Source organism: Muntiacus reevesi, chromosome 3 (assembly GCF_963930625.1).
Source record: "Muntiacus reevesi chromosome 3, mMunRee1.1, whole genome shotgun sequence".
Lineage (NCBI taxonomy): Eukaryota > Metazoa > Chordata > Mammalia > Artiodactyla > Cervidae > Muntiacus > Muntiacus reevesi.
The window spans coordinates 262,558,485-262,846,842 of NC_089251.1; the positions used below are offsets into that span (position 1 = coordinate 262,558,485).

General features: G+C 37.7%; 4 protein-coding genes and 1 long non-coding RNA gene across 13 annotated transcripts; 3 read left to right on the forward strand and 2 right to left on the reverse strand.

The window, feature by feature from the left end:
• Positions 1-1,444: 1,444 nt before the first annotated feature.
• On the forward strand, positions 1,445-52,574 carry ANKAR (ankyrin and armadillo repeat containing). Its single transcript, XM_065931917.1, has 22 exons — positions 1,445-2,045; positions 8,831-9,268; positions 11,056-11,219; positions 11,826-11,929; positions 12,525-12,705; positions 13,807-14,026; positions 19,569-19,770; positions 22,266-22,474; positions 26,480-26,584; positions 27,900-28,141; positions 30,014-30,182; positions 34,311-34,552; positions 34,717-34,870; positions 34,955-35,116; positions 36,498-36,604; positions 38,573-38,695; positions 42,792-42,950; positions 43,899-44,016; positions 46,268-46,377; positions 48,016-48,212; positions 50,693-50,739; positions 52,043-52,574. Exons 1-22 carry the CDS (start codon positions 1,445-1,447, stop codon positions 52,285-52,287), a joined length of 4,299 nt encoding a protein of 1,432 aa, XP_065787989.1. The 3' UTR covers positions 52,288-52,574.
• A 785-nt stretch (positions 52,575-53,359) lies between these two features.
• Positions 53,360-65,184, reverse strand: OSGEPL1 (O-sialoglycoprotein endopeptidase like 1). Of its 2 annotated transcripts, none has more exons than XM_065931924.1 (8): positions 65,042-65,184; positions 63,495-63,735; positions 58,628-59,015; positions 57,636-57,663; positions 57,411-57,559; positions 56,430-56,560; positions 56,234-56,305; positions 53,360-54,746 (listed from the first exon to the last, which is right to left on the reverse strand). In XM_065931924.1, exons 2-8 carry the CDS (start codon positions 63,713-63,715, stop codon positions 54,668-54,670), a joined length of 1,068 nt encoding a protein of 355 aa, XP_065787996.1. In that variant the 5' UTR covers positions 63,716-63,735; positions 65,042-65,184; the 3' UTR covers positions 53,360-54,667. The 2 variants fall into 2 exon arrangements, with proteins under 2 accessions (XP_065787996.1, XP_065787995.1); XM_065931923.1 differs by having other exon boundaries at positions 57,636-57,840; positions 65,042-65,183.
• Positions 65,153-82,516, forward strand: LOC136165470 (uncharacterized). 2 transcript variants are annotated; one of them, XR_010662520.1, is made up of 4 exons: positions 65,153-65,291; positions 66,750-66,905; positions 67,076-67,172; positions 81,245-82,516. It is a non-coding gene; the product is annotated as an uncharacterized lncRNA (long non-coding RNA). The 2 variants fall into 2 exon arrangements; XR_010662521.1 differs by having other exon boundaries at positions 65,271-65,476.
• On the reverse strand, positions 73,279-84,406 carry ORMDL1 (ORMDL sphingolipid biosynthesis regulator 1). Of its 3 annotated transcripts, none has more exons than XM_065931925.1 (4): positions 84,261-84,406; positions 82,523-82,703; positions 77,379-77,530; positions 73,279-74,826 (listed from the first exon to the last, which is right to left on the reverse strand). In XM_065931925.1, the coding sequence occupies exons 2-4, from the start codon at positions 82,694-82,696 to the stop codon at positions 74,691-74,693; spliced, it is 462 nt and encodes a 153-aa protein (XP_065787997.1). In that variant the 5' UTR covers positions 82,697-82,703; positions 84,261-84,406; the 3' UTR covers positions 73,279-74,690. The 3 variants fall into 3 exon arrangements, with proteins under 3 accessions (XP_065787997.1, XP_065787998.1, XP_065788000.1); XM_065931926.1 differs by having other exon boundaries at positions 84,299-84,386; XM_065931928.1 differs by lacking the exon at positions 84,261-84,406 and adding an exon at positions 83,824-83,955.
• Positions 84,407-84,469: 63 nt separating this feature from the next.
• PMS1 (PMS1 homolog 1, mismatch repair system component) lies at positions 84,470-190,980 on the forward strand. 5 transcript variants are annotated; one of them, XM_065931919.1, is made up of 13 exons: positions 84,470-84,606; positions 93,103-93,254; positions 97,179-97,361; positions 107,676-107,778; positions 137,260-137,423; positions 162,762-162,878; positions 166,021-166,143; positions 166,958-167,101; positions 167,253-168,142; positions 180,375-180,857; positions 184,671-184,801; positions 189,677-189,837; positions 190,636-190,980. In XM_065931919.1, exons 2-13 carry the CDS (start codon positions 93,123-93,125, stop codon positions 190,798-190,800), a joined length of 2,796 nt encoding a protein of 931 aa, XP_065787991.1. In that variant the 5' UTR covers positions 84,470-84,606; positions 93,103-93,122; the 3' UTR covers positions 190,801-190,980. The 5 variants fall into 5 exon arrangements, 4 of the variants coding, with proteins under 4 accessions (XP_065787991.1, XP_065787994.1, XP_065787992.1 ...); XR_010662519.1 differs by lacking the exon at positions 190,636-190,980 and having other exon boundaries at positions 184,697-184,801; positions 189,677-189,814; XM_065931922.1 differs by lacking the exon at positions 180,375-180,857.
• The last annotated feature ends 97,378 nt before the right edge of the window (positions 190,981-288,358 follow it).

Genomic DNA, 288,358 nt, shown 5'->3' on the forward strand with positions numbered 1-288,358 from the left:
TTTAATTCAGATTTCAACTTTCTTATGCTGCAATTAGTTTAAGCCTGAAAAAGATATTAGAACTACCATGAAAGAGTTGCTCAGTCATGTCTGACTCTTTGTGACCGCATGGACAGTCACCCACCAGGCTCCTCTGTCTGTGAAATTCTCCAGGCGAGAATACTGGAGTGAGTAGCCATGCCCTTCTCCAGGGGATCTTCCCAACACAGGGATCAAAGCCAGGTCTCCCACACTGCAGGCAAATTCTTTATTGTCTGAGCCACCAGGGAAGTCCATAGAACTACCATAGCATTCAGTAATTCCACTTACGTGTATTTATTCAATGAAAATGAAAACACTAACTCCAAAAGATATATAGACCTTCATATTTACTACAGCATTATTTACAACAGCCAAGACATAAAACAATCTCTTGACAGATTAACGGATAAAGAAAGTGGAGCATTTATTTACACATACACAGTGAAATATTGTTTAGCCATAAAAAAGAATGAAATCTTGCCAGTTGTGGCAACACGCATGGCCCTTCAAGGCATGACACTAAGTGAAATAAGTCTGACAGAGAAAGACAAATGCTATATGATCTTGCTTAATGTGGAATCTCAAAACAAACAAAAAACAAACCCAAGCCTAGATAACAGAGAACAGTTTGCTGGTTGCCAGAGGCAGAGGGTGAGGTGGGTAAAATGGGTGAAGGGAGTCAAAAGGTACAAGCTTCAGTTATAAATAAGTCATGGGGAAGTAACGTATAGCGTGGCAACTATAGTTAATAATGCCAGGACTTCCCTGGTGGCACAGTGGATGAGAATCCACCTGCCGATGTAGGAGACACAGTTTCAGTGCCTCCTCCAGGAAGATTCCACATGCAGCGGAGTCCCTGTTCCACAGCCGCTGAGCCCACGCTCCAGGGCCAGTGAGCTGCAACCTCGGAAGCCCACGCACCGAGAGCCTGCGCTCTGCAACAAGAGAAGCCACCGCAATTGAGAAGCCCGTATATTGCAGCGAAGAGTAGTCCCCACTCGTTAGAGCTAGAGAAAGCCCTTCCAGCAACAAAGACCCAGAGCAGCCAAAAATAAATAAATGTTTATAGTTAATAATAACATATTGCATATCTGAATATTGCTAAGAGTAAATCTTTAAAGTTCTCATGAGAAAAAAATTCTGTAACTATGTATGGTAAAAGATGTTAACTTGATTTTTTGTGGTGATCATTTCAAAATATATACAAGTATTAAGTTACTATGTTGTACACCTGAAACTAATATAATGTATGCCAATTATATAATGGTTGACCATGAAACAATTAACCATAAAGATGAAAGGTATAGATTTATCTCTTGAGAAATTCAGCTTCATTACCATGATACATTTTATTGCTTGTCTTTTCCTTTTCATTCATTTCATTGCAGAAACTTCAAAAAGGACACAGTAGAATTAATTAGAAATGTTAAGATTGCCCAAAAAAGGAGCACCTAGATTTGATCAAAATCAAGATGAAGAAACCTACCTGGAAAATTTAGCTGTACAGAGAAATGCTTCTGCTTTTTTTGAAAAATATGATCGCAGTGAAGTACAAGAGTTGCTAACTACTGCTCTAGTTAGCTGGCTGTCTGCCAAAGAAGATGTTCGCTCTCAACTAGACATGCCGTGTGGAATTATGAGTCAAATGAATAACGTAGGCTTCTCCACTGCAATCCTTCTGACTCCTGTGGACCCTACTGCCCTCTTAGACTATAGAGAAGTCCATCAGATCATAAGAGAATTGGCTGTTGGAATTTATTGCTTAAATCAAATTCCTTCAGTCAGTTTAGAAGCTAATTACGATCAGAGTTCTTCTTGTCAATTACCCCCAGCTTATTTTGATACCAGAATTGGGCAAATTCTGATCAATATTGACTATATGTTGAAAGCACTGTGGCATGGAATATATATGCCCAAAGAAAAGCGAGCGAGATTTTCTGAATTGTGGCGCACCATCATGGACATTGATCCAGACGGGAAGCCTCAAACAAACAAAGGTATATTCGCAGAGTTTAGTTCAGCAGGTAAGAGAATTTAGCATGTTTTATTTTTATTAGAATCCTCTTTTAGAAATTAAAAGTAATTTATATATGATTTGGTTTTATTTTAGCTACATTTTTTTTCCTCTTTTTTTTTTTTTTTAATTAGTTGGAGGCTAATTACTTCACAACATTTCAGTAGGTTTTGTCATACATTGATTTGGTTTTATTTTAGCCACATTTCTTAAAAGAGATTTTTTTAAATTCCAAAGAATCTATCTTTTCAATAATTAATCTTTTTTTTTTCAATGTCACCTTTTGAATCTTGGTTAGAACCCGAACCACAGAAGTGTTTGTTTGCTTTTTACTACTGTGTGAAGTTCAAATGCATGTGAATAAGATTTGCTTGATGACAATGAGGTGGCCTGACTCACCAGCTATGGGTTGGGTATCCAGGTTTTGTAGCTTTTTGTGTACCAGCAAGCAGTGCCATCTCTTGGAGGTGGTACCTCTATGTCTGCTAATAGCTCTCATTTCCATGCAAGGTCATCAACTTCTGTTGAGAAGAGAGTCCAAGAGTACTGAGTTTAGGCAGAAATTCTCCTCCTCTGGGAGAGAATTAGTCTGTGATGTTGGTGGAATCAGCACAAATGCCACTGGATAGGCGTTTATATCCTCTACTCCTAGGACTGAAGGATCACTAGCTACTAAAAAATCATAGCCATAACTGGAACCTAAAAATCTCTTCTTGTTGTTCAGATCTTTGGATGACTAGGGTGAAGTAATGCAAATGACTGCCAGTAATAGCTAGTAAATTCCATTAAATTTCTGCATCGCCTTGACTGGTCTAGTAGTTCTCTCTTAAAGGGTGCTGATATTTTGACATCCTGTGGATACATTGTTGAAGAGAATATGGCATGGTCAAAATCTTAAAAACTTCTGTTAGCATTCACCCACAAGTTCTATCATTTCTGATAGTTTAGGACCTTCAAGGCTATAAAATATAACTAAACTAGGATATAATTTTAGTAGTCAATGACTCCTCTATCCTGTAAATTGTCTAGTAATCTATTAACTAGTCACTGGAAGATTGTAAGGAACATGGCACAAGTCAGATGGTGTTTCCGCCTGCTTGCATTGACCAAGATGTGTCTGGAAAAGTAAGTTTCATAGTTTGCCCTTCTTGATTGAGATGGTGACAGGAGCTTTGTGAAGATCTGAGCCCCATGGAGGTTATTAAGGATCAGCAGGAGTGGATGGCAGCTTTTAGCAATGTTAGAGCTTTGACAATCCTGACAAAAGTTGGGTTTGCTTCTTTTCTGTTTCCACAAAAATTATTTTGAGGCCCTCATTGGAGAAGAGGTGGGACTAAAGAACCACCATTCCAATCTGGCATGTGTCAAGCAAAGCACAGGCCAGAGATGACAGACTGGTAAAGAAACAATGACCCCTTTTTAGATTCTAGGTAGAAACTAGGTGGATATCTAGGTGGAAACTTCCATTATAGAAGTCAAATTCTGGAGCGTGATCAGGGTTAGAGCTGCACATGGAGGATTCAGTCATTTGTATGTAAAAGTCACAAGAGCCTTTAGATCATCCCGTGAGAGCATCAGTCATAGAGACGTGATCAGGGCAGGAGGGAGCACATGCCCTGTTTTGTATCTAAGGACAGAGGGCTCCCGCCTAGTTGATGATAAAATAAAGTCTGTCAAGCAACTTCGCAGCCCAGCTTCATCTATTGAATCCAGCTGTGCATCCTATCTGAGGCCACCCTCTGAGGATTCCCTCACAGGGGTGCTCCTGGTTGCGGAGATCAGAGCCACATAGAAACATTCTAATCAAGTTGTAGGTGAAGCTGAGGAGCACCCAGAGACTGAAGTTGTCTTCCATTGTCTACATTTCCAGGAGTGATATATGCAGAATTAATCATCAGTACAGCTTAAGCACTGACCAGTTAGGACGGGCATCAGTAATAATGATAATAATCATTAATAAATAATCAGTAATAAACTAGATCTCAGAGGCCTCCCGCTTGCCATATGTACCCTTTGCTGGATCATGAAGCTTTCTAGATTGTCCCGGGGGAGGGAGGCATTCAAAGAGCTCAGGGCTAGAGCAATTCAGTTTAGCAGACAATATCAAAGGTATTTTAACAATGTAGCCATATTGATAGATAGCTAAATATCAGTCCTGGACATTTCTTCTTAATTCTTTCCTGGATGAGAATTCATGTCTTGACTATTATGATCCTACCTTTAAACTTATCTCAAAATCATCCACATTGGTTCATCTCAGCTACAACACACTGATACATCTTTTCTCTAGCCTTACATACTGCAACTGCCTTCTGACTGCTCTCTCTGCCTATTATCCCTTTTCACTGACAATGAATGAGGCTAGAAATCATGCAAATCCAGTCACTCTACCACCATGTGCCTTGGGAGAAATACTGTGTTACACCAAAGCACTTTGTAATATGGGCTGCCGAGCAGGCAAAGAAGAGCATCATTATGTGGACAGAGATTTTCTTCTCTGTCTACCACTGTTCAGGAGTCTGCTAAAGACCCGGCAGCACCAGCATGCCTCAGGCACTTAGCAATGGTACAGGGCAAACAGTGGTAAAGGACCGAGCGGCTCATACACCAGGGGGCTGGAGCAGTCTGCAGGGGGGACGCTCAGCGAGACAGCAGGGATCGTACAGGTTCCCATCACCCACATCAGGAGCATCCCTGTGAAATCCTGCAGGGCAAGCATCAGCTTGCGGGAAAGGCACCTGGACTCTCAGGAGATGGGGCTTTTATGCTGCATGCTTAAGGATGTACAGGGTCAGATACCAGCACACAAGTGCAAAGTGGATTTAGACTAGGTTGCCCCCCAAATTAGGGTCTGAAATGAGGACTTGAGTCAGGGTAGTTTATGACTCCAAGGAGTGAGGAACAAGAAATGCATAGAAAAGGAGGAATCATCAACCCAAGGATACGCTGGTGAGCTTTCACCACTTAGATAATGAGTTACAGTTTGGCTGGAACTCTGGGGAGTCACACAGAATATATTGCAGGATTGTCAGCCTGAGGGATGGAGGAGGGGAACGTGTATTCCCTGGCTTCTCTCCTGCATTGCTCAAAGATTACCTGGGAGTTAACTGTGTGCAGATTTGTTCATCCGTCAGAGTGAGTGACTGGATTCCATCAGGAGTTGCACACAGCAGTGAAGAGGAACCCCAGGGCAAAAGTAAGGGCCACATGCTGCATCTGAGGCAAGGCGTGGTCAGGTTCCATCTGTGTGGGGCTGGTCCATGCAGTGTGGTCAGGTTACATCTGTGTGGGGCTGGTCCATGCAGTGTGATCACGTTACATCTGTGTGGGGCTGGTCCATGCAGTGTGGTCAGGTTCCATCTGTGCAGGGCTGGCCCATGCAGTGTGGTCAGGTTCCATCTGTGCAGGGCTGGCCCATGCAGTGTGGTCAGGTTCCATCTGTGCGGGGCTGGCCCATGCAGTGTGGTCAGGTTCCATCTGTGCGGGGCTGGCCCATGCAGTGTGGTCAGGTTCCATCTGTGCGGGGCTGGCCCATGCAGTGTGGTCAGGTTCCATCTGTGCGGGGCTGGCCCATGCAGTGTGGTCAGGTTCCATCTGTGCGGGGCTGGCCCATGCAGTGTGGTCAGGTTCCATCTGTGTGGGGCTGGCCCATGCAGTGTGGTCAGGTTCCATCTGTGCGGGGCTGGCCCATGCAGTGTGGTCAGGTTCCATCTGTGCGGGGCTGGCTCATGCAGTGTGGTCAGGTTACATCTGTGCGGGGCTGGTTCATGTGGCGTGGTCAGGTTACATCTGTGTGGGGCTGGTCCATGCAGTGTGATCACGTTACATCTGTGCAGGGCTGGCCCATGCGGTGTGGTCAGGTTCCATCTGTGCGGGGCTGGCCCATGCGGTGTGGTCAGGTTCCATCTGTGTGGGGCTGGCCCATGCGGTGTGGTCAGGTTCCATCTGTGCGGGGCTGGCCCATGCGGTGTGGTCAGGTTCCATCTGTGCGGGGCTGGCCCATGCAGTGTGGTCAGGTTCCATCTGTGCGGGGCTGGCCCATGCGGCGTGGTCAGGTTCCATCTGTGCGGGGCTGGCCCATGCGGCGTGGTCAGGTTCCATCTGTGCAGGGCTGGCCCATGCGGTGTGGTCAGGTTCCATCTGTGCGGGGCTGGTCCATGCAGTGTGGTCAGGTTCCATCTGTGCGGGGCTGGTCCATGCAGTGTGGTCAGGTTACATCTGTGCGGGGCTGGTCCATGCAGTGTGGTCAGGTTCCATCTGTGCGGGGCTGGCCCATGCAATGAACCAGAGTGACATACAGAGTGCCAGGGAACACAAGGCGTCTGATAGCGTGTGACTCATGGCGACTTGGCTGTAGCCCCATGATCCCCATTTAGTCCTGGTAGTTGCCGCTGTATAACGGCAAGATGCTGGGAAGACTTGCTATTTCATCTTTCATGGTTGGAGAAACAGCACCTCCTCTCTTGACTGTGAGTCTGGTTTCAAACCTTGCAACTGACCATGTGATTGCCTTAAAAACTGTGCTACAATGGATTTCCAAGGAACTCTGCAAGAAGCCAACAGTACTGGCGGGAAGGAAGACTTGTGAATCAATGAGGACAAGTTCAACTTCAGCTCTCTAATGACTTTGCACAGCACAAAACCACCAGGAAACACCACCCTTAGAAAAACAGTAGCAACAGTAGTGGAGAGTACAGCAGACCAAAAATCTGGTCCTATTCTCCAGTCTGCTGAGAAAGTATGGTAATTAGGGCATCTCCCTTGATCTGATGACCTTATTTAATACTAAAAGCTGGTAGGGTGAAATTGTTATTTTTTTCTTCCTTGACCTTTGTCTGGAATGCTCTTTCCCTCACCCCACTCTTCTGCATTCCTTCCCAGGTTATTGCTACTCATTTTTTGCTGCTTGATTCAGACACCACCTCCTCTGTGCACATTGTACCACTTTTTATTGAAATTGTTGGTTTCATCTCTGTCTTCCTTAATAGATTTTCTGTGCTTGAGAACTCGAGAGCACAGAATTGTGTCTTTTTTTGTCTTTAAATTCTCAACCTACAGTGCTTTGTTGTTTTTTAGTCACTAAGTTGTGTCCAACTCTTCAACCCCATGGACACGCCAGGCTCCTCTTTCATGGAATTTTCCAAGCAAGAACACTTAAGTGGGTTGCCATTTCCTTCTTCAGGGGATCTTCCTGACACAGGGATCAAACCTAGGTCTCCTGCATTGCAGGCAGGCTCTTTACCAGTTTAGCCACAAGGGAAGCCCTTTTAGTTTGAGGAACTGATGGATAAATAGTGCTTTTAACTCTGGAATGAAAGGAATGAAAGAAAAGCAAATTTGGGGGAGAGGAAAAATGGATTTTGTTTGGGAGTGCTTCTAGGACATTCAAGTAAAGATACGAATTCATTTTAGTTCAGTCGCTCAGTCATGTCTGACTCTTTGTGATCCCATGGACTGCAGCATGCCAGGCTTCCCTGTTTATCACCAACTCCTGGAGCTTACTCAAACTCATGTCTACTGAGTCAGTGATGCCATCCAACCATCTCATCTTCAGTCGTCCCCTTCTTCTCCCGCCTTCAATCTTTCCCAGCAAGAGGGTCTTTTCAAAGGAGTCAGTTCTTGAGATCAGGTGGCCAAAGTATTGGAGTTTCAGCTTCAGCATCAGTCCTTGCAATGAATATTCAGGACTGATTTCCTTTAGTAAATCACTGGGGGGCCTCTGCCCAGATGCCATTTTCTTTTTGACTGGTCTGTTTCCTTCTGTCTCCTGCCTTGAGCGGGCAGTGAGTCTGCCGCCTGAGAAGCGAAAGGGGCTGTGGAGCTCTTCATTCCCTCTACTTCCAGTATCTCAGCCTTTCTGCCTCTCTGGGGTGAGAATTGACTTGCTGCATTTTGGCTCTCATCCACCCAAGCCAAATGCTCTAGCTTGTATTTAGATCTATTTTAACTGTCAGAAACACTTCAGTTTCTTTTTCATCTCAGTAATTTATCTTACTCTTTTGCAAAAGGGATATGAATCATGGTGGTCGTCTTAAAAATCCAAGCCTATTCTTGCTTTTTAAATATGTAGATTTGAGGAAGAAAAAAAGGAAAAAGAAAGGGGGGAGACACGCTGACATATTATTTACATTGTAAGGCACATATGTTACAAACAAGCACCATATTTTTTACCAAGTCATATTTTATGATTCTAAGCCATTTTCTCAAGCCTGGATTAAAGTTGTCTAAGACAATTTGACAACAAGAAATGACAATTTCATTATAAATGGAAAGAAAATGTAATATAAGAAATTTGTCATTTATAGTATAGAGTAAAACTAAGTTTTAATTCTTGTCTCATTATGATTTGTTAGTAGGAAAGTTATTTATTATATATATTTAGTTTCTGTTATCAGCAAGAAGAAATGTGTATTATAGGAACTGAATAAACAAATATACTTTATGCCCAAGTAAGAAGCTGATTCTTTGCCTAAAGGAAGACCATATTTCTTGTTGTTCTTCCATATTTTCTTTAATTAAAGATGAGACATATTATTATGTTTCCATGATGTTGCTTTATTCCTTCAAAGAGAATGAAAATCAATTCTTTTTAATTCCACAAGCTTCTCTCTTTCTTTACTCTGCTTAGTTACCATGTATCCATCTGCTTTTCTTCTTTGACAGTTTTAATGGTATTTCATTATTCCTTTGCTGTCATTTTGGAAGAATTTTGAGATGAAACTGTATTCAATCTATTTATCCAGAAGCCAAGTATGAAAATTTCACAATCTTAAATCTTTCTTTTTTACTGTGAAGGTTTGATTGATATTACAAAGGATCCAGACTTTGATGGAATCTATGATGAAGACATGAATGAAGATCCAACATATAATCCCAATAGCCCTGAAGAAAAAGCTGTATTTATGAAATATGCAGAAAATATCCTACTAAAGATGACATTCAGCACCACACAAGTTCAACAGTGTGAAAATGTTTTTATATTTGAAACAGCCTATTGGTTGACTAATGCTATAAAATGTAATCAGGATAATCTTGATATTTGTACCTACCAGAGACTACAGCAAAGATTATATCTTCAAAAAAAGATTATTCAAAAACACTTCGAGAAGAAAAAAGAAATCAGGAAAGGGATAGGATACCTAAAATTAATATGTTTTCTGACTCCATTTCTACTGAGCTTAAAAAAGAAGATGAAAGTTCCATATTTAAGTGGTCTGCTTCAGCCTTTTTCAGGTAAGAGTATTACCAAAATTATATTTAAAATGTAGATACATATTGAATTTATGTTTAAATTCAATTTTGCTTATAGTATGTGGGTCCAAGCATATAGCCAAGCTATAGCATGTTAAAAATAAATAACATGTTAAGATTTGACAGAAAACAACAAAATTCAGTAAAGCAATTACAGAAAAGCAATCTGCAATTCCTTCAATTAAAATACAAATAAATAAAAAACAAAACGTGATGTCTCCAAAGTAATTAAAAATGTCTGGTATATTCACATAGTAAAAGGTACATGTCTTTATCAATTACGAGGACGACTGAAAGACAAAATGATTTCTGAGATATGTTATGTCCATGACAGGATGACGCTATATCGTAGCTCATGCAAAGGATAAATTCGGTGCATTCCTACTCAACATCCCTATTGTGTTTTTCAGGAAAATTAGAAATTGACCCAGATTAACATGGAGCAGTAAAAGATCATGGAGAAGGAAATGGCAACCCACTCCAGTATTCTTTCCTGGAGAATCCCATAGATAAAGGAGCCTGGTGGGCTACAGTCCATGGGGTCGCAAAGAGTCAGACATGACTGAGCGACTGACAGACACACAGACACAAAAGATCATGAATGGTCTTACATTTCTGAAAAGAGAAAGAAGAAAATGTATTAAAAACTTTAATAATATATTGGTCCTATAACAAAAGAGTAGACCAGCGTAAGAGAAGAGGGAGCTGAAATAGGGTCATGTTTATATGGAATTTGACAGGAATACAGAGCAAACTATTCCTCCCACCCAGATTAGCACACAAATTGTGTATTTTCGTTGGTGCTTAAACATATAGGCTTATTTATAGCAGGTTTTCTATTCAGATGGCAGATTTTCAGTAGAAATTTTGCAAACCATTTAATGAAATTTGTGTCATGAGAATTATGATAGTGAAGCTTATAATCCATACCTGTGAACTATTTAAAAATGAACTCATGACAATCTTGACATGGACATGGACATCTCATGGACAATTGTCCAGGGATGTGGGTGGAGGGAGTGTCTTGTGTATGGAACTAATGTGCTCTTTAGAGGATGTTAACTGTACCTGTAATGACTTACTACTTAAATTATTGGAAACAAATATGACTAAATGTTAATAATTAATTTCCATGTGGTGAGATTTGGATGTTACACTTTTCTTTGTAATTTTCTGGACCTTTCGCATTTCTTAAAATGTAAACCTTATATTGAGGAAACTACATTCTGCTAACAAATCAAAATACTGAATAAACCTAATCCTTGCCAGGATTTTAGAAAATTATTTTTAAAAATAAATGTTATATGTGTAGCTTTCTAGAAAAATAAACTGATTATTTTTGCCATATGAGAGATACCCACCTTTTCTTTATCATGTCTCTCTTCCTTAACTAGCTCAGGTAACTTTTGTTTATTTAACTAGAGAGTCTCCATGGCACAGAGTTTCAAATCGCTTTTGATAATTGGGGGTATAATATTAGTCTTGAGCTCACACATAGTAATCAATAAGTAAATTAATGTTTTGAGTATTCTTTTGAAATGTCTGTACAAGGAAACTATCAAAAATGCCCAAAACATATTATATAAATATATTTCAATATTTAAAATATACATTGAGCATAAATAATTTTATAGATTACAATTGTGAAGATTTCCATTTCACATGGATTCTTCTCACTTTATGTAAAAATCAATTGAGACCTCCAAAATATGACTACTTATATCCTATTGTTGAACTTTTAAACAAAATTTTGTTTTCATCTTTTTGAGATGACAAGGTCAAGACAGAGCGAGAATTGCCTCCATTTATTTATGGACGAGATTTTAAATGCCAAAATTTTGACTACAAAGAGGATCAGTATTTTCATGTTCATGGAGGAATTGAATTTGATATCAGCACCCCTTCAATTGAGAATGCTTTGGAAGATTTTAAGGTTTAAATTATTGTTGTTCCTGAAATTGTTTGTCATTTCACAGCTCTTTCATCCTTTTCTCCAACCAGAAGGAGTTTCTGTTTGGTACAGGCACTAGGCGGCTCTCTAAACGATGACCTCCACAACTCGCTAGTTTCTTCACACATCACACAACATACGTGAATATAGTGCCAGTCTGCGTAAGGCCCCGTGTTACATGTCAGAGGCACAACGATCATCCTTGCAGAATTCATAGGCTGTATCTGCCCTGGAATAGTTAACCGAGTACAGAACAAATCCCTGAAAATTAACTACATATTCTTCTATTTTTTCTCAAGGATTAGAACTAAAACAGAGATCCTCCAGAGTTCGAGAACAATAGCTCTTCATCTGGAAAACATAACACATTTCAATTGTCATTGCTTTTCTACTTTCTCCACATTAATTTCTTGTAAAAAAAATTTTTTTCCCTCAAATCCAAATTAGGGATTGTATACATTCAGTTATTATCAGGGTCTCTTGGGATATTTTATTAAAAATTTGTTATTTACATGTATAAAATTTCATCTAAAATAAGTCTTACTATTGTTTATACTTGTTTTTTTAGTAACATAATTTATATTTTAGAATAACTTAGAAAAAATACGGGATTGTGCTGTTAATACATTTGCAGAAGACACAGGATACAAAGAATATTACTCAATACCAGTCATGAAATTTAATGGAAAAAGGTAAGGAACTGTTAGTAACTATTCACAGTATCACAACTTGTTGAAAGCAGAAAACAGGAAACTGTAATGCAAAGGCTAACTTCAAACTTCAGGATGGAGATCCTGGAACAATAATAACCCCCGTGAATGACTACAAACTCTCTAAAGTATTAAATGTTAGATTTATGACTTCATACACCTTGATACAGTTTCCCTGGTGGTTCAGTGGTAAAGAATCCGCCTGCCAATGCAGGAGATTAGGGTTCGCTCCATGGATGGGAAAGATCCCCTGGAGAAGGAAACAGCAAGCTACCCCAGTATTCCTGCCTGGGAAATCCCACGGACAGAGGAGCCTACAGTCCTCCGTAGCCTCGTGGCTACAGTCCATGGGGTCACAAAAAGGTTGACATGACTTAGCATCTAAATGACAATAACACCTTAATACATTCTGTGTAATAATCCTTAGACATGGTAATTCGTTCTTACAATGAACACAGTGGTTAAATGGGGATGGAGGTGTTTTTGTCATAGAAAATTGTAACTGTTATAGAAAAAGTTTTGCCAGCATTCCAAGTCAGAAAAACTTGAAATTTTTTCTTTATTTTTTTTTTAACAGCTACTATGTGATCAGTTTTGAACTTGAAATTTTCTATCAGCAGCTGTATAAGACACAGTGGTGGGGAGCCATAAATGAAATAGTGAACAATTTGAGGCTGAAAAGACTTCCGCTGACAGATGCTCAATTACATGAACAATTCAAGAAAAAATTTGGTTTCAAGAAAGCTATGAAATGCAAGGTATTTCAGTGATTGCTGCATAGTTTAGTATAAGAAATTATAAATAAGTATCTCAAATTTTTATCATAGGGATAAATAATAGGTTAAATGGAGTCTTTAATATGCAATTAAGATTCTACATTTTAGTAGCCAAAAATTCTGAGTTATACATTTCTGGCCAAGTTAAAAAACAAACAGTTTATGAATGGAATTGCAATTAATCTTAATAATAGCTAATATTTATGGAGTGCTTATTTTGTATGCTAGGCACTGCTATAAATTCTTTCAACAAACTCTTTCTAGATGCTAGTACTATTGTTATCAATCTTATTTTACAAATGAGACATTTGACTTGCAGTGAGTTGAGGGTCTTTCCCAAATCACACAGTTAGTAAATTGCAGAATCAGACTTCAGTTGTGGGGACTAAATCTAAGGAGCAACCCTGGTATCCTAAATCACATCTCTATATCTGCTTCAATATGCCTTGACTTACAGCTTTTGAAACTGATAAATTAAGTGATGAGTTCACCAATTTCAAAGGGCACATTGGCATTTATTTACCATTTATTTGTTTTAATGTGAATAAATGTTAAGTATTGATAAACTTAGTTTAATTTAAAAACATTGAGTGGTCAGAACATCTAAAAATGGGACATTTTCACCTCTCCACCTCTCCACTTAAAGCAAAGAAGACTACTCTTGTAGCTGTATATTTCAAGTCTCTGGACTTCTAAGTTAGACTGCTATTAAGTTAGAGAAGGAATTTGATGTCCATTTGCTTTTTAAATATTTCAGAAGGGTATTTGTCTACCTTCCTTGAATTGTCTCCTGAAAAGAAAGATCTACAACTCCTCCTTTGTAAAAAGGAAGGAAAAAAATTTCCCCAAAATATTTTTAAAGTCCTCAGAGTTTTTTTTTTTTTTAAGTCCTCAGAGTTTCTTATAACCCTAACAACTTCATTGCCCAGTGAGACACTTTACACACGGATCTTGTGAAAATTCTACTGTAATCAGACACCGATCATGTGATTACATTAACATAGTTCATTGTCCTTTTTCTCCTTTCACTAAATTTTAGGTGCATTTTGAAAACACTAATTCTGACCTTCCTCATAATTTTAGAGTATCCCATTTGGTATGAAGTCTGCTGTTGAAAGAGGATTATATGCTGTTTTCCATACATTTAGCCGTAAAACCTCAAGCTCAGCGATCAATGTTTCAGACGAGGCAGGTTATGCTATTTTCCATCATGCTGCTCTACACAACAGAGTCCCAATCATATGTCAGCTGTGCAATGCCAACTTCAACGTCAATCAGAGACGCTTCATTATACTTAGCCAAGGTGCCATCAAGTTTTTATCTCTTAAAATGTTTTTCTTTTACTTCAGCATTACAAATGCATGTTGATTTTAACACAAGGTTAAAATTTAGTATTGGAGACTAGAGCAGTTGTTTCTGTTTTATTTATCTCAGAGGGGCTCCTTTTAGTTTTCCAAGTATCACCTGTTGCTCTCTTACAGAGTATTATTCATTTGTTTATTGTGTTTCCTTCATTGAATATAAGCTCCATGAAGGGCAAGGATTTGGTTTCCTTTGTTTGCCATGGTATCCTAGGGCCCAGAAGAAAACCTGGCCTTGGTAGATGGTTGAGAAATACTTGTTGAATGAATGGCATGATGGTGAATTCAGGGTAGTATTTGATAATCACTGACATAATTAATATACAGTGATGTACTGTAGAAATTCTGAGAAAAGGGAGATAATTAGCGATCCCAACAGAACACCCTGTTCTTATCCCAGGTTCTTAACCAGGTAATAATTTCTTCATACTACATAAACATATGTAATAACAAATTCCTCTGTAATCATGATTTTAGGATTAATGACCCCTTTAAGGCTAACCTGGTTTAAACTTTAAAAAGCAAAATTTTCTGATTATTAGAATTACATACATATTTATATGTTCATTGGAATAAATTTAACCAGTATAAAAATAATAAAAGTGAAAATGAAAGGAGAAGCCCTCCATAACTGAAGAGGGGAGATAAGGTCTGATGCAACAATACTGGCAATAAGAAATGGTGATTTTATATTTTAACATCTTGTCTTAAGAAGCTGTGTTAAATTTTCACACCAAAACAAAATGTGCTTCTTTAATCCTGTTGAATGTTGAACAATTTCGTACTCTGTCATTATAATTTAAATGTTTTGGCACTAAGATGCTTCTTTACTTAATTAAAATATTCAGTAGACAATGAACTTAGTTAAAATAGAGCAAAATTCAGACAAAATGTAGTAGATGACCTGTTATTTAAAGATGTGTTTTAAGAGTTTTTGATGTTAAAACAAAAAAAAGCTTTCATAATTAAAGTTTCTGTGCCATATTGTGACTACATAGATTTCCATTTGCTGAGAACTGAGTAGAGTCTGAGGTCTGGAAAATATCTAACTACTGGCAATGTCTATGTATTATGACTTCACCAACACAAAGCTGTCCCCTGTGAATTTTGGCCAGCCACGTGGAAGGCAGCACTCCTGGGTCTGTCTGACACCATATCAGGTGCATACGCATGCCTAGATGGCTTTGCCAAAAATTACACTCAGTCCTGTGTGATGCAACCTGTCACCTGCATCTCAACATAGTCATTTTGCTCACCTTCATATGAGTCAATTTTGACTAATTGGGAAACTGTTACATGTTAATAATCATACTTCTATATGTATTCCTTTTTAAAACAGAGCCATCAAAAGTAGACATGAAAAAAGAAAGAAATGGTAAGACTTAAGTAAAATAGTTCACATTTTTAAAAGTTCACTGCATATATTAAAACTTATAGTATATAATCTTCAAAATGCTGTCACATGAGGAGAACACAAAATGATCTTTCCATACAATTTGAAGTGTATATTTTTTCTACCTGTGATTATTTATTCACATTTTTTCAGTTTGGGCAGTAGTTCCTTTTTTAGCCATGGAATTTGCAAATTATCTCTACGTATTTTTAGAAAATAAGGCCCCAAATGGGTTTTACGCCCCCTAAATGAGCAGTTAATATGATTTAGATATACTGCCACCTAATGACAGTCACTTTCTGTGCAGTCTGAGATTGCATCATTCTTGCTGAGGTGAGACTTTAACCCAAGTATTGTATACGCAGAAATCAGGAAAAGTTTTAAAGGATACACCCTGTATGTATATATATATATATATATATATATATATATATATATATATATATATATATATAAGACTATACCTTCATACTCTATATAAGATAATTCAAAGAGGGTTTATTTTTAAAGAAATCATTTGCAAAGACCTGGATTTTGTAAGGGGAAGAGTGATAGTCATTCAGTCGTGTCTGACTCTTTGCAACCCTATGGACTGTAGCTCACCAGGCTTCTCTATCCATTGGATTCTGCAGGCAAGAGTACTGGAGTGGGTTTCCATTGCCTTCTCCAGGGGATCTTCCCAACTCAGGGATCAAGTCTGGGTCTCCTGCATTGCAGGCAGATTTTTTTCTCATCTGAGCTGCCAGGGCAGCCTAGTGGAAGGGCAATGGTTACTGAAACCAGCCTCTTCCCGTTGATGGGAGAACAGCTAACCAGAGGTGACCAGAGAGGTTAGGGGTCCGGACCCCACCTCCTCCTCCTCCAGGCTCCCGCCGGGGCTCCCCACTGGCAGTTACCGACAAGAAGACAAAACGGCAGGGGTTGCAAAATCTGCAGAGGCCTGCAAAATCTGAAGAGAGCAAAAAGGGCGATAGAGGGAGGTGAGTGGCCTGGGATGGGGCGGGGGGGGGGGGGGGGGTGGGGAGGGAAGCTTATCTACTGGCCCGTCTACACTGTAGGAATTTACAGCAGAGTAAGGCTTCCCTGGTAGCTCAGATGGTAAAGAATCTGCCTGCAATGCAGGAGACCTGGGTTTGCTCCCTGGGTTGGGAAGATTTCCTGGAGAAGGAAATGGCTACTGACTCCAGTATTCTTGCCTGGAGAATCCCGTGGGCAGAGGAGCCTGGTGGGTTACAGTCCATGGGGCCCCAAAGAATAGGACACGGCTGAGCAGCAAACACTTTCAGCAATGGTATACCTCTGACATTCTTGCTCTATTTTTAAATTTTTCTTTCCTAAATATTACTTATGGCTACCTTGTATAATATTTATTTGTTTACTCTGACTCCCTGAATTGAATATAAGGTCTATAAAGGGCAAGGATTTGGTTTACTTTGCCATGGCATCCCAGAAGAAAGCCTGGCATAGTAGGTGGTCAGGAATGGTTATTGAGTGAACACATGATGGATGAAGTCAGGGAAGTATTTCAAAATCACTGACATTATTAGTATAGAGTAATGGACTATAGAAGTTCAGGAAAGAGGGAGAGAGAGAAAGGTCCCAAAAATGCGTCTGTTCTTTAGAGCAGAGTGCTCTCTTTACCTGAGAGGGATTTCTTCAGACTGTATAACTCCCTCCAGAACGTCCCTGATTCGAGCATGACCGGGACAGTGTTTCTCAGTCCCAGCACCACTGACGCGGTGGGCTGATGATTCTGTGATGTGAGGGCTGTCCTGCGCACTGTGAGACGTTTAACAGCGTCCCTGGCCTCTACCCTCTGAATGCCACTAGTGACCCGCACTCCAGCTGTGCCGACCAAAAATTCCACCAGACATTGCTTATGTCGGTGGGGCGGGGGGGGGGCTTTATCCCACTATCATGGGGTAAAATTTTCAAGTGTGTAGGAATCACATGTATCTTGTTAAATGCAGACTGACTCAGCGCCTGGGTGAGAGCCGAGATCCTGCACTCCCGTTAAACATGCTTTAAAGGAGTAGGAGGGGGATGAAAGAGTATTATTCCTGCCCCTTGGCTGTGCTGAAATATTTTTTGGAAGAGGATAGAGAGGAGAAGGAGAAGATCCTGTGGAGGTTTCTGCTCCAGTAAGCTGTGTTCTCTGTAGTCTTCCTGCCTACCTCTCGAGTTTTAGGAGCAGCATTTCTGCCCTGTGACTTCACTTCTCTAATGGATCTGAGAAGAGCTGTTCATTTTTCAGTTTGTTCAAGTTTCTCTTTGCTGTTAGGATGGATTGGGGAGTTTTAAGCTCCTTACATGCTAGACCAGAAACTAGAAGACTAAGCAGTAATTTTAACTAATTAGATTTGGCTCAGATGTTATGTATTATTAAAGGCTATGATATAGAACTTAGACTACTAAGACAGGCAGGAAGCCATTGAAATTTTCTGAGTTGGGAGAAAAACATTGCTTCACTGAGGAAATCCCATTTTGGCTGAGGAATAAATAAGGTTTAGGTAGACCCCAATCACAGAAGTATTGTTTGGGAGAAGGAAGCTTTCAGACAGCAGAAATAGCCCAGAGTGATCAGATAATTCATCATCCAAATCAAGGAGTTAGAAAATGAACGGGCATTATTAATTTTATGCTGGGCAACAGACATTGACCAGTACTTTCCTGGGAGCCTGGAATGTGTGGTCTGTCACTGTATATTCAAGGAGCTACAAGAATGAAGAGAGCAAGGTGTGTATGTTGTGTTTCTGTCCATCTATCTTACCTCTCTCTCTTTCTTCCCTTCTTTTTCTTCTTTGAAGGAAGATGGTTCAGGTTAAGTTGGAGCTAGTGCATCCTTTTTTTGTACTCATGATCAAGTGGTCTCAGGAAGCCACTGAAGAGTTTTAAACAAGAGGTTAAAAGATCAGATTTACATTTTGAAAGTGAATTGGGAAGGGCAAGAGCAAAGTGGGGATATCAGTTGAGGTTCTAGAGATACTTAGACTTGGTGATGTGAGTGCATGCTCAGTCACTCAGTTGTGTCCAACTCTTTATAACACCGTGGACTGCAGCCCACCAGGCTCCTCTGTCCATCCCAGCAAGAATACTGGAGCGGGTTGCCATTTCTTATTTTAGCAGATCTTCCCAATCCAGGGATTGAACCCGTGTCTCCTGCATTGGCAGGCAGACTTCTTACCACTGAGCCTCTTGGGAATCCTCCAGACTTAGTAATGAGGGCTGGTTATGAAGATGAAATGAGAGGACTCGTCCAGGTTTCTGGTTTATAGAATTGGCTGGATGACAATATCCTTCATGAATTAGGGAGCAATGAAAGAGGATCAAGTTTGGAGGAAAAGATGGGAATTCAATTTTGAATACGATAAGTTTGAAGTGGGGTGTGGAGATGCCTAGTGAGATAATAGATCTGGAGTTTGGAGAATAAATCAGATCTAGAGGCATAATCCTAGGAGTTATCAACTTATAGGTTGTACATGAAGCCATTGAGGAGATAAAAGTCTTAAGGCTCATTTTGACATCAGGACAATGAAAAGGTCCCAAAGGAGACTGCACAATAAGTAGCCCGAGAGATTAGAGAAAAACAAGAGGGTCTCATATCTCAAAAGCCAAGGGAAGAAACCATTTTAAAACTGAAGTGTTCAACTTAGTGTTGAAAAGATGAGAATTGAAAAATACCCACTGGGATTTAGTGACATAGAGACCTTTTATGAGCATATATATTTTTTTAATTTTAAAGAACTTTATCATACTACAAAGCATTTGAATAAAATGGAAAATAATTTAAACAAGAAATAGTTTATAACACTGATAAGACTATTTTATATATTGACTTAATTTTTCAAATATTTAATATTTTGAGTGTTATATTTATTCTTTGTAACTTATAAACAAGTATTTATTTTTAATGGTCAGGTATCCCAAGTTAAAGAAATATAGAGTTGCCTAAATTAATCCTTTTAGTGCTCTTCTTAGAGCTTTTATATCACACAGAACTAAGCTCTGTGGTTGGACACGATTAATAAAAAGGCATGTTTTTTAGGAATGTTAGATCCTTGAGCACTGCAGTAATTGTCTATCCATTCTAGGTCCAACACCTCTACACCTGGCAGCACAAGCTTGCTCCTTAGAAACAACCATCTGTCTGCTCTGTTTCAAAGCTGATTACACACTTTCTGAAAAAAGAGGCTGGATGCCGATTCACTTTGCTGCTTTCTATGACAATATCTGCATCATAATTGTTCTCTGCAGGAAGGATCCTAGTTTACTAGAAGCTGAGGCAACAGCTGAGTAAGTTGTAAAAATACAAATTTCTGCTTTCATGTCTTGCCCCAAACACTGACACTAGAAGGAACAGTTGTCATGACTGATTTGAAAGGCTATATATCGGGCTTACTCTGCTGCCTTTTCTGGTTACTATCTTCTTCTACCACTTATCTTTAGAATTTATAAAGATCGAACTTCTATTAACCTATACAAGTTTTCTGGAAGAATAAGGAGTAAGTCTTTGGAAGTTTTTCCTAACCTTTTCCCAAAGGGTGGTTCTACAGATTAGTTTATTAAGTTAACTACTTAGTGTCAGAAGAAACACGAAACAAGGGGAGAAAGTTGTTCTAAATTGAGCCTTAGACAACCAGGAGGCCGCTCCAGACCAAGGTGGACAGACCATGGACAACAGGAGAAATATCTAGTGGTATCCAAGACAGAAAGACAACACGAAGAGGGAAAACAACTTTGCAATAGGGAAACAGCCCAAACAACGTTCTGTTTTACAATTTAGCTAACTCGCAACCTTCAGGGTGAAGGTAAACTTCTCCTGAGGGAAATAATCTAGCTACCAGGTTATTGTTTTGATTTAGGCAGAGTTTCAGATATCTCTGAATCGTCAAATAACTTGTCCATTATTATTCACTGTAGAAATCCTCCCTAGGTTGGGGCAGAGCTGTGTGTGGAGAAAGCTTTCTGGAAACCAGGATCTCTGGCTAATAGATTCTCTGGCAAATAGACTCTGGAAAGAGCCAAGAAACATGGAGATCTGAGTTCAGTTCTTAGTTCTGTCATATTTTGACAGTGTGTCTTTGAGTGCAAGTGGGGTAAAAGACTGGAAGCACTAAAAACGTCAAACAATTGCAAATCAGAAGTTGAAGTAAGCAGCTATCTGTGACCATAAGGAGGAAGCAAAGGATTTGTAGAGAGGACAGTTACCAAGGTTGAGATCTATGTGGAGCTCAGTGAGAAGTGTGACATGTGTGATATGGAGACAGATTAGGAGGGTATGACGGGGACCTGAGCGATCAGGACACAGATGGTGGTTAGCATGGGTGTTGAAGTCACTGATAACAGAAAGCAGGCATGTTGGCAAGGCAGTCAACACATGAGCTAGGATGGTGGAAGGGACCCACTGCAGGAGGGCAGTAGCAGTGTGGACCTGGAAAGGGTAATATAATCTGATAACCTATTTTTCAAGTGAGGGGAATCAGAGCGATGGTATTAGAAGTATCATAGAAGAAATCTTTATTCCTACCATGAGTAGGAGAAAGAAAGGAACAGGAAGAGAACATTCTTGTTCAAATAGAAAAGGAAGAAAATGAAGAGATGTTTACTCATAAAAGACAATTTTCCCTGGGCCCAGGAAAAAGAGGATAGAGAGGCTTGGGCCAGCTGAATATTGGTGAGTTCAAGGACAGGCAGCAAGAGAAAGGGGTTTCCTGAAGAGAAGGCATGGGTGTAAGGACTAGAAAATTAATATCTGGGGCCATGTAATATGGTGAAAAAAGGAAAGGAGACTATGTCTGAAGGCTGTGCTAGTAAGCTGACTGTTGTGACTCTCATTCTTTTACGGACAATGAGGTAATCCAGTTTGCTTAAGGTCTCATTGTTAGTCAATAGATCTGATAGTATTGTCAAGGTTGCCTTGACAAAGATAGCCCCAAGTATCTGTATTTTTAAAAAGGATAAATGTAGTTCTTTTTCGTGAAGTCCAGGTTGGTGGTTGAATGCTAGGGTAACAGGTTGGCAATATGAGAAACCCAGAGGTCCTGTTGTTGCTTCTTCTTGTGTGGTTTCCCCATTCTGGTACAAAATGACCACTTCTGCTTTCATTATTATGCCTGCATTCTAGCCTTGAGAGAAAGAGAGAGAAAAAGTAATGGCACACTCCATTTCCCTCCAAGGAATCGCCGGGTAACTTCTACTAACACCACACAGGCCAAACTCAGTCGTGTGGCCGTACCTCTTCACAGGGAAGCGAGGAAATGTGGCATTGGGCTGGCCTGTCTTGTCCCCAACCAAAAGACCTCCACTGTCTAAAAGGCAGATCCTGAGTTTTTGCCAAAAACTGTCAGTTTCTGCCACACTGAGGAAGCTGGCATTTGAGAGGTGGACCTGAGTTGCAAAGAGATGGGTTGACACACTTTCTGAGCCTCAGTTTCACCATTTGTAAAATGGGCTGATAATACTTGCCTTGCTTCTTCACCTTCTTTCATAGACTTGTTGTGAGGAATCAGTGAGATGGCATATTCTAAGAACTCTGTATAGATTATATCAACTTCTGAACAGATTATAAGGCATGATAATTAAGTTGGGAGGGAGGGTGGGGCAAACACTAAGGACAGCTAAAACCAGGGAGGCAAATCTATTTACCTGTGGTATATACAGAAGAATACTGTGTAAGGAAGAGACGGTGATGTAGCAACCAGAGTTCCTCCAACAGCAGCTTGGATAGCGTTACAAACTCTGACACTAGATGTGTGCTCAGCTATTAGGAGGTTTTCCTCTGTTTTTAGGAATCAGTGTACGCCGCTGCTGCTTGCTGCCACATCAGGGGCCCTGGACTCTATTCAATACCTGCTTTCTCTTGGTGCTAACTGGAGAAAAACAGATACTAAAGGAAACAACATCATTCATTTGTCAGTGCTAACCTTTCACACAGAGGTGCTCAAGCATATAATAGAGTTAAATATTCCTGAACTCCCAGTTTGGAAAACATTGGTAGGTGAGTATGGAGTACATCCTCTCTTTATAAATAAATGCTCTTATCATTATTCAATTTAATTATTGATACTCATTCTGAAACAGAATAAAGCATGCATCATATTTTGAGTTAAAACCAAAAATACAAAAATACTGAACTGTTTTTATTTTTGTATGTGAAAAATTAGTTTTATTTCTAAATTAAAAAAAAAGAATAATAACCCAGATGATAATTTATACAATTACATTTATTTTTAATTTTCCAACTTTCTCCAAAAGCAACTGTCCTCTGTTCCATCAAAAAAAAAAAAAAAAAAAGAAGAAGAAGAAATAGGAAATTAAAGAGTTTGAGTGGAAAATACAAGATTCATTCCTCACCTCCTAATTTTAGAAACAGTTTCAGCAACATCTTTCCTCATATTTTGATAATGTTGTATGAAAAAATTCTATTTGAGGTTCCCCCCCACTCAATTTTTATTTGATCTAGCCAGAAATATTATAAAGGTAAGAATTCCTGGCCAACTGAATGTACACATCTAATTTTACTCCCTCCTAAGTCCCAACTAAAATTACATGGAGATTAAATAGCAGCAAACAAGCACTGAAGAGAAAACCAGAAGCAGCAATAAAATGTTGAAAGGAGACTGGCAACTCCTAGGACCTAGCAGACCAGACACACCCATTCCAAGTCAACTGTGGGAAAGCTGGGAACATCTCAGATTCGCGCTACAAATCCCCACTAGGCTGGCTGGAGAGCTTTCTGCAGAGGCTAACCAGGAAAGACCTACAGATCTAAAGAGGCAATTCTCTCCGACTAACTGGAGACTGGGAATCTGAACCAAGAGAAAAGCAAAGCACATTTCAAAGATGACAGCAAAGGGAAGTCGCAGAATGGAAAGAGTGTTCCCAGACCAGCAGGAAAATGTGGGAGTGATGACCAACAAGGACAGAGAGAACTAAGCAGATGAGATAAAATAAAGAAATTATCACCTCAGGTGATACATACATATATGTTTATATATACTATCTATAGATACAGATAGAGAAATGAATGTGTATATATGTTATATCAGCCCGAGAGATACTGGATAGGGTTTTCAATGTTTATTTGTGTGCATATATATCACTGTATATCTTTTTCTTCTCTGATTGCTGAGGCTAATTCTTCTAAAACTATGTTGAATAGTAGTAGTGAGAGTGGACACCCTTGTCTTTGTTCCTTACTTTAGAGGAAATGCTTTCAATTTTTCACCATTGAGGATAATATTTGCTGTGACATTGTATATATGATGCATGTCTATCTATGTAGATAGATAGACATATATATCTATAGATATATATATATAATATATATCTATCTAAATCTATATCTATATCTGGGCTTCCCTAGTGGCTCAGCTGGTAAAGAATCTGCCTGCAATGTGGGAAACCTGGGTTCAATCCCTGGGTTGGGAAGTTCCCCTGGAGAAGGGAAATGGCTACCCACTCCAGTATTCTGGCCTGGAGAATTCCATGGGCAGTAGAGTCCATGGGGTTGCAAAGAGTCAGACGTGACTAAATGACCTTCACTTACTTTCAAGTATATATCTGTATATCTATATAAGATATATAGATGTGTGTTTGTGTGTATATATATATATAGTATAAATATACCCATATCTATAGATAGTATGTGTGTGTGTGTATATATATAGGAGAAACTAAGAAGAGTATCTTGTTACTTTTTATAAAGGCTAACTAACACATTTGAAATGCAATGGTAAGTTGGATCATAGAAAAGCAAGAAAATTCCAGAAAAACATCTGCTTCTGCTTCATTGACTATGCTAAAGCCTTTGACTGTGTGGATCACAACAAACTGTGGAAAATTCTTAAAGAGCTGGGGATACCAGACCACCTTACCTGCCTCCTGAGAAATCTGCATACAGGTCAAGAAGCAACAGTTAGAACCAGACAGGAAACAACGGACTGGTTCCAAATTGGGAAAGGAGTACATCAAGGCTGTATATCGTCACCCTGCTTATTTAACTTATATGCAGAGTACATCATGCAAAATGCTGGGCTGGATGAAGCACAAGCTGGAATCAAGATTGCCAGGAGAAATATCAATAACCTCAGAAATGCAGATGACACCACCCTTATGGCAGAAAGTGAAGAGGAACTAGAGAGCCTCTGGGTGAAAGTGAAAGAGGAGAGTGAGAAAGCTGGCTTAAAACGCAACGTTCAAAAAATGAAGACCACGCATCTGGTCCCATCGTGGCAAATGAATGGAAACAGTGGAAACAGTGACAGACTATTTTCTTGGGTTCCAAAATCACTGCAGATGGTGACTGCAGTCATGAAATTAAAAGATGCTTGCTCCTTGGAAGTAACCTATGACAAACCTAGACAGCATATTAAAAAGCTGAGACATTACTTTGCCAACAAAGATCCGTATAGTCAAAGCTATGGTTTTTTCAGTACTCATGTATGGATGTGAGAGTTGGACCATAAAGAAAGCTGAGTGCTGAAGAATTGATGCTTTTGAACTGTGGTGTTGGAGAAGAACTCCCGAGAGTCCCTTGAACAGCAAGGAGATCAAACCAGCCGATCCTAAAGGAAATCAGTCCTTAATATTCATTGGAAGGACCCATGCTGAAGCTCAAGCTCCAGTACTTTTGCCACCTGATGCAAAAAACTGACTCACTCAAAAAAGACCCTGATGCTGGGAAAGATTGAAGGCAGGAAGAGAAGGGGACAGCAGAGGATGGGATGGTTGGATGGCATCACTGACTCGATGGACAGACTTTGAGCAACCTCTGGGAGTTGGTGATGGACAAGTAAGCCTGGTGTGCTGCAGTCCATGAGGTCGCAAAAAGTCAGACATAACTGAGCAAATGAACTGAAGACATTCTGACCCCTAACAGTAATAGCCTAATGGTACAAAAAATTCTTGACAACCATTCCTTCTACAGCCAGTCCTGATAATGATGTGAACACAGCAATAACCATGAACGTCTGGCCACTGCTTCATTGCTTCGTGCTCTATAATTGCTCTCTCTCACCACACTGGCCATTTGCACTGTCAGTAAAAGAAGAAGTAGCATTTATTAGAACTTTCCAGGATTAGCTCTTGGTGTTAATTTTACACTTGATCTTAGCCAAAAGGCCAAGAAGCGATTGGAGTTAATTTTAAAATTAATTTAAAAAATTTAATCTGAATTTAATTTAATCTCAATTTTAAAAGAGAATACCATGGAGTCAACTACCTAGGTAGGAGCTGGGACTAGATTTGTTATTATGGAGGCTGGGTGAAAAGAGATGAATGAAGTTATTTCTATGAGGCTTTGTTTGCACCAGATAGATTGTTTAGAATCATGTATATTTGTATTATTTCCCATCTGGAGTATAAGTTAATTCAAGGTTTTTAAAAGTATCTTCTTCATACTCAGGCAATGTATAAAGCTTCATATATAATTTAATGCTGGGAAAGACTGAAGGCAAATGGAGAAGGGGGTGGCAGAGGATGAGATGGTTAGATAGCATCACTGATTCAATGGACATGCATTTGAGCAAACTCAGGGAGATTGTGGACAGAAGAGCCTGGCGTGCTACAGTCACAAAGAGTAAGACACAAGTTAGCAATTGGACAAAAACAAGAGGTTTTTATTGACAGTAATGTAGTTTATTTGCTATGCTTGAAAACCTACACTCAAATTTTATTCAACAACTGATTTCAGGCATAAGAGCTATATATTTTCCAGATGATTTTTGAACCATGTGACTAGCCAATCTAAGTCAGTCAGGCCAAAGATAAAGAATTTTAGGTTATTTTATATGAATTATATAGATTATAGACTTAAAAGATCATGAGTGTTCAGTCTGTCTAAGCACCTCACATGCACAGAGGGAAATTTAAAGAATGCAGTTGGTGGTGATGTTGGTGATGTCAACTCATGGCTTCACTTGGCCTATACAGAAACAGAACCAATCATTCTCTTACCTCTTGTGAAATTACGACATGTATTTTTCTGTTGAATACTTATCAGAAATGTTGCAGTGCGAAAGCTATAAACGAAGGATGATGGCTGTCATGTCTTTAGAAGTCATCTGCTTAGCAAATGATGAGTACTGGAAGTGTATTTTGGATGCAGGTGATGTAAAATCTATTGACTATCTTTTTCTTATGCTATTTTATGTAGAGATATGTTCACTAACTTTAAGATGCATTCTTAATTGTGAAGAAAACTTTTTAGTTGATCTTAAGTTTCTATTTTTCTTTTTTCTAAGATAATTCCCTTTACCTGTAAACCTTGTGTTTTATATTTTAAGTGAAAATGGCACAGGGTCAAAAACACACAGAGCTCATTTCTCTAAAACTTTGCAAGCTTAAAAATTGTATTAAATTAATTCACCATACTACCCTCGTGTTTACTTTCACTTAAAAATTACCCCTTTTCTCTATTTGTACACTTTATTTATATAAATAGCAGTTACAGTGTCAGGTCTGGGTCTGTAACTAGCTCTGCATTTAGAACTTAGACTGATTGCTTACTTTTTTGTATGCTTCGTTTCCTCATTAATAAAACAGTTACTACCTCATAGGATTGTTTTGAGATCAGCACTACTCATTATAACTTTCTGAAATGATGGAAATATTCTATCTACACTATCCATTATGGTAACCATTACTGGAATGTGAATGCTGGGCCCAAATGAGATGCTTCAGAAATATTGGTGGATTGAATAAATGAATGAACGAAACAGTTATAGGCAGACCCCTAACATGTTCCGAAAACAAGTACAAAAAGTTTTTGTTCAAAAAAGTGAACCACAGATAAACAAGCCATGATGCAGGTTTCATTTAAGTGGTTAAATACACACACACATCCCTCATTATACCCGTTATATTTCCCCATGCAGGTGTGCCTATTAGTGATTTTCCTTGACATTGAACCTCCGTAACAAGCATCCAACTGAAACCATATTTTCTATGTTCACCGTGCCTAGTGATTTCTATCTTTGAACCAGTTGTTTTCATTTTCCACCGTTGCTTATATAAAATATGGGTAAAATATAATAAAGTGCTCAAATAATTGCATATACCACTGCCACGCAAAGTTGATGTAATAACCAGAAGTGAACCCTACCATATGGTAGCTCAAACAATTTATTTTTCAGTTATCTTAAGCCAAAATTCAGTGTTTCAAAGGTGGCTTAGTGTTGCCAATACGAAATATATGATTGTGTGCTGTGTGAAAATCAAATGTGTAGACAATAAGAACCTTCCCATACTATAGACAAGACAGAAAAGTGCATTTGTGTGGTTTCAAATGAAAATTTTATAAATATTTCATCAAATTATCTACTAATTGTTTATATGGCAATGCCCATAAATATCAAGTCTATCATGACAAATTGACCACAAATAGTTACAAACCATGCTCTTTCTTGATCTTTTCATTGTAGGCACCATTCCTGCATTAATCAATCTATTAAAAGGCTCCAAAGTTAAATTACAGTGCAAAACAGTTGGGCTATTGAGTAATATCTCAACCCACCCAAGTATAGTGCATGCTTTAGTAGAGGCGGGAGCCATTCCAGCTTTGATTAACCTACTGGTTTCTGAGGAACCTGAACTACACTCCCGATGTGCTGTCATTCTGTATGATATTGCTCAGCTTGAAAACAAGGATGTTGTTGCCAAACATGTAAGTTCTTTTCATAGAACATCATTTTGACTGAGTCACTCTCTCATGTGGAAGCTAGAAAGATGCCCATTTCATTCTGCAGTGGCCCTCATAAACTCCCAGGGGAGAACTCCAATCTCAGGGAGGATGCAGAGAGCACACCAGCCACAACACCATGAGGACCAAAAGTGAGCAAGAGCAAGAGCTCTTCGCCCAGAGCTCACAGTGACGGGTTGTGTGTCAAGCCTGTCCTGAAGTCCCGCTGTTTGATTTTGCTTCATTTCCCCCCACCCAGTCCTACCCTCCCTGTCTGTCACTATGTTCTTGGCCTTATTTATTTTTGTGTGGACCACTGTTTGTCTTTTATATCTCTTCACATCTTTCCTAGGCTTTCCCAACTCATTTCACTGCCCCTTGTCTCAAAAACTTCTCTGAAAAAAAAAAACAATTCTTCTCTGAGCACTGGTGTCTCTTCTGTGCACCCTTGTTTTGTAAAGGTGATTGCCTAATATAATTTTTTTTTTACTGATAATATCAATATCATTTTCAGTTAAAGTTTTTCATCTACTTTGTGATTTATTTTTTCTGATGAGCATTCTTTATCTGTTATAAGTTCTTCCTATTTTTTCTCTTATAATATATTTGAACAGATCCTGTTCTAGGTCCTTTTTGATCGGTACTCACCTTGAATGAGATAAGTTCTTTCTAATCTAGTTATTTGCAGAAAACTGCATGTGGGAAAGAGCCCAGGTCCATGTTTAGGCTACAAGAACATGACGTAGGCTGCAGGGTTGTATGCATGGGAACTTTCAGCTTTGCTTTCCCTTGGCTGACAGTGATAGAGTACCCATCATGTAGTTTCTATTTCCTCCACAGTGCAAAAATCTGTCTCTTTCTTTTTATCTCACCAATAAGTCTACTTATTCTAAACATCTTATCAGTATAATTCTTTATTCATCCTTGCCTTCCTTAATTTTCGACACTTTATGACTGACTGGTCCAGGGAAGATCCTGCTGCCATCCTCCACACCCATTCCTATTGTTCCAGAGGGAATTGTGTGTGTGTGTGTGTGTGTGTGATTTCCTGTCCCTTAAAGTAGAGCCATTTACTTTAGAAAACTGTGTTCTGCCAGTATTTCCTGTAGCCAGTGGCCATGGGAGATCTCTCTCATCTCTGTTGGCTACTCATAAACGTTTATTATCGTTCAACATTACAGATGTCTCCTAGCTTTATTGAAAATAATGTTACACTTCTGTTTCTTGTCTTGTTTAATATTCTTGCATTATTATTGCTAGTAGGGAGAAATGCCATCTTTACTCCACTTAAAATAAGTAAACTATATTTACATTTAAAAATAAAATTTTGTGTTACAGAAGTATAACTGCCAATTACCAGTGAGACAATTACCAATGACAGATATTTCCAAATGAGCATTGTATTCAATTGATATTACTCAGTTGTTTCACTTTTAGATACTTAAATGTTACAGTGAACTTGCAGCCTCAAATTATTTTGGTATAAAGGAGGCTATCTGAAAATATATTTATAGGAACTTCCCTGGCTGTCCAGTGGTCAGGACTCTGCACTTCCAATGCAGGTTTGACCCCTGGCTGGGGAACAAAGATCCTACATGTTGCATGGCACAGTCAGAACAATGAGAGAAAATATATTTATAGAATACTTGCCTTAAAATTAAAGCGTAAGGTATGCTCAAAGTTGTGATAACTGTCATTTAATGTACCATATCAGTAAACGCATTTGTTTATGGGCAATTGTTCTGCCCTAAATAAGCAGATATTTGTATCAAGAAAGATTATAGACTTGCGTTTCTAAATAGAGATGGCAGACCCTTAAATAAATTTGATTATAATTAAATATTATTTTATTTTTAGAATGGAATCCCAGCTTTGATAAATCTCTTAAACTTAGACATAGAAAGCGTGCTAGTAAATGTGATGAACTGTATGCGGGTCTTATGTATGGGAAACAAAAATAATCAAAGAGCAGTGAAAGACCATAAAGGCATCCCATACCTTATTTCATTTCTGAGTTCTGATTCAGGTAAGTCTCTATTTCTATATAATTTAAGTGACCCAGATATATTAAGAGAAGCAAATAAAGGTTTGGACTTGTCATTTATGAATAGATGTCCTGGATTTAATTTAGGATGGATCTAGACATGTGTAATGTAACCTAACTTCTGAAACACTTAAATTTAAACTGTTGGATTTATAAAAGGAATTGATTCTCAAAGCCATTAATTTTTAAAATGTTGAACTAGACATTTTAAAAAATGGAAACATTGGCACAAGTAATAAAAATAGAGCGGGTTAAAGATGGAGCCCGCGCCGGAGGGTGCCACGAGGAACATGTGCCGCCCTGAGCCTGCAGGAGGGACGGTGAGATGCCCAGCATCCCACCCGCACAGCTGGAATCGGGGGGACTGGAGCCGACCTGCCCCGGAGATTGGCCCCAGGCGTGCCTGCAGGGCCCCCTCAGCATCAGGACCAGACAGAAAGGATTTTCGTGTGCCCAGTGGCAGCCATTCAAGCCTGTCTCCTTGAGAGGGGGCCCATTCGTGTCTGAAGGGGCATTTGGGAGTACCCTTCATCAATGGCTGTCCCCAGAGGGACAGTGACTTCACCCCCTGCCCTGGGGTAGAAGCCCTGGCACCCTGGGTAGGATGAGGGGCAATGACACATGCTCGTCTACCTCCTAGGCCTGACCCCTTGGGGTTCCTCCACCCCAGGATCACCTGACTCAGACCCCCCCTTGCTCCTGTGCAGACTCTATACCCCATGGCCAAACACGCCATGCAGCTGTTTCCTGCCTTTGCTGGGAACTCAGGGCTCTGCTCAAATGTCCCCTCCTAAGGAAAGCCTTCCCTGGGCTCCAGGGCGCCAAGTGTTCCTACACCAGGGCCTGTTAGATCACATTTCCACCTGTGGTTGAAGCCCTGTTTAGACCAGGAGCCCCTGAAACTAGTAAACATTTGTTTTTGGCAGTGCTCAACATGGCATACTTTTAAAAATCCAAAGAAACATATAAAGCGAGAAGTATTATCAGCATAAACATGAAGGGGATGTTAATCAAGGGCCTGCCTGACCTCTCAGAGGATACTTGTCCTGATATTAAAAAAGCACATACTATGTAAAAAAAAATAATGTAGTTAATATGCCCAGTTACGCCATAGCGTCTCCTTGGGTGAATAAGACACATATTGATCATTGGAAGCTATTTTTCACGTTGCATAAGGACTTTAGATCTGTTGTGAGATACTGGATATCAAAATTCAAGGTAAGGAGGTAATTAGGCTAATTGTCAGACTCTGAATACCAAGAACACAGAAGCTATGAGGCAATATCTGCAGCTACTGCAAATGGTCTCTTAGATTCTGTAAGAATTTTCTCATCCCAATGAGCCTACACATAACAGTGTAAACTTCAAGTCTGTGGTTTTCCCCTACATATGGGGGAATGAAAAATTAGGAGAAAGCGGGAGGAATGAAAAATTGGGGGAAAGCTTGTATGTTTTCCTTCCTGCTCACTTTATCATCTTTCTTTCTATTCTAGTTCTCTGAAAATGAATACAGAATAACTATGTTGGCTATAATTTAAGACAAGGTTATGGATAAGGGGTTTGTTGCAGAAGGTTTTCCTTTACTTTAGTACTTCAAATTAAGCAATTATCATCTAAGAACCTCTTTCATGTAGTGAAATCATTTGAAAGTTCTTTTCCTTTGTTACAAATTCATAAAGTCATTTGGAATATATTCACCTGTCTCCTCATTCTGCCCAATTCTCTGGGTCTATTTCTGGGTATTGGGTATGTTGGAGAAGTGGCCTTACATAGGAGATGTCCTATGGAGTCCAGCAGCATGCTACCATCTGGCCATCAGACCTAGATGCTCAAAGAGGACCCTTACGTGGGCTGTATGCCCCCTCCTGTTGTAGCGGGGCCAGCTACTGTGGGCACATTGGTAGGCAAGGCTGGCCTCTGGTCTCACTGGCTGAGAGGCCCTGCCTCATGTGGTTGCCATGGGCAGCTGGTGGGCAGGGCAGGCTTTGATGGGTAGCAGTCGTGAGGCCTGTCGTGAACAGGTACAGGCGAGCTGGTGGGAGGGGAGGGGCCCTAGCACCGATAAGCTAGAAGGATTCCACAATGTCCCTGCCAGCATCAGCCCAGCAGAGGCAGATCACAGAACTAGCTGTCTTGGTGTCTCATTCTCCTGTGGAGTGCCAGCTGCCTCCTGCTTCCCCGGAGGCTCTCCAAGATGAGCAAGTCGGTCTGACCCAGGCACCTTTCACACTGCTGCCTCTCTGCACTGGGCCTCAGAGCGTGTGAGATTTTGCATGCACCCTTTAAGAAAGTTTCAGTGTCCTACAGACACATGAAAAGATGTTCAACATAACTACTCATCAGGGAAATGTGAATCAGAAACACAGTGAGGTATCACTTCACATCTGTCCAAAGGGCTATCATCGGAAAGATAGCAAATAACAGGCGTTGGCAAGGGTGTGGAGAAAAAAGAACTCTGGTGCACTGTTGGAGGGGATGTAAATTGGTACAGCCAATATGGAATAGAACTAACAAATGATCCAGCAAATCCACTTTTAGGTATTTACACAAGGAAAACTTAAAGGCTAATTTATAGAGATAAATTAGATGTTCCCTTATGTTCCATGTGGCTTAGCTGGTAAAGAATCCGCCTGCAATGCAGGAGACCTGGGTTCGATCCCTGGGTTGAGAAGATCCCCCGGAGAAGGGAAAGGCTACTCACTCTAGTATTCTGGCCTGGAGAATTCCATGGACTGTAGAATCCATGGGGTCACAAAGAGTCAGAGAGGACTGAGGAACTTTCACTTTCATGTTCCACGCGGCATTACTTACAATAATCAAGATATTGAAGCAACCTAAGTGCCTATTGATAGATCAATGAATAAAGAAGATGTAGTATATATACACAATGGAATAGTCACAGCCACAGAAAGAATGAAATTTTGCCATTTGTAACAATATGGATGGAACTGGAGGGTATCATGCCAAGTGACATAAGTCAGACAAAGAAATACTGTATTCACTTATATGTGGAATCTAAAACTGAAAACGAATGAACAAACAAACCAAAAAGTAGATACAGAGGAAAAAACTGTGGTTGCCTCAGGCAAAGGGTTTGGGGGTTGTATGAAGTAGGTGAAAGGGATTAAGAGGTACAAATTTCCAGTTATAAAATAAGACATGAGGATGTTATATATAGCATAAAGAATATGGTCAATAATATTGAAATTACTTTGTATGGGAATAGACAGTTACTTTTTGAGGTGATAGTTTCCTAATATATTGAAATATTAAATAACCATGTTGTACGTCTGAAACTAACATAATATTGTATGTCAACTATACTTCAATTTAAAAAAGAGATAAAGAGAAAAAAAGAAAATGAATCTACCGTGAATGTATTCAGCTATTCCAGTAATTCTTAGGACTGTATACTAAGGGGGAAAATATACAAACAGGAAGGGAATGTGCCAAGATTTTTCCTAAGCATTGCTTAAAACAGTGAAATTTAGAAATAACCCATTATTTTTTAAAATGTAAATGTTTAAGGAAATGTGAGACATGGATTAATGGAATATTTAGGAGACACTGATGTTCATAAAGAATGGGAGAAATTTTTTTTACTGGTAAATTAAAATGCAGGATACTGTGTTTATAGTACAACTGTGTTAAGTACAACAGTATCTAGAGTTATCTATGGTTTCCCTGGTGGCTCAGATGGTAAAGAATCCACTAGCAATGCAGAAGACAGGGGTTCGATCCCTGGGCTGGGAAGATCCCCTGGAGGAGGGCATGGCAACCCACTCCAGTATTCTTGCCTGGAGAATCTCCATGGACAGAGGAGTCTGGCGGGCTGCAGTCCATAAAATCACAAGAGTCAGACATGACTGAGTGACTAAGCACATTATATTTACATAATATATATTATATATTTACAAAAATAGTGGATGATATTACATGGAATGTTTGTGCTTGGGTGGGAAAGTCTGAAGAGTTTTATTTCTTTATTTTCTAAATTTTCTAGACTCTATAAACTTGATTTTTAAATATGGAAAACTAGTGATAACGCCGCATGCTTATATTCCTACCTTTTAAAAGGTTTATTTAACTGGTTCTTGAATTCATTTGAAGATGTGTTGACAGCTGTATCTTCCGTGACAATTGCTGAGGTTGCTCGTGACAATAAGGAAGTTCAGGATGCTATGGCTCTGGAAGGAGCCATTCCTCCTCTGGTGGCTCTGTTTAAAGGAAAGCAGCTTAGTGTCCAAGTGAAGGGTGCCATGGCTGTGGAAGCGCTGGCAAGTTACAACCCTGCCATCCAGAGAGCATTTCTAGAAAAATCATTAAGTAAATATCTTTTAAAACTTCTCAAGGTAGGAATTTTACTACTCTTCATTTTTCTTAAAGTATCCAACATTGAATTTAGTTAAGTGAAAAGAAAACTAAAACCAATTCTAGAATAAACGTTTTATTAAACACACATTCCTGTGGTATTCAGTAAATCCTCATTGACTGAATGGAATGTTTTTTTAAATAGGCATTTCAAATAGATGTTAAGGAACAAGGAGCTGCAGCACTTTGGGCCTTGGCAGGACAAACACTAAAACAACAAAAGTATATGGCAGAACAGATCGGATACAACTTTATCATAAATATGCTTCTATCACCATCAGCTAAAATGCAGTATGTTGGTAAGTTATGTTCTATCCATAAATCTACACAATACAGAACAGGACTTTGGAGGGTTAGACAGGTTTCTTGCTTTTCTTTGTCAGGAGGTGAAGCTGTCATAGCTTTAAGTAAGGACAGCAAGATCCACCAAAATCAAATCTGTGAAGGGAATGGGATCGCACCACTGGTCCGCTTACTAAGGATTAGTAAAATAGCCGATGGCACGCTGCTGAGCGTCATCAAAGCAGTGGGATCCATCTGTATTGGTTTGTAAATTTATTCTCAGTTCTAAAAACACTAGTAAGGTACTACTCTTCCTCCCTATCCCTACTGTTGCAGCCCTTAATCATATCTAATCTGTTATTATAATGTTTTTATTTCCCAAAGACCTTAATGAGTAAAACTGATGTAATTAAGCATAGTATATCAATTTTGCTTTGAATTCTGGTTAGAATGAGAAATGAGGACCATGAGCCTTGGCTGTTTTGACTTAAAACAATCTCTTATTTTTAAGTTTAAGAGATAAATATTTCTTATTTTGAATCTTAGGAACTATATGTTTTTGAAGATACAGAAGTGTTTCTAATGCTGTGGCACATTTTTCTATTCCATTCTCTTTCCATAGTCATTCTTTGTTTATGTAGTGGCCACTAGGTCTTGTTGTTCCTTTCTTTGCAAAGGAATTAACCTTTCCATAAACACACATATTTCTTCATTAATTAGGCCTTTAATATCTCCCAGCAATGTTTTATAGTTTCCAGTGGACAATTCTTGTGCAATATTTTGCCGATTTTATCTTAGGCATTTCATACAACATGCATGCAACACTCCCTACCTCAGTGCCTGGTGCACTCACTCAATACTTGTCTGTTGAATGAAGAATATTCATGTAATTATTGTTTGTGTACATCTCCTGGTGGCCAATGGACAAGGGGAGTAGGGAACAATGAAACAAAAGTATTTCTTTGCTGCTCCTATTCCCTTAGTTGCTTCAAACTTCACCGGGTAATAATAAGTAGGTGCTTTCTCTTCATTGTTCCTAAAGGGGCCCGGTCTTGTACTTATATTTAAGTATGTAAACCCACTGTATTTGCAGTGTGGCATTTATTGGTAAAAGAACAAATTTTAAATTGTTCGTTCATGTCCACTAGAAAAATGATTTGAGTCTCTTAATTGAGTTTAGAGCTGCAATTTAAAGTAGTATGCTTAGAAGAAGTAAGATTATCTTTCTAGTATGAGTATTTAAGGAATCCAGAAATTTTAACCAGGTGACTACTCAAGTTATTTTTATAAAAACAAACTTTTAATGGAAAACAGTAGCAGTTATAAGCTGAAGTACCTTGCACATAATTCTTTTTTTAAATAAATGATAGCTATTACATTATTATTCCCTGATAGTCCAGCACTTCTAATTTCTTAGTTTCGTGACTATTAGAAAGCTGTTCTAACAGTAACTTTTCCAGGATTATTCACTTTGCCTTTTAAAAAGTTAATTAAGGTAAAATAGTGTCAATAAAGCATTTCCTTTGTAATTTACCAACCGTGTTATGCTAGGACACATTGGGAACCAAACGTATTGAGCTATGTTTGACTTTAAATTTCCAAGATGGAAAAAGTGTTATCTCACTGAAATGTGTATTCTTACAGGTGTCGCTCATACAAGCAATCCCATTAGTCAACAATTTGTTGTAGATGAAAATGCCTTTCCAGTACTTATTCAACTACTGAGAAGTCACCCTTCTCCCAATATTAAGGTATATCCAAGACTTTTGTGTGATATAGTAAAAATTAACATACATGACTTTTTAAAGAATAATTTTTATCTTTAGGCAAGCTCAGAATTATAATAAAAATATCTAACCTTTTAAACAAAATCCTAATTTTTATAAATTTATTTTTTCATTGAAGGATAATTACTTTACAGAATTGTGTTTTTTCTGCCAAACACAAAATCACAAAATCCCAGAAGTTTTAAACAAAACAGTTGCCACAGAAAGAGGTTTTGTGGATTATTTGATACTTCAAAAGAAAAAAAAAACCCTGAATTCTGGGGAATTGGGTTAATTTTCTTATCTAGATTCTAAGACTAGAATGCCAAAAACAAAAATATGAAGAAAATTAAAATCCCTTATTAAAGTGAAAAAAAATGCTACAAAGATAGTAGCAAAGATATTACTAAATTTTATTAAAATATAGTTTTTTCAGATATAACAAGAAAGTCTTAGTCTTCTGTCTTTATTTATCAAAGAAGTTTTATTCCTCAGATATTTGATTATTCTTAGAATTTCTTCCCTTCTTCCTCAGATACTGGTTGCTAAACCTGGGTGGGGATAATGTGGATGTGTGATTAATGTAGCAAAATTTCTCAAATATAAATGAATCCTGTCAGTATTTACACCATCAAAACCACCCTACCTTCCACCAAGCAACCTGTGTTGGCTGGCAGCAATACTTTTCTCAAGGGTGGACACTGCTAGGAATTACTATGAGTTGCTGAAGAGTCATTCATTCTTCCTTTTACTTCTAGTTAAATGCCTTTTAGTAAAATGACATTCACATCTATTAAAATCCTTTACCAAGGTTTTAGAAATTCAGGACCTCTGTACTTGGCTACACAAACTATAATGACAAAAATTTATTTTCTCTTTAAAATTTGGTAAGGGGTCTGCTGGAAATCAGAAACTAAAAAATAACATATGAAGAAAATATATAAGTAAATATAGCATGATTTCTTTTAAGGAAGGTGTTTGGTATTTTGTTGTCAGAAAAGATGTTATAAGTTACCTGGCTTTTCTTGCCATGAAAGAGATTATGTCATTACAGAAGCTGATTAGGGAAATAAACAGGCACGTGCTAGCACTTTTTGGCTTGAATTATATGCAAAAACTGCACTGACTTTCAAAGTACAAATAAATTTCTCAAGACTAAGGAAAATGACATGTAAAATAATTTTTTATTTTAAAATGTACATTTTCATGGCAAAACAGTTTACTTCAGTTGCATCTGTCCATATTTCAGCATATATTTTCAATGAGCTGTTAAACTTATTAAAATAGAACATAAATATTTGACATTTTAATACTTTTCCTCAAATAAGATTCTATAGTAAATATTTTTGCAATAATAATCATGCTTTTCAAATTCACAATGCTTTTTATAGAAATCCATGGTGTAGTACTTAAAAATTTGTCTCCTTAGCCCAGTAATGCCAAGGTTCATTAACAGTCCTTAAAGGGCTTCAGAATGTGCCTTAAACAACTCCAGAACCAGAAGGAAACTTCCTAGGATTATTCCCCAATGCTTTGCTTCAGTTGAAAGCATTCCATTAGAGCATTACATCTCAATGGTCAGTAGCTAACAAGCACCATGCTAGGAAATTTTTAATTTTTTTTTTGATGTAGAAGGAATGCAACTATGCACTTATGATAAATTTCTTCACACGTACTGCAGGCCCTGGTTGCCCCCCTCCCCCCCGGGCCCTCACATGGAGCTTTGTGGTTGCGCAGTACACAGAAGGATTATTTTCTCAGCTGTTAAAAATTGTGAGGGGAATTTTTCCAGAAGTTGTATTGCCGCTCTCTAAATACTAGTCAGAGAAATGGAATTAATGGTATTCTATGGTATCTTTGAATTGGTATATCCTATATAAATATTTGAATGATGAAATGTGTCATTTGATAAACCATGAGTGAAAAATATATTTCTGAAAATTACATATGTAGGTTGAAGTGGCATTTTCCTTGGCATGCATTGTCCTAAGGAATGATCTCTTACAGAAGGAATTACAAGAAAATGAAGGGTTTGATTATGCTGATGTCCTTTATCTTCTTCACTCAGAAGATAAGGTAATAACTTTATGAAATGTTAGAGTTCATTTAGAAAAAAATGATTTTTAGACTACATCCTCAAAATTTCATCATCTTTTTCATGCAATATTCAAATGTATTATTTAAAAAATGTAAAATATCTTTGGTTGGTTGTTAGTTTGTTAGTTTGTAATGATGTAATAATATTGTTCCATATTTTTCAAAGTTGTCATATTTCATCTTTGAAATGTAGCAATTTTAATGCTTGGTGACAAGCCAAAAAACAAATCTCTTCTGTCCTGGATGCATCAAATTTCAACTTAATTTTATGACCTTTCAATCTTCAGTCATCTACTTCTTACCCAGTATTCTAGAGTGGTGGTTCTCAAACTATTTGTGATGAATGAATAGCTTTTTCCCCAGAAATCTGTTAGGAGGAGATAATTTTAAAGCAACCAAACTGTAAATTTTGAAATAATTTTAGACTTTCCATAAATCTGGAAAATAATACAGAGTGTTCTGAAAGTACACAGCTTTCTTGGATGTCAATCAGGAAGTTAACATTGATATAGTACTACTAGCTAATCTGCAGAGTTCATTTAACTTTTGCCAGTTTCTCACCAGTGTCCTTTTCCTATTCCAAAATCCAATCCAGGATCCCACATTGCATCTAATTATCATGTCTCTTTAGTGTCCTTTAATCTGTGACACTCAAGTCCTTTGCCCTTCATGACTGTGATATTTTTGATGAGTCCAGTTACCTGCTGTTTCTCATGGTTACACTGAGTTCATGCATTTTGGCTGAGAACACCATAGTCTTCACTCACTTTCCCAGTCATCCTTGCAGGGAGTACACAATGTTGATACGTCTTATAACTGGTCGTGCTAACTTTGGGTGCCTGATTAAAGTGGTGTCTCCATATTTCTCCCTTTAGTTACTGTTCTTCCCTTTATAATTAACAAGTATTTGGAGGTGAGTATCTCTGAGACTATGGAAATACTGTGTTACACATTGAACTTGTACTCACTGGTTTTAGGATCCATTGATGCAATAATAATTACTGTGATATGCCTAATGGTGATTAAATATTTTTTTCCTTTATTATAAATTGGTATTTAACTGTAAGGAAGAGCTGTTTAAGTATTCTCAGTTTCTATAATCCTTTTGGCAATTATTTTGTGAACTATCACTGGTCCCTGTCCCTAGAGAAACAGAAAAACTCCCAAACTATTGTTATTCTACAGTGCATTGAGCAATAAAGAAAGAACATTGCCAATTATGTCTCAGCTCTAGGAGATTTTGAGGAAGAAAGGAGAATGGTAAAGGGGAAAAATGAAGTCATTGTATTATTATTATTTTTTCTTTTTTTTTTCCATTTATTTTTACTAGTTGGAGGCTAATTACTTTACAATATTGTAGTGGTTTTTGCCATACATTGACATGAATCAGCCATGGATTTACATGTATTCCCCATCCCCACCCTCTCCCACCTCCCTCTCCACCCGATCCCTCTGGATCTTCCCAGTGCACCAGGCCTGAGCACTTGTCTCATGCATCCAACCTGGGCTGGTGATCTGTTTCACCCTAGATAATATATATGTTTTGATGCTGTCCTCTCGAAACATCCCACCCTTGCCTTCTCCCACAGAGTCCAAAAGTCTCTTCTATACACCTGTGTCTCTTTTTCTGTCCTGCATATAAGGTTATCGTTACCATCTTTCTAAATTCCATATATATGCGTTAGCATACTGTATTGGTCTTTATCTTTCTGGCTTACTTCACTCTGTATAATGGGCTCCAGTTTCATCCATCTCATTAGAACTGATTCAAATGAATTCTTTTTAATGGCTGAGTAATATTCCATTGTGTATATGTACCACAGCTTCCTTATCCATTCGTCTGCTGATGGGCATCTAGGTTGCTTCCATGTCCTGGCTATTATAAACAGTGCTGCGATGAACATTGCGGTGCACGTGTCTCTTTCAGATCTGGTTTCCTCGGTGTGTATGCCCAGGAGTGGGATTGCTGGGTCATATGGCAGTTCTATTTCCAGATTTTTAAGGAATCTCCACACTGTTCTCCATAGCAGCTGTACTAGTTTGCATTCCCACCAACAGTGTAAGAGGGTTCCCTTTTCTCCACACCCTCTCCAGCATATATTGCTTGTAGACTTTTGGATAGCAGCCATCCTGACTGGCGTGTAATGGTACCTCATTGTGATTTTGATTTGCATTTCTCTGCTAATGAGTGATGTTGAGCATCTTTTCATGTGTTTGTTAGCCATCTGTATGTCTTCTTTGGAGAAATGTCTGTTTAGTTCTTTGGCCCATTTTTTGATTGGGTCATTTATTTTTCTGGAATTGAGCTTCAGGAGTTGCTTGTATATTTTGGAGATTAATCCTTTGTCTGTTGCTTTATTTGCTATTATTTTCTCCCAATCTGAGGGCTATCTTTTCACCGTGCTTACAGTTTCCTTTGTTGTGCAAAAGCTTTTAAGTTTCATTAGGTCCCATTTGTTTATTTTTGCTTTTATTTCCAATGTTCTGGGAGGTGGGTCATAGAGGATCCTCCTGTGATTTATGTCAGTATTATTATTTTTTTAAACAGAATTTTACTCTACTGTAGTACACAAAAAGATGAGAAGTGCTGCTGCCATGTGGGCAATAATAGGGTAGGGATTCATCTGACTGACTTTCTAAACCACATTTGCTCCCTCTCCTCTGTTCCGTCTACATGTTACTCTCATTGGTCTGCTCCTCAGGGACACCCAAGTTCTCCCTTTCCTTCTACTGCCCACTCTCCTTTCAGTCGTTCTCCAGTTCCTCCTAGATTGTTCCCATGTGCTCCATCCACTCTCTGGGCCCTTTCCCTTTATATCTAATACCTTTCTTCTTGCCTGCGATCAGGTGACTACTTTGTAAGCTGTTGTTCAGTTGCTAAATCATGTCCAACTCTTTGCAACCCCATGGACTGCAGCACGCCAGACTCCCCTGTCCTTCACTATCTCCATGAGTTGGCTTAAACTCATGGCCATTGAGTCGGTGATGCCATCCAACAATCTCATCCTCTGTCGCACACTTCTCCTCCTGCCCTCAATCTTTCCCAGCATCAGGGTCTTTTCCAATGAGTTGGCTCTTCTTGTCAGGTGGCCAAAGTATTGGAGCTACTTTCTATCAGAGTACTTGGTGAGTACGTACTTTTTATTATGGAAAAATTCAAACAGAAATAGAATGACAAAGTAGCATACTCACATATTCCCATGACCTGTCTTCAGCAGTTATTTCATTTATATATTCCCTCACTATCCATATATTACTTTTGAAGCAAATCTCAGGCATCATATACTTTTATCTGAGAATATTTCTTATGTACCTATAGCATTATAATATGATTAACAGTGACAGAAGAAAACTCACTAAGATTAACATTCTCTCACACTGAAATTAATGGTTCTCTCTCTGTGTACCACAGTGTCCAAATAAAATATTAAAAATAGGGTTTAGTGACAAGATTCTATCTTTTGGGTCTTTCTAGAAGATCCACCATACTTGGAAATCTTTGGCAAATGGACTGCCAAAGGGAAAATTGACTTTTGCTCTTTGCCCAGTCCTAGAATGTTAAAATGCAATTTTTAAAAAGGAAATCATTTTTTATTCTCCCTTAGAATACAGCAGAATTTTACAAGTAAATTTATTTTAAGAAATGAGCAGTATCATCTCAGAATGCATACAATTCAATATATATCATGCTATACAAGAGAAATTTTAATTTTTATCAATTCTGTTTTGAAATGTTGAAATAAAAATATAAAAAAAAAGTTGAAGGTTAATAAAATTACGGAGGTTCCTATTACCATTTGGGTATTCATTTACATAACCAGTAATCTAACATTCCATTTAAAAATTAAAATTTTTTTCTCTTCTCTTCTCCCTGATACCAGTACCTAATTCTCTGTTTTATTTGTTCAATAACATTCTGGGGCAACTCTACTACCTGTTTTCCCCAATAATGTCTTATTTTACTCCCAGAGATAAGAATGAAATGTATCTTAATATGCAAGAATTCAAAACTCATTGCCTTGAGTAACATGATAAATGAAGTAAGTTAAAGATAATGCATCTCTCCTGTTTCCAGGATATTTGTTTAAGAGCAGGCTATGCATTAACCCTTTTTGCCTTCAACAATCGCTTGCAACAATACTTAATACTGGAAAATGGAAAAATGAGCATATCAATTTTTGAACCTTTCCTTGAATCAACAATTGAAACTGAGAAGGCAATGGCAGCATTTCAGGTATAAACTTGAGGGTTAAAATTTCAAATCATTATATCTTTTTAGTGAAAACTGCAAAGTTAGAAAAAACATTGGATCTGGAAAATATTAACTGATTTTATACAATTCACAGTATTTTTTACACCACCGCCTTCCACCTCATAAGAATTCCATTCTTTACGAGGAGTCCTTCATTTATGTAGAATTTTACAAGGTTAGGTGCTTCCGTGGTGGCTCAGTGGTAAAGAATCCCCCTGCCAATGCAGGAGATGCAAGTTTGATCCCTGGGTCAGGAAGATCCCCTGGAGAGGAAATGGCTACCCACTCCAGTGTTCTTGCCTGGGAAATCCCATGGACAGAGGAGCCTGGTAGGCTGCAGTCCATGGAGTCACAAAAGAATTGGACATGACTTAGTGACTAAACAACATGATGTGGGTTTTTTTGTTTGTTTTTTACAAATTAATAGGCAATTTTGCCTCATCTGATGCTTAAAACAACCCTATCAGGTTGACAGGCATGTAGTATTATTTTTATCACTCCTATTGTACAAGGCAGTAGGTAGAGAAACAAGTTTTCTAACTTCAGATCTTTAGCTGATCACCTGATTCTTCAACCATATAGACAACCATATGTTTCTGGCTTCTTCTCGATCTTATTCCCTCTTCTTTGTCTATCTCGTGGCCTTTAGGAGAAGTATTTTCTGTGAACCCATACTTTACAGATGCAAAAGTTGCAAACACTGTAGAAAGAAAGTGGAAGAATAATATGGCCTACGATGGTTACTCAGTAATCAGATAGGGAAGCACACTCTGGGTCCTCGCCTGTGGCTTCTTTTCTTCTATTGGATCATTGACCAAATTGACCAAATTGACCAAATTGCTTCCTAGAAGCATGCCCTCAGAAATAAAAGGCTGACTACAGAAGCTGAGTAGGAAGTGTTCAATGATTCTATGCTTTTTTCATTTTTAGATTATTGTATTAGCTAAAGTCATTATAGATGTGGACCACATTACTTTGACTGCGAGAGGTGTTACTATTTTAGTTGATAGTCTGTATTCAGCTGATTCCACTACTATTGTCTTGACAGGTAAGAAATAACTAGAAGTCAATCATATCCACATAAAACTATTTTCAAAAAAGTATTTTTTTTTGTAATCTGAGGAGTAATAAAATAAACCTGATACTCTGTCATGTGGTTTTAAGAATGAATTCATGTAAATCTACATGGAACTCCAGAGTTAAGTCTACATGGAACTTCAGAGTTAAGTCTACATGGAACAATGAAAGTCTATTCTGCACCCCAATTACAGCCTTTCTGATTTCCTAATTACTTTTTTAAACCTCTAATTAATTTTTTCAACCTCTAATTAATTTTTTCAGAATGTAAAATGAGAATTCAACTATGAACTACCAATAAAAAATTTATACACTATAGTAATACTGGCAGACTTAAACTGATAACCTCTGTTTCCTTTTGACTAAATGTGCACATTTGGCTAAGGTTTGAGTTCTCTGTGTGCTATGCAATATAGCAAAGCAGAATGGTCCAGGATCACTCTTGACAGACAGTGCTAATTGTGTGACTATATCTATCCAGATCTAACTCTCCAGATGATAAATATGTTAGTTTGCTTGATCTATCACGTTCAATACCACATAAAACAGTATCAAAATGACAGCCATATGGAGAGACAACTACCAAAAAATAAAGTATTTGTTTTTTAACTGAAAGGGATTATTGAACACACCAAAAAAAAAAATTTCACTTGTTGCCATAAAGTTACATTTGTATGGTTTAAGGTAAATTCAAGCAAACAAAAATTAGCTAGAAAAAAAATACATGTTTAAAATAAGTTATTAAATATATTTTTATCTAAATAACATTCTTAGTCATAGTAATTCTATGACTCTGAAAAACAATTGTAGTGGGTTTAAATTTTACCTCATAAACTCCTCTGTGCAAGAAATGGCATATTATTTTAGCTTTCAAATATTAATTTTCCCAGGGTGGTAGATGCTGAATCTCAAAAATTATTTTGCTTCCTCTGCACTCCACCACTGGAGTTATATTCACCTCCAGAGTCATATGCATGCCTGGGATTTCTCAAGCAAAGCCAGATACTTAGATTTCAGGTATAAAGTAAAATAAATGATATGCTCAAATCCAAGTTGGTATGATCTCCAGAAGAGGCTCCAAAAGCACAGAAATTTTACATAGACTGACGTTTCTGTTGCCAGCAGTTCAGTTTTCCATGTGTACCACTTTGCCATTCTTCACGCAAGGTCCTGCTGTTTTAGTCTTAGATTTTCTGCCCTTACCCATTTCTTACTCCCTATATTTAAAGGCACCCTTTCCCCTTCCTCCCCTTGTATAAACTCAGGCTTTAGAAAATAAAAGCCTGAAAGTAAGATTATCATTAGATAATTTTTGCTCTAGACCATACCACCCAACTCTCCTCATCCTGAGGCCATAAATACAGAAGACTTTCTGGCTTTTAATGGAGGCTGGAAAAAACATAAGAACCAAAACCCAGTGAACACCTCGATAAAGTATCCACCCATAAATGTAAAAATAGATTTATTGTGTTACATTTATTCCAACACAGCAACAATATTGGGAAAGAATATCACATGAAATCTCTATAAATAAAAACACAAATTCTAATGAAACAATTTTAAGTTGGTAGCTGCACATTTATTTAATTACTGCCGCTGCTAAGTCGCTTCAGCTGTGCCTGACTCTTAGCGACCCCATGGACTGCAGCTTACCAGGCTCCTCCATCCATGGGATTTTCCAGGCAAGAGTACTGGAGTGGGTTGCCATTGCCATCTCCGTGTTATTTAATTACTAGATCACTTTATTACTTCAATCTCAAAACACTGCTTTTATGGGAAGAACCTCAATGATCTTAAATGTCAATAAGCAATATATTGCTTGATTTTAAAAATATAATTAAGCTCTTAAAGTCATTTGAATTGCAAAAAGGACATTAAATTTTCTTACGTAGTTCAAACATTATGTTCATAATCATTAAAAAACATAAAACCCCAAAATAAAATATATTCTGAAGCCAAGAGGAAGAAAACCTCTGATTTTTCAAAATTCTTCACACTTAAATGAGCCTATTTAACTTTTACTGTTTGTGACAGAAAACCAAACCATAATTTTGGGGAAGTTTATATTTAACACACACACATTTTTCCTCAGTAGTTCTTCATTAATAGAGATGTGACTCAAGAACTTTTTAATACTTTCATATATGCAGATGAATGAAGGCACAGTATATTGGTTTATATCAATTAAATGACACATGCATGTTTTCTTGTTTAATTTATAGGGAACTTAATAGCTACCTTGGCTCATTCTAGAGCTGGTATTCCAGAAGCGTTTACCACATTAGGGACAATCCAACAGCTCTGCTATCATTTGTATTCAGGACAAGAAGAGGTAAGAAAAAGTAATTCTAAAACAGAATATCCTAAAAATAATCTGCCTCTCTCTCACTTCTGTGGGCCAATTTCTCCACAGGTTGAGTGTTATATAATATTAACAGTTCATATTACTAACTCAAAATTTTATGATTTCTCTTTTCTCTTTGCCATTCACAATTCTGGTTCCCACAAAATAGGCTCATTGGTTTTAATTTCAGGCTTTAAGGTTCAGTCTATGAATAAGTACATGGATGATACAAAATCATTTATAAAATATTTTATATTTTATAATTAAAGTCACGCAGTCATTTCTGTGATTATTTGTAATGAGTGAAAGTGGAATCCATTGGAAAGCTTTCCTTACCTGCCCAACAGTTAAGAGCAAGGGTGTGTGAAGCCTAGTTGGCACTGATAGTGTGTTGCTTCTGTTTCTTTTGCTTCTCCTGGAAGGACAAAGGCAGTATTTCTCCAACTTTAAGGCTATATCACCTGGAGGACTTGTTACACCACAGACTGCTGGCCTCCATTCCCAAAGTTTCTGATCTAATGTATCTGGTGTAGAATTAGCATTATATTTTGCATTTCTAACATGTTCCCAGAAGCTGAGGCTGCTGCTCGAGACCCACTGTGCAGGCCATGGAAGATTGGGGGCATAGACAGAAGTCGTATGTCAACGTAAAGACCAACATGTCAGCCTTCTGGTACCCTGCATGGGCTTGGTTTACGTTCATTTTTTCAACATTTCTTATGCCACCATGAAGAGATTTTCCTAAGAACTTCCCAGGGGTGTACTTTATTATATGAACAACCTAATTACTTCAGAGTGAAATGCAGAGAGTATTTCCTTCAAAGGAAGGATTACTTTTTCTGAAGTCCCATGGCCTGGAACTTGTGCTTGTTTCTTTGGTTTTGCCAGTGAATAACTGAGTTGCTTCCTTGGGTGGCTTATTTTTAACTTACTTTTATGCTATGGTTTCTTTACCTAGTTTCCTACTATCATGATCACCTGTGCAGTTTTGAAAAGTCCAATGTTCAGTTCGCTGCACTTCAAAATAATTAAATCAGTTTTCAGACAAGATTTTCATAGCAATCCAGATGATTCCAATTCACAGTGAAAACCCAAGACCTACTATCTTAGTTCAAACTCAAAGGTTCTTACTTGGGCTGCCCCTGAGAATTACCTGTGGCACTTAAAAAAAAATACCTAACACCAGATTCTACTAAGAGAGACTGTATTGACTTGGCGGGCTTTTTGTTTCTTTAAACTACCAGTGATTCCAACGGAGAAGGCAATGGCACCCCACTCCAGTACTCTTGCCTGGAAAATCCCGTGGACAGAGGAGCCTGGTGGGCTGCCATCTATGGGGTTGCATAGAGTCGGACACAACTGAAGCGACTTAGCAGCAGCAGCAGCAGCAGCAGTGATTCCAAAATGCAGCCAGGACTGAGACCAACTACTCGAAATCAATGGCAACTCACAGACTCCCGAAAAATATGGCTATGCTTCTGTCTATAAATTGCTGTCAGCTGACATACATATTTGCTGTATGATCTCTACAGAGATTTCCTATGAAATATTTAATGAGCACACTGGGTTAGATATTTTAAGAACAAAGCTCAGTGTTTAAGGGGAAATTGTTTCTTCTTCACTTAGGTTCGCATGGCTTGCTCCAGTGCTCTTGGTTACTTAACTTACAATGCAAATGCTTTCCGACTCTTATTAAAGGAATGCAGGAATAAACCTAATCAGTTCCTTCGTATAACAAAAAATATCAGCAGAGATGCAAGTATAAACCCAGCATTTTTAAAGGAATTTGAAATGCAACAAAAAGTGGGACTTCCTTCCCTAAGGTATTCCTATATTTGAAGCGGCAGTAGTGAAATTACTGAGAAGGATTTTTAAGGAAGTTTAAGAAAGATCAAACAAGGGAACTATCCTTGATATGAATCTATGCACTGTGTAACAAAAGAAAGAGTTCTTTCTAAATGTCCATTGCCAAAGCCTCTTTTTAATTCCAACTTAGCAACAGAATTGAGAGTGCAGACAAGAATACAACTGATCTTGGGGATCCTGTCTGGTCAGGGTCATTCATCCCCCTTTTCAGAAGTTTTTGGAAGATTAGTTGCTTCCAAGTTCAATTTGGGCTTCCCTGGTAGCTCAAAGTAGTAAAGAATCTGCCTGCAATGCAGGAGACCAGGGTTCAATGTCTGGGTCAAGAAGATCTCCCAGAGAAGAAATTAGCTACCGGCTGCAGCATTCTTGCCTGGAGAATTCCATGGACAGAGGAGCCTGGCGGGGTGATTCAGGAAGTCATTTTTTGGTAGGTTTGGGGTACATTTGAGAGCTCTGAGGCAACCAGGAATGCCATTATGACCCTGGCATCAAATAGGGCTTTTACACCTGATTCAAAGCTATGCCAACTTCACAGGGTATAAACAGGGCTAAATCAGACCCCGTGGCTAAAGCTATAGCAAAGTCTGCCAGGCATTTATTCAGAGGATTTTGCTGCAGTGTTGCAGTTCTACCATGAACTTAAGTTTCTGTAAAAAGAGAGGAGAAGAGAATCTCCTTACAATGGGCATATTTTCTCTTCTTCTGTAATTACAGCTGAATTAAAAGTCTCTGCAAATAGTGCTATTTACACATAGGAAACAGAACTACTCAAGATATATTATTAACTCTATGATAATAGAAGACAATAGAATCCAGTAGCGTATCATGGTTCTATAAGTCAATTTTAAGTATAGAGAAAAATGAGTACATCTTCAGTCAGTTTAATTTGAATTCTTTGAAAAAGTGAATACCCCAAACTGATTATCTAATTTTATATAATCCAGGGAAAACTAAATTACAATTGCTTTAATTTTATGGGTTTAAAATTTTTAATTAAAATGTTTAAAATGGTATTTACTTATTCAAAAAATTAATTTACTTTAAATAATGGAAGTATTATTTTACAGTCACTCCCACAGCTAGCCCACATGGCAACTTTTTGGGAATTAGAATAAGATACTCCTTCGTCAGTACACTTCACTGCCATCTACAATTACTGTGAGGTGAATGACATCCTCTGGAGTTGGAACTCCCAATTTTCAGGATTATAAACAATAACAAGTGGTCAGTAGACTTATGGGAATGACTGCCAAGTGAGGCAGAACTGGTAAACAAATAGCAATTACTCCCATGCACTTCTATGCACTCTCCTTACAGTATTTATATAGATTGACTATTCCCTTTCATTTTCATCACAATCCTGCAAAGGAATTTTATTTAAATGAAACTATGGGAAATGTGCTAAAAGATTATTAATTTCCACAAAATATCCCTTGATACCACTCCTGGAAACATAAAGCAGATTGATTTTGGTTGGGGTCATGACAGCATTGTTTTGGAGTATATACCACTTCTCTATTCCCACATGCTCATTCGGCCCCAAGAATGGCAGATAAGAGTCTTTGGATGTGTAAATTTTGAAGTATGTAGATAAACAAAATTTTACTGTTAACTTAGACCCTATGTGAAAATAATGAGTCTAAAGTACTAGCCAGTTTCATGTTATCCTATAGCCATGAAGTTGGCATATTGAACAGACTAGGGCCTGTCTTAATAAAGTTGACAAAAGCAAATGTTCCTCATCAAATTAACCAGGAACACATAATATTTAATATTTAATAATAAGTTTTAATATTTAATATTTAAAATTACATTTTATTACCAGGGAAGTTTTGTAACACCATATTTATATGTTACATGTACAAGATGATTAAAATACTTCTATTAAAGCCACATATCAACTTAGGTATACCTTGTTATTCTTTAGCTTGAAATTCTTCATTAGTATCACATTACTTTGAAAATAAAGTTTAAATTTTCTCATTCATGGTACACAAAATGACCTGATTTTTATTCTCCAACCTTATCCCCCATCATGTCTGCAGATAACTTTAATTCTGGTCACACTAGACTCTTTGGTGCCCTCTGAACATGCCATGCTGTTTTATAGTGTTGTAATTTTTCATGTTCTGTTCCCCATATCTGGAATACCCTCCCCCAACTCATCTGTTTAAAGACCCATTTTCTTCAAAACCTAGTTGAAGTGTCTCTTCTTCCATGAAACTTTTCCTGTTCACTTCAAGCATACTGAATCTTCCACATGTTTTGGGTGGTAAGTGAATGAATGACTGACGGACTACAAAATACTTACAGGTAACACATGTAGTTAGTACAGGTAACATGTATAAATTAGACCACTAGGCACTGAATATGGTACCTGGGTATATTAAGTTTTTATATACTTCTAGTTTTTGTGATAAAAGTGTTTTCCTTTCAGTCTGGAGAAGAATGGAGGACCATCCATAATTCCTGTCTTTAAGAAAGGTAATTGATTTTTCTTTTATCTCTGAGATACTTTCTATTCTGACCTTTTATAATTGTTTTATTTCTAAGAATTCAAAATGTAGAGGCTGCCAAAATACGTTTCCTGGTAGACTTCTGCTTTTCTAGTTTTACATACCTAAAATATCTTCCCATTTACAAACCCGTGCTGTGTTAATCATTCCCTTTAAGGGTTCCCCACTTATATCATTTGACAGAAATCCCCTTCTTACTTTGCTTTTTCTCATAAGCCATGCATATAAATGTCATTATTGAAACAACATGGAAGTATGACTTTAATTATGATCTTGCTATTACTCTGTTTCATGTACAACTTGCCTATAAGTTCTTACCACAGAGATGACATTCTTTCCATTGATATTATGTTCAGTTTTATAGAGCTGATAGATAAGCTTATAGAGTTGGTAGCTGAGTGGCTGAGGCCTGTGACATCAGAATGCAGATCTCACCATGTTAGTATCCAATTCCTACTAGACCAGTAGTAGGGAAAATAAATCACACACTGACTTTATGCACCTGCTTAGTGCTTGATCACGGGTGCTTAGTAGGATCCAAAATCAGTCCACTTGGTGTATTACCTCACTGTAAAAGCAAAGACAGAACTTTCTGAAATCAAGATCACATTGTTGGAGTCACAAGTGGAAAAACAGAGAATAGGAAAAGAAAAGGACAGGGAAGAACTTCATAGTATCTGAGGGAAGGTAGGTACGTGTGGGAAGCTATATTTTTGAATATCAGTAGTAGAATGGTTTCTGTATGGTCTGGTTTTTGTATAGCTTCTTTAGTGTAAGAGTAATTTACCTAGAAGAATAAAGCTACTTCCATTATTCCTTCATTTTAATATTGGTTTCTGAATAATATGTATACTAGTAATGGTCTGCAAAGTCCAGACCAGGTTTGTGATAACATAAGACAAAAAGGAAAAAGGACAACTAGGTGTCTAATAAAGTTAATTTCATTCAAGTAAAGTCCTCCATTTTAAGATGATGGCTTTTACACCTTCTTTTGACATGAAGCTATCCCTTCTTTTACAAAATGATGTTTCAAGTGGCTGGCATTTGTTCTTTCATTAGTGCCAACTTGGCATGATAAAAAGTTTGCAACCATATATTGATCTCCACAGATTTTTGCATTCCAGCATCTAGAAGTCTGGAAGCTACTGATCTGTTCTCTTAGTATGTTTCAGCAATGTGAAGAACAGAAATATATAGAATTAAAAGCAATGAGACTATTCCTAGGGCTCTTAGGCTTAAGAGACACTTAATTATGGCTCTCTCCTTTTTAGGGAAAGAGCACCGAAGAAAATCAAAACCCAAAATTCAACCAAGAGATTCTTTGACTTTCATACCTCCTGTAACTAACTTCATGGGACTCTTCAAAACAAGCAAAAAGAGTACTGTTTCTCATATTTTTTCCTTTTCATCTGCAATTTCATCAGATATTATAGCTGTATCAAGACCAAGAATAGTGCTTTTGAACCAACTTGGGAAACATGTACAGAAAGCTAATCCGGAGCCTGCAGAAGGCTAATAAAAGCATTTTAGTGTGAAAGGATTCCTGAGCAATCTTGTAAAATTTTTTATTTTCAATTGTGCTAAAATATACATAACTGCATAATCTTTTTGAATGCAAATTCTTGATACTGATGTTTAACAAAACTTTCTTAGCATGTCTACTGGAACTTAACATCAGGTCTAATATATGGCTTCAAAAATTAAGTAGCATTTTCTATAATAGAATGCCTGCACCTAAAATCATTAAGATACAGCAGCTGACACAAGTGACACAGTTAGTGTATATTATCTCTCTCTCTCTCTCAAGTGTTAGAAAGATTTTTCACTTGGTATGCTGGGCTAAAAAGGTCTGATTCAAAGTAGCCTACATGTTAACACTGTGCTACCGTAAGATATTTAATGATAGATGCCACAAATGCATAAGCCTTCTAAAAACCTGAAATGTTTACATTTAAAAACATTTTACTGAATAAAATCTGAAATCACTTCCTAGCAAGCATAAGAGTATGGCTGAAAAGTATGGCCACCTCTGTTGACCAGACACCATACCTACAGAGTATCCTTGGTTTGAGGCTGGAATAGATGATATTCTCTGTGGCTTAGAATCACATGATGTCTTTGCCCAAAGAGTACTGTTTCCAGTAGGTGCAATCTTTGATGTATGTCTGAGCATGTATGTATGTATGTTTACAGCAGCAAACAGATTTGACATAAAAATTAACTGGGTTTCAGTGAGTCCTTTAAAGAGTACTCCTTTTTCTTTGTCCACTTTGCTCAATTGTCTCCATAGTCTATCTGGTCTGCAGCGGAACATATATGTTAATAGCAGTTATTTTCTCCAACATGCCTTCACCTAACAATGATGATGGTGATTGTGATAGCGGCTACAGGTACTTAGGGCTTTCTATGTGTCACAGTCCAAAGCCTGTGCTTTTAACAACTGTATAATAAGAGACTTCTTTAATCTCCAAATTCAATTCTGAATTATCTTAGCAGTCCAGAGTCACAACTTCCTGGTGGAGAGACTAACATACAGGAATTCCAGGGAAAAATTTGGGGAGAATTTTATACTAGAAAGGGATAAATAATTCAAATGATAAAAACCAGTATCATTTATTCAGCATTGTTAAGAATTCACATCAATGAAACATTAAGCCTCTGTAGACATTAAAAAAACAAAAGTCTTTAGAAGCAAAATTTGAACTTTGTCGCTGGATTCAGGTGGCTTCAAAGTTGAGGGTCATTATTGCATTCAATAACATAGGCATTTCCTGAGCATCTTGGCCTAGACAGACCATCCTACCATGCTTAAAACTTTCCAGTATTTCTCTTTTAAGTACAGGGCCAAAATAAAGATTATTTTTATTACATTGCATTTTCTTTTTATTTTTAAAAATTATATGTAAAATGAGAAAGGTCTCAATTCATCAAATCACCTGCCTCTTACCTATGCATGCATGCTAAGTCGCTTCAGTTGTGTCTGACTCTTTGTGACCCTATGAACTTTTAACAACTTGATCCAGTTAAGGATGGTGTAACATAAATGTCTACTAGCAAAACCTCTCAAAGGACATTAAGCAGTTAGTAGCATCATCCTTATATTCAAAGGACAGTACATTCAGTTCCTTTAATCTGGGCAGAAAAGAAGTCATGAACTGCAGTAAAAGTTCAGATTCAAAGGACATTATCAAAAAACCAAAAAAAAACAACCCTTTTTCATCTCATGTATCTTCACCGATTAAATATACTTTCTAAAATAATGAATGTGAATATATGTGGCCAAGTAAAAAGTACAATACACCCTTGAGGGATTACTTGCATGTCATATTTTTTAAAATCTCAGATGGATCTTAAGAAATGCACAGAAATCCCATTTGCTCCAGAGAAGATACCTAATAATATATGTTTTTATAATTATTAACTTACATTCTACTAGAGAAAGTCTCCTTTTGTTTTGTCCTAGAATTCTGAGTTGACATGACTTTGACCTGGCTACCTTTCTAAAACTGCTGTCTCACTAGAAAAGTCAGTGTAATGTTTCCATAGGAACTTATACTATTCTGATATGAGACAGGTGGGAAAAGATCTATGCCTGTGTTAACATGGGGCCATGATTTAGCAGAATTGCTACATTTTTTCCAAGATTTTTCTTTTCACTTGCCAATATCAGTAAATTATTTTCCTCACAAGATGTTTTATTTTGGTTTTTGATAATTAAATAGAAAAAGCCCTATACTCCCTTGCAAGACTATATTATTGTTGTCTCTCAGAAGAGCAGGTTAAACATCAAACATAAGAAAAGTAATAACAAAGAAAGTCTTGATGAACAATTAATATTATATATTTTATATACAAAAAAATAAAAACCTTTAGAGATTTTTTTTTTAAAGCAAAAATCAAATCTTCATCTTTAATCGTGGCACTTTTATAGCAGCTTCTCCAACTTCTTTTGATATATCTACTCCAAGAGGACATCTGCATCAAAACCAGACAAATCACATTATTTCAAATATTTGCTTACTGGTCTGTCACTAGTTCTGCAAACTGTTTAGAATTCTGACAAAAAATATATGTATCTAGTGTATAACTATCATATGTGATGGTGATTCCTGAATACATATAGAGTAGGACCTCAAACTAGCAAAACAGGTAAAGGAAGGCTAGAAATCTAAATTTGGCAATTTTTAAAAACCTCTTTCATTATCCTAAAAAAAAAAAAAGAACAAACAAAAGTAATCTTTTTGAGGTATAGTTGACATGTTGAAAACTGTACATATTTAATGTACACAATTTAGTGAGTTTGGGGTTGAGATGTTTTACAAAGAGTTCTATTGCTCTCAAATACTGTAAATAAGTTAAAAGTTGAAACAAAAAATTACAAAAAATGCTTTATGCTCTACAAAGTTAAAAGGCTATAAAGTTTACCATACAGCTAAACTATCCATTTCTACTTCAGAAATTCACCAAGCTTCCACCAGCTCTGAGGTTTTAAAAGCAGGCTTGTTCCTTTCTACGTTCCTTCGTTACTGGTGGCAGGAGAGGCCTTAGATCCTACCCTCTTCCTCTGTTCTTCCTCAGTAAATAACTTTGGCCTCAGATTTCTGCTTTTTTTTACATGTTTAGCATATTGCCCTATGCTAGGCTTCAGCTGGACCCCAACCTAAAGCCATCATCTCCAGCCTCAACACTGCTATAAGAAGGCTGTGTTGGATCAGACGGTGGATTCCACCGAGGCTAGGCCATCAACTAAAGGGATTCTTCCTGTCATTACTAACTAAAATCTGTTCATTTATGCTCAGCTTTAATAGTCTACAGTTCATGTGGCTGATAGTTACATACTAAAATGCTGGAAAGCTTTAAAACAGCAGATGAAACAATAATGAAAATAGAATTATGTTATAGATTATGAAATATAATCATGCTTTACTATTTTTACTAGTCCGGAATTAACTTAGACCAGAACTTGACAACAAACTGAAAAGCTGTGCTACTCCTAGGAACTTCAATTTGGGGAGGGGAAATAAGGATTGCAGAAAATAAATTATCTTTTGGCACTTTCTCAGCATCCTGTGGAGATGTATACTCACAAACCCGTCTCACACCAGAACACTTGGGCACATTTTTGTTATTTTCAGCAAGGCAATTGGTGCTGAGATGGTCCTGACACTGCAGAAGTCCAGGTCACGGACATGGTTTCCATTCTGGTCCCAAACGAGAGAATTCATCATCCTTACCTACTCCCTGTTTCTAACCTTTAATTGGTTAACATTTGTATAATTTATTGCTATAACAAAAATATTTCCTGTAAGTTATCTACCACCTAGGTTAGAAGAAAAAAAATTAATGTCATCTTTCTTCAAATACCACCAGAACGTCAATGAAAACCTTAAATATAAAAGCAAAATCCAGGCTTTGACTTCCATGGTACAACCTGCACAGAGATTATGAATGGTGCCACATACTTTGGTTCGTAGCGGATGCCTTCTGTGTTGTGTAAAATGCCCAAGCCAGCACGTAGTCTTTCAACACCGTTCCTAAATAAGAATCATTAAAAATAAAATAACTAGCTGAAGATTTAAAGGAAGAAAATTTAGCATGATGCAAGAGCAATTAATATGTGCATAATTATGAGTGAGCCACAAATACCCTGTGGCTTACCATGCAATCATGATGCCGTTGTCAGTGCATAATCTGGCAGGAGGACACAGCAAAGTGCACTGGGTTGCATTTGTCACAATTTCCAGAGCTTTTCGGATATATAAGTTACTTGCGACGCCTCCAGATACAACCTGAAAAAGTTCAGAACACCGAAGTGAACAAATATCACATATGAATATGAGGTAAGCTGTGAGCTAAACCTGGGGGGAATGCCGGCATTATACAATAAGACAATATCACATCTTGGTAGGTGGGTAAATGATTAAGTAGTATATCTATATAATCAACATTTGGAAAAGAAAAAAAAAAATCAACAACTTCAATATTACCATATGATCACTATCATTTTTGTACATTTTCTTCTAACCCTTTCCTTATAGGGTTTTTCCCTATATGTATTTTTCCCTATATGTATTTGCTATATAATCATTATATAGTATTTTAGACCCTGTAGTTTTTGCTTATAAGCATTTTTTCCATTTTACTACATAATTCTTAAACTATTACCTTTGATATTTGTGTAATATTCCATTTTGTGAAACTACTGTTTAAATGTTTTCCCACTTTACAATTTTTAAAAGGATGAAGTTTAAGATACAGTTACACAGGAAATTTATCAAGCCTTTTAAGCATATTTAAAGGGATTTCGTCAAAGGAACATAAATTTGAAGGAAACAGTTCATTTTTCTAAAAACAATGATAGCAGTTATACTGCATTTTGTTTCATACTGTAAACCCTCTTTTAAATTCAGTAAGATGCAGCCTTGAACATTTTTGCCACACAGCTGTACAGATGTCCTATAAAAGTGCCACACCTGTACAAGAAATGGCTGTTAGTTTTCATTCTACATAATCTCTTTCTGTCAGGGACAACATATGGCATAAAGATCTTTCCATCCTATGCTTCTGGTCAGTTAAGCTCTGGACAGGAAAGGAACATACTGTAAAGGATGACTACCATTCTGTAATGACAGGACTTACCAGCACTGCGCTACTTGGCTGTAACAAGCCTCTCTGCATGCAGAACAGGATAGCACGATGTGTTCTTTTTGCAATGTGGCAGGCCACGGTGTGCTGGACTGCAGCAGCAATGTCTGCAGCTGAAGACAGGATCTGCCCCTGCTCAACACCTGCAGGAATGAGCAGGTATTTTTAGGTACCAGCCAGTGTTACTTATCTGTCCAACTTTACTAATTACAAATATACCTTCCTCCTTTTCCTTTTGCATTATCATCTTATCAATAACATGTTGAAGTCCAGAAAAAGAAAAATCACAATTTTTAGCACGTTGCATGGGAGGTTGGAAATCAAAATGCAATCTATTTCCCTGTTTGGCCAAATGTTCTATAGCCTTCCCGCCACTCATGGTGGAGCACTCTGGATGTTTTATTAAGGAAAGTCTTCTTGCTACCTACCAAAAACAAAAAAAACCATTCTGTAACATCATGAAACTGTACATTTTGAAACCAAGGTACAAAGGAAATGATTTTTATCCTGGATGAATAAGACATGCTATAGTTTTACAACTAAGGACTATACCTGGTGGTCGGTCAAGACATACATCTTGCTCCTTCTGACAAGTGATCAATAGTGGCCAATCACTGCCTTCCTATCTACTTTTGCTCTTCTATTGGGGATGGAAAATAGGTTTGAAAATGACAATGACTGCTCAATTATGAACTTCAGAATAAGAACCTGCCCTATTTCTTTTGAATTTCAGCTTGATAGAAGCAGGTTTTTTTATATAAGGAAGTCATTTTTAGAATGCTAAAACAAAGGAAAATAAATTTGCTTGTCAATGGTATCAGCAATTATAAGATTTAATAATAAAATGTTGTGCATCTTTAATGTCCTTATGTCATTTTTATATATCCTCTTGTTTCAGTTTTAAAAAGGTACATTACATTTCACAAAGCACTTTCTTTCACATGTTATTTGACTAAAAATATAAATGCAGTATATGTAAACTATTAGAGTTTTTATATACTGATGTAAACCTCATATCATCTTATTCAGAATGGGTAAGAAGGAATCTTTCATACAATTATGCACTACTCTTTTTGTTTTGCTCACATATTTTTCAGTTTAATATATTATCCAGAAATATTTAGATGAATAGTGATAGTTCATCTATTACTATTCAGCTGAAACAGACACCTAACAAAAAAGAATGAAGATATTAATTTTTAAATAATTACCTTGTCAAGCATATCGCCTGGTGCTATGTCCAAAGACTTTCCAAGAAGAAGAAAATCTGAAACTCCTCTAACTAATGCCAAAAGACAATGACCTCCAGAAATCAAAAGAACTAAAAAAGGAAATTCTACCTTATTTGTTAACCTAATAGTAAGTGCATGAGCCTCCATATGGTGAATGGGAATGAAGGGCTTTTTAAACTGGTCTACCAGTTGTAAGCTAAATGATAAACCTACACCCAAGCTTAAAGCAAGTCCTGGCTTTATGGTAGTTGCAATTGCTGAGAGTTCACTTGGAGAGACTTCACTGGCAGAGAGAGCTTCTTGCACTATGCGTTGAATATTTTCTCTATGAAGCTGTTGAGCTACTGGAGGAATAATCCCACCTGTTCTGAAAGACAAAAACAAACCCCCAACTTTTATAAGTTTAAGATTGTAAAAATAGAGGAAGAAAAAGTATGTATTATGGCTGAAGGCACGTTTTCAAATTATCATTATATAGCTAAAAACATCAGTAAGTCTATTTTCTAATTATGTGTGCGTTATAATATGTAGTACATTATTAGAACTCAACATGCAATGATTAAGGATGTAATTTACTGTTGCTGACTTTGCAAAATTGTACACAACAAACTCCAACGGATTTATTTCCTGATAAATGAAATCACCAAAATAATTCTGAGAAGCATTCTAAGGAAGAAGTCTTGAATAAGGAAAGAATAAAATTGGGCTTTAGGAAAGGAAATCAGGATTTTGGGGAAAGGAATCTATATGCAGGCCGGGAGATTTTTAAAGAGGTTATTGCAAAAGTATTTGTGTAAGGTTATTACATCTTAAACTGAGTGATCATGAGAATGGAAAGGGATCAAGAACTGAAAACTGTAATAATTTTAATTGGATATCAGGGGAAGGGGGAACCAAACCATCAAAGGTAAATCCTGAGCTGGAATGACTGGGAGAAAAGAAATCCTAACAGAAACATAAAGACAGTTTTGTGAAGAAGACGAGTTTATTTTTAAACACACTGCACTTGAGGTCATGGTTGGACAGTAGACAGCTTGCAATCCTGAAATAAAGTCTGGGAATCCAATCTTAATCCAAGAATCCAATTTTGATTTTTGGTCCATCAGGACAAGCAGTGGACGATGACTCCAAATGTCAAGAGTAAAGAATTAGAAGGCAAAGGTTGTTAGCAAAAAAAACTGCCAGCATATGACAGATCAGAGGGCAGAGCAAAAATAGAGGGTCTGCAAGATATACCTCTGCTCTCAAAAAAAGAACTTCAAGTATTTGATGATTTGATATTGTAAGATCTGCAGGCTCTATACAAATGGCATTGGATAGTTAAAATATGTATGTGTCAGTCAATGAGGGCGCTATTTAAGAGGAATTACCTTATTTCAACACATTCATATTGTAATACAATTTTCCTTAATTCTTTAAAGCTACTTTTTCTTCTATATTCCTCAATTCTGTTAATGGCATCAATAACCTCCAAACTGCTTAGGTTTCAAGGCTCATCTTTATCTCCTTCCTTTCCCTCACTTTCCACATTTAATTAAGTTTATAAGTATTGATTAGGTCAGGCTATTTGATTGTCACCACCAATTTCAAAAAGCTCTCATTAAGTCATTCTATTCAAAGCCTTCTAACTATACTTCTTCAAATACTTTCTCTGATTCTTGGAGTTGTACTATACTGTGTTGCCAGAAAAAAAGCAGTGATGACTGGAATTTGGGAGACTTTAAATCCAAATCCTCTCCCTTCTACTTATTTTTTCCTTCCCCCACTTGCCTACACTTCCTTTCTTTCTGTGCCTCTTCTATGTATTCTAAGGATTATGCTAAGCATCAGAGATGAAAGAGATGAAAAACACAACAGCTTTATTTTCAAAGAATTAACAATGATTGCTAAAAGTCAATTAATAATCAAATAATTTTTAGACGGTATGGAAAATGGATGACTAAGGAACAAAGCTAGTAAAGAGGCATGGAAACCATTTAGCTTCAAGGCTGGAGCCAGGAGTTCAGACAAGAGACAATGAAGGTTTGAATTAAGTCAGTGGAAAGGGAGAGGAGTTTCCATATTTGGAAGGTAGATTTACCACGACCGGATGACTGATTTGGGTACAGAGTGGTGAGGGAGAAGTCAAGATTGTCCTCCAGGTCTCTGGTTTGGAAGAAAAGAACTCCTTTCCTAAGCAGACCTCTATTACTTCACTTTACATGCTGTTTTACAACAATCTGTTTACCTGTTTGTCTTCTTCACTAATTTAAAATAGAAAGAGAAGTACTATTGTTACCAGTAAGAGATGGGGTTTTTGCAGCCCTTCCTATTTGACAAGAATTATATTATATACTTTAAAAGAATTCACATTTAATCTTCAAAACAATATTATGAGCTGGAAGCCATTATTATCCCCATTTCACAGATAGGGACATTGACTCACAGAAAATGGTGCAAGGTCTCAAAGCTAGTCAGTGGCTGAATCAGAATCTAAAGCATTTTATATGCTAAGTTATTCAGAGGAAAAAATCATATATTTGTACCCACAGTGCCTCAGATGCTGCCTTGCAATTGCAGGTGTTCAATAAATGCTGAGATGAGCTGGAATCAAATAGCCTGTATATTCTTCTCACGTGACTTACACTCTAGCTAAACTGAAAGTTTTTTTTTGTCCAGCGCTTTCTCACCTCTTTGCCTTTGCCAAAGACACTATCTCAGTCTACAATGGTTTTTCCATCTCCATTCATTGAAGGCCTATCTGTCTCTCAAGGCCACTGACCCAAGCAACATGCCAAGTGTTGTGCCGGCCACTAGGCAGAGTGCAGTGATTAATTCAGGTGCAGCCTCCATCACCTTGGAGCTTAGAGTCTATTTGGGGGAAACACTGTAAATAGGTAAACATAAAAATTATGAAAAGAACTACTAAGAAAATAAGCAGGATATGATGATATAGAATAAACTCGGTGGGAGTACCTAATTCAGATAAAAGTGGTCAGGGCAGACTTTTCTGTGTAGTTAACAATTCCTATGTTCAGATGTTCAATAACCCCAAAATAGTGAAAGGACTGTGAAACTGAGGTGTGGTGATAAGTTATGGTCTGTACTACTTCTGTGATACTTACTTTATGCTGCCTTGCACTCCTAACTTTCCCTGTAGGTCCATATATCATGTCTCAAAGATTAGGTTACGCTTCTTAAGGCAAGGACTTGCTAGTATTTCACTGTGCCTTATTAAGGCCCACCACAGCCCCTTTCATATAATATGTAACCATTAGAGGCCTACTCTGCCCCTTCAAGTATACTATTTCTAATTATAACATTCTGTTGTTATAACTGTCATGCAACCCACAATCTCATAAGGCAGGTATTATCTTTCCTATTTTATGGATGTGAAAACAGAATCAGAAGCGACCTAGATGTCCACAGACTGATGAAGGGATAAAGAAGCTGTGGTATACACACACACACACACACACACGCGTGCATGCACCCACACATACATATACAATGGACTATTACTCAGCCATAAAAAGGAATGAATTTGAGTCAGTTCTAGTGAGGTGGATGAACCTAAAGCCTGTTAAACAGTCAGAAAGAGAAAAACAAATATTTATGTAAACACACATATATGGAATCTAGAAAAATGGTACTGATGAACCTATTTACAGGGCAGGAATAAAGACACAGGCATTGAGAACAGGGGAAGGAGAGAGTGAGATGAATTGAGAGAATAACACTGAAACATATACATTACCATGTGTAAAAGAGAGAGCTAGTAGGAAGCTGCTGTATATAACACAGGGAGCTCAACCTGGGGCTCTGTGACAACCTAAAGGGGTGGGGTAGGGGTAGGGGCAGGGGTGGGGTAGGGGCAGGGGCGGTGGGGGGGGAGAGTCAAGGGAGAAGGGACATATGCATACTCATGGTTGATTCATGCTGCATGGCAGAAAAGAACACAACATTGTAAAGCAAGTATCCTCCAATTAAAAATAAATTTCAAAAGATGAATTAAAAAAAATAAAACAGATTCAGAGAGTATAAGGAACTTCCCAAAGTCAGAGCCAACACCAACTGCTAATTCATGATTCAAGTACAAGTTTATGATCTCAAAACGCCAACCTTTTTCACTACTCAGATGTTGGAAATTAATGGCTTGAAGACATAGTTGTACTACACAATATTTTAACATATTGGAGTTACCTACTAAGTTTTAAAATTTGGGAGATATTACCATAACATTCTGGATTTCCATTCTCTTGAAAATTCTTATGATCAAATAACATAAGGCCTACACTCCTGTATGGCAACAATTGGCTGGAGTGGAGTAATGACCTCCTACAGTTATTTTCTACATTATTCCCAGCCCACTTATTTATGCGATCTGCCTGGTGGCCCTCTGGAAACAGCTGAGGTTATAAACCTGGCACCATCCTGTGTTTTAATACAACAGTATATTATTAAGTATCGACATGACATTTATATATATTTATATTTGTGAATAGGATTTTCTTTTTCAGTGATTAACACAGGCTGTAGGTCAGGTCATACTTTCCTAGGACTTCAGTTGAGACCACGAAACACACAGCTGGACAAAAGGAAATGGCATTGCTGAAGGGAATTCATGGCTAAACCCTGAAGTTTGTTTCTTTTTGGCAATAGGATGAGCTCAGGTTGGGAAGTTACTGTGGAGGGCCTTAGAAGCCAGGGTGAAGGGTGTAAGGTTTTCTATATCAGTTATTAAGACTTCTGCACAAAAGAAGAAATTAGATCCTAAAGTTTACCTTTTATATGTAATAAATTAAGATTTTATTTCATTTTATTTTTCAAAAAAAATTGGAAACTACCTGAGATAATGCCTACTCACTTTAAATGAACTTCAGTTTGGGAATGTATTGCTTCTCCCAAAACATTTCCAGCTTCATCCACTACAGCAGCTGCTGTATCATCACAACTGGTTTCAATTCCCAATACTAGTTTATGAAGAAATAGTTTTCCAGGATGAAAATGAAAACTTCCTAAAAATTCATAAATTTTCCTTCTTGATGGTTTAAAAAAGACTCCTGCTGTCTTATTCAATATTAGCATATTTACTGTATGGGTAATTCCTAGAAGAGAGAGAAACAAACTATTATTTGGAACTGACATTTGCCACTAGTCCATTCAGTAAAGCAAAATTCCTGAAAACTTGGTTTATTTTTCAATATATAGTTTTATAAAAATTTAGGAAAGTTTTGTTAAAAGTTGGCACAATATTTTAAAGGCTGTAAGAAACTGTTAATATAAATAACTATGAATGAATATAATGCTCTTTAAGGGGAACATTATATAGACATAAAATTACATATACAATTTCTGTATTACTAATACTTGTATGCTATTCTTAGCAAATGACTATTCTTACAGTACAATAGTTACATAGTCGCTTGAAAAGTGCTATTTATTTTTTTATAGCCAAAATTAAGACAAATTGTTGTTTTAAAAAGTCAAAACAATAAAGGCAAAGCAAAAGTAATGGAAATTAATGCATTATATTTCCCGGAAACATCTTTCAAAAGAAAAATTTAATCATGTGGTCGAAAAACAAAAGTTCACATTAAATACACAGTAAGATTCAGGCGTGTAAGTTTAGACAAAAGCGTTCTCATAAAGCTCATCTTAAAAGAACCTCGACTAAAACGACCATAACCTAATACCTATTTTATCTATTAATTACAATTTTTCGATTTAATCTTCACTTTTGCCATAGATTTATCATACCAGTGTGAATGCTCAGTTGTGTCTCTTTGCGACCCTATGGGCTGTAGCCTGCCAGGCTCCTCTGTCCATGGGAGTTTTCAGATAAAAATACTGGAGTGGGTTGCCATTTCCCCCTCCTGGGGATCTTTCCCACCCCGGGATTCTTTACACTGATCTCCCCAAATCCTCTTCTCTCCAATAACAGCTGTCCATCATTAAAGCACTTTGTTTTTTTCACACTCCAAGTATTTAGTCTCATGTCTCCCAAATCACCTTGTTCTAGAACGTTCTAGAAATTTAGTAGATTCTTTCTCTATCACACTAGTGGACAAAATGGGGGGGAAGAGAGAATATTGGAACTTTCATTGTTCCACAGGAGCAGGGGGGCGTCCGGGGATTGGAGATGAGCGACCTATTCAAAGAGGAGAGCTGCAGAGGATGCAGTCCCAACAGACACGCCATGATAAATTAGATTTATAGTCACTAAATCCAGCCAAGGAAGCTTGTGCGAAGCCCTTCTCGTTGGAGCCAAGCCGGATCCCAAGTGAACCTGGTCTGTCTTGGGACCTGGCCAGCGCTGGTGTCTGCTCTAAGAGGGCGAGGGATTCTGACTGGAACCGCTATTCTAGCCGCGCGAAAGCAACAGAGAGAAGTGGGCTGAGCTGCCTCACCCACCTTTCTCGTCAACGATAGTAGCTAGTACTCATCTCCTCTCCGTGCAAAGCCGACTGAATGCCCTTTCCCAGGCGCAGGAAGCCTGAACTTGCCACCCCGGAAGTGATGTCATCAACACGGGGCCAGCGTCCCGTCGCCAGGGTCAGCAGCTGTTTCCCTGAGGGCGTCACTCAGAGTAAATACAACCGCAAAGGCTCTCTCTTCCCTAGATGCTCTGCGTGCGCTCAAGCCAATTCTCCCAGACTTGTAGGTAAGAAGACGTCTACAAGGTCACACGGCTACTGACTGATATAGCGGAGACAGAGCACAGATTCGACTACGTAGCATTTAGTTATAAACACTACGTACGCCACAGTAAAAGAAAAAAAAAATTTTGCCTTAGGCTGGAATTTGGACGCCACTGTGAGAAAAGTATGGTCTTTGCTTACTCTGGAGGTAATCTTCAGCATAGTATGTACTCCTATTCTTTAACCTCCTTCAGTCTTTTTTTGTTTTTATTCGTAAGTGAACTTATTACCATTTGAATAGCTTTGTCCGAATCTATTCTTTCTTCTTCCCTGAGAGGCGTTAAGATTTTACCGCAAGGTCTTTATAAATTCAAGGCTGGACAGGGCTGGCACACATCTTTGTGCCTTTCTTGGTGTGAAGGTCTTGCTACGAGGTAGGGAAAGTCACAGTTATGGTCTAGTGGCAGATATGTAATTCATAATTACCAGGTATGAAATATGATTATCAGCACTTTACTAAGAATTTTTAAGGTAGAATTTAATGTTTATTAAAAAGTTCATTTATATATGACAATAATAAACATAATTAACAATAAAGTGGCGTGTACTGTGTGCTAGGCACTGTTGCAGATTTATTTAATCCTCATAACAACCCCATGAGGTAGTTACTGTCTTCATTTTATATATGAGACAACTGGGCAAGAGAGTCTGGGTGATTTGCAGATTACACAGCTAGTAAATGCAGAACTAGGATTAGAAGTCAGGGCATCAGCTCTGGAGTCTGTTCTCTTAACTGGTAGAAAATGGCTCATATTTTCCCTAGGATGCATTGTTGACCCAAAAAGAGGAAAAAAGAAAAATTAGGACGTAAAGAGTCCTGATTGCATCCTGATTGCATATATAGTCATCCTGATTGCATAATAGTCATCCTGATTGCATATGATACGCCAGGAATTACTTTCTCTTATACACTGGAATCTATTCTGAACATAAAATCGTTCACATCTGGTATTGTTTTTCTTGCAACTTGAATTACATTATCTCAATGCTCTCCTGTGTTGTCAAGAGTTATCCCTGCTATGTTTGGTTGTATCAATAGATACCTTATTTGGGCACTCCTTATCTGGGTACTCTTGGCTGCTGTTGAGTCAGAATGCTGCATTAGGGAAAGAGCAGAACTTAAGGACATTCGGAAGGAATTTGGGGCTTCTCATCTCATCTCAATGCAACAGATGCAGGTTCGATCCCTGGGATGGGAAGATGCCCTGGAGAAGAAAATGGCTACCCACTCCAGTATTGTCTGAAAAACCTCGTGGAGAGAGGAGCCTGGTAGGTTCCAGTCCACGGGGTTGCAGAGTTGGACATGACTTAAGAGACTGAACAAAAATAGTAAGAATATGGGTAGTAGAAAGAATGGCACTTAGACCAGTCCTACATATTTGGCAAGTGAAGGTATAATTCTTCCATCTTCTTTATTACAGTGGAGAAATTATTGGGGGAGAGAGACGTATGCTCTCTGGGGCTTGTCTGGGCTTTCATGCAGATCACATCATATGGTTTGAATGCCACACTCATGGGCATTCTCAAGAAAACATGACCTGACCACTGTAACTGCAACATGAATTGAGTTTGGAATTGTAAGTATGTTTACGTTCTCTGCTATTGCTTAGCTTGCCACTTGTAAACTTTTTATGTCATACTAAATTGGATTTTCACATATCACATATTTATTGGGTTCTTTCCTTTTTCTAGGCAGTTTACTAGTTTTTAGGGATAAAAGATAAAATATCCATTTTCTATTTTCAAGGAATGGAGTCTAATAATGTGTGTGCATGCTCAGTTGTGTCCGACTCTGAGACCCATGGACTGGCCTGCAAGGCTCCTCTATCCATGGAATTTTCCAGGTGAGAATACTGGAATGGGTTGCCATCTCGTACTCTAGCACATCTTCCGACCCAGGAATTGAACTGGCATCTCCTGTATTGGCAGGCAGATTCTTTACCACTGAGCTACCAGGGAAGCGCCATGAGTCTGATAATAGGCAATTACAATTCAGCATTATGGAAAATGTGCATTAAGAGAGGAGAGTCACTTGGGGAAGGGGACAGCTTGCCACAGATTTATCCACAGTTTAGCAGGGCCATAGTGTGCTTACTGGGTTTCAACATCTGATTCTTTTTTAGGGTTGAAATCAGTTTATCAGGCCTAGAAGTAATTGGACTCTGGAGTGCTGAGTCACACAATTTGCTAATAAACTTTATGTAAAAATCATAATACTAATGTGTTAAGAGAAATGATGAAGGGTCTAGGATAGTTGAGCCTGCTTATCCTCACCTTTTCTGTGCTGATCAAATTACAATGAAAGCCAGATCCAAATTATAACCATATTGTTCGGCATGATGGAGTGGAAGCAACAGAAGTTGAGTTTCGTGCTTTCAATGGCTAATATTTCAGGCTTGATGCACCCCTTTCCACTTGAGTCACATACCTGTCTTACGTTCTTCATAGGTTGAATTGTGCTAAAAAAAAAAAAATAGTCATTTGCCTTTCTCTTTTTTTGTTTCTTTGCTAACAAATATCTTTTTTGATGTGGAACATTCTTTGATCACAGCTTTCCTGGTGGCTCAGACAGGAGACATTAAGAGACACAGGTTCCATCTCTGGGTTTGGAAGATTCCCTGGAGAAGGGCATGGCTACCCACTCCAGTATTCTTGCCTGGAAAAACCCATGGACAGAGGAGCCTGGTAGGCTAGTTTATGAGATCTGTAGCAAAGAGTCAGACACAACTGAGCAACTAACACTTTCACTTTGCATTCTTTAATTAACGGCAGGCAGGTCTCATCTTTGGAACATATTTTATTTCATTTGCTGAACCATGATGCTTGTATCACAAATTTACTGTTTAAAAAATCATGTTAAAATGTTAGAAAAATCACCATTTTAACCATTTTTAGGTGTACAGTTCAGTAGCATGAAATAGATTCACATTGTTGTGCAACTGTCGCTACTATCCAGCTCCAAAACTCTTCTGTGTTCCCCAGCTGAAACTATTCATTAAACACTAATTCCTCATTTCCCTTTCTTCCCATCCCCTGGCAACCACAATTCTGTCTCTTTAGGACTTTGACTACTCTAGGTACCTCATATAAGTGGAATCACACAGTACTTATCCTTTTGTAACTGGCATATTTTACTTAGCATTAATGTCAAGGTTCATCCAGTGTTGTAGCATGTCAGAATTTCCTTTTAAAGCTCAATAATATTCTATTATGTATATAAACCATATTTTGTTTACGTGTTCATCTGTCAAGGGACAGACACTTCAGTTACCTACACCTTGTGACTACTGTGAACAGTGCTCCTATAAACATGAGTTGTACAAGTATCTTTTCACTTCTCTGCTTTCACTTCTTTAGAGTATATACCCTGAAGTGGAATTGCTGGATCATATGGAAATTGTTTAACTTTTTGAGAAACCAACATCTTATTTTTCAAGTGTGTGGAGTCTGTGTTTTTTGGCAGTAGATGGAGAGGGTGAATCTCTTTGTTGCTCCCCTAAACTCCCTGGGACCATTAAGTGCCATGATAGAAGCACAGGTTTGGTAACTCAGGAGGGACACATTTCAAAGCAGGATCCCTGTATCAGGTTTTCATGTAGTAGTTGGTATACTGGTATTTTCCTGGGCAACAGCCAATGAATCATCTGGCTCTTCTGTTCTCATTTAGAAAACTATAAAATGAATAAAATGATGCATGCTTATCTTCTTTATAATATGGTCAAAATAACACATATTTTGCAAAATGTGTAACTTTTAAAAAGTGTCAAAAAAAACCTGTAACTACCTGATGTGAAGTACCAACTCACTGGAAAAGACCCTGATGCTGGGAAAGATTGAGGGCAAGAGAAGGGAGTGGCAGAGGATGAGATAGTTGGATGTCATCACCAACTCAATGGACATGAGTTTGAGCAAACTCTGGAGATAGTGAAGGACAGGGAAACCTGGAGTGCTGCAGTTCATGCAGTCACAGAGCTGGACAAGACCAAGTGACTGAACAACAACGTTAACTAAATTGAGAAAATTTACATAGTCATATTTTAAAGAGTTCATTCTAAGCATTAATGTTGTTCTTTCAGTTCTTGAACTTGAGAATTATTTTTATTCATGTAATTATGCTGTTAAAGGTCACAGTAATAAAACTAGCTTATGTGCTAACTTGAGATTACATAGATCTTTAGAGCTACAAGTTGAGTCACTTTCATAAGCATTAGTTGTTTTATTAAAGGCTTGAATGAGTCAAAAAATAGAATATACTATTCTGAACATAAAATCCAAATATATTATTCACTATTTTAAATTATGAAATATTTTAATTATGAGTGTCAAAAATAATATAATCAACTTCTGTGAAGAGAACACCCAATTTAAGAGCTAAAGTGTTACCCTTCAGTTGAACTGTGTACTGTATACTCAAGTATTCAGTTATGAGACGCAGGTTTGATCCCTGAGTCAGGAAGATTCCCTGGAGGAGGAAATGGCAACCCACTCCAGTATTCTTGCTTGGGAAATTCCATGGACAGAGGGGCCTGTCAGGCTACAGTTCATGGGACTGCAAAAAGTAGGACATGACTGAGTGTGCGCACACACACACATGCACAGATTAATATAGGAGACATAAGAGAAATATATTGCATGAGAAGATTCAGTATTAGCTAGACAAGATGAATCAACAGGTTAAAATCCAACAACATGGGGATCTATAGGTATATAGATAATAAATCCATTGAGTAAGGAAATGAAGGGAAAACCATCACCGAACAGCATTGTATGTTGGGACTGAAGATTTTAGTGACCATAAAGTGAATCAGTGATATGTGGCTCTCACAACAGCTAAAATAATATGCTTCTTTAAAAATAAAAAGTATCCAGAACAAGGGAAGTAGTACTGTTGGAGTGATATCACATCTGTAGTTACCTTAGTGCGATATATAATAAACTGCAACTTAGAGCAGAATTATCAGGACAGTGGGAGAAATTTGAAACCATATCATAATAGAAAATGGTGAGAGCTCTGGTAGTATTTATTCAGTGCTGTTGATAACAGTTTAAAAGTTAAATAGCTGAAAAGTTATGTAAAATAAGCATTAAATTTTGGCTAAATGTAAAACAGGTTATAAATTCCATTGCAAAAATGCAGCCTTGTATTTTTCTAAGGACTGAACAGAGGCGTAGTGGTCAATGAAAATTAAAGGTAAAGGGTGGGGTTGAATTACATAGCCTCTTATGGCAGAAAGTGAAGAGGAACTAAAAAGCCTCTTGATGAAAGTGGAAGAGGAGTGTGAAAAAGTTGGCTTAAAGCTCAACATTCAGAAAACTAAGATCATGGCATCTGGTCCCATCACTTCATGAGAAATAGATGGGGAAACAGTGTCAGACTTAATATTTTGGGGCTCCAAAATCACTGCAGATGGTGATTGCAGCCATGAAATTAAAAGACGCTTACTCCTTGGAAGGAAAGTTATGACCAACCTAGATAGCAAATTGAAAAGCAGAAACATTACTTTGCCAACAAAGGTCCATCTAGTCAAGGCTATGGTTTTTCCAGTGGTCATGTATGGTTATGAGAGTTGGACTGTGAAGAAAGCTGAGTGCCGAAGAATTGATGCTTTTGAACTGTGGTGTTGGAGAAGACTTGAGAGTCCCCTGGACTGCAAGGAGATCCAACCAGTCCATCCAAAGGAGATCAGTCCTGGGTGTTCATTGGAAGGACTGATGCTGAAGCTGAAACTCCAATATTTTGGCCACCTCATGCGAAGAGTTGACTAATTGGAAAAGACCCTGATGCTGGGAGGGATTGGGGGCAGGAGGAGAAGGGGACGACAGAGGATGAGATGGTTGGATGGTATCACTGACTTGCTGGACATGAGTTTGAGTAAACTCTGGGAGTTGGTGATGGACAGGGAGGGCTGGAGTGCTGCAATTCATGGGGTCGCAAAGAGTCGGACATGACTGAACAACTGAACTGAACTGAAGGTCTTTTCCAACTCTTGGCATCATAGTTTTGTAAGGCTAATTCACACAGATATTAGTTAAGGAGACAGCTATGCCCCTCAAGACCTTTCTAGTTTAACAGACAATAGTGACATAAACCTAACAAATACCATTCTATGCTTAAAAACAAAAATAAAAGGCGGGGCAAGTGAAAAGAATACAGGAGTTAACTTTGGAAGTTCCACTGGGAACTCCAATTGGTCAAAGCTGGAGGACAATTTGAGCAACAAATTAATAGTGTTATAATGGATTATAAACAAAGACTAAAACATCCATGAGCTCATAATATAAATGACTAAATAAATAAATGGGAAAGAAGGGAAAAAATCTTCCTTACAAAAGAATTCCAGTAAATACATGTAGAAGGAATGACTGAAATAAAAAACTACCATTGCAACTCCAAAGTAATAACTGATGCAGTAAAGAGTCACCAATGCATGCTAAAATTAGTAGCATTTCTGAACTCAGACCTATTTAGAAATTGGTATTATGTGTCCTGACTTGAAATTAGGAGCAATTATAGCATAGCAATTGATTTTATTCCAAATAATAGTCATTATAGATTTTGTTTAAAAAAGTCTTATCTTACACTAAACTGTACAAATTTGTGAAATTAGGAACAGTTTTCATATTTACCATTCAACCACTCACCTGAGTGTTAAGGCTAAAAAATTATGAGTTATTTTAGTTCCCTTCCCCCTACTTACTTTCAATGTATCAGTGTTTTGTGAATTGTACTTGCTGAGTGTATCCTGTATTTTACCACTTCTCACCACTGCATCAGCTAATTCCCTAGTCTGAGCTACCTCTTGCCTGTAGTAGCTTCCCAACTGTCCTTCCTGCTTCCCATTCCCTTACATTTTATTTCCAATATTAGCCAGTGACCTTCACATACACACACACACACACACACACACACCCCAACCACCACAAAAACCCCAGATCCCTTTCCTCTCTTGTGCAAAACTCTCTCATGGCTTTGTCAGGCTAAGAATAAAATTTGCTCTTTACCTTGGTCGACCCCTACCTACTTCTCTGAACTCATTTGCTCCCATTCTTATCCTTGTTGCTTATTACTCCTTTCCAGGCACAGTGACTATCCTTCAAACATACCACCTCCTTCCTGCCCCAGAGCCTTAGTACCTGTCATCACCAGTACTGGAAAGCCTCTTTCCCCAGATCTTTGTATTGCTTGCTTGTTTACATCAGGAAAGTCTCTGTCTAAATGTCACATTAGTTAGGAACTTTATGGAAGACTTTTCTGAGGCAGGCTTCCCTGCCTTTTACTGGTTTATTCCACGCCTCCCCCCCCCCCCCCCCCCCCCCGCCATGGCATTTATCACTATGTAAAATAATATGTATTTCTTTACTCATCTGTTCTCCAACTTGAATGTAAGCACATAGGGGAAAGACCTGGTTTGTCTTGCTATAAACTGTATCTACAATACCTAAAATAATTCCTACAATGGAGTGGGCCTTCAAATATCTATTTAATAAGTATCTTTTAACACACTGAAGGGCTAGAGTAGAGGAAACAACAGAAGGCCTATATTAGAGGCAGATTTCTGTCTCTGAAGTCTGTGGGAAAAAGTTTAAGCCTTTTGAGATAAACTTTAAAATGAAGAAAAATGAAAGAATACTTTTTAGCTGCCTTAATTTTACAAGGGCTTCCCTGGTGGCTCAGATGGTAAAAAATCTGCCTGCAATGTGGGACACCCAGGTTTGATCCGTGGGTAGGGAAGATCCCCTGGAGAAGGGAATGGCTACCCACTCCAGTATTCTTACCTAGAGAATTCCATGGAAAGAAAGAGGAACCTGATGGGCTATAGTCCACCGGGTTGCAGAAAGTCAGAGACCACTGAGCCACTAACACTTTCACTTTTACAAATTCAGTTGCTTAAAATTCAAAAAATTTAAGCATAACCTAGTGACTGAATTTAGAAAGCTTTTGCAATAACCTTACACCAAAGAAAAATTTTATTAAAGTATAGATTACTGGTTATTTAAAAATACAAACATACAAAGGCATTAGCATACAACTGATTTCTAAACGCAACACTTTTAAAATACAAAACAATGATCATTACCCCTAAGAGTCAGTTTGAAACAAACTGACTTTTAAGTTGGTTTTATAATTCTTTTCACTCAATTTTGCTTACAAATGTTACTAGGTTTTTCAGTTTCATTCCATATCAGAATATTTTTTTGACATGTTTACTTCTCAAAGTAGTATATAGTTATTTCTTGGAATTAATATTAGCAACTATGGAAAGCTTCTCTATGTGACAAAAATTCAATATGGTTGCTGCTTTGGAAATAGTTATTTCCAAATAACTATTTTGAGTTATCTACACTAAGACTCACATATTGAAAGGTAAAATATGAATGGGTAAATGATGGGGATTGAGAGCACGACTAAGAAAAGATGATGTTATCTTTTACTGCAGACCTGCTACAAGAAAACTCCATTATTTACTTTGATACTATTACTAGAGAAGTAGTTTCTGCCAGATCACAGGCTGGCTAGGTAGTTGTCCATTTTAATTTTCTTTACCAAAGAATGGCAGACAGCAACAATTAAATTGCTCCACCAAATAAGCAGAGACTTTAAGTTACCATATACTTTAATTATGAAAAATAAATTATTTTCTTATTTGGTTTAGCAGCCTTGTATCTGGAAAGGCAGCAAAACCCACTCTGTTCCAAAATTAGAAGGCCAGCTCAGAGGCTGCTTCTAAGATGCCTGACTATCTTCTATCATCAATCAGTCATGAAAGTGGACTTTCATGAACTCAGTAATAAATGTAAAAATAAACTCATTTATCAAACAATGTTGAGCCTGCAAAAGCAAAAAAGTTCATAAGGTAGGAATTGGTTTGTTTAACACAAAGGATATATATCCTCTTATATAACACAAGAGGAATATGTATGGTAGTAAAAACAATTTATAATAAACTTGTAAAGAGATGATTCTGGTTTACATGTAAGTCGGCTTAAACTGACCATGACTGAATGATTGAAGATTTTCTTCTCTGAACATAATGCCCATTCATTATAAGCTAAGCCAGACTTAGTTTCTTATAAATCTCTATTTCCTTGGATTTATCGACTACACCCTTACTTTACAGCCATTTAACTTATTAAGCTGGGCCTGCCCAGCCTGCCCATAAAGCCTCTCTTCAGAAAGATACAAGATGCATTAAACAGAGGCATCTTCCGGTAAGAATCTGTACTTCAAACAGCCTAGGAAGAACTAGCAACTGGCTTTCCAATGTAGCTACCTCTCATTTCACATTATGCAGTTTACTAACCACTCCTTCCTTACAGAAAACTCAGTAGCTGTAAAACTTTTTGTTCCATTTCAAAACATTTCAATACTTATTAATTCCAAAGATCCGAACACCATGTAGCTGTGGCATTTTGGGAATTAGCACACTCAGGAGAGAAGCTGTGTTTAGGATGAAGTGAGTTGTATCATACTTCGTATAGAAACTTGCCAGAAAATATCTGTAGAAACAAAAGTTAAGAATATATATATATAAAAAATATCTAAAAGTGAAAGTGCTTAGAAATCTTTAAATATTTAAAGGTGGGGAAAAGGCCACTGAAACATAAATATCTAAAAGTAGAACCATTTTTTTTGAGCACTAGAACAAGAGCAAACATTTTAGTTTGGGGGCCTAAATAAATTTTAATTGAGACTGAAATATTGGTTGAATAGAGGCATATATACACATTTTGCATTTTTGCAATTGTGTAAAATGTATTTAATGGAAGACAGTTACTACTTAGCATCCTTTAAAGCAGAAGGCTTTCAAACTAGGGTTCTTATGCTTCTTGAAACTTCCGGTATAGTTTTGTATTAATGTGTATATCTAAAGAGAAGATCCAGATTCAAAGCATCCATCATATTCTCAAATGGTTTACTGTGACCCACCAAAAGGTTAAAAGTCACTGCTGTAAAGCTGTGAAAAACAAGGTGTTAGAGCATTAGTACAATTTGTAATAGCATCTTCTCAAGCAAACACTTGATTGCCCTTTTGATGTTCTTTTTTCCATACTGTAGTTGAACAGGTATATAACCAGTATAATTGGCAGCTTGAAAGACATTACTGTAAGATTTCAGCTGTTTTTCTATTAACTGAACATCTGTGTGTATATATTCAGCATATCCAATATCTGAGAATTTAAGAAGCCTAAGCCACCTTTAAGACCATAAATCATCAATTCAGAATGAAGACACATCAAGAAGCCACCAAGAGTATCCTAATATAAACAGATGTAAAGACTGTAAAGAATAAAGTATTGTGCTGTGCTTTATACAGAAGGCTGACTAGTTATACTCAAGATTTTTCACTATACAGAAGCTAGGCACACATAAGCCCCACATTATTCAAGGGTCAACTGTATTATAATGCAATCTTCAACATGTTATAGATGAGGATACTGAGACTTTCAAGAATATGGCTGAAAGTCAGATAGCTAGAGGGTAGTAGAGCTAAAATACAAATTTAGGGCTCTCTGAATAGCCATTATTCTTGTTATTGCATTAATCTTTGTTAGATCATACATATTTTTCTTCTGATATTATGTCAGGCTAAAATAATTAAAAACTTAAAAAAAATTTTCCTCTTATGTGGAACAAAATCTATATAAGGAAAAAGAAATCTACTACTTTATGATTACTTCATTCTTTTCATTTGAAAATGCCTTCCCTATCTTAAACTTCAATGTAACACCTAACCTACCTTCAGTTTCATTTTAAGGGATTCTAATGCCTCCACTCAACAGACATGAGTTTGAGCAAACTCTGGTGAGGGACAGGGAAGCCTGATATGCTGCAGTCATGGGGTTACGAAGAGTTGGATGGGATTTGGCAACTGACCAACAACAACACCTCTAAGAAGTCTTTCTAGTTACTGCAGATCACACTGATTCTATAATGGATATGTAATTATATATATATATTCTTTGTGATTGGGTGAGTGATTGGGATATATGTGAAATATCTATTGTATGCAAGCAGCTGAGTGTAGAACTCAAAGCAGTCTATGCACTTATAAATTCTTTGCAGAAATAAACAAAATAATAGAGAAATAATAAAAGTGGCATAAATAAGGGATATCTAACTACTACTATGGAAGTTCAAAGCAGAGTATTTCACTGAAGGTTGGTTGCTAAGGAAAAGACCTCACTGAGATGGTCACAATTTAAATCTTGAAAGAAAAACAAGACATATATTAAGAAAGGATAAAGCATTTCAGGTGGAAAAAAATGACTTGAACTAAGGCATAGAAATAGGATTATACATAACATATTTAACAAATGCTGCTTAGAAGAGTGTGGCTAGGTCGGAGTTGAGTTAAGGTAAAATATTCACATAAAGGAAAAATAAAGTAGGAACCATTTTGTGGAGGATCCTGAATATCAGAAATTAGGAGGAAATCAGATACCAGATATAAGGTTAGATGCTTTACAGATAGATATTATCTCATATTTTTTTTACATCATCAGATTGAGTTTGGTACCGTTGGCTACAATTTTATTTATGAGCAAACCAAGCAGGCTGATTGACAGCTACATGATTCAACCCAGGTCTGTCCTACAATGAAAGCCTAACTTCTGTTTTCTCTAAACCATACTGTCTCTCCCAAGGAGTTTGAGTGTTCAAATGTGGCAGGTAGTCAATGAAATTCATCTGCAATCATCCAAATCTTTGTTGAGAGAGATTAATCTGATAGTGGACAAAAGAACAAGATTATGTGTTTATTTTTCTTACAAGCAGCTTAAGAAAATGAACTAGAATATATTTGATTTGTACATTCTAGAATGTCTTGGCATAATGAGGAACATGTAATAGTGTCTCCATATATGTTTGACTGAAGTGAAAACTGGTTTTATCAGTTTGTTAAAAATTTTGCCTGTATTTTATATTCTCTATGAAGTAATAATTTATTGATAAATGTTTTCAACAAAATAATGATTCTATTTCAAATTTAATAAAAGAATGGCTTTATCTCATCCAGACCTCCTCATAACTGAAAATTTCCACCACTTACAGAATTATTGGAGAAATTGTGAAAAACTTCCGTGAAGATGTAAACTGTACTCCATAGTCCAGCTGTTCCCAATGAGTTAGGAGCCTTGCTTTACCCTGGTCGGGAGTTTCAAAAGGTGTTCCTTTTACTGCATGTAAAAATACATACATGCCCTGAAAAACAAGCAAAGGGGTATAAAGTTAATATCAAATACAAAATGAGTATTTGTCATTAAGCATTTAACAGCTCAAGTTTTAAGATTTCATATTATTGTGAAAGACTATGGCCAGTTTATTCATAGTAAAACTAAACTTCTGTGGACTTATATGGAAATATTATTTGGTGAAAACCACTATAAAGTCAACCAAAAGTAACCTGTTTTCATCTCTTATTAAACTGAAAATAAATGAAAAGTACCATTAGGGTAACCTTGCATCCTTACATTTAGATTTTCTAATACATTTCCTATTAGGAAATAGGATTACCTTATCTCCAGTGTGTAGCAAAGTTTAAAGTGTTATCTTAGTAAGTCTGATGATACTTATATAATGATAAAAACATATAAATTGACAAATATAATAATAAACTGTATCAGGGAAAATTGTTTTGAAAATATTTAACATTAGTCTTTGTCTCAATAGTTCTTTTTCAAGATGGTTTAAACAAAAATGGTTTGATGTACTAGGTATAATGTTCAACACAATCTGCTTTTAAAATCACTACTGTAACTCAATAGTGTGTTTTTAGAAGGTAGTTTTTAAAAATCAAAGTAAAAGAATTACTAAAAGCCATTCTGGCCAGTGATACGTTTAAGTATCTAATTCTGTGGTTAATTAGGAAAAGAAACAATGTATACTAGATTTGGTTTCCTGGAGATATCCACTTAGATTTATAGGTAACAGGATTACCATCTAAGGCACTGGTAACAGAATAAAGCACATATATTACTGTGGAACAGTTTTACCAATAAAGTCATGATGGGATATCATTTTTTTTTAACTTCAACTTTTAATAAATATATGGAAAAAATAGAAAACTTAGTCATTTGAAATCTTACATTATTATTAATAGGTTAAGACAGCCCTTCTTTAAAGCTTAATCTACCTACTTCCTAGTTATTCCATTAGGCAGTTTAAAAGTTGTTTACCTGCAATAACACATAAGCAACAGAAGCATGGATTCATGTTCAACTGGATGTAAATCTACAAATGTTTAATAAGTGGCTAATATGTATAGAACACAGGACCTGTATGAAACTGAACAAGACATATGCAACCCCTTAAAGTTCAATCTTCTGAGATGGTAAGGAAAAAAAAAGATATGCATAAACAATTACAATGTAGGACAGAAATTTCTGTCAAAGGTATAATGAAATACAGGAAACGCAAAGCAAAAGCTTTGATGGTACCTTGATGGTACCTTGTCAACTACCTTATTCTTGAAGGTTCAACTCAATGATAATTCCTTAGTGAAGCCCTTCACATTAGCATTAATTAACCTCTTCCCTATGTGCATATATAGAATTTTATTGAAAATAGTTTTATTATAGCACAATACATTGTATTGAAGTTATTTATATAATGTTTGTTTTCCCATTAGCCTGAATACCTCAGGAACAGGGACTCATACAAAGCAACTATTAGATATTAAGCCAAGATGACATTAAACCAAGGAATGTTTATTCTGTAAGCACAAGGAAATCATTTTCACATTGGTTTTAAAACAGAGTATGAAACAGAAATTCTATGCTTTCAAATTCTCAGGAGAATATGACCCTCAAAAGTTAAGAATTTCTGCTTTAGACCGTATATGTATTAGAAGTTATTGAAAAGAAAAAATAATTCTGTCATTATGTCCTTCAAACCACACGCACTCACCAGGGTCTAGAAGATAATATTCAAACAGTTTATGTATTCTTTTTAATGAAAAAAATCTTGTCTAGCCATTTATCTTCTACTCCATTATTTTTATTAAATTTTTCTATAAAATTTTAGTGATGATTTATACCCACATTAAAATAATTAGGGAAATAAGTATGTAGCTCATGATTAGCCCTTAACAAATATTTACTGACTCAAAGTGAAGAGAGTTTTCTTTCATTTTAAAAGCCAGGATAAGAACTTTGTTAAGTATTAAAACTTCTATGAGTGAACTGTAGCTCTAAGTAAAAACAACTGCTGTAGGTTTCTACTATATAGTTTATAAAGACAAAGGCTATCCATGTTAACCATGGATAACAATTAGGCCTATTTTTCCATATTAAAAAGCGTGCAGTACATATTTCACACTTTTAATTGGTTTAATGTAGGTTAACATCAAAAGAAATTTACATTTGGCATCATGTAATCGCTACATTTATGGCTGGTTATTCCGGTTTTTAGTATGGAGGACTAAAAGTTGGAAGTTTACTTCCCAACATGTTCTCAATTACTCTTCCTTTATCCATGGCCATATACTGTGTCTCAATCTCAGTCAACCAACTTGAAAACAAGAAGTAAGCAGATGACTTCTAAAGTTCATTTAATACATGTGCCACTGGAGAAGGGAAAATTATGTGAGAACAGACATAATTTATTCAGCAACATTTAAATAGGTCTTTAAAGATACAGAAGTTAAAAAAAGATAAATTCCTAATTATAAAAGTATGATAAACACATGAAAAAAGAATGCAGCATGGGAATTTTGTAGCTTCCAAGATTCCTAGATATCATAAAGGTGATACTTGAGAAGTTTGCCTGGACAAGCAGGAATCATTCAGGCAGAGCAGGAAGGAGGGAGGGGTATTAAAATAGTGGAAGAAGAGCCTAAGTCAAAGCAGAAAGGTGAGAGATGATTTTCATTATTGTGAGATCATAGTTGTGTTTGGAGATGTGTTAAGATTGGGTCTCTTTCTTGCCTCTGTACTATTTTCAACTAGTTTTGTATGTCACACAAAGAACTTGGCATTTTACTATGAATGCAACAGAATCATTGAGAGACTTAACAGTATGTCTTGAACAAACATGAATTTTAAAAATATCACTCTGACAAACTTGAATGAAGGAAAGTAGAGTAAAGGAGCATCAAGGAAACCAAGTAGGAATAAGCTACCTGAGGGGAAAAAAGGGCATGAATTATAGCAGTGTCAGTAAGGATCAAGCTGAAGACAGTAAAACAGGACAGGGCTTTGACTAAATGGCTGTGAAATATAAAGAAATAAAAGTTACCCGAAGACGAGTGTGACCATATGTACTAGTTTGCATGGGTAGTCCTGATTTATACTTATTCTCTTAAGGTTGTTATTACTAGAGCTCTCTTTTACTCTCAAAACTGTCTTGGTTTGGATGATACATTATATTAATCACTTTACCTTTGACATTCAGCTATGTGACTTGGCTTGCTGTACAGATAGTGGTGCCTTTAGATTAGATTAGGAACAAAGTCCAGGAACAGACTGTGGTGGGTGGCAAAGAATATATCAGGAGTGAGTGTAATTTATACTTGTTTGGCTTTAAGGTGCAAGGTGATCTGGCAGTATTAACATGACCATTAACATGGTCATCATCATTTAACATGTAGAAACTGAAAATACAGATAGATGAAGTAACCTAGGTAGAATATATATCATAAGAAGGGATGAAGAAGAAAATCTTGGTAACAGCAATACTCAAGAGGAAAAGAGAAGCAAGAGGAAGTAGTAAAGGAGGGATCCAAAATATATCCAGGAAAAAGCAGTCCCATGGAAGCCAAAGGAAAAGAATTCCAATAAAAGGGATATGACTAGCATCAAATATTTCACAGATCACTATTTAAAAATAGTGTTAAACATTCCTTTCAACATCTATCATATAAAATAAACTAATTGGACATTCATTTGTTTCTACCACATCATCTTTGTCCCTCTCCAGTCAACTTCAAGGTTTCCCAGGTGGCTCAGTGGTAAAGAATCCGCCTGCCAATGCAGGAGATGCAGGTTCAATCCCTGGGTCAGGAAGATCCCCTTGCTTAGGAAATGGCAACCCACTCCAGTGTTCTTGCCTGGAAAACCCCATGGACAGAGGAGCCTGGTGAGCTACAGACCACCAAGTCACAAGAGCTGACATGAATAAGCATGAACAGCCAACTTCATCTACTTTCCAGAAGATTTAAAATAAATCATACTAATTAAAAAAATCTATTTCTCCTACACTTTTCTGTTTTAAAGTTCTAAGTTTCTCATTTTGGGTATATTTAAAACAAATACAGAGTTAATCTGGATTCAATTAAAAGTCTCAAATAACTAGATTTCTCCCTTTGCATTCTACTTTAATAGTTGGTTAAAGACAAGAAAAGTCACTATCAGGTTTTTTGTTTTTAAATAGGCAATTTCCAGAAGTGCCTAATATTGTCAGTATTCGGTATAACCTCTGGTACTTTGTAGAGCTATTATATAATACAAAAGAGCAATAGTTAACAGGAAGAAGCTAAGGCACCATAAGTTTTTGAATCATTTCAGTCAGATTAAACTCAAAATTTCTATACTGAAACAGAAAAATATATTTATACAATTTAGAAAGACTTAACAAGGGTTTAGACCACAGATGTTCATTAGATTCTAGTTAACCAAAAAACATACTTACTTCTGATGCATTCTGGTTAATCAATATATTATAGTAGTCTGAGTTAAAGCATCTTGTAATTTTTGCTAAAATGACCTTTTTTTTTTTTCCAGATTCTATAAAACCAACAGGAGAAAAAAAAAAAGGTCTTACTTATAAAAAGGGCCCAATGTTTAAATATAAAGGGATAGAAAAATATCTTATTCCAGATAAGAATTCTTCAAAACTGTCATAGATATAAAAAAATCACTGAACTGTACGCTTTAAATGGGTGTATTTTATATAACTCAAATTGTTTAAATACTGAGTCATGTGTTTTTCTTTTAATATAAAACTTTAAGCTTCTTAAAAAGTTGTTTAAATACATATAACATAAATGTACCATCTTAACCATTTTTAAGTGTACAGTTCTACAGTATAAGTACATTCACAATGTTATACAACCATTACAACCATCCATCTCCAGAACTTTTCATCTTACAAACCATTACCCGTTGAACAATAATTCCCCATTTTTTCCTTGCCCAGTCTCTGAAAAATCATTAAACCTTAAGGTTTTAAGTATTTAGTATAAGGTGAAATTCTTACCAGATTATGTATAACATTTGTTAAAGTCCAAGCAACAGGAACACTGAAGAAAGGAATACTGAGTAAAACAATGTGAAGCAAGCCAACTCCCAGTGCATATGTCAGCCACATACCACGGCTGTTCATTACACGGGTATTCGGATTCACCTCGCTGTGGGCAACGCCAACATTCATGTTTGCGCTGCAGAAAAGCAATGAAATGAATCAACACTGATGTAACTGGAAACCCAAATAATCCTAATTTTGACATGATAAAATAAGTGTGTTACTGGGATTACTTTTTTTCCCCTCATCGTTCTGAATAGAACAGACCCTCCAAAAATATGCTACTTCCACATGCCCAGGAGGTCAATAGTTCTTCACATCCGACTCTAAGGTAAGACACACAAGACTTACATAAACAGTTAAAATTCCTTTCCTAAAGCTTGTCTTCAAGCATGTTGGTTTTACTAAATGAAACCATGGGCAGGAAAACTCAAACTGAAAGAGAAAACCTACATTTTCTTATATCATGAGAGCAAAGTGAAAACTCAGGAAGTAAGTTTACCAACAGAATAATATAAAAAAAAAAAAGCAAAGTTAACCTAAACCAGTCTGTTCTGAGTAGCCAGACTCTTTCCTACACCTAACAATGTATCCATACAGTGGTCAGAGTTCAAATCACTCCTTTAGGAACACTGAAAATCAGAGAAACATAATGAGGTGGAAATTTCACATGGTCAAAGGATAAGGTTTCTCTCTCAATCTTGTTATACAATTAGGTTAAAACAAGGAGTCTTTCTTCTGGACGTTGTAATTCTGGTCACCGTTCCTAAAATACTGGTTTTTTCTCTTTCCTTCCTCCCCCTCCCCTTTCTTTCTTTCTGAGATTGAGGGATTTGGGGGGGGGGGGGGCAGTGCTACACTGTATTGGGAACAGCTCTGAGTTAAAGATATACAAACCCTTTCCATTACAGAGTTAGCACTGAAAGAGGAAATTTCTCCTAACTCAATCCAACAAGTATTTCCAGAGTACAATGGCCCTCTCCCTCCAAAAATCTATAGGCTTACGGTGATGAAAGTTGGTTACACTAAAAACATCAAGTCAGTCTCAAATTTAAACGTGTAAATATGTCTTCCAGTCTAAATATCCACCGTACATAATATATAATTTTTATATGCTATAAACTGTACTTAGAACATGCCACCACACAAGGTGCTTTCCCCACTTGCGACAGGATTTCTTTTTAAATGCTCGAAAGACTTTAAAATCTACATCTGAGGCGGAAGGCAAAGACTGATCCTCCCCCAGGACAGAAAACCTTTTCAGGGAGTCTTCCAGGGAGTCCGCCGCGCCACTTCAGGACCGGCAAACAATGACTTCACAGAGCAAAGAACCCTCTCGGCGCTGCCCTCGCGGATGCAGGGAACCCAGGGACCGCCCGCTACACAACCAAGGGCAGCCTTCCCCAGCGGTCGGAGCTCCCGGGTAGTGGGAGCTCAGCAAAAGCCGCTGTGCTATCGACAAACCGTCCCGACTCCCCACCCCTTTCTTCTCGGAGCTGCACATCCCGTCAGAGCCGGGACGCGACGACGGGGATCTGGGGAGCAAGTCGTGGGGGCCACTTGGCTCGCATCGCCAGCAGGGCGCCGCGGATGGAGCCAAAGTCCACCTTTCCCCTCAAGTCGAGGGCCTGCCAGCAGCTCCCCACGGCACCAGGGAGCAGCACAGCCCCTGCGGCCGTTCGTGGCCACTCACCCGCCGCCCCACTCCCGGCAGCCGGACAGAAGCAGTACCAGCGCCGCGGAGGCGAAGGCGGCGTCTCCTCAGGCCGGATGCGAGTAGTCAAGCTCAGCGCCGCGCAGCGCGGCGCGACTGGCGGAAGCTCTCCCTGCGGAAAGCGCTGCCCGAGGATTGGCTGAGGGCGGCGCCAATCCCAAGTTCGCCGGACTGGGCGGGACTGAGGGCGGAGCGCTCCGTGTCTGCCCCGCTCCGCGCGCGCTGTGGGTGAGTCGGGAATCAACGAGGCCGGGCCCAGGCTCCCGTCGGGACGCTGGCCGGTCCGCTAGTGGACTGTAATTGCCCACCTCGCGCGAGCAAGCAGGTAGTGTCGTGTGGCCAACGGGCATTCATTGTTATATTGTCGTAGGCTCGGGAGCGTCCTCCTCAGACCTCGTCCTGGTCTGGGCGCCAGTACCGGGGGCCGCCAGGGGCGCCCCTCCCCCTCTCCACTCGCCGAGCGGGAAGCAGACGCCGCGGGGCTAGCGGGCGCGCACACGTGGGTAGCCGCCTCCCACCAGCTGCGGGCCTCCATAGTGTCTGAACTTTCTTGACTAAACGTTGTCTCAGCCCATTCCTCAGATCCTTGTGGGTGCAGGTCTTAAAGTTCGCCAGGCAGAATTTTACCTCCTGACAGCCATAATTCAGTCCGTCTTGAGTGGGAGGGTAGGCTTTATAATATTGTATGTTGTAGCATCATGCAAGTGGAGCAAGCAAACTTTTCGGTTGACCGTGATTTTTACTTACGTCATTCTGGGTCTCTCTACACGCTGAACACGGATACTTGTTTGCTGAGGAAATGTCGGTTCCACGAATTTATTTATTTATTTTGCCGCTCCCCGTGGGTTGCAGGGAGGCTTGTGGAGACCTTGGTTCCCAACAAGGGATTGAACCCGGGCCTTGGTAGCGAAGTGAAATATTAACCACTGAACCGCCTGGGAAATCCCTTGAGAATTGATCTTAGTCAAGATAAGGGAGGGGAAAAATCAGATTATTTGTAGTTATCTTTGAAGTTGAATTTCATTACCTTCGCAATACCCAGAGTTTATTTGTAATGCTGAAATAACTTTCAGTGGGCATTTCAAAATTGGTGTAAGAGAATGCTGACTATATATATGCGTGATTGCCCAGTTGTCAAGTCATGTCCAACCCTTTGTGACCCCATGGACTGTAACCTGCCAGGCTGCTCTGTTCGTGGCATTTTCCAGGCAATACTGGAGGGTTGCCGTCTCCTTTTCCAGAGCATCGTCCCTAGCCAGGAATTGAACCCGCATCTCCTGTGTCTCCTGCTTTGGCCGTCAGATTCTTTACCACTGAGCTACTTGGGAAACCCTACATATATATATATATATATATATATATATATATATATAGCGTTTCTTTATTTTTTTTTATTTTTATTTTTATTTTTTTTTATTTTTCAGTGGGTTTTGTCATACATTGACATGAATCAGCCATAGAGCTACACGTATTCCCCATCCCGATCCCCCATCCCACCTCCCTCTCCACCCCACTCCTCTGGGTCCTCCCAGCCCACCAGGCCCGAGCACTTGACTCATGCATCCCACATGGGCTGGTGATCTGTTTCACCACAGATAATATACATGCTGTTCTTTCGAAACTTCCCACCCCAGAGACTTTTGAACTCTGTGGGAGAAGGTGAGGGTGGGATATATATAGCATTTCTATTGCCCCTGTGAAACCAATTGTTTTTTTTTCTTTTAATTATTTCATTGTATTCTCCCTGAAGTTTATCTATGACTTCTCTGATCTTTGCTTCTTTTTTAGATGCATTGTTATCCTTAATTGATTTCCCTGATTATCAGCCCTCTTTTGGTAATGTTTGATTTACCCCTCAGCAAATATGGAAGACTGATTCCTGACATTCTTAGACATTCTGTGCTGTGTTTCCTAAGCCTGATATCCCTTTTCAAAGATGCCATTTGCTACACATTCAGTAGAGTGCTTGTTGCAAAAGTTATGCTAGGGATATAAGATTAATATACAATCTCTGTTCTCAAAGAGCTTTCAGTCAGGAAGGGACAGAAATACAGTACTTAGAATAATTTGTGATGAGTTTGGGGTTAGAAGTAAGGGAAAAGTGCTCTGGGAGTACAGAGGAAGGAGAGTATAATCTGTTGGGGCAAGGATTGGAGCTGATAAGAAAGGCTTCCTGGAGGAGGTCCTACTTGAACTAAATCTAGAAGTATGGTTAGAAGTCATTAGTAGAGAAAGGGAACTTTATGTTCCGAGGAAGGAATCAGGACTGCTACATTAAGAGAGATAAATTGTATAATATGACTGATCTAGTATGTTATTTGGAGAAGAGTGGGATGAGATTAGAGAGATAGAGATCCAGTTGTTAAGGAGTTTGGATTTAACCTAATAGTTGGAAATTTTATAAAATTTTAAGTAGGATAGCAACAGGACTAAATTATATCAAGAACAGTGTAGGTGGTTGAGATCCCAGGAAAATATCAATTATCTGGTTATTGCAGTAGTTCAGGGGAAAATTGTTAAGGGGCTGAGCAGAGGTAGTACCATAGCTTTAGAGAGGAAAGAACTAGTTTGAGAGATATTTAAATAGTAGGATAGATAGGACTGGGTGGCAGGATGTAGAGAGTGAGGAGAATTTCAAGGATGACTCAAGGTTTCTAATTTTGCATCGTGAGAATGGATGAACATAGCCTTTGGAGTCAAGCATGCCAAGGTATGCAGGTGTGCCTCTTTCACTTAATAGTTGTGTGATCTTGGAACAAGTTATCAAGCTTTTAAATCTTGTTTGTGATAGAGGAATGACAGTATACATAAGCTTGTGAGAATTAATTTTATATGTATTCATATATAAAGTAACTTATGTAAGTATTTTTATTATCAAATAAATTCAGGAAGAAAGTTAATTAGAGAAAGATCCGCGATCTCCTTGGGTCATGTTAAGTTTAGGGTGCCTCCCTGTCACCTAAATGATGATATTTAGAAAGTAGTTGGAAACTAGGCCCTGAATTCTAGAAAAAAAAGCCTGGTTAGGAGGTACAAGTGATGTGTAGGGGATGATATGGAGGCCAATTAGAATACATAAAGGAAGGGAGGTCACTTTTCCTAATGTTTACCTTTGCATGAGGTAAGTGCTGATAAAATTACTTTTTGTGACCCCCTTTATTAATATGTGAAGTACTCTGAATACTCTTGTGTTGCATCCAGAAATATATAATTCCCTGCATTCAGACATTGTTTAGGTCAGGACACAGGTGTGTTAGGTGAGCCAAGTTCTTTCAGAATGTAGGGTGAGCAAAGGGTCATTCCTGGCTCAGTGATCATGAAGGACCAGGTTATAAATGATCCTGAAATTGGGTCTAGAATGATAGTTTTGCATTAGGAGAGTGTGGAGGTGCAGACAGGGTGGGATTGCTGGCAAAGTAAGATTAACATTTTTGACTGCTCTCAGTAAGAACAATGTGCTAATAAGATAAATAACAAAAGTGGGAGGTGTGAAGGGGGAATAAGAAGAGAAGTTCCCTTTTATAAATACCTATTTTGAGGTATCAGTGACGCTGATTGTAAGAAATGCTTTGTCTTAACTTGAGAGAGGTCACTGTAGGGATGTAGATTTAGATGTGATTCTACAGCTGAAGTTTTGGGTTTTAAGGTGTATAAGAAGAGTGGAGGGATTATGGAATGCCCATTTTCTGGGAGGAGAGTGAAGAATATATGAAGAGATTCAAGAGGTATAGGTGGATGTATAATTCTTGAGAATTAAACAGTTATCATCAATGTCACATGCTTCAGGGATGTCAAGGAACATGAGTTCCGAGAAAAGGGTTTGATGACGGAAGAGCTCATTGGTGAACTTCAGAACAGAATCCTAACAGTGGTTGTATACACTGTTTTGCAAGGGTTTTAGAAGTGAGTCGGTGATAGAGAATTGGTGACAGTGAATATAGGTTACTTATTTAAGTTTGGCTTCATAAAGAAAGAAGATAATCATAGAGGTAACAGGGTTGAGGGAAGAATTTTTGTTGTTGTTGTTGTTTTTTGTTTTTGCTTTCAAGGACAGGATGACTAGAGGTGGGGTGGGACTAAAGAAACTAGGTGAAATTGTTAGCTGAGAAGAAAGAGACATTAGTCTGAGACTCAGGGAGGAAGGATGCGTAAACATTTTAAGAAGCCAAAGAACACAGTGTGGGGAGAAGGTAAAGTGTGTGAAAGTAGAGATCATGCTGTGGTCTGCCTTGACCTCAGTAGATAGAAGAGGAGGAAGGTTGAAGTGAAATTAGGGACTTGGGAGCAGGAAATAGATTTTGGAAGAAGTTATAGAAGAATGAGAAGTTATAGAGAATGAGACGAAGATGATGAGATGAATAAAAAGATTGTGCAGAAAGGGAAGGTTGAGGTGAGGCTAAGTTAATACCCCAAAACTTGATTAATGTTTTTCTTACATCCTTGAGACTCTCAAAATGAGGAAGCAGACTTCTTAAATCCAAGCCTAATCTGATTTCAAGCTATGGGTTAGCTCCTGTTGGGGGTAGTTAGAAGTCTGCTCAGTGTGTAGGTAGGGGGGTGGGGGATTCATTTACTAGTTTGGAGGAATTCAGTTTAGTCCAAAGGTCCTGGGATCTTTTGGCATGTATATGCTAAGCACTGTAATAAGTTGTATGAAAGTGAAAGTTGCACAGTCGTGTCCTGCTTTTGTGATCCCATGGACTGCCTGCCAACACTTAGTCCATGAAATTCTTCAGGCAACAGTACTGGAATCGGTTGCCATTTCCTTCTCTAGGGGATCTTCCTGACCCAGGGATCAAACTGGGGTCTCCTGCATTGCAGGCAGATTTTTTACCAACTGAGCCACTAGGGAAGCCCAATAAGTTGTATACATCATTTTATTTACTTCTCGGGAGGAGAACGGGATGACAGAGGATGAGATGGTTGGATGGCATCACCGACTCAATGGACACGAGTTTGCGTAAACTGGGAGTTGGTGATGGATAGGGAGGCCTGGCATGCTGCAGACCATGGGATTGCAAAGAGTCAGACATGACAGCGACTGAACTGAACTGACTTCTCACCGTAGCCATATGATATCATTTTTATCTCTAGTTTGTAGATTAGGTGATTAAATTTTAGAGTTTAATTTTCTCAACATTTATATAATTATTAGTGTAAAGACTAAGCCAAAACCAAAGCAGTGTGATTTCAGAGCTTGCTCTTGTAACCACTACTGTCTCCAGCACTGTGCAATCGAACAATAGTACCAGCCATATATGGGCTTCCTGGTAGCTCAGCTGGTAAAGAATTAGCCTGCAATGCAGGAGACCCCGGTTTGATTCCTGAGTCAGGAAGATCCCCTGGAGAAGGGACAGGCCACCCACTCCAGTATTCATGGGCTTCCCTGGTGGCTCAGATGGTAAGGAATCCACCTGCAATGTGGGAGACCTGGGTTTGATCCCTGGGTTGGGAAGATCCCCTGGAGGGGAGGGCATGGCAATCCACTCCATTATTCTTGCCTGGAGAATCACCATGGTCAGAGGGGCCTGGCAGGCTATAGCCCGTGGGGTTGCATATATGTATGCACACACACTTAAATTTTATGGTAGTCACGTTAAAAGGGGAAAAAATTAAGGGAAATTAATATTTTATATAATCTAATATATTCAGAATATCATTTATTTTTAATCAATGTAAAAAATTAATTAAATTTATTTATGTATTTTACACCAAGTTTGACATCCAGAGTGCATGAGGACATCGCAATTGGAGTAGCCCTGTTTCACGTGTGAGCCGTCACAAGTGGCTGGTGACGACCGTGTGTGTGCTAGTTGCTGATAGTACTATGGAGTTATGTACCTTTAGACCCGAGGCCAGTCCAAAGCCCGGGGACAGGACAGAGGGTGCCTTTTGTTGTGACGGCATTAATTTGTGTGACTGTTGTGGCCCTGGAGCAGCTGACTGTGTCCTGTTCCCTGACTGACTGGGGAGGCCTCCTGGCCAGTGAGAGCCACAAAGAAACACCAAAAGGTGGTTGTTGACAGCTCCTCTCCTAAGACTGGGCTACCCCCAATTACGTATGTTGTGTAATTAGGAGTTAATTGTTAGAAAAGAATTTTCAGTGTTTCTGTACATAATGATCATGGTAATGAGAATACTGTATATTTCATATGCCTTTATCATTTACATAACATTTTGTGTGTATTTTCTTGTTTGATTCTCACAACAGAGTAGTGAGATATTATCCTCATTTGTAAAAGTAATAAGTTGATTTTATAAAGGGATTTCAGTAATGGCACTCCAATGGCAGAAAATGAAGAGGATCTAAAGAGCCTCTTGATGAAGTTGAAATAGGGGAATGAAAAAGCTGGCTTAAAACTCAACATTCAAAAAACTAAGACCATGACATCCGGTCCCATCACTTCATGGCAAATAGAAGGGGAAAATGTGAAAGCAGTAACAGATTTTCTTTTCTTGGGCTCCAAAATCACTGCAGATGGTGACTGCAGCCATGAAATTAAAAGATGCTTGCTTCTTGGAAGGAAAACAATGACAAAACTAGACAGCATATTAAAAATCAGATACATCACTTCGCCAACAAAGGTCCATGTAGTCAAAGCTATGGTTTTTCCAGAAGTCATGTACAGATGTGAGATTTGGACCATAAAGAAAGCTGAGCACTGAAGAATTGATGCTTTTGAGCTGTGGTGTTGGAGAAGACTCTTGAGAGTCCCTTGGACTATAAGGAGATCAAACCAGTCAATCCTAAAGGAAATCAGTCCTTTAGAATATTCATTGGAAGGACTGTTGCTGAAGCTCCAATACTTTGGGCACTTGATGCGAAGAGGCTACTCATTGAAAAGACTCTGATGCTGGTAAAGATTGAGGGCAAGAGACAAAGAGAGTGGCAGAGAATGAGGTGGTTGGGTGGCATCACTGCCTCAATGGATATGAGTTCCAGCAAACTCTGGAGGATATGAAGGACAGGGAAGCCTGGGGTACTACAGTCCATGAAGTCACAAAGAGTTGGAAATGTCTTAGTGACTGAACAACAGCATACAAGTGATAAGTTGATTTTACAGAGGGATTTCAGTAAGCTTCAGTTTATGTGACTAAACATGAACACCCAAACTTGTTTTTTTAGACTCTGGTCTGGCATATTTCTCCATTGTGCTAATCAGCTTTGCCTTGTGCAGAGCAGAATGTCGTTATGAATTGTGAACAGTCAACACCATTCAGAAGTCAGTGTATTGACTACTTCCCAACATTCTGTGTAACCTTAGTGGCTATATTCCATTTCTTGCTCAATTACTTATTCTTAAATTTTATGTCACTCTGCTTGTTTACATCTGAGTTGCCTGAGAAAGACTCCTAAACAGAAACCTTTTTATTTTGTTTGTCTTTGGTATCATTGTTTTGTTTGAACCTAGATTCCATAGGATCATACCATCATGGTGTGCATGTAACAAGTCATGGTAAATTAAGGACATACTTAGGGTTCTTGTATGGGAAAAGAACAATTTTTTTATTCACATACCCGCCAGTTATAGCCCCCATTTTATTGTCAGATAAAATCATAACTCTTGAGGAACTTGTATGTTATCAAGCTACTGCTGCTGCTGCTGCTAAGTCGCTTCATTCGTGTCTGACTGTGTGTGACCTCATAAACGGCAGCCCACCAGGCTCCCCCATTCCTGGGATTCTCCAGGCAAGAACACTGGAGTGGGTTGCCATTTCCTTCTCCAATGTGTGAAAGTGAAAAGTGAGAGTGAAGTGACTCAGTCGTGTCTGACTCGTAGCGACCCCATGGACTGCAGCCTACTAGGCTCTTCCGTCCATGGGATTTTCCAGGCAAGAGTACTGGAGTGGGTTGCCATTGCCTTCTCCAGTTGTCAAGTTAGTATTCTTTAATTTATTGAGATCTTTTCTGAAGTTAGGCATTAAAGTAGATGCAAACCCCACTCCCTGCAGATTTTGTATACATGACTTCCGTATGGGTTTTTTTGTTTCTTTGCAAAAGTTTCAAGATGGAGGGTTTCATGGCTTAAAACAATTACTGGTAGAGAGATTGGATATACAAGTTGGATTGTCATGTAAGGGACCTTGAATGCCAGAACATGGATTTGAGCTTTATCTTATTTTGGCTTTGGGGAGCCACATGATTAGAAAGACGTCTTAGGCTCAGTGTACAGGAATGGCACCCCACTCCAGTGTTCTTGCCTGGAAAATCCCATGGAGGGAGGAGCCTGGTGGGCTGCCGTCTATGGGGTTGCACAGAGTCGGACATGACTGAAGCGACTTCGCAGCAGCAGCAGCAGCAGTAGCAGTGTACAGGATGGTAATCTGATGTGATATGTTGGAGATGTGACCAGTTTAGATTAACGGTAATTCTGGAGTCTAGATTCCCTAACTCTAAAAGAGCTCAGTAATTAAAAGAGATAATTGTAATTCATTGAAATGTATCGATGATTAATGATGTTCAAGAGCTACCGCCATTAAGGCACATGACTGACATTCTCTGCTTATCAGTTGGCAGCACCATCTGGTCATTCCTAGCCAGGCAGGTCATATATTACACTTATTACATGATTGTTCTTACCATTCTTCAGTTAGTAACATAGTGTGACTTACCAAATAATTTCTCTGTGCCTTAGTCTTACAATATGCAGATGATAATGGCATTTATTTTAAAGGATATTCATAAGAAATAAGCAATTGAATACTGTATGTGCTTAAGAGTAGAGCCTGACATACAATGAGACTCATAACCAAACTGCTATCAGTTTTGTTAGGAATGTTTAACAGTTTTTATTTTTACATCTTATGGTTTATTTTCTAGCTACTGTGCTGAAAGCTAGAATGAAACAGTTGCCTGCAGCAACAGTTCGCCTACTTTCAAGCTCTCAAATAATCACTTCAGTGGTCAGTGTTGTAAAAGAGCTCATTGAAAACTCCTTGGATGCCGGTGCCACAAGCATAGATGTTAAACTGGTGAGTGTTCTTGAGATGCTACCAACTACCTTTAAAGCAAAAAAAGAGTTGAACAGATGTTTTCTCCTTATAACTATTACCTTTCTTTTCTTTATATACCGGTAAATTATTTTTAGAACATTGAATCCTTTGTCTTATTTAAGTGTATATCCTTAAAAATGCGTTTTAGTTTAAATCAATATACAGTAACACTAAAGGAAGTCATAAAGGAAAGCTTTTTCTTGAGGACTCTTTCACATAAAAAATGAACTTAATTTGTCCATATTTTCTGCTACTACTTACCTTTGGTTATATGTGCTTATTTGTTTTATATATTCTCTGTTTTTTCTACTTAATCTTCTTTCAGAACTGTGTCCTTTGTTGCTTCATAGTTTTCACAGTTTTAAATTTAAGTGCTACATATTAAATCATTTGAGTTAATATGACTTATGAAACTTGCTATGATTTATTGCAATGAGTCTGAACCCCTACCACCTCTATTATAAATTACTAGCTCATGGAGGTAAGGTCTATATTTTTTTGTGTTCTCTACACCTGTTCAGTATATGGTACTGAACATGTTAAATAAATTTGTTTGAGTGAATGTAAGAATGCATTTTTTTGTAATCTCCTGGTCATCAGATATTCATATTATTTCTGGTATTATGGCATTAGCAAGAATACTGATATGAATATCTTTGTAGGAAAGAGACCTTCCCTTTTCGTATACATGTGCATGTATTATATATATATTATCCCTTTTTATCCTTATAATAACTATAAATTAGCTACTACTACCCATTTTACAAATAATTAAGATTCTAAGAACTTTCTCAAAGTCATGTAAGTATGGTAGTAAGTAGTGGAGCTGAGATTATATTCCAGATCTTTATGACTCTAAAACCTTTCAAGATTTTTCGTCAATGCTAGTGGTTCTCACAACACTTGGGTACATCAGTAATTTTAGTGAGTTTGTTAAAACAGTTATTGGGCCCCAGAATTTCATATTCTAGGTAGGGCCCCAAATTTGTGTTTCTAAGAAGTTTCTGGTTGATGGTGAGAACCACTGTTCTATCCTGTGTTAGACTTGTACTTTGATTTTAAATGATACAGTAAAAGCTTTATAAATATGAAAAAATTAAAATTAAAGACATTTCCTTTTTCTTAAATGTTTTATATAGTTCAGTCTGATAAGAATACAGTTGATAATACTTAAATAGGATTAGATAATTATAACTGACAAATTTAACATAAGAATCTTAAGCAGGCAAACATAAATCTTATTCTGAAAGGTCTTGGAAGAAAAATATAGTTTTTAAAAATAGTTTTACAGAGCCAACAGAAGTTCTCTTTAAAAAGTAAATTAAAGTACACATTTTTATCTGGTTATATATTTACGTCTCTTGACTTTTATCAGTTTCTGGTTTGTAGAATTTTAAAACAAACTCTGTTGCTCTATATAATAAGACCTGTTTTATTATAGTTTCATATATTAATAACTGTCCTGGGTAGGAATGTTTTCATAATTAGTAAATTAAATGTGTTGACATTATTTCAGACATTTAAACAGATGATTGTATTGTTTTACTCAGGTGCCTTGAGTTTTTACTTGTATTGAAAGACTGGCATTTCTATAGTTAATTATTTTTCTATAAAACAAAGTAGACAAGCTGTCTCCAGGATCATAATTTTAGATTAAGGGAGAGATAAGAAACTAAATCTTAGGTGACTCTCCCCAGCACTTTGTATTTCTGCTAAAAAGGCATGACACAGTATCATATAATTTTAGGTTATTAAAAAGGTACTGTATTATTTTTAAATAACAATCATTATAACTGTAGGAAGATTTTTCCCCGTGTATAACTTGCATTTATAGCCATACACATAAAACTCTGTGAAGTAAAGCTCATGATAGAAGTTTGCTACCAAATTTAAAATGTGTACTCATAGAAAGTGTGATGACCATAGGAATTTATGCTTTGTATTTGCAATGTATGCATATTTTTAGTATTAAATTACCCATATTAGGCCATGATTTGTTTTTCCTCCTTCATTTTCAAATTAAAAACTCACTGAAATTGCTAATTAGGTGTATTTTCTCAGTAGTGTGTTAGATGACTATTTGCAGAAAGAAATTAGGAAAGTTGTAATGTAACAGATTTTTATTTATTTATGACTACAATAAGTAGTCCAAGTGAGAAAGTATTAAAAATCAGATTGAATATTGATAATTGCTGGGCTCTTGGTGGGTCGAACCGGGTGTTGTTTTCGATGGTGATGGTATTCTGTTTTATTTGGGAGATTATATATACACAAAGCACCCTTCAGCCTTGTCGTGGCGAAGGGGTTTGTATAACTCAGTGAGGCTGTGAGCTGTGCCGTGCAGAACCGCCCAGAACAGATGGATGACAGGCAGAGTACTTCATGCAAAATGCTGAGCTGGATGACTCACAAGCGGGAATCAAGACTGCGGGGAGGAATCAACAACCTCAGATATGTAGATGATACCACTCTAATGCAGAAAGTGAAGAGAAACAGAAGGGCCTCTTGATGAGGGTGAAAGAGGAGAGTGAAAAAGCTGGCTTAAAATTCAACATTCATAAAACTAAGATCTTGGCATCCGGTCCCATCACTTCATGGCAAATAGAAGGGGGAAAAAGTAGAAGCAGTGACAGATTTTCTTTTCTTGGGCTCCAAAATCTCTGCAGATGGTGACTGCAGCCATGAAATTAAAAGACACTTGCTCCTTGGAAGAAATGCTGTGACACACCTAGACAGCATATTAAAAAGCAGAGACATCACTTTGCTAACAAATGTCCATATAGTCAAGGCTTTGGTTTTTCCAGTGATCATGTTCGGATGTGAGAGTTGGACCATAAAGAAGACTGAGGGCTGAATCATTGATGATTTTGAACTGTGGTGTTGGAGAAGACTCTTGAAAGTCCCTGGGACTGCAAGGAAATCAAACCAGTCAATCTTGAAGGAAATCATCCCTGAAATATTCATCAGAAGGACTGATGCTGAAGCTCTGGTACTTTGATTACCTGATGGGAAGAACTGTGTCATTGGAAAAGGTCCTGATGCTGGGAAAGACTGAGGGCAGGAGGAGAAGGGGGCAGCAAAGGATGAGATGGTTAGATAGCATCACCAGTTCAGTGGATGTGAATTTGAGCCAACTCCAGGAGATAGAGGATGACAGAGGAGCCTGGTGTGCTGCAGTCCATGGGGTTGCAAAGAGTTGGATACAACTTAGTGACTCAACAAATGCAACAATACATACAAAGGTCTATATAACTTTGAAGAATATTTCTGGGGAAGTTTAAATCTAAGTACCATTACATAGAAACAATTCAAGGGAACCTTGAATATCATACTGATATTATTTTACACTGAGTCTGAGTCTAAGGAAAACAAGGAACTTGCCCATTGTACCATAGCTAGGAATTGGTGGAGTTAAGAATTTAAACTCTTAACTTCTTTAATGTTAAGTTTACATGCTGTGCTGTGCTTAGTTGCTCTGTCGTGTCCAACTCTGCAACCTCATGGGCTGTAGCCCACCAGGCTCCTCTGACCATGGCAATTCTCCAGGCAAGAATACTGGAGTGGGTTGCCATGCCCGCCTCCAGGGGATCGTCCCAACCCAGGGATTGACCCCAGGTCTCCTGCATTGCAGTTGGGTTCTTTATTGTCTGAGCCACCAGGAAAGCACAAGAATGATGGAGGGAGTAGCCTATCCGTTCTCTGGGGCATCTTCCCGACCCAGGAATCGAACCACAGTCTCCTGCACTGCAGGCAGATTCTTTACCAGCTGAGCTACCAGGGAGGTCCTAAGTTTCCATAAGAGATAGATAAATGACAAAACTGTTTCATTTGTGTTACCTTCTGTCTCTAAATGTGATAATAATTTAATGTCTTTATATACTAAAGTATTGTTTAACTTCATAGGAAAACTATGGATTTGATAAAATTGAGGTGCGAGACAATGGTGAGGGTATCAAGGCTATAGATGCACCTGTAATGGCAGTGAAGTACTACACCTCAAAAATAAGTAGTCATGAAGATCTTGAAAATTTGACAACGTATGGTTTTCGTGGAGAAGCCTTGGGGTCAATTTGTTGTATAGCCGAGGTAAGGTAATTTGTATTGATCATTTTAGCAGTTTCATTATAACATGGTATTAGAATTAAGAGAAAACTCACCCAGAATTTGGCTTTTTTTTTAACTGTGTAAAATACATGTAACATTTACCATTTTATTGTGTAAAACAGACATCAGATTTACCAGTTTAGTCATTTTTAAGTTTACAATTCTGTGACATTAAATGCATTGGCTGTGTTGTGTAGGCCTCACCCCTGTCCATCGCCAGGACTTTTTCATCATCCCAAACTGAAGCTTTACCCATTAAACAATCAGCCCCTATTCTCCTTTCCTCCATTCACTGGTCACCAATAGTGTACTTTCTGTCTCTATGAGTGACTATTTAGGTGTGTCTTATACTTGGAATCATACAATATTTATCTTTTGTGTCTGGTTTATTTCACTTAGCATAATGTCTTTAGGGTTCATACATATTATAACATGTATTAGAATTTCATTCTTCTTAACGGTGAATGATACTCCATTATATGTATAAACCATATTTTATTTATTCATTCATCTGTCAAGAGACATTTGGGTTGTTTCCACGTTTGACTCTTGTGAAGATTGGTGTACAAATGTCTGAGTCCTTGCTTTCACTTTTTTGGGTATATACCCAGAAGTGGAATCGCTGGTTCAAATGGTTCAGTAATCCCCCTTACCCATGGTTTTGCTTTCTGTGGTTTCAGTTACCGCAGTCAACCACTGTCAGAAAATATTAAGTGGAAAAATTCCAGAAATAATTCATAAGTTATGTGCCATTCTGAGTAGCATGATGAAATATTATGTAGTTCTGCTCTGTCATTCCTAGGATGTGAATTGCCTGTCTTATGTATCCACATTGCATACCCTGCCAGCCTTTTAGTCACTTTCTAGCTGTGTGAGTTACCAGATCTGTCAAGGTATTATAGTGTTTGTTTTCAGAGGAGCCCTTATTTTACTTAATAATGGCCCCAAAGTACAAGAGTAGTGATGCCAGCAATTCAGATAGTCTCTTACTGTGCCTGATTTATAAATTAAACTTTATCTTAGATATGCGTATTTAGAAAAAAACATAGTGTATAGAGGGTTTGAGACTATCTGCAGTTTCAGGCATCCACTGGGGATTTTGAAACGTGTCTCCTGTGGATAAGGGGGACTACTGTAATTAATTTTTTGAGGGATGGCAAAGAGTGTTTTTCAGTGGTAATATAAGAGGGAAAAAATGGTTTAGTCGTCTAATGGCTTGGAAAAGTATTAAAATTAAACAGATAACTATAAGCATTTCTCAGAGCCTTTACTGTACTAAAGTGCATTATGAATCTCTGAGGTTGGTGGTTTCCAATAGGGACATTTCCTGCTCACTTGGCTATGAAACCCTTTTACTGAGATACCTATCACTGATAATCCTGCTCTGCTGTGGAACACACTCTGGGAATACTGCGGTGATCAACACAGATAATTAGACTGTGCTCTAGAGATATGTAAAGAAGGCAATGGCACCCCACTCCAGTACTCTTGCCTGGAAATCCCATGGACGGAGAAGCCTGGTGGGCTGCAGTCCATGGGGTCACTAAGGGTTGGACACAACTGAGCGACTTCACTTTCACTTCTCACTTTCATGCATTGGAGAAGGAAATGGCAACCCACTCCAGTGTTCTTGCCTGGAGAATCCCAGGGACGGGGGAGCCTGGTGGGCTGCCGTCTATGGGCTTGCACAGAGTTGGACATGACTGAAGCAACACAGCAGCAGCAACAGCAGCTAGATATGTAGAGAAGGAGATGGCAACTCACTCCAGTATTCTTGCCTGGAGAGTCCCATGGACAGAGGAGCCTGGTGGGCTACAGTCCATGGGGTCACAAGGAGTCACACACAACTGAGCAAACACTCAGTCCCTCACTAGAGATATGCAATGACTTGGGCTAAACCCTAGTGAGAATTTTCCTCTCCTGACTGTTAGATGTTTTCAGTGTCTATAAACCCTTCATTCAGTTGATGTCTGACCCACTGCGTTGCCTAGTGTGAATTCTATGTCACTGCCTCTTCCCTAGATCACGCAACTGGTTTTTGGCAAAGCCCATCTAGAACCTTGATCTCTTCATTTCCATGTATATCAGTTACGTTTGATCACTAGTTCCTTTGTGCTGTACTGTTCTCTTCTGTGTTAAGGTCTGTTTTACAATGTGATTGTGTGCCAGTAGAGTGACGCGGTAATTGTGAGGGTCTCTTTAGCTACCTGCGTTTGCCTGGTGGCTGTGTATCCTTTCATTTGTGCTTACTGCTGTTTGGGTGAGAATGCTCAGGTGCAGTAAAATGATGGGACTTATTGTCTCAGAAAAGTGGCAAAGATATGAGATACTGTTGCTGTTTCATTATCTATTTAGTAATCTAGTCTCCCCAACAGTGATCCCTTCTCCAGGCTTCTCGGTCTTCCCTCAGCCCTTCCCTCAGAGTGTCTGTGTAAAGTACGTTTTCTCCATTTTTGGAGGAAAGGTCCCATCTAGGTATTCACTTCCTCTTTGACTTCAGGGCTCTGTAAGCTGATGCCTAAGAAAGAAAGAAAAATTGTGGGTTATGGAGGAGGGAAAGTTGAAAGGATGAAGTTATGCTATTCTAGCTCAGAGGACCTTGCTTGTTAGAATCCAGATGTTCAGACATCAGTAAAGGAGAAAAGACCTTGTCATTCCTTAAGTGTATAGTGTGTGAAAATCTCTATCCAAAATCTTGCACACCCTGTGCTTTCTCTATCTTTCTCAGCACTTGCTTTATTTAGGGTTCACTGAGTCTCCAAAATTTACTGGCCATTGCCCAATTTTATCCCCGTAGACTGTATATTGGAGCCTATAGTCCTGGAATCTTGTCGAAAGAGTGTTGTTTTTTTTTTTTTCAAATTGGGATGTGATTTGTTCCTGAGAGGCTTTGAAGCTCCCAGTACCGAATACTGTTGTTTGAGTTCTCAGGGCTGTTTTAAAAACTGTATTATTTGTTTGAGGGTAAAGTATTTGACTTTTTAACTGTTGTCCAAATTTGGCAAATAGTTGTTAAGCTTTATTTTGACAGGTATTGTTAAATAATATATTGTTCAACCTTTCTGTATTTTCTATTAGATGTGTATATTAGTCTTTCGGAACTGAAGTTGGTCATTATCAACTTTGTCTGCTAGGTGGCAGTACTATACTTAGTCTTTTAAAATACATTGTACATAAGTTATAATTTATCCAAATCTTCACTGTAGTTATGACTTTAGATGGCAGTTTGGCAAGTCTTTATCCAGTGGTACTCTGCCTTGTTTTTTCATTTGATTACTTAAGTCCACTTAATATCCAAATTTATCGTTTGATCTCGGTTCATTTTTGAGGTATTTGAATGTCTTGAGTATAAATACTTAAAATAATTTTGTTCATCAAAATTACAAAGGAGTAAAAGAGTTGTCATTATCACAATGATAGAAAACTGTAAGCTTTAAAAAATTATGTTTGATTTACATATTTCAGAGTCCAAAGTTTATCTTAGAAAATATTCCAGTATTTTATGGAATATTTTAAGTCTTGTAAGTCTTTGGGAAAATCACACACAGATGTGTGTGTGTATGTGTGTGTAAATTTTTATGTGTGTATACTTCAGATCAAGATTAGACCACTATCAGCAGCCCTGAAGGTCTCTAGCATTCCCGCTCCCAGCTAGTATGCCTCAGAAGGTAGTGGCTCTTCTGATCGGTATCACAGAGATTAGTCACACCTGTACTTGATCTAAATGGATTCTTACAGTATATCCTCTTCTGTCACAGATGATCTGGACTGTTTCTGATACAAAGGATTCCGGTATTAGTAGTGGACCCTTACCCACTTTACACAGGGCAACCTTGTAAAGGCCCTCTTCTGATCAAGAACCGGAAACAGCTCTGCCGTGCTGTTCCTGCTCCAGAGTGCCCCCCAGGGCCTGCCAAGGCCTGCTGTGACTGTGGCACAGCCCCACTTCTCTTTCTGTCTTGCCCCCACAAATGATCATCTCTGGAGCACTCCCCAGTGCTAGGCTCCATCTTAGTCTCTCATGGTTTAGTCTCCCCATATTATTGATCAGAAAATGAGGTTTTCTGAAGCCAAATGCCAGGTTTTCTTTTCTTTTTAAAAATATTTATTTATTTATTTTAATTGGAAGCTAATTACTGCACAATATTGTAGTGGTTTTTGCCATACATTGACATGAATCAGCCATGGGTGTACATGTGTTCTCCATCCTGAACCCCCCTCCCACCTCCCTCCCCATCCCATCCCTCAGGGTCATCCCAGTGCACCAGCCCTGAGCACCCTGTCCCATGCATCGAACCTGGACCGGCGATCTGCTTCACCTATGATAATATACATGTTTCATGCTACCCTCTCAAATCATCCCGCCCTCGCCCCTCTCCCACAGAGTCCAAAAGACTGTTCTTTATATCTGTGTCTCTTCTGTGTCTAGCATATAGGGTCATCGTTACCATCTTTCTAAATTCCACATATATGTGTTAGTGTACTGTATTGGTGTTTTCCTTTCTGACTGAACTTCACTCTGTATAATAGGCTCTATTCATCCACCTCATTAGAACTGATTCAAATGCATTCTTTTTAATAATGCCAGGTTTTCTTAACCCAACTTCAAAACAGTCTAATAATAAGTCAGCTAAAGTTTCTTTATCTACTGTATGTGAGTGGTTTATTTCAGAGGAACTGTGCACAGTGAAGTAAATGGAATATGAAAGTTGTGATCTCTTTAGAGACACATAATGTATCCATGGCAAAGCCAAAAATTCATTTATGATTTCACACCTCTCAGTACTGGGTTTTCCACAGTAGCTCATGCTGCTTTCTTACTAGCATGATTAGGAAGGTATTAATAAGTTTAAAAATGCCTCATTAAAATAATGAATGTACTCAGGTCCATAGTGCGCAATAGAGATTTTATCAAGGAGTAGTCAAGTTGAAATGTATATTGGAGGCTTCTGATTCGATTTCAGAAACACAGAAAGAAATAGATAGTTCTTAAGGTCAATTATATTTTAAAATTAAAACCTATTATCCAGAAAGACAAATTAATGAGTGCTTTTTTTAGGGAAAAATATTACTTTTTAAACAATATTCTTCACCATTCAGAAAGAATTAAAGTTGCAAGTATAGAAGTTACATGTTTACTTTAAAGGCTCCAATTTATTTTGAAAATTTTTGGATAGAGATTGTGATTACATAATAAAAATTAGTGATTTGGTTATTTTATTGGCCAAACGAACTGATGTAGATAAATTTAAAGTCATACAGATGTAAATCATTTCTGACTAGGTAAATTGATAATAAATAATTGAGATATAGTTTTGTCACATAGCCATCGCTCAAAACTCCAACTGTTGAAATTATCTTGTGTTAGATTATTTTAAAGTTAGTCATAATTTTAGTTATAAAAAGAAAAATTAAGTAGACTTTCAGTAAAATTGGCTGTCGAAATTTAAAATACATCTAATTCTGGTTGTTTTAATTTATGCAATTTTAAAAGAATGAGCAGTTTTCCTAACTTATCAATTATAAAATGACTTCCAGTCAGTCCAAAAGAGTAAAAAATAAATTTTTATAACAGAGTGATATTTAAAACTGGAATTACCTGTTTCCATAATCTGATGAATGTGTCAGTGACTGAAACAAAGTGATTCATATGTTTTTTTTTTTTTAATTATGACATTAAGCATACCATCTCTTGAAATTTATTGTTGTGAAACAGTAATTTTGGGATATTCGTCAGTCTTCAGTGTTACATTCTGGTACTTATTACTAAACATACGGACTAGAATGAGCTAGAGATAGTGAAAATCCTATTTTGACATGTCCATAAAAAGTTTTAAGAAGACTCTTTGTATATATTCTTTCTACTGCATAATAAAATACACAATAAAATCCTTCTAGGCTGATATTTTATATATATATTATGTTAAAACTATTTTTTTCTCCAGAGAAATGTATAAGAAACTCTTTAAGAGTTTTGAACTAGATTTTAAATGGAAGCTAAGTCACATCTCAGTTTTTGGGGCAATATAGGATATTTTTAATTTGTTTTGTTTTCTGCAAATTAGAACGAACTCTGGACAGGGACTCAGAAACCTAATTATCATTTCCAAGAGTGTGAATAAGAGTTGGCCAAAAGCATAAAACTTTTCTGAGTCTTTTTTTTTTTTTAATTTGTAAAATGGAGATTATGATTTGAGGATCAAATGAAATCATATATATTAAAGTATCTTGAATATGGTCATGTGCCATACAGATGAAATTACTTTTACTCTGGACTTGAATGTGAAAAGTAGTATGCATCTGTATCACACAGGTGATAGAATCATCAGGCTTACTCATTCTCTTGTTTGTAATCAGTATTTCAACTTCACTTTCAAAGTTTATGCGAACCCCTCAACATTTTGGGAAGTCCTTTATAAAATTTAACAGCCATGCCTAGGTAAATTCCTTCTAATTCTCACCAGTGGTCTTTATTCTATAGCTTAAATTTATTTTTTTTCCTCTTGTTTTTCCCTTGGAAGAATTAGAAGAGTTGATGACCATCCTCTTGCATGACGCTCATGTTTATTGATTCATTCATCCAAAATTTTTAAAGTGGTTATAATGTGCTGAGTGTTAGGTTGGTCTGTCAAATTCATTATACATTTTGTGATGAGATGATAAGGGATATATAAGTTTGGTTTTGTTTTATGTACATTGAACCTCCATGGCTTAAATGGAGCAGAAGCAGCAGCTAAGTCATTCTGTTTTGAAGACAGAAGTTGGGATGCCCTTATTTGTGGTCCAACAGAACTGTAGAAGAGTAGAGGGCAGTCTCTAGCTTCATTCTGATGCTTCCTGCTCCCTGTGACACAGTGCAGGATACTCCTGTGTCCCTGAGAGCCATTGTGGTAAGGCTTTAACTAGAATAGGCACAGAATTTTTGAAGCAGTTGGTATATCATGTTTCCTAAATGCAACTTTCTCACTGATAATAAAACTGTTGAAAGGAGAAAACCCAGGGCCAGGATCTCCCTGTTGCTGGTGTCACACAGTGGAGTATCTGGGGGAAGGCTTTGAAGTCATAATGTACAGCTGTAGGCAGACAGGCAGGTGTACTCACACTGAGGAAGAAAAAGACATGTCAGTGATCCGTGTGTAGTTCATATTTCAACTGAATCATGAGGACCATTTACCTTAGTTCTCAGATTTATGTTTTTGTACCAAAGTGTTTGTCCAAAAGTCAGCAGAAACAAAACAAAATCAAAAAACCTCCACAGAACTTTAATTATCTTAAATGAAATTTTGTCAGGAGAGGATTTTTTTTTTTCATGAATTCAAAGATCTATCCTAAGCTTTTAATTTACTTACTTTCTGAAACATTGAGAAAAATAGTACTTATCTGAATCTTAAATGCTTTTATGCAACTTTAACTTTGTAATAGTATTATAATTTCTTGAAACTCATTAACTAGACCAGAGAGTCAGTTTTTAACAGTTGATAATTAATATAACCTCTAAGGACTTCTAAAACTTCTTTTAAAATAAACATCTCATTTTAAAATTCTTTAAAATAAATTTATTTCTTCTCTTGAGAACACCACTGGAGTCATTCACTGCCACAGTTCCTCAGTGTCTCTAGTCAGAAGCACCAGTAATAATTTGTAATATTAGAGATGCTTCTGATGGTAAAGTTATTACCAATTCAGATGTGTTAGCTGCTGCACAGCTAACAGCAGCTAACACATTCTGAACCTGTGCCTGGTCCAAAAAAAGGTTTCCTGTCCAGGACACAGGGTCATATGATGAAATGAACTCTTGAAATACAATTCCTTCCTCTGAGGAACACACTGTGTTTTATGAATTTGTGAAACTTTGCTTGCGCATGTTATCCCTCACTGTCTTTTACGGTGAATTACAAAGGATTTCCTCTCTAAATAAATTTTCATATAAACAATTTAGTTTTTAAAATTTTAACACTGGAAGATGATATTATGTTCTTTTTTTTTTTTAAACTTTAACATAAATGTTGCATTATGACCACTAAGGTTCTGTTTTGCCTTTTAGCACTTGAGTTTATTCATCTAGGCTCGAGTGTGTTTACTGTTCCCTATTGGTTTAAGGCTAAATCTGTAAAATGCTTTGAAGTAGTTAAAGCAAAAACCCATGTAACCTTATGAAGTATTAGCATCATCTTCATCTTATCATCACCCTTCTCTTAAGATGATAGTGTAATCGTTTATCCAGGACCATCTAGCTGGCCACTGGCAGAGTTAGTACTGGAACTCAGAGTCCCAGGGCTGCCTCTGCTTAGTGACACCCGCTTACGTCAGGTGGCTAGCTCTTTCGAGAATAGAAATAGAATTCAATTGACCTTGGCATTTTGGAGCAGTGTTTGGTTAAATATAGAATTATTTTTAGAGGGACAATCATAAAGTGATTAAATTAGAAGTAGGAAGGAAAATCTCTAGCAATTTCTGTCCTCTTTGTTTTTAACAAACTTTACTAGAGGGAATCACTATTGGACACAACAGAGTTGGGATGTAGCTGGGGAGATGGAGATTGGTTACCAGGAAGACTTTTAAAATACACCTTTTGAACCATGAAGTGTATTACTGGGAATAGAAGAATCACTTGAGAGTGTACAGAGGCTCACAGCTTTGTTTCAGGTACAACTTTTATTTGGTAGCAAGATTATTTTCATTTATTTTATTTATCTATTTTTAACTGTTGACTGCACCGGGTCCTCCTTGCTAGGAGCGGGCTTTCTCTGGTTGTGACAAGTGGGTCTCCTGTCCGCTGCTGTGCTCAATCTTCTCTTCGTGGTGGCGTCCGTTGTTGCAGAGCACCAGCTCTGGGGTGCACGGGCTTCAGGAGTGCAGCTCATGGGCTTGAGAGCTCAGGAGTTGTGGTTCACGGTCTTAGTTGCCCCACAGCATGTGGAATCTTCCTGGACCAGGGATCAATCCCCATATCCCCTGCATTGGCAGGTGAATTCCTAACCACTCGACCCCTGGGGAAGTCCTCAGGGACAACTTTTTGGGGGGGAACATTTATGACAGAAATAGCAGTCTGCAGCAATGAGCCTCTAATAATGATTTTATGGACATCACCCTTGGAGAAAATTTAACAGACTCTGCTAGTACTTTAACAGACTCTGCTAGTACTATGAGCTAGAGAAGGGGGTGTGTGTGTGAGTGTGAGTGAGTGTGTGTGTGTGTGTGTGGTGACTGGTATTGCCTTCAAGGTACCCACATGTTCCACAGAGCCATCTGGCCTACCATAAATCAGGGCATGGTTAGGACTTGGTGACAGAATCATCAAATGTAGACCCAACTGGACCTAGATGAATTCCAGTAGTGGTGCTGAATCTTTGTGGCTTCTTTCTAAATTATATAGATGTATTTAAGATAGTCAGCTCTGCTTAGTCCAAGGATGACTGAGAAAGATTGTGCCCGATTTTGGGTTGTCATTGCTCACTTGAAATGTGAGAAGGCTTTTTTGAATCCACCCTACTTTTTTGCCAGCATTCCCACTCACCAACTATGGTATTTTCTCATAATGGCATGTTTTACCATTGGTGTAGCATGTGCTCTTCTAGTAATCTCACAAAGTTGGTAAGTAGAAAGCCGAGGGTGAGGATGGCTCAAAAGAGTTCACACATTCTTAAATTTATGTTTCTGTGACTAACATTTTAGGAAGTATTTTCATGCTGAATGGAATCCCTTTTTATATGTTTTAATTCTAGTTTTTTAAATAAAACATTTCCATTTAAACAGTGAGTTTAAAGCTTGGGTTTGAGAAATATTGCTGATAAATCAACATATATGTTTGATTTATTGATTTTTATTCTTTTGAACCATTCACTTGAAATACAGAAGTGCAATTTTATACTCAATGTAAAGGAAGGAGTGAATGATCACTTTACAAAAGAATTTTTCACTTTGCCAACAACTTTGTGGGAATTGTCTGTTGAAAAGCAAGCTTCCCTAATGCAATTGAAGCATCTGATTTTACAGATATTAAGTCATTTAATACATAGAGTACAAATAGCCATTCAAGTATACTGATGTGTGTGTGTTTTAAGGTAATATATTTGAAATAAAAATCAGTAATTTGCAACATGAAAAATGTAAGCTAGCGTATTGTTTATTAGTGTATCACTAAGGACTATTTCAAAGAGAAGTGGTTGTAAGAACTTATTAAGTCAAACTTTTTTCAGTCGAGAGGATATACATTTATTATTTTAAACCTCATTTTATAATGAGCCCACTACAGTATATAAAATCATAATTTTATTTGAGTTTTTCTTATTCTAGGTTTCAATTACAACAAAGACAGCTGCTGATAACTTTAGCACCCAGTATGTGTTAGATGGTGGTGGTCACATAATTTCTCAGAAACCTTCACATCTTGGTCAAGGTAAGACAAGCTTTGTAGCATTCTTTGCCTTTCTCTCTCTCTCTCTTTTTTTTTTTAAATTGTTTTCTCTTTAAATGCAAAGGTATTGCTTTGGGCTTCTAATGATAAAGTCTGGTTAACTTCCAATTGAACATTTAGCCTTACTCTAGCTGCTGATTTTTTAAAATACATAGAGTTGTTTTCAAGAGGAACTGTGTGAAAGACTTTGAGCAACAACGTGAATTAGTTATTCTATAAAAATTGTAAGAGCAGTTGTTTTACTTGGTCGTTAGTGTCTTCTTTATATGAAAGATAATTTTTTTTTTAAATGACTAAAACATTATTGATTTAGTAATGCATGGCAGTAAACATTATTGATTTAGTAATGTATGGCAATTAACCATACTAATCAAGATATTATTAAATAAATAATTTAAAATATATTTATTTATGGAAAATTTCAAATATACATACAAATAGAATAAATACCCATCTCTCAGTTTCAGTAATTATCAACTCATTGCTAATGTTTCACATATTATTTGAAGCAAATAAATACATTATACTTGCTATTTGTAATTTAGTTCATTAGTATTGTATACATTTACACAATGTTAGTACATTTTAATTGACATCTTTTTAAGTTCCTCTCCTACTTATTTTGGGCTTCTCTGGTGGTTCACCAGTAAAGAATCCACCTGCCAATGCAGAAGACATGGTTTGATCCCTGGTGTGGGAAGTTCCCCTGGAGGAGGAAATGGCAACCCACTCCAGTATTCTTGCCTGGGAAATCCCACGGACAGAGGAACCTGGCAGGCTACAGTCCATGGGTTTGCAAAAGAGTAAGACATGACTTAGGGACTGAACAACTACCTGTTTACTTCTAGAGAAAAATATCTCTTCAGGTGTGAGTTTCACATATCTACTTTAATCTTTTGCTATTAAGTTCTGGTAATGGGATGTATAAAGTTGAGAGAATATTAAAGATATGGCCTGTTTAGAGTCATGCACAAAAGAATTATGAGATCTGAAAAAGGACTTGTGTTGTTGAGTATTTTGTTGTTAGTTGTCCTTGCGATTTGTGTTGTAAATTCATTTTTAATTTTTTGGTCCCTCATTGTAATTTATCAAAGCACTATATTTTTTTCTGTGGTTTCTTCCCTCCAATTTTAATGTTAAATTATTGGATTTTTTCAAATGATTTCTTTATTCATTGAATTTATTTTCTTATATCATAATACTGATACCAAATTTTCTCATTCTCTTATTTTATAAATCTTCATTTATACTTTTGCTTATTATAAATTAACATTTTTTCATCTACATAAAGGAAAGAGTTAATAGGAGCCCTTAAGAAAACACACTTTTCCCCCTCATTTATTTGGTAAATAAAAATGAGCTCAAGTCTAATAACAATTTAATTTGAGGTATTATATTGTGCATGCTTTAATTAGAAGTAATAGATTGTGATTCTTTTCTTTTTTATGTACTGAAAATAAAGACAAAGACAAGGCATTTTTTAATATGGTCCCTATCCAGAAATACTCTTACCCCGGTTCTTAGGAGTTCAAATGGTTTCCTAAGAAACCATTAGGAGATATTTGAGTGGCTCTCCTGTGGAGTACTTTGAAGTAATCTAGTCACCTTATAAAACTTAAATGTATTTATTTTTATCTTAGTAGTAGCCAGTCTGATCTGGATGACCAGTGCCTCTGCATCAGTCATACTTCTCATGCTTTTCTGTATTCATTTCCATGGGATCTGTGAAATAACAGTACTTAAATATGGAATCCTTCTGATCTTTGCCCATTTGCTGATTCATTTTTTTTCTTGCTGACCTAAGCCTTCTCTACTTTTAGTGAGACCATGTGGGCATATTAAGAAATTTCTACGATCAGTAAATGAACCTTATTTTCTTAGCATATTCCTGTTGTAAGAAACTACTTACTTAGAAGGTCAGTAATTGTGAAAGTAGTTACTGTCTTTCGTAACTCACTTCCCTCCACCAATTGCCTAGATAAACAACAAAAAATCAAACCCGTAGTTTCTTGTTGCTCCAGGTAGGCGTATTATAGAGATCCGCAAGCACTTTCAAAAGCCTCTTACACTTATATTGCCTTAGTGCTGATAGTTTCTGAGTGATTAAATCACAGACTCACATTTCACCGCCAGCTGTCATTCAGCTTCCATTTAAATATTTTCTGTGTAAGATAAAACTACAGTACAACCATCCTAATTAATACCTGTGCATTTAGGGTTCTTGCAGATTAATATTTGCTGTGGTGTGAATGTCCTTGCTTATCAGTTACTCCTCATATCATCTGATAGGATGGTGATACCTGTAGATAACCTAACTGTAGATGGAGGGACAGCTAACAGCAACATCTTTCTTAGGCATTTTAAAATGCATTACCCCTTTAAAACATATTTTAAAATATTTAAGTATTGTTTACTAGAGGTCCCAGTTCTGAGTTTTCCAGATGTAGGTTTTTAATTTATGGGTTAATTTAATCATTTAATTTTTTTGTTTAATGGAATATCATTTTAAATTACCTTTACCTTTCATTCACTTCTAAGACATTTTACAAATTAACAAGAAATGTAAAAATAAGTTTCTAGCTTTTAAATGATTTTACCAAGAGCTCTGACTAAATGACTTGTTTTGATATCTTTTTTTTCTGTCATCGATTCTATTTCCTTTACCCTAGATAATCAGCATTAAGCTTTCTAAATTGATTTGCCCTCCTAGGCAAATTGTTTTATCACCTCTTAGTAATTCTGCCTTAGGAATTTCTCAGATATCAGAAGTAATATATTTAAAGTACTCTGATCAGGGTATATCTTTTCCCTACCCTGTTATTGGAGTAGAGCATCATCATGTTCTTTGTAAATACTTGGTATGTGTGATTGTGTATGTATTGAAAAGTTTTTTTTTCTTCTTGAGAATAGAACTTTATTCATTGAATAATTTAAGAAAATGTTGATATATTCAAGCAACCATACCTCTTTACATTAGGAATATAAATAGCTGCCTTATGGCATAACATAGGGTCATGTAAAAATATAACAGGGAGCATATTACAGGACTGCAGTTTAATTCTGGTGTTTATAGAATGTGCTAAAGTTAGAGAGCTGAGCAGTTCTCTTGTAAAATATGATAGTATACTAGGGCCTCCTCCCTATTGGCCAATATTGCTTGGTATTTTTTTAAGGATATACATTTCATTTGGAATCAGCAAAGTTTTCCATCATTAAGTTTTATTCAGACATATGTATATAATTCTTGGCTTATTGGTTCAGTTTGTTGAGAAAATGTTTTTAGCTGGTGAAGCAATAAATTATCAGTTAATGTACAGATTAGGTACAGTGTGGTCTTCAATGCGTAACATATATTTAAAAGCCAACATACATCTTGTTCCTTTCATAAACACATATTTGCTGTACTGATTTATGCCTACCTTCCTTACCACTGTCTGTCCACAGCTACAGTATATGTCATTATATTTGTCCAGGCTAGTGGAGTACACAGGTGAGTGAAAGGAATTCACAGACTAGTGGAGAATACAGATGAGTGAAGAGGTAATGACAGCTATCTAGAGGACGGTAAGCAAATTTTTCAGAAAACATAATATTTCAGTTTGAAGATGGTCAGTAAGAAGAGGAAGGGAATATAACCTTTCAATAAGAGAAGAATGGTTGTAGAAGATTTCAGGAGACAACTGCTCTCTGTGTAATGACAGGGGAAAACACGTGATTTAAAAGTTGTATTTTTAAAAATTCATTGGAAAACTGTGTCACAAACAAGTCAAATGAACCAAGTTCAAGACGCACCTTTTGTGCCTTCCTAGAAGCACCTAGGCACAAAGAGATTGGTGGCTGCTGGTGTCCCTGAGTGTGTTAACTGAACCTGGAGGCATAGGCAGGTGGTGGAGAACCTGCTAGATGGGATAGTTTATAGCCCTCAGAGAAACTAGCTGAACTTTATTAGTTACACACAAGCTGACATGACAGGTTGGAGGATAGAATTGATCCTCAGATTCTAGTTCACCCGAGAAGCCAAATCTTATCAGGACTCTTGCTGAGTAAGCAGTGATGAAGAAAGTTAGGACTGAGCTAGAGAGAGAAGTATCTTAACGTTGATTACAGTGCTTAAATCCCAAAGCCCTGCCATAGGAAGAGACCTGATTCCATCTTCAAGACATTTGAAACCAGAAGTGAAATGGAACTAAAGTGAAGTCACTCAGTCGTGTCCGACTCTTTGTGAGTCCATGGACTGTAGCCCACCAGGCTTCTCCATCCATGGGGTTTTCCAGGCAAGAATACTGGAGTGGGTTGCCATTTCCTTCTCCAGGGGATCTTCCCCATCCAGGGATCAAACCCAGGTCTCCTGTATTGAAGGCAGATGCTTTACCCTCTGAGCCACCAGGGAACTGGATATAGGGCTACTCAACTCCAACCCAGATGAACTCCTTTTGAAGAGATCTACTCTTCACTCTAGCTGTTAGACAGAGAAAATGAATTACCTTCACTGGGGGAAGTATCTATTTCAGTATCTATTGTTCCTTTATACATCATGTCTCGTAAAAATAAAAATACTGAGAGACATGAAAAAAGGAAAATGGGATTCATAGTCAAGAGAAAAAGTAGTTGATATAAACAAACTTGTATATGTTTGAATTAGGAAACAAGAACTTTCATGTTAAAGGATTTAGAGAAAAAGATAGTCAAAATTGATAAGAAGGTGGAAAATTTCAGCAGAGAAATGGAATTCTAAGGAAGAACCTAATGAAAATTCTAGAACTAAAAGTATCATTAAAAATAATACAAGAAGTAAAGCTGAAAAGCCAATAAGGTAGATTAAACTGGTATACTAAGAATGACATAGCAGAGTTCTGTGAGAATGTTTGGAGATGATGGATGCAGGAGATGAAAGTTAGAAAATGGTAGCTTGGATATTAGGTTATGAAGGGCCTGTTAGGTTATGGTGAGGAATTTGTAACCCTTCTTGCAACCAGTGATGGGCAACTGAAACTTTTTAGGTAGAGGATGGATATCATGCTGTTTACAAAATAAACCAGCAAGACATTATAACTCCTACCATAGTTTATGTCTTACTGTAAGAGATGCTATCTTGAACTAAGGTTTGAGGAGAAGGAAAGGACATGACATAAATTTGAGAGATCTTTTGGGCATAGAATGGCTGGGCATAGGTGACTTAGATCATATTGGTAGTAAGAGATAGAGGGAAGAGTCTGTTAAATATAGAGTACCTGTTTTTGGAAACTGATATCAATGTTATATGGGAAAGGGAGGATAGATGTAGTATCAGACGCCAGGAGAAAGATCTGGGTATGGTGATTTGAAGTATCTTTGTAGTAATTTTGTATCCAGGTAATAATTTTGAATAAGGACCTATATATAAGTTGAGTACTGTAGGTCTCAGATATGTATATCTTAATTATAAGATGCACATTTTGACATCTCAGAAAACAGGTTGTGTGGCTTATTATTAAAGGCCTCCCCAATTACTTTGTCAACAAAGGTCCATCTAGTCAAGGCTCTGGTTTTTCCAGTGGTCATGTATGGATGTGAGAGTTGGACTGTGAAGAAAGCTGAGTGCTGAAGAATTGATGCTTTTGAACTGTGGTGTTGGAGAAGACTGTTGAGAGTCCCTTGGACTGCAAGGAGATCCAACCAGTCCATCCTAAAGGAGATCAGTCCTGGGTGTTCATCGGAAGGACTGATGTTGAGTCTAAAACTCCAATACTTTGGCCACCTGATGCGAAGAGCTGACTCATTGGAAAAACCCTGATGCTGGGAAAGATTGAGGGCAGGAGGAGAAGGGGACGACAGAGGATGAGATGGTTGGGTGGCATCACCAACTTGATGGACATGAGTTTGGGTGGACTCTGGAAGTTGGTGATGGCCAGGGAGGCCTGGCGTGCTGCGGTTCATGCGGTCGCAAAGAGTCAGAGATGACTGAGCGACTGGACTGAACTGAACTGAAATCCCTTTTGGATAAGCAGTTGTGTATATTGATTGCAGGGATAAGCAACAATTTTACAGTTTCCTCCCAAACAAGTGTTTTATGAGACCTAAAAAGGGAAACTAGCCACAAGTGAAAAAAGCTATGTTAAATAGAAAGGGATTGCCATCATAGGCCAAGCATTGAAATTCAAGACACCCAAGGAAATTGCCTTATCCATGAGGCACTTTAAAAGAAATTTCAGAGCGATGAAAGGCTGGTGTGACTAGTTCTGTGTTGCCTGGGATGGTTATTTGGGCATTGTAGCATAGTTTAATTTGCATATTGTTTTTTTACATTTTAGAGGTTCATAGAAGTGTATTTCTTACAGCTTTGCTGAAAAGAATTATCGGCATATGAGTGGCATTTAAAGCTGTGGGAGTGGAGGAAATATCTAGGAAGAACATAGAGTGAGATGAGAAGGCATATGAGGTCTCGGAATATGGTGTTAGGTGAATTTTGGTGTGGGTGTGACCTTTCTTTAGCAATGAAGACAGTGCGTACCTGTTCTAATTGCTGGGTGCATGTACTCCTTGATCTCTGTCAACTTTACCTCAGAATTTAGCAGTGGTATTTTTACTTCCCTAAGGCAGAGAATAGCAGCACCACAGTGTTACTAGTGAGGAGTACTCTGGTGTTCCTGGGCTTCTGTTCTGTGTGTGAAAGTGACTTGCATTTAGGCCAAGAAAATACCCTGGAGGGAGGCCAAAAAAGAAAACCCCACTTTAAATTGTTTGTACAGTTATCCCTCAGTATTCACAGAGGATTGGTTACAGGTCACCCTACAGATACCAGAATTCTCAGGTGCTCAAGGCCCTTATGTAAAATGGTGTGGTAGTTGGCATATGACCTACAAACATCCTCCCATACATTTTAAATCATCTCTAAATTATTTATAATATCTAGTACAATGTAAAAGATATATAAATAGTTGCCATTGGTTGCAGCAAATTCAAGTTTCGCTTTTTGGAACTTTATGGAATTTTTTTTTCCAACTATTTTGACTCAGTAGTTGCTTGAATCTACAGATGTGGAACCCACTAATAAGGGAGACTAACTGTGATATGCTAATGATGCACCTGATCAAGAGAAAAGAAACAGAAAAACATCAAGTGTGAGCCAAGTAGAAATATGGCTTTTCCTCTGGTCCTATTCCACAAAGATCTTTTTCCCAACCTTGTTTTATTTGTGTTTTTTTTTTTCTTTTAGTAAATTCCCTTTCAAAAACTATAAAAATACCATGTGTAATTATTTAACTGCAGAAACAATTTAAACAAATACAAAGTTTATTCTTATTACCTTGTTTATTTTCTTTCTTCAGTGCATTCATTCATTCATGGATTCTTTTGTTGTTCATTCAAAACTTTTAAATAAAATGCCTACAGGTTATTAGTCAGTGTTTGAATTGCTAGAGAAATAATGACAAATGTGGCAGACCCTAACCCTAACTTGTTCTCATGCTACTTGTATTCTAAAAGAAGAGGCAGATGCATGTTTTTTCAAATATTGATAATCTCTAGGAAGAGATAAAACATGGTTTAACTTTGGGAGCAGCAGCCTTTGATAGGGCATTTAGGAATGGATTCTCTAAGGGGTGTTACTTAGGTTGAGATCTGAACCTTGATAAAGGAGTTAGCAGTGCAAAGGGTAGGGGAAAGAACACATGTCCAAAAACCGGGAGGTGGAAAGAAGTCTGATGTGCTGGAGTACTGGAAGGAAGGACATTTGGAGGAAAGGAGATAGCCATAGTGAAAGTTAAATAGGATCATGTAAGCTTTTATCTTTTTTATTCCTAACCCTTTTCTCCAGCTTTTACCCAGTATCACTAAGGATTTTTTTTTTCTTTTTTTTTTTTCCCATTTATTTTTATTAGTTGGAGGCTAATTACTTTACAGTATTGTAGTGGTTTCTGTCATACACTGACATGAATCAGCGATGGATTTACATGTATTCCCCATTCCGATCCCCCCTCCCACCTCCCTCTCCACCCGATCCCTCTAGGTCTTCCCAGTGCACCAGGCCCGAGCACTTGTCTCCTGCATCCAGCCTGGGCTGGTGATCTATTTCACCCTAGATAATATACATGTTTCAGTGCTGTTCTCTCAAAACATCCCACCCTCGCCTTCTCCCACAGAGTCCAAAATTCTGTTCTGTACATCTGTGTCTCTTTTTCTGTTTTGCATGTAGGGTTATCGTTACCATCTTTCTAAATTCCATATATATGCGTTAGTATACTGTATTGGTCTTTATCTTTCTGGCTTACTTCACTCTGTATGATGGGCTCCAGTTTCATCCATCTCTTTAGAACTGATTCAAATGAATTCTTTTAATGGCTGAGTAATATTCCATGGTGTATATGTACCACAGCTTCCTTATCCATTCACCTGCTGATGGGCATCTAGGTTATTTCCATGTCCTGGCTATTATAAACAGTGCTGCAAATAACATTGAGGTGCACGTGTCTCTTTCAGATTTGGTTTCCTCAGTGTGTATGCCCAGAAGTGGTATTGCTGGGTCATATGGCAGTTCCAATTCCAGTTTTTTAAGAAATCTCCACACTGTTCTCCATAGTGGCTGTACTAGTTTGCATTCCCACCAACAGTGTAAGAGGGTTCCCTTTTCTCCACACCCTTTCTAGCATTTATTGCTTGTAGACTTTCGGATAGCAGCCATCATGACTGGCGTGTAATGGTACTTCATTGAGGTTTTGATTTGCATTTTTCTGATAATGAATGATGCTGAGCATCTTTTCATGTGTTTGTTAGCCATCTATATGTCTTCTTTGGAGAAATGTCTGTTTAGATCTTTGGCCCATTTTTTGATTGGGTCATTTATTTTTCTGGAATTGAGCTGCAGGAGTTGCTTGTATGTTTTTGAGATTAATCCTTTGTCTGTTACTTCGTTTGCTATTATTGAATTTTTCTTTTAAAACATTGAGTTCCAGGCTATGTTAGGATTTCCCCTATGTTGTATCACTTACATTTTAAGAATATTTATTAGTGTTTATTTAACAGTTATATTTCAAATGCCAGCCACATTGCCATTTTCTGTTTATATTTAGGTCTGAAGATTTTTTGCTCGTTGTTTATTTTCTTCTCTTATCATGAATTCTTTGGTTTTGATGTAGTTGTCATTTGGTTAGTGTTCCTCCTCCACTGTTTTCATCAAATATACTTGGGTAATATACTTTCAAATCTCTGCAGGTGTAGAACAGTTTATATTTTCCCTGTATGCATATCATATTTATCTTGCCTGGGTATAAATTTCTTAATTACCCCTCAGTAGTTTGAGATTGTCTTCTAGTATTATAGATAGCAAATTTAATGTTAGTCTTTCTGAATAAAGAACTTGTTCTTTCTGAAGTTTTTGTGAAGTTTTTCATTCTCCTTAAAATTTAGGACCTCCAGTGGAATGTGGTGTCTTTTAGTTTTTTTTTAATTCCTATTTGTAATAGCTGTAATTTCTTGAAATCTGCACTCAAACCTTTAACTCAAGAAAAATTTTCTTCTATTATTTATTTAAATACATCTGCATTTGTTTCTTTTTCTTTTCCTGGAATTCCTGATTTTAAGCTAGGCTTTTTAAGTCTTATATTTCCTTCATGATTGCCATTTGTGTTTCTGCCGTTTGTGATGATTACACATCAGAGTAGGTCAGTTGCTACACCTTTGCAGCAACTTTCAGGTGTTTTGATTCTGATTCACAGTAAGAAATAACATTTTACATAGCAAACTAGGTTATACAAATCCAATCAAAACAAAAAATATACTTATTATGTGTGATGTACTTTGTTATCATTTAGTCTGTTTGTATTTTAGTAGTTTTTTTTCTAATGCTAGTTGCGGTATACTGAATCACTGATTATCAATCAACGATGGCCCCCCCTTGCCACCCAGGAACATATGACAGTGTCTGGAGGCATTTTTGATCGTCACAACTGGGTTGGCTGCTGGCTGCATCTAGTAGGGAGAGCCAGGGATCCAGGTGCACATCTTGAAATGCACTGGCAGCCCCCACGATAAACGTCAGTCATGCCACGTTTGAGAAGCCGTATCTAAACTAATTCTTTGGCTTTTCAGCGCTTTGTGTCTCAGCCCTGCTGTACATTCGTTAGAATGACATGAGATTGATTTATTAAGTCTGGATTAGCTGGTAACTGGTCATTGTAGAAGTTGCTTAGTGTTTGAAAAATACTGACTTAAGGTATATGGCCTTGAAAAAGCATCCAGTACTAATTTCATGGGTTTTTTCCAGACAAAAGCTAATTATTAACCTGATATTTAAGCGGTATAATTTTTATACCTTTATTTGAGTTTTTCCTTCTTTTATTGAAATATTGTTGATTTGTAATATTAGTTTCAGATGTACAGTATAGTGATTAAATAATTTTATAGATTATACTTCATTGAGTTATTGTAAAAACTACTGGTTACATTCTCTGTGCTGTATAATATATTCTTGTAGTTTATTTATTTTATACAAAGCAGCTTGTAGCTCATTCCTCTACTCCTATCTTGCCCCGAGCCCAATTAGTAATCAATATTTTGTTCTCTACATCTGTGAATCTTTTTTTATCGTATTCATTCATTTGTTGTGTTTTAGATTCAACATATAAGTGAAATCATACAATATTTGTCTTTCTGATTTATTTCACTAAGCACAGTACCCTCTAGGTCCATACATGTTGTTGGAAATGGCAGAATTTCATTCTTTTTTGTGGCTGAGTAGTAGTCTTTTGTATATATACACTGCATCTTTTTTATGGGCTTCCCTTGTGGCTCAGCTGGTAAAGAATCTGCCTGCAATGTGGGAGACCTGGGTTCAATCCCTGGGTTGTGAAGATCCCCTGGAGAAGGAAAATGGCTACCCACTCCAGTGTTCTGGCCTAGAGAATTCCATGGACTTTATAGTCCATGGGGTCTCAAAGAGTTGGACATGATTAAGCGACTTTCACTTCACTTCACTTCACATCTTTTCCATACATACATATGTGGTTGGATGCTTAGGTTGCTTCCATATTTTGGCAGTTGTAAATAACGCTGCTGTGATTATTGGGGTGCATGTATCTTTTAGACTTAGTGTTATTTTTTTCCTTCAGGTATATACTCAGGAGTGAAATTGCAGGATCATAATGTACTTTTAGTTTTTTGAGGAATTTCTATACTATTTTCCATAGTATATTGTCACAATATATTTCCATAGTCAATTATTGGCTGCATCAATTGACATTTCTGCCAACAGTGTGTTAGGTTTCATGTCTCTTCACATCCTTGCCGGTTTGTTATTTGCACTCATATGATAGCCATTCTTAAGTTGATAACTTGTGTTTTGATTTGCATTGCTCTTAATGATTAAGGGCAGTTGAGCATCTTTTCACGTGCCTCATAGCCATCTATATATTTTCTTTGGAAAAATGTCTGTTCGGTCTTTGGCTCACTTTTTAACCAGGTGAGTTGTTTTTGATATTCAGTTGTATGAGCTCTTTCTGTATTTTTTATATTACCCCCTTATTGGTCTTATTATTTCAAATATTTTCTCCTATTTTTCTCCCATTTTGTTCTATTAATGATTTCCTTTGCCATGCAAAATATTTTAAGTTTATTTAGGTCTCATTTATTTTTGCTTTTATTACCTTTGCCTTAGGAGATACTGCAAAAAAAATATTGCTATGATTTATCTTACAGTGTTATGCCCATAATTTCTAGATGTTTTATGGTTTCCAGTCTTATATTTAGATCTTTAATCCATTTCGAGGTTATTTTTGTAAATGGTGTGAGAAAATACTCTAATAATTTCATTCTGTTACATGTAGCTGTTTGTTTTCAAAGTACCACTTACTGAAGAGACTGTCGTTTCTCCATTGTATGTTCTTGCCTTCTTTGTCATTAATTGGCCATAACTGTCTGAATTTATTTCTAGGCTCTATTCTATTTAACTGATCTATGTGCCTGTTTTTTTGTGCCAGTACTGTATGGACAATGTGCTTCCCTGATGTCTCAGAGGTAAAGAATCCACCTGCCAATGCAGGAGATGTGGGTTCAGTCCCTGGGTCAGGAAGATCCCCTGGAGAAGGAGATGGCAACCCACTCCAGTGTTATTGCCTGGAATATCCCATGGTCTGAGGAGCCTGGTGGGCTACAGTCTTACGGGGTTGCAAAAGACTCAGACATGACTTAGCGACTGAAAAACAGCAATTATACATACTGTTTTGTGTCAGTACCATACATACTATACCTGAAGATTTGTAGTATAGTCTGAAGTCAGAGAGTATGATACTTTCAGCTTTGTTCTTTTTTTCTCAAGATTGCTTTGATCCTTTAGGAGCTTTCATGGTTTCATATAAATTCTAGGATTATTTGTAGTAGTTCTCTGAAAAATGTCATGGGGTATTTTGACAGAATTGGCATTAAGTGTGTAGATTGCTTTGGGTAGGATGTACATTTTTAACAATACTATTTTTTTCAACCCATGGATACAATATATCTTTCCATTTCTTTGTACCTTTAATTTCTTTCAGTGTTTTATATTAATAGTTTTCAGAATATAGATCTTTCACCTCCTTAGCTAAGTTTATGCCTAGGTATTTTTTAAAACTTATTTATTTTTTATTGGAGGATAGTTGCTTTATAGTATCATGTTGGTTTCTGTCATGCACCAACATGAATCAGCCATGGGTATCCATATGCCCCTTCCGTCCTGAACTTCCCTCCTACTGCTACCCTATCTTATCTGTCTAGGTTGTCACAGAGCCCCAGGCTGCGCTCCCTGTGTTAGATAGCAACTTCCCATTAGCTATCTGTTTTACATATGGTAGTGTGTATATTTCAAGGCTGCTTTCTCAATTTACCCGACATTTTCCTTCCTCCATTGTGTCCAGAAGTCTGTTTCTATGTCTGAGTCTCTATTCCTGCCCTGCACATAGGCTCATCAGTACCATTTTTATAGTTTCATATACATGTGTTAATATACAGTATTTGTTTTTCTCTTTCTGACTTACTTCACTCTGTATAACCTGCTGTACATTCATCTGCCTCACTAGAACTGACTCAAATTCGTTCCTTTTTAAGGCTGAATAATATATTCCAGTGTGTATATGCACCACAGCTTATTTATCCATTCATCAGCAGATTTACAGGTTGCTTCCATGTCCTGGCTATTGTAAATAGTGCTGCAGTGAACACTGGGGTGCATGTATCTTTTTCAGTTATGGTTTTCTAAGGTATATGCCCAGCAGTGGGATTGCTGGTCATATGGTAGTTCTATTCCTTATGCCTAGGTATTTTTTTTTAACCTTTAAATATATATGTTTTACTGAAGTAGAGTTGACTTACAATGTTTCAGGTGCCCAGCAAGGTGATTTGATTATACAAAAAAGCAACATTATTTTTTGAAATTATTTTCTATCATAGGTTATTATAAGATATTGACTATAGTTCCTATGGTATACAGTAAATCTTTGTTACTTGTTACATATCTACCTATTAATTAGAAATCTAGCATTCTATTCATACTAAGTCAAACAAGTGGAATCAAATGTCATTTTTTTTTTAGTAAGGCAAAAATTTGTTAAGTTTTCTAAAATATATATTATGCATATTTGTATTTATATAAAAGCTTTTCTACTACACTTGATAAATGCTTGAGAAAGAATAAAAAAAGAGAGAAATTGGAGAAATTTTTCCAATTGGAGAAACTGGAGAACATAAACTAAGTGAAATGGGAGCACTGAATATGAAATAGAAAAAGTGAAAAAACTAGATAAAAGACTATCATAGAATCCAGTTGTTTTTAAGCATGACTGCTCATTAGAAACATATCTGGAACTCTGGACAAAATAGCAATACCTGAGCATTTGCATTTTTCAAAAACTTTCAAGATAATTGTGATATGCATCTCGATTTTAAAAAGTGATTGCAGGTTTTTCTGTTAGATTCTAGTTTTGGTGATATTGAGCTCTGTTATTTTTCTGTTGACCAGTCATGATACAATGGTATTAAGTGAATAACAGTTAAACGATCACAGTAGTAAAAGATGTTTATCAGCTTTCACAATCAATATCCAGAGGGAAAAAAAAAGATAATTGCAATTGCATGCCTTAATGGCAACATGATAAACTTAACAATATAAAATAATTACATACAATTTGGAGGAGTTAAGTAAAGTGATGTGAAAAGTGGAAATTCATACATGCACATGTTTTCATCTACCCAGCCGGTCTATGTCTTTTGGTTTCTGTATATAGTCTATTTCCGTTTAAGGTAATGATTGATATGTATGGTCCTGTTACCATTTTCTTAATTGTTTTAGGTTTATTTTCTGTAGGGTCTTTCCTTCTCTTGTTTCCTGCCTAGAGAAGTTCCTTTAGCATTTGTTGTAAAGTTTGTTTGGTGGTGTTGAATTCTCTTAACTTTTGCTTGTCTGGAAAGCTTTTGATTTTTCCATCAAATCTGAAGGTGAGTCTTGCTGGTAGAGTATTCTTGGTTATAGGTTCTTTCCTTTCATCACTTTAAATATATCATGCCATTCCCTTCTGGCTTGTAGTTTCTGTTGAGAAATCAACTGATAGCCTGATGGGAGTTCCCTTGTATGTTATTTGTCATTTTTCCCTTGTCACTTTTAATGTTTTATATCTGTCTTTAATTTCTGTCAGTTTGATACTATGTGCCTTCGTGTGTTCCTCCTTGGGTTTATCCTTCCTGGGACTCTCTGTGTTTCTTGGACTTGGTTGACTAAGTTTTCAGCTATTATCTCATCAGATGTTTTCTCAGGTCCTTTCTCTTCTCCTTCTGAGACCCATATAATGTGAATGTTGGTGCATTTTATGTTGTCCCAAAGGTCTCTTAGGCTGTCTTCACTTCTTTTCATTCTTTTTTCTATATTCTGTTCTGTGGCAGTGATTTCCACCATTCTGTGCCCCAGGTCTTTTATGCATTCTTCTGCCTCCATTATTCTGCTATTGATTCCTTTTAGTGTATTATTCATCTCTGTTCTTTAGTTCTTCTAGGTGTTTGGTAACATTTATTGCAACTTCTCAATCTTTGCCTCCATTTTTTCCTTGAGATCTTGGGTTATCTTCACTGTCATTATTCTGAATTCTTTTTCTGGAAGATTGCCTATCTCCACTTCATCTAGTTGTTTTTCTCTGGTTTTATCTTGTCCCTTATCTGGGACATAACTTCCTGCTTTTTCATCGTGATTAACTTTCTGTAATAATGGTTTTTGTGTTAGCCTCTGTGACACTGCTGCTTCTTGCTGCTTCTGTCTGCCCTCTGATGGCTAAGGCTAAGAGGCTTGTGTAAGCTTCTTGATGGGAAGCTGGTGATGGGAAAAATTGGGTCTTGCTCTGGTGGGCAGGGCCTTGATCAGTAGAGCTTTAATCCAATTATCTGCAGATCGGTGGAGTTGCAGTCCCTCCCTGGCACTTGTTTGGCCTAGTCAACCTAGCCCTGGGGTCTGCAGGCTCTCTGGTAGGGTTAATGGCAAACTCCAGAAGGGTTTGTAGCAAGGGGGACTTTCTCATGCACCTGTCCCTGTGGTAAGCCCCTGCCGACCCATGCCTCCATAGGAGGCCTCCAACACCATCAGGTTGTTTTGGTTCAGTTTCCTGTGGGGTTGGTACTCCTGTGCATGCAGAATTTTGTTTGTGCCCTCAAAAACTGGAGTCTGTTTCCCCCAGTCCTCTGGAAGTCCTATAATCAAATCCCTTGGCCCTTAAGGTCAGATTCCCTGGGAATTCCCAGTCCCTTTGTCAGATCCCCAGGCTGGGAAATCTGATGTGGGGTCCAGAACATCCACAGCAGTGTGAGCATTTCTTCACTATTATTGTTTTCCAGTCTGTGAGTCACCCATCTGGCCGGTATGGGATTTGACTTTATTGTGATTGCACCCCTCCTACCATCTAGCTGCAGCTTCTTCTTTGTCTTTGGACTTAGGCTGTCTTTTTTTGGTGGGTTCCAGCATCCTCCTGTTGATGGTTGTTCAATAGCTAGTTGCAATTTTGGTGCTCTTACAGGAGGAGATGAGTGCATGTTCTGCTCTACCATCTTGAACCAGAAGCCAGTCCTTGGTGTTTCTGATGCAATTTTAAATAGGACTGTTTTCTTATTTTCTTTTTCTGATAGTTCATTATTAGTTATTATTATTAGTTGTTTCATTATTACCAACAGATTTCTGTATATTAATCTTGTATCCTTCAAGTTTAATGTATTCATCTATTACTCCTGGTAGTTTCTTGGTGAAGATGTTAGGGTTTTCTTTGTACAATATCAGGTCATCTTATTGTTGTTTGATTGCTGTGGTTAGCATTTCCAATACTATGTTAAATAAAAGTGGCAAGATTTGGAATCCTTGTGTAATTCCTTTGAGCATGATATTAGCTGTGGATTTGTCATCAGTGGTCTTTATTATCTTAATATAAATCCCCTCTATACCAGCTTTGGTGAGAGTTTTTATCATGAATGGTTGTTCAGTTTTGTCAAAATGCTTTTTCTGTGTCTGTTGTCATGTGATTTTTATCCTTTTGTTAATGTGGTATATCACATAGATTGATTTACAGGTGTTGAACCATCCTTGCATCCCTGGAATAAATCCCACTTCATCACGGTGTATTATCCTTTTTCATATATTGTTGAATTTGGTTTGCTAGTGTTTTGTTGAGGATTTTTGTATCTATATTCATCAGAGATATTAGCTTATAATTTTATTTTATAATATCTGGCTAACAGAGGCCTTGTAGAATGAATTTGGGAGTGTTCCCTCTTCTTCAGTATTTTGGAATAGTTTGAGAGCATAGGTATTATTTCTTCTTTATATGTTTGGTAGAATTCGCCTGTGAGGTTCTTTGGTCCTGGAAGTTTTTGGGAGTTTTTTTTATTATAAATTCAGTTTCATTACTAGTGATCAGTCTGTTTAGATTGTTTTTTTCCTGGTTCAGTTTTGGGAGATTATATGTTTCTAGAAATTTATCCTTGTAGAATGTCTGATTTGTTGGTATGTAACTGTTTACAATATTTTCTTATGTGTGGCTTTTTTTTTTTTTTTTGTATCTCTATTTTCTTATGTGTGTGTTTGTTTTATCTCTTATGTTTCTCTTCTTTCATTTTCTAGTTTTATTTATTTGAAATCTCTTTATATTGATGAACCTGGCTGAAGGCTTATCAATTTTGTCTATGTTTTTAAGAAAACAATTTTCTGTTTCATTGATCTTTTTATTGTTTTCTTGGGATTCTTTATTTCCTCTCTGAGTGTTGTTATTGCATTCGTTCTGCTGATTTGGGTTTTGCTTGTTCTTCTTTTTCTAATTCCTTTAGATGGTAGTTTGGATTGTTCGTTGAAGATTTTTTTATTTCTTGAGATAGGCCTGTATTAGTGTAAACTGCTTTTGCTGTATTGGGTAGATTTTGGAGAATTGTTTTTTTATTTTCATTTGCCTCGAGGTGTTTTTTTATTTCTTTTTTAGTTTCTTCATTGATCTGTTGAATTTTTAGTAACATATGGTTTAGTCTTCATGTGGTTTGCATTTTCCCCATTTTCTTTCTATAATGGATTTCTAGTTTCATACTGTTGTGGTCAGGAAAAATGTTTGATATAATTTCTGTTATCTTAAATTTTTTTCTTATTTCTTTCTCTTAAATCTTTGAGTCATCAGCTTGCAGTTTTTAAAAAGCTTATCAATATTGGTGAATTTTTGTATAACCATTTTAGTACTCAAGATGGGAGAAAAAAGCAACATTTTCAGCATATTATGCTTTGTTTCAAAAAAGATAAAACATAACTGAAACGCAAAAAAAGATTTGTGCAGTGTGTGGGAAAGGTGTTGTGACTGATTAAACATGTCAAAAGTGGTTTGTAAAGTTTTGTGCTGGAGATTTCTCACTAAACAATGTTCTACAGTTGGGTAGGCCAGTTGAGATTGGCAACAATCAAATTGAGACATTAACTGAGAACAATCAATGTTATTCAATGCAGGAGATAGCCATCATACAAAGAATATCCAGATCAGCATTGAATACCATTTGCACCAGCTTGTTATTTTGATGTTTGCATTCCAAAGCAAAGTAAAAAACCTTCTTGACCATATTTCCACATATGAAAATGTTCCGTTTTTAAAACGATTTGTGACAGATGATGAAAAGTGGATGTTGTACAGTAATGTGGAACAGAAGAGACCGTGGGGCAAATGAAATAAACCACCACCAACCCCACCAAAGGCCAGTCTTCAGCCAAAGAATATGTTGTGTATATGTTGTCCAGAATCAGTCAACAGAGAATACATAGTCTTCCATCAGAATAACACAGTTCAGTTCAGTTCAGTTGCTCAGTTGTGTCCGACTCTTTGCGACCCCATGAATCGCAGCATTCCAGGCCTCCCTGTCCATCACCAATTCCCGGAATTTACCCAAACTCATATCCATAGAGTTGGTGATGCCATCCAGCCATCTCATCCTCTGTTGTCCCCTTCTCCTCCTGCCTCCAACACCTCCCAGCATCAGGGTCTTTTCCAGTGAGTCAGCTCTTCACATGAGGTGGCCAAAGTGTTGGAGTTTCAATTTCAACATCAGTCCTTCCAATGAACACCCAGGACTGATCTCCTTTAGGATGAACTGCTTGGATCTCCTTGCAGTCCATGGGACTCTCAAGAGTCTTCTCCAATACCACAGTTCAAATGCATCAATTCTTCGGCACTTAGCTTTCTTCACAGTCCAACGCTCACATCCGTACATGACCACTGGACAAACCAGAGCCTTGACTAGACGGACCTTTGTTGGCAAAGTAATGCTCTGCTTTTCAATATGCTATCTAGGTTGGTCATAACTTTCCTTCTGAGGAGTAAGCATCTTTTAATTTCATGGCTGCATTCACCATCTGCAGTGATTTTGGAGCCCAAAGAAATAAAGTCTGACACTGTTTCCACTGTTTCCCCATCTGTTTCCCATGAGGTGATGGGACCAGATGCCATGATCTTAGTTTTCTGAATGTTAAGCTTTAAGCCAACTTTTTCACTCTCCTCTTTCACTTTCATCAAGAGGCTTTTAGTTCTTCTTCACTTTCTGCCGTAAGGGTGGTGTCATCTGCATATCTGAGGTTATTGATATTTCTCCCAGCAATCGTGATTCAGGCTTGTGCTTCTTCCAGCTCAGCATTTCTCATGATGTACTCTGCATATAAGTTAAATAAGCAGGGTGACAGTATATAGCCTTGATGTACTCCTTTGCCTATTTGGAACCAGTCTGTTGTTCCATGTCCAGTTCTAACTGTTGCTTCCTGACCTGCATACAGGTTTCTCAAGAGGCAGGTCAGGTGGTCTGGTACTCCCATCTCTTTCAGAATTTTCCACAGTTTGTTGTGATCCACACAGTCAAAGGCTTTGGCATAGTCAATAAAGCAGAAATAGATGTTTTTCTGGAACTCTCTTGCTTTTTTGATGATCCAGCGGATGTTGGCAATTTGATCTCTGGTTCCTCTGCCTTTTCTAAAACCAGCTTGAACTTTTGGAAGTTCACAGTTCACATATTGCTGAAGCCTGGCTTGGAGAATTTTGAGCATTACTTTACTAGCATGTGAGATGAGTGCAATTTACGGTACTTTGAGCATTATTTGGCATTGAATAACCAAGAATAACACAAGACTATATTTATTTAATCACCAGGCAAAACTGTTACAGCTTGGCTGGGAAGTTCTGATTCATCTGCCATGTTTAGCAGACACTGCACCTTCAGGTTTCCATTTGTTTTGGTCTTTACAAATTCTCTTAATGGAAAAAGTTTCAGTTCACTGGTAGACTGTAAAAGACACTTGGAATAGTTCTTTGTTCAAAGATAAGAAGTTTAAGAAAGATGAAATTATGAAGTTGCCTGAAAAATGGCACAAGGTAGTGGAACAAAACAGTGAATACATTGTTCATTTCTTGGTGAACATGAAAAATGTGTCTTTTTTTTTTTTTAACTTAAAAAAAAGAAGAAGAAGAAGGAACTTTTTGGCCAACCCAATACTGTTTCCTTATTGATTTATTTTCTAGATGATTGGTGTAAGTGGGTTCTTAAAGTTCCCTACTATTATATCATTATCAGTCTGTCCATTTATATATGTTGTGTTTGTGCTTAGTTGGTCAATCATGTTTGACTCTTTGTAACCACATGGACTGTAGCCTGCCAGGCTCTTCTTCTGTTCATGGGACTTTTAGACAGGAATATTTGAGTGGGTTGCCATTTCCCCCTCCAATTATACATGTTAATGTTTACTTTGTGTATTTAGGTGTTCCTGTATTAGGGGCATATATGTTAATGAGTGTTAAACCCTGTTTTTATATTGATTCCTTTATCGTTTGTCTTTTGTTATAGTTTTTGTGTTAAAATGTTTTTTGATATGAGTATTATTCCCCCAGCTTTCTTGTCATTATTTGCTTGAAATATCTTTCTCCATACCCTCACTTTAAGCTTATGTGGGTCTTTAGCTGCGAAGTGAGTCGCTTTTAAGCAGCATGTTGTTAGATCCTGTTTTTTATTTCAGTCAGCCACCCTATATATTTTTTTCTTTTTTTTTTTTTTCGCTGCACCTAATAACTTATGGGATCTGTTTCCCCGCCAGGGACTGAACCTGGGCTGTGGCAGTGGAAGACTGGAATCCTAACAACTAGGCCACCAAGAAACTTCTAGTGCAGTTTTCAATTTGGTAACCACCATGGGGTTTATATAGGTTGACCTATAGCTATATCTACTAGTTTTAAACTGGTAATCATTTAGGTTCAAACACATTGTAAATGATCTACATTTTTTTACTCCTTTCTCCCACGTTTTCTGTTTTTTTATGTCATATTTTACATCTTCATTTTTATCCCATATCCTGTATGTAGTTATAGTTGATTTGAAATTTTTTTGTCTTTCTCAGCATCAGGGTCTTTTCCAGTGAGTTGGCTCTTTGCATCAGTAGGCCAGAGTATTGGAGCCTGATTTTCAGGATCAGTTCCTTCTAATGAATATTCAGGATTGCCTTCCTTTAGGATTGACTAATTTGTTCTGCTAGCTGTCCAAGGGACTCTCAAGAGTCTTCTCCAGCACTACAGTTTGAAAGCATTACTTCTTCAGATCTCAGCGTTCTTTTGGTCCAACTCTCACATCCGTACATGACGACTAGCAATCCATAGCTTTGATTATATGGCCCTTTGTCAGCAAAGTGATATCTTTGCTTTTTATTATGCTGCCTAGGTTTGTCATGGCTTTTCTTCCAAGGAGCAAGCATCTTTTAATTTCATGGCTGCCATCACCTGTCACAGTGATTTAGAAGCCCAGGAAAATAAAAACCTGTCACTCTATTTTTTTCCCCATTTGCTTGCCATGAGGTGATGGAACTGGATGCCATGATTTTTGCTTTTTGAATGTTGAGTCTTAAGCCAACTTTTTCACTCTCCTTTTTCACAATCATCAGGAGGTTCTTTAGTTCCTCTTCGCTATGTGCCCTTAGGGTGCTATCATCTGCATCCAGGGGATCTTCCCAACCCAGGGATCGAACCCAGGACTCCCGCATTGCAGGCGGATTCTTTACGAGCTGAGCTACAAGGGAAGGACCATGTGCTTGTCTGAACTTGTTGATACTTCTCCCAGCAGTGTTGATTCCAGCTTGTGGTTCCTCCAGCCCGGCGTTTCTCATGACATGCTCTGCATAGAAGTTAAAGAAGCAGGGTGACAATATACAGCCTTGACGTACTCCTTTCTCAATTTGAATCAGTTCGTTTCCCCATGTCTGGTTCTAACTCTTGCTTCTTGACTTACATACAGATTTCTCAGGAGGCAGGTAAGGTGGTCTGGTATTCCCATCTCTTGAAGAATTTTCTACAGTTTGCTGTGATCCACACAGTCAAAGGGTTTAGCATAGTCAATGAAGCAGAAGTAGATGTTTTTCTGGAATTGCTTTGCTTTTTCTATGATCCAAGGGATGTTGGCAATTTGATCTCTAGTACCTCTGCCTTTCCTAAATCCATCTGGAACATCTGGAAGTTCTCAGTTCACATACTGTTGAAGCCTAGTTTGGAGGATTTTGAGCGTTACCTTGCTAGCATGTGAAATGAGTGCAGTTATGTTGCTGAGTTTTCCAAATTTGCTGGCATATTGAGTGTAGCACTTTCACAGCAGCATCTTTTAGGATTTGAAATAGCTCAGCTGTAATTTCATCACCTCCACTAGCTTTGTTCCTAGTAATGCTTCCTAAGGCCCACTTGACTTTGCACTCCAGGATGTCTGACTCTAGCTGAGTGATCACACCATCATGCTTATCTGGGTCTTTAAGAGCTTTTTTTGTACAGTGCTTTTGTGTATTTTTGCCACCTCTTCTTAATATCTTTTGCTTCTGTTAGGTCCATACCGTTTCTGTCCTTTATTGTGCCCATCTTTGCATGAAATGTTCCCTAGGTATCTCTAATTTTCTTGAAGAGATCTCTTCCCATTCTATTGTTTTCCTCTATTTCTTTGCATTGTTCACTTAAGGCTTTTTTTATCTCTCATTTTGGAACTCTGCATTCAGATAGGTATATCTTTTCTTTTCTCTCTTGCCTTTTGCTTCTCTTCTTTTCTCGGCTGTTTGTAAGACCTCCTAAGAGTATGATTTTGCCCTTTTGCATCTCTCTTTCTTTGGTATGGTTTTGATAACTGCCTCCTGTACAGTATTACAGACCTCTGTTTATAGTTTTTCAGGGACTGTCTATCAGTTGCAATCCCTTCGATCTATTTGTCAATTCTAAGTCATACCTGAATGGCCTAGTGGTTTTGCCTCCTTTCTTCAATTTAAGTCTGAATTTTGCAATAAGGAGTTTTTGATCTGAGCCATAATCAGCTCCCAGTCTTGTTTTTGCTGACTGTATAGAGCTTCTCCTTCTTTGGCTGCAAAGAATATAATCAACCCAATTTTTATATTGACCATCTGGTGGTTGTCCATGTGTAGTCATCTCTTATGTTGTTGGAAGAGGGTGTTTGCTGAGACCAGTGCATTCTTTTGTCAAAACTCTGTTAATCTTTGCTCTGCTTCATTTTGTACTCTAAGGCCAAACTTCCCTGTTAACCCCAGGTTTCTCTTCAATTCCTCCTTTTGCATTCCAGTCCCTTAATATGAAAAGGGCATCTTTTTTTGTGACATCTTTGTTTGGTGTTAATTATAGAAGGTCTTGTAGGTCTTCATAGAACCATTCAACTTCAGCTTCTTCAGCATTAGTGTTTAGGGCATAGACTTGGATTACTGTGATATTGAATGGTTTGCCTTGGAAATGAACAGAGATCATTCTGTCATCTTTGAGGTTACATCCAAGTACTGCATTTCAGATTCTTTTGTTGACTGAGGGCTACTCCCATTTCTTCTAAAAGATTTTGCCCACAGTAGTAGTTACAATGGTCCTCTGAATTAAATTCCCCCATTCCACACTGTAATATTGTAAAGTAATTAGCCTCCAACTAATAAAAATAAATGGAAAAAAAAAATTCCCCCATTCCGGTCCATTTTAGTTCACTGATTCCTACAGTGTCAGTGTTCAGTCTTGCCATCTCCTGTTTGACCACTTCCAGTTTGCCTTGATTCGTGGACCAGCTTCCTATGCAATGTTGTTCTTTACAGCATCGGACTTTGCTTCCATCACCAGTCACATCCACAACTGGGTGTTGTTTTTCCTTTGGTTTAGTCTCTTCATTCTTTCTGTAGTTATTTCTTCATTCTTCTCCAATAACATATTGGGCACCTGCTGACCTGGGGTGTTATCTTTCAGTATCCTATCTTTTTGCCTTTTCATATTGTTTATGGGGTTGTCAAGACAAGAACTTTGAGGCAGTTTACCATTGCCTTCTCCCGTGGACTGTGTTTTGTGGGAATGCTCCACATAACTTGTCCGTCTTGGGTGCCTACACAGCATGGCTAATAGTTTCTTTAGGCTACACAAAGTTGTGATCCATGTGATCAACTTGGTTAGTTTGCTGTGATTGTGGTTTTCATTCTGTCTACCCTCTCGTGTGAGCTTCCTGATGGGTGGAACTGGCCATGGGGAAAACTGGGTCTTGTTCTGGTGGGTAGGACCGTGGTCAGTAAATCTTAAATCCAATTTTCTGCTGATGGGTGGGGTTGTGTTCCCTCCCTGTAGTTTGGCCTGAGGCCAAACGGTTACAGGGGTAATGGTGAGCTTCTCCAAAAGGACTTTTGCCTGCACACTGTGCCTCCCATGGACTGATGTTGTCAGTGTCCCTGATCCTTTGGCAGGCCACTGCTGATCTATGCCTCCCCCAGAGATAATTGTTCTCCAGTTTGTGGATCAGGCTTCCCTGTGACTCAGGTGGTGTCTGTCTACAATGCCGGACATCTGAGTTCGATCCCTGGGTATGGAAGAGCCCCTGGAGAAGGAAATGGCAGTCCACTTCAGTGTTCTTGCCTGGAAAAGCCCATGGGCGGAGAAGCCTGCTGGGCTGTTGTCCACAGGGTTGCAGAGAGTTGAACATGACTGAGCAACTTCACTTTCACTTTCACTTTTGTGATTGTTCACCTGGCGGTTCTGTGGTGGGGCTGATGGTGACCTCCTCCAGGAGGACTTACCCCACACATGTCACCTCCCAGAACTGCTGCTGCCAGAGCCCCTGTCCCTGCGGCATACCACTTTTGACTCATGCCTGTGCAGGAGACCCTCATACACTCACAAGTAGGTCTGTCAGTCTCGGGGGGTTGCTGCTCCTTCCCCTGGGTCCTGGTGCACACGAGGTTTTGTTCGTGCCCTCCAAGAGTCTCTGGCAGCTTTGGGGTTTGATTTTAAATGCAGCTGCCTCCCTCACTGTCTTGTTGCTTCTCCTTTGCCCTTGGATGTGGGGTATCTTTTTTGGTGGGTTCCAACATTATCCCGTTGATGATTGTTCAGCAGGTAATTGCAATTTTGGTGTTCTTGCAGATGAGTGTACGTCATGTAAGTGGTTGATCTATAGCCTTTACCATGTGTTTGTTTTTGTGGATTTTTTTGTTTTGGTTTTGGAGTTTCTTTTCTTTTTTTTTTTTTTTTATGACTGCACCATATAGCTTGTGTGATCGTAGCTCCCCAGCCAGGGATTGAATCCGGGCCCTCGGTGGTGAAAGTGCCAAGTCCTAACCACTAGACTGCCAGGGAATCCCCTATATTTATATAGTAGGATTTTACGTTTCCCATAGATTTTTATTTTTCTCGTTGTAACCTTTCCTTTTTCTTAGAAACTGTCTTTTAGCATATCTTTTAGGGTCGTTTTTAGGAGTTTATGATGAACTCTTTCAGCTTTTGCTTGTCTGAGAAGTTCTTTATCTCTCCTTCAATTTTAAATGATAATCTTCCTGAGTAATATATCTAGGTGGTAGGTTTTTTCCTTTCAACACTTTAATATATCATGCCAATCCCTGATTGCTTACAAAGTTTCTACAGAAGAAAATCCAGTGAGCCTTATGAGAGTTCACTTGCTGCCTTTAGAATTCTCCCTTTATCTTTAACCTTTCTCATTTTAATTATGATATGTCTTGATGTACCTCTGTTTGGGTTCATTTTGTTTGGAACCCTCTATGCTTTCTGTCCTTGGATATCTCTTCTTCAGGTTTGGGAAAATTTCAGCCGTAACTTCTTCAAATATATTTTCGACCCCTTTCTCTCTCCTCCTTCTTGGACCCTATAAGCAAATGTTAATATGTTTGGTGTTGTCCTAGAGGTCCCTTAAACTCGTCCCATTTTTTAAAATTTGTTTTTCTTTTTGTTCTTCTGATTGGGTGATTTCTATTATTTTGTTTTCCATACCACTTAAAATGTGTTCTTCTGTATGACCAAGTCTGTTATTTCTTTCTGCTGTATTTTTCGCTTGTTATTGTATTCAGTTCTGATTTTTTTTTTTAGTTCCTTGTTAAAGTTCTCACTGTGTTCATCTGTTCTTTTCCCAAGTCCGATTAGCATTCTAATTAGTAATGCCTTGAATTCTTTATTTAGTAAATTATTTACCTGTGCCATTAGTTGTTTTTTTCATGGGTTTTGTCTTGTTCTTTCATGTGAAGCAAATTCTTCTGTGTTGTTATTTTGCTTAATTTTCTCTGTCTCTGTGAAACTTGGTGAAACAGGTACCTATTGCAGTCTTGTAGGGGTGTCTGTGTTGGGGCATCCCTAGTCAGTGCCAGGTGCCTTTGGTAGAAGAGCTGGATTTTATATGAACACGATTGCACCTTCCTCCATGGAGTGCTGGCAGCTTTCACCTTACTTGGGTCTAGGGATAGAGACAGATGGGCTAGAACCAGAGTCAGGTGTGAGCTGGGGCTTCTCCTCTGCCCAGTGCCCAGTACCACCCGATTGTGGATGAGATCAGGTTCCATGTTGCTGGAATACAAGGCCTGAGCTGGCTCTGTTTTCTCTGAGTGTGTGTGCTCCCCCTCCCAGCATTGGCACACTTGCCCTCGAGGGGGGCTGAAGCAAGAGGGGCACGTGTGGGCACTTGTTATGGATCGGGGTGCATGCCCTGGTGGTTCTGGCACCATTTTAGAGTACCAGACTGCTGTGAGCACCCACCGTGGTTGCCTTTCCCTGAAAAGGTGCTGCATCGGGCCTGAACCGGCTCCACCCTCTGCAGCTACATCCTCTACAGCCAGGGCAGCCCTTGCCCTCGTGTGGAGCTCTGCTGCGGAGCGGGCGGGGCCAGGGCAGATGCTCTGTGTGGGCTGGGCGCGCACCACGGATGCCCTGTTACCAGTCAGAGTTCCGGCCTGTCCCAGTCCACCTCCTTTGCAAGCGCCAGCAACGATTGCCCCTGACCTGTTTGGACGCTGCCCCAGATCCAAGCCACCCCGGTCCCCTGCAACTGTGCACGTCCGTTGGCTAAGGCAGCCCTTGTTATAGTGTGGAGCTGTGCCACAGAATGAGCCCAAGCCAGAGTGGCTGCTCAGCTCGTCCAAGGTGTGTGCTGGGTGATTGTGGGAAACGGGCCAGAGACCTGCTTCCTCTGTCCTATTTCAGGAGTAAGCTCACTCTTCATGAGTGGAGGCTAGGTTTCTTAGAGCCCTGTCAGTCCCACTGGTTTTCAGACGACCTAGAGGGACACCTTCCCGGTGTTGGACACCAGGGATAGGGAGCCCAGTAAGTGGTTCAAACCGATGATTCCCCAGGAAGGCCCTCTGGGCCTGTGTACTCTTTCCTCTTCTGTGCCTGCTCTCAGAAGGCGAGGGCAACTGCACAGACTTGCTTCCCTTCTCATGCTGTTCAGTTTCATGTGCATCTTTCTTACACCTTTGGTTGTGTAAGAGTCTTTTATTTTTTTTTTTATTTTTATTTATTTATTTTTTTTGTGTAAGAGTCTTAATGCCAGTCTCCAGTTTGTTTTCAGTGAGAATTGCTCCACACGTAGATGTATTTTTGATGTGTTAGTAGGGGGAAGTGAGCTCTGTATTTTACTCTACCATCTTGACCCCACCCCTCAAGTTTTTGGTTAAATAAGTTCACAATTTTAAAGAAAAGCTTTCGTTTAATTATTCTAGTTTTGCATATTTCAGAAGATGAGATAAACCAGGGAATTAAATATTATTTCAGATAAGAATTTTTTTATTTGAAGTATAGTTGATTTATATTGTATTAGTTTCTGGTGTATAGCAAAGTGATCAAGTTATATACATATATATTCTTTTTCATATCTTTTCTATTATAGGTTATTATAAATAAGATACTGAATATATAGCTCCTTGTGTTGTACAGTAGGACCTTGTATTATATATAATAGTTTGTATCTGCTCATCCCAAATTCCTAATTTTCTCTCCGTCTTGCTATTTTCCTTTTGATAACCATAAATTTGTTTTCTGTGTCCGTGAGTCTATTTCTGTTTTGTTAATTTCATTTGTGTCATTTTTTAAATTCCACATACGAGTAATATCATACATTGTCTTTCTCTGACTTATTTCACTTGGTAGGATAATCTCTAGGTCTATCCATGTTATTGCAAGTGGCATTATTTTATTTTTTCTGGCTCAGTCTTGTGTGTGTGTGTGTACTACATCTTCTTTTTATTTTATTTTTTTAAGTTATATTGGTATGTAAGTGCTTCACAATGTTTTGTTAATTTCTGCTCTGTGACAAAGTGAGTCAGCTATGTGTATGCACACCCCCTCCATCTCGGACTTCCCTTATCGCCCGCTTTCTGTCTGCTCGCGTGTCAGTGGGCATTCAGGTCGCTTCCATGTCTTGACTTTTGTGACTAGTGCTGCTTTGAACACTGGGGTACATGCATCTTTTGAATTAGAGTTTTCTCTGGATATATGCCCAGAAGCAGAGTAGCTAGATCATATGGTAGCTTTTGTTAAGAAACCTCCATACTGTTTTCCATAGTGGCTGTACCAATTACCATTCCCACCAACAGTGTAAGAGGATTCTCTTTTCTGTACACCCTCTCCAGAATTCATTATTTGTAGACTTTTTAAAATTTTTTTTTATTAGTTGGAGGCTGATTACTTCACAACATTTCAGTGGGTTTTGTCATACATTGACATGAATCAGCCATAGAGTTACACGCATTCCCCATCCCGATCCCCCCTCCCACCTCCCTCTCCACCCGACTCCTCTGGGTCTTCCCAGCCCACCAGACCCGAGCACTTGTCTCATGCATCCCACCTGGGCTGGTGATCTGCTTCACCATAGATAATATACATGCTGTTCTTTGAGATGGATGAAACTGGAGCCCATTATACAGAAAGATAAAGCCAGAAAGATAAAGAACATTACAACATACTAACACATATTTGTAGACTTTTTAATGATGGCCATTCTGTCCAGTGAGAGGTGATAACTCATTGTAATTACGATATACATTTCTCCGATAATTAATGGTGTTGCACATCAGATAAGAATTTTTAATTGGATAATTAAGGTTGTACATATGCTGTGTGGCCTTATATCACATGTATGTTTTATACTGCAGAATAAGCGTCATTCCCAGGTAGTTAGAATATCAGCAGATTTCTTAAGATACTTCACTCTTATCAGTAGTAAGCCCATGTTTTTCTGTAGCGGTAGAAATAAGATTATTCCTGTTTAGATCACATGTGCTAAGTTGCTTCAGTCATATCTGACTCTTTGAAACCCCATGGATTGTAGCCCGCCAGGCTCCTCTGTCCATGGAATTCTACAGTCAAGACTATTGGAGTGGGTAAGCCATGCCCTCCTCCCGGGGATCTCCCTGACCCAAGGATCAAACCCACAGCTTTTAAGTCTGCTGCATTGTCAGGCAGGTTCTTTACCACTAGTGCCACGTGAGAAGCCCACATAAAAGAGATCATACTTAATGGGTCAGACCTGTTACAAATAGGAGAGCCTAGCAAGAGGTCAGAATAGCTCGCACAGTTGAGCCTTCTTTGGGTTCCCAGAGTTTGAAGAGAAATGGCCTTCAGTAATAAAAGGAGTTAATTACTGATTGTATGTGGATTTGAAGATCTGTGACGTTCCTTCCACATATAAATATGCTTTCTTCTTATCTGCCAACAGGTACCACTGTAACTGCTTTACGATTATTTAAGAATCTACCTGTAAGAAAGCAATTTTACTCAACTGCTAAAAAATGTAAAGATGAAATAAAAAAGATCCAAGATCTCCTTATAAGCTATGGTATACTTAAACCTGATGTAAGGATTGTTTTTATACATAACAAGGTAAGCATTATTGTACTTTCTACAGAATTTTTTGATATATGACAGTAATGGGACACTGCATTTTATCTAAATCAGAAGTGTAAGAGTCTTTCAAAATTTGTCCACATTTGTTTAGTTTTTTCTTTATTGTATAAAGAGCATCTTTGTTACCTCACATCTATATGAAATCTGATTGAACCTTTTATTTCTTAATTTCTAAGATTAAGTTATTCCGCCAAGAGACTTTTTCATCCAAGAAATGTTTGAGTGCTTCCTAAATATGATGACTGAGACTTGTTCTTTTCCTTTAAGAAGTTCACTGTTTAAAAAAAACAAAAAAGAAGAAGTTCACTGTTTAGTGATATTTTCTACCATTTATTTTAAATGGTTTCTTCTTTGGAGAAGTTTTTTGTTTGCTTTTTAAAGGAAACTCTACTCATTTCTTTCCATTTTTTCAAAGCAGGGCTGATAAGGAATTCCTCTTGTTACTTGATAAATCTTAGGGGGAAGGAAGGTTTACTTACATATCTTCTGAATGTTCTGTTTCATAAAATTCCACATGTGCACCTCAAAATATTTACTGTAAGGAGAGTAGAACCACACTGCAGAAGTTTGTAAACCTGGTGGGGAGTAGAGATGTAACATTTATTGAGGGTGTGCACAAAGCCAGTACCTATGCTAGGCATGTGAAGCTTCTGTCACCCACAGCAGCAGCCGAGTGAAGTAGACATTTGTCAGCTCGCAGTGGTCCTCTGCGCTGAACCTAGAGGGGCTGGCTCAGCATTGCAGAGCTGGCAAATAATTGAGATGGGTTTTGAAACTTTACATGCCTACTGAGTGTAGATTCTTCAGTCTACTGTTTTGTCTTCCTGTTTTAATACTATATCACATTGTGTAGTTCTTTTCTAGGTTTCAGAACACTTGAAATAACCTTGTAGGTTAGACAGCCTTACCTCTGTTCATATAGGGAACTTGAAGCTCAGAATGATCTAAGGAATTGTTTTTTGTTTTGTTAATGAATTTCCTTCTTAAACATCACCTAGCGGTTCCCTTATTTTATCTATTGATTCATGGCTGTGGTGGGTCTTTGTTGTTGCATGGGCTTTTCTCCAGCTACAGCGAGCAAGGGCTGCTGGCTAGTTACGGCGCATGGGCTTCTCTTTTCAGTGGCTTATCTTGTGGCAGAGCATGGGCTCCAGGGCCTGGGGGCTTCACTGGGTGTGGCATGTGAGCTCAGTAGTGTCGGCTCCCAAGCTGTAGAATGCAGGCTCAATAGGTTTAGCACATGGGCTTACTTGATCTTTGACATGTGGAATCGTCCTGGATCAGGCATCGAACCTGTGTCTCCTACATTGGCAGGCCGATGAGGGAAACCCCGTTTTCTCTTTTACAGTAAGTAATTCTGCTGAGATCCAAACCCTTTTTCATCCAGTTTTCTTTCCACTCCATGTCTTTTTGCTTGCTATTAAGAAGATCCCATGTTTTTTAATTTAATTATTTTTGGCTGCTCCCGGTCGTCGTTGCTGCGAGCAGACTTTCTCTAGTTGCAGTACGTGGGCTTCTCATTGCAGTGCCTTCTCTTGGCGGCATGTGGGTCTAGAGTGCGTAAGCTGAGTGGTTGTGATGTGTGGGGTCTAGAGTGCATCGGCTTAGTGGTTGCAGTGTGTGGGGTCTGGAGTGCATCGTCTGAGTGGTTGCGGCGTGTGGGGTCTGGAGTGCGTGAGCCGAGTGGCTGCGGCGTGTGGGGTCTGGAGTGCGTGAGCCGAGTGGCTGCGGCGTGTGGGGTCTGGAGTGCATCGACTGAGTGGCTGTGGCGTGTGGGGTCTGGTGTGCGTGGGCCGAGTGGTTGCGGCGTGTGGGGTCTGGAGTGCGTGGGCCGAGTGGCTGCGGCGTGTGGGGTCTGGAGAGCGTGAGCCGAGTGGTTGCGGCGTGTGGGGTCTGGAGTGCGTGGGCCGAGTGGCTGCGGCGTGTGGGGTCTGGAGAGCGTGAGCCGAGTGACTGCGGCGTGTGGGGTCTGGAGTGCATCGGCTGAGTTGCTGCGGCGTGTGGGGTCTGGAATGCAGTGAATCGAGTTGCTGCGGTGTGTGGGATCTGGAGTGCGTGAACCGAGTGACTGTGGCATGTGGGGTCTGGAGTGCATGAGCTGAGTGGATGCAGCTTGTGGGCTCAGGAGTTCTGCCATATGTGCTTAATTGCCCCGCAGCATGTGGAATCTTTCCAGACCAGGGATCGAACCTAGCCCCCTGCCTTGGCAGGCAGCTTCTTAACCACTGGACCACCAGGGAAGTCCAGGAGGATTCTCTCATTAAACCAAGTTACAGTGGAATATTTATGATCAGAATTTTTAGTCATCTTAAAAAAATAAAAAAGAAAGAAAAGCAGTAAGAATAGTCAGCCACCTGTTACTGCTGGCATAGAGCTCAACCAAATGATACCTTGAAATCTCTTCCAGCTCTATCATGCTAGAATTCCTCAGGATGTTGATGGATGGAGGCTCATCCTGCTAATATAAATAACCCTATGACCTCTTGATCCAAAGAACATTTTGTTATTAAAAGTTGAATGTACCCAAGTTAAGAAAATATCAAAGGCAAAAGAAAATGATCAGGAGAGGAAAACAGATGGAGAAAGGTAAAACATGAAGACAGGAGCTACATTTTTATAGAAGAATAGTGACTGCAACCAAAGAGAGAAGTTTTGAGGAAGAGAAAGCAGAAGGATAAAATAAGATTATTCTCTAATGTAATGGAGATGAGTATTTGAAGTCAAATATATATCTTCTGAACTTTGGATAAGTTTATTATATTATTTTCCCAACCTCTGTAAGATCATCAGTGTAGGCATTTTCTTTTGAAAATGGAAAGTAGTATTTTTCAATACACTGTATTTTAGTTTTTCAAGTACACCATTTCTGAGGTTATATTGAGCAAACACAGGTCTCTCAGTGGCCTTCAGTAATTTCAGATGCAATGCAAATCTTGGAGAGTATTGCACCATTAAAGTAATCTAAGGCTATCAAAAGTCTTACAGTAAAATTATAAATCAGTTTGTGGACAGGAAGAGCCACATGAAAAGCTTAAAGGAGGGTAAAAACCTTCAAGTGGAAAATAGCACATGAAATAGTTTTATAGTAATTGTGGACACAGTGTGTTTAGTCCCTGTTTAATCAAAAGTTTCATCAAGCATCTTTTTTTAATGCACATGCTGAATTAACTGGCTGTGCCTTCCCTTGGGGAATTTGACATTTCTGAAAGTGCAAGTACTGTAAATAAAATGTCCTGGCATCAGTTTTTAGTGTTGAGTGTTTAAATAGAGCTAGATTATGAGATCTGAAGATAGTGCTGTATTTAAAAGTTTCTTATGACTTTAAAATAAAGTGTGCCTACTAATATAGCCCAAATAAAGTCTTGTAGTAAAATTAAGCATTACCTACTGTTACACAAGGAAATCATGGACTCAGTTATATTTCTAAGCTTTTTTCCTTTTATTATAAATTATTTTTTCACTTATTTAATATGCTGTTGTGCCTTAAATGTTAAAATATATTAAGTTCCAAAAATAGCATCAACACATTGTCATAAATCTCTTTGAACATTGAGTTCTGCTCTACTCTTATAAACATGCTTATGTTTGTCATACTTTATGTGGTTTTCTGAGAAATTTTTTTTACTTTAGCTTAAAATTTAAACATGGCGATATTGGTTTCTTTATTTGAAAATTTTCTCTACATTGCAAACAATCATATTGCACATAATATGAGAAGTACTATTGCTATTTTGACATCTTGGATTAGTGTTCCTTCTTTTTATGAAGGTTTATAACCTGCCAAGACATTCTTTGAATACTGATAATGTTGATGTTCTTGCCAGTATGGTTATGTTAGAAAGAGGTATTTTTCTTCTTTCATCACCATGTTCCTTGAAAGCATATTGAATAATGAGACAGCCAAAGGGAAATAATTTACAAGTGGATTCAGTGACTTTATTTAAAGTAGATTTTATTTGGAGAAATGCTAGAGCCATTCCTTAGATAAGCACTACAGTCTTCAGCCTTAGTTTTGTAACTGAATCCTTGTGCGGTCCTGCTATATCTATTTTTTCATTTATAAAATAGTTATTTCACAGAATTATGAGTTTTTCTCAGTTTGGTAAGATCTCAAACCCACTTAATATTAGCTGTTTCATATGTTCATGAGTAATTTTATAGAGCACTAGTTCAAACATAATGGTAAATATGTGATTTCAAATAATGGATACTTTAATACTTCATACTTGTTGATTTTGGGGAATATTTTCCTTTGCCTAAAGTATCATTTGTGTTTTTAAAAATTATTTTGTATTTAATTCTGTCTTGATAATTAGAGGCCCATTGGTATTGCAAAAGCTGAATTGGATATTGTGGATATAAGGCCTTACCTGTTACATGAGGGAAATTAATCAATGGCTTTTTACCTATCTCTCCTTTATATGACATGACTGTTAAGGCTTATTGAGATCAGTTTATTTATTTTTGAAGTCTGGAAGAATGATGACTAAGAATGAGAAAGAAGGGACACATTTATTGGGTAATAAACTGAAGATAAATAAATGGTAGTTTATAATCTGTATCCCATACATTTGTGGTATTCCCTTTGTTCATTTTATTCTACTTTGCATCTTTTAGCCTTTTACTCATATTTTTTGAACGTCCCGATTTTGTTTCACCTGTGATGTGAGAAATCAAGGAAAAGTCTTTTGCCCATTACTGGACCAGTGTTAAAGGCCACCTCCCTCTCCCATCCCCTCCAATGTTGTGGAGGCAGTTTTATCAAAGAGAAATTTCAGTTCACGATTATGGTTTGAATGCTCCTTTCTTCTGAAGAATATATCCCTCCAGTTCCAACCTTGAAAGTTTGGGTGGAATTGTTTTTATTTCTTTTTTAGTTAGTGAAAGTGAATGTTCCTTCAGATATGTTTTAAGGTTAACTTGGGGCTAATAATCAATTATGATTGGTTGTTTGTCTTTTGGTTTGTTTTTACTTGCAAATTAAGGATAAAATTTTTAATGGTTCTCATGTTTTCTTCTTTGTTATATTAAATTCTTTTACTTTTCACCTGACTTCTGAGAAATACTATATAGAAAAGATGAGAGACATATATAAGCAAATTTAAGTTTAGTTGATTTCTAATTTTGATGTTTGCTGACACTGTTTTTAAGACATCTTTAGTCTTCCCCTGTCCCTTAGCAAGACTTATTCTGTAACTTTTTCCATAGCATTTTCTCTATTCCTACTATATGATTTTTGCTTTATTGGAAATGATTTGCATTCTCTGTCCCTGTCCCAACAGCCTTCTGTGAAAGGGAGGGCTGCATTTTACTTATATCTGTTTTCCTTTTAATTCTCACTTAGTATTACAATATCCTGAATATGGATCATAAAAAAGAATGAAATAATGCCATAGAGGTTATCATACTAAGTGAAGTAAGCCAGAAAGAGAAGGACAAATACTATATGATGCAGCTTATATGTGGCATATAAAATATGACACAGATGAACTTCTCTATGAAACAGAAACAGACTCACAGATAGAGAAAACAAATTTGTGGTTGCCAAGTGGGAGTGGGGTGTGGGGGAGGGATAGATTGGCAGTTTGGTAATCATAAGTTTGTTTTCTATTTTCTGTGGGATCTATTTCTGTTTTGTATATAAGTTCATTTGTTTTTTTTTTTTTTTAGATTTCACATATAAGCAATGTCACATAATATTTGTCTTTCTCTAACTCACTTAACTTCACTTAGTATGATAATCTCTAAGTCCTCCATGTTTCTGCAAATGCCTTATTCCTTTTCATGACTGAGTAATATTCCAATTTTATATCTTAGTGGTATATATATACACACACACAAATTGGACCTAACAAAGCTTTTGCACAACAAAGGAAACCATAAACAAAAAGACAACCTACAGAATGGGAGAAAATATTTACAAATGATGTGACTAGTAAGGGATTAATCTCCTAAATTTACAGAGAACTCATATACTCATCATCAAACAAAAAAAACAAAACAGAACAAACTACCCAATCAAAAAATGGGCAAAAGATCTAAGACATTTCTCCAAACAGGACATACAGAGATGACCAAAAGGCACATGAGAAAATGCTTCACATTGCCAATTATTAGGGAAATGCAAATCAAAATGACTAGTACCACTTTAAATTCAGGATCATTAATCTTAGTACTGTCTGATAGTCATACTGTGTTTCTGGAGTCCGTTTTCTCTCCTAGTCTCCTGTATCCACAGTGCTTTAAACCAACTTTATTGTATAAGCAAATCACCTGGGCATCTTGTTAACAGAACAGATTCTGATTTAGTAGCTCAGCGAGGACCTGAGATTCTACATTTCCGACCAGTCTCCAGGTGGTACAGTTGCTGCTGGTCCATGATCCATATGTTGAGTTGCAAAATCCCAAAGGGCTGTTTCATCTCTCTTCTCAGACAGTCAAGTCTTTCTTCCCTGTCTTCACTCTTACTTGATCTTACATCCTATTTTACTGAGAAAATTGAGAGAACTTTTTATAAACTACCCACCTGTCTGCAGTTGTGCCCATATCATTCATCCTTCTCTTTTATTATTACAGATGCATGCCTCATGTTTTTAGGCAAGGCCGATTCCTTCACTTGGGCAAAGTTTCTTAAAATAGGTGTCCGTACTCACTGTCTCAAATTAACTTTCTTCCCATTCCCTCTTGAACCCACTCCAGTCAGACTTTCTCTTTCTACCACTCCATCAGAACTACCTTTACCAAGGTCACTACTGACTTTCAGATTTCTGAATCCAGTGGTCACTTCTCAGATTTTATCTTAACGTTTACCACAGTTGATCTCCTCATCCTTGAAACACTTTTTCACCTGGCTTCCAGGTCAACACACATCCTTGGTTTTTCCCCTCATCTTTCTACCATTTGTTATCAGTCTTCTAGTTCCACTTCATATCCTACCTTGTAAACATTTAGTGTCCTGTGGCTCAATTGTGGAATTTATGTATATAATTCATTCTCACATATATATTTACACACACATAGGTATGTATTCATTTTCTTGATGTGCCTCTCATGTTTCTGGATGTCCTTTATGCCCTGATGATTCCTCAGTTTTTATCTTCATTCTGTAACTTTCCTGAACTCCAAACTCATAGATCTGACTACCTCCCCACATTTCTCTTGGTTTAGTAATAAGCTCCTCACTTGTAACATGACAAACAGCAAAGCTCCCTACCTTGTCTCTCAGGGTTGCTCTTTACATATCCTTCCCCATCGGTATATGAGAGCCAAAACCCTTAGGGTCATCCGTAGCTACTGATTCTCTCACACTTTAATCTGATAAAAGAGTAAATTCTGTTGGTTTACATTCAAAATATTTCTAAAATCTAATCTTTTCACCGTTGTGTGACTACCACTGTGATCCAAGCCACCATGATCTCTCACCTGGATTTTTGTAATAATACTCTAATTGGTTCTCCCCTCTTCCTACCTTGCTGTCTTTATTCTGAGCCCAGCAGCTAGAGCGATTCTGTAAAAGAAACCCTGTGGACTCTAGTATGCCAGATTTCTCTTTCCATGAGGTTTGCCAGGCAATCATACTGGAATGGGCTGCCATTTCCTTCTCCAGGAACCGAACCTGTGTGTCCTGCATTGTGGTCAGATTCTTTACCACTGAGCCACCTGGAAGTTTAGTCAAGCTTTTTTGTAAAGAGCCACAATATAAATATTTGGGGTTTTCTAACTCACAGTTTCCCTCACAACTGTTCAGCTCTGCTGTTGTAGCATGAAAGTAAAGGTATTAAAACTTTACTTTAAAATGCAGGTGGTAGGTTGGATTCGGTCCTCAGGCTATCGTTTGCTGACCCGTTATAGGTGATCTGACCCACTATTATGTCTGATATCATTTATTTATTTTCTTGGCTTCAGCTAACTGGCCTGCTTGTTTTTTTTCTTGAACCTGCCAGTCTTACTTCCAACTCGGGACCCTTTTATTTGTTGTTCATTTGCCTCAAACATTCTTTTGTATATCTGACTCAATCATCATCTTTTAATTCTTTACTTAAAACTTCCTCAGTCAAGTTTTCTTTAGTCACCCTAAAATTATAACTGTTTCCCCCACCCCACACATGTTTTTCCTGCTTTATTTTTCTTCTTAAAACTTCTATCTAATATGCTGTATATTGTACCTATCTTAATCTATTGTCTTTCTTTCCTCCTCTAGATATAATTTCCATGAGGGGAGAGATTTTTTTACTTTTTTCACTGATGTGTCCCTAGTGCTGACTTCATGTGGGTACTCAAAAAATATATGTTAAATTAATGAGTGTGATCAAGGGTTGAGAGCATGCAGGACAGGAGCATTCCATCCCATTGGTGACACCAGCCCATACTGGATTGTTACCATAGATATTAAAGCACCAAAGATACAGGGGTAGATGATATCAATAGAGTTAAGAGTAACTGGAGCAGAGAAGTACAAAACATCAAGCACCAGCCTTCACTCAGACCTTTCCCTTTCTGGAGGCCTGCTTGAAAGTCACAGAAGAGGGAGGGCTGACTTTAGCCACTTGGCAGGTGGGTGTTAATTGATTCTGTGGAGTAGGAACAACCTGTCAAAGTGGGTCTCACCCAGGCCTCCACAAATGGGTGGGTCATGGGCTGATTTTATTATTACAGTATACTTGGCTAATATGGGTAAATGAATCAAGATCATTCTAGGTATAGGAATAGTATGAATATAAAAGATGTAGGTAGGAAAGTATTTAGAGGCAGTGAGTAAGTCAAGTTGTGTGAGTAGGTATTTTATATGAAGGAATACAGGAAGATTAATCCTGAAAGACAATTTGAGTCTAGATTATAAAGGGTCTTTAATGCTAGGCTGTTTTTTGTTTTGTTTTTTTTTGTAATAGAAAATTGGGAGTAGGGAAGTGACTTGATTAAGGTGTTACCTGGGACTGTTAGCTTGGTAGTAATGTGCTGGGAGGAATTATAGGAAGCTATAAGCAGAGACCTTAGTTAGGAAGCTATACAAAAATCCAGACACTATGTGGCTGAATTAGGATAAACAGATTGGGCATGGAAAACAAAGAGGGTGATCACTATTGTAAGGAAGAATCCATGAGACTACACGTAAACAATGAAGAACAAAAAAGATTTGAGGATACCTGATCTATTTAGTGTAAGTCACTCAGTCATGTCCAACTCTTTGCGACCCCGTGGACTGTATCCCACCAGGCTCCTGTGTCCATGGGATTCTCCAGGCAAGAATACTGGAGTGGGTTGCCATTTCCTTCTCCAGGGGATCTTCCCAACCCAGGGATCGAACCCAGGTCTCCTGCATTGCAGGCAGACGCTTTATCATTTGAGCCACCAGGTAAACCCCGATTTATTTAACTTATATGCCTAGGAAAATGGTAATATTACATCCCTGTTTTATTCCTGAATGGGTGCATCTGTCTTTCTTCTCCAATATGTAGCACCTTCATGAATTCCCTGGTGGCTCAGAAGGTAAAGAATCTGCCTGCAATGCAAGAGACCTGGGTGTGATCCCTGGGTTAGGAAGATACCCTGGAGAAGGGAATGGCTACCCACTCCAGTATTCTTAGCTAGAGACTTCCATAGACAGAGGAGCCTGGTGGGCTACAGTCCATGTGGTTGTAAAGAGTTGGACACGACTGAGTGACAATGCATTCATGAATTACTCTGGCATAATTTTGATTTCTCTCCAGAAAGAACCTAATAGAATCAAGCAAAACTTTGGAAGTGAAGTTATTTGTTACCTCGTCAACAAAGTTTTTGTTGACTGGTCTGTTAAGAAAGAAAAGCTGATCAACTCCAGACTGGATATTATTCGTTAGCTTTAAAACTTGTTGCTTGTTTTTTAAATAAAAGGACAGAATTAGAAAAATAAAGAACCACAAGGTAATTGTTGGGATGTTTGCCTGAACAGGATGTATGGGAAAATAAATGCCATCAACTAAGCACCAGGGAACCAGCTGATTGTAGGAGTGTTGGCAGCTCAGAATCTGTTGGTTTGCTCTTCTTTTTTCTTTTTTTCAGTATTATTGTATTAAGAACACTTAACATGAGATCTACACACTTAACAAATTTTTAAGTGTACAATATAGTATTGTTGAGTAGAGGTATGATGTATAGCAGGTCTCTGGAACTTAAGAACCCTAACTGACACTTTATGCCTATTTGTTAGTAGCTTCTAATTTTTTCCTACCCCTAGTCCTTGTTAACCACCATTCGATTTTTTGATGCTATGAATTTGTCCATTTTAGATGCCTCATATATATGGAATCATGCAGTATTTGTCTTTCTGTGACTAGTTTATTTCACTTGACATAATGGTCCTCATGATTCATCTATGTTGTCACATGTTGTAGAATGACCTTTTTTGAGGCTGAATAGTATTTCATAGTATGTGTATAATACATTTTCTTTATCCATTCATCCATCAGTGAACACTTAGGGGCTTTCCACATCTTGGCCATTGTAAATAGTGCTGCAGTGAACATGGGAATGCTAATATCTCTTTGAGAGTTTGCCTTCAAATCTTTTGGAAAATACCCAGATATTGGATATCTAAGTCATATGATATTTATATTTTTAATATTTGGGAGTATCTCCATACTGTTTCCCATATCTGACTTCCATATCAGCTGCACCATTTTGCATCTCCACAAACAGTATACAAGGGTTCCAGTTTCTCCACCAATATTCTTACCAATATTTGTTGTCTTTTCCTTTGTTGTTTTTTTTTTTTTTGATAGTAGCTATCCTGACAGGTGTGAGGTGATACCTCTTTGTGCTTTTTGATTTGTATTTCACTGATGATCAGTGATATTGAGCATTTTTCATATACCTCTTGACCATTTGTATTTCTTCTTTGGAGAAATGTCTACTTAAATCTTTAGCCTGTTTTTTTGTTGGATTATTAGATTTTTTTGTTTTTGAGTTGTAGGATTACCTTGTATATTTTGGAAATTAATCATCAGGTGTATAGTTTGTAAATATTTTCTCCCATTTCATGAGTTGCCTTTTCACTTTGGTGATTGCTTCCTTTGTTGTGCAGGAGCTTCTTTATTTTATGTAATCCCACTTGACTATTTTTGCTTTTTGTTGCTTGTGCTTTTGGTGTAATATCCATGAAATCATTGTCAGGACGAGTGTCATAAAGCATTTCTTGTGTGTGCTTTTCTAGTTTTACAGTTTCAGGTGTTTATTTATGTCTTTAATCTGTTTTTAGTTGATTTTTATGTGTGGTGTGATATAAGGGCCGAACTTTTGCATGAGGATATCCAGTTTTCTCATCACTGTTTATTGAAGAAGCTCTCCTTTCCTCACTGTATTTTTGATACTTGTCAGACATCAGTTGACCTTATGTGCATGGATGTTTTACCAAGCTCTCTATTTTTTCTGTTGGTATTTATGTCTGTGTGTATGCTGCCATACTGTTTTGATTATTGTAACTTTTTAATATATTTCAGCCTCAGGACCTGTGATGCCTCTTAGCTTTTGTTCTTCTTTCTCAGGAATCATTTGACTATTCATGCTCTTTTATAGTTTCATATGAGTTTTAGAATTGTGTTTTTCTCCTTCTGTAAAAAATGCTGTTGGGATTTTTTAAAAAACAGGGATTGCATTAAATCTGTAGATCACTTTGAGTAGTATAGAAATTTTAACAATGTTAAGTTTTCAAATACATGAGCACAGAATGCCTTTCGATTTGCATCATCATACGGGTCTTTCATCTCATTAATTGAGCCTTTCTTGTAGGTTATCCAGTTTGTTGTCATATAATTGTTAATATTGTCTCATGATTATTTTTATTTCTGTGACATTAGTTGCAATCTCTCTTTAGTTTTGTTTATTTCTTTTTATGTTGTTTTTTCTATTTAATATCTTGTTTATTTTCCACACTAATGTTTATTTTTTTCCTTCTCCTATCTTTAGGCTTAGTTTGTTTTCATCTTTCTAGTTCTTTGAGGTATATAGTTAGGGTGTTTATAAGACATCTTTCTTTTTTAAAGTAAGTGTTTTTCTGCAATCTTCCCTCTTAGTACTGCTTTTGCTCCTTTAACTTTTGGTATGTTGTATTTTCATTTTACCTTGTCTTGAGGTATTTTATAACTTCCTTTTTTATTTTTCTTTAACCCAGTGGTTGTTCAAGAGTATGTTGTTTAATTTCCACATGTTGTGAATGTGTTTCTTTTTCTGTTGATTTTTAGTTTCATTGCATTGTGATCAGAAAACGTACTTAGTATGTTTCAACTTTTTAAAATTTTTAAGACTTGTTTTGTGACCTAACATATGATCTATGCTGGAGAAAATCCTCTTGAGCTTGGGAAGAATGTGTATTCTGCTGCTGTTGGTTTGAATGTTCTCCATATATCTGTTAGGTCCATTTGATCTGTATTGTTGTTCAGATCCTTTGTTTCCTTACTGATTTTCTGTCTGAATTTTCTGTTATTGGTCTTGATCTGAAAAAAGAAAAACTAGAGAAGCATGTAGAGGATAGAGTTGCATTGTGGAAGAGATGATTTGGATCACTTCCTTTAGAACACATTAGGGAGAAGAAAGAGTCGGTTTGGAGAGAAAAAGTCTCTTGAAAAACAAAATGTAATAGGAAGGTGTTCTATTCAGTGCAAATAAAGAGGAAAAGCTGAAATTAAATATCATATAAAGCAGTACCAGCTTGACTTGCAAATAATCTTTTCTGTATGGTTGAATATGGGAGGATGTAATGATTGCCTCAGAGATTCAATATTAGAGCTGATCAGATGGGACTTACCGTAGTGGTCCAGTGGCGAGGACTCTGTGCTCCCAATGCAGGGGGCCTGGGTTTTATCCCTGGTTGGGGAACTAGATCTCACATGCATAACTAAGACCCAACAGCCAAATAAATATATACATATTTAAAAGAGCTGATCAGAAAGACTGATCTGAAAGATTTTTGCAAACAGTATTAAGAATACAAGTAATCTGAAAGCTGTTATTAAACTCTGGTTGAACTCAAAAAGGATCTTCAGAATAGGTGGTTTTACAACTGGTTCTTGAGAAAGACTCAGTGGGCAAAAGCATTCAGAGCATGTGCAAGGTCAAGGAGTCATGAGAGATCAGAGAAAGCTGGTATAAGAAAGTAAGAGATGAGGCTGGAAAGGTTGAGTCTGAATTCTAAAGAATCTTGTGGACTTTACATGAGAATATGAACCTCTTGCCAGGTGGTGAATGGAAACAAAATAAGGACATGTGGGGGCTTCCTGGAGGTTCAGTGGTTACTACTTCGCCTTCCACTGCAGGAGCTGTGGATTCAGTCCCCTTTCAGGGAACTGGGATCCCACATGCCTCCTGGCTGAGACACCGAAACATGAATACAAACAATATTGTAACAAATTCAACAAAGACTTAAAAATGGTCCACATAAAAAATTTTTTTTAAACTTTAATGACATTTAGTAGGAGACTAACAGAAAATGATAATTCTTATGGCATTTGGAGAATGGACCAAATTATGTTTTGTAGTTGTATAACAGAAGAAGGTGGTTCAGTAGTCCAGGCGGTTGCCCAGAGTATGTATAAGAGGATATGGGCAAGAAAAACATTTCTACATTCTGATGTAGATAAGATTTGATTAGCAATTGGAAATATTATTTCTTGCTTTAAAGACTACAAAGAGTATCTACAATCTCCCTTTAAAAGTTATGCAAAAATTAAATTACATTTTCAAGTTTTTGCTTAAATTTTTGACTTTTTTTTTACCTGAGTCAGAAAGTATGAAATAGGTAGAATGAAAAAATATTATGCATACTGTATTCCAAAACATGAATATAAAATAGACAATAAGCAGAGTTAAGTAGGGCATTAGAGATTTTACTTCTTTTTCTTAAAGGGGGAGGGAGTGGTCTTTATTTTTTTTTTTTTGGTTGTACCATGGGTTTGTGGGATCTTAGTTCCCTGATCAGGGTTGAACTTGGGCCCCCTCATTGAAAGCACCAAGTCCTAACCACTGGACTGCCAGGGAATTCCTGCATAAGAGGCTTTAAATTTTGAATGTTCTGAATAAATTTTATCAATTTTGAACTCTGGGCTACTTAGTAAGAATCAAATTATATTAATGCTTATTATGTTAATAGAATGTGATATTCTTTTAACAATAGTATTGGTATTATGATGGAATAATGTTAATTTTACACCAAACTCAAAACATTCAGCAATAAAGTTTCTATAAGCTTCAATAGCTAATGTTGTTATATTGCCAGTATAAAAAGACTCTTTTCTTATATTGTGTTTTTGCCCCTGTTCTTTTTTGAACCATTTAGTGCAAATACATGTCCAAGAGTAGGTAGCAATGTATGCAGATCCAATTACATTAACTAGTAAGACCGTGGAAGTAGTTAATACTTCTGACTTTTAGAAGATTGAAGCATGAACTTCTTAGTACATCTCTGCAAATAATTCGCATGAAAAGTTTGGTTTCACACTTCACCAATATATATACTTTGATTTCATATTTTAGGAGTCACCTTTGCTCAGGCAGTCTTATTAGCATTACAGGTTTTGGTTAATTGTGCATTATCTTTGTGTAACCTGCTTTTTTCCATTATCACAAATTGCTTTTGCAGTTGAGCTTTACTAATTAAATACTGAATAGTCTCATCTAGCTTCAGATAGTGTAGAAGTAGAAGCAGCAGTAAGTTATATTTGGGCAACTTCAATAAATTACATGGTATGCATGTAATAATATATTTTTATTGAGGTGATTTTGCTCTGTCATCATACTGACTAGAGTCAGATTCTTACTTGGCACATTCAGATGCTCCAACTTTGTGTGACCTAGATAGAAAACATATGGGGGTATGTGTGTGTATTTTTAGCACATGTTAAGCTATCAGCCTAATGGCAGAATATATGAAAAACTTCAGGAAATGAACAGATTTATATTTTAGAAAATAATACAGGATTCGTGAAATGGTGGGGAAAGCAAACTATAAAAACTACTTGCTGTAAAAAATGTAGCATTTTAAAATTCTGTTATTTTCTATATCCTTAGCTTTTAATCACTACCTTTTATTGTTTAGTTCTTTAATAATAGGTCCCATTTTTTAAATGAATCTTAATTGCCTAAGTAATAGTGAAAGTTTAATTTATTGGCAGACTTCTTTATTGTTAGCCTAACTATAAATAGTTAGAAAGTGCTTCTTAATCAGCCTGCTTCATCTGATGCAATAATTGCCCAGTGTGAAATAATGCTCTGGAACTACTAGCAATATTTACTTAAATTTTTTTTTTTTCAACATTCAGTGGTTCTCATGTTTCATAGCTTGTTTAGGACCCATTTCCTCAAGTGATCATTTTACAATTCTGTATACTAACTTCTTAGTTGGTCAGGCAGTAAGTTGTGCATTAGCATCTTTGCATTAATCAGTAGCTAAGATTTATATCTGAGGCGTCACTAATACAAACCAAAATACATAAAATGTTTCCATTAGAAATATCACAGCTTTTATAGCTGTATTAAGTACAGGAATTTGAAAACGTTAGTTTTCTTGAAATATTTTCATATCTACTCATTTTAAATACATTCTGTATGTATGTATGAATCACAGAGCTAGCATAGCTTTAAAGAGATAAATTTTCTGTGAATAAGTTTTTATTGCTCAACTACTCTTTGTTAAAAATAACTTGTGATATAGAAAGTGTGAAGAAGATGACATTTAATTTCTACGCAGTTGCAGATTACAGAATCTTAACCTACTTTCCCTTCTTTTACATTGTCCTTAAATCAGCAGCTGCTGGCTGTCTTAAAATAATAGCCATAATAGCAAAAGCCAACACCTCTTTGTTTTTTTTACACTGACACACACATAAACCCACACACAAACACAAAGATGTGTGGAGCAAATGAAAAGATTACAGTCTGGCAGTTTCTCACAAAATAAACAGAGTTGCCACTTTACCTAGCTATTTCACTCCTAGCTATATACACAAGAAAAATGTATGTGACACAAAAACATGTACACGAATGTTTATAGCAGCATCTTTCGTAATAGTCAAAAAGTGGGAGTAACCCACATGTCCATAGTAAGAGGCAATAATATTTCAAATGTGTGTCCATATAGGGGAATATTATTTAGCCATTAAAAAGGAATGAAATCCTGATAAATGTCCAGGACCAGCCAGCTTCACAGATGAATTTTAACAAACATTTAAAGGAGAATTAACACTTATCCTTCTCAAACTATCCCCAATAATGGAAGAAGGAATGCTTGCAAACTCATTCTACAAGACCAACCTCACTCTAGTACCAAAACCAGACAAAAGCACTAGAAAAAGAAGAAAATTACAGGTTAGTATCACTGATGAACATAGATGCAAAAATCCTCAATGAAATATTAGCAAGCCAAATTTAGCAATATGTTAAATGGATCATACACCATGATCAGATGTAATTTATCTCAGAGGTGCAAGAATGATTCAGTATCCATGCTTCAATCAGTGTGATATACCACATTAACAAATTGAAGGATAAAATTATATGATCATCTCAACTCAACAGGTGCAAAAAAAGCTATTCACAAAATTCAACATTCAAGTATGATATAAAAAAAACTCTCAACAAAGTAGATACAGAGAGAATGTACCTCACCTTGATAAAGGCCATTTATAACAATCTCATAGCTAGTATCATACTCAAAGGTGAAAGTCTGACAGATTTTCCTCTAAGATCAGGAACAGGACAAGATTGCCCACTCTTACCACTTTTATTCAACATAGGATTGTAAGGCTTAGCCACAGCAGTTAGATAAGAAAAAGAATCCAAATTGGAAAGAAATAAAACTTTCACTCTTTGTGTATGATATGATACTATATATAGAAAATCCTAAAGATGCCCCCAGGAAACTACTAAAACTAATAAATAAATTCAGTGAAATTGTAATTTGCAAAATTCACTTTCATAAATCTGTTGCATATCTATACATTCACAGTGAACTATCAGAAAGGGAAATTAAGAAAGCTACCCCATTTACAATTGCATCAAAAAGAATAGAATGCCCAGAAAGAAATCTAACCAAGGACGTAATAAAAACCTGTACTCAGAAAACTATAAGATACTGATGATAGAAATTGAAGACTGCACAAACAATGGAAAGATAAAACATGCTCATGGATTGGAAGAATCAATATTTTTAAATGACCAGACTTCTCAAAGCAGTTTATGAATCAGTGCAATCCCTATCAAAATACCAATGGCATTTTTCACAGAACTAGAAGAAATAATTCTAAAATCTGTGTGGAAACACAGAAGACAAAATAACCAAAACAGTCTTAACCAAAACAGCTTAAGAAGAACAAAGCTGGAGTTATCATGCTCCTTGATTTTACGCTATACTACAGAGCTGCAGTAATCAAAGCAATATGATGTTGGCATGAAACCAGACACAAAGATCATTAGATCTTGGTAGAGAATAGAGTCCAGAAATGAACCCATAAGTATATGGCCAATTGTTCTACAACAAAGGAAATAATATACAGGGAAAAGATAGTCTCTTTAGTATATGATGTTGGAAAAACTGGACAGCTACTTGCAAAAGAATCAACTGGACTACTTTTTCACACAATTTACAGAAATAAACTCAAAATGAATAAGACTTACATGTAAGATTTGAAACCATAAAACTCCTAGAAGAAAACATAGGCAGCACACTCATTGGTCTGAGCAATAATATTTTTTTGGATCTCTTTCTTCACTCAAGAAAACAAAAGCAAAAATAAAGTAATGGGACTACACTAAAAAGCTTTGCACAGCGAGGGAAGCTATCAACAAAATGAAAAGACTTCCGATCAAATGGAAAAAGGTATTTGTCAACAGTATATCCCATAAGGTACTTAATATCCAAAATATACAAAGAACTCAGTATCAGAAACATATAACTTGATTTCAAAATGGCAGAAGGCCTGAGTAGATGTTTTTCCAAAGAAGACATAGATGACCAACAGACACCTGAAAAGATGCTGAAAATCACCATTCATCAGGGAAATGCAAACCAAAACCACAATGAGATATCACCTCACATCCGTCAGAAAGACTATCATCAAAAAGCAACAAATGACAGTGCTGGGGAGGGTGTGGAGAAAAGGGAAAGTTCAGGCACTGCCTTTGGGAATGTAAATTGGTACAGCCACTAAGGAACACAGCATGGAACTTTCTCAAAAAATTAAAAATATAACTATCACTTCACTTATTCCACTTCTGAGTATTTTTCCAAACAAAACACTAACTTGACAAAATATATGGGGCTTCCCTGGTGACTCAGAGGTTAAAGTGTCTGCCTACAATGCGGGAGACCCGGGTTCGATCCCTGGGTTGGGAAGATCCCCTGGAGAAGGATATGGTAACCCATTCCAGTATTCTTGCCTGGAGAATCCCATGGACGAAGGAGCCTGGTAGGCTAGACAAAATATATACACCCCTTTGTTCATTGCAGCACTATTTACAATAATCAAGATATGGAAGGGCCCTAAATGTCCATTGACAGATAAAAGGATAAAGAAGATGTAGTATATATACATGTTGGAATACTACTCAGTCATGAGGAAAGAATGAAACCTTACCATTTGCAACTATATAGATGGATATAGAGGGTTTTATGCTAAAAGAAATAAAAGTGCAAAAGAGAAACTTATGATTTCACTTAAATGCAGAGCCTGTAAAACAAAAGACCACACATAATAAGCCAGAAGACTCATGGAGAACCAATAGGTGATTACCAGAGGGGAGGTGGTGGTGGGATGAAAATAAAAGGAGACAAAACCAAGAATAGTGACTGTGTAAGCTAAATAATGCTAATTAACTTGGTTGATTCACACTGAGTTACAGAATTTGTTGACTTTGTTATTTCTTTAGATCATATAATATTAACTATGCTAGCTTCTTCCCTGACTATAATAAACTCAAAATTAAATTCATATATTTTATATTTTATCCTTTTATGCAAATTAAATTCTATCATTACTACAAGATACTCCTGAGACAATCTGTAAGGTCTTCAGCATTGTGGTCTTTAGCTAAATAAAACTGGATTTTAAAAAAAGAATGAATTGCTGATACAACGATAAAACTTGAAAAAGTTATGCTAAGTGAAGAAACCATTCTTTCATAAACAACTGTGTATTGTATGACTCCATTTATATTAAATACCCAAAATAGGCAAATTTATAGAGACAGATTAGTGATGGTCTCAGGCGAAGTGCAGAGACATGCGGAATGATTGCTAATGGGTACAAGGTTTCCTTTTGCATTGGTAAAATTGTTCTAAAAAATTAGATTGTGGTGATTTAGTTGCACAACTGTAAATATACTAAAAACCACTGAATTGTATACTTAAATTGTATCGTGTGTTAATTCTATTGTAATGAAACTTATTTTAAAGAAAAGAAAGAAAAGCAAAGGCTGCTTTGGCTTTCCTAAAGTAATAGACATCCATGTAGTGGTATGACAACCAGCAGTCTTTAAAACCGAAGAGCTAGTTTTCCACGCCATTAGGATTACTTTAGAAAAATGTATTCATTTGCTCACTCCTTCAGCAAATTGCTTATTGGACCCATCTAAGTACTTGACACTGTTTTTGGTACTACAGATTCAGTCACATTCCCGATTCTTCTTCCTCTTCATATATAGTGAGTCAGCAAATCACATCAAGTCTGTTTCACTTCCTTTAGTCTTATCTCTGTTGTCTTTTACTCTTAGCAGTATGCTTCGTTCTCTTACCCGGTCCAGTATTTCTTAGCCTCGGTGTTAATATTAGTAGATTACTAAAGTTTGCACATGTTTTATCTTTTAAAAAATTAGAGAAGTAATCTTGTAAATGTTGCTTTTACTGATTTGCATTCCGTTGAATTTTTGTGAGTGGAAGCAGCACTGTTATATCTAGTGTGCCAGAAATAGCACACCATCTTCAGTGCTTCTGAGAATATTTTGTGACTCTGAACCTCATCCATTTTGTATGGGCTCAGTAAAATTTGAGATTCTCTGAGTTGGAATATTACAGTCACATTTTTTAATCCATATTGCTTTAGTTTAAGATCTCACTAAATCACTCTTGCCAAAGATCTTTCTTGTTTTGTAACTGAAATATATTTGACATGAAACTGTAATTTAAGGTGTATAACATGTTGACTTAATACATTTATATTATAGTATGATTGCCATTGTAGCAGTAATTGCATCTCTATCACATTAATTTTTCTTTTTAGTGGTTGGAGTAATTAGGTTTATTAGTCTGTCAGCACATTTGAGCATTATAACGCAATATTGTTGTCTGTATTCACTATACTGTACATTAAATCAGTAGGACTTATTTACTACTCATTGCAAGTCTGTACTCTTAAATAATATCTGTCCTATCCCCCTAACTCTTATGCCCTGGTAACTACCAATTTTACTTTGTTTCTATGAGTTTATTATTAGATTCTACATAGGAGTGATCAGTTCAGTTCAGTTGCTCAGTCGAGTCCAACTCTTTGTGACCCCTTGGACTGCAGCATGCCAGGCTCCCCTGTCCATCACCAACTCCCAGAGCTTGCTCAAACTTATGTCCATCGAGTCAATGGACATAATTGACTCTTTCAATTCATAATTCTATCTTTCCCAGCATCAGAGTCTTTTCCAGTGAGTCAATTCTTCACATCAGGTGACCAAAGTATTGAAGCTTCAGCTTCAGCATCAGTCCTTCCAGTGAATATTCAGGACTGATTTCCTTTAGGATTGATTGGTTGGATATCCTTGCAGTCCAAGGGACTCTCAAGAGTCTTCTCCAACACCACAGTTCAAAAGCATGAATTCTTTGGCATTCAGCTTTCTTTAAAGTCCAGCTCTCACATCGATACATGACTACTAGAAAAACCATAGCTTTGACTAGACAGACCTTTGTCAGCAAAGTAATGTCTCTGCTTTTTAATATGCTGTCTATGTTGGTCATAGCTTTTCTTCCAAGGAGCAGGCATCTTTTAATTTCATGGCTTCTGTTACCATCTGCAGTGATTCTGGAGCCTAAGAAAATGAAGTCTGTCACTGTGTCCATTGTTTCCCATCTATTTGCCTTGAAGTGTTGGGACTGGATGCCATGATGTTAGCTTTTTGTTGAGTTTTAAGCCAACTTTTTCACTCTCCTCTTTCACTTTCATCAAGAGACTCTTTAGTTCTTCTTTACTTTCTGCCATAAGGTGGTGTCATCTGCACATCAGGTTATTAATATTTCTCCTGCAATCTTGATTCCAGCTTGTGCTTCATTCATTTAGCCTGGCATTTCGCACGATGTATTCTGTATATAAGTTAAATAAGCAGGGTGACAATATACAGTCTTGACATACTCCTTTCCCAGTTTGCAACTAATCTGTTGTTCCATGTCTGGTTTTTACTGCTGCTTATTAGTAATATCACACAATATTTGTTTTTGTCTCTCTTGTCTCACTTAACAAAGTCCTCAAGGTCCAAAGATCTCTTTCTAACATCCATATCTGACCCATTTTTCCCAAGTAGGTTTGTCCGTTGATTCTACACTGTGGATAAAAGAAACTGTAACGTTTTTTCTTTGCCTGATGTGCTAGGTCATTCATGATCTTGTTCTTGTCTGTCTGATATCGGTCTGGCTTCATCTCCAGCAAGGCATGTCTCCATGCCTTCGTGCCTGTGCATGTGCTCTCCTACCCATCACAAATGCCCTTCCTGTAATTTGTGGGTGTCAGACTCCTCTCAGGTCTCACCACACACACAGCTGTTCTGTGAAGTACACTTAGGTTTCATCTACAATGTTCCCACTATATTTTGTATTTGCAGTTTTCATAATGCATTATAAGTATTTTAATACCTCATTCTCCTTTGTATTTTTAGCTCCTTGAAAGCTTGGACTTTGTCCTCCTACCTTTGTATTCCCAGCTTTTAGGATTACCAGGAATCTAATACAAAGTAGATGTTTAATAAATATTTGCTGAATAAATTTAGAAGTTTCTCCAAAATTTTAATTTAACCAGAGCATTTATATATTATATGATGAAATTAAAGATTAAAAATACTTATATGACAGCCTATGTTTCCTGGAGCAGTTCCAATTTGAAGGAGTCTAGGTTCTTGAAGTGTTAATGTAGTTACCAAGACATACTTGATGCTTTTGAACTGTGGTGTTGGAGAACACTCTTAAGAGTCCCTTGAGATCCAACCAGTCCATCTTAAAGGAGATCAGTCCTGGCGGTTCATTGGAAGGACTGATGCTGAAGCTGAAACTCCAGTACTTTGGCCACCTGATGCAAAGAGCTGACTCATTGCAAAAGCCCCTGATGCTGGGAAAGATTGAGGGCAGGAGGAGAAGGGGACGACAGAGGATGAGATGGCTGGATGGCATCACTGACTCAATGGACATGGGTTTGGGTGGACTCTGGGAGTTGGTGATGGACAGGGAGGCCTGGCGTGCTGTGGTTCATGGGGCTGCAAAGAGTCGGACACGACTGAGCAACTGAACTGAACTGAGCTGAAGCTATGTGTTAATTTTAAAATTTTTAGCAACTCATTTTCCTATTTGATTTCATGTACTTTTAAAAAATTTTCTAATTAAAGTCTTTTCTTCTAATTCAGATCACTTTCAAAACAATAGATAATGAAAAATTGGCATATACAACAGAAAAATACCTAAATTTTAGTTCTGTCATTTTACTGTGCACTTTGGGTCAAATAACTGCACATCTGTATTTATATGAATATTAATTGAAATTTAGAAATCCTTAAGTGTAAGGATTATCAATAATCTTATCAATAATAAGATTAGGGTTGGTACTGACAGACTATAACTCTCAAAAATATTCTGACTCTAGGATGCTGTGAGAGTAGCTCCCAGTCTTTTTAGACTTCTGTTATTCTGGTTTGATTTCTTTGATATGGAGACCCTGCTTTTACTCCTTGTCCTTCTTCTAACAGTAGATTATTTATTTAACTTTAAATGAATTTTTAAAGTAATTTTGAGAATGCATTAGTACTCTCAAGAAACTGGAGATTTCATAACATATCACATATTCATACATGAAAATGCATTTGTCAAAGACATTATTTGAGAATTCCCAATTAGGATCTGGAGTTGGCTCTAACTTATTGCTGTCTTTGATTGGTGAGCAAAGAGATATTGGCAAAATAAAAGTTTGGAGCCAGAAATGTTAGATGTAAATCATGAGTCTTTGGGTAAATAACTCTTTGAGCCTTAGTTTCCTCATCTGCAAAATGAAATATTAATGCCTGCCTGAAATGGTTGTGAAAATTAACGGTTTCTGTGATGGTAGTTAGTGCCTACTAAGTAAATTTTTCATAAATTGTAACTCCTACTTGCTTAGTATTAATAAAACCCTAGGAATAGATAAAAGGGTTTCCTGTTACACTAATTATTGGATAATTTGTCTTCTTGAGCAATTGTTACACTGTTTTCCCAAGGAGATTGGTCTTTGAGATTCTAAAAACAAGTGTGTTACAGACGTACAGATCAAGAAGCAGAGTCAGGGACTGTTGTCATCTTGTCCTTTTCTACTATCTCCTGACATACCAGTTAAAGAACAACGTAAATTCATTTGCTTCCCCTTTCATTTTATTATGTATAATATTGTTAGTATTTTTTCCTGCCTACATAGTTTCCTGGTTATGTTAAGGAATTCATTTGGCTAGGATCCTTTGATCTAGCCTGTCAGAGTGTCTCTCTTTTAAACTTTCTCCACAATCAGATCATTAAATCAGTGTCATTTTACAAATAACCTTTTGTGACAAATAACAAATAACCTTTCTACATTACAAAAAAAAAAAAAAGGAGATTGAACAAAGGAGAACGTCCTCAATCCCCTCTGATTCTACGAGCCTGCTTGTGTGACAGGTTTTCCCTCACTGCTTTCTATTCATGTGTGTCCTCAAGAGCTTTCCTTGTCCACCTGCCTCCAGTTATTATCATCCACTTTAGAGCCAAACTTCTAGAAGAGCTGTCCCTGTCATGTGTTTTCCCTATAGTCACTATCCAGTAGCTGAGATTTGGCCTCCTCCTCTCTCCTTCTCCAGAACTGCTTTCCCTGCTGGTTACTAAACCCTTGGCCATGTCTTCCCTTGTGGTGAGCAGGGGGGCTGCTTCCTCGTTTTGGCACACGGGCTTCTCATCGTGGCGGCTTCTCTCGTTGCAAGAGTGCGGGCTCCAGGGCACCGGCTTCATTCATCGTGGCACATGGGCTCCTTAGTCCTAGTGCATGGCTTTGTTGCTCTGCTGCCTGTGGGATATTCGTGAATCAGGGATCAACCTGTGTTTCCCGCATTGACAGGCAGATGGTTTATCACTGAGCTACCAGGGAAGCCCTACTTCTTCCTAAAGAAAACTCCCTTGGTCGGTACACCATATTGTCCCGACGCTCCTTGCCTCTGTGGTCAATGCTTTCTAGTCTCCTCCTCTTCCCCCCGCCTGACTCTTGAATGTTGGTGTTTTCTCCTAAGCCCTTCACACGTTTTCTTTAGGATTTAAGACTCCTAAGTGAATATTTGTTGAATGAATGTGTCTATATATTGATGGTTTCTCAAGAGATTTGACTATAACTGAACCTCATTAACTGAAAACATGTCAGTATGTTACGACATGCACATCACAGCCACACTTTTGTGCTGTCTCTCTGGGCCATGATTCTCTTAAGCTATCCTACTACATGCTTGTAGTGAAAAAAATACAAGTCCATTATTCAGCCTTTCTGTCTGTGAGGTTTAGTTAGCTTTTTTAAAGTTCTCTGTATATAAATGGTAATTTTGAAAAGCATGCATTACCCTAAATTCTTATACCAGGTTAACTGTTTACAGAAATTTTATAGCATTGATGTCCATCCTCAATAAAACAATAATGTTTACTTGAAGTAGCAATTTAATTTAAATACACTCTGCAATATATATTCTGTTGAAGTTTAGGATTAGAAGGGGGGAGAAAATTAATATTTAATGAAATTGTTTCATGCCAGGCTATGGTCTGTGTGTTTACCTACATCGTATATTTTCATCTTCCAACACTCTGGGAGATAAGTATTCTTAGTCATCTCATACAGAAAACAAAATTGAGGTTAAGGTAAGTTAAAATAGATTCTACACTGCAGGATATACAGCTACTGAAACTTGGAACCAGACTTCTCTCAAACTTTATAGCCTATAGATACCTTATAAATGATGCAGAAAATATAAACTAGGGATGAATGCTAAATACAGAAATAAATTGTGTAAGTACTTGAGTTTACTCAGTCCAAGTTGTACTAAAAGTTATCTGTGTCGTTTTGTCCCTAGGCAATTATTTGGCAGAAAACTAGAGTATCAGATCATAAAATGGCTCTCATGTCTGTTCTGGGGACTGCTGTTATGGGCAATATGGAATCCTTTCAGTACCACTGTGAAGAATCTCAGGTATACAACAAAGATGTTCTTTAATTTACCACTGCAGCTGTTTAATTTCCTTTTTGTCGGGTTGAGGTAGCAAGAAGTGTGTCTTTAAAAATTTTAATGACAAAGGATGTATAAGCTCATATTAAATCTCTTTTCCCTGCCCTACTTCCTGTTTTTATCTCTTCTGTTTATTGTTTTTAATTTTAAGTATCATGGTTACATTAATTGTTTAAGTGATTTTCAATTTAGAATCTTCATGTCTTTGCTTTCCTCAATGAAAGGAGTTGAGCCCTCTTACCTTTGTTTTCCCTTTCCCACCTTTTATCCCAACTTTATTTTCTTGATCTGTCAGCTCTAGAGAGTCTTCTTGAGTCCCTGTGATACTGGATGAGGTTATCAACACTCCCAGTCTTACGTGTTCTCTTCAGTCATGCCAGCCCCACTTCTGTGTTATCTAGCTTCATAACCTGTTTCTTACGTAACCATCTTTTATTTGAAGATTCATTTTAAAAGTTGAAAACTTATATGGAGTATACATTATTATGATTTCTTTTCTATAATTTGTTGCAGTCTCTAGGTTACTAGTTCCCCTCCTATTCTCTTTTACAATATTGAGCTCTTAATAATTATCATTTTATTAGTGTCTTGGATGGAGCTTGTGCTCAATTAATGTATTAAGAATTCTCTCTGCCTAAGGAAAGTAGCCATGATCTGACTTGGGTTCTGTTTTTCAGAGCCCCTTAATAGCTGTTTAATAGCTTAGACACTAGTGCCACTTTGGCCTGGCCCTCTGGGCTGACTGGGGACGGTAAGGGTACTGCCTAGATTTTGCTGGGCCCTCTGGTCGCCCTTGCTGGTGACCCGGGAAGCTGTGACAGGAGAGTCGGGCGTGCTGTGTTGTGCTCAGGGAGTCTGCCGGTCACAGTTTGGTCTGAAAACCAGCAGCATCAGCGTTGCTTGGGAGCTTGTTAGTTTGACAGGCTGAGTTGGGGACAGAGGTCTTTACTTTGGTAAAGGAGTACAAGAGGAGCTATTGGACAGCAGCACGGAAGTGAGCTGGGATATTTTATCAAGTTTTGAATGTGGTAAGGTTAAGAAAATTTGTGTGAGCATTTGGAGAGGAAAGAAATAAAGGCCGTACATGTGTGTCTTAGCATCACTGATGTATGTTGTATAGATGGGAATGAAATTACCCGGATGGAATAGAGAGCAAGAAAAGGGGGTCTGATGATGAGACTGAGGGAGACTATCACCCGTATAGGCTGTAAGCAAAGGGGGAGGAAGTCCCACTAAAGAGGAAGTTTCAGAGAGGAAGCAGAAAATCCAAAAGAGAAGGCTGAAACAGTGTCATGCTTCCAAAGGAGAGAGTTCCCATTGGTGTCAGGGTCTGCAGAGAGTCAGGTAGACACTTAAGTGTCTGTTGGAGTTGGTCATTGAGGTAGAAGCTAGAGGATAGAAGGCTGGAGATGAAGGGAGGGAGAGAAGGGTTCATAGTTGAAGAACAATCAGGGGAGTATATTATTTATTTATATTTTGCCTTTGGTTTTTGTTTTGCTTTTTACTTGAGTAATACTTGGGTATAGAATCTTATAAGGCCTATCTAATTTTTTATTTTGTTGCACTGATTTGGTCTCTTACAGAGATTTTTCTCCCTACAAGCTAGCCTGATTTTCAATTTTTGTAATATTTTATAAGACTTTGGCCTTTGATTTTAGTTTTCCATATAACTTACTGTGTGTTAGTTCTTAAGGTTATCTATCTTAAGCCATTTTTAAACCTCAGTATTTGGAAGTACTACTATTTATTCAGTGGCCAAAAAGATGGTGTGAAGGAAAAACACTAGCAGTATTACTGATGTTTTCTTCATTTTAATCCTTATTCTTACCTATTCTGGTTTTTTTTCCTCCCATCAACAAGCCCAGTAAGTCTTTCAGAGGCTGAACAGCTTTCCCTGAAGCTCAGCAGGTGCTTTAAGAAGGCTCTCATATTACTTGGTAAATTATGCAACCATTTATAAGGGTTGTGAAGTTTTATAGTTAATTAAGTAGTTTGATTTTATAATGGATTATCTAGCTCTATGTATTAACTTTTTTTTAATTGGCACAGTTTGGCACTGTGACAATAACGCACTTAGTGTTCTAAAGTTGGTAATGCATCCATCTCCTTAAACACTTATTTCCAAGGGCAGGGGTAGCCACAGACATAGGTGGCAGCCCACAGCCTGTGTGGGTAAGGAGCCTCATGGTTTCTGCTTAACTAAAAATAGCAAAGCCCCTGACACTCTTGCTTTTTTAAACCTAAGCAGAAAATTTCTCATTATTACTGTTTCTTAACAGGTTAATAAAACATCTGATTCCAGTTGTTTCAGATAAGAGATGATTATAGGCCTGCATTTTGAATAATTTGACCAAGATCATATTAGTAGTGCAGCCGGAGTTTAAACCATGTCAATCTGGCTCTATCCTGTATTCCTAACAGTTCTTTGTATTATCTCTAAAAGTAGGAGCATTTTCCTTGCTTTCTGTTCCCTAAATCTCTCTCCCTTCTCACTGGTATTTTTTCTAGGATCCTTCTTTATTTTACCTCTCCTTTTCATACATTTGTGAAATAGTTCTCTAAACAAAAATGAAGATAATGTACAACATTGTGATGTGTCAAAGAGCAAGAGATCTTTTTTCTCAGTAATGAAAACCTAGTCAGATTGACTTAATGGCATACTCAAAGATAGAAACATCTACTTCTTTACAGAAAATGGTGGCTGAAAAGAAAAGGGTAAACAGCCAGAGGAAAGTTACAATGTAAGGGAAGAAATTTTTTTCAAAATAGTAGGAGATAGGGTTGAGCAGAGAGCAGCAGTATTTATACTATATGTCCTGTGAGACAATAAGATGTGTAGTCATGGAACTTTAATGAATGCCAATTTTCCCTTAAAATTGAAAGAAGGGAGAGTTAGAGGCTGAGAACACCAATTTAACATGCTTCAGTAATTTAAGTTTAATGCTCATGACATGGTTATCAAGTAGTATATGGCTCTTTAGACCTTAAAATGAAAATCCGTTTGTTAATTTTTTTTTATACCTTTAAATGTATATACCAGATCCATGGAATCATGTTTATTGTTGACATTGCATATAAGTTCTATAATTATTTATTACAATTATAGATTTTCCTAAGTGGATTTCTTCCAAAGCATGATGCAGACCACTCTTGCACAAGTCTTTCAACCCCAGAAAGGAGTTTCATCTTTATAAACAGTCGACCAGTACACCAAAAAGATATATTGAAGGTAATCTTTTTAAGAAAAAAGGAATTTGTCAGCTTCTTTTAAGGACTACTTGTAAGAATTTGTTCTAAAATAAGGAAAAGAAAAAATAGATATAATATGGGGATTCCCTAGTGGCTCAGATGATTAAGAATCTGCCTGCAATGTAGGAGACCTGGGTTCAATCCCTGGGTTAGGAAGATCCCCTGTAGTAGGGAATGGAACATATGACTCTTCACCACAATTCTTGGTGAATTATTATCCTTATTTATAGTGAAGAAGGTCTTCTCTTGTGGCTCAGCTGGTAAAGAATCCTCCTGCAGTGCGGGAGACCTGGGTTGGGAAGATCCCCTGGAGAAGGGAAAGGCCACCCACTCCAGTATTCTGGCCTAGAGAATTCCATGGACTGTATAGTCCTAGGGGTTGCAAAGAGTCAGACATGACTGAGTGACTTTCACTTTCATAGTGAAGAAACTGAATTGTTAGTGACTACCTTAGACCACAAAGCCAGGAAGTAACAGAATTTAAATTTGAACCCAGGACTTTGAAAACATCCATGACACTGTGATCTTTTCCATGAAGTCAGTTGCATTGGATACATGCTTGCACTTCATGTTAAGTAAATTCAAAGCCTCTAAATGAGCATTTGTATTTAAATACTACTTTTCCTAATAAACAGTTACATCCACTCAGTTTCTCAGTTGAATATGCATCTTCTGGTGGTATTTTAAGGATAATATTACTTAAATAATGCTATCTTTATTTATAAATACTTTAAAGAATAATAATACTTTAGTATATTTCTGTCATTTTTTGTCTTCATTGCATGTATTTCTAGTTAATCCGACATTATTACAATCTGAAATGTCTAAAGGAATCTACTCGCTTATATCCCATTTTCTTTCTGAAAATTGACGTTCCAACAGCTGATGTAGATGTGAATTTAACACCTGATAAAAGTCAAGTATTGTTACAGAATAAGGTAACCTTTTCTAGATAATTTTTTGTGTTAAATTATTTATAAACTTATGCAGTCCTAGCCATTTTCATGTGAACAAGATTTACTTTTCTGTATAGATTTTTTAATATTATTTCCATAATTTCCCCTAATACTTGTTAATTTGTATTTTTAGGAATCTGTTTTAACCGCTCTTGAAAATCTGATGACGACTCGTTATGGATCACTACCTAGTACAAATTCTTATGAAAGTAATAAAACAGATGTTTCCTCAGCTGACATGGTTGTTAGTAAAACAACAGAAACAGATGTGCTTCTTACTGAGATGGAGACATCTGGAAATAATTATCCAAATGTTGATACTTCAGCCATTCCTTTCCAAAATGATGTGCATAATGATAAATTTGGGGAAAACACTGATTATTGTTTAAATCATCGGGTACATATTGGTGACCATTATGATGATCATTTTAATAGTGAAAATTCTAGCATTGATAAGAATGATGGAAATACATTTAAAGAAATCCCAAAGAATAATTCATCTTGTGAGGACACCCAAGAGGAGTATAGTGAAACTTGTTCTGTGGATTCTGTTGAGCAAGCCCAATCAGCAAATGGCAGTAAAGGCCATAGAGATGAGAGTGGGAAAAAGGAAGAAGCAGCAGTTCCTGAGAAGTCTTTGGAAATTTGTGTAGATGACTGGAGCAAGGGAAATATGCTTAATTCTAGAGGAGAAAACATTGAACCTGTGAAAATTTTAGTGCCTCAAAAAAGTTTAGTGAGTAATGTAAGTAGTAATAATAGTAATACAAGTCCTGAACAAAAGAATCTCTGTGAAAGTTCCTGTAACAAAAAATCAAACGTGGTAGATAACAAATCTGGACAGCTTACAGCTTATGATTTAATCAGCAATCGAGTAATCAAGAAGCCCATGTCAGCAAGCGCCCTTTTTGTTCAAGATTGTCGTGCCCAGATTCTCACAGACAATCCCAAGACCAGCTTGGAAGATGCAGCATTGCAAAGTGAAGAACTGTGGAAGACATTGAGTGAAGAGGAAAAACTGAAGTAAGTTTCCAGAGCTCTCATGTGACCTGAATGCTAGGATATTTCCATTCTATATGACTCACTGGGTTGAAAAAGCTTCTTTTTCTTCTTATTTATGGAAAAGCAGAATGGAAAATACCTTTTGGCTTGTCCTAGAGTACCTTTTTGGCATCACTTTTTGGGGGGTTAATTTAGAAATTTTTACGTTTCTTTTTCTTTTTTTTTTTTTTTTGCTTTTTGCTTGTTTTTTATTTTGGTACAAAAAAGCTACTTTCTGGTTTAAGTTTGTAATTAAAATTTTTACATTCTTAAGACTACCATTTTCTTCTATTTCTTTTTTATACTAATCTTTCTATTACAGGACTTTTTAAAACTTTTCTATTAGAACAGGGTTTCTTTTTTAATATCTTGAATATTTCCTTTTTAAATTGCTCTTTAAAACATGTAACAATACAAAAAGTATAACATTGTTGCAGATTTAATTTAGTGATCTTAATACTCTTCCTATTCAGTATAACTCAAAAGACTTTCTTCTAAAATCTTTTATTTATTGCCAACTTATAAACCATGGTGGGTTTGGAGGGGTAGGTAAATAGGTGGTTTGATCTCTTATTAAAAAGCGACATATTTTTTGCCATTTTTAGATCAAATGATCTGAATAAATTAAAAAAAAATATGGTTGTTTCTTGTTGACCGAAGACACTTGCTATAATCACAGGATGTCATGTTTTGAGTGATTTAGCTCACCAGAAAATGAAAGAGTGCAATTATAGTTCCAATCATATATTTTTACCTAAGGCATCTCAATACTGTGTCAGACATCTGGGAAAACTTTTAAATGTAACTGGTCATCCAGAGTTTATATTTGGTGATAAACTACATGGATACTTGACCAATTGTTTTTCTTTTTTTGTTAGCTTATTCAGTCATATAAAAACACTATCAATATTAAAGTAATAAAGGTCACTATTAACACCAATAGGCAAAACCAAGTTAACTTCTACATTTTTATTTTTTTTAGTGGGGATGGTGGTTGTGTTTTTTCTCTTAACATATATATATATATGACATATATATATTTTAATATGTATCTATAAAAGATAGACATATTCTTTTAGTTAGTTTATTTAAGCTTTTATTTTGCATGAAGATATAGTTAGTGAACAGTGCCTTGATAGTTTCAGGTGAACCACAAAGCAATCCAGCCGTATATACACATGTATCCCTTCTCTCCCAGACTCCCCTCCCATCCAGGCTGCCACATAACATTGAGTAGAGTTTCATGTGCTATACAGTAGGTCCTTGCTGGTTAAGATACTCTTATTTTAAGTAGAGCCGTAATACAATTGTCATCACTTTCTAAAACATGAATTTCTTAATCTTCAGTGTTCAAATTTGATTATTTCCTAAGTGTCAAATTTTAAAAGTTAAGTCAAGATGCAAATGAAAGTCACACATTATTATTATTTTTATTAGTTTTACCTAAATGACACATTCAGTTTAAAGATGAGAGCGTTTAAGTTTTAATACAGCAAGCCCATGAAGATTAAATTGCATTGATCAGGAAGTGATGCATTTAGAGTTGTCTAAGAATAGAGGAAAAAAAGCATAGGTGTTCCCAGTTCTCATGGAAGTAGGTACAGTGCAGCAGCTCAAGGTAGCTACTCCCTTTCAGCCTCAAAACAGCAGTTATTACCCTGGTTTCAGCATTGTTTCTCCTTGCAGGCCCCAAGGTGTTAAGGTCTAAGGGTTATGGTTAATAGACCTCATCTAAAAATGATCAGGCAGTGTTCTGGAATTCAAAGTTCTCTCTTATTGCCATAAGGTAAACAGAAGAGCATTGTTGAAGACCTCTGCAGCTACACCTGGGTTCAAACCTCAGTTCTTTTCTAGCATTATGTAAAAATGTGTGCACAGTAACTATGGGTTGTTGTGAGGATTAAATAAGATATATTATGGGTTATAAATGACTAGCACATAATAAATAATGTTCATGATGTTAATCAGAGTTTTTAATCTGTGAAAGTAAATTTCTCTCTTGTGATTGACATTATTTTTCATTTGCTTATTCAAGATTAAATTTAATTTGGAGGTCAGAAATAGAAACCTTGTGGAGAAAATTTAGGTTTCTTGGGATCAGAGAGCTTAGTACATGTCACAGAAAGCTCTATTAGAATCTTCCAGAGTCAGAGTCTGACAGTCATGGCAGACCAGGTTGAAAATCATGATTAGTGAAAAGGTAGAGCAAAAATGTTTAACACTCAAGAATTGCATTAACTACCATTTCTCTTTTGGTCTTTACCTTAGAATTCTTTTCCATGGTCTTAAGTTCTACAAGGACTGCTAAGGAATATGAGAGCAGTCTCCTACAGATAATCAATCCTTCCGTCTATTCTTTTTCTTTTCTTTTTTCTCTTGTCTCCAGTTTTTTTCCCCACCCTTTTTCCTCCCTTCTTTCTTTCTTCCTTCTCTTCCTTTCCTCTCCTGTCTTTTCTTTCCTTACTTCTTTCAATTAGGAAATACTTAGGCTTCCCTGGCTCAGACAGTAAAGCGTCTGTCTACAGTGCAGGAGACCCTGGTTCAATCCTTGGATTGGGAAGATCCCCTGGAGAAGGAAATGGCAGCCCTCTCCAGGTCTCTCGCCTGGAAAATCCCATGGATGGAGGAGTGTGGTAGGCTCCATGGGTCGCAGAGTCGGACACGACTGAGCAACTTCACTTTCACTTTCAGGAAATACTGAGAACATTCTGTGTACAAGGCCCGTGTACTCTAGCTAATCATTTCAGATACAGTGATAAAGGATAAATAAAACATACTTTCACCAATCAAAGTGCAATCTTAAAGAAGCAAGAGTTATGAAAACACTTAGCAGTTAGACTTAATCATATCTATAGGACAGAAGATACTTCCTGAATAGAAATTGATCAGGATGGTGTAGAGAATTTTCTGTGTAGAACAGCTAGAAGGAAGACAGTGTTATTGAGGAATGGAATGTATTATGAGGGAGTGTGGTAAAGAAGGGCTTCCCTGGTGGCTCAGCCAGTAAAGAATCCATCTGCAATGCAGGAGACCTGGCTTCAGTCCCTGGGTTGGGAAGATCCTCTGGAGAAGGGAACGGTTACCAAAAACAAAGATCCTGGGATCTAGTCAGGTCAGATCATGGAAGGTTTGAAGAGTTTTGAATAAGACCTAGGATCAGGGTTTTCTACCAACAGCTTAGGATAGACTTACAGTAGAAGGTTCCTACATTTTAAATTTTTTCCTTTGTGGATTCCTCTCCCCACCCCACCCCACCTTGCTTTCCTCTCTTTTCCTCTAGTGGGTTAGAAACCACTTTGTCCTCCTACTAGTATCTCAGTCAGTTGACTTGAACTTTTGTTTGTAGTAGCCGTGAATATATTTCTACTTAGAATAACTAAGAATAATATTGTAATTGGGATAATATTGAAAACGGTAAATAAACTTTGTAATTACATGTAATCTTGAGACAGAGACACTTGAGTTGATTAGTGATAAATCAGAATTAGTATTTTTCATTTAAGCTATTACTAAATCCCTTAATGACATAAAGTCAAAGATAACAGCTGTTTTTACTTAATATTTACTTAATATTCCTTTGGACATAACTTTTTATATTTCCCAAGGGACTAATTAAATTGACTTCTTGAATAAATCAAAAGATTAGTATCATGTGTGAAAATTTGCACATTATAATTAATTACAAATGGTAACCTTCATCTTGAACTCACTCCACTGTAGGAGAAAAATTTGAATTTGAATCTCCAGGGGCTAAAAATACATATTTGTAGTACTAATTGAAGGTTAACTATATTGAAAACTTTGTGCATTGTAACTTAGAATTTCAGATTCTAAGTGGAAATGGAAGAAAATAACATTAATAATTATGAACATGGCCTGCCTAGTCAGCAACTGTAAGAAGCATTTTTCATTTACCTAGTTTACAGTGAAATAAAGTCTTTTTTTTTACATTCTTATCCAGCTAATGTTTCTTTATTCAACAAATACATACTGAGTACAAACTGCACAGTATACATGTCTCTTCTGTTTTAGTCTCACTTTCTACATTTAATACCATTCTCCCAATAGTATTATTTTTATTTTCTAATACATACCTATTCAAATTTCTCCTTTAAAACGTATGTATGTTACCTACAATAGAACTCAGCCAGTTTCTTAAGAGTTTCTAAAGATCAGAATTACATTCTCTAGTCTGCATTTAAAAATGCATTTAAAAATCTTTTTAGCAAGGTGGCTTAAATAATTACCAGTCTTTAATCAACTGTGTGCCCCATTCATTATAAGATAGGTGTTTCTTGATAGAAAATAATGATACCATATATTTATTATCATTTACTAGGTTCCAGGAACTATTCTAAGTACCTAAAACATTTTAACCCATTTTATTCCTCACATCAAAGCTATGAAGTATTTAAGATGTATATTATCTAGATATTACAGATGAGCCTACTGAAACACAGGAAAGTTAATTCATTGTGTTCAGCTGCTAAATGGCAAAGACAGGCCAGGCAGTCTGTCTCTGAGGTCTGTGCTCTTAGCCAGTACAATTTGCTGAATACAAATAGCGGTTCTTAGTTCTAGATTTGTATTAGAATCAGCCATGGAGCTCTCTAAAAACACTACTGCCCAAACTCAGCCTGTGTATGGAGAATTGGAAACTCTGAGAGTGAGACCAGTAGAAAACAGATAATATAACAACTATACAAGACTGTTTTTGGCCCTAGAAGTTCATTTTATCCCTGTTATTATTAATCAGAATAGAAAAGATCATTTAACTTTTTAACCCAGTATAATTTTAAAAGGTCAATTATCTTGGACCTTTGTGTTCAGTTTATTTGAACTTAGTTTTTTTTTTTTTTTGCTGACTCTAAAATGAGAAATAGTAACTGAAAAAATTAACATTTAGCTATAAAACTAAATTATAAATTTAATCATAGAATTTTTATTTCGAGCGTTACTATTAGACTGACCTTAATTTTATTAGTATATAATTACTAGGGCTTCCATAGTGGCTCAGTGGGAAAGAATCCTCCTGCACAATGCAGGAGAAGTGGCTTTGATTCCTGGGTCGGGAAGAGCCCCAGGAAAAGGAAATGGCAACCCACTCCACTATTCTTGCCTGGGAAATCCTATGTTCAGAGGAGCCTGGCGGGCTAGTCCATGGGCTTAAAAGAGTAGGACAGGACTTAGTGACTAAACAACAATATGATTACTAAATGTATGTAAGTTTTGTTGTGCTCAGAGCATCGTTTCTTCTATGTTGATGTTACACCACATATTTAAGGAATTCTTCAGGTCTAAAATTGACTCCTTATTGTTTTATTTAATTATTTCTTTTTTTTCTTTCTTTTTGGTTTCCTGTACCTTAAATGATTTTTAAACTGGGTAAAATTTAGCTGCTGTGAAATGCATAGATCTGAATTGTATGTAGATAGTTCAGTGCATTTTCACGTGTGCACACCGATGAAACCACCACCACAAACAAAATACAGAACATCTTCAGCCCAGAAGGTTCATTAATGTCACCTAGAAGCCAGTCACCACTTGCAGCCACTGTTTTGATTTTCGGTCACATTAGTTTCATTTTGCCAGTACTTGAACTTCTTACATGTAAAATCATAATGATACGTACTCCTTTGTGTCCTGCTTCCCCCAACAAAATGTTTTTGAGGTTTTTATTCATGTTTATTGAATGTATCCATATACTTTATTCTTTTTAATTGATGAACAGTACTCAGTTGTGTAAGTATACCACAATTTGTTTTCTCAGTCTCCAGCTGATTAAAATTGTGTTCTTTCCAGATTCTGGATATTATTAACTAAGCTGTGTTGTTTAGTTTCTGAATATTTGGAGTTTTTCTAAATATCGTATTGCTGTGCTGTGTGTGATGAGTAGCTTAGTCATGTCTTACTCTTTGTGACCTCTTAGATTGTAGCCTACCAGGCTTCTCCATCCGTGGGATTTTCCTGGCAAGAATACTGGAGTGAGTTGCCATTTCCTACCTCAGGATCTTCCCATCTTTTTTGTCTCCTGCGTTGGCAGGCAGATTTGTTACCACTGTGCCACCTGGGAAGTCCACTAATTTATTAATTTTATCATGGACAGGTAAAATGCTGTTAGATTTAAATCTTTTGAAATTTATTGAGAATCAAGCCCAGCAGCATATCTTGAAGAATGAACATCTAAAAAGAATCTGAATTCTATAGTTAGATGTAGTGTGCTAAAATGACAATTAAGTCAAGATAGTTGGTACTATCACTAAAATGTTCTTAAGGCTTTACTTATTTTTGTATTTTGGTCTAACTGTCATTTCCTAACGGAGGGGCACTAAAGTCCCCAACTGTGATTCTGGATGCATCTCTACTTTTAGATCTGTAAGTTTTTGGTTCTCATAATTTGAAATTCTTTTCTTAGATCTATGCATATTTGTGATTGGCTTACCTTCCTAATGAGCCCTTTTGTGATTATAGCATGTTCTTCTTTAATCTGTGGTATTATTTCTTGTTTTGAAATTGATTTCTCTTATATTACTATAGCTGCTCTTTTTTTTTGCTTACAATTTGCATGGTTTATCTTTTCCATTCCTTTACTTACTTTTTTTTATTTATTTATTTTTATTAGTTGGAGGCTAATTACTTTACAATATTGTAGTGGTTTTTGCCATATATTGACATGAATCAGCCATGGATTTACATGTGTTCCCATCCCGATCCCCCCTCCCGCCTCCCTCCCCTCCCCATCCCATCCCATCCCTCTGGGTCTTCCCAGTGCACCAGCCCTGAGCACTTGTCTCATACATTCAGCCTGGGCTGGTGATCTGTTTCACCCTTGATAGTGTACTTGTTTCAATGCTATTCTCTCAGAACATCCCACCCTTGCCTTCTCCCACAGAGTCCCAACATTCCTTGACTTTCAAACTATCTGTCCAACCCAGCTCCTTTCACGTTGCTACTTCTACCCTGTATCTTGGAGTATGTGAGATCTTGTATGTGCCATTTTAGAGTGGAATTTCCTTCAGCCCTCTGGCTCTCTTGAAAGTAAGCCCCACTAACCTTCAGAGCCATACACTCTGGGCCTCTCTTCTTGTGCAGGCCTCTGAGCTAGGATCCCTATGTGGGGCTTGGAGCCTGTGCTTCTAAGGTGATGAATATTATCCTCCTGTTGGTGGGTCAGAGCTTCTCTGGTGGCTCAGTGGTAAGGAATCCACCCACCAATGCAGGAGACACAGGTTCAATCCCTGGGTGGGGAAGATCCCTTTGAGGAGGGAATGGCAACCCACTCCAATATTCGTGCCTGGAAAATCCCATAGACAGAAGACCACGGTCCATGGGGTGGCAGAGTTGGACATGACTTAGTGACTGAGCACACACGCATTCTGGGGTTCTGGGTCTTGATTATGCCATGACTGTTCCTCCCACCCATGCCACTGTGGTTACTTCTTTCTGTCTTTAGTTGTAGAAAATTTCTGCTGGTCTTTAGTTCATTCTATTTGATAATTACTCTGTGTGTGTGTGTGTGTGTGTGTGTGTGTGTGTGTGTGTGTGTGTGTGTGTGTGTGTGTGTGTGTGTGTGTGTGTGTGTGTGTGTGTGTGTGTGTGTGTGTGTGTGTATGTGTATTAGTCACTCAGTTGTGTCTTACTCTGGACTATACTTGTAATTTTGTTGTGCCTATGGCAGGCGATCTTCTGGAAGAGGGCAGATACTCCAGTATTCTTGCCTGGAGAATCACATGGACAGGGGAGCCTGGTGGGCTGCAGTCCATAGGGTGGCAGACAGTCAGACGTGACTAAAGTGACTGAGCACACATGTATGGGAGGAGATGAGCTCAGGATCTTCCTACTCTACTTTGTTGGCCACACCTTTGCACCTCTGAATTTTGCTTTTCAAATTCTGTCTGCTGGTCTCTGACTTTCAAATACAATAGTCTGTGTAATGTAATAATTGATACGGTTTTGTTTTGGTCTACCAGTTTTCCTGTTCCTTCTCAGTTTTGTTTCTCTGTTCCTCCTTGTTTGTGAAGAGAGACGCCTCTTTAGGGCTGCATGAATATAATTTCATATTTAATTTTAAATTCCTTTATTGGCTTTGCCAGATTTTTTGCTTTGGGGAATATATTATACATCCTTAATTTATCATAATCTACCTGATCAGGGCATAGCTTTGACTATGTATACCTTTGTCACCAATGTGATATCACTTCTTTTTAATACACTGAGTAGGTTTGTCATAGCTTTTCTTGCAAGGGGCAATTGTCTGAATTTCATAGGTGCAGTCACTGTCTGCAGTGATTTCGGAGCCCAAGAGAATAAAATCTGCCACTGTTTCCACTTTTTCACCATCTGTTTGCCATGAAGTGATGGGACAGGATGCCATGATCTTCGTTTTTTGAACGTTGAGTTTTTAAACTTTTTCACTGTCCTCTGTCACCCTCATCAAGAAGCTTGATAGTTCCTCTTCACTTTCTGCCATATGGGTGGTGTCATCTGCATATCTGAGGTTGCTGATATTTCTTCTGGCAGTCTTGATTCCGGCTTGTGATTCATCCAGCCCAGCATTTCACATGATGTACTCTGCATAGAACTTAAATAAAAAGGGTGACAATATACAGCCTTGATGTACTTGTTTCCCAATTTGGAACCAGTCCGTTATTCCATATCCAGTTCTAAATGTTGCTTCTTGACCTGCATATTGGTTTCTCAGGCAGGTAAGGTGGTCAGGTATTCCCATCTTTTCCTTCAAGAATTTTCCAGTTTGTTGTGATCCACACAGTCAAAGACTTCAGTATAATCAATGAAGCAGAGTAGGTGTTTTTCTGGAATTCCCTTGCTTTCTCTGTAATCCAGTGGATGTCGGCAATTTGATCTCTGGTTCCTCTGCCTTTTCTAAATCCAGCTTGTACATCTGGAAGTCCTTGGTTCACGCACTGTTGAAGCCTAGCTTGAAGGATTTTGAGCATTACTTTGCTGGCATGTGAAATGAGCACAGTAGTTTGAACACGATTTGGCATTGCCTTTTTCTTTGGGATTGGAATAAAAACTGACCTTTTCCAGTCTTGTGGCCATTGCTGAGTTTTCCAAATTTGCTGGTATATTGAGCAGCATTTTCACAGCATCATCTTTTAGGATTTGAAATAGCTTAGCTGAAATTCCATCATCTCTACTAGCTTTGTTCGTAGTGATGCTTCCTAAGGCCCAGTTGATTTCACACTCCAGAATGTCTAACTCTAGATGAGTGATCACATCATCATGGTTATTTAGGTCATGAAGATTTTTTTTGTATATTTCTGTGTTTTCTTGCCACCTCTTAATATCTTCTGCTGCTTTTAGGTCCATACAATTTTTGTCCTTTATTGTACCCATCTTTGGCATGAAATGTTCCCTTGGTATCTCTCATTTTCTTGAAAAGATCTGTGGTATTTCCCATTCTGTTGTTTTCTTCTATTTCTTTGCATTGTTCATTTAAGAAATCTTTTTTTTTAATCTCTCCTTGCTATTCTCTAGAACTCTGCATTCAGCTGGGTATATCTTTCCCTTTCTCTTTGCCTTTCACTTCTTTTCTCAGCTGTTTTAAGGACTCCTCAAACAACCACTTTCCTTTTTTGCAGTTCTCTTTCTTTGGGATGGTTTTAGTTACTGCCTCCTCTACAATGTTATGAACCTCCATCCACAGTTCTTCAGGCGTTCTGTCAGATCTAATCCCTTGAATAATCTATTTGTCACTTCCACTGTATAATCATAAGGGATTTGATTTTGGTCATCCCTGAATGGTCTAGTGGTTTTACCTACTTTCTTCAATTTAAGTCTGCATTTTGCAATAAGGAGGTCGTGATCTGAGCCACAATCAGCTTCTAGTCTTGATTTTGCTAACTGTATAGAGCTTCTCCATCTTTGTTGCAAAGAACATAATCAGTCTTTTTCAGTATTGACCATCTGGTGATGTCCATGTGTAGAGTCGTCTCTTGTGTTGTTGGAAGAGGGTGTTTGCTATGACCAGTGTGTTCTCTTGGCAAACCTCTGTTAGCCTTTGCCCTGCTTCATTTTGTACTCCAAGGCCAAACTTGCCTGTTACTCCAGGTATCTCTTGATTTCCTACTTTTGCATTCTAGTTCCCTATTGTGAAAAGGACATTTTTTTGGTGTTCTCGAGGGTCTTGTAGGTCTTCATATAACTGTTCAACTTCAGCTTCTTTGGCATTAGTGGTTGGGGCATAGACTTGGAGTACTGTGTTGCTGAATTGTGTGCTTTGGAAATGAACTAAGTTCATTCTGTCACTTTTGACATTGCACTCAAATACTAGGGCATTTCGAGCTCTTTTGTTGACTATGACGGCTACTCCATTTCTTCTTAGGGATTCTTGGCCACAGTAGTAGATAAAATGGTCATCTGAATTAAATTCACCTATTCCTGTACATTTTTGTTCACTGATTCCTAATATGTTGAGGTTTACTCTTGCCATCTCCTGCTTGTGAAAGTCGCGTAGTCATGTCCGACTCTTTGTGACCCCGTGGACTATACAGTCAGTGAAATCCTCCAGGCCAGAATACTGGAGTGGCTAGCATTTCTCTTATCCAGGGGATCTCCCCAACCCAGGGATGGAACTCAGGTCTCCTGCATTGTGGACAGATTCTTTACCAGCTGAACTACCAGGGAAGCCCTGGTTGACCATGTGCAATTTACCCTGATTCATTGACCTAACATTCTAAATACCTATGCAGTCTTTACACCATCAGAGTTTACTTTCACCAACAGACACATCTACAGTGGAGCATCATTTCCACTTTGGTCCAGCCTCTTTATTCTTTCTGGAACTATTTCTCCCTTCTTGTGCAGTAGCATATTAGACACCTACTGACCTGAAGGGCTCATCATCCGGTGTTACGTCTTTTTGCCTTTTCATACTGTTCATGGGGTTCTCCAAGCAAGAATACGGAAGTGGTTTGCAATTCCCTTCTCCAGTGAACCATGTTTGTCAAAACTCTCTACCGTGACTCATCTGTCAAAAATCTATTAAATATTTGTTTGAAATTCAAACATCTGTGTCATCTTGTGGAGAAGGCAATGGCAACCCACTCCAGTACTCTTGCCTGGAAAATCCCGTAGACGGAGGAGCCTGAAATCCATGGGGTTGCTAAGAGTCGGGCACGACTGAGCGACTTCACTTTCACTTTTCACCTTCATGCATTGGAGAAGGAAATGGCAACCCACTCCAGTATTTTTGCCTGGAGAATCCCAGGGATGATGGAGCCTAATAGGCTGCTGTCTGTGGGGTCGCACAGAGTTGGACACGACTAAAGCAACTTTGCAGCAGCAGCTTGTCATCTTGAAGATTATTTCTACTGTTCATTTTTTCTCTTTCCCATAACTAACATTGTTCTGTTTTATTGCTTGAATGTTATGTTTTGCTTGTATAATGGACATTTTTGAGGATACGTTGCAGAAACCCTGGGTTCTGTTATCTTCTGAAAAACATTGGGTTTTGTTCTGTCACACAGTTAAGTTACTGACAGGTCACCTGGAGCTTGGGGAGGCTTTGTTTTATACTTCCTTTAGGCAAAGACTTTAAATTTTACTGTTAGTCTTAGGTCAACTTCCTTAGTTCTAGAATATAGTTGTCTGTTTTTTCCCTAAGAAGTAGCCCTTCTCCAATTTTAATTGAAAGCACAAACTGTTTTCCGAGTCATCTAATTATATGAAACTTAAACTCCAAGCTCTTCTTTCTTTTGCAGCAGGCAGCTATTGAAATCTCTGTTTAGTTCATTTAGGGTCTAGTGCTTACTTTCCTCTATAGATTCTCACACACAGGATTTTCTGAGATTTTCTCCCTCAATTTCCAGTTGTTTTCGAAGCAGGGGGTTCTATGCTCTGATAACTCAGTCTATTATGAGTTCAGCTTTCTGACTGAGGTCTTGCTATTCTTCCATAATGCTGGGGACTGCATCTGGTTAAAAGTGGTATAAATGTGGATCTCTTCAAGGGTTGAATCCATTCCAAATTCTCTTGCTTTTCAGTACTCTTCAGTGCCTGTATTAAATACTTGATTTCTTTATTTTGTTCACAGCTTATCATGGTTATAAATGGGTGAGTTGGTGCAATATGAGTCCCTTTGCATTACTGTGCCTGGAATGCCACCTCTTTATTTTTTATAACATTACTTCAGATGGTTAATATATTTCTCATTATGACTTTATTAGATCATTTTTATATCTATTCATAGATATGAAGAGAAAGCTACTAAAGACTTGGAAAGATACAATAAGCAAATCCAGAGAGCCATTGAACAGGAGTCACAAGTATTAAAAGATGGCAAAAAAAGGATGAAACCCTCCAGTGTTTGGCATTTGGCACAGAAGCACAAGTTGAAAACTTCGCTATCTAACCAGCCAAAACTTGATGAGCTCTTTCAGGCCCAAATTGAAAAAAAAAGGAACCAAAACATTAAAATAGTTCAGATCTCCTTCTCTATGGAAAACTTAAAAAAGAATTTTGATACACAGAAGAAATTTGACTTAGAAGAAAAGGACGAATTTTGCTTGGTCCACAATCTCAAGTTTCCTGACGCATGGCTAATTACATCCAAAACAGAGATAATGTTGTTAAATCCATACAGAGTGGAAGAAGCTCTGCTATTTAAAAGACTTCTTGAGAATCACAAACTTCCTGCAGAGCCACTGGAAAAACCAATTATATTAACAGAGAGGTATGGTGAAGTAATATTTTTTTTTTTACTCTTAAAAACATTTACTAATTGAAATTGAAGGTGAAAGGTTGGATTCCCTAGTATGGAAAAGTGATATTTATTTAAAGAAATTGTATAATTTGATTTCTAATATTTAGTAGAATTAGTTGCTTTTAAATAATTTTAGACTTTTCTAGATAGTTTATTTCTGCACTTAATAAATAGTAAGCTCAGTCCCCCACCACCAGTACGTTAGTAACTTCCCCAGGGTAATTCTGACATTGGATTGCCATGGCACTTCTTCATTGTGTAGTCTGTTTTAACATTTCAAACATATACCAACATAGAATTATACAGTAATTGCCTTTATCAATAGTTACCAAGATTTTCCCACATTTCCTTTGTCTGTCCTTGACATTTATATATGCACATGTATGTTTTTCCTTTTGTTAAAGAATTTAGAATGATTCCCACCTAAAATAGTTTTCGGTGTATCGCTAAAGTGGCCATTTTCTTACTTAGCTACAATGCCTTTTTTCATACCCTGCTGCTGCTAAGTTGCTTCAGTCGTGTCTGACTGTGTGTGACCCCATAGATGGCAACCCACCAGGCTCCCCCATCCCTGGGATTCTCCAGGCAAGAACACTGGAGTGGGTCGCCGTTTCCTTCTCCAATGCGAAAAGTGAAAGTGAAATTGCTTAGTCATGACCAACTCTTTGCAACCCCATGGCCTGCAGCCTACCAGGCTCCTCCATCCATGGGATTTTCCAGGCAGGAATACTGGAGTGGGTCACCATTTCATACCCTATACAATATAATTCATTGGAATTGTTTCTCATTGTCTCAAAATGTGTTTTTGTATTTTTTATATTAATTTACATCTAACCCAGGTCCAGCCATTACATTTTGTTATATATTTTAAATCTTTTCTAATATCATACCATTAACTCATTGTGGATACTTAGTCACTTACTTGTTAGAATATCCCATCTCTATTGGTCTGTCTTGTTTCCTTGTGGTGATGTTTAACTTGTTTTTCTCTCACCCATTTTTAAATGGATATTAGTTCAGGAGGATTGAATAGATTTAGATTATACTTTCTGGTAAGACTGCTTAATAGGTGATGCTATGTGCTTCATATTCCATCACATCAAAAGGCACTCATCACTGGGTTCAGGGAAGCCTGGTGTGCTGCAGTCCGTGGGGTTGCAGAGTTGGAAACAACTGAGCGACTGAACTGAAATGAGCTACTGACAACCTGACATTCCACCTTAAAGTTCCCGGTTAACTTTTCATAATGGTTTTATCCACTGGTGATTATTGCCTGCACTAATATTATTATAGATTATAAAATGGGGTATTTCCTGTTCATATCCTACATGAGCAAATTGTTTTTTCTTAAAAGAAATAGCTATTAACTAAAATACTAACATTTCACTTTTTTATACTTAAGATTTCTTTTTTTAGCCTTACATAGGTAGAAGAAGTTATGATAAAGGAGGTAACCTAAAATTTAAAAGATGTGAGTTTGTTTTGTAGGACAAAGTTCTGTATCAGAACGTACAGAAATAAATCAAAACTCATTTTAAAAATGTGTTCAAACCCTTGTGTTAGTACAGACACTTCCTCCAGAAAGAAAAACAGGGCTAGAAACAGAAAAACATTTGATAAAGCTGTCTTTGAGTATAAAATTTCAAATACATTCTAGCTCTTTTTAAGGGAAGAGAGAGAAAAGTACTGTCAAATTTTTTAACTGTTTTAATTAAACCTAAGGGTGTATTAATTTTTTAAAATTCTTCCTTTGACAAATTCCTAAGCCAGTTTAAAGAGAATACTGCAGTAGTAATCACAGTAACTGAAGTCCAGTGTCTTTCACAGTATTCTCTTTAAACTGACTTAGGAAATTGTGAAAGGAAGAATTTAAAAGAATTAATACACCCTTAGGTTTAATTAAAACAGTTACAAAATTTGACAGTACTTTTCTCTCTCTTCCCTTAAGAGCTAGAGTGTATTTGAAATTTTATACTTGATTGCTTTTCTAAATGATGTTTGTAAATTTTCATTTATATCAAAAATCTTTTTGTGCTTGTACGAATTACAGGCTTTTAAAAATATTTTTCTTTATGATTTCTATTATAATCCATTAAAACTATTAAAATACAGTACATAGATTAAAAATTACATTAAAATTATTATTTGGGTCCATACAACCTGAGAATAGTCTTTCATATTTGAATAGCAGCAAAACTTCATCCAAAATTGTTTTCCCCTTAAATGTAACATCCCCATCATAAGTTTTTAAAAACTAAGTCATAAATAGGATAATTATGTGTTGGACTGTTTTTGCATCAGATTTCTAATGCAGGTTGTATCGTTTATCTCTCAACAGAATAATTTAGAGATCTATAAAATACAAAGTAAGAGCTCAATAATAATCAGAAAAATAGCTAATATTTATTGCACTCTTACTGTATGATAGGAACTTCCCTAAGCTTTTTGCTTTCATGATCTCATCTTCACAGTAGCCTACTGAGAGGTATCCACATTTTAATGAGGAAACAAGTACAGAAGCGTCAGGTACCTCACCAGGGTTCATGCACTCAGTATGTAAGCAGCATGTGTGAGACTCCAGTCTTGACAGAACTGTGGGTCCTGCACCACTGCTCTCTGTACTGTCTCATCCCCACCACCACTGCCTGCTCTCAGACTGATCTTCTGAATCCTGGGCTGCACCAGACACAGCGCCTCTGCTGTGTGGTCAAAGTTCTCCTCTCTGCGGTATCTGCTCTCCTCAGCCTTTCAGAGGTGATAAGCAAAGACATTATCTATTCATTGACTTTTTCGAGGAGTTCAGGATTTTAATGAACAAGTAGCAGCTTATCATCCTGCACCAGATAGAATGTGGAACAGTGCCTTACACACCTACCATATGGTGGGTGTCAACAGATGTTATTGTGTATAACATGTTTTGAAGCACCCTGAGCAGGCCTAAAACCAATATGAAAGGTTAATTTCTGCCCTAGATAATCTTTCACCACCTCAAAATTTTGTTTAATGCTTTTACCACTCAGAACCATGTCATAGGCCACCTTTGGCAAACATATCATACCTATAGTATACAGGAGGAATCTCTCCAAAGTCCTGAATTATTAAATTTTTAAGTTCCTGGGAGAAAAGGTTACATGCTTATCTTCTTCTTATTGAAGAAGCCTTGGCTAATGACAGAATATTATGCAAGGTGGACTGCGTCAATAACTTGACAGTATATTGTGTCTGTGTAAATTAAGGTATAAAGTGGCATTATTTATAAATAAAGTTTTCATTTGTATTATATCGAAAGCACTTTTAAAATTTCACATTTAGTTTGTAAAGTTGCAGAAGATAGAAACTGGCTTTTGTGTCTATTCTTACTTTCTGTACTCTGTATGTGGTAGGTCTATGAAGTATTGAAGTAAAGTTGCTCAGTCGTGTCTGACTCTTTGCGACCCACCCCCATGGACTGTAGCCTACCAGGCTTCTCCCATGGGATTTTCCAGGCAAGGGTACTGGAGTAGATTGCCATTTCCTTCTCCAGAGGATCATCCCCACCCAGGAATCGAACCCAGGTCTCCTGCACTGTAGGCAGACGCTTTACCATCTGAGCCACTAGGGAAGTCCTCTATGAAGTATTAAATGTAAAAGCAGTAAAGTTTCTCACAGGGCTTCTTACACCATTGTATTTTGGTTACTGATAATAACACTTTTTAAAGGACCTTCAGATTAACTTTTTTCCATAAATTCTCTTATTTCACTTTAAATATTTAAGAAGTTAAAGGGCCTTAATTTCTTTTTCAGTCTTTTTAATGGATCCCATTATTTAGAGATTTTACAGAAAATGGCAGCAGATGACCAGAGATACAGTGGATCAGTTTACCTGTCCGATCCTCGTCTTACAGCAAATGGTTTCAAGATAAAATTGACACCAGGTATGATACTATGGTTTAATATTTCCCAAGTCAGAAAAATAAATCTTGTTCCAAAAGTTACTTTTGGGTTTCATAGTTTCCAGATATGATGGTATGGTTTTGTCTTACCAAAAGTATAATGTCAGCTGTATAAAAACAGTGTATTTCTAAAAGGTCACTTCTGCCTGAAACAAGCAAGTTTGGCATATCTTTCAGTCCATTGCTTTATGTTTAGCATTTTCATAACTAACTAGCAACTATAATTTTTGCCATTCTTTGTCACAACATGCATACTGCCTGCTGTGTCTAACTAAATTATTAAATACTCCTTAGCTGATGAAGCAGAAATAAACATGTAGAATACTGGAATCAGCTAACAAAATTGGACATCTCTTTTTCTTTTCTAAAATGATTTACTTGTTTTCCCAATGAGATGTCTAACATCAGCAGTCTTACTGTTTGGAGAGTGAATGATTTGCTTCCATGGCTTTGCTATCAGTTCAGTTCAGTCGCTGAGTCATTGTCTGACTCTTTGCAGCCCCATGGACTGCAGTACGCCAGGGTTCCCTGTCCATCACCAACTCCTGGAGTTTACTACTCAAGCCCATGTCCATCAAGTCGATGATGCCATCCAACCGTCTCATCCTCTGTCGTCCCCTTCTCTTCCTGCCTTCAATCTTTCCCAGCATCAGGGTCTTTTTCAGTGAGTCAACTCTTCACATTAGGTAGCCAAAGTATTGGAGCTTCAGCTTCAGCATCAGCCCTTACAGTGAATATTCAGTGTTGATTTCCTTTAGGATTGACTGATTTGATCTCCTTGCAGCCCAAGAGACTCTTCAAGAGTCTTCTCCAACACCACATTTCAAAAGCATCAATTCTGTGGTGCTCAGCTTTCTTTATGGTTCCAGGCTTTGCTGTAAAGCCTGTTATAACACTGTTTGTTTACTGGAAATTCACCAGGTGAGGAGAAAAAGGAAAATTTATCTGGCTAGGAGACTTCAGTTTTCCTGGCTGGCCTCTTCTCTGTTCTTTCATAGTTTCCATACGTAACTGCCTCTGCCCTATCTACCCCTGCTTCCCAGGTGGCGCTAGTGGTAAGGAACCCATCTGCAAATGCAGGCCAGTCTTATCCTGTTACTTTGCCTTCTGTCTGGTATCAAGAGGCACAAAGGTTCCAGGACGAGTGATTCCACTGTCGCCTGGCCCACTCGCCCCCTAAACTTCCCATGCTCAAAGTGTAATTATTATGTGCATGGCACTAGTCTGTAAGTATTACATGTACTAATTGATTTGATCTTTCTAAAGGCCTATGGTTCAGTTACTGTGCACATTTTTTACAGTTAGAAACATCAAGGCAGGAGAAATTTAGTTTGCTTAAGTATACAGAATTAATGATAGAACCAGAATATGAACCCAAGCAATCTGCCTTTAGGGAGGTGGGAGTGGGGTTCAGGATGGAGAACACATGTGAATCCATGGCTGATTCATGTCAATGTATGGTGAAAATCACTACAATATTGTAAAGTAACTAGCCTCCAACTAATAAAAATAAATGGGAAAAGAAAAACCTAGCTCTTAATTTATGTTGATTTCCTATTAAAATTGATACATTTTCTTCATGAAGATCAGTTAGCATAGTACATGCCAGTGGTATGTGTTTAAATTTTCTCTTCTCTTCCCATTCTTCAGCGCCTCCTTTCTGATTTGAACTGACTTACACTCATTTTTTGGGGAAACAGTGGAAACAGTGTCAGACTTTGTTTTTTTGGGCTCCAAAATCACTGCAGATGGTGATTGCAGCCATGAAATTAAAAGACACTTACTACTTTGAAGGGAAGTTATGACCAACCTAGACAGCATATTAAAAAACAGAGACACTACTTTGCCAACAAGGTCCATCTAGTCAAGGCTGTGGTTTTTCCAGTAGTCATGTATGGATGTGAGAGTTGCACTATAAAGCTAGCTGAGTGCCAAAGAATTGATGCTTTTGAACTGTGGTGTTGAAGAAGACTCTTGAGCATCCCTTGGACTGCACGGAGATCAAACCAGTCCATCCTAAAGGAGATCAGTCCTGGGTGTTCATTGGAAGGACTGATGCTGAAGCTGAAACTCCAATACTTTGGCCACCTCATGCGAAGAGTTGACCCGTTGGAAAATACCCTGATGCTGGGAGGGATTGGGGGCAGGAGGAGAAGGGGACGACAGAGGATGAGATGACTGGATGGCATAACCTACTCAATGGACATGAGTTTGAGTAAACTCTGGGAGTTGGTGATGGACAGGGAGGCCTGGCATGCTGCAATTCATGGGGTTGCAAAGAGTCGGACACGACTGAGTGACTGAACTGACCACTCATTTTTTAGGTCCTCCTATAAATCTTTTTTCCTCAGGGCTTCTGACATTTAAAAATTTATTTGAAGTATGAATCAAGGAGTTTATGTATATGTGTAGCAAGATATTTTTTTCTTAGTCTATTTTCCTAAATAACTTTGTGGTATTGGTGGCAAGTACTTTTTTCTTCATGAAAAATGTTATCACAGGAATTTTTGTTTAAGTTGGGATAATTAGCCTGTCTGTTTCAGGTACATGTTTGTTTTTGAGTTACCCAATAAGTTTCTATTTCAGGGATACATTCAGCTCTTAACTTGTAGATAGTGTTTTTAAGTCCTATAAATGTGGGGTACTTTACATAGCACCAAAGATATAAAAATGAATAAGCTAGTCATCTGCAAGCTGACTTGATTTGGGTGGAATTTACTCAGATTATCATCAGCATTGTTTCTCTTCTCTGTAGCAGATCAAGGTAAAAATATTCATGTTTCCTTTCTTCATTTTTTTTTAACTGTTTTTTTCTTCATTATTTTTGGTCATTTTTTTTTTTAAAGACTATTTCTCAGTCTTTTAGTGAGTTTTACTATATTGGACTAACTTTTGATCAGCAGTTTGCCAGTTGCCAGAAAACATCTTTACATAAAAGCACTTGAAAGAGAGGAAGAATACATAAGGCTTTAAGGAAGAAGATTCTTAATGTGACCTTAAAGAAATTTGATTGTTAATGAGAATAGCTTTTGTTCTATATCAGTAAGAATTACCCATTTTGGGAACTGCAAGCTTGTCAGACCAGACCTTATTAAAGTATTTTCAGAAAATTGGGAAGCATTTCACAGAATTTTATGAAAACTTCTTGAACATGATTCTAAATGTCTCTTTAAGTTTTCCGTATCTATATTCTGCAAACACAGAGACTAACATATTGTTCAATTTCCTCATTTGTTCCCATATACTTTATACCCGGGCTTCTCTGGTAACTTAAGATGGTAAAAGAATCCACGTGCAATGCAGGAGACCTGGGTTCAATCCCTGGTTTGGGAAGATCCCCTGGAGGAGGGCATGGGAACCCACTCCAGTATTCTTGCCTGGAGAATCCCCATGGACAGAAGAGCCTGGTGGGTTACAGTCCATGGGGTGGTAAAAAGTCAGACACACTGAGCGGCTAAGCACATAGCAGTTTTTACCCATATCCACAAAATTTTCCTGCATTCATGTAGTAAGTATTGGATGTTCCAGTCTAACCATACTGCAAATAATATAGAACTAGCAATAATGAAAAGTCTCTTGACTGATAAATTTTACTATCTGTATACATATAAAAAGATGTTTACTGGAATATTCTGCTACTTCCTCTTTGCCTATCTAATCCCTGTTTCAAGTCCCATTTAAGTTCAGTTGGTTGCTCAGACTCTCATGTTGTCTCCCTTTACTGAACTCTGTATTTTATCCCTGAACACTTGATTATGTATCTTCTTATATTATTCTCCAGTTGTTTCCTGGGAGGAACATTAGGATGTGCACTCTGTTTATTATACCACCAGTGCATCTGCCATTCAGGTCAAGGAACTAGTCTGTAAATGGCAGGTTAGGAATGGGTTCATTGACATCTTCAGGACCTGAAACTCTTCAAGCTACATCACTCCTCTTCTAAAATTTTCCCTTTGATAAGCTTATCCAACATCAGACTATCTCTTTTTCTTTACCTATAGGTAACATCTTGTGGTCTGCAATTTTAAGAATACTGTTACACAGATAGAGCCAAAAAACCCAAATCTTTGCTATTTTCTAAAAATCAAAATGTGTTCTAAAGCTAAATTTGATTCTTGGGAATGCATGTTGTTAATGTTATTTTACCCCATTATAGATCCACTGATGTTGCTAATTTTTAATCACTAAATTAAAGAAGTTCAAATAATAGATAAGTCAGATTTAAACATTATTCTAAAAACTAAACATTAGTATTTCATTTCCTCAAACTGCTAATATATTAATAAGTTACTATAGTGGTAATCATTCTGTAGCTTATATGTATATTTATCAACACTTTGTGCACCTTAAACTTACACAATGTTATGTGTCAAACACATCTAAATAAAGCTGGAAAAAGATAACTATATTTTTATAATAACTTGTAAGATAAACTAATCTTCAAAATAATTCAGGCTTTTAGATACTAAACCAGTAGGACAGAATTTGAATAGCAACAGTTGTTAAAACATTTAAGCCAGTTTTATTTTAATAAATATCATGGGACTCCATTTTCTCTCCAAAGTAAGAAATGTTCTAAACAAATGTAGGGAACAGAACAATAATATCTGAGATTAAATGATATAAAGTACATGTGGTTTCTTTGAGCACTTATGACTTAATGTGAATGTGAAATCCTATGGGAAATTATTATTTGTTCTTCAACTAGGGAACAAAACTTTTTCCGACAATATTAGATTCTAATGAATGTTCACCAAATATTTTAACAGTGATTTTGCTTTTCTTAGACATTTTCTGGAATACAGTTTAAACAAAATTTAACTATATGTGGTTTTATTTTTTATTTTTTTCTTTTAGGAGTTTCCATTGCTGAAAACTACTTGGAAATAGAAGGAATGGCTAATTGCCTTCCATTCTATGGAGTGATGGATTTAATAGAAATCCTTAATGCTATATTAAACAAAAATGCAAAGGAAGTTTATGAATGTAGACCTCGCAAAGTGATAAGTTATTTAGAGGTATGTATTATTAGCTTATGTAGATTGGCTAGATTTTAAGATACTTAACTCTTTCTTAATAGTAAATGATTTCAAAATCCTATAAGGTTTGTTATCTGTTTACAAGAGGAAAAGCTGCTTAAATGTCACCTGGAGGAAACTTTCCCTAACCATACTGTCTTTATCACATTACTCAGTTTAATTTTGTGCAATTACTTGCTGATATTTTGTCTTTTAAAAAAAAATTTATTTATTTTTAATTGGAGGATAATTGCTTTACAGTGTTGTGTTGGTTTCTGCCATACATCAACATGAATGAGTCATAGGTATACATATACTCCCTCCCTCATGAGCCTCCCTCCCATTTCCCACCCCATTCCATCCCTCTAGCTTGTTTAGGTTATCTTTTTATCATTCTGCTTCTCTGCACTAGAATGTCAGTTTCAGAAGAGCAAAGTGTTAGTTGCGCAGTCATACCCGATTCTTTGCAACCCCATGGACTGCAGCCCCCCAGGCTCTTCTGTCCATGAAATTTTCCAGGCAAGGATACTGGAGTGGGTTGTCATTTCCTTCTCCAGGAGATCTTCCCAACCCAGGAATCGACTGAGCTCCAAGGGAAGACCAGAAGAGCAAAGACGTTGCTTTTCTTGTTCTCTGCTGTATTTGTAGAACCTACAGCAGTGACTAGCACATAATTGTTGTGTTGAGTGAGTGAATAATTAAAGAATATAATCAATCGTCAGTCTTCCTATTTGCCAGTAAAAACCTGTTTTCTGCTTCAGGTATATGACAGTAAAACGTACGGCTTTCTCTCCACAGGGAGAAGCAGTGCGTCTGTCTAGACAGTTACCCATGTACTTATCAAAAGAGGACATCCAAGATATTATCTACAGAATGAAGCACCAGTTTAGAAATGAAATTAAAGAGTGTGTTCATGGGCGCCCATTTTTTCATCATTTAACCCATCTTCCAGAAGCTACATAATTATGTTTAAGAAAATTTGTTACTATTGAAGTCAATATGATCATAAAATAATGAATCAGGTTTAAACTATCTGTGTACTATCATGTGTTAAATGGTTGTTTTGTAAATAAGGAATCACTGGCCTGTTTGTATATTGAAAATTTTTTTTAAACTATAAAAAATTAATAAACTAATATAGACTGTTAATTCATTTTATTCTCAAGAACCAACCTTCGTAATAACTATTGGTTATAAGCTCTAAATTGAAAAATACTTAACTGTTCTTGGGTGGTTGATTGACTCAGTCCAGTGAGTCAGCTGTTCTCATCAGGTGATTCCAGTACTTTGGTCATCTGATTCAAAGGCCTGACTCATTGGAAAAGTCCCTGATGCTGGGAAAGATTGAGGGCAGGAGAAGAGGGCATCAGAGGAGGAGATGCCTGGATGCTGTCACTGATGCAGTGGACATGGATTGGGCAAACTTCAGGAGATGGTGAGGGACAGGGAGGCCTGGTGTGCCACAGTCCAAAGAGTCATGACTGGATGACTGAACAACAACATGGACTAAATTGTATCCTCCACATTTTTCAGGTGAAGCTCTGACCCCAAGTGAGATGGTATTTGCAGATGAACCTTTTAAAGAGGCAGTTAGGTGTAGTGAGGGTGGGGCTGGGGCACTCCTGGTGGGATTAGCGCCCTTATAAGAAGAGATACCACAGAGTTTGCTCATTCTCTGTTATCCTTTCACCAACAATCCCAACTCTTATTCCAGCTGCTGGACAGAGAGAAAAAGTGGCCCTCTCTAATCCAGGAGTAGAGCTCTTACCAGAAACCAATCATGTCAGCACCTTGACTTAAACTTCTAGCCTCTAGAACTATAAGAAAATGCCTGTTGTGCTTTTTAAAGTCCAACCTATAGTATTTTGCTATGGCAGCCTGAACTAATACACGGCGTTCCATGCTCTGCAGGGAAAAATAAAACATTCACCTGGAGTATCTGACAGAAGTTATCAATCTTGTGTAAAGGAAAAGGAGAAAAGGAACGGGGTAGGGGAAAAGTAAGGAAATACAATTTAGAGAAACAAGATAAAAGATAACTTCAAATCCTGTTATTTACCTCTATTTGGGGGTAACAGTTGAGAAGTTGCTGTTTCTTATATGGAAATTGTTGGGCTGTGGGATCAAAATTTCTCAGAACATGGGAAGATACAGATTTTTAACAAAATTTAGATTTGAGTATTCATAATGCATGTGTTCTTTAAAAACCAGATCCCACAGTTCAGTTCAGTCACTCAGTCGTGTCCGACTCTATGACCGCATGGACTGTAGCACGCCAGGCCTCCCTGCCCATCACCAACTTCAGGAGTTTACTCAGACTCATATCCATTGAGTCCGTGATGCCATCCAACCATCTCATCCTTTGGCGTCCCCTTCTCCTTCTGCCTTCAATCTTTCCCAGCATCAGGGTCTTTTCAAACGAGTCAGCTCTTCACATCAGGTGGCCAAAGTATTGGAGTTTCAACTTCAACATCAGTCCTTCCAATGAATATTCAGGACTGATTTCCTTTAGGATGGACTGGTTGGATCTCCTTGCAGTCCAAGGGACTCTCAAGAGTCTTCTCCAATACCACAGTTCAAAAGAATCAATTCTTTGGCACTCAGCTTTCTTTATAGTCCAACTCTCCCATCCATACATAACTACTGGAAAAACCATAACATTGACTAGATGGACCTTTGTTGACAAAGTAATGTCTCTGCTTTTTAATATGCTCTCTAGGTTGGTTATAACTTTCCTTCCAAGGAGTCTTTTAATTTCATAGCTGCAATCACCATCTGCAGTAATTTTGGAGCCCAGAAAAATAAAGTCAGCCACTGTTTCCCCATCTATTTCCCATGAAGTGATGGGACAGGATGCCATGATCTTAGTTTTCTGAATGTTGAGCTTTAAGCCAACTTTTTCACTCTACTCTTTCACATCCATCAAGAGGCTCTTTAGTTCTTCACTTTCTGCCATAAGGGTGGTGTCATCTGCATATCTGAGGTTATTGATATTTCTCCCAGCAATCTTGATTCCAGCTTGTGCTTCACACAGTCCAGCGTTTCTCATGATGTACTCTGCATATAAGTTAAATAAGCAGGGTGACAATATACAACCTTGACATACTCCTTTTCCTATTTGGAACCAGTCTGTTGTTCCATGTCCAGTTCTAACTTGCTTCCTGACCTGCATACAGATTTCTCAAGAGGCAGGTCAGGTGGTCTGGTATTCCCATCTTTTGGGGAATTTTACACAGTTCATTGAGATCCACACAGGCTTTGGCATATTCAGTAAAGCAGAAATAGATGTTTTTCTGGAACTCTCTTGTTTTTCGATGATCCAGCAGATGTTGGCAATTTGATCTCGGATTCCTCTACCTTTTCTAAATCCAGCTTGAACATATGGAAGTTCATGGTTCACGTACTGTTGAAGCCTGGCTTGGAGAGTTTTGAGCATTTCTTTACTAGTGTGCGAGATGAGTGCAGTTGTGCAGTAGTTTGAGCATTCTTTGGCATTGCCTTTCTTTGGGATTGCAATGAAAACTGACCCTTTCCAGTCCTATGGCCACTGCTGAGTTTTCCAAATTTGTTGGCATATTGAGTGCAGCACTTTAACAGCATCATCTTTTAGGATTTGAAACAGCTCAACTGGAATTCCATCATCTCCAAATACTAGCTTTGTTCGTAGTGATGCTTTCTAAGGCCCACCTGACTTCACATTCCAGGATGTCTGCCTCTAGGTGAGTGATCACACCATCGTGATTATCTGGGTCGTGAAGATCTTTTTGTCTAGTTCTGTGTATTCTTGCCACCTCTTCTTAATATCTTCTGCTTCTGTTAGGTCCATACCATTTCTGCCCTTTATTGAGCCCATCTTTGCATGAAATGTTCCCTTGATGTCTCTAGTTTTCTTGAAGAGATCTCTAGTCTTTCCCATTCTATTGTTTTCCTCTATTTCTTTGCATTGATCACTGAGGAAGGCTTTCTTATCTCTTCCTGTCATTCTTTGGAACTCTGCATTCAAATGGGTATATCTTTCCTTTTTGCTTCTCCTCACAGCTATTTGTAAAGCCTCCTCAGACAGCCATTTTGCTTTTTTGCATTTCTTTTCCTTGGGGATAGTCTTTATCCCTGTCTCCTGTACAATGTCACAAACCTCCATCCATAGTTCATCAGACACTCTAGCAGATCTAATCCCTTGAATCTATTTCTTACTCCCACTGTATAATCGTAAGGGATTTGATTTCAGTCATACCTGAATGGTCTAGTGGTTTTGCCTACTTTCTTCAATTGAAGTCTGAATTTGGCAATAAGGAGCTCATGATCTGAGCCACAGTCAGCTCCCAGTCTTGTTTTTGCTGACTGTATAGAGCTTCTCCATCTTTGGCTGCAAAGAATATAACCAATCTGATTTCGGTATTGACCATCTGGGGATGTCTATGTGCAGAGTCTTCTCTTGTGTTTTTGGAAGAAGTTGTTTGCTATGACCAGTGTGTTCTCTTGGCAAAACTCTATAGCCTTTGCCCTGCTTCATTCTGTATTCCAAGGACAAATTTGCCTGTTTCTCTCGGTGTTTCTTGACTTCCTACTTTTGCATTCCAGTCCCCTGTAATAAAAAGGACATCTTTTTTGGGTGTTCGTTCTAAAAGGTCTTGTAGGTTTTCATAGAACCATTCAACTTCAGCTTCTTCAGCATTACTGGTCAGGGCATAGACTTGGATTATTGTGATACTGAATGGTTTGCCTTGGAAATGAACAGAGATCACTTTGAGTAAGGAATACAGAAATATTAGCTGAAATTTTCCCGACTTCTTGTGTAGACAAGAAAGACAAATGACTCTTCATTCTTCCAGTAATCTATTATCACCACAAACTAGCCAAATGTGAGAGACGTCTCTCTAACTCTATGATGGCCTCATCCCAGAGAATCTAAACTGAAGACCCTCACAAGGCAATGAAGGCCTCAATAACTGTCAAGTGAATTGTCTCTGTTACCGCAGAGCCTATATCTCATTTGTCTGGATCAGTTGTACTGTCTGAATTCTCAAGTAGCCTGCTTTCTCTGCCTGCTTTTAACTTGGCTAAAGTATTCTCTGAATCTTAATGTGTGCTTCCCTGCTTAAAAACTGTATTAACTTCCCACATCCTTGGGATAAAATCTACCAAATTCTTAGAGGCCCAGGAGGTCCTTTAGGATGAAGGTATGGCCTATCATTCTTATCCAATCTCCATTTCTCAAGAACCAGCAATGTAGGATTTCTTGCACTAAGCAATGCATTGGCACATACTATTCCTCCTGCTTGAAATACATTTTTTTTTCTCCTCCTGGATAATTCTTAACTGCTTGCTAGTTTCTTAACACAGGTTTCTCCAAGGGAGTAGGCGCCCCTCTATGCTTCCATAGTACATGCTGTGTGTGTTCTCAGTCATGTGTGACTCCTTGTGGCCCCATGTACTGTAGCCCACCAGGCTTCTCTGTCCATGAGATTCTCCAGGCAAGAATATTGGAGTGAGATGCAATTTCCTACTCCAGAGAATCTTCCTGACCCAGGGATCGAACACCCATCTCTTAAGTCTCCTGCACTGGCAGGTGGCTTCTTTACCACTGCACCACCTGGGTAGTACATGCTACATAACCCCGTAACAATTATATTACACTGCAATAATATTTCTCAACCAGAGAGCAAAGAGTGTCTTTTTTCTGTATTCTGTGTTCAGCATTGAGTGTGACACTGAGTAATGTCACTGAATAAACAAAGAGACAAATATATAACAAAAGGAGAGACGGGAGAGTTAAAGTGATTCTGAGTCCAATTTCAGTAGGGTGGAAGAAATCTACTCCCCACTCCCCCACTGATTAGTTTAAAAGATTTTATGGAAAAAAAAGGGCCTCTTCAAAAGCAGTTAAATATGGTCAATAGTAATACTGGCCATATTAACTGAAAACTAACTGAAAATCCCATGTCCTGCTAATGAATATTCATGACACATGGGGGGAAAATTACACTGTGTTAGAAATCACTGTGTACTTAGGGGTTAAGTTCAGCATCTTCATTGCAGAGATGAAAAAGTATGGGCTAAAAGAAATGGACCTGAGATTGTTAGGGGAAATTTGATAAAAGATATGGCTGTGGCTCTCCTAATGTGGCTCAAAGTTGATAACCACTGAAACAGAACTTAAAACTAGAAAAGGAATTTTACATTAAAGTGGCTTAAGGAGGAGTAAAAAGTGTGATTAAAAATTTAAGCAAGCAGCGAAAATTTCAAGGCAGAAGTGGAGAGAGCTCAGTACGGTGTTGTTAGTATCACAAGAAACAGTGAAGATTTTGATGATTAAAAATATTAAAGGTGATATCAACCAAAAGATGGAGAATATATTAACAGGTCACTCTTAATTATTCATGTCCATGAAGAGAAGTAATTGATATCTTGAGTCACCTTTTTTTTGGTTTTGCAGTAAAATGTATGATTTTCCCTCTCAGTACTCCTTTTTTTGTTCATGGGAAATATCAACATTTGAAGTAAAACTAGTAAAGTACTAGAACAGTTGTGGCCACTCAGGCAACTCAGAGTTAATTATTCTGGGTTCTATTTTCTCACCTGTAAAACTGGTTGGATTATCACCATCTCAAAGATTTTTTTTAGCAACTATGAATCCATAAACACTGTTTTGCCAAAATTAATCTAGAATTAATTTCAAGAATATGTCTAATTCATCTAAATACCTTAATATCGTTACTGGTATTTTTAATCTGCTCAGCAACTTCGGTTAGTGAGTCAGACTCCATCTCCAACTTCAATAAATAGACCATATTTACATTCTTAGTTAAGAAATACAGGCTGCAGTGGAACAGATGGCAATTCCTGCAATCTGGCTGCTGCTGCGGCGGCGAAGTCACTTCAGTCGTGTCCGACTCTGTGCGACCCCATCCCTGGGATTCTCCAGGCAATAACACTGGAGTGGGGTGTCATTGCCTTCTCCAATAAAATCTGGCTAAGATCATTGAATTCAGGTCTGACATTTTCTAGTAGGTTTAAAATTTGAAATCTTATAGACATCGCTGGATCACACATGACTACCCACAAGGAGAAAGATCTATCCAAAGCGGCCTTCAGGCTTCATCTCTGCGTGACTTTCAGGTCACCCCAGTGCTAAAGCCCAGACGGGGATTCCAAGCAAGACCCTTGGGCCTCAAGAACCCCTTAGGAGTCCTCCCTCTTCCTGCCAAGCTGTAACCTACTGAGAAAAACGGGCAGTTGGGGGTGAGGCTTTCCTTTCCCTCCTGATCTCCTCGCCTCTCCCTTAATCTCCAGCTTCCCAAACTGCAGCGGCCACCGCCCGCTCCAGCCATCCTGTCCCGAGGTTGGCAGCTGCGCGGGGTGCGGCTTCCAGGGCCTGTGGGGGATGGGGAGGGTGTGCTTGGGGGCGGGGCTCCTCAGGAGCTGGGAGGCGGGGCCTCAGCAGAAAACCCTTCCCACAACCATCCTGCGCTCTAGATTTCACAAACTGCCTCCCAGTTAATCTAGCACTCCTTAGAGTGGCGACGGAGGCTGTTTTGTAATTACTTCTCGCAAATACTTTCTTGTTTAGTCACTATGTCGTGTCCCACACTTTGTGACCCCATGGACTGTAGCTCACCAGGCTCTTTAGTCCATGATAATGGAGTAGGTAGCCGTTCCCTTCTCCAGCGTATCTTCCCAACCCAGGGATTGAACCCAGGTGCCCTGCATTCCAGGTGGATTGTATACCATCTGAGCCACCGGGGGAGCCCCTCTCAAATACTCATCTTGACCTTTATGAGTAGGAGCTGTTTCTCGCGTCAAGCAGTATGAAATGGTAAAGAACATAAGCTCCGGGGTTGGAGGCTCAACTGTCTAAATCTGATGAGAAGATTAATGACATCATATAAGGTAAGCACCTAATGTATATAGCAAGTTGGTGGTAAACACTTGTCCTAACTACTAACTTAATCCGATGTAAAGGACTGGAAAGAAAACGCAAAATGAATTTATTCTTTTAAGAAGCCGTTGCAGGACCTCTTTGGCTTTTCAGGTGGCGCAGTGGTGAAGAATCCCGCTGCCAATGCAGGAGGCGCAAGAGATGCAAATTCAATCCCTAGGTAGGGAAGATGCCCTGGTGTAGGAAATGGCAACCCACTCCAGAATTCCTGCCTGAAAAATTCCATGGACAGAGGGAGCCAAGTGGGCTCCAGTCCATGGGGTCATAAAGAGTCAGACACAACAGCAATTGAGAACGTAGGGCCTTTTACAATAGACTGTAAGCTGGAAAATGACTTCAAAATTTACCTTAGGGCTGGTACAAATGTATGATGCAAATTTTGTCGTTCTCTATATCTGTATGAACTTCTCTTTCCTCAATTACCCAGTAAATTAAGAAGGATTACCCCCAGAAATGTCTCCCAGAGAGGGACCCCAAATTTTTAAGGAAATAATGGGAAAGACTCCAGTATTTGAGTTGTTGGAAACAAGACAGTGCTTGGAAAGAAGTCCCAGGTACAGGTAGAATTTCAGGTATCACAACTTGTATCTCCTAACACAAACATCTTAATTTTAAAATTAATGAAACTTGAAAATTTCTGTAATTTTCCTTGAAAATACAGGTGGTATGTATGGAGACACTGTATGCAGTATAACATTTTATATAACAAATACAATCACTGAAAATCATAAACATAACCCCATGAACAGTATGAAAAGGCAAAAATAGGACACTGAAAGATGAACTTCCCAGGTCGGTAGGTACCCAATATGCTACTGGAGAACAGTGGAGAAATAACTCCAGAAAGAATGAAGAGATGGAGCCAAAGAAAAACAACACCCTGTTGTGGATGTGACTTGTGAAAGAAGCAAGGTCTGATGCTGTAAAGAGCAATATTGCATAGGAACCTGGAATGTTAGGTCCATGAATCAAGGCAAATTGGAAGTTGTCAAACAGGAGATGTCAAGACTGAACGTTGACATTTTAGGAATCAGCAAACTAAAATGGACTGGAATGGGTGAATTTAAGTCAGGTGACCATTATATCTACTACTGTGGGCAAGAATCCCTTAGAAGAAATGGAGTAGCCATTATAGTCAACAAGAGAGTCTGAAATGCAGTACTTGGGTGCAATCTCAAAAAAAAAACAGAATGATTTCTGTTCGTTTACAGGGCAAACCATTCAGTATCATGATAATCCAAGTCTATGCCCTGACCAGTAATGCTGAAGAAGCTAAAGAACAGTTCTTTGAAGACCTACATGACCTTCTAGAACAAACACCCAAAAAAGATGTCCTTTTCATTACAGGGGACTGGAATGTAGGAAGTCAAGAAACACAGAGAGTAACGGGCAAATTTGTCCTTGGAGTACAGAATGAAGCAGGGCAAAGGCTATAGAGTTTTGCCAAGAGAACACACTGGTCATAGCAAACAACTTCTTCCAAAAACACAAGAGAAGACTCTGCACATAGACATCCCCAGATGGTCAATACCGAAATCAGATTGGTTATATTCTTTGCAGTCAAAGATGGAGAAGCTCTATACAGTCAGCAAAAACAAGACTGGGAGCTGACTGTGGCTCAGATCATGAGCTCCTTATTGCCAAATTCAGACTTCAATTGAAGAAAGTAGGCAAAACCACTAGACCATTCAGGTATGACTGAAATCAAATCCCTTACGATTATACAGTGGGAGTAAGAAATAGATTCAAGGGATTAGATCTGCTAGAGTGTCTGATGAACTATGGATGGAGGTTTGTGACATTGTACAGGAGACAGGGATAAAGACTATCCCCAAGGAAAAGAAATGCAAAAAAGCAAAATGGCTGTCTGAGGAGGCTTTACAAATAGCTGTGAGGAGAAGCAAAAAGGAAAGATATACCCATTTGAATGCAGAGTTCCAAAGAATGACAGGAAGAGATAAGAAAGCCTTCCTCAGTGATCAATGCAAAGAAATAGAGGAAAACAATAGAATGGGAAAGACTAGAGATCTCTTCAAGAAAACTAGAGACATCAAGGGAACATTTCATGCGAAGATGGGCTCAATAAAGGGCAGAAATGGTATGGACCTAACAGAAGCAGAAGATATTAAGAAGAGGTGGCAAGAATACACAGAACTAGACAAAAAGATCTTCACGACCCAGATAATCACGATGGTGTGATCACTCACCTAGAGGCAGACATCCTGGAATGTGAAGTCAGGTGGGCCTTAGAAAGCATCACTACGAACAAAGCTAGTATTTGGAGATGATGGAATTCCAGTTGAGCTGTTTCAAATCCTAAAAGATGATGCTGTTAAAGTGCTGCACTCAATATGCCAACAAATTTGGAAAACTCAGCAGTGGCCATAGGACTGGAAAGGGTCAGTTTTCATTGCAATCCCAAAGAAAGGCAATGCCAAAGAATGCTCAAACTACTGCACAACTGCACTCATCTCGCGCACTAGTAAAGAAATGCTCAAAACTCTCCAAGCCAGGCTTCAACAGTACGTGAACCATGAACTTCCATATGTTCAAGCTGGATTTAGAAAAGGTAGAGGAATCCGAGATCAAATTGCCAACATCTGCTGGATCATCGAAAAACAAGAGAGTTCCAGAAAAACATCTATTTCTGCTTTACTGAATATGCCAAAGCCTGTGTGGATCTCAATGAACTGTGTAAAATTCCCCAAAAGATGGGAATACCAGACCACCTGACCTGCCTCTTGAGAAATCTGTATGCAGGTCAGGAAGCAAGTTAGAACTGGACATGGAACAACAGACTGGTTCCAAATAGGAAAAGGAGTATGTCAAGGTTGTATATTGTCACCCTGCTTATTTAACTTATATGCAGAGTACATCATGAGAAACGCTGGACTGTGTGAAGCACAAGCTGGAATCAAGATTGCTGGGAGAAATATCAATAACCTCAGATATGCAGATGACACCACCCTTATGGCAGAAAGTGAAGAACTAAAGAGCCTCTTGATGGATGTGAAAGAGTAGAGTGAAAAAGTTGGCTTAAAGCTCAACATTCAGAAAACTAAGATCATGGCATCCTGTCCCATCACTTCAGGGGAAATAGATGGGGAAACAGTGGCTGACTTTATTTTTCTGGGCTCCAAAATCACTGCAGATGGTGATTGCAGCCATGAAATTAAAAGACTCCTTGGAAGGAAAGTTATGACCAACCTAGAGAGCATATTAAAAAGCAGAAACATTACTTTGCCAACAAAGGTCTGTCTTGTCAAAGCTGTGGTTTTTCTAGTAGTCATGTATCGATGTGAGAGCTGGACTATAAAGAAAGCTCAGCACCAAAGAATTGATTCTTTTGAACTGTGGTATTGGAGAAGACTCTTGAGAGTCCCTTGGACTGCAAGGAGATCCAACCAGTCCATCCTAAAGAAATCAGTCCTGAATATTCATTGGAAGGACTGATGTTGAAGTTGAAACTCCAATACTTTGGCCAGCTAATGTGAATAGCCAACTCATTGGAAAAGATCCTCATTCTGGAAAAGATTGAAGGCAGGAGGAAAAAGGGGGCAACAGGATGAGATGATTGGATGGCATCACCGACTCAATGGACTTGAGTTTGAGTAGACTCCAAGAGTTGGTGATGGGCAGGGAGGCCTGGAGTGCTGCGGTCCCTCGGTTCTCAAAGAGTTGGATGCAACTGAGCAACTTAACTATTCAAATTGTTGAGTGTCTTTTTTAAAAATTGTTAAATCTGGTGCTTAAATTTAATGTAGGCTTGTATCTGATGCCATTTGGAAACAACCTAAAGTGTTAGCTATCCTAAAATAGTTTTATCTATAAAGGACTTAAATATAATTTTCTAGATAACAACATGTGCATCCAGATACTTAACAGAAAAAGTAATGACTGGCAAATTTCAAATTATCTTGAACTTATTTGAATGTTGAACTTACTGAATTTTTATGTAGTTTCTCATAGGCATTTTAATTGTTTTGCTATTTAGATCATAGAAATGAATGATGAATTAAGAAGAGACAGGCAAGAAATGGACTTGAATGGACTGAACGTATTTTTGGAAGGAAATGGTTTGTTTTCAAAAGTTAATTTTATTTCCTTTAAAAAGACAGTTTTTCCCTAAATGTGCTTTCATTTTATCTATGACAAGACAATGATGTTAACCTGCCTAAAAACATATTTTAAATATTTTGCTAATAATAATAGTGAAAATTTTTTCCATGTGTTTACATCTTAATAACTAAATGTATATAATGTATTTACTACCTGTTTCAAAGTTTTTTGCACTCTTTTTTGTCTTTTGTTCTTAGCTTCCCTAGTCATATAAAAAAGCTAGTAAATCAAACTTTTCCCTCCACACATAGTGATGATCCTTGATGTCTCAGATAAAAACAAGATTAAAGCACAAACCTCTACACATGAGGTTTCCAACTTTTCAAAGGTTTTATAGGAACAATCAAGTTTAAATTATTTTTCCCATTTAAAACTCAAATGAAATGTACCGTCCTTCTCTGCCCCCAGAGTTGAAGAATACTACTTCATTTTTTCTAGGTTTCTTCAATTGACAAGTTTGAGACTACTCTGTGTATTCTAGTAGGTCAGTTGTCGGTATCTGTGGGTTATACATCTGCACATTCAACTGACCATGCATCAGAAATATTCAGGAGCAAAACTTGAATTTACCATATACCAACAATTTACCATACACCAGCTTCCCTGGTGGTTCAGGTGTTAAAAAAATCTGCCTGCAGTGCAGGAGATGTAGGGGACATGCGTTCAGTTCCTGGGTTGGGAAGATCCCCTGGAGAAGAGAATGGCTACCCACTCCAGTATTCTTGCCTGTGGAATTGCATGGACAGAGGAACCTGGTGGGTTATAGTCTGTGGGGTCACAAAGAATCAGACATTACTGAGCAACTATTTACATAGTATTTACATTATATTTACAACTATGTACAAAGTATTTACATGGTAGTATATTTTGTAAGTAATCTAGAGATGAGATAAAATATACAGAAAGGTCTGTATAGGTTATATGCAAATACCATGCCATTTTATATGAAAGACTTGAGTATCTTCTTAGATTTTTGGATTTGTGGGGAATCCTGGAACCAATCATTCATGGATATCAAGTGATGGCTATATATGAGTATGGCCTAAGTCAGCACTTCTCAAATTTTAATGTGCATGTGAATCTCCTAGGCATCTTGTTAAAATACATGTCTGATTTAGTAGGTCTGGAATAGGGTCTAATGTTCTGCATTTCTGACAAGTTTCCCAGGTGCTGCTGGTTCAGGAACTATATTTGAGTTAACAAGAGTGCACATAATTTTTGGCCAAATGCTAAACTCTTGAAATAGACTGCACATAAAATGTTAATCCAAATAGGCTGAAAGTCAGTCAGAATTATGAATGTGTTTATGGCTCTCTACTTTTGTTAGGAAGTCAAATTTAGGTTTTCTTTTGTGACATCATTCTTTATAAAGAAGTAGGATATATATACAAGTTGACCTTTGGTGTCCATGGGGGTTGGGGTCTGAGGGGAATATCACAACCCATGAATGCTCAGGTCCCATAGTGGGCTCTCTGTCTCCACAGATGTGGAACCTGCTAATATTAACATCTGGCTGTATGCTTATTGAAAAAAGTCATGAATAAGTGTATTTGCATAATTCAAAACTGTGTTGTTCAAGGATCAATTGTATTCTCAAAATATTACTGAGGTGGGTGGGTGTTAGTCACTCAGTTGTGTCCAACTCTTTGTGAACCCGTGGACTGTAACCAGACTCCTCTGTCTGTGGAATTTTCTAGGGAAGAATACTGGAGTAGGTTGCCATTCCCTTCTCTAGGAGATCTTCCTGACCCAGGGATTGAACCCGGGTCTCCTGCCTTGCGGGTAGATTCTTTACTGTCTGAGCCACCAGGGAAGAACTACTGAGGTAGCTGACTCGAAAATAACCACCATCAGCTTTCCCTTCTTATACACTCAAGCCATCTCCCCATTAAGAGATGGAATCTACTCCTCCATGCCCCTGAATCTGGGCTAGTTTTTCATTCCTTTTACCATTAATTAGATTATAACAGCAGTGAGACTCTATGCCTCCCAAAGCGAAGTCAGATGCCTTGCCGCTTTCCTTATGGCTCTCTTGAAACTTCTGGGAAGTCAGTCACCTCATAAGAAGTCAGCCTACCTTGAGTCTGCCATTATGTGAAAAAGTACCATCTTGCCAGGTGAAGAGGCCATGTTGAAAATGAGATGCGTGACTAATTGATTCCCAGTTGTTCAGCCATCCTAGCTCAGGTGCTGGATTTTGAGTGGAGACTCCTTTCATTGATTATGATTTCAGCTTCCATCTGATTATTTGAGGTACCCAAGGGAGGACTGCCCAGCTGAGCTCATCAACTCCCCAAACAGTGAAAGATAAACTGTTAAACCACTAAGTTTTGAGGCAGTGCAAGTGGTAAAGAATCCATCTGCCAATGCAAGAGATGAGACACAAGAGATGCAGGTTTGATCCCAGAGTTGGGAAGATCCCCTGGAGGAGTAAATGGCAACCTACTCCACTATTCTTACCTGGAGAATTCCATGGACAGAGAAGCCTGGTAGGCTACAGTCCGTGGGGTTGCAAAAGAGTTGGACACACTGAACATGCACATATAATGCATGCAGAGATAGATAAACAGAACATTTACCTTATGCCAGCTTGAGGAGTTTTATAACTGAAATGTCATGTTGATCTTACAGAAAATGAGAGGTTGCAAATGCATCTGAAATTTTCATGCAAATGATACTGTAGTCTAGGTTTTTTTTTAATTATAAACATACTCATGTAATATCTAGGTCTTATTTTCATTAAAATGTTCTAGTATAAATAACATATCTGAGTCATATTTTATGATCATGCCTTCGAGATTGGGGATAATACTAATTTGGAAATCTGATTTTCAGCTCTTCCACATAATCACTAGAATTTTCCATTCTCGCCAGTAAATGCTGTCACCTATCCATGGGATCAAACTATGAGTGAGAAACAGATTAATATTCTTTGTTGAATATTAACTTTTATTTTTGATTCATGCCATGATTTGTCTAGATATTGTTCTTCACATTAGTTTCTTAAGGGGGCTTTATTTTGTAAGGAATGATTTTATAGACATTCAAAACAGGAGAAGGGAACGACAGAGGATGAGATGATTGGATGGCATCACCAACTAAATGGACATGGGTTTGGGTGAACTCTGGGAGTTGGTGATGGACAGGGAGGCCTGGCATGCTGCGGTTCATGGGATCACAAAGAGTCAGACACAACTGAGCAACTGAACTGAAAAACTTATTTATTCACTCAGTTTTTTCAAACTGCTATCAGAAATATCCCTGGGGGAGTCAATACACAGAAGGATTCAAAGTTAAATAAAACATAATCTCCATCTTAGGAAGATTCAGTTGAGTACAGTTGCTCAGTCGTGTCTGACTCTTTGCGACCCCATGGAATGCAGCACACCAGGCCTCCCTGTCCATCACAAACTCCTGGGGTTTACTCAAACTCATGTCCATTGAGTTGGTGATGCCATCCAGCCATCTCATCCTCTGTCGTCCCCTTCTCCTCCCGCCTTCAGTCTTTCTTTCTTCACATCAAGTGGACAGAGTATTGGAGTTTCAGCTTCAACATCAGTCCCTCCAATGAACACCAGGACTGATTTCCCTTAGGATGGACTGTTTGGATCTCCTTGCAGTCCAAGGGACTCTCAAGAGTCTTCTCCAACACCACAGTTCAAAAGCATCAATTCTTTAGTGCTCAGCTTTCTTTATAGTCCAACTCTCACATCCAGGAACATTGTAGTGTAGTGAAAGAAAATAGTCCACAAATAGCTGTTACAATTAATGCTAAGTGAAAGGAATAAAAATACAGAGGAGGTTCAGAATACAGAAAAATCGCAACAGCAAGGGTAATCAGCTTCATGAAAAAAATTGCAGTTGAGCTGGGATGTGAGAATGGGGAAGTGTTTGCATTTTTTTTCTTGTTTCCTGTGTTAAATGAAATATTTTCACAATCACAGGTTATATTACAAATCTTTTTAGATTTATTTAAACTTAAAAAAAAAGTTCATGTGTATCTTCAGACCCCAGCTTCTTTCATCTAGCAACCACCATTGGCTCTATTTACCCATGGGCTTGTTTTTTGATTTAAGATTCTACATATAAGAAACAACATATATTATTTGTCTTTCACTGTCTGATTTGTTTCATTTAACATAATATTTTCCACATCTGTCCATGTTGTCTCAAATAGCAAGATTTCATTCTTCTATATGGTTGAGTATTTATATATACCACGTCTTCTTTATCCATTCATCCATCAGTGGGTACCTAGATTGTTTCCATATCTTGGCTATTGTAAACAATGCTGCAGTGAGCATAGAATTGGGATACATATATCTTTTCAAAAAACTGTTTTTTATGTTTCTTCATGTAAATACCCAGGTGTAGAATTGCTGAATCATATTGCAATTCTAATTTTAATTTTTTGAGAGGGCTTCATACAATTTTCTATAGCAGTTGCATCAGTTAACATTCTCATCAACAGTGCACAAGGGTTCCCTTTTCTCCACATTCTCACCAACACTGGCTATTTCTTGAATTTTTGGTAAAGTCATTTAAACAGGAGTGAGGTAACTTCTCGTTTTGATTTGCATTTACATAATGATAAACAGGGCTTTCCAGGTGATGCTCGTGGTAAAGAACCCTCCTGCTAATTCAGGAGACTTAAGAGACACGAGTTCAATCCGTGGGTTAGGAAGATCCCCAGAGGAGGGCATGGCAACCCACTCCTGTATTCTTGCCTGGAGAATCCCATGGACAGAGGAGTCTGGCAGGCTATATAGTCCATGGGATTGCAAAGAGATGGACATGACTGAAGCGACCTAGCATGCATGCATCATGATTAATAACATAGACATCTTTTCATGATGGCCATCATGTACCTGGTGGCCATCTCTGTCTTCCTTGGAAAACATCCATTCAGATCTTTTGCCCATTTTTAAAATCAATGTTTTCCATTTGTTTTAGCTATTGAGTTGTATGAATTTTCATATATTTTGGCTATTACCCTCTTATCAGGTATATGATTTGCAGTAATTTTCTCCCATTCAGTAGGGAGAAATTTTGTTGTTAGTTTTCTTTGCTGTGCAGAAGCTTTTTAGTTCAATGTAGTCCCACTTGTTTACATATGCTGTTGTTGCTTTTATATTTGGTATCAGATTCAAAAAATTATTGCTAAGGCCTGTGTCAAGGAGATTATTGCCTGTTTTCTTCAAGGAATTTTATGGTTTCAGATCTTTTTTTTAAATTTTTTAACTGAAGGATAATTGTTTTACATAATTTTGTGGTTTTCTGTCATACATCAACAAGAATCAACCATAGGTACACCCATGTCCTCCCTCCCCATCCCACGCTTCATCCTGTCTCAGAGCCCCTGTTTGAGTTTCCTGAGTCATAAGGCAAATTCCCACTGACTACCTATTTTACATATGGTATTATAAATTTCTATGTTACTCTCTCCATACATCTCCCCTTCTCCCTCCTCTCCTCCCACAGTGACCATAGGTCTGTTCTCTATATCTGTTTCTCCATTGTGCCCTGAAAATAAATTCATCAGTGCCATCTCCTCAGATTCCATATATATGTGTCAGTATATGACATTTATATTTCTCTTTCTGACTTACTTCACTCTGTATAATAGGCTCTAGTTTCATCCACCTCATTAGAACAGATTCAAATGCACTCCTTTTTATGGTTGAGTAGTATTTCAAATCCTGAAAGATGATGCTGTGAAAGTGCTGCACTCAATATGCCAGCAAATTTGGAAAACTCAGCAGTAGCCACAGGACTGGAAAAGGTCAGTTTTCATTCCAATCCCCAAGAAAGGCAATCCCAAAGAATGCTCAAACTACCGCACAATTGCACTCATCTCACATGCTAATAAAGTAATGCTCAAAATTCTCCAAGCCAGGCTTCAGCAATACGTGAACCGAGAACTTCCAGATGTTCAAGCTGGTTTTAGAAAAGGCAGAGGAACCAGATATCAAATTGCCAACATCTGCTGGATCATTGAAAAAGCAAGAGAGTTCCAGAAAAACATCTATTTCTGCTTTATTGACTACACCAAAGCCTTTGACTGTGTGGATCACAATCAACTGTGGAAAATTCTGAAAGAGATGGGAATACCAGACCACCTGTCCTGCCTCTTGAGAAACCTGTATGCAGGTCAGGAAGCAAGTTAGAACTGGACATGGAACAACAGACTAGTTCCAAATAGGAAAAGGAGTATGTCAAGGCTGTATATTGTCACCTATATTTGTTGCAAGGTTGGTTTGGTGGTGCTGAATTCTCTTAACTTCTGCTTTTCTGTAAAGCTTTTGATTTCTCCATCAATTTTGAATGAGGTCTTTGCTGGGTATAGTAATCTTGGTTGTAGGTTTTTCTCTTTCAGTACTTTAAATATGTCCTGCCATTTGCTTCTGACCTACAGTTTCTGCTGAAAGATCTGCTGTTAATCATATGGGTTTTCCCTTGTACATTACTTGTTGCTTTTCCCTTGCTGCTTTTAATAATCTTTTTTGTGCTTAATCTCTGTTAGCTTGATTAATATGAGTCTTGATGTGTTTCTCCTTGAGTTTAACCTCTAAGGGGCTCTGGATTTGATTGACTATTTTCTTTCACATGTTGGGAAATTTTCAATTATAATTTCTTCTTCAAAAATTTTCTCAGTGCCTTTTTCTTTTTCTTCTTTCACTGGGACCCCTATAACTTGAATGCTGGTGCATTTAATATTGTCCCAGAGATCTCTGAGGCTATCCTCAATTCTTTTCATTCCTTTCCCCTTATTCTGCCCTTCAGCAGTTTTTTCCACCATTTTATCCTCCAGCTCACTTATCTGTTCCTCTTCCTCAGTTATTCTGCTATTAGTTCCTTTTAGAGTATTTTTAATTTAAATAATTGTTTTACTAATCTCTGTTGGCTTATTCTTTATTTTTTCTATGTTCTTGGTGATTGTGTTAACAGTGTCAGATGCTTCTTGCATTTTCTCCATTCCATTTTCAAGTCTTTGGAGCATCTTTACTATCATTATTCTGAATTCTCATTCAGGGAGATTACTTATTTCCCCTTTGTTTATTTGGTCTTGTGAGTTTCTACCTTGCTCTTTCATTTGTGTTGTATTTCTTCTCTGCCTTTTCTTTCTTTCTTTTTTTTTTTCTAATTTGCTCTACTTGAGGTCTCCTTTTCCCAGGCTTTACAATTGTATTAGTTCTTCTTTTTGGTTTTTGCCCTTGGAGGGAAAGGTTGGCTAGGTGGTTTGTGTTGATTTCTTATTAGTGGTGACTTGTGCCTGTGTTCTAGTGGGGACAGATCAAGCAGGTAATTACGGAAATACTGGGACATATATACACACACTTCCTCCACACATACAGTTATAACCAAAGTGTTCTAAAGAAAAGAGTACAGGAGATTGACTTAGTGAGCAAAGGAAACCAGAAGTGATATAAACCAATTAAAAGCAGGGTTAGCTAATGTTCAATCTGGAAATCTCACCATGAGCAGAGGCCCAACTGGGGAATATAGCATAAAGAGCTCAAAAATTTAACTTACTTGGTGAAAGAAGAAAGAGTGAAGGGGAAAAGGGAGAATAAAAAAAGAGAGGGAGAAAAAGGAGAAGGGAGGAAAAAGAGAAAAGGAGGAGGTGGAAAAGAGGATCAAAAAAGAGAGAGAGAGAAAAGAAAAAATAGAAAAGCAAAGATGAACAAAAGTCTGTCTAGTCAAAGCTCTGATTTTTCCAGTAGTCATGTATGGATGTGAGAGTTGGACTAAAAGAAAGCTGAGCACCAAAGAATTGATGCTTTTGAACTGTGGTGTTGGAGAAGACTCTTGAGAGTCGCTTGGACAGCAAGGACATCCAACCAGTCCATCCTAAAGGAAATCAGTCCTGAATATTTAAGTCCTGAATCAGTCCTGAATATTGGAAGAACTAATGCTAAAGCTGAAGATCCAATACTTTGGCCACCTGATGTGGAGAACTGACTCATTGGAAAAGGCCCTGATGCTGGGAAAGATTGAAGGCGGGGGGAGAAGGGGGATGACAGAGGATGAGATGGTTGAATGACATCACCGACTCAATGGACATGAGTTTGAGTAAGCTCTGGGAGTTGGTGATGGACAGGGAAGCCTGGTGTGCTGCAGTCCATGGGGTTGAAAAAAGTTGGACATGACTGAGAGACTGAACTGAAAGATTAATAGACGTATGTGGAAGAGATTTATATATATTCAGGAATAGCTACAGCCAGTAAAGAACTATAGGAAAAGCAGTTGAATATATCAAAAACTCATCAAGGAAAAAGAAAAACATCTTAAAATGAATTTTTTTTCTTTTTTTGACAAGAAACACAAAGAGGAAAACTCCTCAGCACCGCAAAAGGCTAATGTGGAGGTAGAAATATGTAGAGGGAATAAACCATGTGATTTATAAGAAAAAAGATTTAAGTGAATTTTTTAAACAAGGAAAACAAAGAACAAAACTCCACAGCACCACAAAAGGCTAATGTGAAGGTGGAAATATGTTGGGGAATAAACAGTGTGATTTATAAGAAGAAAGAATCTTAAAATGAACTTTTTTATTTTTATAACAAGAAAAACAAAGATAACAACTCCACAGCACTGCTAAAGTCTAATGTGAAGGTGGAGATATGTTGTGGGAATAAACAGTGTGATTTATAAGAAAAAAAAATTAAAAAGAAAAAATTTTTTAAAGACTCTCAAGGCCGTAGTTCTTGGTTGTGGAGTCTACCCCTGTGGATGTGGTTGCCTTAGTGTCCTATGATGTTTTCCTGGTTGGGGGAACTTGTGCCTGTGTTCTGGTTGATGGAGCTGGTTCTCCTCCCTCTGAAGTCCAGTAGTAGGTTTTGGGGTTTCGGTATGCTTTGGGGCAGTGTTCTGGCTTTGGCAGTGTTAGGCGCGTCTATTTCTGCAGCCGCTTCAAAGTGACCCTCTCAGCATATCTGCAGGGCTGCCAGCCCCCTATTGTCCCTGGGATCATTGCCGGTGCTTCTGTTCCCCTGTCCCGCCCTGCGCTTCTGGCGGAAGCTAGCTAGGTAGGGGCTTGTGTGGATCTTTTCTTGTGCCATCTGTGTCACGGAGACTTGTGTGGGCTTCCCTTACCCCCTGAGCTAACCCTCTGAGTCGCAGGGCTTGTGTGCACTTGTTTTGGCTCCGGGGGTTGTGTGCACTGGTATCAGCTTCCTGGGGGCGCACTCTGCGTCCTGGGGCTTGTGTGGACTTGTTTCGGCTCCCCTTGCCTCCCTCAGCATGGTCGCTGGGTTTATATGCACATGTCTTGTCTTACCACCTGCCCTCTGGGGGTTATGTGTTCTCTGGGCTGTGCCAAGAGGTTTGCGTGCACTGCCCAATTTTGTATGCCTCCCCTCTGTCAACACCCCGGCCCTGCCCTTTGCACTGTGGGGGTTTTGTGCACCAGCTGTGTTTGTATGCCATGCCACACTTGGCTAGGTTTCAGATCTTATGTTCAAATTTTTAATCCATTTTGAGTTAATTTTTGTGTATGGTTTAAGTTAGTGATCCACTATCATTCTTTTACATAGGACTGTCCAGTTTTTCCAATACCATTTATTCAACAGATTGTTCTTTACCCATTGTATATTTTTGGCTTCTTCATCATGAATTAATAGGTCATATATATATATATATATATATGAACTATATATATAGCTTTATTTCCAGGACTATTCTGTTTCATTGATCTATGTATCTGTTTTCACACCAGCACCATACAGTTTTAATTACTAGTCTTTGTAATACAGTTTGAAATCAGGTAGCATGATGCCTTCAGCTGTTTTTTCCTTTCTGAAGGTTGCTTTGGTTATTCAGGGTCTTTTATAGTCCCATAAAAAATTTAGAATTCTTTATTCTATTTTTGTGAAAAATAAATTTGAATTTTGATAGGGATTGCATTGACTTTTTTATATTGCTTTGTGTAGTATGGACATTTTAACAGTTAATTCTTCCAAAGCTTGAGCATGGAATATCTTTCTATTCATTTGTATTGTCTTCAATTTCTTTCATTAATGTCCTATAGTTTTTTTATACCAGGCCTTTTACAAACCCATAGCAAATATTATCCTCAATGGTGAAAAATTGAAAGCATTTCCCCTAAAATCAGGAACAAGACAAGGGTGCCCACTCTCACCACTAATATTCAACATAGTTTTGGAACTTTTGGCCACAGCAATCAGAGCAGAAAAAGAAATAAAAGAAATCCAGATTGGAAAAGAAGAAGTAAAACTCTCACTGTTTGCAGATGACATGATCCTCTACATAGAAAACCCTAAAGACTACCAGAAAATTACTAGAGCTAATCAATGAATATAGTAAAATTGCAGGATATAAAATTACCACACAGAAATCCATACACTAACAATGAGATAACAGAAAGAGAAATTAAGGAAACAATTTCATTCACCATTGCAACAAAAACAATAAAATATTTAGGAGTATATCTACCTAAAGAAACAAAAGATCTATATATAGAAAACTATAAAACACTGATGTAAGAAAGAGGATACAAATAGAGGGGGAAATATACCATGTTCATGAATTGGAAGAATCAATAGAGTGAAAATGAGTATACTACCCAAAGCAATCTATAGATTCAATGCAATCTCTATCAAGATACCAACAGTATTTTTCACAGAACTAGACAAATAATTTCACAATTTGTATGGAAACACACAAAACCTTGAATAGCCAAAGCAATCTTGAGAAAGAAGAATGGAACTGAAGGAATCAACCTGCCTGACTTGAGGCTATACTACAAACTGCAGTCATCAAGACAGTATGGTACTGGCACAAAGACAGAAATATAGATCAATGGAACAAAATAGAAAGCCCGGAGATAAATCTATGCAACTATGGACACCTTATCTTTGACAAAGGAGGCAAGGATATACAATGGAAAAAAGACAACCTCTTTAACAAGTGGTGCTGGGAAAACTGGTCAACCACTTGTAAAACAATGAAACCAGAACACTTTCTAACACCATACACAAAAATAAACTCAAAATGGATTAAAGATCTAAATGTAAGACCAGAAACTATAAAACTCCTAGAGGAGAACATAGGCAAAACACTCCCCAACATAAATCACAGCAGGATCCTCTATGACCCACCTCCCAGAGTAATGGAATAAAAGCAAAAATAAACAAATGGGACCTAATTAAACATAAAGGCTTTTGCACAACGAAGGAAACTATAAGCAAAGTGAAAAGACAACCTTCAGAATGGGAGAAAATAATAGCAAATGAAGCAACTGACAAAAAATTAAACTCAAAAATATACAAGCAACTCCTGAAGCTCAATTCCAGAAAAATAAATGACCCAATCAAAAAATGGGCCAAAGAACTAAACAGACATTTCTCCAAAGAAGACATACAGGTAGCTAACAAATACATGAAAAGAAGCTCAACATCACTCATTATCAGAGAAATGCAAATCAAAACCACAATGAGGTACCATTACACGCCAGTGAGGATGGCTGCTATCCAAAAGTCTACAAGCAATAAATGCTGGAGAGGGTGTGGAGAAAAGGGAACCCTCTTACACTGTTGGTGGGAATGCAAACTAGTACAGCTGCTATGGAGAACAGTGTGGAGATTCCTTAAAAAACTGGAAATAGAACTGCCATATGACCCAGCAGATGTCGTGGTACTATATATAAAAGCAGTATACACATGTACTGTATGCTGGACATACACACTGAGGAAACCAGATCTGAAAGAGACACGTGTACCCAAATGTTCATCACAGCACTGTCTATGATAGCCAGGACATGAGAGCAACCTAGATGCCCATCAGCAGATGAATGGATAAGAAAGCTATGGTACATATACACAATGGAATATTACTCAGCCATTAAAAAGAATACATTTGAATCAGTTCTGATGAGTTGGATGAAACTGGAGCCTATTAAACAGAGTGAAGTAAGTCAGAAAGAAAAACACCAATACAGTATACTAAGGCATATATATGGAATTTAGAAAGGTGATACCTATAACCCTATATGCGAGACAGCAGAACAGACACAGATGAATAGAACAGTCTTTTGGACTCTGTGGGAGAAGGCAAGGGTGGGATGATCTGAGAGAATAGCATTGAAATATGTATGTTGTCATATGTGAAACAGATTGCCAGTCCAGGTTTGATGCATGAGACAAGTGCTCAGGGCTGGTGCACTGGGATGACCCAGAGGGATGGGATGGGGAGGGAGGTGGAAGGGGGGTTCAGGATGGGAAACACATGTAAACGCATGGCTGATTCATGTCAATGTATGGCAAAAACCACTACAGTATTGTAAAGTAATTAGCCTCCAATTTAAATAAATAAATAAAGAATTTCAAAAAGAAAAAAAATGATATACAGGTCTTTTGCCTCCTTGGCTAAATTTATTCTGATGTGATTACAAATGGGATTGTTTTCCTAATTTCTCTTTCTGATAGTTTATTGTTAGTGTAAGGAAACAAAACAGATTTTTGAATACTGCACATTTGCTGAATTCATTTATTAGTTGTAATGGTTTTTTGATAGTCTTTAAGGTTTTTTATATAGAGTATCATGTCATCTGCAAACAGTGACAGTATTACTTTTTCCTTTCCAGTTTGAATTCCTTTTATTTATCTTCTCTGACTACTGTGCCTAGGACTTCCAATACTGTATTGAATAAAAGTGGGCATCCTTGTTTTGTTCTTCATCTTAGAGAAAAGCCTTCAGCTTCTATCTATTAGCCTGTTAGCTGGAGTTTGGCACATATGGATTTTGGGTTTTATGTTGAGGTGAAAGTGAAAGAGAGTATTAGTAACTCAGTCATGTCTGACTTTTTTTGATCCCATGGACTGTAGCCTGCCAAGCCCCCTGCCCATGGAATTCTATTCGCAAGAAAACTGATGATTAGCCATTTCCTTCTCCAGGAAATTTTTCCCAGCCCAGGGGTCAAACCCAGGTTTCCTGCATTGAAAGTGGATTCTTTACCATCTGAGCAACCAGAGAAACCTGTTAATTTGAGATATGTTCTCTCTATTCCCACATTTTGAGTTTTTTTATTTTTATTTTTTTATCATCAGTCAGTTCAGTTCACTTGCTCAGTCATGTCCGACTCTTTGTGACCCCATGAACCGCAACACGCCAGGCCTCCCTGTCCTTCACAACTCCCACAGTTTACCCAAACTCATGTCCATGAGTTGGTGATGCCATCTAACCATCTCATCTTCTATCATCCTCTTCTCCTCCTGCCTTCAATCTTTCCCAGCATCAGGGTCTTTTCAAATGAGTCAGTTCTCCGCATCAGGTGGCCAAAGTATTGGATCTTCAGCTTCAGCATCAGTCCTTCCAATGAACACCCAGGACTGATCTTCTTTAAGATGGACTGGTTGGATCTCCTTGCAGTTTAAGGGACTCTCAAGAGTCTTCTTCAACACCATAGTTTGAAAGCATCAGTTCTTTGGCGCTCAGCTTTCTTCACAGTCCAACTCTCACATCCATACATGACCACTGGAAAAACCATAGCCTGCACTAGATGGACCTTTGTTGACAAAGTAATTTCTCTGCTTTTTAATATGTTGTCTAGGTTGGTCATAACTTTCCTTCCAAGGAGTAAGCGTCTTTTAATTTCATGGCTACAATCACCATCCACAGTGATTTTGGAGCCCAGAAAAATAAAGTCAGCCACTGTTTCCACTGTTTCCCCATCTATTTACCATGAAGTGAGGGGACTGGATGCCATGATCTTAGTTTTCTGAATGTTGAGCTTTAAGCCAACTTTTTATCATAAAGGATGTTAAATAGTTTCAAAAGCTTTTTCCGCATCAATTGAGATGATCGTTTGATTTTTATCCTTTGTCTTATTGATATAGTGTATAATGTTGATGGACTTGTGGATTTTGAACATCCTTTCATTCCTTGAATAAATTCCACTTGATTATGGTATATGATTGTTTTACTACATTGTTGAATTTGGCCTATAATTTGCTATTTTTGTAAGGTCTATTTCTGGTTTGGGTATGAAGGTAATGTTGGCTTTGTAGAATGAATTTGGAAGTGTTCCAAATTAACTTTTCTTTAAATTTTTCACAGAATTTATTTGCAAACCTGTCTGGTCCTGGACTTTTATATTTGTTGGAATTTTTGATAACAGATTAAGTTTCATTACTGGTAATCAGTCTGTTCAAGTATTTTATTTCTTCCTGATTCAGTCTTGGGAGAGCATATCTTTTTAGGAATGTATCCATTTCTTCTAGGTTGTCCAATTTCGTGCCTTGTAATTATTCATAGTAGTCTCTTATAATTCTTTGTATCTCTCTGGTATCAATAATAACATCTCTTCTATTTCTGATTTTATTTCAGCTCTTTTTTTCTTGGTAAGTCTAGAGAAAGTTTTGCTGGATTTGCAGTTTTTCAAAAAATTAGCTCAGTTTCCTTGATTTTTTTCATTGTATTTTTAGTGTCTATTTCATTAATTTCTTTGCTAATCTTTGTTATTTTCTTCCTTTTACTAATTTGGAACTTCATTTGTTCTTTTTCTAGTTATTTGAGACATAAAGTTAGGTTGTTTATTTGAGACTTTTCCAGTTTCTTGAGGTAGGCATTTATCACTGTGAACTTCCCTCTTAGAACTGCTTTTGTTGTATCCTACAAAATTCAGTCTGTTGTGTTTCCATTTATATTTGCATCGAGATTTTTTTAATTTCTCTTTTGATTTTTTTCATTGACCCATTGGTTACTGGTTACTCAGTAGAATATGTTTAATCTCCACATGTTTGTGAATTTCCAGTTTTCTTTGTGCCATTAATTTTTCATTTCATACTGTTGTGATTGGAAAACTTGCTTGGTATGAATTCAGTCCTCTTAAATTTGTTAAGACATGTTTTCTGACCTAACATATGATCTGTCTTGTGCTCTTGAGAAGAATGTGTATTCTGCTGCTTTTAGATGAAATACTTCGTAAATATTTATTAATACCCAGTCTAACATGTTGCTTAAGGTCAATGTTTTCTTTTTAATCTTCTGTCTGGATGATCTATTCATTGGTGTAAGTGGGCTGTTTTCAGTCCCCTACTGTTGTATGACTGTCAGTTTCTCCTGTTACATCTTTTAATATATGCTTTATTTATATGATTAAGTGCCACTATGTTGAATGCATAATTATTTGCAAATTTTATATCCTCCTGTTGGATCACTCCCTTTATCATTACATAATGCTCTTCTTTGTCTTTTATTACAGTCTTTGGTGTTTTTTTGTTTTGTTTTGTTTTGTTTTCATTTATTTTTATTAGCTGGAGGCTAATTACTTTACAATATTGTAGTGGTTTTGCCATACATTGACATGAATAAGCCATGGATTTACATGTGTTCCCCATCCTAATGCCCCCTCCTACCTCCCTCCCCACCCCATCCCTTTGGGTCTTCCCAGTGCACCAACCCTGAGCACTTGTCTTTTAAAGTTCATGAGCTTTATAAGTACTTAATTTGCTCTCATTCCGGTATATTTATTTTTCAGTGAGCTTTGTTCTTTAATATATGTTCTTGTTACTAATTAGCACCCTTTATTTCTACTTAAAATCCCTTTTAACATTTCTTATAAGGCTAGTTTAGTGGTGATGACTCAGTTGGAATTCCATCCATTTGAAATAACTCAGCTGGCTTGAAACACAACCTTCAAAAAATGAAGATAATGGCATCCAGTCCCATCACTTCATGCAATTAGATGGGGAAACAATGGAAACAGTGACAGACTTTATTTTCTTGGGTTCCAAAATCACTGCAGATGGAGACTGCAACCATGAAATTCAAAGACACTTGCTCCTTGGAAGAAAAGCTATGTCACACCTAACAGTATATTAAAAAACAGATACATTACCGACAAAGGTCTGTATAGTAAGAGCTATGGTTTTTCAGTAGTCATGTGCTGATGTGAGAGTTGGACTGTAAAGAAGGCTGAGCATCAAAGAACTGATGCTTTTGAAATGTGGTCTTGGAGAAGACTCTTGAGAGTCTCTTGGACAGCAAGGAGATCAAACCAGTCCATCCTAAAGGAAATCAGTCCTGAATATTCATTGGAAGAACTGATGCTGAAGCTGAAGCTCCAGTACTTTGGCCACCTGATGGAAGAGCTTGCTCATTTAAAAAGACCCTGATGCTGGGAAAGATTGAAGGCGGGAGGAGAAGGGGACGACAGAGGATGAGATGGTTGGATGGCATCACCAACTTGATGGACATGAGTTTGAGCAAACTCTGGGAGTTGGTGATGGACAGGGAGGCCTGGTGTGCTACAGTCCATGGGGTCTCAAAGAGTCAGATATGACTGAGCAACTGGACTGAGTGATGATGAATTCATTTAGCTTTGGTTGACAGGAAAACTCTCTTTCTCCTTAAATTCTGAATAGTAACTTTACCACGTACAGTTTTCTTGGTTGGAATTTTTTTCTTTCAGTGCTTTGAATATATCAATATTATGCTATCCCTCTGAACCAGAGTGTTCATGCTAAAAAGTCTGCTAATAGTCTTATGAGGGTTCCCTTGTACCTAGCAAGTTATTTTTCTCTTGCTTCTTTTAATGTTTTCTCCTTGTCTTTGATTTTTGATATTTCAATTATGTGTCTTTGTGTAGGTCTCTTTGGTTCACTTGACTGGCCAGTTCTAGATGCTAGTAATATATGAAGATACTGAACTCACCTCCTCCCACAGGGTCACTGAAGCCACAACTATATATGGGACGATTTCCTCTTTAAAAACTTAAAAAAAAAAAAAAAAATCCTCTTTAAAAACCTAATGGCTGAATGGCAACTCTGCATCAGGCAGATAAAAAGAAAGTCTTATCAAAATGGGTTGGATAGACTGAGGGCACAATCTTGCCATCAACCTCAGCCCCAGTGAGCAACCTACAACTGAAAAGAACTCAAACCCAGAACTTCTCCTGAGAGGTAAAGTGTTCGACCCCAAATTTAGTTCCCCATTTTTAAAGACATGCACTTGAGAGATGATCCCCCACATCTAAAGAGTCTCTAAAAGAGGAAAGAAAAGGTGACTTGAACACCATTTATTTCCAAAGAGGATTTGTAGTGGATTATAGTTAAAAGAACAAATAAATGAAAACAAAACCATTAATATAGAAGAAAATGTTCAAATTAAATAGTAAGAGAAAGAGAAAGTGAAAGAACACAGAAAAATGCAATGAAATTAACTGAGTAGAGAGCTACAGCCAGAGACAAAAGGAAGAAAGGAAGAATCTCTAGAGCTGGAGGAAACTCTGGTGGATCATTGCAAAAGATCTTCCCTTGTTTCTACACCACTCATACTTTACGAGACCCTACACTAATAATTATTCCCACTGTCTGGACATCCTTCAGGGGGGCAACATCTCCTTTTCCCCCACTAAAGCAATGATACAACTCCTACATCCTACTGCGTATGTTTATTCTATACTTGATATTCAGTTCACTTAAGTTCAGTTGCTCAGTCGTGTGCTTTTTCATATGCTGTCTAGGTTGGTCATAACTTTCCTTCCAAGGAGTAAACGTCTTTTAATTTCATGGCTGCAATCAGCATCTGCAGTGATTTTGGAGCCCAGAAAAATAAAGTCAGCCACGGTTTCCACTGCTACCCCATCTATTTGCAATGAAGTGATAGGACCGGATGCCATGATCTTAGTTTTATGAATGTTGAGCTTTAAGCCAACTTTTTCACTCTCCTCTTTCATGTCCATCAAGAGGCGCTTTAGTTCTTCTTCACTTTCTGCCATAAGGGTGGTGTCATCTGCATATCTGAGGTTATTGATATTTCTCCTGGCAATCTTGATTCCAGCGTGTGCTTCCTCCAGCCCAGCGTTTCTCATGATGTACTCTGCATATAAGTTAAATAAGCAGGGTGACAATATACAGCCTTCCTTTTCCTATTTGGAACCAGTCTGTTGTTCCATGTTCAGTTCTAACTGTTGCTTGCTGACCTGCATATAGGTTTCTCAAGAGGCAGGTGAGGTCGTCTGGTATTCCCATCTCTTTCAGAATTTTCCACAGTTGATTGTGATCCACACAGTCAGAGGCTTTGGTATAGTCAATAAAGCAGAAATAGATGTTTTTCTGGAACTCTCTTGCTTTTTTGATGATCCAGCAGATGTTGGCAATTTGATCTCTGGTTCCTATGCCTTTTCTAAGACCAACTTGAGCATCTGGAAGTTCACTGTTCACATATTGTTGAAGCTTGGCTTGGAGAATGTTTTTTTTTCCATTTTTTTTTTATTAGTTGGAGGCTAATTACTTTACAATACTGTAGTGGGTTTTGCCATACATTGACATGAATCAGCCATGGATTTACATGTATTCCACAAATCGATCCCCCCTCCCACCTCCCTCTCCATCCCTTCCCTCTGGATCTTCCCAGTGCACCAGCTCCGAGCACTTGTCACATGCATCCAACCTGGGCTGGTGATCTGTTTCACCCTTGATAGTATACTTGTTTCAATGCTGTTCTCTCTGAACATCCCACCCTCGCCTTCTCCCACAGAGTCCAAAATTCTGTTCTGTACATCTGTGTCTCTTTTTCTGTACTGCATATAGGGTTATCATTACCATCTTTCTAAATTCCATATATATGCGTTAGCATACTGTATTGGTGTTTATCTTTCTGGCTTACTTCACTCTGTATAATGGGCTCCCATTTCACCCATCTCATTAGAACTGATTCAAATGAATTCTTTTTAATGGCTGGGTAATATTCCATGGTGTATATGTACCACAGCTTCCTTATCCATTCATCTGCTGATGGCCATCAAGGTTGCTTCCATGTCCTGGCTATTATACACAGTGCTGTGATGAACATTGGGGTACACGTGTCTCCTTCAGATCTGGTTTCCTCGGTGTGTATGCACAGGAGTGGGATTGCTGGGTCATATGGCAATTCCATTTCCAGTATTTTAAGGAATCTCCACACTGTTCTCCATAGTGGCTGTACTAGTTTGTATTCCCACCAACAGTGTAAGAGGGTTCCCTTTTCTCCACACCCTCTCCAGCATTTATTGCTTGTAGACTTTTGGATAGCAGCCATCCTGACTGGTGTGTAATGGTACCTCATTGAAGTTTTGATTTGCATTTCTCTGATAATGAGTGAGTGATGTTGAGCTTCTTTTCATGTGTTTGTTAGCCATCTGTATGTCTTCTTTGGAGAAATGTCTGTTTAGATCTTTGGCCCATTTTTTGATTGGGTCATTTATTTTTCTGGAATTGAGCTTCATGAGTTGCTTGTATATTTTTGAGTTTAATCCTTTGTCTGTTGCTTCATTTGCTATTATTTTCTCCCAACCTGAGGGCTGTCTTTTCACCTTGCTTATAGTTTCCTTTGTTGTGCAAAAGCTTTTAATTTTCATTAGGTCCCATTTGTTTATTTTTGCTTTTATTTCCAATATTCTGGGAGGTGGGTCATAGAGGATCCTGCTGTGATTTATGTTGGGGAGTGTTTTGCCTATGTTCTCCTCTAGGAGTTTTATAGTTTCTGGACTTACATTTAGATCTTTAATCCATTTTGAGTTTATTTTTGTGTATGGTGTTAGAAAGTGTTCTGGTTTCATTCCTTTACAAGTGGTTGACCAGTTTTCCCAGCACCACTTGTTAAAGAGGTTGTCTTTTTTCCATTGTATATCCTTGCCTCCTTTGTCAAAGATAAGGTGTCCGTAGGTTCGTGGATTTATCTCTGGGCTTTCTATTCTGTTCCATTGATCTATATTTCTGTCTTTATGCCAGTACCATACTGTCTTGATGACTGTAGCTTTGTAGTAGAGCCTGAAGTCAGGCAGGTTGATTCCTCCAGTTCCATTCTTCTTTCTCAAGATTACTTTGGCTATTCGAGGTTTTTTGTATTTCCATACAAATTGTGAAATTATTTGTTCTAATTCTGTGAAAAATACTGTTGGTAGCTTGATAGGGATTGCTTTGAATCTATAGATTACTTTGGGTAGTATAGTCATTTTGACAATATTGATTCTTCCAATCTATGAACACGGTATATTTCTCCATCTGTTTGTGTCCTCTTTGATTTCTTTCATCAGTGTTTTATAGTTTTCTAAGTATAGGTCTTTTGTTTCTTTAGGTAGATATACTCCTAAGTATTTTATTGTTTTTGTTGCACTGGTGAATGGTATTGTTTCCTTAATTTCTCTTTCTGTTTTCTGTTGTATTTGTATAGGAATGCAAGGGATTTCTGTGTGTTAATTTTATATCCTGCAACTTTACAATATTCGTTGATTAGTTCTTATAATTTTCTGGTAGAGTCTTTAGGGTTTTCGTAGAGGATCATGTCATCTGCAAACAGTGAGAGTTTCATTTCTTTTCTTCCTATCTGGATTCCTTTTACTTCTTTTTCTACTCTGATTGCTGTGGCCAAAACTTCCAATACTATGTTGAATAGTAGTGGTGAGAGTGGGCCACCCTTGTCTTCTTCCTGACTTAGGGGAAATAATTTCAATTTTTCACCATTGAAGATAATGCTTGCTGTGGATTTGTCATATATAGCTTTTACTATGTTGAGGTATGTTTCTTCTATTCCTGCTTTCTGGAGAGTTTTAATCATACATGGATGTTGAATTTTGTCAAAGGCTTTCTCTGCATCTATTGAAATAATCATATGGTTTTTATCTTTCAATTTGTTAATGTGGTGTATTACATTGATAGATTTGTGGATATTAAAGAATCCTTGCATTCCTGGGATAAAGCCCACTTGTTCATGATGTATGATCTTTTTAATATGCTGTTGGATTCTGTTTGCTAGAATTTTGTTAAGGATTTTTGCATCTATGTTCATCAATGATACTGGCCTGTAGTTTTCTTTTTTTGTGGCATCTTTGTCTGGTTTTGGAATTAGGGTGATGGTGGCCTCATAGAATGAGTTTGGAAGTTTACCTTCTTCTGCAATTTTCTGGAAGAGTTTGAGTAAGATAAGTGTTAGCTCTTCTCTAAATTTTTGGTAGAATTCAGCTGTGAAGCCATCTAGTCCTGGGCTTTTGTTTGCTGGAAGATTTCTGATGACAGTTTCATTTTCATGCTTGTGATGGGTCTCTTAAGATCTTCTATTTCTTTCTGGTTCAGTTTTGGGAAGTTACACTTTTCTAGGAATTTGTCCACTTACAAGTGGTCCATTTTATTGGCATAGAGCTACTGGTAGTAGTCTCTTATGATCCTTTGTAGTTCAGTGTTGTCTGTTCTGATCTCTCCATTTTCATTTCTATTTTTGTTAATTTGATTCTTCTCCCTTAGTTAGTCTTGCTAACGGTTTGTCAATTTTGTTTATATTTTCAAAAAACCAGCTTTTAGCTTTGCTGATTTATTATGGTCTCTTTAGTTTCTTTTACATTTATTTCTGCCCTAATCTTTAACCTAATTTTTAAGATTTCTTTCCTTCTACTAACCCTGGGGTTCTTCATTTCTTCCTTCTCTAGTTGCTTTAGATGTAGAGTTATGTTATTTATTTGACTTTTTTCTTGTTTCTTGAGATAAGCCTGTAATGCTATGAACCTTCCCCTTAGCACTGCTTTTACAGTGTCCCATAGGTTTTGGGTTGTTGTGTTTTCATTTTCATTCGTTTCTACTCATATCTTGATTTCTTTTTAGATTTCTTCTATGATTTGTTGGTTATTCAGAAGTGTGTTATTTAGCCTCCATATGTTTGAATTTTTAATATTTTTTTTCCTGTATTTGAGATCTAATCTTACTGCATTGTTGTCAGAAAAGATGACTGGACTGATTTAAATTTTTTTTGAATTTCCTAAAGTTAGATTTATGGCCCAGGATGTGATCTATTCTGGAGAAGTTTCCATGTGCACCTGAGAAAAAGGTGAAATTGATTGTTTTGGGGTGAAATAACCTATCAGTTAGGTTTAGCTGGTCCATTGTTTCATTTAAAGTTTGTGTTTCCTTGTTAATTTTCTGTTTAGTTGATCTATCCATAGGTGTGAGTGGGGTATTAAAGCCTCCCACTATTATTGTGTTACTGTTAATTTCCCCTTTCATACTCGTTAGCATTTGCCTTACATATTGCGACGCTCCTATGTTGGGTGCATATATATTTATAATTGTTATATCTTCTTCTTGGATTGACCCTTTGATCATTATGTAGTGTCCTTCTTTGTCTCTTTTCACAACCTTTATTTTAAAGTTTATTTTATCTGATATGAGTATTGCGACTCCTGCTTTCCTTTGGTCTCCCTTTGTATGAAATATTTTTTTCCAGCCCTTCACTTTCAGTCTGTATGTGTCCCTTGCTTTGAGGTGGGTCTCTTGTAGACAGCATATATAGGGGTCTTGTTTTTGTATCCATTCAGCCAGTCTTTGTCTTTTGGTTGGGGCATTCAACCTATTTACATTTAACGTAATTATTGATAGGTATGGTCCCGTTACCATTTACTTTGTTGTTTTGGGTTCACGTTTATACACCCTTTCTGTGTTTCCTGTCTAGAGAAGATCATTTAGCATTTGTTGGCGAGCTGGTTCGGTGGTTCTGAATTCTCTCAGCTTTTGCTTGTCGGTAAAGCTTTTGAATTCTCCTTCATATCTGAATGAGATCCTTGCTAGGTACAGTAATCTGGGTTGTAGGTTATTCTCTTTCATTACTCTAAGTATGTCCTGCCATCCCCTTCTAGCTTGAAGACTTTCTATTGATAGTTCAGCTGTTATCCTTATGGGAATCCCTTTGTGTGTTATTTGTTATTTCTCCCTTGCTGCTTTTAATATTTGTTCTTTGTGTTTGATCTTTGTTAATTTGGTTAATATGTGTCTTGGGGTGTTTTGCCTTGGATTTATCCTGTTTGGGAATCTCTGGGTTTCTTGGACCTGTGTAACTATTTCCTTCCCCATTTTAGGGAAGTTTTCAGCTATTATCTCCTTGAATAGTTTATCATGGCCTTTCTTTTTGTCTTCTTCTGGGACTCCTGTGATTCGAATGTTGGGGCATTTCACATTGTTCCAGAGGCCCCTGAGGTTGTCCTCATATCTTTTGATTCTTTTTCTTTTTTCCTCTGTGCTTCATTTATTTCCACCGTTTTATCTTCTACCTCACTTATCCTATCTTCTGTCTCCATTATTCTACTGTTGGTTCCCTCCAGAGTGCTTTTGATCTCATTTCTTGCATTATTCATTTTTAATTGACTTTTTTATTTCTTCTAGGTCCTTATTAAACATTTCTTGCATCTTCTCAGTCTTTGTCTCCAGGCTACTTATCTGTAACCATTTTGTTTTCAAGATTTTGGATCATTTTTATTATCATTATTCTATATTCTTTTCCAGGTAGATTCCCTATCTCCTCCTCTATTGTTTGACTTGGTGGGCATTTTTCACGTTCCTTTACCTGCTGGGTATTTCTCTGCCTTTTCATCTTGTTTAGATTGCTGTGTCTGGAGTGAACTTTCTGTATTCTGGTAGTCTGTGGTTCCTTTTTATTGTGGAGGTTTCTCCCAGTGGGTGGGGTTGGACGATTGGCTTGTCAAGGTTTCCTGGTTGGGGAAGCTTGCGTCAGTGTTCTGGTGCATCGAACTAGATTTCTTCTCTCTGGAGTGGAATGGAGTGTCCAGTAGTGAGTTTTGAGATGGGTCTATAGGTTAGGTGTTACTTTGGGCAGCCTGTATGTTGACGCTCAGGGCTATGTTCCTGGATTGCTGGAGAATTTGCATGGTATGTTTTGCTCTGGAACTTATTGGCTCTTGGGTGGTGGTTGGTTTCAGTGTAGGTATGGAGGCTTTTGGATGGTCTCATATTCCTTAATGTTCCCCATAGTCAGGAGTTTTCTGGTGTTCTCAGATTTGGGGCTTAAGTCTCCTGCTTCTGGATTTCAGTCTTATTCTTTCAGTAGCCTCAAGACTTCTCCAACTATACAGCACTGATAATAAAACTTCTAGGTTAATGGTGAAAAGATTCTCCACTGTGAGGGACACCCAGAGAGGTTCACAGAGTTGCATGAAGAAGAGGAGAGGGAGGAGGGAGATAGAGATGAGCAGGAGGAGAAAAAGGGGGACTCAAGAGCAGAGAGAAAGATCTACACAGTTCTCTGTTCCCTAAGTGTTCTCCAAAGCCCAAATACCCACAGAGATTCACAGAATTGGATTGGGAAGAGAAGGAGGAGGGAGGAAATAGAGTTGATCTGAGAGAGAAAACAGAGAGTCAAAAGTGGGAGAGAAAATCAACACACTCCTGAGTAAAAATGGGTACTGAATATTGGATTCTTAAATGTCCAAAATTGATATCAAATACTGAAAAACAAAGATTAAAAATCTAGAGTAGAGGTTAGACTCTTAAAAATACAATATTAAAAACAAAAGCAAAATCACAAAAAATTTTAGAAATATATATGAAGTTTGGTTTAAAATTAAGGCCTCTTCTTTTTTTTTTTTTTGCAAGGTTATAGTGAAAGAAAATGAAAACTAAACTTAATAGAGGACTTTAAAAGAAAATAAGAGAAAAAAAAGAAAATAAAAAAAAATTTTTTAATTAAAAAAATAGTGAAAATATATGAAATTGAAAATGAAAGTTAAGGAGTAATGGAGGACTAATAGGGAATTTTAAAAGAAAGTTAAAGAGAAAAAATAAAAAACAAAAAAAAGAAAATAAAAAATTTTTAATGAAAAAAAAAAAAGTAAAAATATATCTAGGAATTTCTCTGGAGCTGTTGTGGGCAGTGTGGGTTCAGTTCAGTTTCAGATAGCTCCTTGTTCCAGCTTACACTTCTCGATAGCTATAGGCCCCTTCCGTTGTAGTCAGTGTTACCTACAGGGATTTTAATCTGTTGCACCGGTCACTTCTGAAGCGGTTCCCTTTGTTTATTTGGCTTCTGTGTGCAGGTCTCTTCAGTATCTAATTTCGGCCCTGACACAAGCGGGCGGAGGTGGTCTCTTGTTCAGGTTCGCTTGTTCAGTCGTGCTGTGGGGAGGGAGGGGCGCTGCAGACAAATGTCACTGGCCTGTGTGGGGAGCACTCGCAGTGTTCCGGCCACACTGGGTTTGCCCCCGCTCACAGGTGTGTGCTTTCCCCGTCTACACTGCTCAGGCTCCTGGGTGCTCTATATGGAGTGAGCCCTGTGTTGTGTGCAGTTCCAGTTTTCGTGTACTCCACAAAAGTGCGGACTCAGTTGGGCCTGCGTTTTGTGCCTTCCCTGGCGTGAACAGCTCAGGGAATCAGGAGCTTGACGGGCGCACTCTCCCCGGGTGCAGTGCGCCTTATCCCCTCCACGATCCCAGCCTCGGTTTCCGCGCGCCCTGGTCCGGTGCGCCTTGTGACTGCTCTGGGGAGCTGGTTTCTAGCCTCAACCCTCCCGGCGGATGTCAACCATCCAGAATCTCAGGAAGTCTTTGGTTAGAAACTGGAAGCCTATTTGCAATTTGGTAGGGGTGTTGTCTCTGGGGCTGAGTTTGCCCCTTTCCCCTCCCCCCTGCCTCCTGCCTCTGGCGAGGATGGGCCGGTCTGCCACCAGTTAGCTCTTTTCTGGGATCGCTCAGTTCTTCCTTTGTTCTGTGAACGGCCCGCAGTGTGTTCAGGCCAGTTAATTTTCTCTCGCTCTCTTGCTATCCCACAGTTTAAGTTGCTATCTCACATTAGCTCCCTCCGATTGCCCTCAGGGCATTCAGGCCGGGTGCGTACCCTAAGCAATGCCACCCACTCCTCTCCAATCTGTCCCCACTTGCTGGTGGTGGATGCGGGTTTCTGGGGTACTTTTCTGCCGGGAGTTGCTTTTAGGCGTGTAATCTGTGGGTTTTATTTATTTTTCCTCCCAGTTAGGTTGCCCTCCAAGATTCGAAAACTTCCCCCATACCCACCAGTGGGAGGGTTTCCTGGTGTTTGGAAACTTCCTCTATTACGACTCCCTTCCCCAGGATGGGTCTCCATCCCTAGCTCTTTAGTCTCTCTTTTTGTCTTTATATTTTGTCCTACCTCCTTTCAAAGACGATGGGCTACTTTTCTGGGCGCCTGATGTCCTCTGCTAGCAATCAGAAGTTGTTTTGTGGAGTTTGCTCAGCGTTCAAATGTTCTTTCGATGAATTTGTAGGGGAGAAAGTGGTCTCCCCATCCTGTTCCTCCACCATCTTAGCTCCTCCCCGACAAAATGCTCTAAGTGACTGAGAGTGTTGACAAATTTGAAAGTTATATGCTTCCCAGAGATTTTACCATACCCTCTTTAGAACTCAGAATTGAATGAAGTAAAAAGAGAATAGGGACTAAAGCTCTTTGATGGTTCAGGGTAATAATAAAGTAGCTAATATTCTTTAAAACTTGTTATACTCTAGTTTGTACACTTATACATATTTACTACAATTATATGTATATAAATCAACTCACTTAGAGAAGCTGTTTCCTGAATTGTAAGTGTACAGCTTATTGTTGTTCAGTCACCACGCTGTGTCCAATTCTCTGTGACCCCATGGACTGCAGTGTACCAGGCCTCCCTGTCCCTCACTATCTGTCAGAGTTTGCCCTAGTTTGTGTCCATTGAGTCAGTGATGCCATCCAAACCTCTCATCCTCTGTTGCTCTCTTCTTTTGCCTTCAACCTTTCCAAGCATCAGAGTCTTTTTCAGTGAGCTGGATATTTGCATCAGGTGGCCAAATATTGAACTTCTGCTTCAGCATCAATCCTTCCAATGAGTACTCAGGGTTGATTTCCTTTAGAAAATCAGTGAAGCTATGAACTGTGCCATGCAGGGCCACCCAAGACAGACAGGTCATACTGGAGACTTCTGACAAAATGTGTTCCACTGCAGGAGGGAATGGCAAACCATTCCAGTATTCTTGCTGTGAGAATCCCATGAACTGTATAAAAAGTACAGTGTATAGGTAACTTGAAGTTAAAATGAGGACTGCTTTTAAAGAAGGCATCTCTGCAAACATGATTTTCCATCTGCTGCTGCTGCTGCTGCTGCTGCTAAGTTGCTTCAGTCATGTCCGACTCCGTGCAACCCCATAGATGGCAGCCCACCAGGCTCCACCATCCCTGGGATTCTCCAGGCAAGGACACTGGAGTGGGTTGCCATTTCCTTCTGCAATGCATGAAAGTGAAAAGTGAAAGTGAAGTCGCTCAGTTGTGTCTGACTCTTCGCGACTCCATGGACTACAGCCTACCAGGCTCCTCCATCCATGGGATTTTCCAGGCAAGAGTACTGGAGTGGGGTGCCATTGCCTTCTCTGATTTCCCATCTATGTCCATCTTATCTCTCACACATTGTATTCTTGTGTACAAGCTCAATCTCTTCAGTCGTGTCTGTCATTGTGTGACCCCATAGACTGCAGCCCTCCAGGCTCTCCTGTCCATGGGAACTCTCCTGCAAGAACATTGGAGTGGGTTGCCATTTCCTCTACGCATCTTCCTGACCCCAGGATCAAACCTGCGTCTCTTAGGTCTCTTGCATTGGTAGGCAGGTCCTTAACCATTAGCATCACCTAGGCTCTACATCCATCTTTTCTCTCACACGTTGTATGGGGTTGGCCAAAAAGTTCATTTGGATTTTTTCCATGAGCTGTTACAGAAAAACCCAAACGAACTCTTTGGCCAACCCAATATATTTGTTGGTCAGTTGCTTGGTCATGTCCGACTCTTTGCAACCCTATGGACTGCAGCATGCCAGGCTTCCCTGTCCTTCACTGTCTCCTAGAATTTTCTCACACTCGGGTGCATTGAGTTGATGATGCCATCCAACCCTGTCATCTTCTGTTACCCCGTTCTCCTCCCTACTCTCAATCTTTCCCAACATCAGGGTCTTTTCCAGTGAACCAGTTCTTCACATCAGGTGGCCATAGTATTGGAGATTCATCTTCAACATCAGTCCTTCCAATGAATATTCAGGACTGATTTCCTTTAGGATGGACTGGTTTGATCTCCTTGCTGTCCAAGGGACTCTCAAGAGTCTTCTCCAGCACCACAGTTTGAAAGCATCAGTTAGTTAGCACTCAGTCTTCTTAATGGTCTAGCTCTCACATCGTATATGACTACTGGAAAAAACATAGCTTTGACTATACAGGCCTTTGCCAGAAAAGTGATGTCTCTGCTTTTTAATACTCTTTCTAGGTTGACCATAGCTTTTTTTCCAAGGAGCAAGTGTCTTTTAATTTCATGGCTGCAGTCACCATCCACAATGATTTTGGAGCCCAAGAAAATAAAGTCTGTCACTGTTTCCACTTTTTCTCCATAATTTGCCATGAAGTGATGGGACTGGATGCCATGACCTTAGTTTTTGAATGTTGAGTTTTAAGCCAGCTTTTTCACTCTCCTCTCTCACTCCATCAAAAGACTCTTTAGTTACTCTTCTTTTTCTGCCATTAGAGTGGTATCATCTGCATACCTGAGGTTGTTGATATTTCTCTCACAATCTTGATTCCAGTTTGTGCTTCAGCCAGCCCAGTATTTTTCATGATATACTCTGCATAGAAGTTAAATAAGCAAGGTGACAGTATACAGCCTTGACATACTCCTTTCCCAATTTTGAACCATTCCGTGGTTCCATGTGTGGTTCTAACTGTTGCTTCTTGAACTACATATGGGTTTCTCAGGAGTCAGGTGAGGTGGTGAGGTATTCCCTTCTCTTTCAGAATTTTCCACCATTTGTTGTGATCCACACAGTCAAAAGACTTTAGCATAGTCAGTGAAGCAGAAATGGATGTTTTCTTGATGTTTTCCTTCCCTTGCTTTCCCTGTGATTAAGTGGATGTTGGCAGTTTGATCTCTATTTCCTCTGCCTTTTCTAACTCCAATATATACATCTAGAAATTATCGGTTCATGTGCTGTTAAAGCCTAGCTTAAAGGATTTTGAGAATTACCTTCCTAGCATGTTAAATGAGTGCAGTTGAGTTGCTGAGTTTTCCTAATTTGCTGTCATATTGAGTGCAGAAGTTTAACAGCATCATCTTTTAGGATTTGAAATAGCTCAGCTGGAATTCCATCACCTCTACTAGTTTTGTCATCATAATGCTTCCTAGGGCCCACTAGGCTTCACATTCCAGTATGTCTGGCTCTAGGTGAGTGACCACACCATCGTGGTTATCCAGGTCATTAAGACCTTTTTGTGCAGTTCTGTGTATTCTTGCCACCTCTTCTTAATCTCTCCTACTTCTGTTAGGTCCATATTATTTCTGTCCTTTATAGTGCCCATCTTTGCATGAAACATTTCCTTGATATCTCTAGTATTCTTGAAGAGGTCTCTAGTCTTTTCCATTCTGTTATTTTCCTCTATTTCTTTGAATTGCTCACTTAAGAAGGCCTTCTTAGCTCTCCTTGCTGTTCTTTGGAACTCTACATTCAGATGTGTGTGTCTATCCTTTTCTCCTTTGTCTTTTATTTCTCTTCTTTTCTCACCTATTTGTAAGACCTCCTTTGACAGCCATTTTGCTTTTTTGCTTTTCTTTTTCTTGGGGATGGTCTTTATCCCTGTCTCCTGTACAATGTCATGAACCTCCGTCCATAGTTTATTAGGCACTCTGTCTATCAGATCTAATCCCTTGAATCTATTTCTTACTTCCACTGTATAATCATAAGGGATTTGATTTAGGTCATACCTGAATGTTACAGTGGTTTTGCCTACTTTCTTCAATTAAGTCTGAATTTGGCAATAAGGAGTTCATGATCTGAGCCACAGTCAGCTCCCAGTCTTGTTTTTGCTGACTGTATAGAGCTTCTACATCTTTGGCTGCAAAGAATATAATCAGTATGATTTCAGTACTGACCATCTGTTGATGTCCATGTATTGATGTCCAATTGTCTCTTATGTTGTTGGAAGAGTGAGTTTGCCATTACTAGTGCGTTCTCTTGGCAGAACTCTGTTAGCCTTTGCCCTGCTTTATCTTGTACTTTATGGCTAAATTTGCCTGTTACTCCGGATATCTCTTGAATTTCTAATTTTGCTTTACAGTCCCCTATGATAAAAAGGACATCTTTTTTTTGGTGTTAAATCTAAATGGCCTTGTCAGTCTTCTTAGACCTGTTCAACTTCTTTGGCATTAGTGGTTGGGGCATAGGCTTGGATAGCTGTGATGTTGAATGGTTTGCCTTGGAAATGAACTGAGATCATTTTGCTATTTTGAGATTGCTCCCAAGTACTGGGTTTTGGAAACCAACCCTGGTAGTCATTGGAAAGACTGATGCTGAAGCTCCAATACTTTGGTCACTTGATGCAAAGGGCTCACTCACTGGAAAAGACCCTGGTGCTGGGAAGAACTGAGGGCAAGTGGAGAAGGGACTACAGAAGATGAGATGGTTGGATGGCATCATCGACTCAATGAACATGAGTTTGAGCAAACTCCAGGAGATAGTGGAGGACAGGGAAGCCTGGCATGCCAAAAAAAAAAAAAAAACCCACAAAAAAAAACATGGACTTTGCAAACTCCATGTTGCAGCGTTGGACCTGACTGAGCAACTGAACAATTCAACTGTGTTTTGGATTCTTTTTTTGACTATGATGGCTACTCTATTTCTTCTAAGATTTTGTGGGATTCTTGCCCACAAAAGTACATATATGGTCATCTGAATTAAATTTTGCCCATTCCCATTCATTTGACTTCACTGATTGCTAAAATGTCAGTGTTCACTCTTATTCTTTCCGGTTTGACCATATCCAGTTTCCTTGATTCATGGACCTAATGTTCCAGGTTCCTATGCAGTATTTACAGTATTGGGCTTTACTTTCATCACCAGACACATCTACAACTCAGTGTCATTTCCACTTTGTCTTAGCCTCTTCATTCTTTCTGGAGCTATTTCTCCACTCTTCCCCAGTATAGATTTCATTTTATATATTACATATTTTATCTTTCTTGTGCCCACATGCTTACCTCACTATCTTTCAGTCTTTTGTGTATGCTTTTAGTTCACACATGCATTTGTATACACATAATATCTATTACACAATTAGTTCAGTCTCCCCAGTCATGGATATAGGACTTAACACCTCCCTGATGATCTCATCAGTTTTAATTCATAAAATCTCCTGCATCTCTAGTCATCTCAGCCTCCCAAGGCCACTGCTCTACTTCAGGCTCTAATCACTGTTGGTCTCAACCATTTTAAATAACCTCTAGTCTCTTTTTCTCCTAGCCAGGAATCTAAAGTAGTAATCTGAAGTTATTAGCATATGAACTTCTTGTCCATATTTCATGTTTCTTCTGAAGAATCATTCTCAAATAGAAATCTAACCAAATCACTGTCTTGATTACAGTTATAAGTCAAATTTCTTAGCGTGATTGATTTACTAAATATGTCTTAGTCTTCCCTCTCTTCTGCCTCATCAGCCCCATTTCCAATCCTTTTTTCTCTGATACCCTGAACAATTGAAATGCTAAATTGCTTAAAGTTTTCCAAAATAAACCCATTTTTTCTTGCTTCTCTATGGATTCCTCTCTTCAGAGTATGTCTCCAATTTCTTGCTACCTAATGCCGGCTCCACCCCCACCTCAGTCCAAGGCCACCATCAAACTTTTACTTGTCATGATCTTTCAAGACCCGGTGCTGTGCTCTGCTTAGTTGCTCAGATCTGTCCGACTCTTCATGACACCATGGACTGTAGCCTGCCTGGCTCATCTGTCCATGAGGATTCTCCACACTCAGAATTAATATTTATTCTTGAGAATTAATTTTTATCTCCCTGAGCACTCACTCATTAATATATTTTCATAGCAACTTGCACATATTTTTACCATCCTCTTTACTACCTCATTTATTTTTCATTTTATGTATATTTCACATATAAACCCTCTCTCTGAATACATATCTTTCCTTCTTTTCCCCACTACCATGCTTTTTTCTACTATATAAAAACATATAAATAGGTTTCTAAATAATCAATACTATAAGATGTATAATTTTATAGTGTATAATATATTAATTAAGTCTATGTGTCTGTGTTCTCTCTGCTAGATTTTAAAATCCAAACAGGAAGGCCACCTTTTGATTTTATCTTTGTATGTTTTACAAAATCCTGGTATATTGAAGTCACTAAGTGAAATTTTACTTATTCATTTAACCAGTATTTGTTGAGGGCTTTTCTATACCAGGAGCATTCTAGATTCTGACACAATAGTAGAGAACAGAGCACGCCAAAGCCCTGGCCTTCATAGACCTTATTATATTCTCTGCTTAATGACTCTATAATTAATGTAAATTTGTTAAACACACTCTTCAGATACAGAAAATATCCATTATTGAAGCAGAGTTTACTCTTTTTTATATGTGTGAAATCATTTATGTATGTTACTGTAGATAGTAATCTGAAGTTATTCTAAATGTTAATCTGAATTAACGCTATTATAGTCCTCTTTTTTTTAATACGGTATAAGAACACCTCAACAAGTCTCTCCCAGGAGTATCTCATCAACGACAGATGAAGAGGTTAGGATTAAATTAACTCTGAAATTTGTCAACTTTTTGGGTGTAAATGACAAAAAAGTATTTATTAATAATTCAGTATATAATAGTTTTTTAAGAATTTAAGTTACTATCCTGCCTTGTTTCTTAGAATCCCAAGTGCTTTCCTTATTTTCATGTGTTTATATATTTCTACATATTATTTTATGTTTCACAGAATTAGAACAGCCTTATACCATATGTAAAGTTAAAAAAGGGATTATTTACTACTGTTTGGTGTCACCTTATGAAGGTTGCTAGTTCTCCTGAACTTTATATTTGCTAATGAGCTATTTCTAACACGCAAAAAATAGATTCTTCTGTGTTCACTAGATAGGTTTAATAAAGTTAGCCATATTTTCTTCAGTATTTTCTACCTGGTAGCTTATTAGAACTGCAGAATCTCAGTACCTCCCCTATCACCTCAGTCCTAATGAATCAGAATCTGCATTTTAGCAAAATTCCCAAATTATTTGAAACATTGCTATAAATCTTTTTATAAAGGAGGATATGTTCCCAGCTAAACTCCTCCTCTCCTACCATGTTCACCTCTCTCTCACAAAAAGTTAATAGTTATCCTCTGCGTTCTTCCTGTCCATCTTTTTGTATTTTTGTTACATAGGTTTGTATCCCTAATTATACACATGTGAACACAAATAGTTTCCTGCAGCTTTTTTCGCTGAACAGTATTTTTGAGGCTTATCTATGTTTTGCTACTTTGGAAATTCTTACCTGCCCCAGTATTACCAAGATTTTCTCTCATGTTTTCTTTTCAAAGTTTTACTACTTAGCTTGTCGTATTTGTCAGAAGCAACAGGCAATTAAGATGATTGTATTCAAACTTTTGCAATAGGGACAATGTCATCAGTAAGGACCATTTCAGAGTAAATGAAGGGGACTTGGGGTTTTATAAAGAAAAGGAAGTTATAATCATTGAGGAAGGGTAGATGTGGGTCATATCAAGAATATATGTGGGCAGGGTGGCCTTTTGAAGTTAGTCAGTTCTGGAAACACAAAAAAAATAAAAGGATTTCTCAGCTATCACTTTGTTTAGGGAACCCAAGCCTCAGATAAAGGTCAACATTGTCACACTTAAGGACTGAATTCATCTAGAGTTTATTTTGTGTATATTCAAATAGTTCTCATTATCATATGAATTATCATTTTTCTTTTATCCTAGTGACATTTATTGTTACAGAGGTCCTTCCTTTTCTCCATTGATTTCTGGATTTCCTATTCTGTTTCATGAGTCTGTTTGTCTCAGAGGTAATGTGTAGTTTTTAATTGTTGCAGTTTTATAAAATACGTCCGTTCTAATTTTGAAAGGTAGTTTTGTTTATTTATTTGTGTTTTTGACTATGCCGGCGCTTCTCCCTCGCACGGGCCTTTCTCTGGTTCCAGAGAGTGGCCGCCACTGTCCAGCTGCTGTGGGGCTCTCACTGGGGTGGACAGAGCCCAGGCTCTGGGGGCACAGACTTCAACAGTCACAACACGTGCGCTCAGTCATTGCAGTTCTCGGGCCCTGAACAGGCTCCGTACCTGCGATGCTCTGGCTTAGGAGCTCTGCAGTCCGCTGGATCCTCACAGACCAGGGATTGGACCCGTGTACCCCGCACTGACGGGCTGGTTCTTCACCCCTGAGCCACAGGGAAGCCTCTGTGCTAAATGCGCTTGAAAGGAGTGTCCGGTTGTGGGTGGAGTTACAAAATAGTAGCTCATCGCTAAGTCGTCATGTTATTCTTTTCGCTGAGGTAGTTGGTGACTGGACTATCACAAATGGGATAATAAATGAGTTTTTCACCCTCCACTCTTTTTTGACCCATAGTCCTTTCAAAGATATTTGACCACGGATTCAAACTTGTTTCTATAATAGTTTTAAATTCCTATTTACGATCCAAATTATGTTTCTTTTCCTATTTGGCTATTGTGCTGTTTCATTCCTATTATCTGGGAGTCTACTGTTTCTTTTTTCATATATTATCCCTTTAGTTATTACCTTCCTTCTCTCTTCTTTATTTCTTGTTGTCTTAAAAACATATTTCCTTCTCTTTTTGGCTCCTACTTACTTTTTGAGATTATTTTATAACTTGTGTCACTGTTATTGTTTATTTCAGAAGAGATAGGAAATTTTTTTTTTTTTTAAAGAAAAAGCTATCTAAATTCCCACCCAGACTCAATTTATATTCTTTTGGATTTTTTTCTGTGCCTATGCACAGTATTCATGAAATTAGGATAGTATTAAGTATGCTTGTCTGTATCTTGCTCTTCTTATCAATAATCTTGAGCACATTTTCATGTCAGTATATAAAGATTTGAATCACCATTTTAGTCATAACATAGTATATTCTAATACATATTGATTTGATAGAACTTGCTGAAACAATATTCAGTTGTTGCACTTTAGTTTGCTTCCAATTATTTATCCCCATTATATATGCCCACAGACATATTTTTACAAAAACGTATGCCTATTTATTTGGTTAGGGTAAATTCATAAGATGTGAGATTTTTTAATCTAAGAATATGACTTAAAAAAAAATTCTTTATGCATCACATATTTATTCCCCTGAAACACATTGTCAGTTAAGTCTCACATCAGCAATAATTTTGAGTGTAGATTTTACTATATTTCTCCTAATACTTGCTATCTTTGCTCATTAGGCAGTGAAATACTTCCCTTATTTTAATGTGGATTTCACTGATTACTACTAGATATCAAAATATTTTCTTGTGTTAATTGATCATTCCATTTTTTCTCTGATAGTGCCCTCTCTTTACCATTTTTTTCTATTTAGAATGCCAGTATTTTTATTATTTGTAAGAACATCTATATTGGAGAGAATAGACTTTGTTCTATATATTAAAGCCAATATTACTGGTTTATTTTGCATATTAATATTTAATTCAGTTCACTCACTCAGTCGTGTCCAATCTTTGTGACCCCATTAACCGCAGCACGCCAGGCCTCCCTGTCCATCACCAACTCCCAAAGTCTACTCAAACTCATGTCCATCGAGTTGGTGATGCCATCCAACCATCTCATCCTCTGTTGTCCTCTTCTCCTCCTGCCTTCAATCTTTCCCACCATCAAGTTCTTTTCGTGTGAATCAGTTCTTCCCATCTGGTGGCCAAAGAATTGGAGCTTCAGCATCAGTCCTTCTAAGGAATATTCAGGGCTAGTTTCCTTTAGGATTTACTGCTTGGATCTCCTTGCAGTTCAAGGGACTCTTAAGAGTCTTCTCCAACACTGCATTTCAAAGGCATCAATTCTTCGGCGCTCAGCTTTTTTTATACTCTAACTCTCACATCCATACATGACCACTGGAAAAACCACAGCTTTGACTAGACAGACCTTTGTCAATGAAGTAATGTCTCTGCTTTTTAATATGCTGTCTAGATTGGTCATAGCTTTTCTTCCAAGGAACAAGTGTCTTTTAATTTCATGGCTGCAGTAACTATCTGCAGTGATTTTGGAGCCGAAGAAAATAAAATCTGTCACTGTTTCCCCGTCTATTTGCCATGAACTGATAGGACTGGATGCCATGTCCTTAGTTTTCTGAATGTTGTGTTTTAAGTCAACTTTTTCACTCTACTCTTTCACGTCCATCAAGAGGCTCTTTAGTTCTTCCTCACTTTCTGCGTAAGGGTGGTGTCATCTGCATATCTGAGGTTATTGATATTTCTCCTGGCAATCTTGATTCCAGCTTGTGCTTCCTCCAGCCCAGCATTTTGCATGATGTACTCTGCATATAAGTTAAATAAGCAGGGTGACAATATACAGCCTTGACATACTCCTTTCCCAATTTGTAACCAGCCTGTTGTTCCATGTCCAGTTCTAGCTGTTGCTTCTGCATACAGATTTCTCAGGAGGCAGGTCAGGTGGTCTTGTATTTGCATCTCTTGAAGAACGTTCCACAGTTTGCTGTGATCCACACAGTCAAAGGCTTTGGCATAGTCAATAAAGTAGAAGTAGATGCTTTTCTGGAACCCTTGCTTTGTCTATGATCCAACAGATGTTGGCAATTTGATCTCTGGTTCCTCTGCCTTTTCTAAATCCAGTTTGAACATCTGAAAATTCATGGATCATGTACTGTTGAAGCCTGGCTTAGGGAATTTTGAGCATTACTTTGTTAGCGTGTGAGATGAGTACAATTGTACGATAGTTTGAACATTCTTTTGCCTTTCTTTGGGATTGGAATGAAAACTGACCTTTTCCAGTCCTGTGGCCACTGCTGAGTTTTCCCAATTTGCTGGCATATTGAGTGCAGCATATTGTAAATTAACTTAATTAAAGTTAGTTAATTTAATTAATTAAATTTAGTTAATTAAATTAATATTTAATTTGGTGATGGCGAATTTTGCTATGTAGATGTTTTTTGATTTTATGTAACCAAATATATTATAAGTTTCTCTAGGTTTTTGTTCTCAGTATTCTTAATTCAAAATTATATAAATATAATTATAGTACTTTTAAATTTAATAACCATCTTAATTCATATAGAAATTGATTTTGTATAAAAGTGACATGAGTCTCTACCTTTTTTCCTAAAATATTAGACAGGTACTTAATAAATAAATCATGGAAATGAACATTCACCTGAAATGCTGTGTTTATCATATATTAAATTATTATATGCAGTTATTATGTACTTGCAAGTATGTTAGCTCTATACCCTTAACTGTTACTTTACTTGTGCACTTTTCTTTCCTCTTCTGTAAAACAGAGATAGTACTTATAAATTTATTAAGTGAACTAAATATGTGTCATTAACAAAATACAAATATGTTTAAATTTATTTCATTTATATTTACTCATTTATTTATTTCATTTCAATATTTATTTATTTCATTTACATTTCAAATATATTTCATTTAACAATGTGATTGACTCAGAGTATATGCCAAATAAATAGTTATTATTTATTTTTGTTATTAACATTGTTGAGTCTATTTTGTTATCAGAACCATACTTTTGTAATAATTCTATGTAATAAATTTTAATATCTGGTAGGGCAAAATTTCCAACTTTAACTTTGATTCTTTGAAACTTAGGAGATTGTTTTCATCTTCATCTGTTAAAATTTCATCTATCTTTATTAAATGATTATTCTCTACAAGATATATAAACATCAGATACTCTAAATACTGTTCTTAATTATCTTTTTATTTCCTGAGAAAAATTACTGGGTATCTTATTTTTCCTAGAAAAATTACTAGGTATGTTGTCTTCTTTAGTTTTTTTTTTATTTCCAGTGCTACAGTCTTAAATTCATAAAATATTTTATTCATATATTTTCAGAGGTTTAATATGAAAATTAAGTTTGGTGCAATTACAAATGTAGAATTCAGAAAATCACCAGGAAATTCTTGGTAATTCCTGTTTTCTAATTTTAAGGTCTTTTTTTTTTTTTAATGCAAAATATATTCTACACTAGTTGCATAATTAGAGATTTCTTACAGAGCTTTTCTTTACTTTTTCTTTAAAGCTTTAGCTTCAATATGTCAACTGGTATGTACTATAATTATTAAAAGTATTACATGAATGCTTATAAATATGCAGTTAAAGTAAACATGTGTAGGACATAAATACTATCTGCAATAGGTCTCAGAATTACCTTTTTTGGGTCAGCTATGAAAAATTCATACTTCAGTGTCCCTCTTTTGCTTTCTTTTTATTATTTTCATGAGTCAAAATTTTTGAGTTTTTAAACTCTGGTTACAGTAGAGAAGACTAGTAATAGGAAGATTATTACTTTTTACTGCTCACTTTGGCAGCATATATATTCTTTCCCTTTCGTTGTTCAAATGCATCAAATAAAGATGATTCTTTATTAATGATCTCTTAAAGAGCTAATGCGGGAAAACTAAAAAGATAGAAACCAGCCCCTGGAAGATGAGGAAGGAAGGAAATGCTATGGATTTAACAGGATAGTGAAGATTTTTAAAATAGGGTTCTTCAAGATCTTAGTATAAGAAAAATTCAAAGCATAAACTATAGAGGAAACATTTGTAAATGGAAAATCAGGGAGTAAAAATTGAGCAAGATAGCTGTATACCGTATATGACTATATATTCTATTCTACTTAATAGTTTTCCTTGAAAGGTATAAAAACTTTAAGTACTGAATGTTATTAGGTTTAATTTTAATTATGGTATATTATGGGTTGATAAAACTAATCCAAAATAGTATGAATAATCTGAAGAATATTAGGATTGCATGTATTTAACTTATGCTAAAAAACACATGTTAAAATAAATTCCTTACCACTGTGCTTAGATAGCTGAATTATTGCTAAACTACTGCACAATAATTTACATTTACAATGATGATTCCTAGAGCAAGGCAAGATCTTGAAGAGATTTTTTAATCATTTAAAAAGATTAAATTTTTTTTCATTATAGTTTGGGTTAAATATATCTTATTCATTGTATTTTAGTTCTTTAAATATTGACAGCCAACATTATCATCACTGTTAGAATGAGTAATAATTTGAATGTCTTTTATATGTAAACATTAAGTTAAATGACATTGTTAGAGCATTCAAAAAGGGGATGGTTTTATAAAGATACTTCAGATGATAAGGAAGCAACTGATTATGTATATGATTTATAGAAAGTAAATCAATTTTATAGTTATTCTCCCCGCCACCCTCTTTTTTCCCTTTATTTTTATTAGTTGGAGGCTAATTACTTTACAATATTGTAGTGGTTTTTGCCATACATTGACATGAATCAGCCATGGGTTTACACGAGTTCCCCATCCTGAACCCCCATCCCACCTCCCTCCCCAACCCATCCCTCTGGGTCATCCCAGTGTACCAGCCTTGAGCACTTGTCTCATGCATCAAACCTGGACTGGTGATTTGTTTCACACTTGATAATATACATGTTTCAATGCTATTCTCTCAGATCATCCCACCCTCATCTTCTCCCATAGAGTCTAAAAGTCTGTTCTATATATCTGTGTCTCTTTTTCTGTCTTGCATATAGGGTTATCATTACCATCTTTCTAAATTCCATAATATGCCTTAGTATACTGTATTGGTGTTTTTCTTTCTGACTTACTTCACTCTATAATGGGCTCCAGTTTCATCCATCTCATTAGAACTGATTCAAATGTACTCTTTTTAATGGCTGAGTAATATTCCATTGTGTATATGTACCACAGCTTTCTTTTTTTTTTTTTTTTTTCATTTATTTTTATTAGTTGGAGGCTAATTACTTCACAACATTGCAGTGGGTTTTGTCATACATTGACATGAATCAGCCATGGAGTTACACGTATTCCCCATCCCGATCCCCTCTCCCACCTCCCTCTCCACCCGACTCCTCTGGGTCATCTCAGTGTACCAGCACTGAGCACTTGTCTCATGCATCCAACCTGGGCTGGTGATCTGTTTCACTATAGATAATATACATGCTGTTCTCTCGAAACATCCCACCCTCGCCTTCTCCCACAGAGTCCAAAAGATTGTTCTGAACATCTGTGTCTCTTTTTCTGTCCTGCATATAGGGTTATCATTACCATCTTTCTAAATTCCATATATATGCCTTAGTATGCTGTATTGGTGTTTATCTTTCTGGCTTACTTCACTCTGTATAATGGGCTCCAGTTTCATCCATCTCATTAGAACTGATGCAAATGAATTCTTTTTAACAGCTGAGTAATATTCCATGGTGTATATGTACCACAGCTTACTTATTCATTCATCTGCTGATGGGCATCTAGGCTGCTTCCATGTCCTGGCTATTATAAACAGTGCTGTGATGAACATTGGGGTACACGTGTCTCTTTCAGATCTGGTTTCCTTGGTGTGTATGCACAGGAGTGGGATTGCTGGGTCATATGGTAGTTCTATTTCCAGTTTTTTAAGGACTCTCCACACTGTTCTCCATAGTGACTGTACTAGTTTGTGTTCCCACCAACAGTGTAAGAGGGTTCCCTTTTCTCCACACCCTCTCCAGCATTTATTGCTTGTAGACTTTTGGATAGCAGCCATCCTGACTGGCGTGTAATGGTACCTCATTGAGGTTTTGATTTGCATTTCTCTGATAATGAGTGATGTCGAGCATCTTTTCATATGTTTGTTAGCCATCTATATATCTTCTTTGGAGAAATGTCTGTTTAGATCTTTGGCCTATTTTTGGATTGGGTCATTTATTTTTCTGGAATTGAGCTTCAGGAGTTGCTTGTATATTTTTGAGATTAATCCTTTGTCTGTTTCTTCATTTGCTATTATTTTCTCCCATTCTGAAGGCTGTCTTTTCACTTTACTTATAGTTTCCTTCATTGTGCAAAAGCTTTTAATTTTCATTAGGTCCCATTTGCTTATTTTTGCTTTTATTTCCAATATTCTGAGAGGTGGGTCATAGAGGATCCTGCTGTGATTTATGTCAGAGAGTGTTTTGACTATGTTCTCCTCTAGGAGTTGTATAGTTTCTGGTCTTACATTTAGATCTTTAATCCATTTTGAGTTTATTCTTGTGTATGGTGTTAGAAAGTGTTCTGGTTTCATTCTTTTACAAGTGGTTGACCAGTTTTCCCAGCACCACTTGTTAAAGAGGTTGTCTTTTTTCCATTGTATATCCTTGCCTACTTTGTCAAAGATAAGGTGTCCATAGGTACGTGGATTTATCTGGGATTTCTATTTTGTTCTGTCTTTGTGTCTGTCTTTGTGCCAGTACCATACTGTCTTGATGACTGTGGCTTTGTAGTATAGTCTGAAGTCAGGCAGGTTGATTCCTCCAGTCCCATTCTTCTTTCTCAAGATTACTTTGGCTATTTGAGGTTTTTTATATTTCCATAGAAATTGTGAAATCATTTGTTCTAGTTCTGTGAAAAATACCGTTGGTAGCTTGATAGGGATTGCATTGAATCTATAGATTGCTTTGGATCATATACTCATTTTCACAATATTGATTCTTCCAATCCATGAACATGGTATATTTCTCCATCTGTTTGTGTCCTCTTTGATTTCTTTCATCAGTGTTTTATAGTTTTCTATATATAGGTCTTTTGTTTCTTTAGGTAGATATACTCCTAAATATTTTATTCTTTTTGTTGCAATGGTGAATTGAATTGTTTCTTTAATTTCTCTTTCTGTTTTCTCACTGTTAGTGTATAGGAATGCAAGGGATTTCTGTGTGTTAATTTTATATCCCGCAACTTTACAATATTCATTGATTAACTCTAGTAATTTTCTGGTAGAGTCTTTAGGGTTTTCTATGTAGAGGATCATGTCATCTGCAAACAGTGAGAGTTTTGCTTCCTCTTTTCCTATCTGGATCCTTTTTATTTATTTATTTATTTTTCTGCTCTGATTGCTGTGGTAAAAACTTCCAAAACCATGTTGAATAGTAGTGGTGAGAGTGGGCACCCTTGTCTTGTTCCTGACTTTAGGGAGAGTGCTTTCAATTTTTCACCATTGAGGATAATGTTTGCTATGGGTTTGTCTTATATGGCTTTTATAATGTTGAAGTATATTACTTCTGTTCCTGCTTTCTGCAGAATTTTTTTTTTTTATCATAAATGGATGTTGAATTTTGTCAAAGGCTTTTTCTGCATCTATTGAAATAATCATATGGTTTTTATCTTTCAATTTGTTAATGTAGTGTATTACATTGATTGATTTGTGGATACTAAAGAATCCTTGCAATCCTGGGGTAAAGTCCACTTGGTCATGATGTATGATCTTTTTAATATGCTGTTGGATTCTGTTTGCTAGAATTTTGTTAAGGATTTTTGCATCTATGTTCATCAGTGATATTGGCCTGTAGTTTTCTTTTTGTGGCATCTTTGTCTGGTTTTGGAATTAGGGTGATGGTGGCCTCATAGAATGAGTTTGGAAGTTTACCTTCTTCTGCAAATTTCTGTAAGAGTTTGAGTAAGATGAGTGTTAGCTCTTCTCTAAATTTTTGGTAGAATTCAGCTGTGAAGCCATCTAGTCCTGGGCTTTTGTTTGCTGGAAGATTTCTGGATACAGTTTCAATTTCCGTGCTTGTGATGGTTCTGTTAAGATCTTCTATTTCTTCTTGGTTCAGTTTTGGAAAATTATACTTTTCTAAGAATTTGTCCATTTCTTCCAAGTGGTCCATTTTATTGGCAGATAGCTGCTGGTAGTAGTTGCTTATGATCCTTTGTAGTTCAGTGTTGTCTGTTCTGATCTCTCCATTTTCATTTCTAATTTTGTTGATTTGGTTCTTCTCCCTTTGTTTCTTGATGAGTCTGGTTAAATAACTGTTTGTCAGTTTTATTTATCTTTTTAGAAAAACAGCTTTTAGTTTTGTTGATTTTTGCTACAGCCTTTTTTGTTTCTTTTGCATTTATTTCTGCCCTAATTTTTAAGATTTTTTTTCCTTCTACTAGCCCTGGGGTTCTTCATTTCTTCCTTCTCTATTTGTTTTAGGCATAGAGCTAGGTTATTTATTTGACTTTTTTCTTGTTTCTTGAGGCAAGCCTGTATGGCTATGAACCTTCCCCTTAGCACTACTTTTACAGTGTCCCATAGATTTGGGGTTGTTGCGTTTTCATTTTCATTCGTTTCTATGCATATTTTGATTTCTTTTTTGATTTCTTCTATTATTTGTTGGTTATTCAGAAGCATGTTATTTAGCCTCCATATGTTTGAATTTTTAATAGTTTTTTTCCCTGTATTTGAGATCTAATCTTACTGCATTGTGGTCGGAAAAGATGACTGAAGTGGTTTCAATTTTTTTGAATATACCAAGACTAGATTTATGGCCAGGATGTGATCTATTCTGGAGAAGGTTCTGTGTGCACTTGAGAAAAAGGTGAAATTGATTGTTTTGGGGTGAAATGTCCTATAGATATCAATTAGGTCTAGCTGGCCCACTGTGTCATTTAAAGTTCGTGTTTCCTTGTTAATTTTCTGTTTAGTTGATCTATCCATAGGTGTGAGTGGGGTATTAAAGTCTCCCACTATTATTGTGTTACTGCTAATTTCCCCTTTCATACTCGTTAGCATTTGCCTTACATATTGTGGTGCTCCTATGTTGGGTGCTTATATATGTATAATTGTTATATCTTCTTCTTGGATTGACCCTTTGATCATTATGTAGTGTCCTTCTTTGTTTCTTTTCACAGCCTTTATTTTAAAGTTTATTTTATCTGATATGAGTATTATGACTCCTGCTTTCTTTTGATCTCCCTTTGTATGAAATATTTTTTTCCAGCCCTTCACTTTCAGTCTGTATGTGTCCCTTGTTTTGAGGTGGGTGTCTTGTAGACAGCATATATAGGGATCTTGTTTTTTTATCCATTCAGCCAGTCTTTGTCTTTTGGTTGGGGCATTCAACCCATTTATATTTAAGGTAATTATTGATAGATATGGTCCCGTTACCATTTACTTTGTTGTTTTGCATTCGCGTTTATACAACCTTTCTGTGTTTCTTGTCTAAAGAAGATCCTTTAGCATTTGTTGGAGAGCTGGTTCGGTGGTGCTGAATTCTCTCAGCTTTTGCTTGTGTGTAAAGCTTTTGAATTGTCCTTCATATCTGAATGAGATCCCTGCTGGGTACAGTCATCTGGGTTTTAGGTTATTCTCTTTCATTACTTTAAGTATGTCCTGCCATCCCCTTCTGACCTGAAGAGTTTCTATTGATAGTTCAGCTGTTATCCTTATGGGAATCCCTGTGTGTGTTATTTGTTGTTTCTCCCTTGCTGCTTTTAATATTTGTTCTTTGTGTTTGATCTTTGTTAATTTGATTAATATGTGTCTTGGGCTGTTTTGCCTTGGGTTTGACCTGGGCTGTTTTGCCTTGGGTTTATCCTGTTTGGGACTCTCTGGGTTTCTTGGACTTGTATGACTATTCCCTTCCCCATTTTGGGGAAGTTTTCAGCTATTATCTCCTCGAGTATTTTCTCATGGCCTTTCTTTTTGTCTTCTTCTTCTGGGACTCCTATGATTCGAATGTTGGGGCGTTTCACATTGTCCCAGAGGTCCCTGAGGTTGTCCTCATTTCTTTTGATCCTTTTTTCTTTTTTCTTCTCTGCTTCATTTATTTCTACCATTTTATCTTCTACCTCACTTATCCTATCTTCTGCCTCCATTATTCTACTGTTGGTTCCCTCCAGAGTGTTTTTGATCTCATTCATTGCATTATTCATTTTAAATTGACTCTTCTTTATTTCTTCTAGGTCCTTGTTAAACATTTCTTGCATCTTCTCAATCCTTGTCTCCAGGCTACTTATCTGTAACTCCATTTTGTTTTGAGCATTTTGGATCATTTTTATTACCATTATTCTAAATTCTTTTTCAGGTAGATTCCCTATCTCCTCCTCTTTTGTTTGACTTGGTGGGCACTTTTCATGTTGCTTTACCTGTTGGGTATTTCTCTGCCTTTTCATCTTATTTAGATTGCTGTGTTTCGGGGGCTTTCTGTATTCTGGTAGTCTGTGGTTCCTTTTTATTGTGGAGGTTTCTCCCAGTGGGTGGGGTTGGACGCTTGTCTTGTCAAGGTTTCCTGGTTAGGGAAGTTGTGTCGGTGTTCTGGTGGGTGGAGCTGGATTTCTTCTCTCTTGAGTGGAATGGAGTGTCCAGTAGTGAGTTTTGAAATGGAACTATGGGTTTGGTGTGACTTTGGGCAGCCTGTATATTGACACTCAGGGCTATGTTCCTGGGTTGCTGGAGAATTTGCCTGGTATGTTTTGCTCTGGAACTTATTGGCTCTTGGGTGGTGGTTGGTTTCAGTGTAGGTATGGAGGCTGTTGGATGATCTCTTATTAATTAATCTTCCCTGTAGTCAGGAGTTCTCTGGTGTTCTCAGGTTTTGGGTTTAAGCCTCCTGTCTCTGGATTTCAGTCTTATTCTTCCAGTAGCCTCAAGACTTCTCCAACTATACAGCACTGACAATAAACTTCTAGGTTAATGGTGAAAAGATTCTCCACAGTGAGGGACACCCAGAGAGGTTCACAGAGTTGCATGAAGAAGAGGAGAGGGAGTAAGAAGATAGAGGTGAGCAGGAGGAGAAACGGGGGGGACTCAAGAGGAGAGAGACAGATCTAGGCAGTACTCTGTTCCCTAAGTGTTCTCCACAGCGCAGATACCCACAGAGATACACAGAATTGGATTGAGAAGAGAAGGGGGAGGGAGGAAATAGAGGTGATCTGGGGGAGAAAAAAAAAGTCAAAATGGGGGAGAGAGTAATCAAACCAGTAATCACACTCCTGAGTGAAAATGGGTACTGAAGATTGGACTTTTAAATGTCCAAAATTGATATCAAATACTGAAAGACAAAGATTAAAACTCTAGAGTAGAGGTTAGACTCTTAAAAATACAATATTAAAAAAAACACAAAAAAATTTTCAGAAATATATAGGAAGTTTCCTATAGAAATATATAGGAAATATATAGGGTTTTTTTTTTTTTTTTGCAAGGTTATAGTGGGTTATAAAAATTAAAATTAAGGAGTAATAGAGGACTTTTAAAAAAAGAAAAAAATTTTTAATTAAAAAAAATAATAATAGTAAAAGTATATCTAGGAATTTCTCTGGAGCTGTTGCGGACAGTGTGGGTTTCGTTCAGTTTCAGATAGTTCCTCATTCCAGCTTACACTTCTCAATATCTATAGGCCTCTTCCAGTGTAGTCTGTGTTAACTACAGGTATTTTAATCTGTTGCACCAGTCACTTCTGAAGCGGTTCCCTTTGTTTATTTGGCTTCTGTTTGCCGGTCTCTTCAGTGTCTAATTTCCACCTTGACACAAGTGGGCGGAGGTGGTCTCTTGTTCAGGTTCGCTTGTTCAGTCGTGCTGTGGGGAGGGAGGAGCGCTGCAGTCAAATGTCACTGGTGTGTGTGGGGAGCACTCGCAGTGTTCCGGCCACACTGGGTTTGCCCCTGCTCACGGCGTGTGTGCTTTCCCCGTCTACACTGCTCAGGCTCCAGGTTGCCCTACAGGGAGCCAGCCGTGAGTTGCATGCACTTCCCAGGCCCAAGCCACTCAGGTTCAGGTTCTCAGGTACTCCACAAACACGCAGACTCGGTTGGGCCTGCGTTTTGTGCCTTCCCGTGTTAGAGCAGCTCAGGCAACCAGGTGCAGCATGACTTCTCCCCTCTCCATCCCAGCCTCAGTTTCTGGGCACGCCTGGTCTGATGTGCCTGTGTCTCTTCTGGGGAGCTGATCTCTGGCTGCAACCCTCCCGGCGGATGTCAACCATCCAGAATCTCAGGAAGTCTTTGGTTAGAAACTGGGAGCCTGTTGCGGTTTGGTAGGGGATGCCGTCTCAGGGGCCGAGTTTGCCCCTTTCCAGCTCTGGCTGGCGCCTGCCTCCCCCCTGCCTCCTGCCTCCCCCCTGCCTCCTGCCTCCAGTGGGGGATGGGCCAGTCCGCAGCCTGCGAGCTCTTCTCTGGTATTGCTCTGTCCTTTGTTCTACGAACCAGCCAGCTGTGCCTTTGGTTAGGGGTTTTCACAGGTTAATTCTCTCTCCCTCTTGGGATCCCACAGTTTAAGTTGCTCTCTCACGTTAGCTCCCTCCCATTGCCCTCAGGGCATTTGGGCCTGGTCCTTACCCTAAGCAATGCCAACCGCTCCTCTCTGTTCAGCCCCCACTTGCTGGTGGCAGATGCGGGCGTCTGTGGTACTTTTCTGCTGGGAGTTGCTTTTAGGCTTGTAATCTGTAGATTTTATTTATTTTTCCTCCCAGTTGGGTTGCCCTCCGAGATTCGAAAACTTCCCCCAGACCAGTCAGAGAGAGGGTTTCCTGGTGTTTGGAAATTTCCTCTATTAAGACTCCCTTTCCGGGATGGATCTCCATCCCTAACTCTTTTGTCTCTTTTTTTTATCTTTTATATTTTGCCCTACCTCATTTCAAAGACAATGGGCTGCTTTTCTGGGCGCCTGATGTCCTCTGCTAGCGATCAGAAGCTGTTTTGTGGAGTTTGCTCAGCATTCAAATGTTCTTTCAATAAATTTGTGGGGGAGAAAGTGGTCTTCCCATCCTGTTCCTCTAGCATCTTAACTCCTCCCCTCTATAGTTATTCTTAATGTAAAAATTTTAACTTACAATATTAAGTGATAGTGATTATTTAGATTATTCAAAATTCGCTTTCTTTGTTTTATGTACAACTTTTGATAACACTCTATAGCTTAAAATGTGTTTTAACTATTCATGTCGGTTGAATTGTGATTTGTATCTGCATTAGGAAATACAATAAGCAAATCAGTAACTGTGTCTCTTTATATTTATGCATAGTACTTGAGGGCTTACAGATTAGTATCACATGCATTTTTATGTAATCCTTGCAGAAATGCTATAGACCATTACTCTGTTTTTCATATGAAATACAACATGTTAAGTGACTAAACCAATGTTTTTCCCTGTAGATCTATGTACTGTTGGTTCACTCCTCTTCTAACCATGCTAATATTCTCTGTGTGTGTGTGTGTATTAGTTGCTTAGTTGTGTCCGACTCTTGGTGACCCCATGGACTGTACCTTACCAAGCTCCTCTGTCCATGGAATTCTCCAGGCAAGAATACTAGAGTGGGTTGCCATTCACTTCTCCAGGGGATCTTCCTGGCCCAGGGGTCGAACCCCTAGGTCTCCCACATTACAGAAAGATTCTTTATCATCTGAGCCACCGGGGAAGCCTATTCTATGCAGTTGCTTACAAAATTATGGTCCCATTTATACTTTGTTATACAGACAAATTATTTGTTTTTTTTAGTCATCTCTAAATGTATTAAAGTTGTTAACACAGCATGGGAAAAGATGACCTAACTGAATTCTTTAGTGGGAAATGTAAACACAGTTTCCTGGTGAGTCATTTTGGCCATGCTAAAGACAGAACCTGTTCTTTAAAGTCACTTTTGGCATAAGATATTTGAAAGGAAGGAATGGTTTTGGAAATCTGTGTGCCATAATTGACTATAGTGAATTTCGGTCCTTAATCCTCACATGTACCTTAAGAAAACCTACCTTACAGAAAATATGGCAAAGAAAGATGATTTTCTATACTACAGAGAACACTGGATCTAGAGTGAAAAGGCCTATGTTCAAACAGTGACTCTGGTACTTACTAGTTCAGTGACTGTATGAAAGTCATTTATCACCTTTGATTCTTTTCCAGCTTTCTCACTTGAAAAATGGGGGAAAGAATACTGTTATCATCTGACAGAATTATTTGATGGAACAAGAGCATATGTATCAAAACACTATATAATTATTGTAATTTATTTCTACTAAAATAATGTATATTTATGTATCTCTGTCACTTTTTTATCCAAAAGAGAAGGATGGGGTTAAAGAGGCCCCTCTGATTCTAAAACTCTATCATCAATAAGTAAGATTTACAAATAAATATTTAAATTCAGGACTGAAGTTTCCATCTAAAAGAAAACTTGATATAGTCTTTGATAAGAATAAGATACATTGTGTACTGTAAATATTTCATAATTTATTTGTTCTCAAAATCTAGATTTTTAGTCTTGAAAGTAGAGACAACTGCAGTTGTGTTTCCTAGGAAATCAGTGCTTTAGTTGCCAATACACAGTATGCTCTGTATGCTTAGTCATGTCCAACTCTTCACAACCACACAGAGTGTAGCCCACCAGGCTTCTCTGCCCGTGGAATTTTCCAGGCATGAATACTAGGGTGGGTTGCCATTTCCTGCTGCAGAGGCTCTTTCCAACCCACGGATTGAACCCATGTCTCTTGAATATCCTGCACTGGCAGGAGGGTTCTTTACCACTAGTGCCACTTGGGAAGCCCTAATATACAGTATACCATGTTTCCATTCCTATGAAGCTGCTTAGAGAAGTAATTTGAAATTGTTTATTCTTTTTAAAAATGTGAAAATAAGGAAGTTGACCTCAGTCCAGGGCTGGCTGAATAAAGGATATAGCTAGAAATGGCTAGCTTGGATGTGACTGAGAGTCACAATTCCCCTGCCTGCCACACACATCAAAATCTAACCTCATCCTTTGGGGGGGGGGGGGGAATCTGTAGCAAATAAGGTAGTTTTCGATTCCTGTCGTGAAAGGAAATTTTTATCCTTTGTCTTCAAAATCTGTAGTCGACAGGATTATGTTGACTCTTTGGCCAAAGGGACTCTTTGGCTAAAATAAATTTAGATATTTATTCTGTTAAAAGTGCTTCCTGTTCCCAGTATATTGTTATGTGCTTAGTCGCTCAGTTATGTCCAACTCTTTGAAAACCCATACACTGTAGCCCACCAGGCTCCTCTACCCATGAATTCTCCAGGCAAGAGTACTGGAGTGCATAGTCATTCCCTTCTCCAAGGGATCTTTCCAACCCAAGGATCAAAGCCACATCTCTTGAGTGTCTTGCATTGGCAGGTGAATTCTTACTGTCTGAGCCACCAGAGAAGCCCATCCTCAATCTATAGTCCATTGATGATTTCCTGTTAAATTGAGTCAGAACAACATGGATTTCTAAGCCCTCAGCAGCAGTGGGAAACTGCTTTAATCAATTTCATATAACATCTTCTTAAACAAAAGAGGACTTGAGGATTCCTCTTTAACATTTACATTCAGCTTTAGGAATATAGATTTTTGCAGCAAAGATTGAAAATTTATTTCCAGCATTAGGGAGGACTTTAGGCAGGCAGATGTCTCAAGGAAGGAAGTTAACAATTTTGTTTACCTTTTGCATTAATTTTAGAGTCATTTTTCTCCAGTTTGAGCTGGATTGCAAACAAGAGTGAGCAGAGTAAAAGAGTAGATAACATTTTCCACTCACTTAAAATCAGGTCTTCGTGTGATGTTACCAGAAGGGGACCCCTTCCAGGGCCTGAGAGCAGGCTCTGGTCTAACACTCAGAAGTGAATTGTTGACTTAGCCAAGGAGACACCTGTACTGACAAAACAAAAGACTTTATTGGAAAGGGGTGCCTGGGCTGTGAGCCGTGGCATTCAGGAACCCAGGAGAACTACTCTGCTAGATGGCTTGCAGCCTCAGGTTTCATAGTAATTGGGTTAGCTTTCCAGGTTGTCTGGCCAATCATCTTGCTAGTGCCCATATTTGATCTGATTCAAAGCTCTTCCTGGTGGTGCACACATCTTTCAGTCAAGTTGGTTCCAGCATGAGGGTTTCGGGGAGGCTAGCAAGATATACTGTCCTTCCTCCTTTTGGCCCCACCAGAGTTATTTCAGTTGGCAGTAGGTAGCTTGTCAGTGCTGTGTTCCTTATCAGGACTTCCTATTGTGAGATAATTCATGCAAGCATTTATTGTCCTGCGATGGGAATTTTCAGTCAGTGGTTCCCTAACAGTGAGATTTTGCATTTTACTTGAAATATAAAGAGAGAGGCCCTTGACAGCTAGTGAAAAAGGTATTAAAAATAAGGAAGAATTTAAGACCCTAATAGATGCTGCCTGGGAACCAGAAAGGGTTGTAGTCATACACTGCTGAAGACATCAGAAAGAGTATACCCCCCAGGCTCAGAGAACAGACTGGCAGATAAGACCACTAAACAAGCAGCCAAGGGCTTGGGGGTGACAAGTGAAGCCCCTATTAAAGCTCTCATATTGGCGGAGCTGCCTGAGCTAACACTAGACTCTCCAAAGTATACTGAAGCCCAAAACCAACCAACCAAAGCAGAAGGGGCCATGAAGACTGAAAAGGGATGGTGGGGACAGCCAAGTGGCAAATTATTGGTACCAGAGGAGCTGGCACCCACCCTGGTAAGCCAAACACACCAAGCGACCCATCTAGACCATGATAAACTGGAAGAGCTAATTCGAAAATATTTCCTGGTTCCCCGCCTCTCTTCCCAATGCAGGAAAAAATCTCAGAACTGCACTGCCAGCTCACAGGTCAATGCTTCCTCTTGGCACAGACAGAAACCTCCAGGGATTCAGGTAAAAGGCATACTGCCCTTTGAACACTTGGAAGTGGACTTCACTGAAATGAAACCTCACCGACACTACCATTACCTGCTGGTCATGGTATGCACATTCTTGGGATGGGTAGAAGCTTTTCCTACCCGGACTGAAAAGGTGTCAAAAGTAGCCTGGTGCCTGCTTAGGGAGATAGTCCCCAGATTCGGATATCCTACCAGCGTTGGATCGGACAATGACCCGGCTGTCATAGCTGATTTAGTATAACAAGTAAGCAAAACTTTAAACATCAAGTGGAAATTACATGCAACTTATAGGCCCCAGAGTTCTGGGATGGTGGAAGGAACCAACTGGACACATAAAGAGACTCTCCAAGTGGATCTTAGAGACTGACTGCTTCTGGAGGGACTTGCTTCCAACGGCGCTGCTCAGACTCAGGATGACCCCGCGGTCCCATGGCTCTTCTCCGGACAAAATTGTGTATGGGAGGCCCTCTCCCATCATAAAACGGGCGTCAACAAATTTGCCTCAGGTAAGGGGGGATAGGATTTCACAGCAGATGGAACTGGGTAAGGTAATAAATCAGGTAACTTAGTTTGTACAAGAAAGGGTGCCGTTCCCCCTTGGGGAACAGATTCACGAATTTGTGCCCAGAGATCAGGTGTGGTCAAGGGCTGGAAACAGGACTCCTTGGCCCCACAGTGGAAGGGTCCGTGCACTGTTGCTCTAACCAGCCCTACTGTGGTTAAAGTTGCAGGTGCCACCCCCTGGATCCACCACAGGAGGGTGAAGAGGGCATACCATGCAGACCTGGAGGACGCCGAGGGGACCACACAAAGGACCCCGCTGATCCCTGGGAAACCAAGATCATCTTAAAGAAGAAAAAGGTATGAAGCTCTACAGTCAACTGCTGCTACAAGGACTTGCTGGTATCATCCTGAGACTAACCATGGTTTCAGTACAAAGAGGGACCTGTGCTATAATTAAAGTTGAATGTTGTGTATATATTCCTGATCATCTGGCTAGATATCAGCCACCCTAGATGACTTGAAAGGTCAGGTAAAAGTTATGTCTCATGATAATCTTCCTTTTTTACCTTCAGTCCTATCTTGAGTGAAGGCTGATTTGTGTAAAACTATATTTACCATTGTTATAGCTGCCTTGATAGTTCTGCTTTGTGGACCTTTTATTTTATAATGTTTTATGAACTTTGTAACCCAAAGGTTGATTTCTTTCTCCCAAATTGGAGATCGGAGAGTCAGGGTGCAATATATCCCTGTGAATGATGCTCATACTATGAGTTAAGAGCATCAAGAGGGGGGAATGAAGGAGGAAACAGGCAGAACAGGCTGCATCTTGAAAGCAGGACTCCATGTTGGGCCAGACTGTGGACTTTGAGCTCTATGCCCAGTATCTATGGAAACGACATACCAACTGGGAAACCAGGCCCCCTGGATGGAAGAGCCCCAGGACTCGTACCTAGACTCTCTGTTGCCTAAAAGAATACCCTGATTATCTGTGTAACTGAATAGAATCACACATTCTATTATGCTTATTGGGGTATGACCACAGGCCTATTGATAATTGTCTACTGTTAACTACCTAGCCTTAAGGCATATGAATCACAGGTTAACTTTGATTGTATTTTCCTTTTCCTTTGTTCCTTTGTTCAGACTAGTTTCAGGGAATTTGGGGAGGTGGGTTTGGACATGTACACTTAGGGTACATAGGGTTTTCAGAAAAATTGGTCAGGGTCCTTGGCTAAGAGGAGACTCTGCCTTGGGCCAGCCGGTGTAATAAACTGCACTCCACTATCTGCATTGTCCTGAGTGAGTTTGTTTCCCAGAACACATAGCTACAGCATCTTCACTTTAAAAGTGAGGAACCTGATGTTTAAGAGAAAAACTAGTCCAAGAAATAGTTGGTTAGTGCCATATCAGGCATGTGAACCTATATCTTTCAATTCTCTGTATTCCTTATGAAGGGCCTTTCTAGGTTCTGCCTTTTTCCTTCTGCCTTTCTAGGTTCTTTGGCTATCCTTCTAATCAGATTGACAAGAGACAGGTTAACAAGAGAAAAACAAAATTACATATGTGCAGGATCATCATAAAGATATAAAGACTCAGCCAAATATAAAAATGCTGCCAGGACTTCCCTGCTGGCACAGTGGTTAAGAGTCTTCCTGCCAATTCAGGGGACATAGGCTCCACCCCTGGTCCAGGAAGATTCCACATGCCCCAGAGCATCAGAGCCCCTGCACCACAGCTGCTGAGCTCCCACTCTAGCGCCCATGAGCTGCAACTACTGAAGCCCGTGTACCTAGAGACCATGCTCTGCAATGAAAAGCCTGCACTCCACATCGAAGAGGAGTCCCTGCTCGCACCAACTAGAGAAAGCCTGCACAAAGCGTCAAAGACCCGGCGCAGCCAAAAATAAATAAAATTATAGAAAATAAAAACGCAGCCAAACATCCTGAGAGAGAGGGAAAGGGGTAGGGGCCTTGGGATGCAAAGGCAAGGAATGCCCCATTACAGGAAGCAGAGAAAACAAAAGTTGTGCTGTTATGCGGATAAGGGTCTTAGGTAAAAAGTGCCTCTGGTAATAGCTCCCTTCCTGCTATCGATCCCCTTTCCAGTGTAAATTTAGGCAGTTGAGGGGGAAGAAAAGAGCTTTTCTTGAATCTGCTGGGATTTTGATTGCCTTTAGCTCAAAATAATGTGTGAAAGTGTTTTCTTCTGGGGGATCACAGATTCTGCTCCCTTTTAGTTTTTCAAAATATGAAAGTATTTTTTAAATTACAAAATTAATTCCAGTACACTGAAGAAAATTTGAAGGCAGATACAGAAGAAAATAAAATATCCATAAGCTTACCACATAGAAAAATATTTTATATAATTCTTCCAGTATATTTGATATATATATTTTATTGTTGAGAACAGTTGGTATATATGTAGTCTTATTCTGCTTTTTGAACTTTCCATTATATAAACTTTATTCCATGTTTTATAATTTTGAGTGTTATTTTTAATAGCTACATAGTATTCTAGTATATGGACTTCCCTCATAGTTCAGTTGGTAAAGAATCCACCTGCAATGCAGGAAACTCTGGTTCAATTTCTAGGATGTAGAAAGGATAGGCTACCCACTCCAGTATTCTTGGGCTTTCCTTGTGGTTCAGCTGGTAAAAAATCGACCTGCAATGCGGGAGACCTGGGTTCCATCCCTGGTTGGGAAGATCCTCTGGAGAAGGGAAAGGCTATCCACTTCAGTATTCTTGCCTGGAGAATTCCAAGGACTGCATAGTCCATGGGGTCACAAAGAGTCAGACACAACTGAGTAACTTTCACTTTCTTTCACTTTTCATTCTAGCATATAGATAGCTATACTATCATTTTTTTTAAACATTCATTTTTTAATACTTAGGATATAGTCTCTCTGGTTTTGTAATTTAACATTTCTTGACATAACACTTAAATTTGCAAACAAAGAACCAAGAAAATATTTGTCAGATACATAATTACTACTTTGTATGAGAATTTTGAGCTTTGAAAATATTTTGATATAAGCATAACACTTAACTATACATATCTGTTAATCCCAATCATGTTAATTTTATATACACTAAAATGCATAGGCAAATACTAGAAGGAATTACACTAAAGTCTTAAATAAGGTGCTATTATCTCTCACCCAAACTATTTAAACAACTTCTTAACTGACTTTTTAATTTCACTCTTCCTTCCTTATCATCAATTCTCCATGTAACAGCCAAAGCTGCTTTACCTACAGAAACCATTTAAAATCATTTCTCTGCACAGAAATTCTAGTGCCTTTGTCATAGTGAAATCTCGAGTCCTTACCGTGGCCTGCAAAGTCTTATTTATGCCTCCCAGCTGCAACTTCCATTTTCTCTCTGATTTTAATATCCTGCATCAGGTTCCCTGTTTCACTTCTGTAGCCACACTGGGCCCTTGGATGCTCCTTCAGAGTGTCAAACATTCTCTTTCCTCAGGGTCTTTCTAGTTACTTTTCATTCAAAAACACTCTAAATATCAGCACTGTCTGTTGACTGACTTCCTTGATGTTCCTGCTTGAGTGTCATTTTATCAAAAAAGAATTCCCTAGTCACTCTATAAAAAACAGCATTGCTCTCTTCCCATCACTTTGTGCTACTTATCCTACTTTGTCTTTTTACCAGTGACCTAGTCAGTGTTTTATCATTTCTCACTACTCTGGAATCTAATCTTCATGAAAACAAGATTTTAGTCATTGCGGAATCTCAGACTCTGAAACAGAGCAAGGTTTATAAAGGGCATTCAGTAATTATTTATTGAATGAATGAATGTTTTCTCTGAGTAGTAGAATTTTAGGTGGTTTTAATTTTCTCCCAAACGCTTTTCTATACTTTATAACTTCTTTTTGCTATGTTGGGGACAAAACTATTACTTGTATAGCATAACAGCTTTAATAAGTAGCAGTTTTTTTAAGAACTCTTTTTTTCATTCTAAGAGTAAATAAAAATGCAATTTCTATACATTTTTATTCAAGATTTTTACATCTGTTATTCATTCATCCCCCAAATCTGCCCAGTTATCTAAATTGCCTTTCAGTGTATTAACACACATCTTACAGCCTATTGTTTCTGTTAGGGAAAACACACTGACTGAAACCGCCCACCCTGGCCAGGCACCATAGTAACCATTTGCATGAGTTGTTTTATGGCAGGAGATCCTGATAAGGAATACGGAACTAATAAGCCACCACCAGCCGGAAGAGTTCGGGAAGGATCAAAAGGAGACACTACCTGTCCGTCCACTTCCCAGAATCCCTCTTGCTAGCATCCACCTTGGCTGAGCGATGCGTGCGCCACCAGGAAAGACTCTGAATTAGAATGATTGGCCAAAGACCACCCGGAAATGAATCCCATCACCATAAAACCCAAGACTGCGAGCCACGCGGCAGAGCAGTTCTCCTGGGTTCCCTTACCCTCCTGCTCTCCACCCGGGTGCCCTTTCCCAATAAAATCTCTTGCTTTGTCAACATGTGTCTCCTCGGACAATTCATTTCCGAGTGTTAGACAAGAGCCCAGTTTCGGGCCCTGGAAGGGGTCCCCCTTCCTGCAACAAATGGCGACCACGAAGGGACATCTTCTTCGCTGAGACTGACATCCTGACCACTCGGGGTACTCAGGCGCCAGCTTGCCTGCCAATGGACCAGACCCAGCGGCCGCGACTGGGACCCTTTTGTCCCTGGTCTCCTCCTGACGCGGACAACTGGCCAGAGTGCCCCGACCGGTAAGGAACAAGAGATTTTATTGACCTCCCTCCCCTTCCCTCTCTCTTTCCTCTCCTTAGCCCTTCCTATCCTTCCCGTTTTTCTAGTCCCCCGGTCCTGGACGCAGGAATCTGGTCGAAGGGCCTCAGCCTGAGCTGTAGATTGGAGACTGATCACCTCCTCTTGGCAGAGAACTCGAATTCTGGTCTTGTTTCTGGTAGGGCCGAGTTCCAGTCCTCCCTTCTCTGGAAGCCCAGGGAAAAGTCCCGTAACGCCTGGGTGTCTGCAGGTGGCAGGAGACGTCTGTAAGGCCACCCCTTTTGCCCCCCTTTCCCGCCTCCTCCTCCTTCTTCTTTCAACCTGGCTTCCTTTCCTCCTTTTGAAATCTTTGAAGACATCTGAAGTTCTGTGTCTCTATAGAAGGTTTTCTGAGAGACTGCATTCTTATATTTAAGGGAGTGTCTGATGAGGACTGCCAGGTTTATATGTGTGTTTTAACTCTGTTCTGTGTTGTGATTTGTGACGGCCATTTTGCTTTGTCTGGCCACCATTTAGACCTGCCGCCATTTTGTTAAAACTTGATTTTCTTTCCCTGTGCCTTGAGACCAGGGCTCTCAAGAACACTTATGTAGACCATCTCTAACACCTGAGACTGAGAGAAAAAGAAAAAAAGTCTTTTAAAATGTTATTTAAATTTTATATTGTAATATCTAATTCATGACCAAACTTCGAAAATGAAGCTAGATCTTGCAGTGTGTCTGTCTAAATATGTCTTGGTATGTTTTTGTCTCTGGGTAATATTTTTTAGGTTAATTTGTAAATGAGCTCTATTTAATTGGCTTAAAAAATGTAAGCGCTTACAAATCAAATAATTCTAAATTAAACAATAAATTCCAGGTTCAGGTGAACTGGGAAATATTCAGTATTAAATATCTGATATTAATGTTTGTTTGTTGACCTATCTAATATAGACATGTCTTAGAGTAACTAACATCAAGAAGAAGATTAAACCTAGGTTTAATATAAGTTATATATTATATCTGTTACAAGTTTGTCAACAAGGAAATTACCTCGAGTGAAAAAACTTCTAAAAAATGTAAATGAGATATGAGTTTGTATTCTTTAAAAATATCTGTCTACAATAGTCTCCCCAGATTGGCGTAACTTGAATTTCTAAGGGTTGTGCTAAACCAAGTATTGGAAGTCTATTAAATAATTAGGTCATTTCCAAATGAAATAAGATTTTGAAACATTTACTACTAAACACTGACTTCCTTTTACAGAAAAACTAAAGAGATTTGGGGCCATAAATGAATAATGTTTGATGCCATCCTAAAATGTTTTAAGAAAGCAAGGGTTTTAAAAATTATCACTGGTATTTATGCTCATCAATCTATAAAATGCTAATATAAAAGTTAGCTCTTGGTTGCTAAAAGAAAGCAGGAAGTGTGCTTTCAGTAAAAAGTATAAAAAAAGTATTAAAAAGAATTATGCATAATCAGGATTTTCTAAAATTGGATTACAATTAGTTAGATAAGTGAGTTTTGTTAAAAATGACATGGTTGTAAAAAAACTGCTTAGAGCCAATTAGGTCCAAGATGGCGGAGCTGACTTTCACTAGACCTTGAGCCTTGGTATTTACGCCCATTGTGACATATCAACAAGTTAAATGATACAGCCATCAACATTGACTAAATCTGACCAAATGTTCTAAACGCTTTTAATTGATCTTTTCGATAAAAATTCCTAAATCAAATTCTTTTAAAGTTCCTTTGACCTCTAGCTAACTTTGGGGTGCTTCAGAGGGCCCCTGAAACATCCCAAAGAGAGATATTAAACTGTGTTTATTTGGTTGGTTAAATTACATGAAAAAGATTATCAAATGAGCAAAAAATCTGCTCATGTTATAATGTATGGTAAAATTACTAATACAGATATCCTAGAAATTATATAGAGTTCTTAACATTTTGATATGTCTTGGTGTTCTAATGAGAAACCTGATGACTTCACAAAAGTTAACAAAAAACTAAATGAACCAGCGAATATGCTTATAGTTTTTATGGTTTCTATCTGAGAAATTACAGGTTTAAATCTTGTGTTTTCCGGGAGTAAGGAAAACATTCTTCTCAAACTAATTATAAAAATAATTTGATAAAATTACGTTATAAACAAAACAATTATATTTTCTCTCTATCTGACTCCTCCAGAAATTTGAAACTCTTAAGTTTCCAGTAAGTTTATCAAATGAGCTAAAAAGGTTATCTCACTAACAGGTACAAAAATCTCAAGGAATTTTTGAGACCTTAAAAAGAGAAGAGTTCACCTAGATTTGTTATTCAAAATCTGTGATAAACCTTTGGTGTGAGTTTCCCATCCCTGTTTTATATTAAAAGTTCAGTCTGAGATTCTATAGGTGTTTCAGCAAAATAAAAAGTCTATAATCAATTATGGTTATATAAATCATCAGACCAAAATTAGTGAGAACAGACCTATTTTGCAAACAAAATAGCCTTAATTTGGTTATATTTGATAAAAATGAGGGTAACTTTGAAAAAAAAATATTTCAAAAAATGTTAAATCCCAGTTTGTTCATGGAGGTCTGCATGTAGTAAGACTCATTTCTTAGATAGTTCTTTGCTGTTATGTGACATTAATACAAATTTAATTAAATTCTTAAAAAAACACCCTAAGTTTGTTTTTGAAGCTTACCTCAATAATCTATCTTTGGATGAAGATTAGATGCCTCATGGCCTGCAACCAGGACTGAAAAAAGACATAATTTAAGGGACTGTCTCCAACCTGGATAAAAAGACTTTTTATCAGGTACTCTTAACTAACTCTTGCACAATGAAACTGAACAAAATTAACTCTTAGATTAATTCCCACTTCCAAAGGCCCCTACACTGGATTGGTCTATAGAAAAGACAGCTGACCTGATCTCACCTTAAAATGATGCTCAAACAAGAAAAACTACAGTACACCAGGATGAAAAGACAACATCAGAGGTAGACAGCTTGTCCAAGATGCTGGACCTGATTCATATGATCATTTATAATGTTTTCTTGACTTCTTAGACTTTTGCATATAAATCAAATGCTTTTCTATCACAGGCCTAATACTATGCTAGTTTTAAAAATCAATCCAATTGTTGGGTTTGTGGCCAATTACCTGTATCTAGTTCTGGGTTACCTTGGTAAATTTCTCTATTATAAGACTCTAACTGGTTGGCCCTGAAGAAATTTACTTAAAAAAAAAAAATTATAGTCATATTCAGGTCACTGTGATACTACCAGACGAGATCCCCTCACTGGGCCAATTAATAAGGCCTACTCTGGCTCTGGCCATAAATTTGAGCCTTTTTCTATTCCTCAACCTCAATCAGAGCAACAAAAAAGTTTTAGCAAAGGAGAAAAAAGTCTCCCACAATTATGAGATAGATTTATGTAGATAACACTAAGCTATGGTAATTTAGGTTTAAAGTCTCTGTGTTAAAAACAATTAAATCATACTAAAGATAACCAGTCTAGTAACACTAGAAAACTGGGCTGTGTGCCTTATAGATGGTGGTGCCAATGTATAATTTCCCTGAAAGATAAAGATTCGTACAGAGTAGACTAAGTCAGACGACCTGGGATATACTAGGCTACATCTAATAAAAGCTCGTAAGTCTTACTTGTGACTTTACTAGTACTGCTGGCTATGTTCTTTGTATTTCACCTGTTTTACAGAATTGCTATTTCTTACAGTGCCAAATGTGTGACTGAGGCCTCTGATAAAATAATATATAGTTCCTTAAAAAATCGACGATGATGACAGTGTAACTCTAGATATGAAAAAAAGCAACAAGAGGGAATGTTTTCCTGGACCAAGAGGCTAGTAAGACAGGTGGTCCAAAAAATTTTAGATACTGTTTTATGGCCTAATCCAGTAACAACACATTGAAAAGCCAGTCGACAAAATCTTTGCCAAACCTGAGAATGGACATTCTCAGCACCATGGGATAAAATGGTCATAAAATGCCCCCCTCAAAGTCGTCGTCAAGTTTGTGAGCAAAAAGGGGCTTTGCCAACTGAAGATTGACACTTGCCATCTACATCTACAGTGATTATATCATGGCCACTGCAACTGCTGACTTTCAACGGCCCTAAAAGGAGTTCAGGGTGAAGATAAGGAATGAGGCGCTCCGTGCTCTGAAAAAAACTGGCAAAACAGGCCTTCAGATAGTTAAATCTTTTCAAGAGATTTTATGAGTCCCAATTCTTGCATCTTCTTATACCTAGAAAAACACTGACACCATTAATGGTGCCATCTGCTTTGGCTATTAAAAAAAAATTTTACAATTAAAAGTCAAAATAGAGTACTCAGCTATGGTTCAGACATCCTAAAAAATAACCAGGTGTTACTATGGGTATAATTTCAGATTAGACATTGTATTGCTAAACACTTGAGTTTTCTGAGTCGTGTCAGGCTTAGATGCTACCATTCTCAAAAGTGTCTGCTGGAAGCTAGTAACTTCTATCTTACTTTTTATAAAACTAGGCAACTGGCCACCTGGCTACAAGTCTCCCTGAAGTGCCAGGTCCAGACTAGATTTCAGGCCTATTCTTCTAAAAAAAAAAAGAGATTTACTTTGTCTATTAAAACTCCAGTTATCCCTTCTCCAGCTACTACTAACTGGGTATGTTACAACAAAATGGCAGACCAAGGGATTAAAATTTTAATCATACAAGGCTCAAATCTAGGACTTGGAACTCAGGAATACTTCCAATTCAGTGTCTCTTCTCCAAGCTGAGGCGGTCCTGTGCCCCATTTTGACAAAAAGTTATCACAGTCATAGTTGCCCTGTTCCCTAAATAAAACTAAACAGGACTCCGCGGGGTGGCGACTCTAGAGTACAGATCTGCTGTACTATAAAATATAGGCTTTATTCAGCCTCCTTGACCTTCCCTGAGTTCCAAAGGGTAGATTCAAACAATTACCAATCAGAAAAAAAAAAAAATACAGAAACAGAGAGAAAACAATCAAACGGTGGTACAGCCTTGAGACGGGTCCTGGTTCCGACTCAAAAAAAATATATGCATAACAATGTCTTTTGAGTTCTTCTACAGAACTAGAGCCCCCATCCAGGTAAAAGATGGTAACTTCAGACTAAACATAAGATTCTTAAAACACAGCTCTGTTGCTTGACCACCCGCCAATCATCCCAGCGGTGCCTCCTGTTTCTGGGGACCAGTGATGACCATCCCGTTAGGTCTCCTGTTTGGCCCCTGTCTATTTTACCTCTGAGAGGCGCTGACAGTTTCAAACTAAGTCGCTGTTATTACAAGAGTGAAAGCTGGTTTCAGATATAAAACACCCCAACTTAGATCAGGTATAGAGAGACTTCTGCTCTGCTAGGCAGGCCTACGCCCAGGCACAGCAAAAAAAAGTTACAGAAAAAAGAGACCTCCGCCCTAATTCCCAAGAAGCATCTTGAGTATAAAGTCTCTCAGGGGGGAGTTGTTAGGGAAAACACACTGACTGAAACCGCCCACCCTGGCCAGGCACCATAGTAACCATTTGCATGAGTTGTTTTATGGCAAGAGATCCTGATAAAAAATACGGAACTAATAAGCCACCACCAGCCGGAAGAGTTCGGGAAAGATCAAAAGGAGACACTACCTGTCCGTCCACTTCCCAGAATCCCTCTTGCTAGCATCCACCTTGGCTGAGCGATGCGTGCGCCACCAGAAAAGACTCTAAATTAAAATGATTGGTCAAAGACCACCCGGAAATGAATCCCATCACCATAAAACCCAAGACTGCGAGCCACGCGGCAGAGCAGTTCTCCTGAGTTCCCTTACCCTCCTGCTCTCCACCCGGGTGCCCTTTCCCAATAAAATCTCTTGCTTTGTCAACATGTGTCTCCTCGAACAATTCATTTCCGAGTGTTAGACAAGAGCCCAGTTTCGGGCCCTGGAAGGGGTCCCCCTTCCTGCAACATTTCTATTTTCTTAAAGTCACCTAACTAGAGGCTTCCCTAATTAAAGGATCTGCCTGCAATGCAGGAGACTGGGGTTTGATCTCTGGGTCAGGAAGATCCCCTGGAGAAGAAAATGGCAACCCAATTCAGTATCCTTCCCTGGGAAAATCCATGGATAGAGGAGCCTGGCACACTATAGTCCATGGGGTCACAAAGAGTCGGATGTGACTGAGTGATTAACACTTTCACTTTAACCTAACTAGAGACTTGGGCCTGCTCTAATTTTGAATATCATCAGTGCCTCAGTACATCAGCTTATATCCAGAGGTCTACCATCATCTGAGGATTCCTTTTATATCTCTCTTGAATTGATTTCCACTTCCTGGATCCCATGTCTTGCTCTTCCTTATTTTGCTGTTTTTGTTCAGTCGCTCAGTCATGTCCAACTCTTTGCAACCACATGAACTGCAGCACGCTAGGCTTTCCTTTCCTTCACTATTTCCCAGAGTTTGATCACACTCATGACCGTTGAGTCAGTGATGCCATCCAACCATCTCATCTTCTGTCACCCCCTTCTCCTCCTGCCCTCCTCTTTCCCAGCATCAGGGTCTTTTCCAGTCAGTCAGCTCTTCACATCAGGTGGCCAAAGTATTAGAGCTTCAGCTTCAGCATCAGTCTTTCCAATGAATGTTCAGTGTTGATTTCCTTTAAGATTTACTGGTTTGATCTCCTTGCAGTCCAAGGGACTCTCAAGAGTCTTCTCCATCATTGCAGTTTAAAAGCATCATTTCTTCAGCACTCAGCACTCTTTATGGGCCAACACTCATGTCTGTACATGACTACTTGAAAAACCATAGCTTTGCCTGTACAGACCTTTGTCGGCAAAGTGATGTCTCTGCTTTTTAATACACTACTTAGGTTGGTTTGTTTTACTACCTTATTTTAGAGGCATGCCTCCTCTAGTAGTTTTTTTGAAAAATAGTGCCCGAGAATTGAATTTTTTTAGATTTGGCATATCAAAATCACTTACATAGGATAGAGAACTCTAGTATAAAATTAAATTTCTTACAAAACTTTAAAGGCTTTACTTGTTTTTGGTCTTGGCTTCCAGTAGTACTATCTGAAGCCATTAGTTATTACTAACTATAAAAGTACTGGATGAAATTTAAGCATTGACTCTGCATGTTTTGCTTGTTTTTAAATATGTCTGAAAAACAGCATTCTGAGAACATTTAATAAGGTTTTCATCTGGTTTTACTATTGGTTTGTTACAGTTTTGTAGTTTCATTTGTTTTTGCTTCAGTTTTCAGTCTCAGAGTTTACTTGTATTTAGTTTCATTTTAAGCTATGTAAAACATTTGTAAAATGTTCAAACTAAACACCTAAATGAAAAAGTGTTTCTCCCCTCCACCATCCCATTCTGTTCCTATTTCTTACAAACAACCATTTTCACTAGTTTTGGTTTTCTCATTACTTCCTTTTGCAAAAATATACAAAGACGTACTTTCAAGAGTCCCTGGTGCCTCAGTGGTACAGAATTTGCCTGCCAGTGCAGGAGATGCGGGTTCAACTCCTGATCCAGGAAAATCCCACATGCCATGGAGCAGCTAAGCCCCTGCACCGCAGCTATTTGAGCCTGTGCTCTAGAGCCCAAGAGCTGCACCTCCTGGGCCAACATGCCACAACTACTGAAGCCCGTGAACCCTATAATCCATGCTCCACAGCAAGAGAAGCCAAGGCAATAAGAAACTGCACACCACAACTAGAAAGTAGTCTCCACTCCCCATGACCAAAGAAAAGCCTGTGCAGCAATGAAGACTCAGCACAGCCATAAATAAATAAATAAACTATCTTTATAAGAAATAAAGATCATCTGAATTAAATTCATCCATTCCAGTCCATTTTAGTTCACTGATTCCTGAAACATCGATGTCCACTCTTGCCACCTCCTGTTTGACCATTTCCAAATTACCTCGATTCATGGACCTAACATTCTGATTCCTATGCAATGCCACCAGAGGGTGATACTGAAATCAAATTGATTATATTCTTTGCAGCTAAAGATGGAGAAACTGTCTACAGTCAGCAAAAACAAGACCGGGAGCTGACTGTGGCTCAGATCATGAATTTCTTACTGCCATTTCAGACTGAAATTGAAGAAAGTGGGAAAAACTACTAGACCAGTTAGGTATGACTTAAATCAAATCCCTTATTATTATAGAGTGGAAGTAACAGATAGATTCAAGGAGTTAGATCTGATAGAGTTCCTGAAGAACTATGGATGGAGGTTCGTAACATTGTACAGGAGACGGGGATTAAGACCATCCCCAAGAAAAAGAAATGAAAAAAAAGCAAAATGGCTGTCTGAGGAGGCCTTGCAAATAGCTGAGAAAAGAAGAGAAGCAAAAGGCAAAGGAGAAAAGGAAAGATATACCCATTTGAGTGCAGAGTTCCAAAGAATAGCAAAGAGAGATAAGAAAGCCTTTCTCAGTGATCAATGCAAAGAGATAGAGGAAAACAAGAGAATGGGAAAGACTAGAGATCTCTTCAAGATAATTAGAGATACCAAGGGAACATTTCATGCAAAGAAGGGCTCAAAAAATGGGCAGAAATGGTATGGACCTAACAGAAGCAGAAGATATTAAGAAGAGGTGGCAAAAGTACACAGAAGAACTATACAAAAAAGATCTTCATGATCCAGATAATCATGATGGTGTGATCACTCACCTAGAGCCAGACATCCTGGAGTGTGAAGTCAAGTGGGCCTTAGGAAGCATCACTATGAATGAAGCTAGTGAAGGTGATAGAATTCCAGTTGAGCTGTTTCAAATCCTAAAAGATGATGCTGTGAAAGTTCTATACTCAATATGCCAGCAAATTTTGGAAAACTCAGCAGTGGCCATAGGGCTGGAAAGGGTCCATTTTCATTCCAATCCCAAAGAAAGGCAATGCCAAAAAATGCTCAAACTACTGCACAATTGCACTCATCTCACACACTAGCAAAGTAATGCTCAAAATTCTCCAAGCCAGGCTTCAACAGTACGTGAACTGTGAACTTCCAGATGTTCAAGCTGGATTTAGAAAAGGCAGAGGAACCAGAAATCAAATTGCCAACATCTGTTGGATCATAGAAAAATCAAGAGAATTCCAAAAAAACATCTGTTTTATTGACTACGCCAAAGCCTTTGACAGTGTGGATCACAATAAACTGTGGAAAATTCTCCAAGAGATAGGAATACCAGACCACCTGACCTGCCTCCTGAGAAATCTGTATGCAGGTCAAGAAGCAACAGTTAGAACTGAACTTGGAGCAATAGACTATTCCAAATTGGGAAAGGAGTACATCAAGGCTGTGTATTGTCACCCTGCTTGTTTAACCTATATGCAGAGTACATCTTGAGAAATGCTGGGCAGGATGAAGCACAAGCTGGAATCAAGATTGCCGGGAGAAATATCAATAACCTCAGATACACAGATGACACCACCCTTATGACCAAAAGCAAAGAAGAACTAAAGAGCCTCTTGATGAAAGTGAAAGAGGAGAGTGAAAAAGTTGGCTTAAAGCTCAACATTCATAAACTAAGGTCATGGTATCTGGTCCTATCAGTTCATGGCAAATAAGATGGGGAAACAGTTACAGATTTTATTTTCTTGAGCTCCAAAAATCACTGCAGATAGTTACTGCAGCCATGAAATTAAAAGATTCTTGCTCCTTGGAAGAAAAGCTAGAACCAATCTAGACAGCATATTAAAAAACAGAGACATTACTTCATTGACAAAGGTCTGTCTAGTCAAAGCTGTGGTTTTCCCAGTAGTTGTGTATGGATGTGAGAGTTGGAGTATAAGGAAAGCTGAGCACCGAAGAACAGATGCTTTTGAACTGTGGTGTTGGAGAAGACTCTTGAGAGTCCCTTGGACTGCAAGGAGATCCAACCAGTCTCAATCCTAGAGGAAATCAGTTCTGAATATCCATTGGAGGGACTGATGCTGAAGCTGAAACTCCAATACTTTGGCCACCGGATGCGAAGAACTGACTCATTTGAAAAGACCCTGATGCTGGGAAAGATCAAAGGCAGCCAGAGAAGGGGACAACAGAGGATGAAATGGTTGGATGGCATCACCAACTCAGTGGATGTGAGTTTGAGTAAACTCCAGGAGTTGGTGATGGACAGGGAAGCCTGGCATGCTGCATTCCATGGGGTTGCAAAGTTGGACATGACTGAGCAACTGAACTGATTAAAAAAACAATAAAGAGAAAGCTTAAAAAGAAGACATACTTACATACATACCTGCATATGTATAACTTCTCCCTACTTTCTTATTTATAATTTTCCTAATTCATTGTTCTACACTTTGCTCTTTTTCATATAGCAATTCATCTGGAAGATTGCTCTGAATCAGTACATAGAGAGCTTCCTCATTTCTTTTATGGCCGTGTCACATGTATATTTTACAGTCTGTTCAGCTAGTGCTCCGATATGTTCATTTTGTTGTTCTGGTGTTTGGTATAAGTAATGACACAATGAATAACCTTGTGCATATTTTTTTAACTAGTAGAGATGTATTTTCAGGATAGATTCTGGATACAAGACCTCTAGGTCAAAGAGTAAAAGCATTTAAAATTTTGTTAGATACACCCACATTTTCAGGGATTTTACCACTGATCCTGTCTTTTTCTCAATGGGCAATGTTAGTTCTCATGAAGGTTTCATATCCCTCTGTTCCCTACAAGTCGTTGCTTCCATTTTTCCCATCAGTCTTTTATGTTATTGAGTTTTCTCATATGTGTGATCTTTGCTGCCTTCTTATATTAAAAGTAAGCAAAGTCGCTCAGTCGTGTCCGACTCTGTGTCCAGGCTCCTCTGTCCATGGGATTTTCCAGGCAAGAGTATTGGAGTAGGTTGCCATTTCCTTCTCCAGGGGATCTCCCCTACCCAGGGATCGAACCCCGGTCTCCAGCATTACAGACAGACGCTTTACCATCTGAGCCACCAGAAAGCCCAATATTAAGAGTAAGTGGCATTAAATAACTCGCTGAGTGGGGTTTTTTTATTGAAGGCTTCCTGAAAAAGTTATGTCTGTCTGACTGCTGCTTTGGAGAAACCAGAATTATCTTTAGGCCTTTTCTTTGGGCTGGTCATATTCCTAAGGGAAGAATATTTTAATCTCATTCCTGGAGAGTGAGCTGGCTTCCTAGCATTTTAGAAACCCAAAGGCTAGGAGATCTTATTGTTCAATATGGGTGATAGTATTTTGGTGAGGGGATTGGGGAGAGAATGTTTAAAAGAGAGTCCATACTCCTTTATACTAGATCATCATCCTTTTTTTTTGTAGAAGATGGAAACCAGGCGGCAGCATGGTTTCTTTCTACCTCTAGCCCTTTAGCAGTGTGGGGTACATAGCTTTATTCATCTCCTTGACAATATGATATTGTTTGCTAGTGGATTAATTTAGATAGTTGCATGTTTTGTTGTTACTGTATTATTGTTGGACATACTGCCGTTATCTTATTTTGTGCTTTTTGTTCATCAAACTAATGTGTTTGTGTCTGTCTTTCCTCCTACTAATACTTTCTGCTGGAAATAATTAAATTAATTTCCCTTTTCAATCTCCCCTGGTTTGGAAGTAGTAGTTTATATTCCTGATTTTTGTTTGGTGGTAATTGTTTGTTTTTAATGGTTATCTTTAAATGTTCAAAATAAATTCTTGAATATACTTTTTTTTTTAGGAAAGGTAATCATCTTTTTTCTCCCTGGTTAAGACAAATCTAATTTAATCCACAGAATGTCCAAAGCATGTCCTACTACAGTTACTGAAAATTTATTTCAGTATTTTATTTATTTATTTTTCATTATTTAGAGAATACTTTATTAGTTTCTGTAATCAAACCCATGTAGATAAGGCCTTACATATTTAATATAGTGCATTACCCCTGTACAAATAGAAAAAAATTATGTTTAACATTTCTAAACCAATATAGCTGTTAATTTCTGTACAATGCCAACCCAACACAGTACAACTGGGATACTTTCCAAAGTTGACAGCACAGCTAAAGTTTCCAAAAATTCAAATTATATATATATATATATGCGTGTGTGTATATATAGATTTATTATTTCAGTATTTTAACCCACAACTTAATGTCATGTTAGTTGTTAAATTAACCAACATTTTTTCAGTTTACATTTTTGTTTCTAACAACTTTTTTTTTCTTCTCTTTGAATTTTTCTTTGAATCTTCTCTTTGAATTTTTGTCTCCTCAATCCTGCTTTTTTCCCTTAGAGTTTGATTATCTAGATTCGAACTTTAATCTGGAAAAACAAATAAACAACAATAGCAGGTATAGAAGAAGTGGTGGGGCCAGGTAATAATTATATACTTTCAGTACATGAAGCAGTGTGTTAGTAACATGAGATTAAGCAGGTATCAATGTAATTAAATAGGGGACTCATATTTAACCTGTGAGAATACAAAAAGCAAGTGCTGTAAATCATTGGAGAAGTGTAATGATTATTATAGTATAATTATTCAGAACCATATTCATGCATTACCTTATCAATTTGTACAAAAAACTTAGAATACTCTCTTATACTGTGTTTCAAACTAAGTTTTAAAACACACCTCTCTGAGGCAGTTTCTTGATTTGTATAGTGACTGTGTACCATAGTTTTCCTACAACAATCATGATTTATAACCTGCCTCCCAGCATGATTGTTATAATGTTCACTGCCTTTATTCTCAGAAATGTAGCAATTTTGTCAGTAAATCATATGGTCACCTTATTTAGAAACTTTAGAAAATTCCAGTTTGTAGGGATGATTTAAAGATCACAAATAATCCACGTGCAGAGTTACAGATAGTATTTCACATATAGTTCATGCTCAATAATGGTAGGTATCATAAGGAATAGCTTAGATTATGTGTGTCAATATTGATTGTTTTTTCTCCCAAGCCTTTTAAAAAATGAACCCATGTCCTGATAATGTTTTAACATCATTTGATTTCTGAATTATCTTTATTTTATTGATTCAAGAATTTATCATTTGAAATGGATAGGGCAGTTGTTTATTTGAATTATGATACTTTGTCAAATAAATTAATATGCAAATGAAATGTATTTCAGTTACTTTAGAACAAACATTAAAAGCACTCTTTGCATATAAGCCATGTTAATTAATAACATCTACTTTTTATATAAGAAATCTCTGAAAATAAGAGAATGTTTTTTAGTAACTAATTTAACAAGGTTAATGATAACATTTGCAGGCTTAATCAGCATTGGATACAGTGTATTTCTTACAGTTGTTAACATTTTGGCTTTATAGTATGACAAAAGTCTTGATTCACAGTAATATACTTACTTGAGTATTCTCCTGAAAGTGGCCCCGGGCAAGCCAATTTGAATTTAAACCAACAACTTCATGCCAAATTATACTTTTCTAATCAACTATACTGTCATAAGAATTGGAAATGTTTGCAGAGATGATTAAAAAAAAAAAAAGCATATCCCCAGGTCTGTATTTATTTTTTTCAGTCTCCTGATTTCCACTCTCATCTTTCTCTACCCTCCTCTTTAACACCCCAGATAATGTATTGACGACCTTCCAGTCTGTAATATATGACATTTGAGTTTAAATTTTTCCTTGTTTTTCTAAAACCTGATAAAACTACAGTTGTAGAACACTGTGAAAATTCCTTTTCATTGTCAATAGCTGATATTTAGATCTATTTTGACAACAAAATTTGAATTCTTTAAAATTCACTTATTTACTACATAAAATAGACATTTCTTTGGGTTAATATGCATTAGTAACACATTATCATATTTATGATTATCTTGCTTTATTGTAAAAATTGAAGCATGACCAGGTTTTCTTAACTGTTAATCACTATTTAAAACTGGAATCAGAAATAAATTGTAAATACAGTGGCAATAAAACTTATTTATTTAAGTTCTCAGTGAAAACAAGGGCACAACTTTTATTTTTGGATGTAAGATAGGGTGATATATAGCATATGTAACTTTTTAAAAGATTTATAAGCACTATTTTGTAATATGTTCTTTTCACTAGAAATTGGATGTTATCTGATGTAAGCATACTTTCATATCTATTTCCTTTTTAAGCACTATTAGCATCTCAAGTAAAGGAGAGGTAATATTCATTCCATGAATTTAAGTTAAACTTCTAATATACCTTTTCTAAATAAAATTCCCTATGTAATACTGTGTATGGATTTACATATTGATGAAACATTTTATTTGAATCATGAAAGTGGAAAATGTATGGGAAGAAGAACTCTTGAGGAAATATTACGTAAGGTGGAACGAAAGCACACCACTTAGATTTTTAAATTAATCCACAGCTGAATAACCACATTGTGTTTGTAGGAAGTAACAGTCAATACTTGGCAATTTTTGAAGTTTTACAGGACAGCTGAGCTTTGTTAGTCTTAACACATCATTTTATTAAAACCCATTTGTACATATGGTTATAATTATATATTGTTGCTAGTTTTGGAGGAAATATATCTGTTTTTGAGATTGAGTAGAAGATACCTGCAACAAGATTATTGAATTATGAAAAAGACTTAAAGAATTTATTGATCTTTTAACATCAAGACACAGCTGTAATGGTTTCTTATTTGTTAGATGAATTGCAGTGGTTGCTTAAGTAAAACTCTATGCAAATATCTCATGATTCTGACCATACTCATACATACAAGAAAAAGTAGAGTAGAAATATGTAGAAATTTGACTAAATTCAGTTTAATTTAGAAATTTGACTATTTATACAATGTGGTTTTTTAAAATGTATTTTATTTTAGTCATTAGAAATAACCATTCTCTAATTTCTTTAAAGGCTGGTTCATTAAAGGCATTAAACTGTCATTCCTGCTCTCTTTAATCAACTGACAAGTCATTTTGTCCTTCTTGGTTGCCTTTTTGTCTTATTTTTCTTTGAATTGAATTAATTAATTTAGAGCATTGAGGTTTTGGTTTGTTTTTTGTTTTGTTTTCTTCATATTGTTTGCACTTGGGGTTTATTGAACTTGTATCTATTGATTTAAAGTTTTTACTGCATTTGGAAAAATTTTAGTCATTATTTCTTTAAATTATTTTTGTCCATTTTTCCCCCTTTCAAAGAATCCAGTTACATGCATTTTCACAGAAGTTATCTCACAGCTCACTCGTGTTCTGTTTATTCTTTTTATTTTTTAAAAAAATTTATTGGACTGTGGATTTTCCAGATGGTGCTAGTAATAAGAGCCCGCCTGCCAATGCAGGAGATGTTAAGAGATACAGGTTCAATCCCTGGGTCGAGAAGATCCCCTAGAGGAGGGCATGGCAACCCACCTCCAGTGTTCTTGCCTGGAGAATCCCATGGACAGAGGAGCCTGGCAGGCTACAGTTCATAGGGTCACAAGAATGGACATGACTGAAGCAGCTTAGCACATACACAGGTACACATTGGAGTATAGTTGATTTATAATGTGTTAGCTTCTGCTACACAGCAGAGTGAATGAGTTTTATATATATATATACATAACCACTGCTTTTTAGATTCTTTTCCCATATAGGTTGGGCTTCCCTGATAGCTCAGTTGGCAAAGAGTCTGCCTGCAATGCAGGAGACCCTGGTTCAATTCCTGGGTCTGGAAGATCCACTGGAGAAGGGGTAGGCTACCCACTCCAGTATTCTGGCCTGGAAAAGTCCATGGGGTCCCAAAGAGTTGGATGCAACTGAGCGACTTTCACTTTCACTTTTTCACTTCCCATATAGGTCATTACAGAATATTGAGTAGTGTTCCCTGTGCTAACAGCAGACCCTTATTATTTACCTATTTTATGTATAATAGTATGTATATGTCAATCCCAATCTTCCAATTTATCCCTCCCCCTCTTTCCACCCTCACCATAAGCATAAGATTCTTTTTTTACATCTGTAACTCTGTTTTGTGAATAAGTTCATTTGTACCATTTTTTTAAGTTTCCACATTTAAGTGATGTCATATGATATTTGACTTACTCTGTATGATAATCTCTTGGTCCATCCATGTTGCTCCAAATGGCATTATTTTATTCATTTCCATGGCTGAGTAATATTCTGTTGTATATATGTACCACATCTTTATTCATTCCTCTATTGATATGCATCTAGGTTGCTTCGATGTTCTGGCTATTGTAGGCAGTATTGCAGTGATCATTGGGGTGCATGTATCTTTTTGAATTATGTTATTCTCCAGGTATATGCCCAGGAGTGGAATTGTTGGATCATGTAGTAGCTCTCCTTTTAGTTTTTTAAGGAACCTACATACTGTTCTCCATAGTAGCTGTACCAATTTACGTTCCCACCAACGATACAAGAGGGTTCCCTTTTCTCCAGCCTTCTCCAGCATTTATTGTTTGTAGATCTTTAGATGTCGGCCATTCTGACCAGTGTGAAGGAAATACCTTGTTGTAGTTTTTTCTTTTTTTAATTATTTATTTATTTTATTTTTATGTTAGTTTCGGTTGCACCGAGACGTTGTTGCTGCATGCAGGCTTTCTCTAGTTGTGGCAAAGGCACAGTTGAAAAGGCATCTTTTCATTGCAGTGCACAGGCTTCTCCCTGCAATGACTTCTCTTGTTGCGGAGTTCAGCCTCAGTAGGTGCAGCATGCAGCCTCAGTAGTTGCAGTGTGCAGGCTCTAGAGACTGTAGGCTCAGCAGTTGTGGTTTGTGGGCTCTAGAGCACGGGCTCGGTGGTTGTGGTACATCAGCTTAGTTGCTCCTTGGCTTGGGGAATCTTCCCAGACCAAGGATCAAACCCCGAGACCCCTCCATTGGCAGGCAGATTCACATCCACTGTACCACCGGGGAAGTCCTTCACTGTGGTCCTTCATCTGCATTTCTCTAATAATTAGTGATGTCGAGCATCTTTTCATGTGCTTTGCAGCCATCTAAAAATGTATGTCTTCTTTGGAGAAATGTCTGTTTAGATCTTCGGCTCATTTTTTGATGGGGCTGTTTCCACCGCTTCATTTGCAAATATTTTCTCTCATTCTGTGGGTCATCTTCTCGTTATGAAGACTAAGGACCTTATGAAATCTATATAAATAACATAAGAATTTCTGTATCGTGATTTGGATTATTGACCATATACTTTGATTTATTTTACAAATCAGAACATCTCATGGTGTCTTTCTAAGGTAACATGTCATCATTTTACCACATCATAGGCAGAGTTTAGCTTTATTAGGTTCCACAATAAAACTGTTTTTCTTCATTCTTTTGTTGTAAAAAATTGCTTCCTATTTTTTTTCAGAAGTTAAACAGCAAGTTAATAGTATTTTCATTGATCATAATTTGTTTCCAGAAGGACCAGAGAAACTATTATGACCAAATGACTTGGCTAAGTTTACTTTACTGCAAAGCTGTAGAGTGTTTTATTTGAATTTAAAATTATACAAGCCTAAGCCAACATAGAAAAGGAACTATTGGAGGAAGAATTTAATGACTTACAAAATCTTAAATATAATGTATATATTTTGTAGGTTTTTCCTCAGATGTATATTTCAAAATATAGACATATTCTCAAGGACTCTTTAAGCATACATGCTAGTGAACTTCTTTTTCTAAAGCTAATTTGACAAATGTCTTTGTTTTAGGAAAGAAAAGAAAGTGACTGGAACGCTTTGGACTCCTTTGACATTCTTCCTTAAATTTTCCTCTCCGAGTTTTTTATATTAAATATAATAGCCAAATTAAAATATTTCAGTGCTCTTTCTTTCTAATCACCAGTATGTTAATCATTGACACTGATTTTGTAATTAAGATTTAACTGTTATAAAATTTAAAAGTTAGTTATCAAAGATATTTAAGTTACTAGAATAGGGTCAGCTCTTTTACTTAGGACATTTTAAGTTGGTTGTGGTATTTAAAAACAAAATTGCAAAACTATAGCTACCTTTATAGTATTCACAAATTTTGGTTACTTTTCACATGTTTTATGTGATTATGGAGAATTTATTATAAACAATACTGAATTTCCTCATGGTGGCCTTGGATTAAATACATATGGCTGCAGATTAGCTAGAGTACTTGTCAAAATAAATTATAAGCTCAAGCTTCATTATCATTTGCAGCTTAAACATAGTGAATCCGATACAGCCTTTCTTCGTAATTTTGATGCTGTTTGCAGTAAATTTGATATAGAACAGTTGCTAACGAAACCCAATTCAGATGTGTGACCACTTTTATGGAAAACATCTGGGGTAATTATAATTAGTTCAGGATGTGTACTGTTTAAAAATAATCTTGAATTCATGGAGAAAGAAGCGTATCTTTTCCTCAATGACTAGAATAATCCAAGTTGGTATAAAAATTCTTTAAGTTATTGGTAGCTATGCTTAGAGTATAATTTTAGAGTATTCCAAAAGGAAATAATGAGTAACTTTTATGTAAAATGCCAAATTGGCACTTTACACCTGTTAGTGTGTTTCGTTTAGAACAGCTGTGTCTTTTATTATCAGTAAACAGATGCAGAAAGTAATGGAATGTTTTAAAGCAATATGTTAATCCTGTCTTCCACTACTGAGCTGTCTCACCATATAGTGATTAAGTATTGACTGTGCAGCTGTTACTTACAATTATAGAATTTCTTAGTTAATTTCTTCTTCCCATGCCCAAATGTTTTAATATTTAGAGATCTAGTTTCTAATTTTAAAGTGTTTCATAGTGTAGTTTGTTTATTGCAGTTTAATTTCTAAAGTTATTTGTCTATTATGGAGACAAATTCATGTTTATAAAACTCCTTATTTTTCTGGTAACTGACTAATATTCTAGGTAGGATAAAGATTTTAAGTATTTTAAAAACTAAATTATGAATATAAGGATATTATTAAATATGACAATTTGGTACTAATAGCTAACAATTATTGTGCTTTTAATGTCTGAAAAATACTGTGCAAAGAACTTTATTGTAATATTATTCTTGCCCCTTTTAGTAGTTGAGGAAATCCATCTTAGGCACATGAACAAATTGACCAAAGTCTTCCAGCTGAGAAGTGGTGGGGATTGGATTTAAACCCAGGCATTTTCGCTTCCCTGGTGGCTCAGACAGAAAAGAATCTGCCTGCATTTCAGGAAACCCAGGTTCGATCTCTGGGTCAGGAATTTCCCCTGGAGAATGAAATGGCAACCCACTCCAGCATTCTTGCCTGGGAAATCCCATGGACAGAGGAGCCTGGCAGGCTGCAGTCCACAGGGTTGCCAGGAGCTGGACATGACTGAGCGAATATAGATGTTTGTATTTCCACTCTCAAGCTTCTTGTTTTTAACAATTTTGTATTTTTCTTGTCATTAGCATCTAATAGTAACATTATACAGATGAGAGAATTTTTTTAAGCCCTATGTACACCCCCAAGTGATAATTGTATCATTTAGTCCCCTTGCCTAAAAGGAAAACACAAAACATTTATGGGAAGATGGAGAGCTCAAAATCTTGGTACCTCGCCACATGCTGACTGTGTCAGTGATCTTCAACATGATCAGGAGTGTCTTGCAACACAGATATCATCTTATAGTTTTCACTAGAAAGGTTTTCAAATATCTCTTTATGGTTTAAATTTAATTGTGCCACAATGCTAACAATCTATTTTCCTTCCCCAGAAGAACTTGTCTTTGGTTCAAAAGATTTTAAAGAGCAGTATGATGTAATTTCTACTTACATTATTTTAGATATGCCTTAACCCAGGACTATCAATTATTGTTGAAACTTATTAAATGACTGTTCTGTCAGATATTATTACTATTTAGCACACTCCATTTATTTTGTCATTTTTCATAGGAAGCATCCCGTTTGACATTTCCATAGGAAATAAATTGGTCAAGATCACAGCTAGCAAATGATGTTTGTATGCATTTGATCTTTTTCTTTGGAAAAAAAAACTGGAAATCTAAATGTGTCCAGCTAATTATTTTTATAGAGAGCTTTTAACATTTCTGTCTCTAACAGATGGCTACTTGTAGTTTCTCTTGACACTGATGAGAATGCTTATAAGATTAACTAGGATCAACAATGTCATGAGGTACTGCTGGAAAAAAATTTAATATTGTAGAAGTTCATTATAAGGTGGTTCTTAAGAGGCAAAATGTTCTTGTAGGCAAGCTGACTGAAATATCAAAAAGAATAGACACATCTTTTTTCATACAATAACATGAGACATCATTTTTCATGTTGCCAGAGGCTTAAATGAAGAAAGACTTTGCAATTTTGGGAAATGGAAGGAGCTGTCCCATAGTTATTCAACATTAAGATTTTATTCAGATTATTTCTGTTGGTGTCTCCATCAAAACAAATTACCTAATGTCGAGAATGTAAGAGATAATAAAATTATCATTTTATATAATACAGAGATCTTGCAGAATTATTTGGCACTTTGTTTTTTTCCTCTGCATTTTTGAAGTTACTTTTTTTTGAGAAAATTACAGATTTACATACAATTTTATGAAACAGTACAGAGAGCTCCCATGTACCCTTTACCCAGTTGCCCTCATTGGTAACATTGCAAAACTGTATAGACAGTATCCCATCTAGGATGTTGATGCAGAACATTTCCATCATCACATGGATTTCTCACATGAAACTTACACAGCCACATCTGCTTCCTTTCCACGTCTTTAAGCCTGAAAACAACTAGCCTCTTGTGTGTTTCTATAGCACTGTCATTGCAAGAATATATAAATGGGACCATACAGTGTGTAACTTTTGGGGTCTGATTTTTTTTCACTCATCATAATTCTGTGGAGTCTCATTCAGGTGCTGCAGGTATCACTAGTTGGTTCTTTTTTGTTTCTAACTAGTGTTTCATAGTTAGACTTCCCAGGAGTCTGGGAACTTCTGGACTTCACCTGAATTTCACCTGTACTTCCCAGGCGGCACAGTGGTCAAGAATCCGCCTTCCAATGCAGGAGACATGGGTCTTATCCCGAGCTCAGGAAGATCCCCTGGAGAAGGAAACGGCAACCCACTCCAGCATTCTTGCCTGGCGGGCTGCAGTCCATGGGGTTGCAGAGTCGGACACGACTGAGCATATGCATACAATATTTGATAATGTGGATGTACCACTGTTTGTGTAACCATTCACCCATTAAAGAACATCTGGTTTGTCTCCAAAGCAATATATATCTGATTTCTGTCACAGCACGAAGATTTTATACTTTTACAGTTTACACTTAGGTCCATATCTAATTTTGAAGTTATATTTGTGTGAGATATGAAACTTAGGTCCAGGTTTTCGTTTTTGTGGGGACAAGGAGTTAATGGATTTGTTGGAGCTGTCTTTGCGCCACTGGTTTGCTTTTGCGCCTTGGTAGAATGAGTTGGTCTCATTCGTGCAGCTGTGCTTCTCAGCTCTTTGTATCCTGTTGATTTATATGTCTGTCCTTCACCAGTGTCGCGTGTGTGAGTCACTCAGTGTTCTCTGACTCTCTGCAACCCCACGGACTGTAGCCCACCAGGCTCCTCTGTCTATGGAATTCTCAGGGCAAGAATACTGGAGAGGGTTGGCGTTCCCTTTCCCGGGGATCTTCCCAACCCAGGGATCAAACAGGATCTCTGCACTGCAGGCAGATTCTTTACTGTCTGAGTTGCCAGGGAAGCCGTCCACCAGTATCATAAAACCTTGATTACTGTAGCTATATCATGTCTCAAAATCGGATATTTTATTCCTCTTTTTATTTTTTTCAGAATTGTTTTAATTTTCTGGCTCCTTTAACTTCACATAAATTTCAGAAATCATGTCTATATCTACAAAAATTCTCACTGTGATTTTGATAGGAATTGAATTCAACTTGTATTAGGTTGGCCAAAATGTTCGAATTTTGGCCAACCCAATATATTGGTGTGGCAAGTATTGAAATCTTTACTATACTGAGTCTTCCAATTAATGAACACAGTATGTTTATTTAGAATTTTTTATTTCTTTCATCAGCATTTTATAGTTTTAGCATCTAAGTATTGTCACAAAGAATCAGACGTGACTGACCACATGCACACACGTTCTATGTCTTAACTAGATTTATAACTAAGTAATTCATTTTTCTTGAATGATTTTAAAGGGTATGGTATTTTTGCATTTTGGTGTCTACGTGATCATTGCCAGTATGTAAAAATATAATTAGTTTGTAAATTTCTCTTGTATCCTGTAGCCTTGCTGAACTCATTTATAATTCTAGAAATTTTTTGTGGATTTCCTGGGATTTTCTAGATAGATTATCATGTCATCTGCAAATAGGGTCAATTTACTTTGTTTTCAATCTGTGTGCATTCCTTTTTCCTATCTTTTTGCCCTGGCTATTACCTTCTAGCACTGTTTTCAATAGGAGTAATTTAGAAAGGATATCCTTTCCTTATTTCCTATCTTAGGGAGAAAACATATTGTTTTACCATTAATTGTAAAATTAACTGTAGGTTTTTGGCTTTACCATTAATTTTGTAAAATTAACTGTAGGTTTTCTATCACAATGAAGTTTTCTCTAATCTCATTTTTATGAGTGTATTTTAAATGATGAAGTGGGTATTGAATTTTGTCAAGTACAAAATTTATGCATGATTCATATTATCATGTAATTTTTCTTTACCTTTTTAAATATGAAGTTCTGCATTGATTTTTCAAATATTGAACCAGGCTGTGTCCTTGGAATAAACCCTACTTGGTCATAGTGAAAAAATAATTTTATATGGTGTTGAATTTTAGTTGCTAGTATTTTGTTGAGGATTTTTGTATCTATATTTACAACAAATATTGTCTATAGTTTTTTTATACTGTCTTTTGTTTCTGAATCGAGGTATTACTAACTTCATAAAATGAATTACAGAGTTCTATATTCATCTGTTTTCTGAAAGACATTGTGCAGAATTTGTATCAATTCTTCTTTAAACATTTGGTAGGATTCTGATGTGGAGATTTCTTTTAGTGGAAGTTTTTTAAGACGATGAAGATGAATTAAAATTCCTTAACAATCACTGACTTATTCAACCCAATGGAATTATGGATATGTTGGACTATGGAAATTATGTTTTATTTTTGGTGAGTTTTGATAGATTGTAGTTTTTGAGGTAATGCATTCTATAAGTTGTCAAATTTATGTGTACAGGAGTCTTAGTAATATTCCCTTTTAACCCTTTTGATATATACATAGTTTATAATGATGATACTGTTTCATTCCTGATAGTGATAATTGATATCTTCTCTACTTTTTCTTTGTCAGTTTTGTGAGCAGTTAGTCAATTTTATTACTCTTTTTGAAGAACTAACTCATTTCTTTGATTTTTTTTTATTTTTTCTGCTTTAAATATCATTGATTTCTGCTCTTTATCGTATCCATTCTTCCACTTAATTCTGATTTGTTTTGATCTTTTTTCTAGGATCTTGAGGTAAGAATATGACTGTTGATAAGAGACTTTTCTTCTTTCCACATGACATTTAATGGTATAAATTCCCCTCTCAGAACTCCTTTCACTGTGTCATGTATATTTTGATATGCTTCATTTTTATTTTCACTTAGTTCAGTTTACTTTTTAAAATTTGTTTTGAGACTTTGTCTTTAATCTGTCTTATTTAAAAGTGTGCTTTGTAGCTTCCATTGTTTGAAGATTTTTCTGATATTGATTTCTAGTTAGATTCTCTGATGGACAGAGAACACACTCTATAATATTTTAGTTCTTTAAAAGTTGTTGAGGTTTGTTTTACAGGCCAGGATGTGGTCTACCTTGGCATATGTTCTGTGGACCTTTAAATACTGATGCGGGTGGAGAATTCCGTAAATGTTTATTAGACGCTGTTAGTTGATTCTATTGTCAGATTTTATATCTGTCCTGATCTTGTTCTATCCTTGCTGACAGGGAGAGGATGAAGTCTCCAACTATCATTTGGATTATCTATTTCTCCTTTCAGTTTCATCGGTTTTTGCCTCACACATTGCGGTTCTGTTGTTCACTGCATACACGTTTCAGATTGTTTTGTTGCACTAATGGGCTGATCTTCATACCACACAGTATCACTGTTTGTAATTTTCTGAAAACTATTTTATCTGATATTAATATAGCCACTCCTGCTTTCTGCTGATTTATGTTTTCAAGATATATCTTTTTCTATCCTTTCATTTTCAACCTAACTATATTATTATATTTGAAGTTTAATTTCTTGTAGACAGTATATACTTGGGTCATGTTTTTTAATCCTCTCTGCCCATCCCTTTTAATTGACAATGAGACCATTTACATTGAATATAATTATGAATATATTAGACTTAAATCTGTTTTCCATTTTTCTGTTTTTTTCTGATTTCCTCTGGATCATTTGAATATTTTTAGAATTCCATTTTGCTTTTAGTGTTTTTGAGTATCTCTTTGTTTAAACTTTTTAAGCGTTGCTCTATTTGTATACACACATAACATACACATCCTTATTGTTGTCTGTTGGTATTGTCGTATTACCAGTTCAAGTGAATTGTAGCAGTCTTACTTCCCTTGATGTTCTTTTACTGTCTCCATTTATAATATATTATAATTGTCTTAAGTATTTGCTTACTTACATTTAGAGATACTGTATACAGTGTCATAATTTTTACTTCAGCCATCAAATACAATTTAGAAAACTCAGAGTAAAATGTATTGTCTTTAATCATATCTTTTGCTCACTGCAGTCTTTCTTTCTGATATGCCAGGATTTCTTCTTTTATCATTTTCTTTCCATTTAAAGAATTTCCTGCAACTCTTTTTATATGCTATCCCCTGGTGGTTCCAATGGTAAAGAATCCGCCTGCAATATGGGAGACCAGGGTTCAATTCCTGGGTTGGGAAGACCCCTGGAGGAGGAAATGGCAACACACTTCAGTATTCTTGCCTGAAGAATTCCATGGACAGAGGAACCTAGTGGGTTACAATTCATGGGGTCACAAAGATTCCTGAGATTTTCCCATTTTCATTTGTTTAGTGTGTGTTCTTAATCATTGAAACATTTAAAAATCTGCTTTAATATCTTTGACAGATAATTCTAACATATCTCTTATCTGGGCATTGGCATCATTATCTTTTTCATTCAGTCTGAGTTCTTCCTGGTTCCTTGTTGATGAGTAACTTTCAGTTGAAACTTGAACACTTCTTTGTTCAGAATTATAGTGTGAGACTGAGTCTTATTTAAAACTACTGCTTCAGCCACTCCCTCTGATATCTGCCCAACAGGAGAAGAAATATATTCCTCATTACTGCCAGCTGGGGACAGAAGTTCTAGGTTTCCCAGTTGCTTTCTGTTGACTCCTGAGGACTTGTGGAATAGGGAGAGTTTCTCATTACTACTGAGTAGGTGTAAAATCCAGCTCCCCAAAGACCTTGACCGATATCCCAGGAGTAGAGCCTCATTATCAGCCAGTGGGGATGAAAGTCCTGGCTTTTCTGACACCACTTCTGCAGGATTAAACGGTGCCTTCTTATGGACTGGCAGAATGGAAATCAAGGCTCCATACTTAAGTTTGGGTAGAGTGGTCACAGCATTTTTCTGTAATATTCATTTGGAGTAGGTCAGGTATTATAAAAAGATCAGCCCTGCGGTCTCAAGGAACAGAATGATGCCTTCAGAGGAGAACCTAGCCCTAAGCTAACATTGTAGCCTTGCAAGAGACCCTCCTAAAAAAATATCTGGATTCCTAGGCTGCAGAAACTGTCAGACAGTAAATGTGTTTTGTTTTAAGCTGTTTGTGATCATTCAGTATATCCTAGTAACTAACTAATAGACCACCCAGATATTCATAACCACTTCCCACTCACAAGAGAATCTCACCTATCTCCTCTCTCCCTAGTTGTTTGTTGGGAGGAATCCTCTTTTCCATTTCGTCTGTGTTCCTGGCTTTTCTGTCCAGAAGGATCCTGTTTAAAGCCACATGTAAAGTGCATGTTTAAAAATATGCTTTTCCTGTGGAATGTACCTGTTTGAGATCCACTTTCTGCTGGTGTGTTTTTGGGAGTCCATTATTGATTTTGGGGGTTAAATAAAAGATTTTATAAATAATATATGAGTTCTTAAAAAAAAATTCTCTCAAATTTCCAGCTTCCAGTTTAGCTGATTCCAGTTTGTCTTATGGGCAAGTAACCAAAGCCAAAAATTTCAAATAGAAATAAGTCTTATACTTTAAAACTCTGGTCTTTTCATTTCAGGCTCCTCTGCTTTGCCCATTCCCTGCCTCAGCTAACCCAAGGCCTTCGAAGCAATGTGTCCTGTTGCTCTGGCTTTCATTCTCTCAAGTACAAGAAGCTACTGGGAGCTGTAAACGCCTCCATTAAAAAAGGAGAACAGTCTCAGATCAATGACATTTACTTCATACTTTTAGTAATGCATAACTCTTCACATAATGAGAATCTACCCTACATGGTAGAATGTACAAAACCTGCTGAGTCTTAAATAAAGATAATGGAAAAGAAAAAATCAAAGATAACTCCTAGATTCTGTCTTGAGCAGAAGGTGGTGCCATTTTTTAAGGGAGGGAATAGAGGAACAGCAGTTTACAGAAAGGCTGTAGCTGTAGGAATCTGAGATAGTAAGTTTACTATTTGATGTATTGAGTCAGAAGTTCCTGAAAGACATTAAACTAGATATGCCCATGAGTCCATTCATGAGTATGACCTTGGGACTGGCTTAGGATAGGATGTTCTTTGGATTCACTCCCTTTTGTGCAATATGTGGTTTTTGAAGCCAGAAATGTGGGATGAAATCATCCAGGGATGTGCGTAATGAAAAGAGATGACAGAGTAGGACAGAAGCTTGAGAGATAACAGAGGTTAAGAAATTGATAAAGAAAGGAGAGCATGCCAACGATACTGGAAGCAGAGTGTAGAGAGGTGAGAAAATCAGGAAAATACACATTATTCAATCAAGGAGAAAAGAATGTTTCAAGAAAGAAATCATAATATGTATTATCATACATTACTCATACATTAAGGACTGAAAATTATTCCTTGGATTGAGTGAAAAGTGTACATATGATCTTTCTGAAAACAGTTTCTGTGGTGATGATGGAAACCTATACTAGATGAGGATGTATGAAGGGGTTTGTAGGAAAAGAGAAATATGATTTGAAATTAATATAGCTACCCTTCTTCCTTATCTTACAGGTTTTCCATCCAGCAACGTTTCCATTATTTTTCATTAACATATGATTGAGCGCATATGGGAGGATTTGTAGTAATTTTTTTTGTTATCTTCCCTAGGATGAACCCACTAAATTTCACTCTTCACAGGGCTCTCTGTTTTACTCAGAAGGAACGACTGTATATATCCTGCATCCTCAGAGAGATGCCAAAAATGATATTTGTGTTCTCCTGAATGACCTTAACTTTTAAATAACTTTGGTGCTTTTCATATTTGATAGTCAGGCTGAAATCTGAGCTCTGCTCTCTTTTCTTCTCTGCTAAGTACAAAAGTTTAAATTAACATTATACGGTTTGGGTCAAGGAGTAAATAGTTTATTTATGGAGTGATAGAAGAGTTGTTTTTTATGAAAAAATGAATTACTTGAACACTTCTGTTTAAAAAACTAAGTGAAAAATATAGACATGAATAAAAACTTGATCACTAATTTTATATTTACAAATAAGTTCTAGTGGGAACAACATTGATTTTGTGCAGCTGTTTTATATCTGTTTCGCTTTTAACTTGAGGTAACATCAGTCTTACCAAAAATTGCAAAAATAATAGAGAGCTATATAAGCCTTTCACATAATTACTCCAAATATTAGCATTTTGCTTTAGTATTCTCTCTTTTCTCTGAAGCTCTTTAGTCTTGAAGCTGCACATGCAACGTCCTTTAACCTCTAAAAATTTCAGTTTATTTCCTAAAAGTAAGGAAAGTCACACAATCTCAATGATCAAATCAGGAAGTTAACACTGACATAAACCTGTGCTTAAGATACCATAGCCATAGCCACGTGTGGCTATTTAAATTTAAATTAAATTAATTAGAAATTTAGTTCCTCAGTCACACTGGTCTGGTCATGTTTCAAGCACTCAGCAGTTGAGTGGCTATTGTGTTGGAGAGCGTAGGTATAAACCATTTTCATCATTGCATAAAGTTCTATAAGACAGTAATGCTCTAGACATTCAAATTGTGTTGGTGGTTTCAATAGCAGGCTGTGCAGCAGAAGAAAAAGGGCTGTTTCAGATTTTGTTCGACATTCTGCTGCTCTAACCTTGACTCAGGGACCTCTTTCTGCATTCAGTTGTCACGGCTCAGTCTCCTCCATGCTGGGATAATGCCTCAGTCTTTCTTTTTATTTCAGGAAAAACAATTGTTTTTCTAATTTTATAATTTATACCACACTTATTAGTTGGAATTCTAAGAAAGAACTTTCTTTATTTATTTACTTCTGTTGATATCAGCTTATGGATTCTTTCATTCTGTGGTTAAAATCAATTACTATAGTTAGTTGTTTGTTTTTCAAATTATCCAAGAATTGACCAGTGAGAGCCCTTTGGGCTGAATATGTCACCTGATAATGAGATTATTTTGCAGTATTGGTGACATCTAATTTTAAAAGTCATGTGGGTCTGCTGAATATCTTAAAGCTTTTTAAAATATCTGAATCATCACTATACACCTAAAAATCAAAAATTATTCAGCATATGATTGCCTGTATCTCATCTTTGGGTTATCCCATATCTCATGCCCATTCCTTAGAACAAGATGTTTTCACTACCATTGCTTCATTACTGTTTAACTTGGACATTCACTAATTTGTTCCCTCTTCAGTTTTGAAAAGATCTTTCACATAATCAGCATTCAATTATTTTGATCAATTTTTTCTTTCAGATTTATTGAGATATAGTTGATATAAGATACTGTATAATTTTAAGGTGTGCAGCCTAGTGAATTAATATACATTATGAAATGATTACCACAGTAAGTGATAAAATCTGAGCTCTGTCCTTCTCTAGGAATTTAACCTGCTGTCCACATTGGAAGTCTTTGCATTACTTGCTATGTGTGTTTAGCAATCACTATGGCTCAAGGACTGTTAGTGTTTATAATTCTTCCTTTTTCCAATAAGAGTCTCATTATGGTTATTCTGTTTCCACATCAACTTTGGATAGTGGGTAGTGAGGAAGCAGATAACTTGACTTTTTGTTTATAGATAAATAGACCATATTTCAATAACCTGAGATATGCAGATGACACCACCCTTATGGCAAAAAGCAAAGAGGAACTAAAGAGCCTCTTGATGATGGTGAAAGAGGACAGTGAAAAGCTGGTTTAAAACTCAACATTCAAAAAATGAAGATCATGGCATCCGGTCCCATCACTTCATGACAGATAGATGGGGAAACAATAGAAATAGTGACAGACTTTATTTTCGTGGACTTCAAAATCACTGTGGATGGTGACTGCAGCCACGAAATGAAGAGACACTTGCTCCTTGGAAGAAAAGCTATGACCAGCCTAGACAGCATATTAAAAAGCAGAGACATTACTTTGCCTACAAAGGTTTATGTAGCTTATCCAGTAGTCATGTATGGATGTGAGAGTTGGACCATAAGGAAGGTTGAGCACCAAAGAATTGATGCCTTCGAACTGCGATGCTGGAGAAGACTCTTGAGAGTCCCTTGGACTGCAAGGAGATCAAATTAGTCAATCCTAAAGGAAATCAACCCTGCATATTCCTTGGAAGGACTGATGCTGAAGCTGAAACTCCAATACTTTGACCACCTGATGCAAAGAGTCGACTCATTGTACAAGACCCTGATGCTGGGGAAGATTGAAGGCGGGAGAAGGGGACAACAGAAGATAAGATGGTTGGATGGCATCAGTGACTTGATGGACATCAGTTTGAGCAAACTCTGGGAAATTGTGAAGAACAGGGAAGCCTGGAGCACTGCAATCCATGGGGTCGCAAAGAATCAGACACGACTGAGCAACTGAACGAAAACAAATAGACTGTGAGAAGAAAATTCATTCTCTTCTTCAATAACAATAGAGCCATAGCTTTTATGTGACTGCCTAGCCTGGACTACATTTCCAGTCTTCCTTG

Bases quoted from the DNA above. Each gene is read 5' to 3' on its own strand.
- OSGEPL1 (XM_065931923.1), bottom strand. From the start codon at position 63,715: ATGCTAATATTGAATAAGACAGCAGGAGTCTTTTTTAAACCATCAAGA. The intron at 57,560-57,635 runs GTATATTTGTAA...TCATTCCTGCAG, and splicing joins GCAAAAGGAAAAGGAGGAAG to GTGTTGAGCAGGGGCAGATC. The intron at 56,306-56,429 runs GTAAGCCACAGG...ATTCTTATTTAG, and splicing joins AACGGCATCATGATTGCATG to GAACGGTGTTGAAAGACTAC.
- PMS1 (XM_065931919.1), top strand. From the start codon at position 93,123: ATGAAACAGTTGCCTGCAGCAACAGTTCGCCTACTTTCAAGCTCTCAA. The intron at 166,144-166,957 runs GTAATCTTTTTA...ATGTATTTCTAG, and splicing joins ACCAAAAAGATATATTGAAG to TTAATCCGACATTATTACAA. The intron at 168,143-180,374 runs GTAAGTTTCCAG...ATCTATTCATAG, and splicing joins AGTGAAGAGGAAAAACTGAA to ATATGAAGAGAAAGCTACTA.
- ORMDL1 (XM_065931925.1), bottom strand. From the start codon at position 82,696: ATGAATGTTGGCGTTGCCCACAGCGAGGTGAATCCGAATACCCGTGTA. The intron at 77,531-82,522 runs GTAAGAATTTCA...CTTGTTTTTCAG, and splicing joins CAAATGTTATACATAATCTG to GGCATGTATGTATTTTTACA. The intron at 74,827-77,378 runs GTAAGTGGTGGA...TTGTTTCTACAG, and splicing joins ACAATTTCTCCAATAATTCT to ATATTTTCTGGCAAGTTTCT.
- ANKAR (XM_065931917.1), top strand. From the start codon at position 1,445: ATGTTAAGATTGCCCAAAAAAGGAGCACCTAGATTTGATCAAAATCAA. The intron at 30,183-34,310 runs GTAAGTCTCTAT...ATTCATTTGAAG, and splicing joins ATTTCTGAGTTCTGATTCAG to ATGTGTTGACAGCTGTATCT. The intron at 38,696-42,791 runs GTAATAACTTTA...TCCTGTTTCCAG, and splicing joins TTCTTCACTCAGAAGATAAG to GATATTTGTTTAAGAGCAGG.